A 203,359-nucleotide genomic window follows, 5' to 3' on the forward strand; every position below is an offset into this window, starting at 1 on the left:
ATTTTGCTAATGTTGTAGATAAAGAAACGACAGGTTTTGGTGATCTGCTGAATATGCACAGAGAAGAAGAAGAGGATCAAAGATGACCCCAAGGTTACGAGCCGAGGAGACGGGGAGGATGTGAGAGCCATTAACAGAGATAGAGAATGGGGGAAAGAGGGGAGGGTGGATTTAGGGGGAAAGATGAGAAAGTTCAGTTTTAGTCATGTTTAGTTTTCAGATGGCGTTGAGACAACCAAGCAGCAATGTCAGACAAGCAGGATGAAATTTTGTCCTGGATTACAGTTGAGATGTCAGTGGGTGGAGATGTAGATCTGAGAGTAATCTGCAATAAAGATGGTATTGAAAGCTATGAGATGAAATCAGGTACCAGGAAATGTATTGGAAATTAGGAAGGCTAACAACGGGCAACACAATAATTATGGTGATTTCAATTACCCTGATATTGACTGGGTAAATGTAACATCAGGGCATGCTAGGAGGTAAAAATTCCTTGATGAAATCAAGGACTACTTTACTGGAGCAGCTGATACAGGAGCCAACAAGAAAAGGAAAACTTTTAGACCTAGTCCTTAGTGGAGCACATGATCTGGTGGGAAGTAATGGTGATAGGGCCGCTTGATAACAGTGATCAGATTTGATATTAGCTTTGAAGTAAGTATACACAGGAAATCAATCGTGGATCTAACTTTCACAAAAGGAGACTATGATAAATGAGAAGAACGGTGAAAAAAAAATTTGCGAGCAGCTGTGGGGTCAAAATTTTACATCAGGCGGGTTGTTGTTCAAAAATACTATCCTAGAAGCCCAGGCCAAATATAGTCTGTGTAAATAATAGTAGTAGTAGTATTAAAAAAAGGAGGGAGGAAGCCGCCGACGTGGTTAAAGTGAGGTGAAGGAAGCTATTAGAGCTAAAAGAAAATTCTTCACAAAATGGAAGAACGAATCGACTGAATATAATAAGATAACATCATAAGGAATGTCAAGTCAAATGCAAAGCGCTGATAAGAAAGGCAAAGAGGGACTGAAAAAAAGATTGCGTTGGAGCAAAAAACGCATAGTAAAAATTTTTTTTAGCTTTTTAAAAGCAAGAAGCTGGCAAAAGAATCGGTTGGACTGCTAGATGGACCGAAGGGTGAAAGGGAAATGGGACTTGATATACTGCCTTTCTGAGGTTCTTGCAACTACATTCAAAGCAGTATACTATATTCAGGTACTTATTTTGTACAGGGCAATTGGAGGGTTAAGTGACTTGCCCAGAGTCACAAGGAGATGCAGTGGGAATCGAACTCAGTTCACCAGGATCAAAGTCCACTGCACTAACCACTAGGCTACTCCTCAATCAGGGAAGACAAAGCCATAGCGGAGAGATTAAACAAATTCTTTACTTCGGTCTTCACCGAGGAAGATTTGGGAGAGATACTGGTGCCAGAAATGGTATTCAGAGCTGATGAGTTGGAGAAACGGAATGAAATCTGTATAAACCTAGAGGATGTAATGTGGCAATTTGACAAATTTGAAGAGTAGCAAATATCCTGGACCGGATAGTATTCATCCCAGAGTGCTGATAGAATTGAAAAATGAACTTGCGGAACTATTGTTAGTAATATGTAATTTATCTTTAAAATTGAGCATGGTACCGGAAGATTGGAGGATGGCCAATGTAATGCCGAAGTTTAAAAAAGGTTCCAGAGGGGACTGGGAAATTATAGACCGGTGAGCCTGACGTTGGTGTCAGGCAAAATGGTAGCGACTATTATAAGAACAAAATTACAGAGCTTATTGAAAAGTATGGATTATGAGACAAAGCCAACATGGATTTAGTGAGGGAAATCTTGCCTCATCACTCTATTACATTTCTTTGAAGGGGTGAACAAACTGTGCTAAAGGCAAGCTGGTTGATATTGTGTATGTGGATTTCAAAAGGCTTTTGACAAAGTACCTCATGAAAGACTCCAGAAGAAAATTGGAAATCATGGGATAGGAGGTAGTGTCCTATTGTGGATTAAAAACTAGTTAAAGGATAGAAAACAGAGAGTAGGGTTAAATGGTCAGTATTCTCAAAGGAGACGGGTAGATAGTGGGGTTCCTCAGGGGTCTGTGTTGGGACCGCTGCTTTTTAACATATTTATAAATGATCTAGAGATGGGAGTAACTAGTGAGGTAATTAAATTTGCTGACGACACAAAGTATTCAAAGTTATTAAATCGCAAGAGGATTTACAAGAGGACCTTACGAGACTGGGAGACTGGGCGTCTAAATAGCAGATGATGTTTAATGTGAGCAAGTGAAAAGTGATGCATGTGGGAAAGAGGAACCCGAACTATAGCTACGTAATGCAAGGTTCCACGTTAAGAGTCACCGACCAAGAAGGGAAATCGGCGTCGTTGTTGGCTGATACGTTGAAACCCTCTTCTCAGTGTGCTGCAGCGGCTAAGAAGCAAATAGAATGTTAGGTATTATTAGGAAAGGAATGGAAAACAAAAGTGAGGACATTATAATGTCTTTGTATCGGTCCATGGTATGACCACACCTCGAATATTGTATTCAGTTCTGGTCACCGCATCTCAAAAAAGATATAGTGGAATTAGAAAAGGTACAGTGAAGGGCGACGAAAATGATAAAGGGGATGGGACGATTTCCCTATGAGGAAAGGCTGAAACGGCTAGGGCTCTTCAGCGTGGAGAAAAGATGGCTGAGGGGAGATATGTTAGAGGTCTATAAAATAATGAGTGGAGTGGAACGGGTAGATGTGAATTGTTTTGTTTACTCTTTCCAAAAATACTAGGACTAGGGGGCAATGCAATGAAGCTACAAAGTAGTAAATTTAAAACAAATTGGAGAAAATAGTTTCTCACTCAACGTGTAATTAAACTCTGGAATTTGTTGCAGAGAAGGTAGTAAAGGTGGTTAGCTTAGCGGGGTTTAAAAAAAAGGTCTGGACAGCTTTGTAAAGGACCAGTCATAGACCATTATTAAATTGACTTGGGAAAATCCACTGCTTATTTCTGGAATAAGCAGCATAAAATGTTTTGAACTTTTTTGGGATCTTGCAGGTATTTGGTGACCTGGATTGGCCAATGTTGGAAACAGGATGCTGGGCTTGATGGGCTTTTGGTCTGTCCCGTGTGGCAATACTTATGTACTTAACTGCTCCAGAACCAACGGGTTTTGGTAGTCTTCCAGGTTTTAACCTCAGCTCCACTGAGCTACCGCTGGTGCTGGTATCTTAACTGGATCACAAACTCGCTGTGAGTATCATCCGCCCCCTTTCGGCAAAGTCCGGAACTTTAGTCTGTAGGTCTCAGGAGTAATGGCATAATGGTTCAACAAAGCTTTGCTTACCTCCTCAAACTGGGTGCACGTTTCCAAATGCTATACCAGTGAGCTTCCTCCCAGATAACACACACACTCTTTCTGAGGAATCTCATTGAGGCAGCAAATTTTTTCAAAGGCAGTTAGATACCCATTAGTGTCACCTCTGTTATCATCAAACTGTGCAAATAAGTGGGCCCGATCTGAGCTATGGATTCTGTGTCGAGCCTCGGCGCAGGGGTTGGGCTGGAGCTTTGGATATGAGCCATTTCCATCTCCATCTTTAATTTCTACAGCTGGAACGCCCATTCCTCGCGCTTCTGTTGCTCTTCCCATTCCCCTCACCACAGCTACTGTTGGTCTAACTGCTGTCACTTTAGCATGTAGGTCTGCCAGTTCTCAGGTTGTGTGGCATTCAACCCTGCCAACTCACGGGCCTCTGCCTATAAGGGGTCTGCTCTGCCCCCCCGGAGAACTCTGCGAAGGCTGGTCCTGCAGCTCCTCCCTGCTGAGGTCATCCAGTCACTCTGGTGTTAGGTCAAGCATATCCAGTGTCTGAGGGCTGCTATCAGTCTCCATCAACATGCTGCTAATCTCCTGACACTGTAAAAAACACTGAACAGGACCCTGTTACTGCTGCACTTGTTCACTGTGCTCTGTGTCTGGAGGTTACAGGTAAAAATAAAAACCTCTGAACCACTCAGTGGATGGTGTCCCTCACCCTCGCACTGAGGCCTGAAATTCTCACCACGCTGCCACCAAAAAGAAGACAAGCTCTGTCACAAAATGCCCAGGCCCACCCTCCTGGGGCTACCCGCGGCCACTTAGAGAGTCTATCCTAGCTAAATCAGATCCACTGCACTGCCACTTGTGCTCTACACTAGCACCCTCCTCCCACTGACTGGGGTCCCAACCACCTCTGGGCAAGTCTCCACTCTCAAATTATCCCCAATGATTCCTAGGTACTGGGGCAACACTCCCAGTGGTCCCATAGTTCCTGGATAGCACTCACAGACCCAACATACAACACCAGGATTCTTAGTCAGGCCAGACAAGCAGAGGCAATAAACTAAAAATGTTTATTGTCATGAAAAATGTAGAACAGTGAACAGAAAAGGTGCAATCAATCAGCAAAACAACAGGTAACTGAAATATGGATGAATTATAACACTATCTAAACATTTGTATACATCTAAATAGTACCTGGGGAGTTCAGGACATATAGCTGCTCACAGGTTATAAAATATACTGTTCACAGGCCTTCAGCAGAGAGATCGTCTCTCTCTTCTCACTGGCTAATACTGGAGAAAAAGCCAGTACATCCTAGCTGAAATTGAGCTCCTGGGCCAATCGAAGTCCAGAACAACAAGTTTTGAAAGTAGCTGGCTACATCACTGCAGGTTAACTTATTCTCTGTGTGCTAACTAAAGAAGGAACAGTAATTTCTCTGTAACAGCTTTAAACATAAACATGACCACCTGCTGGCCAAAGTAGAGAAATACACTTCAATAAATAATCAATATAGTTTACAGGCTTAAAACCCACTGTTTTGTCAGACTGGCAGATTTCCTTTATTTCACTTATGCCCAGACAGGGCTGACCCTACAAGGTAATGTCAAGGCTCACAATGTCAGAGCCATGGCTGTGTCGGTAGGCCACTTGAGGTCTGCCTCCGTTGAAGAAATTGCAAGGCTGTGACTGATGTCTTCAGTCCACACATTCACATCTCATTGCTGTCTTGAGCAGTATACCCATGCGACAGTCGATTTGGAAAGGACAGTTCTGCAGAGTTTGGGGGTCTAAAATCCAGCTCCACCTTCCTAGGCCTGTTTTGTTCTGTTCCAGGTTGCACTCTCATTCAGATTGTATATAGTTTTAGGTTAATTACTTTTTGCCCTTGCTGTTGTGAGACTCAGTTGACCCGCTGGTTGTTGTTTTCAGTGAACCTGTGAGAATTATAGGCCAGCTTGTCCTGTAGCAGGTGTTCTCCAAGAACAGCAGGCCTTATATTCTCACATACCTTCCCACCCTCCCTTTGGAGTTGTCTCCTTTTTTTAATGCTTTATATTGTACTGCTGGTCCCGTTCTTTCTCAGCGGGAGGGAAGGCACATTGTGCATGTGCGGTGGAGCACATTTTGCGCTCAAAGACCTATTTAGAGCTTGTTACAAGCTCCAGACCATAATCGCATACCTGTTGTACCACATATGAGAATATAAGGCCTGCTGTCCTCAGAGAATATCTGCTACAAGTAAGCATCTTCGCTTTACTTAACCCTTCCACCTGCTACAAGTAAGCATCTTCGCTTTACTTTAACCCTTCCACCTGCTACAAGTAAGCATCTTCGCTTTACTTAACCTTTCCAGCTGCCATAACCATCAGTGACGGTAGAATGAGAGGACATGAAATGAGATTGAAGGGGGGCAGACTCAAGAAAAATGTCAGGAAGTATTTTTTCACGGAGAGAGTAGTGGATGCTTGGAATGCCCTCCCGCGAGAGGTGGTGGAAATGAAAACGGTAACGGAATTCAAACATGCGTGGGGATAAACATAAAGGAATCCTGTTCAGAAGGAAGGGATCCTAAGGAGCTTAGCCGAGATTGGGTGGCAGAGCCGGAGGCGGGGATGGTGCAGGGCAGACTTATACGGTCTGTACCAGAGCCGGTGGTGGGAGGCGGGAGTTGGTGGTTGGAGGTGGGGATGGTGCTGGGCCAGACTTATACGGTCTGTGCCAGACTGGTGGTAGGAGGCGGGGCTAGTGGTTGGGAGGTGGGGATAGTGCTGGGCAGACTTATACGGTCTGTGACCTGAAAAGGACAGGTAAAATCAAGGTAAGGTATACACAAAAAGTAGCACATATGAATTTATCTTGTTGGGCAGATGGATGGACCGTGCAGGTCTTTTTCTGCTGTCATCTACTATGTTACTATGTTTGTTTTTCTGGTTGCTGATGGTCACGTGACTCATGAGGCCAGTATATGTTGAGTGATGTGAAATGGATTGTGTAATACAACCTATATTATTATTATTATTAGCATTTGTATAGCGCTACCAGACGCACGCAGCGCTTGAACAACTATATGTCTAGTCTTTTCATTTTTATGCTTGTGTTTAAAGATAGCTTTGCCTATTGACTGGACTGTAGAGGACTTTTCACTATCTATGACTACTTTTTAAAATGCTGTAATTTTTGTTTTCTAAAATTAATTGTAAATGCTTAGATAGCATCGTCGATGGGTGGTTTATCAATAAGAAATCAACTTATTAACTTGATAGGTTTGCCTATATCTGACTGATTCTTGAAGGTAGATAGGGAGTGATGATGAGTCTGCAGCAAAAAATGTGTTCCTGATGATAATTCCAGAAGTGTAAGGTGCTCACAGCTAGGTAGTCAGAAACATGAATATTTTTTACATATTTCTACTGTGGCATAGAGGCCAAGATCATACAATATTGCACTAGCACACAGGTGCTTAATGTATTTGAGCTAATAATTCATAAATTGCTGAATGAGATCTTCACCTTCTGTATATCTGTAACACAGCTTTAGCATATATGTAGTAATGTACATACTACTACTATATAGATGCATACATCTGGTGAGCAGAACTGGGGTTTTTATATGCAGTAGTCCTAGTGGTGTGCTGGAGCCGGCTCGCACTGGCTCGCAAGAGCCGGTTGTTAAATTTATTGGCATCTTGTGAGCCGGTTGTTTACCGAGTGCGAGCCGGCTTGCCTCTCCTCCCCCCCCACCCCACGAGCTGCAGGCTCCCCGCTCCCCAGGTCGTCCATCATCTCCTGTCTGCCCTCAGCTCCCTGATAGCCCTTGTTTCCTTCCTGCCGCCGCCCTGCCTTTAAATATTGTATTTTTTCTCGAGTCGCGGCGCCGGCATTGAAAGCAAAAGGCGCAGCTCCAGCCTTCCCTCGCATGGTTCTCCCCTCGAGGAAACGGAAATACATCAGAAGAGGGCGGAACATGCGAGGGAAGGCTGGAGCCGAGCCTGCTGCTTTCAATGCTGATGCCGCTACTCAAGGAAAAATACAATATTTAAAGGCAGGGCGGCGGCAAGAAGGAAACAAGGGCTATCGGGGAGCTGAGGGCAGACAGGAGATGATGGACGACATGGGGAGCGGGGGAGAGGGAATCGGGGGGGCTGGAAGAAGGCAGGAAATGTCTGGCGTTGAGGGGGTAGGGGCTAGAAGGGAGATGGTTGACATGAGCTGCTGGGGGGGAGGCTGGAAGGAGATGGTTAACATGGGTGGATGGAGGGGAGGGCAGGAGGGAGAAGAGGGTTGCTGGACATGGGTGGATGGAGGGGAGGGCGGGGGAGAGGAGGGTGCTGGACATGGGTAGGTGGAGGAGGGTGAGGGCAGGGGGGAGAGGAGGGTTGCTGGACATGGGTGGGTGGGTGGAGGAGGGGAGGGCAGGGGAGAGGAGGGTTGCTGGAATGGGTGGTGGAGGGGAGGGGAGAGGACGGGTTGCTGGACGTGGGTGGATGGAGGGGGAGGGCAGGGGGGAGAGGAGGGTTGCTGGACATGGGTGGTGGTGGATGGAGGGGAGGGCAGGGGAGAGGAGGGGTGCTGGACATGGATTGAGGAGAGGGAAGAAATGCTGGACATGGATGGAGGGGAAGGACGAGTGAGAAGGAGATGAGATGAGGGAAAAGGAAGAGAGGAGGAAAAACTGCAATGTATGAAGAAAAATAGCCAAGAAGCTGGATCACTGGACTGTCAAGTCTGCAGAGGACCCCAGTTTTACTTACGAATGTAGGCAAGAAATGAAGAAAGGCGGAAAGTGAAGAAATAAATGGAAAGGAAGCCCTGGAAACGGAGTTAAGAGGAACAGTATAGCAGCAGAATCGGATACTGGGACAGCAGGATCAGAAAAACAAAGTCACCATGACAACAAAGGTTAGAAAAATTCATTTTATTTCATATATTGTTTGAATATGTCCACTTTGAGAATATTAGTAGTAGTAGGTGCTCAACATTAAAAGTTATATTTATTTACTTATTTTATGGCATTTTAATCCTACTTTAAACATGAATTAGATTGGAACCGGATCATTTAATTTTTTTTCCTGGAGTAATGCATTGCCCCCCCCCCCCCCCAGGCTCACTCCATGGCTATAGCCAGCCTCTGCAATTTAGGGGGGGGAGGCGCAGAGGTGGACCGGGGAGAGAGCCTGTTAAACATTTACCAGCACACACTGAGTAGTCCCCTCTTGAATGTTCTAATCATGGAGTGGGAGTACATGGATTTGTTGTTAACTCGTTCATGCACAAGGTGCTAAGGTGAATGCATATGGATCAGGTCTGCTCCAAAAGGGAGAAGAGCTATCTCTGATAAAGCCAGGACCTGACATTTAAAAGGGTCCATATGTGCACATGCACAGATGCAGAACCTCCTTGTTTTGACTGTATTTTGACTAGACTGAAAGCTCCATAAAGCAGGGACATTTTTACATCTGTATCCTGCTGCATGTACTAACAGTACTACATAATAACAATTTATTTTTATTTATTTATTAGGATTATTTACTGCCTTGAAGGAATTCACTCAAGGCGGTGTACAGTAAGAATAGATCTAACATGAGCGATAGGCAATTACAGCAGCAAAGAATATTCAAATAACAGTATAAAGTTATGGCATAGTATTAGGGTTAGATACTAAAGACTCCAGAACATGAAAAAACTTATTTTATTAACAAAATGTTAATCATTCACACATGACGATCTTTCACATATTGCCATCATTCACTTTAACATGTATCAACCAATTATCAAAATTCGGAAAAATGTACATAGCTATACCGATTGATCTTTACCAATAACTGTTATTCATCAGTGCTTGTGTATAGTCCTTTAAAGCAATATACAACTTATACATATGATAGGGGTCGTAGAGGTAAGGGCGGGAGCAGAAAGGTGATGTTTAAGTTATCATCTAGTGAATCATCAGGTGATGAAATAAAGTCAATAAGCAAGTAGTTGCATCAGTTAGCGCGAAGGGGGGTGTCACAACACCCTATTGCAGCATATCTGACTCTTTTTTACGTATCCGCCGCAGCCCTCTAGTCGATGTGAAAGATCCCAAAGAAAACAACAAATCGGCCAACCCAAACGAAATCCCAGGAAATAATACGGTCATTAATATATCAAGTATTAAGCTAACTGAAAAGCAGGAGGAGATTTTGACCAAAGGCTATCATTTGTGCCATCAAATAGGTATGACTCTTTTGAAACTAGAAGAGGTTATATAGATTCTTTCGCGACTTAAGGCTAAGGCTCCATTTTGGTAATCCCGCCCATCCTCATGATGATAACAAACCCCTTGTTAAACCTGGGGCTAGGTCCAGATGGATGCCCCTGGACCAATGGATTCTTCCATTGCTGCTTACCAGAGGTTTAGTATTAATGGGCGGTTGATAATTTGGAATCTAAAATGTTTAACCAAGGTAGTAACTTGTCTCGAGTACAACGTCAAAGCATTGTAGATTTAGCTAACAATGAGAGTATCATTATTCAAGGGCGGATAAAGGAGGATCCACTGTGATCATGGATAGAGACAAATATATGTATGAAGGTATGAATCAATTAAATCAGACGCAATATTATATTCCTATTGACCATGATCCTACTAAGTGGCTGCAGGAACAAATTACACAACATGTTGACAAAGCAGTAATAGATGGAATTTTATCCAAGATGGATCAAAAATATTTGTGCCATCCAAGTCCAAAGGTTCCATACATATATTTTTGTCCCTAAAATCCATAAGTCACTGGTGGATCCTCCTGGTCGCCCAATAGTATCTACACGTGATTCACTATTGGAACCTATATCTAAATACATAGACAAGATTCTTAATCCCTTGGTCAAACAAGCTGAATCTTATGTTCGAGATTCCATCATTTTATTCAAATACTAGATCAGTTGGAATCGTGTGGGGGTGAGGATTTCTATATTGTGGGCTGGATGTCGTTGCCTTATACACCAAACATTCCGCAGGAGCAGGCGATAAATTGGCTAGTGACAGTTGATAGATCTCACGATACCTTTATCAAAGTAGAGGTTTAACATCATTATTAAAGTTGGTGATGGACATAATTATTTTCAATTTAACAACCAATTTTATGTTCAGACTCGGGGAGTAGCGATGGGAGCTACCGTCGCTCCTTCCCTGGCATGTCTATACATGACTCAATATGAGAAAACTTATGTCTACACTTCCAGTGGGTCGACCATGTGGTCATGTGGAAGAGATACATAGATGATGTCATCCTGTTTTTGCGTGGTCCACTTAGAACTTTAATGCCTTTATAACATTTCTTAATCAAGCTGATGTCAACATTACGTTACTTCTAGAATAGCTAATATGAGTTAGAATTTTTGGACATTAAGATCATTAGGTCACAAGATGGTGGATTTAATACCACCATCTATCGTAAGCCGACAGACAGGAACACCCTTCTCCATTATCAGAGTTTTCATCATAAAGCTCTGAAGAGAGGTGTTCCTGTAAGCCAATTTTTGAGGCTGCGCCGTTTATGTACCTCAGTTGGTGAATTTAAAGTACAAGCTCGAGATATGAGTAACAGATTCACAGAGCGGGGTTATCCTAAACAGGTCATACGGAATGCATACAAGAGAGCATTGTATGCATATCGCCCTTGGCTATTTCAGTCGGGTCAGGTCTCCTCCAGCAATACAGTGGCATGTGTTATACCTTTTTCGAATAGAGCAGGAGGCATTTCCTCTATTATTCACAAATTTTGGCATGTTCTGTCTGTGCATCCCGAGTTCATGGAACACCCGAAGGTAGCGTACACAAGGCAGGCAAATGTGGGTGAGCTGCTTAAACGCCCTAAACATCATAATACTACGGGTAGGCATTCCCCATGTGGTAAATGTGTATATTGCTGCTATTCTGTAGACACTAATGTTATTGATATCCCTCACAGTGCAAGACAATTCTATTTAAAACAACATACAACATGCACTAGTGAAGGGTAGTGTATTGTATTGGTGCCTTGTGCATTATATTATATTGGCCATACGAAGAGGCAATTAAAAAAACGTTTGGCGGAACATATCAGCAACCTACGTTTGGGCAAAAGGGAGAATCCACTAGTGTCTCATTGGCAGCAATATAAAACACCACTATTGACCAGCTTCAATGTGCTGTAATAACTCAGATTTACCTAGCGATAGAAGCGGGGACATAAGCGCTCGCTTACTTGCACTGGAGCAGCGTTACATTTATACATGGGACACAGTAACACCACGTGGCCTCAATTTGGAGGTCGAATGGGTGTGACGTTTGTCAGGGGCCGTGCTGGGTATTTAATTCATGCGCCTTTTTGCCATGCGTTATAGCAACTTCCGGTGACGTGATTCCTGTACGGAAGCACTGCCGACTGCCACGCTGGCGAGCAGCCAAGTGTTATATTATTAGTAAGTACATTTCATATGTTAATGTAATTAAATAATTTATACATTTTGCATGAAGTGAACAATGGATGATATGCTGTAATATTGTTACAGTTGTGGTTCCTCCTGAAGAGGAGACGAAATGCCGATCAGCATCGGGGAACCGGCGATGTGAAACATTTCAAGCACGCTTACATGTGTTCAGCCATTTCAATTTTGGAGTGTCTTAATCACTGTTGCTAGTAGCACGAAAATAGCTATGAACTTTCATGGACTGAGCATACTACTACGGTTGCAAGATGGTTCTAAAATGGTGTTAGTGCACGATATTCAGCACTAACTATGTGCTGGCTCTACTTTATAGAACCAGTATTGAAGATGAACTTATAATATCATATGTATAAGTTGTATATTGCTTTAAAGGACTATACACAAGCACTGATGAATACAGTTATTGGTAAAGATCAATCGGTATAGCTATGTACATTTTTCCGAATTTTGATAATTGGTTGATCCATGTTAAAGTGAATGAGTGGCAATATGTGAAAGATCGTCATGTGTGAATGATTAACATTTGTTAATAACATAAGTTTTTTTCATGTTCTGGAGTCTTATTAGTATCTAGATGTTTAAATAGACTCTGGTTTCTTGAATGTAATCCCTATGGTTAGATAGTTAGTTATTATGTATTAGGGTTCCCATATTTTGTCCTCTGAAAAAGAGGACACATGTCACGCCCTGCCCCTGCCCACCCACACCAGCCCCTTTCCATCCCTGCCCCACCCTTTCTCGCTGTCACCCCACCCCCTGTCACATATTCCCTTCCACCTGGGTCACATACAGTGGTGGAAATAAGTATTTGATCCCTTGCTGATTTTGTAAGTTTGCCCACTGACAAAGACATGAGCAGCCCATAATTGAAGGGTAGGTTATTGGTAACAGTGAGAGATAGCACATCACAAATTAAATCCGTGAATCACATTGTGGAAAGTATATGAATTTATTTGCATTCTGCAGAGGGAAATAAGTATTTACTCCCTCTGGCAACAAGACCTAATACTTGGTGGCAAACCCTTGTTGGCAAGCACAGCGGTCAGACGGTCTTCTGTAGTTGATGATGAGGTTGCCACACATGTCAGGAGGAATTTTGTCCCACTCCTCTTTGCAGATATCTCTAAATCATTAAGAGTTCTGGGCTGTCGCTTGGCAACTCGCAGCTTCAGCTCCCTCCATAAGTTTTCAATGGGATTAAGGTCTGGTGACTGGCTAGGCACTCCATGACCCTAATGTGCTTCTTCCTGAGCACTCCTTTGTGCCTTGGCTGTATGTTTGGGTCCTTGTCGGCTGGAAGACCCAGCCACGACCCATTTTTAAGGCCCTGGCGGAGGGAAGGAGGTTGTCACTCAGAATTGTACGGTACATGGCCCCATCCATTCTCCATTGATGCGGTGAAGTTTAGTCCCTGTGCCCTTAGCAGAGAAACACCCCAAAACATAACATTTCCACCTCCATGCTGACAGTGGGGGACGGTGTTCTTTGGGTCATAGGCAGCATTCTCTTCCTCCAAACGGCGAAGTTGAGTTATGCCAAAGAGCTCAATTTTTGTCTCATCGTGACCCACAGCACCTTCTCCCAATCACTCTCGGCATCATCAGGTGTTCACTGGCAAACTTCGAAGGGCCGTCACATGTGCCCTTCCGGAGCGGGGGACCTTGCGGGCCTGCAGGATTGCAATCCGTTATGTCGTATGTGTTACAATGGTTTTGTGGTGACAGTGGTCCCAGCTGCATTGAGATCATTGAAAAGTTCCCCCCTTGTAGTTGTAGGCTGATTTCTAACTTCCTCATGATCAAGGATACCCCACGAGGTGAGATTTTGCGTGGAGCCCCAGGATCTTGTCGATTGACAGTCATTTTGTACTTCTTCCATTTTTATTACTATGGCACCAACAGTTGTCTCCTTCTCGCCCAGCGTCTTACTGATGGTTTTGTAGCCCATTCAGCTTGTGCAGGTGTATGATCTTGTCACTGACATCCTTAGACAGCTCCTTGCTCTTGGCCATTTTTGTAGAGGTTAGAGTCTGATGATTCACTGAGTCTGTAGACAGGTGTCTTTCATACAGGTGACCATTGCCGACAGCTGTTCTGCATGCAGGTAACGAGTTGATTTGGAGCATCTACCTGGTCTGTAGGGGCCAGATATCTTACTGGTTGGTGGGGGATCAAATACTATTTCCCTCTGCAGCATGCAAATAAATTCATATACTTCCACAAGTGGATTTTCCGGATTTAATTGTGATGTGCTATCTCTCACTGTTACCAATAACCGACCCTTCAATTATGGGCTGCTCCTGTCTTGTCAGTGGGCAAACTTACAAAATCCAGCAAGGGATCAAATACTTATTTCCACCACTGTATTTCCCTCCCCTCCCGTCCCCCCATCCCCTCCCCCTCCCCTTACTTACTATTTATGCCCTGGTGGTCTAGTGACCTCTTCGGGGCAGAAAGAGCCCCCTCTTTCCTGCCCGGAGCGCTGCCTTGCCCTGCATCCTGTTGCTGTGAGGGTCTCGGGATTCAAAATGGCCACGAGAGTTGGAGTCTCGCGAGGCCGCTTCAACTCTCGGTAGCCATTTTGAATACCGAGACCGTCGAACAGCAACAGATGCAGGGCAAGGGCAGTGCTCCGGGCAGGAAAGAGGGGGCTCTTTCCTGTCCCGAAGAGATCACTAGACCACAGGGCAGTAGATAGTAAGGAAGGGGAGGGCTAGGATAGGTCCCGCCGCCCGCCCACCTGTTTCTCCAGAAATCCAGCCAAAGGGCCAGACTGGCAAAACCCGCCCGGACGCTCAGACATGCCCTCAAAAGAGGACATGTCCGGGTAAATCCGGAGTATGGTAACCCTACATAGTATACTACTTACAATGTCAACACAATACGCTAATAGAACATTATAATTGATAGTAAAGGGTAAAGCAAAGATGTACATATGGATAGGTAAGAAGTAGGAGGGAGTTAGAAAGTAAGGTGACTGATTTAAAGAAAGTTGCACATGAGGTCAGAGAGATGATTAAATATTATCTCAGCTAGGGTAGGAGTGGATAAACATATCCTGCTGCAGTATGTGCAGCCCGAGTCACTCCTTGTGTGTGTGAGACTAACAAGTTAGTTACTTCTTCCATTAAAATGCAGTATTGCTGAAAATATGTTACTGTGCAAATACATTACAGGATTTTGGTCACCTTAAGACAGTGCAAATATACATGGGCTTTCCATGCAAAGTATATTTCCGATCTGACGAAGAAGGGCAACCTTCGAAAGCTAATCAAGAAATGTATTAAGTTATGTCCAATAAAAAAGGTATCATCTTATTTTCTTTTCCATGTTTTATTTTGTTTGATTTCTATTGATAACCTTAAGAGTGGACTAACACGGCTACCACACTCCTCTACATGCAAAGTATGAATGCTGCTAAGTCCTCTGATAATTTGCTTGAGTATTAGTTGGTTTCTTTCACATGTACTGCAGTATTATACAAAAAATCCCCAAAACCTAGAAATCTCTATAAATGTAAATAAATGTAATTTTACACTTTATTTTTAGTGTTGCCCTTTTGTTTGTGAACTAGTGGCACTCACTTTACATGTATTTTAAGGATTTCTAGATTTTTGTATGTTTCGTTCCTTAAATAATTCAAGGTGTTACTGCAATGAAAATCCAAGATCATAAAAGTCAGTTCATACCTAATATCACTGGGGGGGGGGGGGGGGGGGGGGAGGTTCTGGCTGTTTGTGGTGAAGCAGTGATCTGGAGGTGCATCTCTCCATGCTTTCCTGGGCTTTGTCATGCAGTATTTTCTCCTGTATTCTGAGTGGAAGGTGACAAATGTTGGGGGATGTCTCTCTATGATAGTGTATGCCAAACTTATATCCAGTGTGACCCCAAATGCACATGACCTAAATGATGTCCCTCATACCTTCCTACCACTCTCTCCTCCCCCCCACTTATCAAAGCATAAAGGCAACTGTAGTGGTACTATTAGTAGCAGTTGGGACAGGGCCCTGTGTGCCAGTATGTACCCACATACTCAGTATCTTGCATGGATTTCTAGTGTAATAGGAAGCCCATGTGAATGGAGAGGACAGGGGATGTACATATGTTCACTGACTTACAGGCCTCATGCTCACTACTGCTACTGGGCATAGGTCACAGCGGAGGGTAGGGGAACATCCCTTTTTCTGTGACCCCCATGTACAAATGATATGACTCTAGTTGGGATCCAGACCCACAGTTTGAGAACCACTGCTGTATATACTTAAGACAGACATTGTCTTATAAATCTTCTTTGGTTTGAAGGTGAAACCCATCAGCTTGGTGAAGCCAGTATCTTTGGTGTGAAACTTCCTGGGCGCTACCTTGCATCACCAGGAGGGGTTTTACCGCCGACTTCCAGTGCCACCACTGCAGAGACCCCTTGAGACGCTACCTGCTGGTCCTGCAGACAGTTGTCAGCCAGGAGGAATGGAATCACACCAAGACGGTGGTGGATGAGTTCCGGAGCCCTGGAGGTTGTAGGGGAAAGGCCTGCAGAAGGGCTGGAGAAGAAGGAGCCAGGAAAACTGAGAACTGGGTATGTTGGGTCATTCTGCAGCCTATGCCAGGCTGGAGGGTTTGGAGAAGGGTATCCCCATGCTTTACTAAACTGCAGAATTGGGAGAGGGGAAATATAGTGGCAGAAGGAAAGTGATTATGACATGGTTTGTTGTTTGAACTGGATTATTCTAATCTGAACTCAGTTGTAATCTAAAATCAGTCCCTCATACCCAGGGTTATATTACTAGAGCTAGACTATTGGTGCATTTTTCCTTCCTCACCCCTGAGAACAAGGCAGTGAGACAGTGCTAGCCAAAAGGCACCTGTGCTGTTGAAACACTGGGGCATGAAGTGGCCTAGTGGTTTGGAGCAAGTGGGGACTGAGAATCCAGGGTTCAACTCCTGTTTCTACCACTATCCTCCCATTGTCTCAGGTACCTAAATAGATTTGTAAGTTCTTTTTCAGCAGGGACCAGGGTTACGTACACTGAATACTGATTACCACCTGTTACAATGCCTGCGTTCATCCAATAGTGCTATAAAGATTATTTTAATGAACATTTTTAAATAAAAAGTGATTAAAATACTGACTGCGGTCTCAAACATTAAATTTGATAAGGATGTGGGTTGATTTCAGTCTCACAGTTCTTAGATCAAGTGCCTCCTCCATTCTGATCCAATCACATTCCCTCTAGCTGTCGGATTGGTGGTTGCAGACGGCTTATCTGGAAGTACAGACTTCCTGTTGTGGTCCATTCTAGCCCTGGTTGCGTCTTACCAAAGCAAGATTTTGTGGAATCGCCCAGGCCAGCTCCGGTAACGACCGCCAAACACCTGAATTAGTTTATCATATGTGCTATTTGTGAATGTCGACAGTCTCTGTCTTCCCAGCAGGAGTACTGTAGGTAAATGGCTCAGCAGTGCTGCATGTGGGAGAACCTGTAACTCCTGCAATCCCAACAGGAAGGCAAAGTTGTAAATTTTCAAAAGCTTTTTGGGAATTAAGTGGTGTAAAAAAGATTATACCCTGACATTGTACATAAGTTCATAAAGTATTGCCATACTGGGAAAGCCCAAAGGTCCATCAAGCCCAGCATCCTGTTTCCAACATGGCCAATCCGGGTCACAAATACCTTGGCAAGATCCCCAAAAAGTACAAACATTCTATACTGCTTATCCCAGAAATAGTGGATTTTCCCCAAGTCCATTTAATAATGGTCTGTGGACTTTTTCTTTAGGAAGATGTCCAAACCTTTTTAAAACTCCGCTTAGCTAACCGCCTTTACCACATTCTCTGGCAACAAAGTCCAGAGTTTAATTACACATTGAGTGAAGAAAAGTTTTCCCCGATTCATTTTAAATTTACTATATTGTAGCTTCATCGCATGCCCCCTAGTCCTAGTATTTTTGGAAAGCGTAAACAGATGCTTCACATCTACCCGTTCCAATCCACTCAATATTTTATAGACCTCTATCATATCTCCCCTCAGCCGCCTTTTCTCCAAACTGAAGAGCCGTAGCCGCTTTAGCCTTTACTCATAAGGAAGTTGTCCCATCCCCTTTATCATTTTCGTCGCCCTTCTCTGCACCTTTTCTAATTCCACTATATCTTTTTTGAGATACGACGACCAGAATTGAACACAATATTTGAGGTGCAGTCGCACCATGGTGTAATACAAAGGCATTATAACATCCTCATTTTTGTTTTCCATTCCTTTCCTAATAATACCTAACATTCTATTTCCTTAGCATCCCTCTGGACCGGCCCAGGATTGGACTGATGGGTTGTGCACGCCTACCAGCAGGTGGAGACTGAGAAATGTCATGATTGTGGTCAGAACCCCTCTCAAACTTACCTTATTTCTGGTGGTCAGCTTCCCTGCTGGCTTCTGGTGCTTCTGTCTGTCCTTTCTGAACTAGCTCTCTCTCTCTCTCTGTGCTGGCTCCTGCCAGCGTGGGGTTAATTGGCTCACTATACTGCAGCTGTGTGTGTTGCCTGAGTTAGCTCTGCCTCTCTCTGGGTGTACTGGCTGCTTTCAGCGTGGCTTCAAGTGCTTCACGGTGCTGCATCTGTGTGGGTTGGGCCTCTCTGGGTTTCAGTGTGCTCTGTTTCAGTATGCTGTCTGCCTGTGTCTGGTAGTGGTGACATCATCAGGCAGGGCCTTGATAAGGAAGTGGTGTTCTTCCCTTCAGGGCCTTTGCAACGTTTGCTTTTGCTACTCTTGCTTTAGGTCCAGGTTAGTTTAGTGCAGTGTGCACTGGGACTTTTGTGTTTTAGCTTTCCTGCTTTCCCTGGTGGTTCCCCTGCTTTTCCCTCTTGTGCCTTGGATAGCACTTCTGTGTGTAGGGCTTTAGTAGCCTCTGTGTGTTTGGTGCTTTGGAAGCACTGCTGTGGGTAGGGCCTTTAGTAGCTCTGTTGTGTTTGGTGCTTTGGAAGCACTGCTGTGTTTGGTGCGTTGGAAGCACCTCTGACTTACTTGTTTAGCTTCCCTGTTTTTTCCTTTGTGGCTCCCCTGTCTCACTTTAGTGCTAGGAGCTCTTCTGTTGTTTGGTGCTTAGGAGCACCGTGTTAGTTTAGGGTTGTAGAGCTCTGCTGTAGCTTGGTGCTCAGAGCACCTGTGTTAGGTTAGTGCTGTGGAGGACTGCTGAAGTTTGGTGCTTAGGAAGCACCTTTGTCAGCTTATGTGTTTAGCTTCCCTGCTTTTTCCTTGTGGCTCACCTGCTTTCCCTTTTGGTGCTGTGAGAAGCACTTCAGTTAGTTTAGTGCCTAGGGGCACTCCAGTTAGTTTAGTGCCTAGGAGCACTGTTAGTTTAGTGCCTAGGAGCACTTCTGTTAGTTTAGTGCTTAGGTCTGTTAGTTTACTGTTAGGACCACTTCTGTTGGTTTAGGGCTTGGGAGCACTTATGTCAGTTTAGGATTTAGGAGCACTTCTGTTGCATGCTTGTTCTAGTATCCTGGTCCCTGTGTCCGGGTAAGTCCTGCCGGCCCGCTCGAACCCAGGGGATCAACTCCTGGGGGGCAGTGGCTAAGTGCAGGTGAAGCTGTAAGGACCAGTCCGGTGTGTTCCAGTCCAGTGCGTTCCGGTCCAGCGTGTGCCAGTCCAGTGCAGACCAGTCCGGTGTCCTCCAGTCCAGGGGGTTCCAGTCCGTGTGTTCTGGAACGCTGGGCGACGCCTGCAGTCCTTGCCTGTGCCGGTGTGCTAGCCCAGTGTGGTTGGGGATTTTGCCTGCTGCTGTCACTCCTCGTCAGCAGCCCAAGGGCTCACGTTTGCTCCAGAGCCCGTCCCTGCGGGCTCTGAACCTGAGAACCTGACAAGAAAAAACTCTGACTCTAGGGAGCCAATAAGAGCCCTGGTCCATGTGACCCTAGCCTCAGTATTTTCTCAGTCTCCCAGCAGGTAGGAAGTGAGCCCATTAGTCTCTCTTTTTAGTATATATATATATATATATATATATATATATATATATATATATATATATATATATATATATATATATATAGCTTTTTCTCTTTATTTTCTCTTCTGTGCCTGGGGAATATTTATTAGAGGCTTTTCTCTTCCAACGCTCCTTAGTTCTTAGCCTCTGGGGAGTTACACTCGGGTGTCCCGGGTCCCTCCCCCTTCCTCCCCATCTCCTACTGTTATAAAATAATAATTATTAAAAAGGGAAGGGCCATCCTTTCTGAGGAAAGTGTGTGCCTTTGGGAGAGGCAGCCAGTGTTGTAAAAGAAACGGAAAAGAATAACTTTCCCCATGGGTTGAATCAGCTGTGGAAAAAAAAATAATAATAAGCAGATCTTGCAGGCATTCGGGTCAGTCAGCGTTTATTCGTTCTTCTTTCTAATAGCGCTGAATTTTTGGGGAGTTTCTTTTTTGTCTGCACGGTAGTTAAAAAAAAAAAAAGGAAAACGCGCAAAACACTTCGGCGCTAGCACAGTGTGCAAGTTTTCCTCCGTGATGTCGGAGAAGCTTAAAGAGGGCTTGGTATGTCAAGCGTCGGGGGGGGTTAATTGCCTCCGGCGTTTGTAAGTACTGCACGAAGCTCGAGGTTTCCTCCGCTCCTCTCCCTCTGGCGGTTTCTAGACCCGGGTCGTCGGTTGTCCCTTCTTCCCCCTCGCGATCGTTGGCGCCTAGTGCAGAGGCCTCAGGCTCGGTTTCGGGGGGTGGCACTGAGAATTTGGCGCGAACGGCGGCCATCTTAAGTCCAGCTCCGATTTCTACTTCGGGTCTCCCGTCTGCTTTGCGACCTTAGGTGAACCTGATTCTCAGGCTATGGTACAGTCTGCAGGCACTCAGGCAGGGGGCTTTCCTCCTGAGTTTGTGCTGCAGATGTACCAGGCTTTTCTCATGCAGAGGGATACTTCAGGAGCGGGGGTGTCAGGGGATCCTGTTCGATCTGTCCCTCCTCCCAAGAGGTCTAGGGATTGTTTTCGGATCAGGATCAAGAGATGCCCCTTTTAGAGGAAGAAGAGGATCTAGCGGAGCATTCTTGGGAGGATCCTTCCTCTGTAGATCCAGACGCTGTACTTTTGTCACAGGGGGAGGATCCCTCTGTGGCTAGAGTGTTCCATAAGGAGGACTTGCAGGACCTCATTTCTATGGTATCCTCTACTTTACATTTTGAGGATCCACTCCCTGTCTCTGAGGTGCGGAAGGTTGATGTATTGGTTAAGGATCTAAAGCTTCCAGTAAAACTTTACCTATGCATCAGGACATTGGGAGGTTATTAAAGCGGTACCCGGATGCCGACTTTCGTCCAGTCCAAATCTATGACTCGCCTTTACCCTGTCCTGGAGACTGATAGAGCTCTGCTAAGCTTCCCGTGGTGGATGCCGTGGTTTCGGCTGTGTACTAAGTGCAAACACGGTCCCTGTAGATGGAGGAACTGCGCTGTGAGATGTTCAGGATAGGAGGCTAGACACTCTTCTAAAGAATAGTTTTGATGTTTCTTCTCTGGCAGTACAGGCAGCCATTGTGGTTCTCTGGTGGCCAGAGCTTGTTTTCGTTGGGCGGAAAGAGTTTGGATCGATCTTCCGATGATCTAGGAAGCTATTGATGTAGAAGCGGCCCAAGATTGAGATGGGCTCTGCTTTTTTAGCCGATGCACTGTATGGTTGAGGGCATCTTCTAAGTCCTTGGCCTTGGGCGTCGCAGCTCGCTGCTCTCTTTGGTTAAAAGGTTGGTCGGCGGAGGCGGCCTCCAAATCTAAGTTGAGAAATTCCCTTTTAGGGGTTCCTTTTTGTTTGGAGAGGAATTGGATAAATTGGTTCATTCTCTAGGGGATTCTAAGGTTCCTCGCCTCACAGAAGATAGGCCTCACCTGGCCAGTCGGGGTGCTTTATTCGGTCGTGGTCGCATGCGTTCTTTTCCATAGATTTCAAAACTGATAGGGCCCTCAGACTCAGAGGTCTCGGTTTTTCAATAGGACTCAATCCTTTCGCGTTACCGTAGGGGAGGTAGACTCTCAAGGCGCGAGTTTTCGCTCCCATCGCGTGCTTCCCAATGAAGGTGCGAGGGGCTCTCCTCTGGTTCCCGTAGGAGCTCGACTAACTCGGTTCTGTCAGAGGTGGGCCCAAATTACTTCAGATCAGTGGGTCTTGGAAGTTGTTTGAGACAGTTATGCCTTAGAATTCGCAAGGTCTATTTCAGACACCTTTCTGGAGTCTCCCTTTCGCTCTCGTCTCAAAGCGGAGGCAGGAGACTCTGCAGAGGCTCTTAGATCTTCAAGCCATTTATCCTGTCCCTCCTTCGGAGCTCAAGCAGGGCCGCTATTCCATTTATTTTGTAGTCCCAAAGAAGGACGGTGCATTTCGCCCTATTTTAGACCTCAAAGCTGTCAACGGGCTCTCAGAGTCTCAAGCTTTCGTATGGAGACTCTTCGGTCTGTAATAGTGGCAGTTCGCAAAGGAGAATATCTAACGAGCATTAGATCTCACAGAGGCTTATTTACATATTCCTATTTGTATGGCTCACCACAGGTTCTTGCGGTTTGCGGTTCTAGGAAGACATTACCAGTTTCGCGCTTTGCCTTTCGGTCTCGCGACAGCACCACGTACATTTACCAAGGTTATGGTCGTGGTGGCAGCGGCTCTCCAGAAAGAGGGGATCCTCGTTCATCCTTACCTAGACGATTGGTTGATAAGGGCGAAAGTCTTATCAAAGAGTTGTCAAGTCACGGAGCGAGTGGTAGCGTTCTTGCAGTCCCTAGGTTGGGTGGTGAATTAGCCAAGACCCGTTTGGTTCCATCTCCATCTCTAGAATATTGGGGGTCACCTTCGATACTGCGAAGGGTTGAGTTTTTCTTCTGCCAGGGCAGGATTCTAAAGCTCTGGTCTCAGATACTGAATTTTTTTTTTTGTTACATTTGTACCCCGCGCTTTCCCACTCATGGCAGGCTCAATGCGGCTTACATGGGGCAATGGAGGGTTAAGTGACTTGCCCAGAGTCACAAGGAGCTGCCTGGCCGGAGATATCGAACTCAGTTCCTCAGTTCCCCAGGACCAAAGTCCACCACCCTAACCACTAGGCCACTCCTCCACTTTGTTGCATCAGAAGGTACTTTGTGCTCGAGATTATCTTCAGGTTTTCGGTTCCATGGCAGCCACGATAGGCCCACATGAGGTCTCTTCAGTGGTCTCTCCTGTCCCGGTTTTCGGCTCAAACGGATTCCCTTCTGATGAAGTTGTCTCTGCGCAACCGGGAACGCATCTCGCTATTTTGGTGGCTACGGATGCAGAATCTCACGGTAGGAATGCCATTGGAGCCGCTTCGGTGGATACCATTAACGACTGATGCCAATCGCCGAGGCTGGGGAGCTCATTGCCTAGACAAGTGGACTCAGGGTCTCTGGTCTCCGCTGGAAGCAGCTCAATCCATCAACTTCTTGGAGACCAGGGCGATTCGGTTAGCTCTGCAGTACTTGGTTCTCTCCTTGTGGGCCAGGCGGTGCGAGTTCTCTCGGACAACGCCCTCGGTAGTGGCCTACATCAACCACCAGGAGGAACGAGGTGCCGTCTCCTTTGTCGAGAAGCGGAGAGTCTTCTCACGTGGGCGGAGATTCACCTCACGGCCATATCAGCCTCGCATGTAGCAGGAGTAGACAACGTTCAAGCAGACTTTCTCAGTCGGCACACTCTCGATCCCGGGGAATGGGCTCTAAGCGATCGGGCGTTTCAGTTGATAGTAGAGCACTGGGGGGCCTCCGGTTCTAGATCTTTACGCCTCCAGTCTCAACTCCAAAGTTCCTCACTTCTTCAGTCGCCGAAGAGATGCAAGAGCGGTAGGGGTAGTCGCCCTCTTGCAGCAGTGGCCCTCCGACCTTCTTTACGTGTTTCCTCCATGGTCACTAATAGGTCGTCTCCTACAGAGGATCGAGGAGTACGGGGGGCCGGTAATTTTGGTGGCACCAGACTGGCCTCGGTGTCCTTGGTTCGCGGATCTTCAGCAGCTGAGGGTGATGTCTCCTCTTCGTCTGCCGGTGCACAAGACTTTGCTGGTACAAGGGCCAATTCCATATCCAGATCCAGCTCGATTTTGTCTTACTGCTTGGCTCTTGAACGAGCCCATTTAGCTAAGAGGGGATTTTCAGCTTCAGTGATTTCCACCATGCTTCGATCTCGTCGTCCCTCTACCTCGCTCAGTTATATTCGCATCTGGAGAATTTTTGAAGATTGGTGTGCAGATGGTGGGACTTGTCCTTTTCGGGTGTCCGTGGCTCAGATGTTAGATTTTCTGCATCGAGGTTTGACAAAGGACTGTCTCTTTCTTCACTTAAGGTGCAAGCAGCAGCTTTTTCTTGTTTCAGAGGGTCAGATTTGAGGTAAGTCTTTGGCTAGTCTTCCCGAGGTAGCCCACTTTTTGAGGGGAGTCAGTCTTCTCCGTCCTCCAGTCAGATTGGTCTTTCCATCTTGGGATCTTAATCTGGTTCTTTCAACTCTAACGGAGCCTCCTTTTGAACCATTACAAGCATGTTCGCTGAAAGATTTGACGCTTAAGACAGTGTTTTTGGTAGCTATTGCGTCAGCTAGGAGAGTCTCGGAGTTGCAGGCTTTTTCCTGTAGATCTCCATTTCTGGAAATTTCTAAAGAGCGAGTGGTTCTTCGGCCGGTTCTTTCCTTTTTGCCTAAAGTACTAACTCGTTTTTATATGTCCCAGTCGGTTTTTCTTCCTGTTCTGGGATCGGCCTCAGGAACACGGGAGCAGCAGAAGTTGCGTACGCTGGATGTTAAGAGAGTTGTTAAACGATATCTCGCAGTTACTGAGGACTTCCGTCACTTGGACCGTCTTTTTCTTCTTTTTGCTGGTCACCGCAGGGGCTTGTCAGCTTCTAAGCCCACGTTATCTCTGTGGATCAAGGAAATGATAGCGCCTGCTTATCTCTTGGCAGGCAGAACAGTTCTTGAGGCACTTAAAGCTCATTCTACACGAGGGCAGAGTGCTTCTTGGTTCCTCCGGCGGAGATCTGTAAGGCGGCGACTTGGTCTTCTCTCCATTCTTTTTCTAAGCATTACAGGCTGGATGTTCAGTGTCGTTAGGAGGCGATCTTTGCATCACAAGTACTCACAGCGGGTTTGCTGGGGTCCCTCCCTTAGGACTAGATAGCTTTGTTATGTCCCATCAGTCAATCCTGGGCCTGTCTGGCGGGATGCTAAGGAATGGAGAAATTAGACCTTACCTGCTAATTTGCTTTCCTTTAGTCCCTCCGGACTGGCCCAGGCTCCTCCCGTGGTCTATCTTTCAGTCGAGGTTCAACATTACTGTGTACAGATATTCAACTGTCGTATACAGAGCTGTTCTGCAAGTTAGATAGTTAAAGGAAAAACATAATATTCTGCAAGTTAAATGGTTAAACAGTTCATAATGTTATGCATGTTGAACAGTAAAAAAAAAGAAAAGATACATAAATCTGTACATAATTGGCCATACCTCAGCTCTGAAGCGAGTTGTTGGTGAGCCCAGTGTCATGGCTAAGCCATAGTTTAAGCACATTTCTCTGGTGCTTCCTGGCTGCTTGAATTCCTCAGGGCTCAGAATATAGGTTCCTCTTTTCCTTTCTGCTTTGTTATTCAAATACTGAGGCTAGGGTCACATGACCAGGGCTCTTATTGGCTCTCTAGGGTCAGAGTTTTTTCTCAGTCTCCACCTGCTGGTAGGCGTGCACAACCCATCAGTCCAATCCTGGGCCGGTCCGGAGGGACTAAAGGAAAGCAAATTAGCAGGTAAGTTCTAATTTCTCCTTGCTTTCTTAGCCGCAGCAGCACACTGAGCAGAAGGTTTCAACGTATCATCAGCAACGACACCTAGATCCCTTTCTTGGTCTGTGACTCCTAACGTGGAACGTTGCATGACGTAGCTATAATTCGGGTTCCTCTTTCCCACATGCATCACTTTGCACTTGCTCACATTAAACGTCATCTGCAATTTAGATGCCCAGTCTCTCAGTCTCGTAAGGTCCTCTTGTAATTTTTCACAATCCTCCCGTGATTTAATGACTTTGAATAACTTTGTGTCATCAGCAAATTTAATTACTTCACTAGTTACTCCTATCTCTAGGTCATTTATAAATATGTTAATAAACAGCAGCGGTCCCAGCACAGAGCCCTGGGGAATCCCACTAACTACCCTACTCTCTGTTTTCTTTAACCAGTTTTTAATCCACAATAGAACACTACCTCCAATTTCCTCTGGAGTCTTTCATGAGGTACTTTGTCAAACGCCTTCTGAAAATCCAGATACACAATATCAAGCGGCTCACCTTTATCCACATGTGCTTGATGTATATATTGAGAAATCTAGAAATTACATATAAATGTATTTGAAAAAAAATGTTTTTCAGAGGATGGTGAAAATTTGCATGTTTGACTGAATTTTCAAAAAGTTGTGCTATTCATGCATATAACTTTTGCACCCTGCTTTGCAAGAGGTAAATTTACCGTGCAGGTTAGCTTCTCAGCAACCCAGTTTTCCTAATCCACATGCACTAGACCAATCCAGAACCTGCAGGTCGTGTCTGTCAACCAACAGATGTGGCTGCTAAATCTGATTCAGCATTTGGGGCCAAAGTTCTTTGAGCAGGGGTTCAGAGATCCCACCTACTTTTGAGTACTGCTTTGTTACATCTCACAGGTTCTGTGAACAGGTCTGGTACAGATAATAAGGAAGAAAAAATTATGTCTTACCTGTTTTCCTTGTGTTTCACCAGACCATACCAGTTCTTTCCTGTCTATGACTCAAGGAGAACAAAGCGTGAGCCCTGCCTTATAAGAGCATCTACAGTTTAGACTGATCAGTATTTTTCTGTTTCCCAGCAGATGGTGATGGTCACACCCTCACCTTTTGATGATTGTTTGTTCCTAGATCTTTTGAAACTTACAGACCAGTTGAGGCTTACTCTCTTCATAATTCTAAGCTCTGGAAGAGATGATTAGGGAAGATCAAGAGGAAAAGTCCGCCCCCCCCCCCCCCCGGTGTAGCCTCCAGCACTGCATGCCACCCAAACCGGTACCCCCTCGATATTGGTGGGAAGAAGCTTTGCCAGCGTTGAGTTGGGAGCCAACTCCTCCACGCCCCTCTCAGGGACATGGCTTCTCAAAGTCGAGGCAGGCTCGGTTGCATCCCTCCCACGAGGAGTTTGTCTGACACCAATGAGGAAGGCAGAGGAGGATCCAAGGTACTTTTCAGAGAATGAGGCCTATGGTATTCCCTCTGAACCCTCCCTGCCCACTTGAAAGGAGAAAGTCTTCCCCGGAGAGCCTTTCATTTCCCTCTTTTGTGAAGGAAATGGCTGAGGCTATTCCATTTTGTTTGGAAGTGGAAGACAAACCCTGGGCTAAGGTGCTCGAGGTCCTAGATGATGAGTCTCCTCCTAGGGAGGTTGTGATTGTCCCTCTCCATGAGGTACTCAGGGAAGTCCTTGATAGGAACTGGGAGTTCCTTCTGTTGGTCTCTGTCCTACCCAAGAAAATTGACACAATGTATCAAATCCACAGCACACCTGGTTTTGATAGGCCCCTGTTCCCTCACAATTCCATGGTGGTGGAATCTGCTCTTAAGAGCCAGGAGTTCTAGAGAATATGCCTTGGTGCTCCCAGGCAGAGAAGCTAGGACTTTGCTCGTGTCCTGTATACAGTCGTACCAGCTCTTTACGAGTGTCAACTTGCAGGACTTGGTTCATAAGCTGTTGGACTTGGCAGACTTTCTTCCACCGGAGAAGGCCGAGTCAGTACTCCAGTTGGCCAATCAGCAGAAAGCATGTCATAAGTTGTTGGCCAGGGGCACCTACAACACCTTTGACGTGGCATCCAGGATTTCTGCTGAAGGTATAGCAATGCGCAGGCTTTCATGGTTGCGTGTTTCTGACTTGGGACAGTCGATTCAGTAGAGGTTGGCGGATGCCCTATGCCAGGGAGGATAACTTTTCTGGAGAGAAGGTTGAGGCCAAAAAACACACTGATACCATCTCTTCTCTCTCCTGTTGGGCACCTTCTGCATCAGCCTCCTCATCTAGGAGGTCTTTTTGCAAGTCGAGGAGGGGTGTCTACTACCCACAGAGATGTAGGTACACCACCTCTTCTTGCCAGCCTGTTCAGGCTCAACTGCAACACCCTCATTCTCATTGTGCACCTAAGGCCCCTGCTGCTACCCAGTCAAAGCAAGGGACGAGCTTTTGACTGGCTCTAACAGAGCATAGCCGCTGTACAAGTGTCCGTCCCTGATGACTTGCTGGTCGGGGAGAGGCTGAAGTTTTTCTACGAAAGATGGTCCCTTGTAACCTCCGACCAGTGGTTCGCCTCGGATACACCCATAATTGGCTTTAAAAAACCCTCCAAATTGCCCACTGAGAACTCATTATTTCAGCTCTCAGCATGAGTAGGTGTTTGCAGAGGAACTGTCCATCTTTCTAAATGCCCATGCGGTCGAACCCGTTCCACCAGGGGAAGAAGGGCTACTTCCTCATGCAAAAGAAGACAGGGGGATGCATGTCATGCTAGACTTAAGGTCCCTGAACAAATTCCTGGTCAAAGAAAAGTTCAGGATGGTTTCCCTGGGCACCCTTCTACCCATGATTCAGGAAAATGATTGGCTATGCCCTCTGGACTTAAAGGAGGCATATACTCACAACCCAGAGTATTTACCAAAAGTCTAGCGGTAGTTGCAGCGTTGCTACACACACTGGGAGTCCATATGTTCCCTTATCTCGACAATTGGCTCCTCCTCCTGCTATCCGCAGGAGACATTAACCCTAATCCGGGTCCCCCCCACCTGTCCCCCATCCTATCCTTGTGAACGGTCCTGGATGTTTCCAATCTCGTCTCTATTCCCCTCCTTCCCCCCTCCTCCCTCCCCTTCTCATGCGCCTTGTGGAATGCCCACTCAGTCTGCAACAAACTGCCTCTCACCCACGATCTCTTTATCTCTCGCTCCCTTCAACTGCTCGCCCTCACCGAAACCTGGATCTCCCCGGAAGACACTGCCTCAGTTGCAGCCCTCTGCCATGGAGGCTATCTCTTCTCCCACACGCCCCGCCCAATCGGCCGTGGCGGAGGCGTTGGGCTACTACTATCACCCTCCTGTAGTTTCCAACCCCTCCACCTACCGCAATCTCACTGCTTCCCATCCTTCGAAGTCCATTCCATCCGGCTATTCTACCCGCTACCACTCAGAGTGGCAGTCATTTACAGCCCCCCAGATAAATCCTTCCCTTCCTTCCTTACCGACTTTGATGCTTGGCTCTCTGTCTTTCTTGACCCCTCATCTCCGTCCCTCATTCTCGGAGACTTTAACGTACATGCTGATGACCTATCCGACCCCCATACTTCTAAGTTCCTCACCCTAACATCCTCCTTCAACCTCCAGCTGTGCTCCACCACCCCTACTCACCGTGACGGACATTGTCTTGACCTCGTCCTCTCTCCTCCGGCTCACCCCTCCAATTTCCACGTCTCAGCTCTTCCTCTCTCCGACCATCACCTGATCACATTCACACTTCTTCACTCCCCCCCCCCTCCACCCCGTCCAACTTTAACCACCACCTCCAGGAACCTCCAGGCTATTGACCCCTCCACCCTATCATCTACTATCTCAATCTCCTCCCCTCCATCACGTCCCCTCGTAACTGTCGACACAGCGGTCTCCGCTTACAATACCGCTCTCTCCTCTGCTTTGGACACCCTCGCGCCATCCATCTCCCATCCCACAAAGCGCACCAATCCCCAGCCCTGGCTGACTCCTTGCATCCGTTACCTTCGCTCCTGCACCCGATCCGCTGAGCGCCTCTGGAGGAAATCTCGTACCCTTTCAGACTTCCTCCACTACAAATTCATGCTATTCTCCCTCCACTCCTCCCTATTCCGTGCAAAACAGGACTACTACACCCAATTGACCAATTCTCTCAGCTCCAACCCTCTGTCGTCTCTTCACCACCCTTAACTCCCTCTAAAGTGCCACCCGCTCCTACTCTCCCCCTTCTCTCTCTCCTGCAATCACTGGCCAACTACTTCCCGCGACAAAGTGCAAAAGATCAACCCTGAGTTCACGACCAAACCTCCACCTCCCTTCACCCTTTAACCCTCTCCCTCAACCAACCCTACCCAGGTCTCCTTCTCCTCCTTTCCTGAGTATCACCGAGGATGAACTTCCCGCCCTTCTTTCCTCCCTCGAAATGCACCACCTGTTCCTCTGATCCATCCCCACCCACCTACTCAACACTATCTCCCATACTGTCACCCCCGCCATCTGTCGCATCCTCAACCTCTCTCTCTCCCGGCAACTGTCCCTGACACTCAAACACGCTGTGTCACACCTCTCCTAAAAAACCTTCACTTGACCCTACCTGCCCCTCTAACTACCGCCCCATCTCTCTTTTACCCTTCCTTTCCAAATTACTTGAGCGCGCCTGTTCACAGCCCGCTGCCTTGACTTTCCTCTCCTCTCATGACATCCTCGGATCCACTCAATCCGTGTTTTGCGCCCTCTGCACTCAACAGAAACAGCACTCTCTAAAGTTTGCAATGACCTGCCTCCTGGCCAAATCCAAGAGGTCATTACTCCATCCTCATCCTCCTCGATCTTTCCGCCGCGGTTTTTGACACTGTCAACCATGATTTACTTCTTGCCACGCTATCCTCTTTTGGATTCCAAGGCCCTGTCCTCTCCTGGTTCTCCTCTTATCTCTCCCACCTCACCTTCAGGGTACACTCCCATGGATCTCCTCCACTCCCATCCCACTATCGTTGGAGTGCCCCAGGGATCTGTCCTTGGACCCCTTCTCTTCTCAATCTACACCCTCTTTCCCTGGGCTCGCTGATCTCGTCTCATGGTTTCCAGTATCATCTTTATGCTGATGACACTCAGCTATACCTCTCCACACCTGACATCACCGCGGGTGACCAGGCCAAGGTATCAGCCCTGTTTATATCCGACCATCGCGGCATGGATGTCCAACCGCCACCTGAAGGCTGAACATGTCCAAGACCGAGCCTCCTCGTCTTCCTCCCAAACCCACTTCTACTCTCCTTTTTCCTCCACTTCTCTATCCTGTTGATAACAGCCCTCATCCTCCCCGTCCCATCTGCTCTGCCCAACCTCGGAGTCCATCTTCGACTCCTCCCTCTCCTTCTCTGCGCATATCCAACAGACTGCCAAGACCTGTCGCTTCTTCCTCTTCAACATCAGCAAAATTCGCCCTTTCCTCTCTGAGCACACCACCAGAACTCTCGTCCACGCTCTCATTACCTCTCGCCTTGATTACTGCAACTTACTCCTCACCGGCCTCCCACTCAGCCATCTATTCCCCCTTCAATCAGTTCAGTACGCTGCTGCACGTCTTATATTCCGCCAAAACCGATATACTCATATCACCCCCTCTCCTCAAATCACTTCATTGCTTCCAATCAGATATCGCATACAATTCAAGCTCCTCCTCCTCACCTACAAGTGCACTCAGTCTGCGGCTCCTCACTACCTCTCCACCCTCATCTCCCCCTATGTTCCCGCCCGTAACCTCCGCTCACAGGACAAAGCCCTTCTCTCAGTACCCTTCTCCACCACTGCCAACTCCAGGCTCCGCTCATTCTGCCTTGCTTCACCCTATGCCTGGAACAATCTTCCTTTACCCATACGCCATGCCCCCTCCCTACCCATCTTCAAATCTCTGCTTAAAACTCACCTCTTCTATGCTGCCTTCGGCGCCTAACCGCTCTAGATAGACAGAATGCCCCAATCTATCCCCTCTATTAGATTAACTGCTCACTCATCCTCTAGATTGTTCACTTGTCTTTAGATTGTTCTCTTGTCTTTTAGATTGTAAGCTCTTTGAGCAGGGACCGTCCTTCTATGTTTAAATTGTACAGCGCTGCGTAACCCTAGTAGCGCTTTAGAAATGCTAGTTAGTAGTAGTAGTAGTAGTAAAGAGCACGTCTGAGGTCAGTGCTCAGGAATCCATGCATAGGACTATTCGCGTGCTAGAACTACTAGGGTTCGTTATAAACTGCCCCAAGTGCCTTCTTCATCCTGCTCAACAAATGGAGTTCATTAGGTTCCTGCTCAATACACAGCAGGTTTGAGCTTTTTTCCAAGGACCGAGAGCGGACACTCAAGTCGCTGTGGCTTCTCAGGTTCGAGGCTCGCAACACATCACAGCTTGGCAGATGTTGAGGTTGTTGGGCCACATGGCTTCCACAGTTTATGTGACACTCATGACACGCCTTCACATGAGATCAGCCCAATGGACTCTGGCCTCCCAGTGGCATCAGGCTACGGGAGATCTAGCAGATGTCATCCGAGTGTCTCCAGAGCTTGTTCATTCTCTCTTCTGGTGGACCATTCAATCCAATTTGACTCTGGGACTACCATTCCAAATTCCTCAACCTCAAAAGATACTGACGACAGATGCATCTCTCGGTTGGGGAGCTCATGTAGATGGGCTCACACTCAGTGAACCTGGTCCCTCCAGAAAACAGGTCTTCAGACAAATCATCTGGAGCTCTGGCAGATCTGGAACGCTCTAAAGGCTTTCAGAGATTGGCTGTCCAACCAAATTGTGCTCATTCAAATAGACAACCAGGTTGCAATGTATTACAGCAACAAGCAGAGGGGTACCGGATCACACTCTCTGTGTCAGGAGGTCGTCCAGATGTAGTGCTGGGCTTGCCAGCAAGGCATGTTCCTTCGGGCCACTTATCTGGCAGGCAGAAACAACAGTCTGGCCAACAGGCTCAGCAGGGTTATGCAACTGCATGAGTGGTTCCTCAACTTGGGCATTGCCCGTGAGATCTTCCATGTCTGGGGCACAGCCTCGGTGGATTTCTTTGCCACTCAATTACATAAGTACATAAGTAATGCCATACTGGGAAAAGACCAAAGGTGCATCGAGGCCAGCATCCTGTCCCCGATAGCGGCCAATCCAGGTCAAGGGCACCTGGCAAGCTACCCAAACGTACAAACATTTTATACAAGTTATTCCTGAAGTTGTGGATTTTTCCCAAGTCCATTTAGTAGCGGTCTATGGACTTGTCCTTTAGGAAACCATCCAACCCCTTTTTAAACTCTGCCAAGCTAACCGCCTTCACTACGTTCTCCGGCAACGAATTCCAGAGTTTAATTACGCGTTGGGTGAAGAAAACTTTTTTCCTATATGTTTTAAATTTACTACACTGTAGTTTCATTGCATGCCCCCTAGTCCTAGTATTTTTGGAAAGTGTGAACAGACGTTTCACATCCACCTGTTCCACTCCACTCATTATTTTATATACCTTTATCATGTCTCCCCTCAGCCGTCTCTTCTCCAAGCTAAAAAGCCCTAGCCTCCTTAGTCTTTCCTCATAGGAAAGTCGTCCCATCCCCGCTATCATTTTTGTCGCCCTTCGCTGCACCTTTTCCAGTTCTACTATATCTTTCTTGAGATGCGGCGACCAGAATTGAACACAGTACTCAAGGTGCGGTCACACCATGGAGCGATACAACGGCATTATAACATCTTCACATCTGTTCTCTATACCTTTCCTAATAATACCCAACATTCTATTCACTTTCCTAGCCGCAGCATCACATTGAGCAGAAGATTTCAGTGTATTATCAATGACGACACCCAGATCCCTTTCTTGGTCCGTAACTCCTAACGTGGAACCTTGCATGACGTAGCTATAATGCGGGTTCTTTTTTCCCACATGCATCACCTTGCACTTGTTCACATTAAACGTCATCTGCCATTTAGCCGCCCAGTCTCCCAGTCTCGTAATCACAAAGTCCTTCAGTTCTGTTCCATGCTTCAAGCCAATGACAGACTAGTGTCAGATGCCTTCCTCCTGCATTGGGAGACAGGTCTTTTGTATGCGTATCTTCCTATTTCTCTTGTGGGGAAGACTTTGCTGAAACTCAAGCAAGACCACGGGACCATGATCTTGATTGCCCACTACTGGCCACAGCAGATCTGGTTCCTTCTTCTTCTGGAGTTATCCTCCAAAGAACCATGGTGTTTGGAATCTTTTCTGACCCTCATCACGCAGAATGAGGGATCTATTCTGCATCCCAACCTTTAGTCTCTGGCCTCACAGCCTGGATGTTGAGAACCTAGAATTTGCTTCTTTGGGTCTCCCGGGTCTTTCTAGCTTCCAGGAAAGATTCCACTAAGAGGTATTATTCTTTCAAATGGAGGAGGTTTGCCGTCTGGTGTGAGGGCAAGGCCCTGTATCCTCTTTCCTGCCCTACATAGACCCTGCTTGAACACCCTCTATACCTCTCTGAGTTTGATCTCAAGACCAACTCCGTAAGGGTTCACCTCGGTGCAATTAGTGTTTATCATCATTGTGTAGAGGGTAAGCCCATGTCTGGACAGCCTGTAGTTGTTCGCTTCATGAGATGTTTGCTTTTGCCCCCTGCCAAACCTCCACCTGTGTCATGGAACCTCAGTGTCGTTCTCACTCAGCTGATGAAAGTTCCTTTCGAGCCACTGAATTCCTGCCATCTGAAGTACTTGACCTGGAAGGTAATTTTCTTGGTGGCTATTACTTCAGCTCATAGGGTCAGTGAGCTTCAGGCCTTAGTAGTAGATGCACCTTATACTAAGTTTCATCATAACAGAATAGTCCTCTGCACACACCCTGCCAGAGGTTGTGTCAGAGTTCCATCTGAACCAGTTGATTGTCTTGCCAATATTTTTCCCCAACCTCATGCCCATCCTATCAAAAGCACTTTGCACAACTTGGACTGCAAGCAAGCATTGGCCTACTATGTGGAGTGAACAAGACACCATAGACACTCCACCCAACATTTTGTTTCTTTTGATCCCAACAGGATGGTGCATTTCCCGATGGAGGTCACCATTGGGAAACACACAATTTCTAATTGGCTGGCAGGTTGCATTTATTTCACTTATGCCCAGGTTGGACTGACACTGGAGGTTCATATTTAGGCTCACAATGTCAGAGCCATGGCTGCATCAGTAGCCCACGTGTGATCAGCCTCAATTGAAGAAATTTGCAAGGCTGTGATGTGGTCTTCAGTCCACACATTCACATTTCATTACTGCCTTGAACAGGATATCCATCGTGACAGTCGGTTTGGGCAGACAGTGTTGCCGAATCTGTTTGGGGTCTAGAATCCAGCTCCACTCCCCAGGCCCATGTTATTCTGTTCCAGACTTCACTCTTACTCAGTTTGTATATAGTTTCAGGTTAATCTGTGTTATGTCCTCACTGTTGCAAGGCCTAATTGACCATGTTTCTTGTTTTGGGTGAGCCTGGATGCTAGTGATACCCCAATTGTGAGAATTAATGTCCTACATGTCCTTGGAGAAAATGAAGATACTTACCTGTAGCAGGTATTCTCCAAGGACAGCAGGCCTTATATTGTCACAAACCCTCCCACCTGCCCTAGGAGTCGTCTCCTTTTTTTTTTTTAATGCTGTAGTATTTAACTGCAGTAACTGCACCCTCGTAGTGGGCGGGAAGTCATTTGCGCATGCGTGGTGGAGCTTGTCTCGCACTCTGCAAAGCTCTGTAAAGCTTGTTTATAACCTCCGGACTGGGCAATGTGTCGCTGTGTTACCCAATTGTGAGAATATAAGGCCTGCTGTCATCAGAGAATACCTGCTACAGGTAAGTATCTTCTCTTATTGTGGGCTGCTTTAGTGCCACTGCTCTCCCATTGAGATGGGTTAAGGTATGCCTTTAATTTAGCCTGGGAGCGAGAGAATTATTTCTGAGGAGCAGACCACAGAGCTTTGCCAGTTGGCCAGTAAACAGCGGGAGTGTAGGAAGCATCTGGCCAGGGGCACTTCTTTTGATATTGCATCCAGACTCTCTGCCATGGGTGTGAGGATGTACAGACTTTCATGCTGCATGACTCTGACCTAGAACCAGCAGTTCAGGCGAGGTTGACGGACGTGCCTTGCTGAGGAGACAGTCTTTTGGGGGGAAGGTGGAGGAGGTTGCTGACTTCATAAAGAACATATGGATACCATCCAGTCCCTGTCTTGGCAACCTCCAGCTGCAAAGTAGGAAGTTTTCAAGTGGGACTAGACGGTGACCCTGCTACTCTTGAGGCGTAGGTTTCTGCTGCCTTAAAACTCTGCCCAGCAGCCCCAGCTCAGTGCTCTCAACCTTGCCAGTCCCAGCCGGCTCCCTAGTCAAAGCAAGGGACAAGCTTTTGACTGGCTCCAGGAGAGCATATCTGCAGTCCAAGTAACCATACCAGACTGCCTACCGTTAGGAGGGAGGCTATGTTTTTTTTTCTATCAAAGGTGGCCCCTTCTGGTGGGTTCTTTAATAGTCTGTCTCAGTTATGCTCTGCATCTGCATCAAAGACCACCAAATTGCCTTACGAGAGCATCGTTCATCAGCTATCAGCATAAGGAGGTACTTGTAGAGGAAACCCCACCCTTGTACAGGCCAGTGTAGTTAAATCTGTGCCACCAGGGGAAGAGGAGAAGGAATTATATTACAGATACTTTAATTTGCCTGAAAAGATGGGGGGGGGGGGGGGGGGGGAGTTTGTCTCATCCTAGTCCTAAGGACTCTGAACAAATTCCTTGTCAAAGAAAAGTTTAGGATGATTTCCCTTGTCACTCTACTTCCCATGATTCAGGAAAATGATTGGCTATGCTCTCTGGACTTAAAGGATACCTGTACCCACATTTTGATACTTCCCAGTCACAGGAAGTATTTCAGGTTCCAAATAGGGAAACACCACTACCAGTATCACGTTCTGCCATTTGGCCTCGCGTTGGTTCCCAGGGTATTCACCAAGTGTCTAGTGGTAGTTGCAGCATGTTTTTACGCAGATTGGGAGGGTATATGTTTCCCTATCTGGATGATTAGCTGGTCAAGAGCACATCACAAGAGGGAATGACAGAGTCAGTGCACCTAACTATTTGGGTGATGGAGCTACTAGGGTTAGTGATAAACTACCCCAAGTCCCACCTTCTCCTGGTTCAGCAATTAGAGTACATAGGAGCCCTGCTCGATACATTGCAGGCTTGGGCTTTTCTTCCCCACATGAGAGCAGTGGCCTTGATAACACTTGCTTTACAAGTCTGAAGCAGCAAACAGGTCACACCTTGGCAAATGTTGAGATTAATGGGCCCCATGGCCTCAGTGGTGCACGTTGCTCCCACAGCATGTCTCCATTTGAGGGAGGCACAGTGGATCCTACCTTCCCAGTGGTCTCAGGCAGCTGAGAATCTGGCAGATGTGATAAAGATTCCTCCAGAGTTGACTTATGCCTTTTTCTGGTGGACAATTCACTTGAAATTGACTGTGGGACTGCCATTCCAAATTCCAAGTCCTCAGAAGGTGTTAACATTGGATACATCCAATTTGGGGATGGAGAGCTCATGTGGATGGACTTCACACCCAGAGTACTTGGTCTGCTCAGGAAACTGCTTACCATATCAATTTCCTCGAGCTCAGGGTCATTCGGAACACTGTAAAGACTTTCAGAGATTGGCTACAGAACCAAATTATTCGCATTCAAAAGGACAATCAGATTGCAATGTTCTGTGTAAACCAATGGTGGGGGGAGTATGGAATCCTACCCTTTGTGTCAGGAGGCAGTGGGGATGTGGTACTCTGATTGCAGTATTGGGCAGCGGATGCAGCGTCAAAGTCATATCTAGTTAAATAACCCATTCAGGGCAAGTGGCTATTTGGAGAAAATCTTAGTAACCTGATGAAAGAACTGGGGGAAAGTAAGCCACAGGAGTTATCGGAGGATAAGCCAAAAGCCTCTGGTCATCTGTCTTCAGGGGGTCTCTCAATGTCGAGACAGCAGATGGTACCGCCCTGGTCATCAGAAGTATGGTCAGAAGTTCTGCTTTCAATCACACCAGTTTTCCTTTTGTGCAGACAGGAAGGCCTCCTCTCAGTCAGCTAGATCACCCAATGACTCATGAGTGAGGCTAGTCCACTCTTTTCTTCCTCTGGCAGGAGGACATCTTCAGGAGTTTCAGGAAGAGTGGGCCAAAATCACCTCAGACCAATGGGTTCTGGATATTCTTATAGAAGGTTACAAGTTGGAGTACTTCCGCCCGATCAATCCTCACTTCTGGCAGTCTCTTGTTGAAAGCAAACCAAAGGTGGTCTAGGTTCAGACCACAGTAGATTCCTTGCTGGCGCTCCGGGCCATTGTTCAAGTTTCCCAGGCCAAACAGGGACAATGCAGATACTCCATCTACTTTATTAACCCAAAGAAGGAAGGCACCTTTCATTCGGTCTTGGATCTCAAAGGTCTAAACTGCTACCACCGAGTGTCTTGGTTCAAGCAGGAGAATTTCTCACTGCCCTCGATCTCAAGGAGTTGTACTTATATATGCCCATATGGCCACTGCATCAGAAGTTTCTATGTATTGTAGTTATGGGCCGTCGCTTTCATTTCAGGGCTTTGCCCTTCGGTCTCACCACGGCTCCAAGAACGTTTACCAAGGGTTATGGTGGTGGTTCCAACCTTCCTTTGGCACCATTCAGAGTTCACCCATATGTCGACTGGCTAACTTGTGCATCATCATGTTCGGACAGTGTGGCAGCAACAGACGAAGTTGTCCGTCTTCTGCAGTCAGTGGATAATCAATTTTGAGAAGAGTAGACTAACTCCATCCCAGGTGCTTCAGTATCTATTCAGTACTGCACTTGAGAAGATCTTCCTCATGGAGCACAGGAGGTTGAAGCTGATTCAACAGATTCGTCTTCTCCTCAGTCAAGGCAAGTCCAGGGTCTGGGACTACATCCAGGTTCTGGTGTGAATTATGGCGGAAATGGAGGTGGTGCCATGGGCAAGGGCTCATATGCGACTGTTACAGGAATCTCTTCTCAGCTACTAGTCTCCAGTGTCACAGAAATATGAACGTCATCTTCTTGGATGCTGGTTGCAGTATGCAGTGGTGGTTGCCCAAGAATTTGACCGTCTGAGCTCCCTTTCTGATAGCATAATGGGAAGTGATGACAACAGATGCTAGCAAGTCAGGTTGGGGAGCTGGTTACAAATTCCATGTGACACAGGGCACCTGGACGAAACAGGAGTCTTGGTGGTTAATATATCACTTCAAGCTCAGTGCAGTGGGGAATGCCTTAAGCAAATTTGCTTCCCTTTGTGGCGGGGGCCCCAGACTGAGTTTTTTCCAACAATGCAATGGCTGTGGCTGATCTCAACAAGCAAGGCAGGACCTGCAGTCATCCGATGGTGGTGGAGGCGGCCTCCCTCATGAGTTGTATGATCTACAGCACTGCGTATGCCTTGTAGCATTATTGAAGTGATAAGTACTGGTAGTAGTTGGGCGGAGAAAAATCTCTGCTTCTCAGCAGCTCACATCATGGGGTCCTTGAATATGGAGGTGAACTTTCTCAGTAGGCACTTCTTGGACCTAGAAGAATGGGAACTATCCAGCCAGGTGTTTCAGCTGATAGTGGACCAATGGAAGTTCTCCGCTTTTGAACTTGATAGCAACCAAAAGGAATGCTAGAGTGCCCAAGCTCTGCAACAGTTGGAAAGAACTGGGCTCATTGGGGATCGATGCCCTTCTATAGCCCTGGCCGGAGACACATCTACTATATGTCTTCCCTTCATGGCCCATGGTACTCCATGTGTTGTAAAAGATCACATTGCAACAGGGTCTTCTACAGGTACATGATCTACAGATGCAAGATCATGGAGGATCCATGCCCTTTTGGTTGTACAGCTTGGCCACTGAAAGGGCTCGATTGAGATGAAAAAGTTATTCTGATTCGGTCATTGCTACTTTGCTTCAGGCTCAGAAATGCTTTAAATCCATGGTATATGTGAGGGTGAGGAGGAAGATCAGGGGCTGATGATCTGAGCGCGGATTTTCTCCCTTCTCTGCTCAGATTGCGCACATCCTAGCATTTCTCCAAGCAGGTCTTCAGAAAGGATTGGTGTTGGGTTCTCTAAACGTTCAGGTTGTGGCTTTGTCCTTCTTCAGGGACCAACTACAGAAAATGTCTCTCTTGCTGCTTACCCAGATATCATTTGATTTTTGGGGGAGCAGGCTACTTGTGGCCTCCCTTTTGTACACCATGTCCAGAGTGGAACCTTAATTTAGTCCTTCAGGCTCTTCAGAAGCCTCCTTTTGAGTCACTCCAGAAGGCCTCCTTGAAAGATCTTACGCTAAAGACAGCGTTCTTGGTGGCTGTTGCATTGGCATGTAGGATTTCGGAGCTTCAGGCTCTCTTGTTGGGATAACTTTCTTTGCTTTTTGGAGTAGGGGAACTCCCTGTGTGCGGTTCCTTCCTTTCTTCCAAAAGTGGTATCAGAATTTCATCTCAGCCAATCTGTGGAGCTTCTATCCTTTTCGCAGAGATGATGAAGATGCTCAGTATTCTTCCTTGAAGCCTCTTGATGTGCTTAGAGTCCTCATTAGATATCTGGAAGTCACAAATGAGTTTCGCAAATTAGACAGACTGTGCTTTTTGGTAAACAGGCTTGACCTCATGGTTTCCAAGCCCACAGTTGCTAGGTGGCTGAAGAAGACTATTGTGTCAGCTTATTTGCTTGTGGGGAAGCAGGCCTCCTTAGGTTTTGCAGGCTCATTCTATGAGGCATACAGCAAAATCCTGGGTAGAGACTACCTTACTATCTCTGGCCAATATTTGCAAGTCGGTGACATAGTTGACGCTGCATTATATTGCCAATCACTATAGGGTGGACAGTAGGTGTTCTCAGAAGCCAGTTTGGGGCTTTGGTTTTCAGAGCGATGGAGATGCCAAGATCCCACCCACTCTAACGATTTTGCTTTTGAACATCCCACAGGTTCTGGAATAGTGGGAAGCTATGTAATGGAAGAAGAAATTGGGTCTTTCCTGATGATTTTCTTTCTATTAGTCCTTCCCACTATTCCAGAGGCCTGCTCAAGGTTTCTGAGATGTTTAGTCAGTGCAAAGTAATGGGTCAAATAGCGACTGACTAGTTGCATGGTGCTTCCTGCATATCTCTTGTTCTCTACAAGTTGTCCAGAGATAAGAGAGGTCCACATGTTTGCTCATTTGGTTGTGTTAGGTTAGTGAGTTGTTTAAGGCTGTGTTTATTCTGAGTTTCTCCTTACTGCTTGTCTATGTATATACTGAGGAGCTGGACTGGATACCAAGAGAGATGTCTCAGCTCAGTTTTCAGGTCTCTGTTTCCACCTGCTGGTTGATGGACACAACTATCTCACAGTTTCTGGAATAGTGGGAAGGACTAATGGAAAAAAAATTATCAGGTAAGACCTAATTTCTCCATCCAGCAGGGTAGGTACATTGCAGAGAGATTGAAGCTATTTAGTCAGGCAGGGACTAGGAGTCGACTTCAAGCAGCCATCTAGGAGGCTGATGCCACTTCCTCTCCCTAGTTGAACTACCCTTGTAAATGTGGTATTAAAAGTTCAGGGGTTGTATGTGTTTTATGAACATCAACAGTTGACCACCACCTTTAGTGTGTAAGCAGCATGGTTTCTCCGTTCCTTCACACAGAGAGGGAGAGAGAGATTTTCCACAGTTGAATTGGTACAGCAGAAATTGCCTCATCTGATTTCTTGATAAATAAGTTTCCTGCATTTATATGGATTTTAGCTCCTTTTAAAAAATTTTCCATTATTTTTCTTCCTTTTTTATTATGTTAGTGTCAAAATTTTTGATTAAGTATGTTACTTGTAATATATTTCTGAACATGCATAAATTTAAAAAAAGAAAAAAAAACCCTGAAAAGGTGAGTGTACTGATTTTGACCCTGCTAAAATACCTGGGAAAATAATTAAGGAATTACAGAGAATTGGCTTTATGTGGAAGAGACCACATCCCCCCTCCCTCCCAGGATGACAAGGGAGTTACTTTATACAAGCTTGGGGATTGCTAACCCCCCCCCCCCCTTTATCCTATCTGGGGCCGGTACTATGTAGCAACACAGATTAAAAGCTTTATGGAAGTGGAAAAGGGCTAGCAAAGACAAGTGCATATAGAACAGGATTCTATGGGGTAAACCCCTTAGAGTTGTTATGGTCATCAAACTTGCAAGACAGGATTAAAGATATTAATAATCCCTTTAGTAGATGATGCTGCAGCTTCAAGTTATGGACCGGGATGAATCCTGTGGGGAGGGACTTGCTGCATATATGAGCATTAAATACCCTAATTCCGCTTGGGGAATGTATAACAGGTATTGGGGTTTGGAAGCAGAAAGGTCTTTCCACAATTGGGCAAGTGCTGAGAGGATGGGGGATTTAAGGAGTTTGTGAAGGTACAGAAACAGTATGGGCTCCCAAACATGGACATGTATTATTTCTGATAACTTAAGGACTTTATAAGGAAAGACAAAATGACTAGGGGAATGAGAAGTAAGGCATCACTGTTAGAAGGACTTTAGCATAGGAGAGAAGAAAATTGCTATTTGCTCTGTATAAGCTTATGCACACCAGGGATGAACGTAAGGGTGGAAACAAGGTGAAGCACATTGTGACTTAGGAATGGACTCTGGGCAAGAGATGGGGGAGGAGGAGTGGACTAAGATTGTCAAAGAGATACTGTAGGAAAAAAAATCAATGCCTCAACCCAGCTACAGGAAATTTGTTGTAAATTACTTTTATAGAACATACCTAATTTCTCTGGTATTAAGTAAATGGTATAGAGAAGGACAGAAAACCTGTTGGAGGGGATGTGGGGAGGTGGATCACTATTTTTATATGTGAATGGTTGCATTAAATCTGAGCTTTGCTAAATCCTTCTTATGTTATCCACACCATCAGGGGTGTCTACCCTATTAGAGATTTTGGTATCATCCGCAAAGAGACAAACCTTACCAGACAACCCTTCAGCAATATCACTTGCAACAATGTTAAAGAACTGGCCCAAGAACCAAACCTTGTGGCATACCACTGGTAACATCCTTTTCCTCAGAATGAGCTCCTTTTATGAGTACTATCTGTTGTCTTCCACTCAACCAGTTCCTAACCCAGTCAGTCACTTTAGGGCCCATACTGAGGGCACTCAGTTTATTTATTAGTCGTCTATGCAGAACTATGTCAAAGGCTTTTCTAAAATGTAGGTACACCACATGTAGCGCTCTCCCTCGATCCTACTCTCTGGTCATCCATATTGTATAGTTGCATTCTGAAGCTTTACAGCAAAATACCGAAGCAAAAAGAGCTTTTTAGCCAGATTGTAGCCATAAGGAAGCGCAGTAGTGGCAAGCATATTGCCATTTGGAGCCCTTCTAGCAGTGGACATCTTATGAAAAGAGACTGCATTAATAGAAAACTTTTACTATTAGGGGGATAGGAGACTGGGGGGGGGGGGGGGGAATTTTATTTATTTATTTATTGCATTTGTATCCCACATTTTCCCACCTTTTTGCGGGCTCAGTGTGGCTTACAATACGATATGAATGATGGAAATACAATTTGTTACAACTTGGTTATGGATTACATTGTGAAGAGTTATACAAGACAATCAAAGTGTTGTTAAGGAATATAAACACTGGAACCAGACCTTGAAACACTGGAAGGAGACAGCGGGAGGTTAAAAGGGCATTATGTATGGTATACATATTTCTGTGAGTAAAGGTATGAGTGAGGTGAGATTACGGGGGATGAGAGTTCAGAAGTGGATGTATTGATGCATTAGTGAACAGTGAGTGTGGACTTTATGTGTTTTGCTTCTTTCCGTAGATTTTTTCAAAAAGATGGGGATTTAAAAGAAAACCTGGTGGGGTGATATGCTTGTGGGAAGTAGTTCAAATGTTCTTGTTTGCCACTGGAGTTGACAAAGTAGTTGCTATATATGTATTTGCTTTAATGTGTACATTTTTTATACAATGTGAAAAACATAGATATTATTTATTTTATTTTATTTAAGCATCTTGGAAAAATAACACCTAATAAGCTAAAGAAATAAATACCAAAAGTTTTATACGTAACACACAAAACCAGAATGTCTAATCATATCTTTATATTTTATATTTGCCAGATTTGCTGCCAAACTAATTGAAGGAGTCTTGGATTTCAAAACCATGGTGGATAAGTGAGTATCAAATACCAAGTGGAGTACAATGGGTAGATGTGAATCACTTGTTAACTCTTTCCAAAAATACAGGACTAGGGGGCACGCAACGAAGCTACTAAGTAGTAAATTTAAAATAAACATGAGAAAATATTTCTTCACTCAATGTGTAATTAAACTCTGGAATTTGTTGCCAGAGAATGTAGTAAAAGCAGTTAGCTTAGGAGGGTTTAAAAAAGGTTTGGCTGATTTTCCTAAAAGAAAAGTCTATAAGCCATTATTAATATGGACTTGGAAAATCCACTGCTTTATTTCTAGGATAAGCAGCATAAAATCTGTTGTACTGTTTTGGGATCTTACCAAGTACTTGTGACCTGGATTCGCTGTTGTTGAAAACAGGATGCTGGGCTTGATGGACCTTCGGTCTGTCCCAGTATAGCAACTCTTATGTTCTCTATCGTAGCTTGCCTTTCTTCCTCTTTGGAATTTTTATTTTATTTGTAGCATTTGTATCCCACATTTTCCCACCAATTTGCAGGCTCAATGTGGCTTACATTTGCCGTAGTGGCAGTTGCCATTTCCGGTTAACAGAATTACAAATGGTATTGCATTAAGGTGCGTACATACATGGTAAAGAATAATACATTATAGTATTGCATATAGGTTCCTGAGTGATAGATTAGATTGTAACATATGTTAGGTCATCAATTATAGAGAGATCGTTTTCGACATGAGGATTGAAGTGGTGTTGCATTAAGGTGCTTGCATACATGATAAAGAGGAATACATTATGGTGTTACATATAAGTTCCTGAGTAATAGATTGGATTGAAAACTGTGTTAGGTCATCAATTATAGAGAAATCATTTTCGACATTAGGAATTAAAGTGGTAGTGCTTGTTCATTAATAACAGTGAGGTTAGTCAGTCAAGTGATATGAGTTCGGTTCTGTCTAGTTCATGATCAGTCTTATTATTTAGTAATTAGGATGGTTGTTTATGGTATGCCTTCTTGAACAGGTCAGTTTTCAGTAGCCTTCGGAAGATAGTTAGGTCTTGTGTTGTTTTTATAGTCTTCGGTAGTGCGTTCCGTAGTTGCGTGCAAATGAAGGAGAAACTGGTTGCATATGTGGACTTGTATTTTAGTCCTTTGCAGTTGGGGTAGTGGAGATTGAGGAATGTGCGTGCTGATCTTTTTGCGTTCCTGGTAGGTAGGTCTATAAGGTCTGACATATAGGTCGGGGCTTCCCTGTGTATTATTTTGTGGACCAGGGTGCAAACTTTGAACGCAATTCGTTCTTTTAATGGAAGGCTGCTGTGTTTTGAGCGGTTTGAAGCTTCCTAATGATTTGTTCTTTGCATCCGGCATAAATGGCATTACAGTAGTCTAGGTGGCTTAGCACCATTGATTGTACCAGGCTGCGGAATATTTCCCTTGGGAAGTAAGGTTTGATCCTTTTAAGTTTCCACATTGAATGGAACATTTTCTTTGCTGTATTTTTCGCATGGTCTTCAAGTGTGAGATTTCTGTCAATTGTGACTCCCAGAATTTTCAGACTGTCAGAGACCGGAAGGGTGTAATCTGGGGTGTTTATGGTATTGTGTTTATTTGTGTTATATTGTGAAGATAGGATGAGACACTGTCTTTTCTGCGTTTAGCTTTAGTTGGAATGCGTCCGCCCATGAATTCATTGTTTGGAGGCTGTGTTTGATTTCATTTGTGATTTCAGTTAGATCGTGTTTGAACGGGATGTATATCGTGACATTGTCTGCATAGATGTACGGGTTTAGTCCTTGGTTGGATAGCGATTTGGCTAAAGGTGTCATCATTAAGTTAAAAAGGGTTGGTGAGAGCGGTGATCCTTGTGGTACTCCACATTCGGGTTTCCATGGTGTTGACGTTTTTGATTTTGAAATCACTTGATAAGTTCTTGCTGTTAAGAAGCCTTTAAACCATCTTAATATGTTTCCTCCAATCCCGAAGTAGTCTAGGATGTTCGAGAGTATTTGGTGGCTGACGATGTCGAACGTGCTGGACATATCGAATTGTAGGAGCAGCACATTGTTTCCGGTTGCAATTAGTTGTTTGAATTTGGTTAAGAGAGTGGTTAGCACTGTTTTAGTGCTGTGGTTGGATCGAAATCCTGACTGTGATTCATGTAATATTGTGAATTTGTTTAAGTAGTTGGTAAGTTGTTTGCTTACCATACTTTCCATTAGTTTGATGATCAGTGGGATGGATGCTACTGGTCGATAGTTGGTTGTGTCGTTTAATTTTTTCTTTAGGTTTTTGGGTATAGTTGTGAGTAGTATGTTTCCTTTGTCGTCAGGAAAAAGCCTGTGTTGTAGCATGTAGTTCAGGTATGACGTGAGATCTGTTATGAAGCGTTTGGGGGCGGACCTTATTAGATTGCTGGGGCAAATATCCAGTTTGGAGTGGGTTTTGGAGAATTTGTTGATTGCTTGAGTGACGGTTTCTTCGGTTAGTAGATCGAATTTAGTCCAGATTCGATCTGCTGGGTATTTATCGGGAGTTGGATCCAGGCAATCCATAAATTTTTCATGATCAGTAGTATTGAGTGGTAGCGTGGCTCGTAGTTTTATAATTTTCTCGTTGAAGTATTTGGCAAGATTGTCTGCCGATGGGGTGTCTGTGTTGGTTGTGGTAGCTGGTGTGGTGTCTATTAGTTTATTCATGATTTGGTAGAGTTTATGTGCGTCTTTGTAGTCAGGCCCTATTTTGGTTTTGTAGTATGCTCTTTTAGTTTGTCTTATTGAGTATTTGTATTTTCTTTGTAGTTGTTTCCATGCTTTAAGTGTCTGTTCATCTTTCATTTTCTTCCATGCTCTCTCAAGTCTCCTAACATGTGTTTTTAGTAGTTTCAGTTCTTCGTTGAACCAAGGTATTGAGTTTTTTCTTTGTGTAATCCTTTTTTGTAATGGTGCTATTTTGTCTAGTGTGTTCCTACATCTGTCGTCCCAATTTAGTAGAAAGTGTTTGGTATCTGTTTGTGCTATCCATTCATTATTGTAGATCTCTTGCCAGAATGTTACAGGGTCAATTTGGCCTCTCGTCATTTAGGTTGTGGGTTCTTTTTTGAGGTGCGTACCTTTTTTCCGCCACTGTAGGGTAAAGTTTAGTTTATAGTGGTCTGACCATGATATCTCCATCCATTTTGTATCTGTTAGTATAAGGTTTAGGTCTGAAGGTAATTTGTGTGTCCGTTGGCATGGGTGGCTTGCATGCTAGGCCAGCTAAGGTCCCATAGCTGGAGGAAGTTCTTGCATTCGCGTACATTGGTTGCATTAGGGTTTTCTAGGTGTATGTTTATGTCCCCAATTATGATTAGGTTGGATGTGTGTAGATCTTGGCATTGTAATCTAACAAGCCTTTCTTTCCCTTTTAGTGAAACACTCCCGGTGGAGTACCTGAGTGGGAAGCCCCTCTGTATGAGTCAGTATTATAGTATCCTGTCATCCTGCCGTATTCCTGGCCCTAAGCGTGACTCTGTTATTAACTATGCACAGACAAAAAAGCCACCAACTCACATCACTGTGGTTCATAATTTCCAGGTACCCCATCTTTTTCAGGGATTATTTCTGTATGAACAGGGGTCAGGCTTATTAGTTCACTAGCTGATTCTTGGGCTCTGACTCTCCTAGTCCTTGAATTGGGTTTTGTAAAGTCTACAAGATTGTTATTGTATGTGCATTCCTATTATGTTATACAAGGCTTATAGTCTGCAACTACCAAGATTAGTTCAATGTGGATCATAGAACCAAGAAAACAAGAAAGAAATCTGGGAACTGCAAACAACAGCTACAACCTATATGTAAGCCATGAGTGTTCACAAAATAGGTTTTAAGTGCCTTCCGAAAAAATTAGGTAGCTTGACAAAACACAGATCTGTATAGGTAATGAATTCCAAATAGAGGCAACCTGATAATAGAGGGAGGAATCAAACATCCTTGTGATCTGCTTAGCTGAGGGGAAACATAATAATATTTGGTTATGAGTTCTAACCCTAGATCCTTTAGAAAGAAATACAACCCAATGTGCTAGATAAAGTGGGGCATCACCGTACATGATTTTAAAAGTTAAGGTACTAAGCTTAAACTGTGACCTATCATAAAAGGAAGCCAATGTAATTTAGCAAGTAACAGAGAAACAGAATTGAACTTGCCAACAGAAGAACAGAATATATACGTCGGGCAGCTGTATTTTGAACTAGTTGTAGACGTTTAACAAGACTTTTACGGCAACAAATATAGATGATTTTTGCAATAATCGAGTCTAGATGGTATCAGTGCTTGAACCAGCAATCTAAATTTTTCTGCCTCAAAATATTTACGAATCATTCTCAACTTTTTTAACATGAAGTAAGATTTTTTTTTTTAACAAGCAAACTTACATGATTAGAGAATAAGACTGTCCATCTGCACACCCAGAATCCTTGAGCATGATTCAAAAGTGAAGCTATTGGAACCAATAGAAAAATGCTGAGATAACTCGATTGAATTGAGTGGGCCCAGCCATAAAAATTTGGTCTTTTCAGGATTCAGTTTCAAGTGATTACTCGTGTTCCTGTGGGGAGTTGTGTGCTCATAGTGAAATATAACTCCCATCACCACTGTGAGTAAGGTAGGCCAAGAGTTGAGAGAGGGATGTCCACGTGTCACTAACTAAGCAAAGCTCTCCCAGGCTTCAAGAAGCCAGCAGTCACCCATCTTGGAAACCACTATTCTAAATGCTCTGAGTGAATGGTAATGCTTTCTTTGGCAGTTATTTCTAAAGAGCTGATGAACTGAAATTAAACCAAGAATCTGTGTAGGAATGAAGGGCAGAAATCTCTGTAGAACAAAAAAAGTTTAAAGTTTATTCACATTTGCCAAACTGCATTTGTTAACTTGCAGATCAAGGCAGTTTACACTCTAAAATTACAACAGTAGTGGGAAAAAGAACTACAAAAAATTGATAGGAAAGAGCAATTCCATTCACACAGAACCATTAAGGCCTAAATAAAACAAGACAAGCAAAGAAGTGGAACCCGGGGCCAGCATAACAACAGGCCCAGAACGGCGATTGCCCACTTTGTGAACTGGCAGGCAAAGGAACAGATTTTGAAGGCTTTCAGAGCAAAAGAGTCGCTAGAGTATGAGGGGCACCGCCTGTTGCTGTTTAATGATTACTCGAGGGTTGCGATCCTGCGAAAGGCCATGGCGCCCACATGCTCTGCATTCTACAAGAAGGGGGTCAGATTCGCTTTATTGTACCCTGCCAAACTGCGGATATGGTATGAAGGAAAGTTGGTCATCCTTACTGAAGTGGCAGCAGCGAGAGCCTTCCTAGTGGAGTTAAGGAGAATGGAGCAAGACACGGAGAACTGGAGTGAACGGGGCCCCATGGTGAAGGAGAGGTGGAGTTTGGCACAATATATGAGTTTTTTCTTTCTGTTAAGTAGAAGGGGGGATAGAGCCCAGTCCCAACGATCCGACACAGTATTTACCCTGTCTATGCAAATTCATAGGGACAGGACTGATGGTCAGCGCATTGAAAAGCTGCGTGAAGAGCCTGCCCCTTTAGATCGGCTGGGAACAGACGATCTGAAATGTTTTCTTTTACTGGTGCTCCTAAATGCTTGGAGAAATATCTCAGGGCATCAAATGCTAATGTGGACAATCTTGTGATGTTTGGATATATTTTGCTAGGGCAGGGGAATGGGGGGCAGCCCTTTAGCTGACCTTGGGTATGTGAAGGATGTGGGCAGGAGGTACGAGAGGGGGGGAAGGGAGGGCAATGGGGGGAGGGTGGGGGGAATGGAAGGGGGAGGGAGAGGGGAAGGGAGGGAGTAGGTGGGAGAGTGAGTGGGCGAATGTGGAGTATATGCGAGAGAATAAGAGGGGGAGTAGGGGGATGGATGAAGGGTTGTTCACGGGATATATGAAGCCCATGGGGCCTAATGTTTTTGCATTGTCATGGAGGGGGGCGGGAGTAAGAGCTTGCTGTGTAATGAGTGCATGGATGCCAAATGGGAGGAGAGATTGTCCTCGCGGGTTATGCTGGGAGACCGGCGAGGTGCACATCAAATTTGTCTCTGCCATTGTCCGTAAGTGCTTTAAGTATGGTTAGTCTGAAAATAATTACCCTTAATGTCGACGGTATACACTGTCCTATAAAAAGAACTAAGATACTTGCCTGGCTGAAAAAGGAAGGGGCCGATATTGCATATCTTCAGGAGACTCACTTATCAGCTCTAGAGCATCAAAAATTAAGGAGGGGTGGGTGGGGGAGGTAGGGTATTCCTCCTACAATTCTAGACAGAGGGGGGTAGTTACACTAATACACAAACAATTGCCTTTTCACACTCACAAGGTGGTTTAGGACAAGGAGGGTAGATATGTACTGGTCATAGGCGAGCTATGGGGACAGCAGATCATATTGTGCAATGTTTATGGGCCCAGTGTGTACTCTCACAAACTCTTTTCAGATCTAGTGGCTAGAGTGGTACCATACTCTAATTACCAACTCATTATGGGGGGGGGGGGGGATTTTAACATTGTGGCGGATCCATCGATTGATTGCAGTCCCTTGAAGCCCAAGGGGGGAAATTGGGAGCACAAGGGGGTTAATTTCGTATCCTCTCAATTGGGGTTAGTGGACATATGGAGACTCCTCCACCCGCAAGATGGGAAGTTTACATTTTACTCTCACCCTCATGGGGTATATTCCAGATTAGATTACTTATTAGTAGCTGCTCCACTGGTTTACAGGACTACACAAGTGAACATAGTTGACAATGTATTGAGTGATCACCTCGCAGTTGAAGTGACTGTCTCCTTTGCTGCAGAGCCGGGCGAGAAGATGTGGAGATTCTCCCCCTCGCTGTATAATAATAGGGAGTTTCATGAGTTCCTGCGCACCAAGTGGTTGGAATATCAGATGCATAATCAAACGCAGGATGTGAACTTGGGCACGTACTTGGAGACGTCCAAGGCGGTAATGAGAGGCCACATTATAGCATACACGGCAGGGAAGAGGAGACGGAGGGAGGCAGATTTATTGCATTTGTCAAAGGAGTACCATCAGTTGCGAAGGGCGCACATGATACACATGACTGATGCATATAAGGCAACTCTGGCACAGGTCAAGAAACAGATAGATGATATACTGACCCAGAGGGCAGAGAGGGACATATACTTCCAGCACTTTAGATTGTTTAAATGGGACAGCAAGGCAGGTAAATTATTGACTAATCTGGTCAGGCCACTGCGTAAGCGGCAAGTTACCTCTGCTATTAAGTATGACAAGGGGAGGGTGTATACCAAAGAATCCCATATTATGCAACAATTTGTTAAATTCTACAGTGCCCTGTATACAGCTAGAGACTTTGATCCCGGTAAGTGTGAGGAGTTTTTCCAAAACATACAGCTTCCAAACTTAACGGAGGAACAGCTAACCACCTTAAATGCCTCCATATCAGAGAGGGAGATCAGGATGGGCATCAAATCTTTAAAGTTGACCAAGGCGCCAGGACCGGATGGTTTTGGCCCAGAGTACTATCGCATTATGGCTGATTTGGTGGTACCACCTTTGGGAGCGTGGTTTAATGGGTTAGTGGAAGGGGGCCTAACCATATAGCGCAACATGGCTCACATAGTACTTCTGCCAAAACCAGGCAAAGACCCGGCCCAGGTGAATCAGGACGTTAAACTTCTGGCAGCCATATTGGCTAGACGTCTGAATGGGGTAATCCCCACTTTAGTGCATGAAGACCAAGTGGGCTTTGTACAGGGCAGATATGCCTCCATGAACATTGTGCGGGCTATGATGACGATTCAGGAGCATAAGGGGAAGGGCGGTCTGGAGGCCATTGTGGAGTTGGACATGGAGAAGGCCTTTGATAGCATTTCGTGGCAATATTTATTTGGGGCTTTGGGACGGTTTAGTATATCAGGTGCATATGTGTCTTGGATCAAGGCTCTTTACACCCTCCCCATGGCGAGGTTATTGGTAAACGGAAAACTTACAGATAGTTTTTCACTACAGAGGGATACAAGACAGGGGTGCCCTCTCCACTCCTTTTCTTATTAACAATTGAGTCGCTGGCTATAAAGATACGTAGCAGTGGAAATCTTAAGGGGATAAGGGTGGGGAGCAGGGAGCTTCACCTAAACCTTTTTGCAGATGACATATTATTATATGTGGCAAACGCACCCAGAGACCTGCCAAGGGCGCTTTCCATGGTAGTGGAATTCGGAGACCTATTGGGGTTGAGGGTTAACTGCTCTAAGTCATAACTAATACCTCTATCGGGATCCTCGGTAGACCCTGGGTTCGCTGGGCTTCCCATACCGCCAACCAGGGGGGGGGCGATGCGATACCTGGGTATTTTCCTAAGTACAAATAACCTAAACTTTTATAAGAGGAATGTGATTGACCCTTTGGAAAGAATCAGACGGCTGTGTGACAGGTGGAAGGACATGCCACTCTCTCTGATGGGTAGAACAGCCCTGGTAAAAATGATTTTAATACCTAAGATTTTATACCCGTTACAAGCAGCCACAATCTGGGTTCTAAGGAGGGAAGAGCGCTTGTTTCGCACTATACTCCACTCCTTCATATGGCGAAGGAAAGGGGCCAGGATAGGGTATTAGAAGCTTTCCCTTAATAAGGATGTGGGGGGCCCGGGTCTTCCTGACCTTCGCATGTATAATGTGGCGGCGCTGATGCGTTTTATCTTTGAAAGGATGGAAGGGCACTACCGTTTTTTGCCTCCTGGCAGGTTAGAAGAGTGGAGTTGCCCATGGTCTTTCATAAATTTTATCCATATGAACTCTAGCAGTAATCCCAAAATCACAAGTAAATTGGGATTTTTGAAGCCAAAATCACAAGTAAATTGGGATTTTTGAAGCCTATGAGGAGAGCGTGGATGTGGTGGAGAGGGCACTAGCAACGCTCACCAGATTCTTCTCCATTTATGGGTATGGTGGGTAACGAAGCATTTCAGGCGGGTATGGGATACTTGGTATTTATTAAATGGAGAGAAAAGGGCTGTAGGAATCTGGGGCAATTATTGGCAACTGGACAGGACTCCTTTGGTACTTTTGACCAAGTGAAGGGGCGATGGGATCTTCCAATCAATAATCTGATGCAGTACCTACAGGTCAGGCATTACTGGTCTTCTCTGATGGCGGGACATGGGGATATGTGGACATGGGGCCCCTTAGATAAGATTCTCCTCCGCATCCCTAATAAGTTAAACAGCCTCTCAACATGGTACAAGATATTAAAAGTGAATATGCCTTTGGATGACATGGAGAGGTTGGCAGCCCAATGGAATGTGGAGTTAGGTACTAAGTATACAAACCAAACGTTTGGTGCACTTTTCTCCACCTTACATGAATTGGTTAAGGCAGCTGACTTGCAGGAGACGCAGTATAAGATATTACATAGAGCATATATCTCTAGGGCAAGGGGGGCACTCATGGGACTATGGACGGATGACCAGTGCAGCAAATGTAAGCGCAGCAGAGGAACAATCCTTCACTCTTTTTTGGAGCGCCCGGCTCTGACAATGTGGAATGAGGCTTTCCAGGTACTCAATACTGTCACACAACGGACAATAGAGTGGGACTATGCAACTCTGCTTTTGGGGGACCAGTCACTCTTAGTAGCCCAAGGCCTTACACAACCATACAGGAGATTTTTGTATATTTCATTACTGCTGGTTAGGAAAATTAGCCTGCACTTCTGGATCTCTTCTGAGAACATTCCTGGGGAGGTGTGCCGTGTATGGATAAGGAAGGTTGGCAAGAATGAGAACCAGATTTACTCCAAATCCTCCAAGCCAGATAACCGACAATATGTCCATTTGTGGGCATCTTGCCTAAACATGATCACTTGAGGGAAGGGGGGAGGGGTGATTGATGGGCTGAATGGGGGTGCGTGGGGTATACATGATGAGAGATGGAGAGAAGAGAGTGCTGGTTTGATAGTGCAAGACTGGAGGGGGCAGGGTATAATGAAAATTCAATGCAGAGCGTACTTTATATATGGAGTTCTGATTATGGTTCTTGTCTTTTGTTCCTGTAACATTGTTCCTTGGCTGTACTACAGAGTATATTAACTGTGAGTACATTTTGTATTGTGCATATAAAAAAAAAAGGAGAACAAGGGTTAGAGAGAAAAATCAACAATTTTCCTTAGCGACAGCAGCAGATGAATCCAGAGACTAATGGGTTGTGACTATCTACGAGCAGGTGGACTTAGAGAACGCTGAACTAAAGTGCTTTATGGGAAGGAATGTTCCTTGGTCAGTTTGTATTCTCCATCTCCAGCAAGCGGATGAATAGTCTGTCCCATGCTCCTGGCTTCTTCTGCTGCTAGCTCCTGGCCTAATTTGGGTTTGTTTAGCTTTGGGGTGTGCCGCTGAGCAGTGCTGCCTTTAGGGAATACACCTGGTCACCCCAGATCCCTCCCCCACCCTGTCCCACTCTCCTACCCAAGCTCCTTTCTCCTTCTTCATTGTGGAAGAAAAAAAAAAAAAAGAGGAGCCGACTTAGTTTTTACAGAGTGCCAGTTCTCTGTCAGCTCATGTTGGCTGGAGCTAACAGTTTACTATTGGGGGATGCAGGAGAGTACTAATGGGTACAGTTGCAGCATTTCCAAGGACCATCAGGCAGGAATCCCAGTTTCCAGCGGTATGGTGAGTGTGTTACATTTGCTTTACTCTTGCCGTTTTCTCTCTTTCCTTTTAGAGCTGCATGGCAGCAGAGTTAGTTAAGCGCTGCTCCCGCTGTGGAAAGCAGAAAGCAGCGCCCAGCCAGTGTCTGGGAGGCTGTGTTAACTCCCTGATGTCGGACGGAGCAGGTGTTAGTGAAACGGTGGGAGTTTTTTGTGCCTTTGACATTTGTGCACCTTCCCCTTCTCTTCTACAGCGGCCATTTTACAGCGCAAGTCAGATACTGCGCTGCCAAGGCCCAGCTCTGAGGTTTTGATGGATCCCGGTTCCTCGCGTTCATAGGCGGTGGGGGGCATATCCAAGTAGGGGGGGGGGGGACTGAATCCTTTTCCCCGGAGTTCATTCTTTTGCTGCACAGGGCTTACCTATTAAAAGCGGTGGTACAGGGAGCCAGTACCTCTCTAGAACCGACAACTTCAGCCTCAGAAGGTCTCTCCCTTTTAGATCCTGTGGCCAAATGTCTGTGTTGCGATTCCATTTCTGAGGGAGGATCTCGAGCTCCTCTTTCCCTTTGCCTCAGCGGGAGCTTTCATGAGTGTTTCCCCTGAGTCTCGGGAGCTTCTGGACTTTGAAGAGGGGGAACTGGTTAGAGAGGAGATGGATGATCCCACAGCAATTAGGGTCTTCCATAGGAAAGTGCTGCCTTCCTTTATCACTAAAGCTCTTCAAGTGCTTAATATTTCTTTGCCTAACCTACCAACTCTAGCCTCTTTGAATCTGAAGATGGCCACCACCAGGGCGCCTCCTCGATCTTTCCCAGTGCATGTGGTTATGCAGGAAATGGTTTCAGCGCAGTGGGTTAACACCGGACACCACGTTGAAGGTAGCTAAGGCTATGCCTCTGTTGTACCTGTTGGAACCATTGGAGCTAGACAATCTCCTTCTTCTCGCATGGATGCTGTAGTGGTGGCGGTCACTAAAAGGACCACCCTAGCGGTGGAAGATGACATTGCCCTTAAAGATGTAGAAGATAGAAAATTGGAGTTCTCCCTGAAATTGTCTTTTGAGGTATGCGCCCTGTCTTTGCAGGCAGCCATCTGTAGTTCCTATGCGGCTAGGGCCTGCCTTAGCTGGGTCCGGCAGTTGGCAGATGCCCACCAGGAGGCAGATAGGCCCATTCCCAAGGAATTCCCGGATGTAGAAACTGGGTTAGCATATTTGGCAGATTCCTTGTACAATTTAATTCGGGCCTCGGCTAAGAAGATGTCTTTGGTGGTCACGGCTTGCCGATTATTGTGGTTGCGTCACTGGGCAGCAGATTCCACTTCTAAGCAGCGCTTCGTCAAACTCCCTTTTAAAGGCAAACTACTGTTTGGGAAGGATTTGGAGAAGTTAGTTAAGGACCTGGGAGATTCTAAAACCCAGCATCTGCCGAAAGACAAACTTAAATCTTCTGCACGGTCAGGGCAGTTGCATTCTCATTTTCAGGATACCTGCCGGTATCGCCCAGGTCTCTCAGTTGCTTCTCAGTAATCTCAATATCGGAACAAACAGCTCTTTCAGGCTGACAAGCTTGCTTCCACTTCCAACCTTCCTCCACTGCCCGACCTGTGCAATGATGGGCGCTGGGTCACTCTTCAGATCTCATCGGCCAGCCTTCCCTATTCTTTGAGGAGTGGACCTGCCTCACGTCAGACAAGTACATAACTATTGCCATGCTGAGACAGACTGAAGGTCCATCAAGCCCAGCATCCTGTTTCCAACAGTGGCCAATCCAGGTCACAAGTACCCTGGAAGACTCTCAAAAAAAGTACAGTACATTTTATGCTGCTTATCCCTAGAAATAAGCAGTGGATTTTCCCCAAGTCCATTTTAATAATGGTCTATGGACTTTTCCTTTAGGAAGTCATCCAAACCTTTCTTTAAACCCCGCTAAGCTAACCATCTTTACCACATTCTGTGGCAACGAATTCCAGAGTTTAATTACACATTGAGTGAAGAAATATTTTCTCTGATTCCTTTTAAATTTACTAATTTGTAGCTTCATTGTGTGCCCCCTAATCCTGTATTTTGGACAGAAGTAAACAAGCGCTTCCGTCTATACCCGTTCCACTCCACTCATTATTTTATAGACCTCTATCATATCTCCCTTAGCCATCTTTTCTCAAATGGAAGAGCCCTAAACCGCTTCAGTCTTTCCTCATAAGGAAGTCGTCTCCCATCCCCTTTATTATTTTCATCGCCCTTCTCTATACTTTTTCTAATTCCACTATATCTTTTTTGAGATGCGGTGGAAAGAATTGGAGGTTTGGTCGCACCATGGAGTGATACAAAGGCATTATAAGATCCTCATTTTTGTTTTCTATTCCTTTCCTAACATTCTATTTGCTTTCTTAACCGTCATACACTGGAGCCAGAGGTTTCAACGTATCATCAACGACGATGCCTAGATCGCCTTTCCTGGTTGGTGACTTCTAATGTGGAACCTTGCATTACGTACTATAATTCGGGTTCCTCTTTTCCCACATGCATCACTTTGCACTTGCTCACATTAAATGTAATCTGCCATTTAAACGCCCAGGTCTTGTAAGTCCTCTTGTAATTTTTCACAATCCTCTTGCGATTTAACAATTTTGAATAACTTTGTGTCATCAGCAAATTTAATTACCTCACTAATTACTCCCATCTCTAGATCATTTAAAAGACATGTTAAAAAGCAGTGGTCCCAGCACAGACTCCTGGGGAAACCCCACTATCTACCTGTCTCCATTGAAGAATACTGACCATTTAACCCTACTCTCTGTTTTCTATCTTTAACCAGTTTTTTAATCCCACAATACCTCCTATCCCATGACTTTCCAATTTCCTCTGGCTATGTCATGAGGTACTTTGTCAAACGCCTTTTGAAAATCCACATTACACAATATCAACCGGCTACCCTTTATCCACATGTTTGTTCACCCCTTCAAAGAAATGTGGGTAGATTGGTGAGGGCAGGATTTCCCTTCACTAAATCCATGTTGCTTTGTCTCGTTAATCCATGCTTTTGAGTATGCTGTGTCATTTTGTTCTTTATAGTAGTCTCTACCATTTTACCCGGCACCGGTCTGTAATTTCTCGGATCACTCTGGAACCCGTTTCAAAAAATCGGCGTTACAATGGCCACCCTCCATCTTTCTGTACCATGCTTGATTTTAAAGATAAATGACATATTACTAACAATAGTTCCTGAAAGTTCATTTTTCAATTCTATCAGTACTCTGGGATGAATACCAAGAAGACCATTGAGTCCGTATTATTTAAGAAGGCTACAAATTAGAGTTCACCTCTCCTATCACAGGATTTTTTCTTGGTGTCTCTGTGCAGAGACTGAGCATGCGGGAGGCAATTTTTTTCGACTCTACAGTCGTTGCTGGGTTTGGGAGCCTTGGTTCCGGTTCCTCCCAATGATCGGCAGATGGGCCGTTATTTTATTTATTTCATTATTCCCAAGTAAAAAGGGGATGCGTTCCAGCGAGTTCTTGAACTCATGAGAATCAACAAGTTTTCCAAGGTTCAGCACTTTCACATGGAGACCATTGCACTCCGTCTTAGCAGCTGTTTCAGTGGAATTTCTCACAGCTCTGGATCTTAAGGAAGCCTATTTACACATTACAATTTGGCCTCCTCATCAGCGGTTTTGCCGTGCTAGGCCACCATTTTCAGTTTCAGACCCTACCATTTTGTCTTGCCACAGCTCCTCGGACATTTTCCAAGGTCACGGTAGTGGTAGCGGCCTTCTTGAGGTGTCAGGGGTCCGAGTTCATTCCTGTCTGGACAATTGGTTGATCAGGGCCTCCTTGGCTTAGGAATGTACACAGGACACATCAACAGTTCTAGCGCTGCTACAATCGTTGAGCTGGGTCATCAATTTTCCCAAGAGTTAGCTGGCTCCCACTCAGATTCTTGAGTATCTGAGGGTCTGGTTTGACACTGCTCAGGGCAAGGTTTTTTTTTTTTTTTTGCTAGACCACCGTTGTCTCAAGCTGCAGTCACAAATTTGTCAGCTTTTTCACTCTCTGACACCTCGAGTTTGGGATTATGTCCAAGTTCTCGAATCCATGGCGGCGACTCTGGACGTCATTCCGAGGGCTGCATCCGTTGCAGCAATCTCTTTTGAGGCACTGGTCCCCAGTGTTGCAGGATTACGATCAGGTGCTCCGTTGGACAGGGTCAGCACGTGACAGCATGGCATGGCGGCTGAACAATGACTCTCTTACACAGTGGCCTTTCTCTAGGGGCCCCAAAGTGGACGGTGTTATTCACGGATGTGATCCTAACAGGCTGGGATGCGGGTTGTCTAGGCCAAGTGGCTCAGGGTCAGTGGTCCTCCTGGAGGAGACGAGGTGGCCAATAAATTGATTGGAACTCCGGGCAGTCCGCTTGGCGCTCTTCGAGTTCCAAGTTCTAGTGTAGTGCAAGCCAGTGTGTGTTCTCTCTGACAATGTCACAGTGGTGGCTTACATCAACTGCCAGGGGGACACGCGCAGAGCAGCTCTAGCTCTTGAGGCTTGCCTTTTTGTTCATTGGGCAGAAGCACATTTACAACAGCTGTTGGCGCACATTGTGGGAGTTCGGAACGTGCAGGCAAATTACCTGAGCAGGAATGTCTTGGATCCTGGGGAGTGGGAGCTAGCGTAGTCAGCGGTCCGGCAGATCAAGGACAGATGGAGCTTTCTGAGCATAGACCTCGTGGCGACCCACCGCAGTGCCAAAACTCTGAGATTTTACAGCAGACAAAGAGATTATGGGGCATAAGGCATAGATGCACTTTTGCAGCCATGGCTGGCGGATTTTCTTCTGCATGTCTTTCCTCCATGGCCCATGATAGGCTAGGTTCTTCAACAAATTGGTCACCACCTGGATCGCGTGGTCCACATCGCCCCAGATTGGCCATGTCGCCTGTGGTATGCAGATCTCGTTCGTTTGCAGATAGACGAACCACTTTAATTGAATCTTCACCCCAACTTGTTGGTTCAGGGACCAATCAAGATGGACGATCCCTTCCTCTTTGGTCTTACGGCTCCGCTTTTGAGCAGACAAAGTTGAGAAGGAAAGGTTATTCACCAGAAGTAATTGTGACTCTTCTTCAAGCAAAAAAGTGCTCCACCTCCTCGACTTATAGGCGGGTGTGGCAACTTTTCAAGTCTTGGTGTGCAGACGGGAATTTTTCCCTCGTGGTCTCTCCCTCAGATTTTGGCCTTTCTGCAGGAAGGCCTACTGAAGGGTTTGGTATACAATTCTCTCATGCTGAAAGTGGCAGCCTTGGCATGTTATAGATACAGGCTCCTTTATTAGTGTTGCATCCTGATGTCATGCATTTTTTGAAAGGAGTGCATCATCTCTGGCCTCCGGCGTGCCTACCGTGTCCACAATGGAACCTCAATTTTGTGCTACAGAAGGCTCCTTTCGAGCTCCTTCGTGAAAGATCTGACCGTGAAAACAGTGTTTTTGGTGGTCATCTTTTCAGTGCGCCAAGTGTCGGAGCTGCATTTCTATGTTTTTCATCCACAGGGGTGACGTTGCGCACAGTTCATTCCTTTTTGCTGAAGGTGGCATCTTCTTTTCACTTTAATCAGCCCTTGTTTCTTCCCACTTTTCAAGTGGAGTTGTATCCTTGAGATTTTTCCAGCTTATGGTTTCTCGATGTCTGTCGTGTACTACTCCGTTATCTGAATGTTACTAATGAGTTTCGCTGGTCCAATTATGTGTTCGTTCTTATAACGACAGGTCCTCAGAAAGGGGACTCCGCATCAAAGGCGGTTGCTCGCTGGGGAAAAGATGCTATCTCGTCCGCTTACATCCTGGCAAGAAAGGCATTTCCTTCAGGTTTCGGAGCGCATTCTACTCAGGCAATTGCTTTGTGGGCGGAGTTGCATCTATTTTCTTTGGATTAAATTTGCAGGGTTGTGACGTGGTCCTCGGTTCATACATTTGTCAAGCATTATCGTTTGGATGTCGCGGCACACATGGACGCGTCCTTTGGGGCCTCAGTTCTGATGTTGGGAGCGTCAGATGCCATCCCTGTTGTCTGACTGCTTTGTTACATCCCATTAGTCTCTGGATTCATCTGCTGCTGTCACTAAGGAATGAGAAATTATGTCTTACCTGATAATTTTCTTTCCTTTAGACACATCAGATGAATCCAGAGGCCCACCCTGCTAGTCCAGCAGAGACTTAGTTGGTTCTTCCTGCTGGGCCTGGTAGTTCTTGCATGTTTATATGTTTCAGGATGATTCCTGCAATCAAGTTATTCATCAGTTATGGGTTCATTCCCAATGGGGAAGGAGAAATGTTGTTTTTTTGGTGTGTTTTTATTCTACTGTTTCTTTCCTCTGCTTTGTTACTCGAATACTAACTGGCCAAGGAGCTTTCAAAAAGGTAAACATAGGAAGTCAAATATGTTAGCGTTTAACTTTAAAAAAGGAAGCTATGACAAAATGAGTAGAACGGTAAAAAAAAACAACTTAGAGGAGCGACTGAGAGGGTAAGAAACCTACAACAGGTGTGGATGCTGTTCAAAAACACCGTCCTGGAGGCTCAGGCCAAACATATTCCATGCATCAGAAAACGAGGACAGAAAACCAAACGACAGCCGGCGTGGTTAAAAAGTGAGGTAAAGGAGGCTATTGGAGCTAAGAAGGAACCGAATGAAGAAAATAAGAAGCGGCATAAGGAATGTCAAGTCAGATGCAAAGCGCTGATAAAGGCAAAGAGGGATTTTGAAAGAAAGATAGCGTTAGAGGCGAAAACTGATAGTAAACATTTTTTTAGATACATTAAAAGCAGGAAACCGGCAAAAGAATTGGTTGGCCTGCTGGATGACCAGGGTGTAAAAGGGGCGATCAAGGAAGACAAAGAAATAGGAGAAAAACTAAATGAGTTCTTTGCTTCGGTTTTCACAGAGGAAGATTTGGTTGGGATACCGGTGCCGGACAGGGTATTTGAAGCTGAAGAGTCGGAAAAACTTAATGAAATATTTGTAAACCTGGAAGACGTAATGGAGCAGCTCTGCAAACTGAAGAGTAGCAAATCTCCTGGACCGGAAGGTATTCACCCCAAGGTACTGATAGAACTAAAAAAATGAGCTGGCAGAGCTACTGTTATTGATTTGTAATTTATCCTTCAAATCGAGCGTGGTACTGGAAGATTGGAGGGTGGCCAATGTAACGCTGATATTTTAAAAAGGTTCCAGAGGAGACCCGGGAAATTATAGACCGGTGAGTCTGACATCGGTGCCGGGCAAAATGGTAGAGACTATTATCAAGAACAAAATTACAGATCACGTCCAAAAGCATGGACTAATGGGACAAAGTCAACATGGATTTAGTGAAGGGAAGTCTTGCCTCACCAATCTGCTGCATTTCTTTGAAGGAGTAAACAAACGTGGACAAAGGTGAGCCGGTTGATATTGTGTGTATTACACCAACAAGCAGGGGGGCACCAGATCACACCTTCTGTGACAGAAGGCTGTCCGGTGTAAACTTCTGTTTTGCCTCTGGGACAGAAGTAACCTTCTGAAGGAGTAAATCTTTACTTCCCCAGGCAGAATTCCAGGCAAGAAAAACTCTGGCTACTAAATAAGTATTAGACATAGATGTTTATACAAATTGTCAAAGAAGCCAATCAGTAATTATTGAAGTAGTAACAAATAAACTCCCAATACAGTATAATATGTAGCAAATTAAAACAGAGTTTTCCCTGGGAGCTGTCAATATGTCCACCTCCTAGTGGACACACTGAGGCTCGCCATCCTCAGTTCTGTTTCCTCTTAAATACTTTTTTCTTCCTTTCTTCATTATAATTACCCTTCCTACCTAATGAATATGCATCTTTCCAGAATATTCTGTTTCCTGTTATGATATCTCATGTTCCATCAAAGTCTATCATTTTATTCCCTTATTATATTGGCAGCTAGGGCCTCTCATGCACATAAGCATAAGTTTTCATAGGTTGACCTATGTCCTTGGTATGCAGTCATCATTCTAGCCCCTCTACCGTCTTGCTAGGCCTATAGTTTTACCCACACCCTCTTCTCGTTCTGATTGTTTATATGGATACAGCAGGCGTCCTTAGTCATAGGAGTCTCTGGCTTTTAGTTGCTGACCAGCAACTTATCACAAGCTAGCACAGGCCAAAATGTCAAGTTACAAATTTCTACAGCCTTAGAAAGATATTTTTCAGAAAAAGCACATTTATAATTCTCGTGTAACTTAAGTACTACTACTACTATTTAGCATTTCTATAGCGCTACAAGGCGTACACAGCGCTGCACAAACATAGAAGAAAGACAGTCCCTGCTCAAAGAGCTTACAATCTAATAGACAAAAAATAAAGTAAGCTCCCAGCTCAAGAAAAACAAACCAGCAATATTAGAAATATGTATGGTTTGCACCTTTTCATGGCCTTTATGATATACACCGGATGTGGTATTGGGCTCGCCATCACATCATGTTCCTTCAAGCCACTTATCTGGCGGGCGCAAACAACACCCTGGTCGACAAGCTGAGCAGGATAATGCAACCGCACGAGTGGTCTGTCCACATGGGTGTAGCCTGCAAGATCTTCAGAGCATGGGGCACCCCCTTGGTAGATCGTTTTGCCACGCAACTCAATCACAAGTTCCCTCAGTTCTGTTCCAGGCTTCAGGCCAATGACAGACTAGCTTCAGATGCCTTCCTCCTCAATTGGGGGACAGGCCTTCTGTATGCGTATCCTCCATTACCACTAGTGGGAAAGACTTTGTTGAAACTCAAGCAAGACCTTGGGACCATGATTCTGATTGTGCCATACTGGCCACAGCAGATATCGTTCCCTCTTCTTCTGGGGATTTCCCACTTGTAAGAATATTGGAGCCTGCTTGTCCTCAGAGAAAGTGAAGATACTTACCTGTAACAGGTATTCTCCAAGGACGGCAGGCTTCATATTTTCACAATCCTGCCCACCTTCCCATAGAGTTGTCTCCTTGTTTATTTTATTTTTTGCTTTAGTATTAAACTGAGGAGACCACATTCAGGCGACAGACAGGAAAGCACTTGCGCATTCGCAATGGAGTGTGGCTCATGCTCCACACAGCTTTATTTTTTACTTTGGCAAAATGCTGGATCAGCATCACCCACTTGTGAGAATATGAAGCCTGCTATCTTCGGAGAATACCTGCTACAGGCGAGTATCTTTGCTTTTCAAAGGTGCAATCTGATCCAAGGCTTTGGAGAGTGTTGAGTACAAACAGCTAGTCTGTTAATCTAAATTTAGGGAACTAAAGTTGGATAGAAAAGTGAAGAGGAATGGGGATAAATTGTGTGTGTACATTGAAACAATAGGAGTAAGGTATTTGATAATGGTCAGTCATGCTACATCAAGCTTCTGGTGATCTTCTCCCTATTCAGATCTGCATCAAAATCATTACAGGCAGCTCTCTGATATTTTTTTTCCCTTTACCAAGCATTTGGGTACTTAAGCTTTAGAAAATTGTTGTACCTCATTCAGAGGGCTTTTCTAGGGTATAGGTGAGTAAACTAAATTCATAATTACAGTAATTACATCTGTCTTTAGCTTTTTTAGGACTCAGAAAATCTACATGATTATCTTTTTCAGTCGGTCTAAAATACAGGTTTATTCTTTCCTATTGTGGATTTGTATCTTCTACCCACAGCCCTTCTACTTAGTCCCATTTCTCCTTCTCTCTTTTCAGTTCTTTGAGCTGGATGTGTATAACAGTGATAGAACGCCCCTCACCTCGGACCAGATTTTTACACAGCTGGAGAAAATTTGGAATACATCTCTCCAAACCAACAAAGAACCCATTGGGATACTTACCTCCAATCACCGCAATAGCTGGGCAAAAGCATATAACAATCTCATCAAAGGTGAAAAATACTTTTTCATTTCCTTTCTTGGGCCTGGAAACATTCAATTACATTAGGAGTCTGTCTAAGGTAGGAGAAGTGAGGATTCTTACTCTAGGGCTCTCTTCAAACCTCTCTGAGATCTTCACCCCTTTGTTTAGAAAAAGTTTGTACAGCATAGCATCTGTGCTACAAATATAGTTCTCACACACTATCTGTTTCAACCTTGCTGCACCATTTGCCAGGAACTGACTTGCTGAATCGATGCATCATCATGCTCTCTGTTTTGCCATTTTCAAATCCAGACTAAAAACTATCATCTTCTAGAGACTGCTTTTACATCTTGACCACTTCTCAATAAGTATTCTCTTAGAATTTCTTGTCATGTATATTTGTCTTGACTGGATTATAAGCTTTGTGGGACTCTGCTATGTGTCTGTACAGCACTGCATACACCTAGCAGCACTTTAAGAAAAAGTAGTATGTTAAAAATTTGCTATACTATGTTTTGTAGCGAGTACAACAAAGTAGTTTCATATTCTGAAACTTCTAGAAATGGAAAAGAACACCAACATTTGACAGAATAGAAAGCAAGCAGGGGTGACCTTGTCATAGCCACAGTCACATCCATATAAAGAAAAAGTGAAAGGACAGCAACTGTGGAAGCAAGCCCAGAACCTCAATCTGCTGTGTCCCCTAGGCATTACACCTACCTTTTACTTTGAGACTGCTAAAGTGAATAGGTTGGTCTTAAGGGCAGACCTAAATTGTTTGTACAAGGGTTGGTTAATGCTGTGGGCAAAACATGCCTAAAAACAAAACGGAAAAGACTTAAGTGACTGTAACCCAGTGGCCCCTTTCTCGGGTGCCACTGAGGGGGGATAAATAAGGATATGGATAAGAGCAGTTACTGCTATGGTGTTTGCATAGGTGTTTCTTGCTGTGTGTGTATGTGGCAGATGGAAAATAATGTATACCTTGGATCCAGCAGTAAGGCGGTGAGCTTTAAAATTAAGTTCTGTTATTGTGTATCCTCTGATTTTTAGTTTCTAGGAAAAATGCAGTTTTTCCTTTCATTGTAGAAGCAGAAAGATTGTGTAAGGCCCGTCTAGTCCACTCAGTTTATTTCCTGAAACAGTTAATATTTGGTTTTCTCCTTGCCACTTAGAAACTGGGGCTGTTATGCACTTATTTCAGGATTTCTTGAATACCCTTAATGTTTGTGGTTCATTTCCTCTCTTCCTTTCTCCAGATAAAACAAATAAAGAGTCAGTGAAGACAATCCAGAAAAGTATCTTCACTGTCTGCCTAGATGCTCCTATGCCACGGGTCTCGGATGAGCTGTACAGGAGCCGTGTGGCAGCACAAATGCTGCATGGTGGGGGCAGCCGCTGGAACACAGGGAACAGATGGTTTGACAAAACTCTTCAAGTGAGTATAGGAAGAAATCCCAGAAAGGCAGGTGGATCAGACATGTACTTGGCTTCTCTTCTCCATTTTGGGGAGGGGCAGTACAGGCACACTGGACAAATTCCCCAGATGAAGGTATTTTTCTGTAGTGTTGAAGAAGTTGGTGATGCTGAGAATAGAATATGGAGCAGCTGATGTTTTATGGCTTAAAAGTGCTAAGGGAATGCATGCAGGTGTGGCTGCCTTAGGGGCATTTTACTACTACTACTACTACTTGACATTTCTAAAGCGCTACGTGATGGGGTTTTTTTTCATCTCTATTGTTTGTTCTAAATTGCATATTTGCTTTTTTAGTACAATAGGATGGTATGCTTATGTTCCAGAATATCCTTTACTTTTAACAGTTTTTTTAATTGACCATAGAAAAGAGTACATCCAATCTAATGTATACACAAAGATACACATGAAGAGCATACAGCAGAAGTGAAAAGGGAAAAATAATCCGTCATCAAATATTACAAGTTTCCCACCCCATCACACTAAATGCTCGTAGTAGCTATCCTCTAACCCACAAATGTGAACTGCACAAATGAGAAAGAGATACAAAGTATCAGTATTCGAATCAAAACATTCAATGGAACAAACTTACAGTCTTCAAGCTTGGAACAACTAAAATCCTCGATCTAATAATCATCACTACCACTGCTAAGCTATTTCAATATGACGTTTAAATCCGACTTTGGACGCTTTGCTCAAAACATTCAAAATTCAAGTGGTGAGTATAGTGATTTTCGAAACAGCATAACATTTATTTTTTGTTTTGAAAATGGCCATTTGCTAAACATTGCAGTACTCAGTTCGCCTATCTTTTTGGACCATTTTTGAAAAAAAAAAAAAGTCCAAGTGAAAAATGCACAAAATCAAGCCATTGGGATGTAGAAGGAGCCAGCATTCCAGCAGACTGGCCACACAGACATTCCAGCAGAGCAGTGGGGCACCCTAGGAGGCACTGCAGTGGGCTTCACATAAAAAGTCCCAGGTACACATCTTACCTTTACCCCCTTATATTGTATGGTGAGCCCTCAAAAACCCACCAAAAACTTACTGTACCTAACTTTACACCACTACAGTAGCCCTTATGTCTGCAGGTATCACCTATGTGTGGGTACAGTAGGCTTTTGGTGAGTTTTGGGAGGCTGACACTTTCCACCACAAGTGTAACAGCTAGAGTGGATTATGGTCCTGGGTCCGTCCCCCCCCCTTCTCCACAGTGCACTGCACCGACCACTAGGCTACTCCAGGGACCTGCTTGCTGCACTAATAGGACTGGCCATAACATCTGAGGCTGTCATAGAGGCTAGTATGTACTGTTTCTTTCACATCTTTGGGGGTTGGAGAGGGTCAGTGACCACTGAGGGAGTAAGGGGGGGGGATCATTCCTTTATTCCTCCAGTGGTCATCTGGTCATTTAGAGCACGTTTTGTGGCTGATTCGTTATTAAAACAGGTTTTGCTTAAAACTTAGTTTTAGTCCTGGATGATTTTGTTTTGTTCCATTATGGCAGAAAAACATCCAAATATTAGAAATGCCCATATCCCGCCCTTAACACTCCCCCCCCCCCCCCCCCCCCAATATGCCCTCTTGTGATTTGAATGTACTGTAAAATAGCAATTTGAATGTTTTGGCAAGCAAAACGTTCGAATTCTGCTTTATGCCACTTTTTAAATGTTTTTCTCTTTTGAAAATGAGCCCCATAGGCACCTATCTGTTTTTATAAAATGCAAACATAAATCGTGCCTAGATTGAAGGGCAGATGTACATGTTTGCATGTTCAATATGCACGTTTTATAAAATATATGTTTAAATTGCTACTCTTCCCAAACTCTACTCCCGAGCATACCTACTGTACAAGTTCGAACTGGCTTGCATTATGCATATTTTTAGGTGTGATGTAGTTTTAGAAGAGCTCGCTTATGGGTTATGAACTTGACCAGCAATAAAATACAAGCTTGTATGATTAGCGGTCCTGCCTTGAGTTACGGTAGGTAGTTTTATCTGTGTCTATATAATTTGCTCATATGTATGTGGTGAATATGTGTTATGCTTCAGGAAAATATTTATGCAGTGCTTTGTGGAAATTTCGTGGTTGATTTCATTTTCTTATGATATCCCCTCGGGTGCCCCACCCAAATTTGTGGCTTAAGTACTTTAATTAAAGAAAATGTATAGAACAAAATGATTTTCTCATGAGACACAGTGATGACAGTTTTCTGCATGTTTCCAGTGGATGAAATGCACTTTTTTTTTTTCAATTTTTTATTTATACAGTTTTATACAATTAACACCAATAGCAATAGGTCAAATTTCACAGTAGATTAATACAACTTTGGTATTCTTACTTCGTTGTGATTCTAAACAACGATTGCTAAGCAAGATATAAACCCCATCTGCCCTCCCTCCCTATTCCCCCCCACCCCTTAGAGTGTCTGTTTAGTTGGTTCTATATGTTCACACTTGCAGATAGCCAAGTGTTATAAAGGTCCCATATCTTCATGTGGTGTGCCAATTGTCCTTTGCGCATTGCGGTGAGTTTAGACATCAACTGGATGTAATTCAGTTTTTCCAGTACAGCTGGCAGATCTGGTAACTGAGGTTTCTTCCAGGCTGCCGCCAATACCAGCTTGCCCGCTACAAACACCTGTGTGGCAAACTGGTGAACATGCTTTTTGACTGTTGGCGGTCTAAAATGTAGAAGACAGTAGTCCATTCTCATCTGATATTGAATGGTTGTCACTGATTTTACAAAGTCCAATATCTTTTTCCAGTATCGAGCTGCATGAGTACAGGACCACCAAATATGATACATATCCCCCTCCATCCCGCAGTCCCTCCAACATAGGGCCGAACCCGAATTATACATTTTAACCAGGCGGCTGGGAGTGTAGTACCAGCTATATAAGATTTTGTGCCCGTTTTCTACCATAGCGCTGGATACTGAGACTCTAAGCAATGATCGGAAGGCCAATGCCCATTGCTTGGGGTCGTATGAGGTCCCAAGTGCTGTTTCCCATCTATGTGTATAGTACTCTACCAGATAGGTACGGGCTAGTAGCACTTTATAGAGCCTGGAAACACCCCCTCTCCCTCCTCCTCCCGTCAATCCTTTTTCCAATTGTGTTTCTTCCAGACTGAGTTCCTCCGCCGCTCTACGGCTAATAAAATCTTTTGCCTGGCAGTTTTGGAATGCTTGCAGCGGGGAAAGCTCATGTTCCTGGCAAAGTGTTTGGAATGATGGTGTCTGGCCTTGTTCATGCATTTGTCCCAGCTCACAGAGGCCCATGTTCTCCCATTCCTTGTATGCTGTGTCTATTCTACCTGGGCCAAAATGCAGGGCAAATCTTAAGTATGTGTGGTTAAAGTATATTCGCTCCGGAAAAAATTGTTCCCTAATCTTACACCAAATAGTGAGTGGCCACTGGATAATTGAAGGGCTCTTTTTAGTTATTTCCTTAAGCTTATGTATCGGTAGCCAGGGTATTGCCCGGAGTGGATATGGATCTAGCCAGCTCTGCTCTATACAGGTCCAAATTTTCCTTGTATCTTGTAGCCAAATTGCCAAAATGCACAGGTGAGCTGCATAGTAATAGTTGCGAAAGAAGGGCACCCCCATGCCCCCTCTGTCTCTAAACTGATACATTGTCTCCCGCCGTACCCGTGGTGGTCTCTTCCTCCAAATAAAAGAGAATACTCTACCCTGTAGACCCCGAAAGAAGGAGTCTAGAATAGATATTAGAAGGGCCATAAATAGGTACAGGAGCTTTGGAAGGACTACTATTTTTAAAGCATTAATCCTACCTATCCAGGATAAATTCAAGCCTTCCCAACGCTCTAGCTCCTGGAACAAGTCCTGCACTTTATTAGGGAAGTTAGTGTTAAAGATATCTTCCAGGCGGCGTGGTATGTTAACCCCTAGATACCTAATGTACTTGCTGGCCCATCTATATGGAAACTGCTCTTTCAACTCTTTTAGGATGGTACTGTTTAAGTTCACGTCAAGAGCTTCTGACTTCTCAAAATTGATTTTGAATCCGGAGACAGCCCCATATGTCTTTATTTCATTCCCTATGATCGGGAAAGCTATTACAGGATCTTTTATGGTAAGCAAGATGTCATCTGCAAATAATAAGATCTTAGTTTCAACTCCCCCACCTTTCAGGCCCTTGATGTCTGTGCCCTCTCCAGTTGTACTGCTTCTGGTTCCACCGTATCGCCATGTGCTGTTAATAGGTCACTGACCAGTCTTTGAATCACCTGCTCACATTCTTGGTATGCTGGCGTCTCAGGGAGGCCCCGAAATCTTAAATTGTTACGACGGCCCCTATTTTCCAAGTCTTCAATTTTTTCCAGCAATTGTTGATGCTCACCCTGCATTTCTGTCATCTGGTGGTCCATTGCGCCCAGCGTTTCGCTATGAGCCTCCACTTGTGCCTCTGTATCCTCTAGGCGCGAGCCCAGCTCCCGAATTTCCCCTCTTAAATCGGCCCCGAGCGTCGCCACCTCTGCTCATAGGGCATTTAGGTCTGCGCTGATATTTTGCAGCCATGATTGTAAGTTTGGGACTTCCTCTCCCTCTGCTTCCGTGCATTTCAGTTGTTCCGGCTGATTTTTTGGGGATCTGGGGCTTTCTCCGCTCGTGGGCTCTTTCGTCTTCCGAGCCTCCGCCATCTTGTTTTTTTGCTCCGCCGCGCCTCCGGTGTAAGCAAACCGCGGAAGGTCTTGTAGCGCTCGAGCGGAGCTCATACGCTGCTGCAGTTCTTTATCTGGGCTCAATTTAGCCTGTATTTCGGCTCTCCAGACGTTTTTTCCGCGTGAGGATCGCTCGTTTTTGCCGTGGGAAGCAGGAGCTGTACTCTTAAGCGTCCATACGGCTCGATGACGTCACTTCCTCCCCCGCACTCATTGATTTTAATCATGAATTGATAATGAGCATGACTATTGGGCAGACTGGACCGTTCATGTTTTTGTTTGCTGTCTCTTCGATGAAATGCACTTTTGAACACTGTCCAGTGTGTCTGCAGCATAACAGTTCTTTCACTTTTACCCATTCAGGGGGAGATGAACAAAGCTTACCATGCTTGCAGTGTTTGCTTTAGATTGGTTATAGCTCAAGAGGGGGTCCACTGGCCCACCAGGGATATTTTGGGCACAGGGGGAGGTTGGGAGGGTTTGGGATTTTCTGGAAGTGGAGGGGAGGAGTTACTAGACCATCACGGAGTTTTTTGAGTTGTACGAGGGGGGGGGCTCAAGAGGAAGTCCACTGGACTCCAGTGGACCCCCCTATGAAGCCCTCCCCCTGCACAACTCAAAAAAACTCTGTAGTGGTGTAGTGATGATTTGAATTTGACAGCACTTTTCTGTGCATGTGCTAGGCACTTACTGAGTCACAAACCGTGACTAATGCACAAAGAGGATGGCATGCAAATGAGATGCATGGAAATTTAACTGCTGATGCACAAAGGTTGACGGAAATTTAACGGCTGATGCACAAAGGTTGCCGTTAAATTTCCAAATTTGCATGCCATCCCCTTTGTGCATCAGGTCGCTGTTTGCGACTTGGTAAGTTCACCCGGGGCTGCCATATTTAATGGCAACCTTTGTGCATTGGCACCTCATTTTGTGGCTGAAATATGATGCCTTCATGACCAAAGAGAGCCCCAAGCCTGATGAAAGCAGAACAAAGTGCAGCCTGGTAGTGGGCTTTGGGGTCCCCTCCCAAATTTTTGCCCTGGGCCCCAGCCATGTCTGACACTAGCTCTGGCAAGATGCCCATTTCAAATCTGACATACTGTAATTACAAAATATAAAAATATATTTTTTTCTACCTTTTGTTGTCTGGTCATTGTATTTTTTTAAATCATGTTGGTCTCGGGCTCTGGTTTCTGCTTCCCTCTGCCTTCTCTTAACTGACTTATCAAGTTCTCCTTTCCATTTGACATCTCTTCTCTCTCCATGTCCATCATCCATCTTCCATTTCTGTGTCCCTATTGTTCCCCATGTTCAGCATCTCCCTTCTGTATTCCTTTACTTCCCTGACCAGTATCTCCCCTGTGTTCATATCCCTGCAACCATCATCACCTCTCTATCCTTTCCCCGTGTGTCAAACAACATCTCCTTACTGTGTCTGATGTTGCCCCCCCCCCACACCCATGCACATCATTTCTCCTCTGTTTCTGTTACCTCCCCATGTCCAGCTTCTTCCCTATCTTCCTCAACAATATGTCTCTCTTCTCTCCCTCTCTTCCCCCACCCATTCCATTTTCTGACTCACCTGCCTGCCCACTTCCCCTTTCTCCTTCCCACCGTGGGTTGATTTCCAGTTCCTTCATCCCCTTGGTCCAGCATCTGTTTCCCTTCCCTCCAGCCCACCTCCACATCCCATGAGTCTAGCCATCACCTCTCTCCTTTCCTCTAGTCCCTCTCCAGCCCCCTCCTCCTCCCATGTGTCTAGCCTGCACCTCTTTTCTTTCCCTCAAGCTCCCCTTCCTCCCATGGGCCCAGCCAGCACCTCTCCTTTCTCTCCAGTCCCAGAGGAGAAATTGGCTTGTTGGTGCTGTGACCTACAGAATTTTGGTGAGCCAGAGAGTGGAGCCAGGAGGCGGAGTAGATGGGGCTAGGATGGGGTGTGGGTCGGAGGTTGGGTAGAGTGGGATGGGGTTAGGCATGTGACTTGAAATCTCACTCTCAAATATTAGGCCCCCTTGGCAGCTCTGGAAATAATATCACTTACATAAGTACACAAGTGTTTCATACTGGGACAGACTGAAGGTCCATCAACCCAGTATCCTGTTTCCAACAGTGGCCAATCCAGCTTATGGACTTTTCTTCTAGGAAGCTATCCAAACCTTTATTAAACCCCACTAAGCTAACTGCTTTTACTACATTCTCTGGCAACGAATTCCAGAGTTTAATTACATGTTGAGTGAAGAAATATTTTCTCCGATTTGTTTTAAATTTACTACTTTGTAGCTTCATTGTGTGCCCCCTAGTCCTAGTATTTTTGGAAAGAGTAAACAAATTCACATCTACCCATTCCACTCCAGTCGCTTTCTGCCCTCTCCCAGGTATAAAGGTACTAGTTACCTGTAACCTGGAATGTCCAGCACTCCAGGGATTATGGTCCTAATGCCACCAGGTGGAGAGACAGAAAGACATAGAAGGCTATAGTAATATGAGAATAATCAGTAATTGTTTATTACACTTACCAATCAGGACTACAATTAGAATACGTAATATAATTAATTAATTCTCATATGAGACAGCAACCGGGACACAAATATGACCTCTAACGTTAGCTCTCTGATTGCCTCTGTCCATGATTCTCCTTTTATAACCTTTTCTCTCATAGGCTAGTATTGGAAGTACAAAGTCAGCATATCTTAACATATTCCAGCATATTCTAGTAAATTCTATCTTACAGAAGCAAAGTTCTTTATAACATATTTGCTTATCATAAGTAAGGTCAGTAAGGTTATCCGCCGATTTTTAAAAAAGGCTCCAGGGGAGATCCGGGAAATTATAGACCGGTGAGTCTGATGTCAGTGCCGGGGAAAATGGTAGAGGCTATTATTAAAAACAAAATTACAGAGCACATCCGAGGACATGGATTACTGAGACCAAGTCAGCACGGCTTTTGTGTGGGGAAATCTTGCCTGACCAATTTACTTCAATTCTTTGAAGGAGTAAACAAACATGTGGACAAAGGGGAGCTGGTTGATATTGTGTATCTGGATTTTCAAAAGGCGTTTGACAAGGTACCTCATGAAAGGCTACAGAGGAAATTGAAGGGTCATGGGATAGGAGGAAATGTCCTATTGTGGATTAAAAACTGGTTGAAGGATAGGAAACAGAGAGTGGGGTTAAATGGTCAGTATTCACAATGGAGAAAGGGTAGTTAGTGGGGTTCCTCAGGGGTCTGTGCTAGGACCGCTGCTTTTTAATATATTTATAAATGATTTAGAGATGGGAGTAACTAGCGAGGTAATTAAATTTGCTGATGACACAAAGGTATTTAAAGTTGTTAAATCGCGACAGGATTGTGAAAAATTACAAGAGGACCTTACGAGACTGGGAGACTGGGCGGCTAAATGGCAGATGACGTTTAATGTGAGCAAGTGCAAGGTGATGCATGTGGGAAAAAAGAACCCGAATTATAGCTACGTCATGCAAGGTTCCACGTTAGGAGTTACGGACCAAGAAAGGGATCTGGGTGTCGTCGTCGATAATACGCTGAAACCTTCTGCTCAGTGTGCTGCTGCGACTAGGAAAGCGAATAGAATGTTGGGTATTATTAGGAAAGGTATGGAAAACAGGGGTGAAGATGTTATAATGCCATTGTATCGCTCCATGGTGCGACCGCACCTTGAGTATTGTGTTCAATTCTGGTCGTCGCATCTCAAGAAAGATATAGTAGAATTGGAAAAGGTGCAGCGAATGGCGACTAAAATGATAGCGGGGATGGGACGACTTCCCTATGAAGAAAGATTAAGGAGGCTAGGGCTATTCAGCTTGGAGAAGAGACGGCTGAGAGGAGACATGATAGAGGTATATAAAATAATGAGTGGAACAGGTGGATGTGAAGCGTCTGTTCACGCTTTCCAAAAATACTAGGACTAGGGGGCATGCGATGAAACTACAGTGTAGTAAATTTAAAACAAATTGGAGAACATTTTTCTTCACCCAATGTATAATTAAACTCTGGAATTCGTTGCCGGAGAAAGTGGTGAAGGTGGTTAGCTTAGCAGAGTTTAAAAAGGGGTTGGACGGTTTCCTAAAGGACAAGTCCATAAACCGCTACTAAATGGACTTGGGAAACATCCACAATTCCAGGAATAACATGTATAGAATGTTTGTACGTTTGGGAAGCTTGCCAGGTGCCCTTGGCCTGGATTGGCCGCTGTTGTTGACAAGATGCTGGGCTCGATGGACCCTTGGTCTTTTCCCAGTATGGCATTACTTATGTACTTATGTACTTTGCAAAAACCATCTTCCCAGCAACCAAAGTTGTGTCTCTTCATTATCTGCTTTCATGGTCAGCAGCAAATTTCCCCTTACGTTATTACATTCATGTACAGTATTCTCCTGCCACACATATCTCTGTTATGACTCCATATCTGCCTGTCTCTCCAACAGAAGGGCAAGCTGACATGAGATTCACATTCTGTGTAATTCTTATTATTTAGCTTCTTGGTGACTCTTAACCTGTTCATAGCCTGTTCACAGAGGCCTAGCTTTGCTCATAATTCTCAGTTACTGTTGTAAAGTTATTTTATGGTTCATGACCTGCATGTCCCATATAAACAATACCTCAGTCATATCTCCCCTCAGCCATCTTTTCTCCAAACTGACGAGCCCTAGCTGTTTCAGCCTTTCCTCATAGGGAAGTCATCCCATCCCCTTTATCATTTTCTTTGCCCTTCTCTGTACCTTTTATAATTCCAGTTTATCTTTTTTGAGATGCAGTGACCAGAATTGCACATAGTATTCAAGGTTCGGTTACACCATGGAGTGAAACAAAGGCATTTTAACATCCTCGTTTTTATTTTCCATTCCTTTCCTAATAATACCTTTCTGTTTGCTTTCATAACCGCAGCACACTGAGCAGAGGGTTTCAAAGTATCATCAATGATGACTCCTAGATCCTTTTCCTGGTCGGTGACCCCTAACATGGAACCTTGCATCATGTAGCTATAGTTCGGGTTCCTCTTTCCCACATGCATCACTTTGCATTTGCTCACATTAAACATCATCTGCCATTTGGATGCCCAGTCTTCCAGTCTCATAAGGTCGTCTTGCAATTTTTCTCAATCCTCTTGCAATTTAACAACTTTGAATAACTTTGTGTCGTCAGCAAATTTAATTACCTCACTAGTTATTCCCAAATCTAGATCATTTGTAAATAATGTTTTAAAAAAAACGATCCCAACACAGACCCCTGGGGAACCCCACTATCTACCTGTCTCCATTGAGAATACTGACCATTTAACACTGCTCTCTGTTTTCTGTCCTTTAACCAGTTTTTAATCCACAATAGAACACTACTTCCTATCCCATGACTTTCCAATTTCCTCTGGAGTCTTTCATGAGGTACTTTGTCAGATGCCTTTTGAAAATCCAGATATACAATGTTGACTGGCTCACCTTTATCCACATGTTTGTTCTCCCCTTCAAAGAAATGTTGTAGATTGGTGAGGCAGGATTTCCCTTCACTAAATCCATGTTGGCTTTGTCTCATTAATCCATGCTTTTGAATATGCTGTGTAATTTTGTTCTTTATAGTAGTCTCTACCATTTTGCCCAGCACTGACGTCAGGCTCACCGGTCTGTAATTTCTCGGATCACCTCTGGAACCCGTTTAAAAAATCGGCGTTACATTGGCCACCCTCCAGTCTTCCTGTACCATGCTTGATTTTAAAGATAAATTACATATTACTAACAATGGTTCTGCAAGTTCATTTTTCAAGTCCATCAATACTCTGGGATGTGTACCATCTAGTCCTGGCATTTGCTACTCTTCAATTTGTCAAATTGCCCTATTACATCGTCCAGGTTTACAGAGATTTAATTCAGTGTCTCTTTGATTTGTCAGCATTGAATAGATTTTCTGGCCCCGGTATCTCTCCCACATCTTCCTCGGTGAAAACTGAAGCAAAGAATTAATTTAATCTCTCCGCTATGGCCTTGTCTTCCCTGAATGCCCCTTTTACCCCTCTGTCATCTAGTGGTCCAACCGATTCTTTTGCCAGCTTCTTGCTTTTACTATACCTAAAAAAAAAAGTTTTTACTATGCATTTTTGCCTCCTACGCAGTCATCTTTTCAAAGTCTCTCTTTGCCTTCCTTATCAGCGCTTTGTATTTGACGTGCCATTCTTTATGCAGTTTCCTATTATTTTCATTCGGATCCTTCTTCCATGTTCTGAAGGATTTTCTTTTAGCTCTAATAGCTTTCTTCACCTCACTTTTTAACCGTGCCAGCTGTCGTTTGGTGTTCCTTCCTCCTTTTTTAATACACGGAATATATTTGGCCTGGGCTTCCAGGATGGTATTTTTGAACAGCATCCACGCCTGATGTAAATTTTTGACCTTCGCAGCTGCTACTCTAAGTTGGGGGGGGGGGGGGGTTCACCGTTCTCATTTTATCATGGTCTCCTTTTTGAAAGTTAAACATTAACGTATTGGATTTCCTGTGTGTACTTACTCCAGAGCTTATATCAAATCTGATCATGTTATGATCACTGTTATCAGGAGGCCCCAGCACCATTACCTCCTGCACCAGATCATTCGCTCCACTAAGGACTAGGTCTAGAATTATTTCTCTTTGGCTGCTGAACCAGCCGCTTGATAAAGCAGTCCTTGATTCCATCAAGGAATTTCACCTCTCTAGCATGCACTGAATCTATTTCTTGACTAGTTTTCAGAAGCTGTAATGTTATGTTTTATTTTGATTTATAAGACTATTTCTGAGTTTGATGTAAGCAACTGGAACAAAATTGCACAACCTTGACTCTCCTGGGAATAAATAGCTTTGATTTCCCATAAAGCCAAGCTATGAAAATTTTACATAGTTCTCAAAATGTATGCAAACATGCCCGATGAATATTTAGTGTTGGAGTTTGAAAATGCCTATTCGCTACTTCTGGACAGGAGGGAACCATAGACAAGCAGGTGGGGATGGTAGGCATTGGCAATATCAGCAGCTGTCTAGGGTGCCGGGGATTTGAAAGCACCAAAGAGCAGGACTAAACAAGGTGTCCTGGTAGAAGACTCCGTGGAATACGGCCTTTATCTTGTTCCCTAAACAGGAACCTGAATTCACTTACTCTGTGATCGGAACCTGAATTCACGTGCTGTACGATCCCTTTTTGGTCATGCTTACAGGCACCAACATCTTAAATCCAGACTACAGAGACTTTAATTTAACCCATGCTGTGCACAGCCCTGATATCCAGCATTTTACGCATGTAGAAAAAACTTTGCAGAATTGCAGAGAGCGATGAAAGAAGTTAGGCAAAACAAAAAAATGGAGTGGAGAGGACCAAATATCAAGAGATCAGTCGCCACACACAAGGGTAAGATGCGAACCCCTCTCTGTTTTTCTGTGAGAATTTAGGCAAAGCCATGCCTCCACTGCACGAGGAAAAAGATTCCGTCTGTCACCCAGTCGTGACATATGAAGTTAGCCATATTCCAGCGCTTTCCTGCAGCCGGCAGCGATTCACACAGGCTGGCTCCATGGCCGTCCTCCTGCTGTGTCCCTCCCTCTCTACTGCAACTTCCTGTTTTGACACTAAACAGGAAGTTTTAGTAGAAAGGGCAGGACGAAGCAGGAGGAAAGCCTGGAGCTGGGCTGCCGGCTGCAGGAAAGTGAATCGCTGCTGGCTGCAGGAAAGTGTAAGTGACACCTGCAGGGAGGAGAGGATTTATTTATTTATTAACAGCAGGAACAAAGCTTTTTACCTTTCCCCCAGTGCAGTAAAAAGTTTTGTTCCCACATCCACAGTAATTTTAATTAGTGTTGCTATTACCGTGGATCAAGGACAGGCAGGCTACTTGTTCTCACATGTGGGTCGAAGTCCGCGTCGGCCCAGGAATCGGCATTTTGCAAGCATAAGTACATAAGTACATAAGTAGTGCCATACTGGGAAAGACCAAAGGTCCATCTAGCCCAGCATCCTGTCACCGACAGTGGCCAATCCAGGTCAAGGGCACCTGGCACGCTCCCCAAACGTAAAAACATTCCAGACAAGTTATACCTAAAAATGCGGAATTTTTCCAAGTCCATTTAATAGCGGTCTATGGACTTGTCCTTTAGGAATCTATCTAACCCCTTTTTAAACTCCGTCAAGCTAACCGCCCGTACCACGTTCTCCGGCAACGAATTCCAGAGTCTAATTACACGTTGGGTGAAGAAAAATTTTCTCCGATTCGTTTTAAATTTACCACACTGTAGCTTCAACTCATGCCCTCTAGTCCTAGTATTTTTGGATAGCGTGAACAGTCGCTTCACATCCACCCGATCCATTCCACTCATTATTTTATACACTTCTATCATATCTCCCCTCAGCCGTCTCTTCTCCAAGCTGAAAAGCCCTAGCCTTCTCAGCCTCTCTTCATAGGAAAGTCGTCCCATCCCCACTATCATTTTCGTCGCCCTTCGCTGTACCTTTTCCAATTCTACTATATCTTTTTTGAGATACGGAGACCAGTACTGAACACAATACTCCAGGTGCGGTCGCACCATGGAGCGATACAACGGCATTATAACATCCGCACACCTGGACTCCATACCCTTCCTAATAACACCCAACATTCTATTCGCTTTCCTAGCCGCAGCAGCACACTGAGCAGAAGGTTTCAGCGTATCATCGACGACGACACCCAGATCCCTTTCTTGATCCGTAACTCCTAACGCGGAACCTTGCAAGACGTAGCTATAATTCGGGTTCCTCTTACCCACATGCATCACTTTGCACTTGTCAACATTGAACTTCATCTGCCACTTGCACGCCCATTCTCCCAGTCTCGCAAGGTCCTCCTGTAATCGTTCACATTCCTCCTGCGACTTGACGACCCTGAATAATTTTGTGTCATCGGCGAATTTAATTACCTCACTAGTTATTCCCATCTCTAGGTCATTTATAAATACATTAAAAAGCAACGGACCCAGCACAGACCCCTGCGGGACCCCACTAACTACCCTCCTCCACTGAGAATACTGGCCACGCAATCCTACTCTCTGCTTCCTATCTTTCAACCAGTTCTTAATCCATAATAATACCCTACCTCCGATTCCATGACTCTGCAATTTCTTCAGGAGTCTTTCGTGCGGCACTTTGTCAAACGCCTTCTGAAAATTCAGATATACAATATCAACCGGCTCCCCATTGTCCACATGTTTGCTTACCCCCTCAAAAAAATGCATTAGATTGGTGAGGCAAGACTTCCCTTCACTAAATCCGTGCTGACTTTGTCTCATCAGTCCATGTTTTTGTATATGCTCTGCAATTTTATTCTTAATAATAGCCTCCACCATCTTGCCCGGCACCGACGTCAGACTCACCGGTCTATAATTTCCCGGATCTCCTCTGGAACCCTTCTTAAAAATCGGAGTAACATTGGCTACCCTCCAGTCTTCCGGTACTACACTCGATTTTAGGGACAGATTGCATATTTCTAACAGTAGCTCCGCAAGTTCATTTTTTAGTTCTATTAATACTCTGGGATGAATACCATCAGGTCCCGGTGATTTACTACTCTTCAGCTTGCTGAACTGACCCATTACATCCTCCAAGGTTACAGAGAATTTGTTTAGTTTCTCCGACTCCCCCGCTTCAAATATTCTTTCCGGCACCGGTGTCCCCCCCAAATCCTCCTCGGTGAAGACCGAAGCAAAGAATTCATTTAATTTCTCCGCTACGGCTTTGTCCTCCTTGATCGCCCCTTTAACACCATTTTCGTCCAGCGGCCCAACCGACTCTTTGGTCGGTTTCCTGCTTTTAATGTATCTAAAAAAATTTTTACTATGTATTTTTGCTTCCAACGCTAATTTCTTCTCAAAGTCCTTTTTTGCCCTCCTTATCTCCGCTTTGCATTTGGCTTGGCATTCCTTATGATCTATCCTGTTACTTTCAGTTGGTTCTCTTCTCCACTTTCTGAAGGATTGTTTTTTGGCTCTAATGATTTCCTTTATCTTACTGTTTAGCCACGCCGGCTGACGTTTAGTCTTTTTTCCCTTTTTTCTAATACGTGGAATATATTTGTCCTGAACCTCCAGGATGGTGTTTTTAAACAGCATCCACGCCTGATGCAAGTTTTTTACTCTGCGAGCTGCTCCTTTCAGCCTTTTTTTTCACCATTTTTCTCATTTTGTCGTAATCACCTTTTCTATAGTTAAACGCTAGCGTACTTGATTTCCTAGTTTCACTTCCTTCAATGCCAATATCAAAACCGATCATATTATGATCACTGTTATCAAGCGGCCCTCGTATCGTTACCCCCTGCACTACATCATGAGCACCACTAAGGACTAAGTCTAGTATTTTTCCTTCTCTTGTCGGCTCCTGAACTAGCTGTTCCATGAAGCTGTCCTTGATTTCATCAAGAAATCCTATGTCCCTTGCGTGTACAGATGTTACATTAACCCAGTCTATATGCGGGTAATTGAAATCCCCCATTATTATTGTGTTGCCCAGTTTGTTTGCGTCCCTGATTTCCTTTAACATTTCCGCATCAGTCTGTTCGTCCTGGCCAGGCGGACGGTAGTACACTCCTATCACTATCCTTTTCCCCTTTGCACATGGAATTTCAATCCACAGTGATTCCAAGGAGTGTTTTGTTTCCTGCAGAATTTTCAATCTATTTGATTCAAGGCTCTCGTTAATATACAATGCTACCCCTCCACCAATCCGATTCACCCTATCACTACGATATAATTTGTACCCCGGTATGACAGTGTCCCACTGGTTATCCTCCTTCCACCAGGTCTCAGAGATGCCTATTATATCTAATTTTTCATTTAGTGCAATATATTCCAACTCCCCCATCTTATTTCTTAGGCTCCTGGCATTCGCATATAGACATTTCAAACTATGTTTGTTGTTCCTAAGTACATCATGCTTAGTACTTGACAGTATTAATTGGCAATCTTTTGTCTGATTTTTATTGTTATTTAAAGATACCTGATCTACTACAATCTCTTTTGCAACCTCACTATCAGGATACTCTATCTTCCCTGTTATGGTGATATCTTTGAAAGATACCTTATCCCGAACCATGCTCTTTTGAGCGACTGTCGGCCTTCCCCCCATTTCTAGTTTAAAAGCTGCTCTATCTCCTTCTTAAACGCCGATGCCAGCAGCCTGGTCCCACTCTGGTTAAGATGGAGCCCATCCTTTCGGAATAGGCTCCCCCTTCCCCAGAATGTTGCCCAGTTCCTAACAAATCTAAAGCCCTCCTCCCTGCACCATCGTCTCATCCACGCATTGAGACTCTGGAGCTCTGCCTGTCTCTTGGGCCCTGCGCGTGGCACAGGTAGCATTTCAGAAAATGCTACCCTGGAGGATCTGGATTTCAGCTTTCTACCTAAGAGCCTAAATTTTGCTTCCAGAACCTCTCTCCCACATTTTCCTATGTCATTAGCAAAATATAAACAAAGTTTTGCCAGAGTCTTCTGGCGCGCGGACTGATTTCCTGCCCGCCACGTGAGCGTGCCTCCTCAGTTTTCTTTTCTCTGTGTTGAGGTGTGGTAGTTTTTTCTGTCCTCCTCTCAGGCCCAGGAAAGAGTCTTCGAGTTTTCGATTTTTTTCTTCTAATTTTTCTTTATTTTATTTTATTTTTATTGTCATTACAAAAAAAAAAAAAAGTTCCCATAGTGTACTTTTAGTTTTGTTCCTTTTCAAGTTTCCTTTGTTTTTCGTCGTGGCCGGGTTATTCCCTTATTTTTGTGTCCTTTTTCTTTTATCAGGCACAATCTCGTCTTTTGATTTCGCCGAAGCCGTTTTTCCTCCCATGTCATCATAGTAACATAGTAGATGACGGCAGAAAAAGACCGGCACGGTCCATCCAGTTTGCCCAACAAGATAAACTCATATGTGCTATTTTCTTTGTATAACTTACCTTGATTTGTATCTGCCATTTCCAGGGCACAGACCGTAGAAGTCTGCCCAACACTACCCCCGCCTCCCACCGACCAGCCCCGCCTCCCACCACCGGCTCTGCCACCCAATCTCGGCTAAGATTCTGAGGATCCATTCTTTCATCGAAGACACCAGTGGCACCCAGTGGCTTCAAACGTTGTACTCGGTGCAACCGGACCATCTCAGGTACCGATACCCACGCCTGGTGTATCCAGTGCCTTAGGCCCGACCATAGCCCAGCCGCTTGCAGTCTGTGTCTTTGTATGAAGAAACGGACCCAAGCGTCTCGAGAAGCCCAATGAGAAAAGCTTTTTGGGGCTTGGTCCGGTCCTTCGACATCGGTACCGAGGTTGGCAGCGTTGATATCGACACATTGAGGGAAGCATCAACGTTGGGAATGGAAGTAATGGCTGCTGAAAGACCAATTCACGCTGGGAGCAGTGAGGCATCGAGTGGGTCTCCACCTGCCTCGAGGCCTCCTGTTATGCAGGCCCCCCCGGGACCGACCTTCTTTGGACCCGGCCCCGAGGAGGCGTAAGGATCCCACGTCCTCTTCGGTACCCAGGAGTCTCGATGACGGATGTCGAGCGAAGGCGAAGAAGCACCATCATCATTCTCCTTCGACATACGGTGCCGGGAGCTCTGAGGCGTCGAGGGAATCGGCACCCGAGGAGCGTCAGCGCTGATAGGATCGCTCTATTCAGGAGGTACCGATGCGTCGGTCTTCTGGCAGCCGGTATCTGCTCCCGAGCCTCGACAGATTCTGCCACCGGCTCCTTTACTGACCCTGCAGCCTTGTCTGACGGCGGCTCTCGATGAGCGCATCAGGGCCCTGCTTCGAGAGCTTCTGGAAGGATTGCTGCGCCAGTCTGCTTCGCTGTCGGGGGTGCTTGCGCCTTCTGTACCGTCTGCTATAGCGGCATCTGGCCCTTCGCCTGTGATAAGGTCCCTGACCTCGGTGCCGCCTGCCACCCAGGTCGGCTCCCCTTCGACATCAGTGGAGGAAGCTTCACTGCCATCGAGGACGTTGCTCCTCGGCACCGAGGCAGGCTCAGTTTCGGACTGCTCTGAAGGATGTCTTGTCCGATACTGAAGATGAGCGTTCATGGGAGAAAGAGGAAGATCCCAGGTACTTTTCTTCTGACGAGTCCTATGGGATTCCCTTTGATCCTTCCCCTTCACCAGAAAGACTTTCTCCACCGGAGAGTCTATCCTTTACCTCCTTTGTCCAAGAAATGGCTGCGGCTATTCCCTTCCCTATGGACATTGAGGATGAGCCCAGGACTGAGATGCTCGAGGTCCTGGATTATCCTTCTCCACCTAGAGAGGCTGCAACGGCTTCTTTGCATAATGTACCGAAGGAAGTCCTTATGCGAAACTGGTCGTTCCCTCTGTCTAATCCTGTGATCCCGAAAAAAGCTGAATCCCAATATCGGATCCACGATGAACCTGGTTTGATGAGGTCTCAGCTACCTCACAATTCCATGGTGGTGGACTCCGCCCTCAAAAGAGCCAAGAGCACTAGGGACTATGCCTCAGCGCCCCCAGGCAGAGAATCTAGAACCTTGGACTCTTTTGGGAGGAAAACGTATCAGGCCGCTATGCTTGCTGCCAAGAACCAGACTTACCACCTCTTCACGAGCGTCCACTTGCGCAACTCAGTGAGGCAACTGTCCAGCTTGGTCGATGCACTCCCTCCGGAGCAGGCCGAGCCTTTTCGCCAGGTAGTCAGACAGCAGAAGGCGTGTCAAAAATTCCTGGCCAGGGGTACGTTCGACACTTTTGATGTAGCATCCAGGATCGCTGCCCAAGGTATAATAATGCGCAGACTCTCATGGCTGTGTGTCTCTGACCTGGATCATTCGGTCCAGCAGAGGATGGCAGATGTTCCTTGCCGGGGGATAACCTGTTTTGTGATAAAGTAGAGGACCTAGTTGACCAGATCAAGAAGCATAATGATGCTATGGATTCTCTCTCCCGCCAGGCGTCTTCTGCTACTACCTCCTAATCCAGGAGGTTTTTTGGAGGGAAGCGGAGTGCTCCCTATTCCTTTCCTAGGTGTAGGTACACTCCTGCTTCTCGGCAGCCTGCCCAGGTTCAGTCCCAGTATGCTCGTTCTCATCAACAGCATGAGCCTAAGACCACTGCGGCTCCCCAGCAAAAGCAAGGGACGGGCTTTTGACTGGCTCCAGTTCAGCATAGCCTCAGTAAACGTGTCCGTACTGGACGACTTGCCGGTTGGGGGGAGGCCTCTTATAACCTCCGACTGGTGGGTTCTTCAAATTGTCCGGTTAGGATACACCCTCAATGTGGAATCCAAGCCTCCAAATTGCCCACCGGGAGCTCAGTCCTACAGCTCCCAGCACAAGCAGGTACTTGAAGAGGAACTCTCCACCCTTCTACAGGCCCAAGCAGTCAAACCCGTTCCACCAGGGGAAGAAGGGCTGGGATTCTATTCCAGGTACTTCCTTGTGCAAAAGAAAACAGGGAGGATGCGTCCCATCCTAGACCTGAGGGCCCTGAACAAATTTCTTTTCCGAGAAACAGGGGGGATGTGTCCCATCCTAGACCTAAGGGCCCTGAACAAATTTCTTTTTCAAGAAAAGTTCAGGATGGTTTCCCTGGGCACCCTTCTTCCCATGATTCAGGAAAACGATTGGCTATGCTCTCTGGATTTGAAGGAGGCTTACATGCACAGGAAGTATCTTCAATTTCGGCTGGGAACACAGCACTTTCAGTACCGTGTACTGCCCTTTGGCCTGGCGTCTGTGCCCAGAGTGTTTACAAAATGCCCAGCTGTAGTCACAGCGTCTCTACGCAGACTAGGAGTGCACATGTTTCCTTATCTCTTGGCTGGTGAAGAGCACCTTGAAGGAAGGTGCTCTGGAGTCTATGCGAACGACTATTCAGATGCTTGGAGCTACTGGGTTTTCCTCATAAATTATCCCAAGTCCATCTCACCCCAGTCCAAAAATTGGAATTCATTGGAGCTCTGCTGAACACTCAGACAGCTCGAGCTTATCTCCCTGAGGCAAGGGCGGACAACCTTCTGTCCCTGGTGTCCATGGTTCGAGCGTCTCAGCAGGTCACGGCTCGGCAGATGTTGAGACTTCTGGGGCACATGGCCTCCACAGTTCATGTAACGCCCATAGCACGTCTACATATGAGATCAGCTCAATGGACCCTAGCTTCCCAGTAGTTTCAAGCTGCAAGGGATCTAGAGGATGTAATCCAACAGACCACCAACCTTTGGAATTCTCTTCAGTGGTGGATGATTCGATCCAATTTGACTTTGGGGCGACCATTCCAAGTTCCTCAGCCACAAAAAGTGCTGACGACGGATGCATCTCTCCTGGGGTGGGGAGCTCATGTAGATGGGCTCCACACTCAGGAAACCTGGTCCTTTCAGGAAAAAGGTCTGGCGGACAGGTTGAGCAGGATTATGCGACCTCACGAGTGGTCACTGAACATGGGCGTAGTCCGCAAGATCTTCCGAGCATGGGGTACCCCCTCGATGATCTTTTGCCACTCAGATCAATCACAAGGTCCCTCAGGTCTGTTCCAGGCTTCAGGCCCATGACAGACTAGCGTCAGATGCCTTTCTCCTGCTTTGAGGGACAGGCCTTCTATATGCGTATCCTCCCATACCTCTGGTGGGGAGGACTTTGCTGAAACTCAAGCAAGACTGCGGAACCATGATCCTGATTGCACCTTCTGGCCGTGTCAGATTTGGGTTCCCTCTTCTTCTGGAGTTGTCCTCCGAGGAACCATGGAGATGGAATGTTTTCCAATTTCTCATCACCCAGAATGAGGGGTCACTTCTACATCCCAACCTCCAGTCTCTGGCTCTCACGGCCTGGATGTTGAGAGCTTGGAATTTGCCTCCTTGGGTCTTTCAGAGGGTGTCTCCCGAGTCGTGCTGGCTTCCAGAAAAGATTCTACAAAGAGGTGTTACTCTTTCAAATACAGGAAGTTTGCCACTAGTGTGACACAAGGCCCCTAGATCCTCTTTCTTGTCCTACACAGACCCTGCTTGAATACCTTCTACACTTGTCAGAGTCTGGTCTCAAGACCAACTCCGTAAGAGTTCACCTTAGTGCTATTAGTGCTTTTCATCGTCATGTAGAGGGTAAGCCTATCTCTGGACAGCCTTTAGTTGTTCGCTTTATGAGAGGTTTGCTTTTGTCAAAGCCCCCTTTCAAACCTCCACCAGTGTCATGGGATCTCAACGTCATTCTCAATCAGCTGATGAAAGCTCCTTTTGAGCCACTGAATACCTGCCATCTGAAGTACTTGATCTGGAAGGTCATTTTCTTGCTGGTTGTTACTTCAGCTCGTAGGGTCAGTCAGCTTCAGGCCTTGGTAGTACATGCACCTTATATCAAATTTCATCACAACAGAGTAGTCCTCCGCACGCACCCTAAGTTCCTACCAAAAAGGTTGTGTTGGAGTTCCATCTGAACCAGTCAATTGTCTTGACAACTTTCTTTCCCTGTCCTTATACCCACCCTGGCGAAAGCAGTTTGCATACCTTGGCCTGCAAAAGAGCATTGGCCTTTTACGTGGAGCAGACAAAGTCCTTTAGACAGTACGCCCAGTTGTTTGTTTCTTTCGATCCCAACAGGAGAGGGGAATCACCATCGGAAAACGCACTATCTCAAATTGGCTATGTCACGGCTCATAATGTTAGAGCCATGGCTGCGTCAGTGGCTCACTTAAAGTCAGCCTCCATTGAAGAGATTTGCAAGGCTGCGATGTGGTCGTCCACACATTCAGATCTCACTACTGCCTTCAGCAGGATACCCAACGTGACAGTCAGTTTGGGCAGCCAGTGCTGCAGAATCTGTTCAGGGTTTAGAATCCAACTCCACCCCCCTAGACCCATTTTTGTTCTGTTTCAGGCTGCACTCTCAGTTAGTTTTTTATGGTTTCAGGTAAATCTATGTTATGTCCTCGCCGTTGCGAGGCCCAATTGACCAATGTTCATTGTTTTGAGTGAGCCTGGTTGCTAGGGATACCCTACGTGTGAGAACAAACAGCCTGCTTGTCCTTGGAGGAAGCGAAGATACTTACCTGTAGCAGGTATTGTCCGAGGACAGCAGACTGATAAGCACATAAGTACATAAGTAATGCCCATATTCAGTGACCACTCGTGAGGTCGCATAATCCTGTTCAACCTGTCCGCCAGACCTTTTTCCTGAAAGGACCAGGTTCCCTGAGTGTGGAGCCCATCTACATGAGCTCCCCACCCCAGGAGAGATGCATCCGTCGTCAGCACTTTTTGTGGCTGAGGAACTTGGAATGGTCGCCCCAAAGTCAAATTGGATCGAATCGTCCACCACTGAAGAGAATTCCAAAGGTTGGTGGACAGTTGGATTACATCTTCTAGATTCCCTGCAGCTTGAAACCACTGGGAAGCTAGGGTCCATTGAGCTGATCTCATATGTAGACGTGCTATGGGCGTTACATGAACTGTGGAGGCCATGTGCCCCAGAAGTCTGAAAGCAGTTTGCATACCTTGGACTGCAAGAGAGCATTGGCCTTTTACGTGGAGCAGACAAAGTCCTTTAGACAGTCCGCCGAGTTGTTTGTTTCGATCCCAAGAGGAGGGGAGTCACCATCGGAAAACGCACTATCTCAAATTAGCTAGCAGATTGCATTTCCTTCACTTATGCCCAAGCTGGGCTGACTCTGGAGGGCCATGTCACAGCTGATAATGTTAGAGCCATGGCTGCGTCAGTGGCTCACTTAAAGTCAGCCTCCATTGAAGAGATTTGCAAGGCTGCGGTGTGGTCATCAGTCCACACATTCACATCTCACTACTGCCTTCAGCAGGATACCCAACGTGACAGTCAGTTTGGGCATCCAGTGCTGCAGAATCTGTTCAGGGTTTAGAATCCAACTCCACCCCCCAGACCCATTTTTGTTCTGTTTCAGGCTGCACTCTGTGAGAGGGTAGGTGAAAGGGGATCCGGGAAGGCACGCAGAAGGGGGGTGCAGGCAGCCAGGGAACCCCAACGGGGCAGACTTCATATGCACAACACCCACATTCAGAAAGCTGCGCTACCTGAGGCAGAGAGGTTGGCCGGGTTAGGGAAGAAGAGGAGGAACTACCAGTCCCAGAATCCCTCTCTTCCCCACCCGGCTGTGCAAGAGTTAGGGGAGGAGATAGAAGATTGGGAAATGGTCTCTGAGGAAGGTGATGAGGGCCAGCTGGAGAGGTTGGGGGTGGGGAAGTTGAAGAGGAGGATAAAATGGAGGTTACTGAAGGACTAGAGGAGAAACAGATGGAGATTGGAGCTCTGGCTCAAACCCGAAAAGCTGCTGTAAGAGGGTGGCTAGCTGTGTCTTGGAGAGACTGGTGGAAGACCAGAGGAGAGAGACTGAGGCACTGGGGGAGATCTCTACTAAAGAGAAAACAGGTGCAGCCCCTGGGAGAGAAAGAGGGCTGGGCACAATTGAAACCCCAGTCTAAACCAGGTGGGACCAAAGCTGTGTAGCTGTGCTGTAAGAAAGACTGTGTAAACTGTTTCATACTGAAAAGGTCTGGGCCTGCAACCTACCAAGCTATTGTGTTTTCTTTCTGATAATGTACTGTTCCCTAAAAGAAGTAATTTTGGCTAAAGTGAAGTTATATGGACTATTTAAACCCTGAATGAGACTTTGGCAGCAAACCTTAACAACCTGGGAGTAAGGTGTTTTCCTTTTGTGTCTATGCTGAATGGAAGCAAGAAAATAAAGGTTTTTTTTCTATAAACGTTTTGCCTTGATTGAGCCTCAGTGGAAACAATAGAGAGAGGAGGAAGTCCTGCAAGCTCTCAGGGGGTATGGCGCTGAGTTCCCAGAACAGGCCAAGGTGGTGTGGAGCGAGGCAACAGTCGGGTGAAGAAGGAAGCTAAGCAGGGTCGAGCCCGGCTTGGTCCTGGAAGGGGGACCCAGCTACAACTCGCAGTTAGTTTTTTTTATGGTTTCAGGTCAATCTATGTTATGTCCTCGCCGTTGCAAGGCCCAATTGACCAATGTTCATTGTTTTGAATGAGCCTGGTTGCTAGGGATACCCTACATGTGAGAACAAACAGCCTGCTTGTCCTCGGAGGAAGCAAAGATACTTACCTGCAGCAGGTATTGTCCGAGGACAGCAGACTGATAAGTACATAAGTAATGCCATACTGGAAAAAGACCAAAGGCCCATCAAGCCCAGCATCCTGTCCCCGACAGCGGCCAATCCAGGTCAAGGGCACCTGGCAGCTTCCCAAACGTACAAACATTCTATACATGTTATTCCTGGAATTGTGGATTTTTCCCAAGTCCATTTAGTAGTGGTCTATGGACTTGTCCTTTAGGAAACCGTCCAAACCCTTTTTAAACTCTGCCAAGCTAACCACCTTCACCACGTTCTCCGGCAACGAATTCCAGAGTTTAATTACGCGTTGGGTGAAGAAAGATTTTCTCCTATTTGTTTTAAATGTACTACACTGTAATTTTCATCGCATGCCCCCTAGTCCTACTATTTTTGGAAAGCGTGAACAGACGCTTCACATCCACCTGTTCCACTCCACTCCATTCATTATTTTATATACCTCTATCATGTCTTCCCCTCAGCCGTCTCTTCTTCAAACTGAAAAGCCCTAGCCTCCTTAGTCTTTCTTCATAGGGAAGTCGTCCCATCCCCGCTATCATTTTTGTCGCCCTTCACTGCACCTTTTCCAATTCCACTATATGTTTCATGAGATGCGGCGACCAGAATTGGACACAATACTCGAGGTGCGGTCGAACCATGGAACGATACAACAGCATTATAACATCCTCACACCTGTTTTCTATACCTTTCCTAATAATACCCAACATTCTGTTCACTTTCCTAGCCGCAACAGCACACTGAGCAGAAGGTTTCAGTGTATTATCAACGACGACACCCAGATCCCTTTCTTGGTCCGTAACTCCCAACTTGGAACCTTGCATGACGTAGCTATAATAATTCGGGTTCTTTTTTCCCACATGCATCACCTTACACTTCCTCGCATTAAACGTCATCTGCCATTTAGCCGCCCAGTCTCCCAGTCTCGTAAGGTCCTTCTGTAATTTTTCACAATCCTCTTGTGAATTAACGACTTTGAATAACTTTGTGTCATCAACAAATTTAATGACCTCGCTAGTTACTCCCATCTCTAAATCATTTATAAATATATTAAAGAGCAGCAGTCCTAGCACTGACCCCTGAGGAACCCCACTAACTACCCTTCTCCATTCTGAATACAGCCCCACTCTCTGTTTCCCATCCTTCAACCAGTTTTTAATCCACAATAGGGCATTACTTCCTATCCCATGACCCTACAATTTCCTCTGTAGCCTTTCATGAGGCACCTTGTCAAACGCCTTTTGAAAATCCAGATACACAATATCAACCAGCTCCCCTTTGTCTACATGTTTGTTTACTCCTTCAAAGAATTGAAGTAAATTTGTCAGGCAAGATTTCCCCACACAAAAGCCGTGCTGACTTGGTCTCAGTAATCCATGTCCTCGGATGTGCTCTGTAATTTTGTTTTTAATAATAGCCTTTACCATTTTCCCCGGCACCGACGTCAGACTCACCGGTCTATAATTTCCCGGATCTCCCCTGGAACCTTTTTTAAAAATCGGCGTTACATTGGCCACCCTCCAATCTTCCAGTACCACGCTCGATTTTAAGGATAAATTGCATATCACTAACAGTAGCTCCGCAAGTTCATTTTTCAATTCTATCAGTACTCTAGGATGAATACCATCAGTCCAGGTGATTTGTTACTCTTCAGTTTGCCGAACTGCCCCATTACGTCCTCCAGGTTTACCGTGAATTCAGTAAGTTTCTCCGACTTGTCCGCTTGAAATACCATTTCTGACACCGGTATCCCACTCAAATCTTCCTCGGTGATGACCGAAGCAAAGAATTCATTTAATCTCTCCGCTACATCTGTATAAGTCGTTGGTGAGGCCCCACCTGGAGTATTGTGTTCAGGTTTGGAGGCCATACCTTGCTAAGGATGTGAAAAGAATTGAAGCGGTGCAAAGAAAAGCTACGAGAATGGTATGGGATTTGCGTTACAAGACGTATGAGGAGCGACTTGCTGACCTGAACATGTATACCCTGGAGGAAAGAGAAACAGGGGTGATATGATACAGACGTTCAAATATTTGAAAGGTATTAATCCGAAAACGAACCTTTTCCGTAGATGGGAAGGCGGTAGAAATAGAGGACATGATATGAGATTGAAGGGGGGCAGACTCAAGAAAAATGTCAGGAAGTATTTTTTCACAGAGAGAGTGGTAGATACTTGGAATGCCCTCCCGCGGGAGGTGGTGGAGATGAAAACGGTAACGGAATTTTAAAAAGCGTGGGATAAACATAAAGGAATCCTGTTCAGAATGTCACGTCTGTGGCCGTGACCACCCTCATACTTACCCTGTTTCTGGGAGTCAGTGGCTGTGCTGGCTTCTGCTTGTCTCTGTGTCTGTCTCTGTCTTGGTTTCTCTCTGGCTCTGTGTGCTGATTGCCTTACTGGACCTCACCTGTGTGGGCTCTGCCTCTTCCAAGATGGCTGCCGCCTCCTCTATGCCAGTATCCAAGATGGCTCCTGCTTGTCCTTCCTGTGGGCTCTCTTTCTCTGTGTGTCAATCCTCTCTTTGGAGGCAAGGAACTTCCTGCTTCTGTCTCATCAGTGAGAGCCTTCATAAGGGAGTGCTGGGCTTGCAGTCAGTGCCTTTGCATGAAGTGTGTTGCTCTTAGGCCAGGTCAGGTTAGTAGGTGTCTGCTGCACTACTGCTTAGCCTCTGTCTGGGTTCCAGCCCAGCTTCTTTCTGTGTCTGTTGTCTTGCCATGGGGGGGTTTCCCTGTCTCTGTTCCTGGCTTACTCTGTGTTTGGGGTGAAGCCTCTGCTCCTGGCTTACTCTGTGTTTGGGGTGAAGCCTCTGTTCCTGGCTTACTCTGTGTTTGGGGTGAAGCCTCTGTTCCTGGCTTACTCTGTGTTTGGGGTGAAGCCTCTGTTCCTGGCTTACTCTGTGTTTGGGGTGTTGCCTCTGTCCCTGGCTTACTCTGTGTTTAGGGGTGAAGCCTCTATCCGTGTTTGATCTATGTTTGCTCTGCTGTCAGCCCAAGACCCTTGGCCTGTTCTTCCTGGTTTACTCTGTTCGCTCTGTTGCCTATCTGAACCCTGCTTGTATATCTTGAGTGTATATCCTGAATCCTGCCTTGCCTAGTCTGTGTGCTTACCCTGCTTGTATTTCCTGTGTGTATATCCTGAGTCCTGTCTCTCTGTCTAGCTAGTGTTTATTGCCAGGGCGTGGTCCCTGTTTCCTGCTGCTTCCTAGCTAGTGGGTTTACCCGCTGGGTATTCCCTGATCCCCAGTCTGCCTTGCTGGCATGTTGCCCTAGTCTTTGCTCCTGCTAGCCTGCGTATGTCTTGTCTCCTTGGTCTGCCTTCTGGTTCTTGCTAGTGGCGGTGCAGCAGCTCCCTGTCTGAGTTTAGTTCCTAGTCTAGTTTCCCTCTTGTTTCCTTGACCCAGGGGGGGTCCTCTGGGTCTCCAGTTCCGGCCCTGTCCTTCAAGTCCTGCCGGCCACCTGCACACTAGAGCTCAACTCTAGCGGAACGGTGGCCAGGCGCAGGTGAAGCGGATCCTGTCCTGCCGGTTCCAGTGGCCTACTTCCAGTCCTGAGCTCCAGTCCGGTCCTTCCGGACGTCCAGTTCCAAGATGGTCTTGCCTGCCTCTGCCGCTCCTCGGCAGGGGCCCATGGGCTCACGATCCCCAGTGCTGCCTCGAGGACCTGACAGCATTCCAAGGGCCTCGAGAACGCGACACAGAAGGAATGGATCCTCAGAAGCTTAGCTGAGATTGGGAGGCGGGGCTAGTGCTGGGCAAGACTTCTACAGTCTGTGCCCTGAAAATGGCAGATACAAATCAAGGTAAGATATACACAAGAAGTAGCACATATGAGTTTATCTTGTTGGGCAGACTAGATGGACCGTGCAGGTCTTTTTCTGCTGTCATCTACTATGTTACTATGTAATACATCCCACAGCTGGCTGTTCACATACTATGTTAAAGAGAGTACAAACTTGACAGTACATGGTGGGTTGTTTGGTATATTCTGCCAAGAGGTTTGATCGGGTTTCTCCCCTGTTGACTAGAGCACATTGGTTACCTGTTCAGGCAAGGGTGTGTTTTAAAGTCTGTACACTTATTTTTAAAATATTACATGGTTATACTCCTGAGTGTTTGTTAGCTTTGATTACTATTCGTTGTCAGACTACTACTATACAGTTATGTAATTCTTTGCTTTTACATCTGCCATCTCTGAGGATAATAAGGTATAAAAGAGTTTTTCAATCCTCATTTTCCTTTATAGGGGGTCAAATTTTAGAATGACTTGCCTGTTATTCTCTCTATCTGTTAGCCTCCTGAAATTTAGAAAAGTACTTAAAACTTGGTTGTGAGAAATGTTTGAATTGCTAATCAGGCTTTGTTCTACATTTTATATTTTAAGGTTGGGTTTTGCTAATTTAACGTAATTACTGTACACTTTAAATGTGACATGTCAGCTATAGTTTCCAAAGTTAAGATCTGTATGTTCCTCAGGTATGCTTGTGATGTTGTCTTGATGTAAAGTAACAGTATAGTACAGTAGAACTGTATAGGATGCTAAGGAAGGATAAAATATTTATTTTATTTATTTATCATCTTTTTAAATGAATTCACTCAAAATTAGGTCTTTTCTGCTAATTTTCTTTTCTTCAGTTCCATCAGACCAATCCAAAGGCCCCTCCCTAATATATTTCTAGTTATTTTAAACCACTTTAGTATAATATTGCTCGTTTCACTCTTTTATCAACAAACTCAGTTCAGGTTTTAACTATTTAACTTGTCAACGTTTTTGTTACCAGTGATACATTATGGCAAGTAGTATTATTACAACAACTGAAGCAAAATGGAAAACAGATGGTCCATTGCTTTGTCATTTAAAATACTGAGCATCTAAGACTGCATGTTGCCTTTCTTGGGCGAAACATGCAGGATATCTTTCTTCCACTGGTCAACAGGCACAACCCACAGGTTCTGGACTGGTCTGGTGGAACTAAAGGAAAGAGAAAATTAGCAGGTAAGACCTAATTTTTCCTTCAGCATATAATTTTATTTGACATATAGGGGCAGGGAGCTGCATGCTTCTTTTCCTGCATGTATTGAAGGTCAGCATGGAAGTGCCGGCAGTGTAGTGGAGGAGAGAGAGAAGTTTGCACATTCAGTGTTTCTTTGGTTTCTGCTGGTTTATCATGATATCATAGGTGGGCACATGATATGTACAGAGTGATGCTTCTGCTGAATGCTGATTGTCTGTTTTACTGTGGCTCAATCTTACAGTTCATAATTGCTGAGGATGGATCTTGTGGTCTGGTTTATGAGCATGCACCTTCAGAGGGTCCTCCTATCGTGGCGCTTCTGGATCACGTGGTGGAATACACGTAAGGATTCTCCGTTAATCTCTTGATACTTACATGGATCCTTTTTTGACATCCTTGTGCCAGTGCCGCCACCTTCATTCTAAGTGCCCTGATGAGCTTTCACAATGTAACTAGGGCCAACACTTAATTGAATCCAGGGAAATTGGTGTGCTCTGGCACAATCTCAAGGGGACCACCTTTCTTCCAGTATTTAGTATTGTATGGAAAGTCCAGAAGTAATTTAGAAGGGATCAGAAGGCCAGGTTTATCTTCTTTAAGTAGCAGATGGATCTTAGAGCTTAAGGAAAATTTATGTCTTAGATGAGGGAGAAATGGTTCTGAGCCAGCAAGAGGAGGGAAGAGGTTTGATTGGATATTGAAGAAATTTGCATGTCTAGAATGTGGGGAAATGTGCTAATACACAGAAATGCTGACACATTGTCCAGTGAATGCAAATAGTGCCACAGTGTCCCCACACATACAAAAATAGGAAATAAATGCTGTAAGTTGTGTCTGAGAAGGAGGCTGAATTTGTTTCAAAAAAGGTGGCCTCTTGTAACCTCAGAGCAATGGATTCTCAAAATAGTGCAGATGGGTTACATACTTCATTGGCAAAAACTCCCTCCAAATTTCCCATCGAGAGCAGCAAAACTAAGCTCTCAGAATGAGGAATTGCTTCTTATGGAGCTCTTCCCTTTTACAGGCAACTGCGGTCAAACCTGTATCACCAGGGTAAAAAAAAAGGGAAGGGATTTTACTCCAGGTACTTCCTGGTCCCCAAAAAGACAGGAAGTTTCTGTCTCTTCCTAGACCTAAAGGCTCTGAAAAGTATCTGGCCAAAGAAAAGTTCAAGATGGTTTCCCTGGGCATCTTAATCTCTGTGAGTCAGGAAAACGATTGTCTGTGTTCTTTGGACTCAAAGAATGCTTACACCCATATCAAGATACATCCCAGCCACAGGAAATCTCTCAGATTTCAAGTAGGGAAACGCCTTTTACCAGTACCATGTCCTGCCATTGGTCTCGCATCAGCTCCCAGAGACTTTATAAAATGCCTAGCAGTAGTCACAGCATTGCTATGCAGACTGGGAGTGCATATGTTTCCCTGCCTGGAAGATTGGCTGATAAAGAGCACATCAGAGGAAGGGGCTCAAGAATCTTTGTGGAGAATTATTCGAGTGTTGGAGATACTAGGGTTTATTATCAACTACCCAAAGTCTCATCTACCCCAGTATATAGATTGGAATATGTTGGAGCCCTGCAAGATACAACTCAAGCCTGGGCCTTCCTCCCAGATTAGTGTGTCAACACATTAGTCACCATTGCCCTCCAGGTACAACAAAGCCAGCAGGTGTTAAGGTTATTGGGCCACATGGCCTGTAATGTACATGTCGTGCCCATGGTACGTCTCAATTTGAGACTGGCCCAGTGGATCCTAGCTTCCCTGTGGACTTTGTGGATGTCATCAATGTCACTCCATCTCTTGTGGAGTTGCTCTATTTGACCCAATCTTACAAAGGGACCTCCATTCCAAATTCTAGAGCCTCACAAGACTCTAACCACAGATGCATCCAACCTGGGCTGGGGAGATCATATAGATGGATTCCACACTCAAAGTCAATGGTCTCGCCAGGAGTAACAACCTCCTGGAACTCACATGATTTGGAACACTCGTAAAGACTTTCAGAGATCAGTTGGTGCATCAAATTATCCTCGTTCTGACAGACAATTAGGTTGTAATATATTATGTCAGCAAGCAGGGAGACATGGGATTGTACCTCTTGTGTCAGAAAGCTGTCAGGATGTGGCATTGGGCAACCAGCTTTGGCATGGTGCTTGAAGTCACTTACCTGGCAGGAAAGAACAGTCTGGTGACAAACTGATCAGAGTCATGCAATCATGTGCGTAGTCTTTCAACATGAGGATAGCCTGCAAGATTTTCAAAGTGTGGGGCACTCCCTTGGTGGATCTGATTGCCACTCATCTGAACAACAAAGCTCCTCAGTACTACTCCAGACTGAGATCACATGGTAAACTAGCCTCAGATGCCTTCCTCATACTTTGTGGGAAAGGTTTTCTGTACGCATACCCTCCCATACCTCTCATAGGGAAAAACTTTGCTGAACCTCAATCAGGTCCTGGGAGATCATGATCCTCATCTCGCCTAGCTGAGACAGATATGGTTCCCTCTACTTCCTGAGTTAGCATTCAGGGATCCATGGAGACTGTATGTTTTCTGACCCTCATCATACAGAATGAGAGGTCTCTTCTGCATCCCAGCCTCCAGTCCCTAGCCCTCATGGTCTAGATGTTGAGAGGTTAGACATTGACTTTCTCCAGCAAATTAGGGGGTGGCTTCTGTGTTCTGCTTGCTTCCAGGAAGGATTCCACTAAGAAATCATACCGCCTTGGGTGAATTTCTTCATAAAGGCAGTTAAAAAATCCCAATAAATAAATACAATTTTAAGTAGTAGTGGTTTGCCATGTGGTGTGAGGGCAAGGCCCTAGATCCTTTCTCCTGCCCTACACAAAAACTGCTTGAATACTTCTACACCTTTCTGAGTCTGGTCTCAAAACCAACTCTGTAAGGGTTCACCTCAGTGCAACTGGCACTTACCATCAACATGTAGAGGGTAAGCCTATAGTTGTGAGAGGCTTGCTTCTCTTGAAGTCCCCAATCAAACCTTCCACAGTGTCATGGGACCTCAATGTTGTTCACACCCAACTGATGAAAGCTCCTTTTGAGCCACTTGACACTCGCCATCTGGAAGGTCCTGTGTTTGGTGGCTGTTACTTCATCCTGTAAGATCAGTGAGCTCCAGGCTCTAGTAGCTGATCCACCTTACACAAGATTTAATCACAACAGAGTAGTTCTCCGTACGCACCCTAAGTTCCTTCCTAAGGTAGTGTCAGAATTCCTTCTTAACCAGTCAACATTTTTCCCTAAACTTCATGCCCATCCTGGTGAAAGCGCACTACACACCTTGGACTGCAAGAGAGTTTTGGCCTATCTGGAGCAGACTAAAGCCCATAGACAGTCCTCCCAGCTTTATGTTTCTTTTGACCCAAGCAGGATGGGAGCATTCATCAGGAAACACACTTTGTCTAATTAGGTAACAGATTGCATCTCTTTTACTTGTGCCCAAGCTGGGCTGACTCTGGAGGGCCATGTCATAGTTCATAATGTCAGAGCCATGGCTGTATCAGTACCCCAACATATCAGCCTCAGTTGAGGAAATCTGCAAGGGAGCAACATTGACTTCTGTTCATACAATCACATCTCATTACTGCATTGAACAAAACTCTTGACACGACAGCCAGTTTGATCAGTCAGTCCTTCAGAATTTATTTGGGGTCTAGAATCCAATTCCACCCCCTAGGCCAATTTGTTTCTGTTCCAGGCTATAACAACAAAAAAAGCCTTTATATTAATATGTTCTAATATTTCTGTTGGCCTTTGCTTGTTGCAAGCCTTAGTGCTATTTTTCCCTTTTCTTATTTCGGTTAGCCTGGTAGCTAGGGATTCCCATATGTGGAAAAGTAATGTCCTACTTGACTTTGGAGGGAAAAAGCAAAGTTATTCACCCTATAGTAGGTGTTCTTTGAGGACAGCAGGACACGTATTTCCTCATAATCACCCTCCTTCCCTAGGAGTTGCATTCTCTCAGCTATTGTACTAGATTGCCTTGGTCCCATGTGGCATATACAGGTGGGGTGGTGTGGCTTCCAAAAGCTTCAAGTATTAGAAGTTGGGGAGCATCTCTGTGTTGGGCTCTGTCAGATAAAGTCACCTACTAAGGAAATGTGTCCTGCTGTCCTTGGAGAACACCTGCTAGAAGGTTCTGTTTTTCAGAGAACATTCTATATATTCATCCACAATACTCTATAATACTTTATATATATGAAGGTGAATAAATAAAACAAAAAACAATGTTATATCTTTTTATTGGACTAATTTAATACAGTTTTTGACTAGCTTTCGGAAGCCAAAATCTCTCCTCAGGTTAGGACAGTATGAGCCAAAGATAACAATATCAGAATATATAAGTAACTCCTAACAACATTTTAATGACAGTCTTGAGGAGAAAAAAAGTAGAGGTGGGAGGAGAGAAGAACAGAAGGAGAAATGGATGGGTGATCAGAAGATGATAAAGCAGTAGAATTTTATGGTGACACAAATTAAGTCTTTTCTTATTAGGTGCCAAATATGGTTAAATTTAGTCTTACCTGCTAATTTTCTTTCCTTGATTCCTTCAAGTTTGTGCCATCCTACCAGCAGGTGGAGATTGAGAAACTAATAAGTTGTGATGTCATAGCTTAAGAACCCTATGCAGCAGTTTGACCAGCCAGTATTTGAATAGTAAAGCAGTGAACAAGTATATAAAAGGCAAAATATTTTGCCCCCAGGGAACTAAAAAACTTTCAACAGACAATATGTAGCACCAAGAAAAAAAATCTGATCACTTCTGTAAGAAAAAGAAAATATATACTACTGAACATTAACCATTGGTGGGTCTGGGCTGGTCTGGAGGGACTCAAGGAAGAAAATTAGCAAGATGGATCTAATTTAACCTTCCTTATTGTCTCACCAGACCAGACCAGTCCAGATGCTTGGGATGTACCAAAGCAGTAAATTATATAGGGCAGGACCATACAGTTCCCGCCTTCAAACCTTGGCCTCAAGGGCTGCATCATCTCCTGTCTACAAATCCAATCTGTGATGGCAGGTAAAGAAATGTATGGAAGCCCAATCTCACTTTTTTCTTTATTTTTTTATTGAAAATTTTCAGAATAGATTCTAAACAAACACTTGAATAGAAAAAAAACGACGTAGCCGAAGTAAAATAAATAAACAAGCCTTAGAAAAGCACAAAAGATCGATCATAAGAAAAATGAATGACAATGTCATCCTTCGGCAGGTAAAAAAAAAGAGGGGGGAAAAGAAGAAAAAACTGTTGATCTGGAGAACTCCACAGATTTAAGAGGAAGAAAAAAATAAAAGGAAAAAGGGCACATAATAAAGAGAGATACTACGTTTAAGAACTACTCCCACTAGAGATAACAGTAACCACAAAACCAGATGGTCTAGCTCTACTTGCACTAAAATTCTTGACTGTACTGGGTCAAAGAAAACAAATTATACAACATTTGTAGGGAAGTTGAAGGAAAAAAAGTCACTCCCGGAGCCAGAACCTGTGAGCACGTGGCCAAAAAAAGCTTTGTCTCACTTGTGTAGTCCTATTAAAATCAGGAAATATAGAAATAAAGGAGAAATGAAGGGCACTGCCCAAAAACCTGATACAGTGGGGGAAATAAGTATTTGATCCCTTGCTGATTTTGTAAGTTTGCCCACTGACAAAGACATGAGCAGCCCATAATTGAAGGGTAGGTTATTGGTAACAGTGAGAGATAGCACATCACAAATTAAATCCGGAAAATCACATTGTGGAAAGTATATGAATTTATTTGCATTCTGCAGAGGGAAATAAGTATTTGATCCCCCACCAACCAGTAAGAGATCTGGCCCCTACAGACCAGGTAGATGCTCCAAATCAACTCGTTACCTGCATGACAGACAGCTGTCGGCAATGGTCACCTGTATGAAAGACACCTGTCCACAGACTCAGTGAATCAGTCAGACTCTAACCTCTACAAAATGGCCAAGAGCAAGGAGCTGTCTAAGGATGTCAGGGACAAGATCATACACCTGCACAAGGCTGGAATGGGCTACAAAACCATCAGTAAGACGCTGGGCGAGAAGGAGACAACTGTTGGTGCCATAGTAAGAAAATGGAAGAAGTACAAAATGACTGTCAATCGACAAAGATCTGGGGCTCCACGCAAAATCTCACCTCGTGGGGTATCCTTGATCATGAGGAAGGTTAGAAATCAGCCTACAACTACAAGGGGGAAACTTGTCAATGATCTCAAGGCAGCTGGGACCACTGTCACCACGAAAACCATTGGTAACACATTACGACATAACGGATTGCAATCCTGCAGTGCCCGCAAGGTCCCCCTGCTCCGGAAGGCACATGTGATGGCCCGTCTGAAGTTTGCCAGTGAACACCTGGATGATGCCGAGAGTGATTGGGAGAAGGTGCTGTGGTCAGATGAGACAAAAATTGAGCTCTTTGGCATGAACTCATCTCGCCGTGTTTGGAGGAAGAGAAATGCTGCCTATGACCCAAAGAACACCGTCCCCACTGTCAAGCATGGAGGTGGAAATGTTATGTTTTGGGGGTGTTTCTCTGCTAAGGGCACAGGACTACTTCACCGCATCAATGGGAGAATGGATGGGGCCATGTACCGTACAATTCTGAGTGACAACCTCCTTCCCTCCGCCAGGGCCTTAAAAATGGGTCGTGGCTGGGTCTTCCAGCACGACAATGACCCAAAACATACAGCCAAGGCAACAAAGGAGTGGCTCAGGAAGAAGCACATTAGGGTCATGGAGTGGCCTAGCCAGTCACCAGACCTTAATCCCATCGAAAACTTATGGAGGGAGCTGAAGATGCGAGTTGCCAAGCGACAGCCCAGAACTCTTAATGATTTAGAGATGATCTGCAAAGAGGAGTGGACCAAAATTCCTCCTGACATGTGTGCAAACCTCATCATCAACTACAGAAGACGTCTGACCGCTGTGCTTGCCAACAAGGGTTTTGCCACCAAGTATTAGGTCTTGTTTGCCAGAGGGATTAAATACTTATTTCCCTCTGCAGAATGCAAATAAATTCATATACTTTCCACAATGTGATTTTCCGGATTTAATTTGTGATGTGCTATCTCTCACTGTTACCAATAACCTACCCTTCAATTATGGGCTGCTCATGTCTTTGTCAGTGGGCAAACTTACAAAATCAGCAAGGGATCAAATACTTATTTCCCCCACTGTAAGTCACAAAAATCAAATTTTTGACAAAAGCAGTTTTTGTATTTAGATTTTTTTTTCTGTGAAAACCATCATTCACAGGTTGTTATTGTAAACGTTTTGTTACATGTCATCAAAGCAATGTTAGAATAACAAAAATAATGTGAAGACTACTCTGTGTGCTCTAGAAATTGTGTTATTATATTACATCACACTGTAAAAATGTTAAAATTTTCATATCCATGTCATATTTATTGCATATCACGAAAGTAGTACTTGACATAACTCATTTGTGCAAGGGAATGGGACTTGATATACTACCTTTCTGTGGTTTTTGCAACTATATTCAAGGCAGTTTATGTAGTATATACAGGTACTTATTTGTACCTAGGGCAATGGAGTGTTAAGTGACTTGCCCAGAGTCATAAGGAGTTGCAGGGGGAATTAAACCTACTTCCCCAGGATCAAAGTCCACTGCACTAACCACTAGGCTACTCCTCCACTCCACTCCACCCTACCTGTTAAGTCCACTCACCTTAAACAGTCAGCTGCAGCTTCTTGGTTTCTCATTTTCATTTCGGAGTTGATGCCATTGGACATCTAATTTTGTCGCCATTCCTTGGAGATACAGATTTGATTCTGGGTGGCTAAATGATCAGCTAGGCTAGCATATGCATGCTTAATAAAGCATGTATCTAAACACATATTACTATGCAAAACTATCACTACAAATTAGGTCTTTATAGCATGAGTTAGCTGATACAAAAATATTGTGCATGCAAAGTGATTAATATATTGAGAAATTAGGTCACGTGGTGCCTTGCTAGAGAGCAGGTGTGAGGGGAAAGAGCTCCTGGGCCCTGATCCCTACCTTCGCCTTACCAACTTAAAGCCAAAGCTGAGGATTTGAGGGTTGAAGTGTTCAGGAGCAGTTTTTGAACAAGACAAGTGGAAATCGTACTTACTTATTGCTACAAAACCGCTGCGCTGTGAGAGGGAGAAATTCCAACAGAGCGACTCCAAGATGGCAGTGCGGGGAGACATCAGACCATCTTCTATAAGCTCTATAAGCTCCTCGTGGGTGGTGGTCGCTGCATCTCAAAAAAGATATAGTGGAATTAGAAAAGATGGAGAGAAGGGCAATGAAAATGATAAAGGGGATGGGACGACTTCCCTATGAGGAAAGGCTAAAGTGGCTAGGGCTCTTCAGCTTGGAGAAAAGGCGGCTGAGGGGAGAAATGATAGAAGTCTGTAAAATAATGAGTGGAGTTGAACGGGTAGATGTGAAGCGTCTGTTCACGCTTTCTAAAAATATTAGGACTAGGAGGCATGCGATGAAGCTACAATCTAGTAAATTTAAAACGAATCAGAGAAAATTTTTCTTCTCTCAACATGTAATTAATGGAATTCGTTGCCAGAGAATGTGGTAAAGGCGGTTAGCTTAGTGGAGTTTTAAAAAGGTTTGGACGGCTTCCTAAAGGAAAAGTCCATAGACCGTTATTAAATGGACTTGGGGAAAATCCACTATTTCTGGGATAAGCAGTATAAAATGTTTTGTACTTTTTTGGGATCTTGCCAGGTATTTGTGACCTGGATTGGCCATTGTTGGAAATAGGATGCTGGGCTTGATGGACCTTTGGTCTTTCCCAGTATGGCAATACTTATGTACTTATGACAGCACCCTCTAGATAGATGTAACAAATAGGCAATTGCCTCTGTTTCACATATCACCAAAACCTGGGTCCCCGCCAGGCTCTCACTCGCTCATACCTACCTTCCAGCCTTCACCCAGTCTCTTACTCGCTCATACCTACCTTCCAGCCTTCACCCAGTCTCTTACTCGCTCATACCTGCCCCCAGCCTTCACCCAGTCTCTTGCTTGCTCGCACATATCTGCCCCCAGCCTTCACCCAGTTTCTCTTTACACCCCCCTCAGCCTTCACGTAGTCTCTTGCTCGTTTGCACATACCTGCCCCCAGCCTTCACTCAGTTTCTCTCTTAACCTTCCCCTCGGCCTTCACTCAGTCTTTCTCTCAAATCCACCTGCTCTCTCTCTCTCTCTCTCTGTCAAACTCCCCTTCAGCCTTCACCCACTCTCTCTCTCTCTCTCTCTCAAACTCCCCTTCAGCCTTCACCCGCTCTCTCTCTCTCCCTCTTCAGCCTTCACCCACTTTCTCTCTCTCTCTCAGAAGATTCATCTATCCTGCTAATTTTGGATTCTGCAACTGATGAAGGCTGATACTTTTTTTTGTTTGCAATTAAAACTATGATCGGCAGGCCCCAGCATTGTACTACTTGGAGAAAGGCTTCCTCCAGGAGACTCCATTCTCCCAGATCCACTGCATTTCCGCTGAGGAAGTCCACTTGCACATTTTGGATTTCTGCAATATGAGCTGCCAAAATGTCTTCCAGAATATTTTGTGTCCATTCCATCAGTAGTTTCAAATTTTTTTTGCAACTTGATGACTTCTTCTTACTCCCTGTTTGTTTACATATACCACTGCTGCCACATTGTGTGACACAATTTTGACCTTTCTGCGATATACTAGATCAGGGGTTCTCAACCCAGTCCTCAGGGTATACCAAGCTAGTCAGGCTTTCAAGATATCCACAATAAATATGCATATGAGAGATTTGCATACAGTGGAGGTAGTGCATGCACGTTTATGCATATTCATTATGGGTATCCTGAAAACCTGACTGGCTGGATTGAGGACTAGGTTGAGATGATGGAACTTTGAGGGCTAGACCAATAGCTTGTGTCTCCAGGCAATTGATCAGCCACTTGCTTTCCTCCTGTGACCAGCGACCTTGAGTCCACCTGTCACTGCAATGCACCCCTAACCAGTGAGGCTTGCATCTGTTTCTACTGGAATCCAGTCCAGCTTCACCAGACTCTTTCCTTTGAGGATATTGTTATTCTTTATCCACCAGTTGAGACTTTCCTTGGTTTCTTGAATCAATGGTAACATCAGGTCATTATCCTGTGACTGAGGAGACCACTAAGATAGAAGAGATCTGTGCAAGTGTATCTTGGCTCATGGCACTAAATCCAGGGTTTATAGAGTCAAGTAAGATTTCTGATCTGTGACTGTAACTTCCTCATTTTTTCAAGTGAGAAAAACACTTTGCCTAAGGTTGTGTAAAGCCTGGCTCCCAAATATTCCAGAGTCTGGGAAATAGCAATGTTGCTCTTGCAAAAGTTCACTACCCAGCCTTAAGTCCTGCAGAAATTGAATTACTTGAGCAGTTACTGCTTTGATGTCTTTTAGGGACTGTGTATAGATTAGCCAGATAAGGATGAACTAAAATTCCCTCTATGTTTAGAACAGCAGCCACAACTACCATAATTTTTGTAAACATCTGAGGAGCTGTGGCAAGGCCAAATGTAAAGACACAGAATTGGAAATGCTGATCTAATACTGTGAATTTGAGATATCACTGATGAGACACCCTGGTTCAGATGTGAAGATAAGCTTCTGTCAAATCTAATGGTTAGTATAGTGGACTGAGAAACTGGGGAGCTGGGTTCAATTCCCACTGCAGCTTGTCATGGCTCTGTCACTTTTCCTGCCCTGACGCACTTGTTTCTATGTTGGGTCCTGTGGTGTGGTTGGACTCTGTGGCTTCTGGGCGCCGGACTGGTTCTCCTGTGTGGTGGATCGCTGGTGCTGCGGCTTCTGCATGCTGGAGCATTCTGTCTGTCTGGTGGGCTGCACAGTCCTCTGCTGCTTCTGTCATTGGCGCCCCCTAGCATGCAGGGGTCTTTTAAAGATCTTGCAGCAGGAACTGGATCGGATGCCCATCGATGACCTCATCTGCTGGGGTCCATATAAGGGATCTTAGAACTCTTCACTTCTACTTTCACAATAGGTCTCCAGGAGCTGTGCCTCCAAGCTCCAGCCTTGTCTTGCTTCATGTGTCTCCAAGTTCCAGCTTTGCCTGCTGTGTCTCCAAATTTTTTTGCCTTGTCTTGCTTGGATCCAGTTCTTGCTTTGCCCTACCTTGTCTGGATCCAGCTCTTGCCCTGCTTGCCTTGTATTGCGTTACCTCATCTGGATCCAGTTCTAGCCTTGTCTGCCTAGCCCTGTCTTCTGCCAAGCCCTGCTGGCCTTGTCTCCAGTTTAAGTCCTGCCTGCCTTGCCTACTATTTGCCTAGTTTTGTGCATAGCCCGAGTGACTCACCTGCTGCTAGCTGATCCCAACTATGGCCTAAGGGCTCACTTCCCCTGAGTTCATGACACAGCTCCTTGTGACCCCTGGTCAAGTCACTTAACAGTCTGTTGCCCCAAGTACAAAAAAAGACTGTGAGCCCAGTAGGGTCAGAGAGAGGACCTGAAACAATGTGTAAACCACTTTGGTTGTACCACAGAAAGGCGGTATATCGAGTTCATGACCCTTTATTCTTGACCCTGTTTGAACTACTACACTCACCAACTTCAAGGTCTTCATCCAAAAACTTGATACTTGTAGAAACTGTTGACTCTTTTGAGATTAATAATAGGCCAAAAAGTTCCTTTACAAACTTCTCTAAATCTTTACCAAACAGTAACCTTCCTTTAAAAGGCAACACATTAATTCCAGCCTTAGATGCAACATCCACAGACCAATTCCAGAGCCACAAACAATGGCAAGCTGAAACCAGAAGTGCCATATTATTGGCCAGTGCTTTAATTAAACCACACAGAATGTCTGCCAAATAGAAAGTGCCCAAATCCAAAAGGTTGGAGGCGGAAGATCTCCAGGAGAGGCGTGTTCTGAATTCTGTACCAGTTGCTCAGCCCACCTAAAAAAAAAAGCATAACTTCCACACACTGCTACTTGTAACCCTAGAGCAGAGATTGAAGGCTTGCTTCAACAAATATTCCACTCTACGATTCTGAGAGTCCTTCAATACAAAATTGCCTTCCACCAGTAGATTAGTCTTCTTTGTCCCAACTGAAACCACTGCATCAACCTGAGAGCTTAAACTGATTCTCAGGTGGAGAGTCCACTAGATAAAGTTGAGACAGATAGCTTCACCCTAAAATTTGCATCAGGAATTTCCCATTCAGCAGTAATATCATCCACTACCTGAAGCAAAGGGAAAACTTTAAATGACTTACAAATCCCTACTAGCAAGGGGTCCCGAGAGAAGAAAAGTATGGGAGGGTGCTCCACAAAACAAAACCTGCACAATTAATTCTTCCCCTGGAAAAATGTGGACTGCCAAAGGATCCTCCTCTGGAGGAACCTCCTCACTCTCAGACAAAAACTTTCCTTCTAACTTCTCCTCTGCAGACCTATCCTGAACCTCTCCCTCACCAGAGAGTATTGTCCTGACGTTTTCCAAAGCCTAGTCCAAATCTAGTCTAGGACATTTTGCAGAGTCCACCATGGAAAATTTTGGAGCTGCATTAAGCACCAAGCTTTATGTAACAAAAGAATGAACTCCAGAGAGAAAGATTGAGCAAAGTCTAAACCATACATACCTGACGCCAAAGTGAGCTAGGTGTGGCGCCAGGGGAGCAACCACTCCCCCATATGGACTTCTAACGGTGATAGCACCTATTTTTCATGCAGTCCATCATGCCTATGCAGTGCATGCTTGCGCCTATATAGTCCATTCTCTGCTTCCCCTAGCGTTACAATCTGGCTACGCTTCTGCCTGACACCCCTGGGGCTGAAAAATCTGATGGGATAGGGAACAACTGAGGTGAAGCATTTCTGCTTGACCCTGGAACTGACTGCAAAGAACCTGAAAAAGGCATAGCAAGGGAGGGAGAACCATGCTGCACAGACAGTTCCTGTCCCAAAACTGAAGGCATGGCCTCAGCTGCTGCATAGAGAGCACATTTTCCTGCCGAAAGGTTCGCCTTATATATTCCACTTGTACAACATTTCTTTCCTTTTTCATGCGGCACCACCTTTAAGGCTTACAAACAATAAACTCCGGCAGAGCAAAAAATTCACATCACCAGTATTTCCACATAAAGCCAACTTCCTCCTACCCAGCTGTGGCCAGTGCTACCCCCCCCCCCCCCCCCCCATATTTAACAGAGAAAGAAATATATTGTCGAACTATATAATAGTTTGGGCTCTCTAAGAAGTCCTGTACAAGGAACTCCAAGGCACAAATTACTTAACCCTCAAAAGAAAGAAGAGGCTGGGGAGAAGAAGGGGGGGACCTGGAACTTCAGGTGTGACACTCCAAACAAGAATCTGAGAGAAAATGTCAATACTTTTTTTTGTCTCTCAGCTTAAGCCCCCATTTTTTTAACCCCCTGACTTGCTTCCAAGAAGACAACAAATATTCTTACCAGACTACTGCAGACGTCACAGGATTGCCAGACCTACCACCTGCTGGAGACTGAGAAATACTTGCTGGTCAAGCTGCTGCTCAGGGTTCTTAATCTGTTATATCACAGCTCCATTAGTTTCTCAGTCTCCACCTGCTGGTAGCATAGCACAAACCCAGACTTATGGACTGTTTTGGTAGAATGATAAGAAACTTATTTTAACTTCAATGTCTTACGTTCCTGGATCGTTTTAAGCCTTCCTCTTTGTATTCTGACCATTTGTCATTCAGTACTCTGTTCCCGAAAAGTGTTCCCTCACAGCAGTGTAATCATTTGCTTCTATTGTCTTGACCTGACAAAGGAGCTTTTGGCATCTAAAAGCTAGTCAAAAAATGTATTAAGTTACTCCAATAAAAAAGTTATCACCTTGCTTTCTGTCTTAATTTTATTTATTAACCTTTAAAGTGGATTAACACAATTACTACAGTACTTAGATATGAAATAAAGGGGACACATTTTTAATGTGTTTTATTTATTTAGTATTTAGTTCACGTCTTTCCAGTGGTAATTCAAGGTGATTTACATTGCGTGGACAAAATCAGTTGTGCCAACTGATCTTTTTCTTCCATCATCTTCTATGTTATGGTGTTTAACTTTCACTAAAAATGAATGAAATTTGTGTTTTTACAGGAAGAAAGCAGAATTAGTGCGTTCTCCCATGATTCCTCTACCCATGCCCAAAAAATTACGATTTAATATCACCCCAGAAATCAAGAATGATATTGAGAAAGCCAAGCAGAACCTCAACATGTGAGTGAGAAGAATGGGACCAATGAGGGGAATCTCAGTGATATGAGTAGGGCGAATAAAGACAGAAGGCTGGGATGCTTGATTAGATGAATCAGTTGGTTAGCTTTTGGTTAATTATGTTTCTCTCATTAAGCCACTCCACCGCTCTAATTTTCTCATGCAAAAAACTGGATACTTTTTTTTTTTTTTAATTTATGAGAGGTTTTGGGTTTTTTTTTTTTTTTTTTGCTCCTTTGCTCGTCTACAATTTCTTATCTTCTTTAACTCTCTTCAGAATGGTACATGATCTGGACATAAAGGTGTTTGTCTTTACCCAATTTGGAAAAAACTTTCCTAAATTGGAGAAGCTGAGCCCAGATGCTTTTATCCAAGTGGCTTTACAGCTGGCGTATTACAGGTAAAATCAATTCTTGTTTGAAAGCATGAGTCCATCACTTCCTTACAGAGCAGAGTCATCCCTGGATGTGCAGATCCCAGGAAGAAATGCAGCCTAACCAAAACTCATTTACTTCTCTGAAGTCACCCTTCCTGTCCCCTTTTTCCACTCTCTCTCAGGATGTATGGTTGTGTCTGTTCCACCTACGAGAGTGCTTCTTTGCGAATGTTTCACTTGGGAAGAACAGACACTATTCGCTCTGCCTCAGTGGACTTGCTCTCCTTTGCTCATGCTATGGATGATCCTGGTAAACAGGTGAGTTCTCTGGCCAAGTGTTTTGCTTTATCTTCAGTCTTATTAAAAGATATAACATTTGATGTCTGTGTTTCCTACACCAAACAGGTGAGATGATCATTTTGGGGCAGATGATCAAAAGCAAACGCCGGCGCTAGAGGCTGTTAGTGCCATACTAGCGCCAGTGTTTGCTACCGCCCCATGATCAGAGCCCTCGAGCACGTGAAACAACGCGCTTGAGGGCTGTTTGCGCAAGTGGTATGCAAATGCATGCTAAACAGGGCTTAGTGCATTCATTGCCAGTGATCAGCGGTCAGCGCCAAAATTTGGATCGCTGGCTGCGGCAAACCCTACGCCAGCTCCGAGCTGGCGTTAGGGTTTGCAGATCATTGGGGAGGAATGGTGAGCCCTGTCCAGCATGCAGTTGCGTGCTGGCAGGCCCCCGTTCCCTCCCCCCCCCCCCAAAGCAAACCTGCCAACAGGGGGCTGGAGGTCCGGTGGACCTCCAGTCCCCCCCGACGACCCCCCCTCCCGAGGTTCAGGGAGGGCTGGAGATTCGGTGGTCTCCAGCCCCCCCCAAACCCTCGGAAAATGGTCCCTGGTGGTCCAGTGGCTGCCGGCCAAACCCCTCCCCCCAGTGAGCAACGGGGGGGGGGGGAGGGGGCTGGAGGTCCGGTGGACTTGTCAGCCAAATCCCTGGTGGTCCAGCGTGAAAAAGAACCCCCTCCTGGCCCCCCTACCTTAGTTGGAGGAGGGAGGTAGCCTGCCTCCCTCCTCTTCCTTGGGTTGACGCCGCCGCAAAATGGTGGCACCCAGCCCCTCCCAGTGCATCCTGGGATGCGCTGGGCGGGGCTACAGACCATATAAGGGAATTGCTCCCTTATATGATCTGTAGCCCCACCCAGCGCATCCCAGGATGCTGGGGGGGGGGGGGGTTTGGCCGGCGGCCACTGGACCACCAGGGACCATTTTCTGGGGGGTTGGGGGGGCTGGAGACCCACCGGATATCCAGTCCTCCCTGAACCTGGGGGGGGGGGGGAAATCATCCCTGGAAGTCCGCCGGACCTCCAGCCCCCGTTGCTCGGGGCAGGGGTAGTCAGGGCCTGGTGGTCCCATGGACCTCCAGCCCCTGCGTTTGACAGGTTTGGGCTTTTGACAGCCCAGACCTGTCAAACAAGTGCGGGAGGATTGCACTGAGTGCATGCTCAGGCACAATTCGCCCGCACTTCTACCCCATGATCACAGATAATTGCGCTGCTTAAATTTGCATGTATTATCTCTGATCATAGGTCTAATAGCGCCCCACACTGTTCCAGCGTTATTTTAGAGCACTGTTTGGAACAGCACGGGGCGTTTTATCATCTGCCTGTTTGTGAGGCAAATGTTATTTGATGTGAACTGCCTAGTACATGGGATAAAGTGGCATATAAACTGATATAAATACATTGTCCTGGGAATGGAAAGATAAATGCAATTTGTCCTATCCTGAGGTTCTTAAATGTATTTTGGAACTGCACTGGAGAGATGTTGCTGTGATGTGTGGGCCATGATTAAGGAGGGCAGAAACAAAACCTCTAATGCTTTTTTTTACTCTCAGAATCAGGCGAAGGCAGAGTTGCTGAGAAAGGCTGTGCAGGCACATAGAGCTTATACTGATATGGTAAGTGACAAGCCCTGCCTCTCCCTCCTCAAATCCCTCTCCCCTTAAAAAAAAAAATGCTGCGCAGTACGGATGTAAATATGGCTTTAAAAATTAACTATTTTAGCTACTGAATTTTAAATAGATAACTATGTTCCCGGGTTGGCCACACCCTGGAGAGCTGTGCAGAATAAACCGAGTTCTATATGACAAATAATTAATTATTTACCCATCCACCAGAAAGATGAGAAGATAGAAATTCAAAACATATTTTTGTTTGGTATTCACTGAAGAAGGCTAGAGTTTTGAGGTGTGATGTTTAGTGGAGGAGTGGCAGGGTGGTGGACTTTGGTCCTGGGGAACTGAGGAACTGAGTTCGATTCCCGGCACAGGCAGCTCCTTGTGACTCTGGGCAAGTCACTTAACCCTCCATTGCCTGCCGCATAGAGCCTGCCATGAGTGGGAAAGTGCGGGGTACAAATGTAACAAATAAAAAAATAAAAAAAAAGAAGGTTGTCTCCTTTTTATGTGACAGTGGCCCAAATATTATTTTTTTGCAGGATGGTTTGAAGGGGAGTCTAGCCCAGGTGTCCTCAACCCAGTCCTCAGGACACACTCAGCCAGACAGGTTTTCAGGATACCCACAATGATTATGCATGAGAGAGATTTACATACAATGGAGGCAGTGTGTGCAAATTTCTGTGTGCATATTCATTGTGGATATCTTGACTATCAGGCTGACTTTGTGTGTCCCAAGAACTGGGTTGAGAACCCCTGGTTTATCCTTAAGGGGACAGGATTGGCATGTTACTGGGGACTTTCAGAGGGAGTGTTGGTGAATTTGGTTTGCACCTGGATATACATTTCCTTAAAGGAGATGCGCATATATATCCACAGGTACATCCTACAGTTCTGGTTAAAATCTGAGTTTTGTGGGTGGCGTTGGCTCTTCCGTTTGAGCCTCTAAAGCAAGCATCATTTAAGGATCTTATGCTGAAGTTGGTGTTTTTGGTGACAATATCTTTGGCCAGGAGGATTTCAGAATTACAAGCCTTATCCTGTTGAGATTCTTTTTTGCATTTTCATGGAAGCAAGAGTTTCTATTTGAAGGCTGAAGCCACTTTGGGAAGAGCCTGCCTTTCAGAAAGAAGTTTGGGAGAACGAGTACAGAATTTTGAGGTGTTTGGATGTTTGTAGAATGTTGTGTTATTTGGAGGTAACTAATGAGTTTCAGAGATCTGACTGATTTGTTTTCACTTTTTAGTGGGACTAAGAAAGCTGAGCACACACACAGAGTGAAGGAGACTAAGCACAGTGATGGGTCAATGCTTTAAAAAATATATATATTCACATCCAAGACTCAACATAGGCTGTGTTTTGGCCACTAGGCCTGCATCAAGAGTCTCAAAAGGATGTATGTCTGACTCATCCTCTTACGTTTAATTAAACATGAAGAAAGTGGACAGTCTGGGCTCATGCCAGATGCTGTTCTAGTATCTGCTTAGTAAACAGTACAAAAATCGCAGGTGGAAATTCCAGTGTTAGTGAAAACTGAGAAAAGGTGAAACAGCCACGAAGGCTACCATTGCTTGGTGGCTGAAAGAAACAATTGTTTTGGCCTGTATTCTCAAAGGCTGAGAAATTGCCAAAAGTCTCAGGGCTCATTCAACCAGAGGTATTAACTTTCTTTCCTTGAGTCCAGCCAGACCAGTCCAGAGGCCGACTGTGCAGCTGGAGAAGAGGATCCTTTACGATTCCAATTTCTATTTTGACCTCTGTAACTAAGCGGATGGAGCCAAAGGCTTTTGGGGGAGTCTTCTTGCTCTTACTTTGGGGCCCTGAATTCTCTTCTGTGGAAGAAGATTTTTGTTTTGATGGTTCACATTTGCTCTGATACAGGAATACTGGTGTACTGTCATTACATGGTGCCTTTTATAGGGTAGTTCAGTGGTGTAGCCAGACCTGACATTTTGGGTGGCCCAGAGCTAATATGGGTGGGCACTATGCATATAGGTGTGAATAGTGTTTCTTGGGATACTCCTAAATAATGCCTTAGAGTGCACTTGGTGATGGATTTCTAAGTAAACATCTGCGCAACAGCTCTCCTGCATCAACATAAGCCACATGCATACTTAATGGAAATATATAGAAATGAAAAGAAAATAAGATGATACTTTTTTGTTAATTGGAGTAAGTTAATACATTTTTTTTTAATGAGCTTTCAAAGGTAACCTCTGGATCAGAAATTCAGCAAATGATGACCTATATCAGAATATATCTGTGATATATAAAAGCAAGCATTCCAAAATATTACTGATATATAGTATAATATATAGTAAAATCTTGAATCTTAGTCCTGAGTTTTGTACAGGTATTTCACTAAAAATAAATCTCACCTAATTCTGCAGTATTTCTTTTTCAGGCAATCAGTGGTCAAGCCATAGACAGGCATTTACTGGGGCTGAAGCTCCAAGCTATTGAAGACCTTGTGAGCATGCCTGAAATATTTATGGATACCTCCTTTGCTGTAGCCATGCACTTCAAACTATCGACCAGTCAGGTAAGGGCTACAGGATCCAGCTGCTTGTTAGCCTATATTCGCTTCCACAAGACCTATCTTACATGCCTTTTAGGGCTTCCATTTTAAGTGTTTATAAAATGTACATTTTTTTGTGGTTTTATTTTTTAGCTGATTAGATGTTTTTGAAGATTTTTATAATTCACAATTCATATTGCTGTTATTTCAAATTAATAACACATTTTGTAAACACTTTTTATATTTATGAGAAACTATGGTTATGTTTTCGCCCTTGCTATCATAGTCAAGCATACTTTTATCCCTTTCCTCCTTCTAATTTCCTTACAGTCCTTAGTACCTACTAGACCTATTTTGTTAAACCGAGGGTTCGTTCAAGGTCCGATTATGGCAGCAGCAGTGTGTGATATAAGTGCAAGTCCTGGTCTGAGCCAGTATGCACTCTACTCCTAGGATTGGCAGGTAATTGTGACCTGGATTGGCCACCATTGGAAACAGGATGCTGGGCTCGATAGACCATTGGTCTGTCCGAGTACAGCAGTGCATATGCTCTTATGTAGTGGCCCTGCCCTCCCCCCCCCCCCCCAGCTTCCATGTGAGGACTGGGGCTTGGGAGTAAAGTGTATACTAGTTGCTTCCTCAGCCTGCACACCCTCAGAGGGTCTTGCTATAATAGGACAACAGCAATTTAAAAAAAAAAAAAAAGGGTCACCAGATACGGGTGATTGGGGCAAGTATACCCTCAAGCAGGTCCTAAAACAACCAAAAAGTTATTTTCTAAGAAAAATTACTTAGAAAAGATCTTTTTACCCTTACTGTCATGAGCTACATCTACAACTGGAAATTATTTGTCTTGGAAAATTAACTATTTTATCTATATAATGAAAAAAAAAAAGGTCTGTAAAGGAAAAATGGGGAAAGTTTGTGCGCATAAAGATAGAAAATTATTCATGGAGGAATTTCCAGTATCTATCCGATGCTGATTTTTAATCCACACAAAAACTTCTGAACCTTTTGTTTACAGATTCTTGGATCATTAAGTATTTAATCACACAAGTCATTGACTCACAGCTATTGCTCCCAACACTTAAAGTAAGCCACACACTCCCCATCTCACTGAGCTTGAGGATATGATAGTTGCCAGAAGAACTGAAGAGGCAACGGCTATACTGGCTAAGGGAGCCAGCAGATAAGAATAGCCATACTGGGTCAGACCAATGGTCCATCTAGCCCAGCATCCTGCTTCCTACAGTAGCTAATCCAGGACACAAGTACGTGGCAGAAACCCAATTAGGAGCAACATTCCATGCTACCAATCCCAGGGCATACAGTAGCTTCCCAAATGTCCATCTCAATAACAGACTATGGGCCTTTCCTCAAAGCAACAAGTTCCAGAGCTCAACTATTCTTTGAGGGCCTGATGGTCAGAAGCAAATGCGGGCATTAGAGGCCATTAGCGACGGACAAGCACCTGTATTTGCTAGTGCAGAATGTTCAGAGCTGACAGGGTTTTTCTGCATTCCTCCCTAATGCTTAGCAGCACACCAAACAAGGGTGCTCTTGCCACTGAAAACTGTATGCCAGCTCAGAGCTGGCTTTAGATTAGGGCAGGAGAGGCTCATTTTCACTGTAAAGATGAAAGAATATGACTGTTGAGACCTGGGCAATATATTTTTTCAAAGGCCTTCTGAATCTAAGATCAGGTAAAAAGCATGTGTTTAGAGATCCAACCAGCCAGAAATGTTAATTCTCTTGCTTTGTTTATGGCGTTATTTATTTTTTTTGATGGCATCTCTTAAAGGAATATAGAAGTCGCTATTTCTGAAGTCTGCACAGAACAGAAAAAAGAGCAAGTCCATCCAGCAGACTAGAAATAAATAGGACATTTAAACCATACCTCATTGTTGGCATTCTACCTTTGCTTTGAGTAGAAGAAACAAATCTGGCAGCTGGCACCTTTTCCTTCTCCCCTTTTCTGACATTCTGGGCATGCACTCAAGAGCTCGAGTGCATATGCTAAGCACAATCCTCCCCCAGAGCTCCCTAATGCTCAAAGCTAACAGCGCGCCTAAATTTGTATGGCATTAGGGAGTCGTACTGCAGGGCTGTTGTGTGGCAGTATTTTTCCAGCACTGCACTGAACAGCACTGGAGTTTTGAGTATCGGGCTGTGAGTGAAAATATATTTCCTCCTATTTATTTAAAAGTATTTCCATGTAATTTCATTGAGTGTCCCCTGGTCTTTTACCCATTCTACACCATTCAGGATTTTGTAGACTTCAATTATATCCCTCCTCATCCGTCTCTTTTCTAATCACTGCAGACAGCTCATACAGAGACCTCAAAGGCTCCTGTAAAGCCGTAAGCATTCAGCACTGCAGTACATTTGAGCCCACACTACTCTATCAAACACCTGTATGTCCAAAACTGATAAGTTGAGAATGCATCAACAGAGATCATACTTTTTTTTTCAAATTTCTTTATTATATTTTAACATAATAATTACATCCATTCAGATTTGCAATTATCAACATATATGCAGCTTAGTAACCTCTTCTTCCATAACAAAATTTGCAAACGAACTCTTAACAGTCCCTCATCCATTCCTCCCCCTCCCCCCCCACTTAATGTGATGATTTATACACTTCTCTCATCTGTTCATATGGTTGCCAAATTTGTTGAAACCCATGTAATTGGCCTTTTCTCAGTGCAGTCAATTTCGACATCTGATATAAATAATCAAGTTTAATTTTTACTGCTTGAATATGTGGCATCTCTATCTGTTTCCACGCCCTTGCCACTGTCAATTTGGCTGCTGCAAAGATCTGACTAGCCATTTTATGTTGATGTGTCTTACATTTTCCCGGGCGGAAATGCAAAAGGCAATATTCCGCCCGATTAGGATAGTCTATCTTTGTGACTTGGTATATCATTGCTCGAATCTGCATCCAAAATGTCTGTATCTTAGGACATTCCCACCATATATGCATATATGTGCCTCTGAGACCGCACTCCCTCCAGCAATTCGGTGATACCTTAGGGTTTATCTTTTGTAGTCTATCTGGTGTATAGTACCACCAGTACCATATTTTATAACCATTCTCGACCACCGACTGAGTAATGGAGGTCCTCAATAGGTATCTAATTCCCCTCACCCAGCTCTCTCTTGTAAATGTTTGGTGAAGGACCCCCTCCCATCGTCTGATATAGTGGTCTTGAGGGGTGGAGAGTTTTAATAGTGCCCTATATAGTCTTGTCACTCCCCCTTTGCCCCCTCCTCCTCTAATTGCCCTCTCCAATGCTGTTTCTGCGAGTTCCAGTTCTTCTCCCGCCCGCCTTCTTATGAAGTTCCGCAGGCTGTGATAGAACGTCATTTCCCGGTCCTCTAAATCGTAATCCTCTTTTAATTCTTCAAAGTCTTTAATTTCCCCATTATTCCATAGTTGGCCTAGCATATATAGCCCCTTGCGGCCCCATCTTTTATATATGTCTCTCCTAACGGAAATCCCAGAGCCCCACATATAGCCATTTGTAGAAAATATCTCCTCTCCGGAAAGACTTTCCGTCGTATCCGGAGCCATGTATCCAGAAGGAGGCTAATCCCCACTGGCACCCTTTTAGCTAGAGACATGATTTCAGTCCCCTGCCTCCATAATGTATATCCTATAAAGCGGGTGCCCACCCATGATCTTTCCCAATGCAGCCACTTTTTGTTGTTTCTGGGAGTCCATTCTGCTAGTATTCTTAATTGGGCTGCCTGATAGTACAAATAGAAATTTGGTACTCCCATCCCTCCTTCGACGGGCATCTTGGAACATCATGGCCCTGTTTACCCTAGGAGGTCTTTTCCTCCAAATGTATGCGAACATTTTCCTATTTAGTTGTTGGAAGAACTTCTGTGGGATAGATACCGGGATGGCCAGGAACAGGTATAATATCTTTGGTAAAAGTATCATTTTTATAGCATGAATTCTTCCCAGCCATGAGATAGTGAGACCTTCCCACCTATCCAATTCCTCAAAGAGTTCCTTGATTTTTTGGGGGATAATTTGCTTGATATAGTCCCCCTATTTCCGGGGTGATCTGTATCCCTAGATAGCGAATTGACTTATTTGCCCATGTAAACGAAAATCTGTCCTTTATCTCTTGTATCTCCCTAGGTGCCGCTGTGAGATTTAATATCTCTGATTTATTTATATTAATTTTAAAACCCAACACATTCCCATAGCGGGTCATCACCTCCATTGCCTCCTGTATTGATTGTGGTGGATGAGTTAATGTCAGGAGGACATCATCGGCAAAAAGCATTATTTTGTGTTCCCTCTGCCCACGAACCACTCCCCTTATATCTTTGTGCGCTCGTATCATCCTAGCTAGGGGTTCGATTGATAGTGCAAATAGCAGTGGGGAAATTGCACAACCTTGTCTTGTGCCTCTGTGGAGCTCTTCTAGTGTGTTAGTATGTGTCCCATTTATCTTTAGTACCGCCATCAGTTTCATGTATAGCAGTCGCAGCCATGCCATAAATCGTCCCTCTATGCCTATCTGGCTCACTACAGTAAAGAGAAACTCCCAGTCCACACGGTCAAATGCTTTTTCAGCATCGACCGAAAATACTATTGTCGGTGTTTTTTCATCCTGTACTTGTTGTATGATGTGAAGTAGTGTCCGAATGTTATCGTGTGTTTGGCGCCCCATAATAAAGCCAGCCTGATCCTTATGTACCAATCGTGGCATTACCTCCTGGAGGCGGCGTGCCATTATTTTGGTAAAAATCTTATAATCCGTGTTCAGAAGAGATATTGGTCGGTAAGAGCCGCATTGAAGCAGGTTTTTGCCTGGCTTTAGGAGTATGGCCACTTCAGCCATCCTCCATGAGTATGGTAGCTCTTGTGCCTCCTCAAAAGAGGTAATGACCTTCAGTAGTATAGGAGCCAGAGCTTTTGCAAATCTTTTATAGAATCTGGAAGGGAAACCATCTGGCCCAAGGGATTTGTTGTTTGGTAAATCTACTATTGCTTCTTCTATCTCTTCTAAAGTTATAGCCTTCGATAAAGCCTCCTGTTCTGTCTTGGTCACTCTAACCATACCAAGATCCTGTAAATATTGTTCCATTTCCTCCCTTGTTATGCCTTGTTCTGCTTGATATAACTGATTATAGAAATCCCAAAACACCTCTGCTATTTCCTCTGTTTGTGTTGTTAGTTCCCCTGAAAGCTTGTGTATGCCATGTATGTAATTGTGCTGTGTCTGTTTTTTAAGTTTACTGGCCAGTAGTCTGCTTGCTTTGTTTCCAAATTTGTAGTGCTCTTGCTGCACTTACTCTAATTGTACGGCTATATCCGCCAATTGTAATTCATTGAGTTGTGCTTTAAGTTGGCGTATTTCCTCTGCTTTTTTACTATCTGTTGGGTCTTTCTTATGGGCGTTCTCTAATTTCGCTACTTGTTTCCGGAGATCATTTTCTGCCTCTGCTTTTTTTCTTATTAATATGAGCCTGCATCGCTATAAGTTGGCCCCTTATGACTACCTTCAGACCCTCCCATAAACTTGCCGGCTTAACCTCTTCGTTATCATTGAACTGTATATATTCTCTTATATGTTTTTCTATTTCTAGGACATTCTGGGGATCCATCAGGATTGCTTCATTTAAGCGCCAAAATTTCCTCCTTGCTTTTCCCATCCCTCCTGTCACCTCCAATATCACCATCGAGTGATCAGACCAGCTACATTGTTCTATCTCCACTAGTTTAATGTTATTTCGTAGCCCTCTACCTCCCAGCCAATAATCAATCCTTGAGTATGTATTATGTTTTGGGGAGAAAAAAAGAATAATCTCTCTCTGTCCCGTGCCTCTCTCTCCATAGGTCCGATAGGTCCCAACGAGCCATCCACCTTAGGAGGGCTTTTCTGACTGTTTTAGCATATTCTACCCTCCCTCCCGAATTATCCAATTTAGGGTCTTTCGTGAGATTAAAGTCTCCTCCCACCAACAATTCTCCTTGTATATTCTCTTTTATCACCTTTTCCACTGTATCCAAAAACTCCCTCTGTCCTACATTAGGGGCATATATGCATACCAAGGTATATTGCTTATTATATAGTGACACTGTCATCAATATATATCGTCCCATTTTATCTTTTACTGTTGTGTGTATTTGCCATGGGAGGGATCCCGACAGCGATATCAGGACTCCCTGCGTTTTCTTATTAGCCCTATTGGAGGCACAGTGAACAATGGGAAATCTCTTATGTTTCATCAGATGCTCGTGGTTCCTCCTCAGATGGGTCTCCTGGAGGAACACTACATCTGACTTTTGTCAGGCCAGCTCTCTAAATACCTGTCTACGCTTCTGTGGTGTATTGAGGCCTCTTACATTTAGTGTTATACATTTAAACGTCCTGCAACTTGTAATAATATACCTTCAACATATTCATCACCATTATGTATCATTATAACATTTTGTCTCCCCATCTCCCTTCCCCCCCCCCCATCGGGTACTCCTCCCCTTTGGTTCAGCATCCCCCCACTCCCCCCTCTGAGCATCCCTCCCCCCCCATCCCCCTTCCCCAAATCCAGAGCACTCGCTTCATCTCAAAGACGGTGCTTTATAGAGAGGTGGTGACCCCCTTTGCCCATTTCCAATTACATGTTGCAACTTTATATTCCCTACCCGCTCCTTATTAAGTTGTAACGTTCCCCTCCTCTTTCTCCCCATACATTTTTGTCCCCCCCCCCCTCACTTGAGTGGGCCCTCCAGGTTCCCACCTTCCCTTATATGCTGTATTCCCCCAAACAGAAACATAGACCTAACAATATCAGCCACATAAAGACCCAGTCTTTGGTATTACCCCTGGCACTTGCGTTCAAGTGATGCGCCCAGCTGATTGCTGGCGTTGGAGGCGCTTGCGGCCTACCCGCTGCCATTTCGGGTAGCTTCTCATGGTCGTCTGAGACCACATCTCTCCCGTACATGCGGGTGTTGTCGCAGGCATATCCTCGGGTAACAGTTCTCGAGCTTCCGCTATCGTTTTCACCTGATGTTGTCTCCCATCCTTATAGAAGATCAATGCAAAGGGGTGTCTCCATCTATAGCGAATCCCCATTCAGTCTCCTGGTGACCGGTTTCAAGTCTGCCCTTCTCTTCAGTGTAGCCGACGCCAGATCTTGGTAGATCTCCACTTTATATGTGTCCCATTTGAAGTCTTGTTTTTGGCGCGCTGCCTGGAGGACCCGTTCTTTTAGCTTATAATCGCGAAAACATGCGATAATATCTTTGGGGAGGTTATTTCTTGTAGCCCCTAAGGCTCTATGGGCTCTGTCCAATAGTACCTGCTCAGGCTCCAGGGGCGATTCGGGGGTTGCCACCAATGCACAGACTATCTGCTGAACCACTGTCTCATTATCTTGGTAGGTGGGAGATTCCGGCAGCCCCCGAAACCGGAGATTATTCCGCCGGCTGCGGTTCTCCAGGTCTTCTATCTTGTCGGTTATTGCTTCATGCCCCAAGTCTATCTCATTCACTTTCCGGTCCAAGGCCCCTATAGTCTCTGCCTGTTCCTCAAGCCGGGTCTCTGTTTCTTCCACTCTGTGTCCAAGTTCTTTAATTTCGCTTCTGAGATCTGCCCCCATCTTGGCTAAATCAGCTCGCATCGCTTTTAAATCAGAGCGAATTTCATTCAACAGAGTTCGTATCTCTGGAAGGGATTCCTCCTCTTGATTTATCTGATCTGACGTCGGGAGCATATCCTCTATGGAGGGATTGCGTCTTCGCTCCCCGCTTGCTGCATTTTCCTACTCACTGGCCGCCATATTGATTTGCCTCGCGGTTCCCGTGTATGTGAATTGGGAGAGGTTCGGCGCTGTAGTGCTTGATTCCATATCTTCTCTGGCTCTGTCGCGGCGAAGGGTCTCCACTCCGGCACTCTTTTCCCCTGCATAGAGCGGAACCACCGGCTGCAGCTCTCTCCGTCCCTTCTTATTGCAGGTTATATGTTTTGGCCGCCCTCCCGTGTCGCGCAGAGTATGAATCCGCAATCTGCTGTTGCCGGGGCACCGCAGCCGTTTTCCCCGTGTCTGCACTATCAGAGGCTCGCCGCTGTCAAAATATCGTGCCTTAGCCTCCTAAAACGGTAGGGAATCACTCCGTTTTTGCTATGGGCAGGCAGGAGCTCAGCGTTTAAGCCGCCATCGCTCCCGTGACGTCACTTCCTAAACAGAGATCATACTTGTTCCCAAGAAGCCAATATTCACCTCAAATTTGTGGCCACCCTATAATATCTTACAAAGCCCACTTGAGACTCTGTTATTAAGGTTGGGAGAATCTGCACCAACATCTCAGCCAATACTTTAGCAAAATGTTTAGCTTTGTAATTAAGAAATGATATTGGTCTAGAAGAATTGGCCTGAAGAGGGTCTTTACCAGGTTTTAAGAGCAACACAATTTGTGCCCTTCACAAGCTGACAGGAAGGCACACCCTACAAATAAAACAATTGACTGTGCACTCTAGGTAACTAGATATCTCTGGGTACAGAAATTTGTAGAACTCTGCTGAGAATCCATCCATTCCCAGGGACTTATATAACGAGCTACTCACTATAGCACCTCATCCTCAGAGATGGGAGCATTAAGCAAAGAGGATTGAGAATTTAGGCAATTGTAGCCACGACAAGTATGCATCAAACTTTAACCCATAATCTTCAGGGAGGGAATAAAGATTGGCAATAAAAATCTGTGAAATATCTCACAAATCCCTGTCAGATCTTACAAAAGCTCCAAGCAGAAGACAGGGCCACAAGAATTACCATTTTTAAGATCAAATCCTTCAGCTTACAACTTGCCAAGCGTTCAAAATGCACCGTCATCAGGACGGACAACACAATGTTAAGATCCGAAGGCTGAATCAGCGGATGAATAAGATGTACTCCCTTCAAGAATCAAACCACATCTGGAAGGGGCCCCAGAGGATGCCCCTGAATCAAGCCCCGAAAATAGGTCACAGCCGCCAACTGCACCTTCAAAGAGGACAAAACAAGGCCCTTATCCAAGCTGGCCCGCCAAAAAAAAACATTTGAGCATCTGAGGCACCAAAGCAGCACAATAGAAAGATCTCCACACCAGTCCTCAAAGATGCACTAGACACGAACATAAGTGAGAGAAGTCAACCTCTTCTTAGAGCGCAACATAGGGTTTTCCTGCCCGGTCATTGCCACTTTCTTCAAATGCGCCCTTTCAAGAGCCAAACTGTAAGCGAGCTGGATTGGACATGAGCATTGGACCGTGACACAGAAGGTCTGTAACCAGTGACAGCTGAAGCAGCTCTGCCACCAGAAGCCGAATGAGATCTCTGTACCAGGGCCTGTGCAGCCAATCTGTAGCCACCAACACCACCGGACCAACATGTCGCTGAACTTGTTGAAGAACTCTCCTGTCAAGGGCCACAGGGGAAACAAAGGCCATCTCTGGGTCAAGGCTGTACCAGCACATTCAGACCCTCTGCTCAACTGTCCTTCCGTCAGCTGAAGAAATGAGGAACCTGAATGTTGGAGACGGATACCATCAAATCCATGACCGGAAGACTCCAGTGCCACACTATAAAGAAAGCCTCTGAACTCAGCTTCCACTCTCCTGGGACCAGGCGATGCCTGAGAAAATTCGCTTGTACGTTGTCTACACCTGAACTGCAGAGAGACTCACCAGATGAGCTTCTGCCCAAGCAAGTAGAGATGCTTCTTCTGCCACGGACCTGCTCTTCAGTTCCAACACATTTATCGACAAACTCACCTCCAGAAGTGACCAAGTACCTTGAGCCATTTGACCCAAACAATGTGTTCCCCATCCAGATAGACTGGCATCCATCGTCACCGGGATCCACTGCAGAGAGTCTAGACTCGTGCCCCCAGAGAGATGATGAGATACTAGCCCCCGCAGAGGGAACTAGTCCTCCAGGGAGTGCAACTGCGGAGACCAGCGGGACAGAAGCACCAATTGCAAGGGTCTCATGTGCACCATGGCCCACTCCACCACCTGCAATGAGTCAGCCATACAGCTGAGCATCTGTAGGTACTCTTTGGCCTTCAGGCTCCAGGTCCAGCAGAGACCAGACCTGAGACTGCAGCTTCTGAATCCTGGCCTCCGGGTGAAAAACTCTGCCTGCTTTGGTAGAAAAAAGAACCCCCAAATACTTCAAGGCCTGGGATGACTGAAAATGACTCTTGGCCAGATTAACCAACCAGCCCAAGGCCTGCAGCACATGCACCACTCGGGCCATAGCCCTGACACACTCCTGGTATAACTTTGCTCGGATGATCCAATCGTCCAGATACAGATTCACTAAGATGCCCTACTTGAGCAAAGCAGCTGCTGCCACCACCATCGAGAATGCACACAGGGGAGCCATGGCCAAACCAAAAGAGCACACAAAACTGATAATGCCTCCCCAAAACAGTGAAGCAAAGGAAACACTAAGCCAGACAAATAGGTATACGAAGGTACGCCTCCGTCAGATCCAACGAAGACAGGAACTCTCCAGGCTGTATGGCCAGAATAATGAAACGCAAAGTTTCCATGCAAAAGGAAAGCACCTGAAAAACTCGATTCACTCCCTTGCGATCTAGAATAGGCTGGTAGGAACCCTCTTTCTTTGGGACCACAAAATAGATGAAATAACAACCTCTGCCCTGTTCCACCTGCAGTACAGGAACCACTACCCGTAATGCCACCAGCCAACAAAGAGTCTGCCGAACCGCTTGCACCTTCCAAGGAGTCTGATAAGGAGACACCAACAAAGCGTCTATTAAGAGGCAGACAAACTCCAGCGCAAAGCCGTCATGAACAACCTCGAGCACCCACCCTCATCCTTGCCCCCATGGGAACCAATGAATGGACTCCATACTCTCAGCCTCAGAACACTCCAGAGCCGCACAGAAGCCACATTGACCTGCCAAAATCCACCCCCCAGTGCTGACAAACAATGCAGTGCTTGAGCTGCTGTAACATCGCTACAGAAAACCGCGGTAACCCAGCAGCCCCCACCAATTGACACATCCCAAAAGAACTGCCATTGCAGCAGAAGGCAGACTGCACCAACTGGGAAGGCAAAAAAAAAAAACAAAAAACCACCTTGCACCACTGCAGTGAATGCAGTTCTGAGCTGCTTTTTAAAAAAAAAAATAATATATTTGGCACTTTTTCTTTTTTAAATACAGCCCAGAGCGATGGGACAAAGGCAGACCTCACAGCACTCAAAGCTGTTGGTCTGCCTACAGACAGCATTGGCTCACTAAACCAAGGCACCCCAAGAAGGGTCCAAGAGACCCCACCCCCTGGCCTCAGTCCCAATCCAGCAGTGAGAGAAGAGGCACTAAAATAAAGGAAAAACCTCTGGCAGGAAAGTTTGGATCTTTTTTTTTTTTTTTGAGAGACAGTTTTTCTCTTTGCACCAAAGACCAGCCCCAGGCACACTAAATGAAAACAAAAACCCAGGGCCTACAACTAACCGGACTCCACAGGTTTACCACTGCTACCATCTGCTGAGACCGAGAACAGAGTGGCTTATAGGCTTACTTGAAGTTCAGTTTGTTCTCAGTCTCCATCTGCTGGTAGAAGTGCATAACCCATCTGTGCTGGTCTAGAGGGACGCTATGGAACCCCTTTTCAAACAAAATGATTACACTTCCTTATTCTGAGTTAGGCCTTCTACATAGTCATCCACCCTCGACAGAGGTTGAGATGCTCAACCAAATCCAAGTGGGCTTTCTGCAAAAAAGCAACTGGGGTTTTATGCTTATTCAAGACAAAATTTTACTTCTTTTTATGAATGAAGAGATACCATCCATATTCCAGGACATTATGTTAACCATGATCGAGGAACAATCTTATAACCAAGTAAGCAGCCCCCCAAATTGAGTACAAACGAAAGGAGAATGGATGAGCCAGTCATGGGTGGGAGGGAGGATGCAGGCTGGGACAATAAATAAATGGCATACACATGAGGATCCCCATCTAAAAAGAGAGAGACCCAAACCAAGTCCCAGAAGACCCAAACAATACCCCATCAACTAGAAACCACAAATAATAGAATATAGAAATTAGGGCTGCACGAGATTACTAATTAACCACCCCATCCAGTCTAGCAACTCTTCCTCACTTCTCAGGCTATGGACAGCTCTCCCCTCCCAATTTACCTCGTTATTTGCAGTAAGTCTACGTCCTGCAGCGGCAACATATTGAAATGTGCACCAGGCCTTTCCTTCTGACCTGTCCTGCCCCTTCTGATGTAACTTCCTGTTTTCAGAAGGGGACAGGACAGAAGAAAAGGCCTGGTGTAGCATTTCAATACATAGTTGATGCAGGGCAAAGACTTACATCAAATAACAAGATAATCCGGGAAGAGAGCCTCTGGCGGTCCGGGAAAAGATGTAGGCGGGCGAGCGAGGGAGAATATGGCAGGTGAGGCATGTTTTTGAGAGACAGAAGAGAACGGGAGAAGGCCACCTCCAAAGCTACAGTACCTGGTCAATGGCTGGTGGCGTAGGTGAAGCCTCACCAGCTGAAGAAATACACTGCCTGCGACACCCCCTTCCTCCTGAGCGAGGAAGTCAGCAGGGTGCCTCCAGCCATCAACGCATGCATGCCCCAAGCATGCTCAGTTTATGCATGAAATCAGCAGACTCGCAGAGTGCCAGCATCAGCAGTTGGAGGCATTCTGGTGACTTCTTTGCTGCTGAGGCAGCACAAGGAGGAAGGGGGATGCTTTGGCAATGGATTTCTTTGACTGGCTTCAGCATCCCTACCAGCAAAGGTATATCTAATGTGGGAGAGGAAATGCCCCCCATGAACAGCTGGCTGTGCCCCAACTTTTAATCTCACCATTAAAATTTTTAATCAAAATTCAACCCTAATAGAAACAATTGTTGTACAATTCCCCTCCACCCTTTTTTAAAGATTCCCAAAATAAAAGGCTCAATAGACAAACCAGTCACTTCAGTACCCAGTCCCAACCCATAACAAGTTCCAGCATAAGTACCTCCAATACCACAAAAAAAAAAAAAAAGGACTAGCTCATTTGCACTCTTGATTCTATTGAACCAAGTATAAAACCGGTCTCCAGAATTAACAGTCTGAGAACCATAATAGGGATTTACAAAAGGCTGGAGCAATATGTGCTCTCTAGTCTTTTAAAACAAACCTGTGCTCAAATTTAAAGGTCCACTCCAGACCTGGGGGGGGGGGGGAGGAGGGAATCAGCAGCAGGTGAGCCAGGGCCATCCAATATCTTAGCTGTTATCTTCAAATTAAAGGACCCACAGCAAGGTCTCTTCCAGCCCAAGTCATCTGTAAAGCAACATGGAACATCACTCGGCTGCAATAGTCAGCCTTGCTGTACATGCCATGAACCGCCATCCAATACATAGTAACATAGTAGATGACGGCAGAAAAAGACCTGCATGGTCCATCCAGTCTGCCCAAGACAAACTCATATGTGTATACCTTACCTTGAATTTGTACCTGTCCTTTTCAGGGCACAGACCATATACAGTGGTGGAAATAAGTATTTGATCCCTTGCTGATTTGTAAGTTTGCCCACTGACAAAGACATGAGCAGCCCATAATTGAAGGGTAGGTTATTGGTAACAGTGAGAGATAGCACATCACAAATTAAATCCGGAAAATCACATTGTGGAAAGTATATGAATTTATTTGCATTCTGCAGAGGGAAATAAGTATTTGATCCCCCACCAACCAGTAAGAGATCTGGCCCCTACAGACCAGGTAGATGCTCCAAATCAACTCGTTACCTGCATGACAGACAGCTGTCGGCAATGGTCACCTGTATGAAAGACACCTGTCCACAGACTCAGTGAATCAGTCAGACTCTAACCTCTACAAAATGGCCAAGAGCAAGGAGCTGTCTAAGGATGTCAGGGACAAGATCATACACCTGCACAAGGCTGGAATGGGCTACAAAACCATCAGTAAGACGCTGGGCGAGAAGGAGACAACTGTTGGTGCCATAGTAAGAAAATGGAAGAAGTACAAAATGACTGTCAATCGACAAAGATCTGGGGCTCCACGCAAAATCTCACCTCGTGGGGTATCCTTGATCATGAGGAAGGTTAGAAATCAGCCTACAACTACAAGGGGGGAACTTGTCAATGATCTCAAGGCAGCTGGGACCACTGTCACCACGAAAACCATTGGTAACACATTACGACATAACGGATTGCAATCCTGCAGTGCCCGCAAGGTCCCCTGCTCCGGAAGGCACATGTGACGGCCCGTCTGAAGTTTGCCAGTGAACACCTGGATGATGCCGAGAGTGATTGGGAGAAGGTGCTGTGGTCAGATGAGACAAAAATTGAGCTCTTTGGCATGAACTCAACTCGCCGTGTTTGGAGGAAGAGAAATGCTGCCTATGACCCAAAGAACACCGTCCCCACTGTCAAGCATGGAGGTGGAAATGTTATGTTTTGGGGGTGTTTCTCTGCTAAGGGCACAGGACTACTTCACCGCATCAATGGGAGAATGGATGGGGCCATGTACCGTACAATTCTGAGTGACAACCTCCTTCCCTCCGCCAGGGCCTTAAAAATGGGTCGTGGCTGGGTCTTCCAGCACGACAATGACCCAAAACATACAGCCAAGGCAACAAAGGAGTGGCTCAGGAAGAAGCACATTAGGGTCATGGAGTGGCCTAGCCAGTCACCAGACCTTAATCCCATTGAAAACTTATGGAGGGAGCTGAAGCTGCGAGTTGCCAAGCAACAGCCCAGAACTCTTAATGATTTAGAGATGATCTGCAAAGAGGAGTGGACCAAAATTCCTCCTGACATGTGTGCAAACCTCATCATCAACTACAGAAGACGTCTGACCGCTGTGCTTGCCAACAAGGGTTTTGCCACCAAGTATTAGGTCTTGTTTGCCAGAGGGATTAAATACTTATTTCCCTCTGCAGAATGCAAATAAATTCATATACTTTCCACAATGTGATTTTCCGGATTTAATTTGTGATGTGCTATCTCTCACTGTTACCAATAACCTACCCTTCAATTATGGGCTGCTCATGTCTTTGTCAGTGGGCAAACTTACAAAATCAGCAAGGGATCAAATACTTATTTCCACCACTGTAAGTCTGCCCAGCAGTATTTCCCGCCTCCCAACCACCAGTCCCGCCTCCCATCACCGGCTCTGGTACAGACCGTATAAGTCTGCCCTCCCCTATCCTCGCCTCCCAACCACCACCCCCTCTTCCCCCCAACTGCTCCGCCACCCAATTTCAGCTAAGCTTCTGAGGATCTATTCCTTCTGCACAGGATTCCTCTATGCATATCCCACGCATGTTTGAACTCCGTTACCGTTTTCATCTCCACCACCTCCCGCGGGAGGGCATTCCAAGCGTCCACCACCCTCTCCGTGAAAAAATACTTCCTGATATCTTTCCTGAGTCTGCCCCCCTTCAATCTCATTTCATGTCCTCTCGTTCTACCGCCTTCCCATCTCCGGAAAAGATTCGTTTGTGGATTAATACCTTTCAAATATTTGAACGTCTGTATCATATCACCCCTGTTCCTCCTTTCCTCCAGGGTGTACATGTTCAGGTCAGCAAGCCTCTCTTCATACGTCTTGGAACGTAAATCCCATACCATCCTCGTAGCTTTTCTTTGCACCGCTTCCATTTTTTTAACATCCTTCGCAAGATACGGCCTCCAAAACTGAACACAATACTCCAGGTGGGGCCTCACCAACGTCTTATACAGGGGCATTAAAACCTCCTTTCTTCTGCTGGTCACTCCTCTCTCTATACAGCCTAGCAATCTTCTAGCTACTGCCACCGCCTTGTCGCACTGTTTCGTCGCCTTCAGGCCCTCAGATACTATCACCCCAAGATCCCTCTCCCCGTCCGTGCCTATCAGACTCTCCCCGCCTAACACATACGTCTCCCTTGGATTTCTACTCCCTAAGTGCATCACTTTGCATTTCTTCGCATTGAATTTTAATTGCCAAAAGTTAGACCATTCTTCTAGCTTCTTCAGATCTTTTTTCATGTTTTCCACACCCTCCGGGGTGTCCACTCTGTTGGACATCTTGGTGTCATCCGCAAAAAGGCAAACTTTACCTTGTAACCCTTCGGCAATGTCACTCACAAATATATTGAACAGAATGGGCCCCAGCACCGATCCCTGAGGCACTCCACTACTCACCTTTCCCTCCTCCGAGCGAACTCCATTCACCACTACCCTCTGGCGTCTGTCCGTCAACCAGTTCCTAATCCAGTTCACCACTTCGGGTCCTATCTTCAGCCCTTCTAGTTTATTCAAGAGCCTCCTGTGGGGAACCGTGTCGAAAGCCTTGCTGAAATCTAAGTAGATGACGTCCATAGCACGTCCTTGATTTAATTCTCCTGTCACCCAGTCAAAGAATTCAATGAGATTCGTTTGGCACGATTTCCCTTTGGTGAAACCATGTTGTCTCGGATCTTGCAACTTATTGGCTTCCAGGAAATTCACTATCCTTTCCTTCAGCATGGCTTCCATTACTTTTCCAATAACCGAAGTGAGGCTTACCGGCCCTTAGTTTCCAGCTTCTTCCCTATCCCCACTTTTGTGAAGAGGGACCACCTCCGCCGTTCTCCAATCCCACGGAACCTCTCCCGTCTCCAAGGATTTATTAAACAAATCTTTAAGAGGACCCACCAGGACCTCTCTGAGCTCCCTCAATATTCTGGGGTGGATCCCGTCCGGTCCCATGGCTTTGTCCACCTTTAGCTTTCCAAGTTGTTGATACACACTCTCTTCCGTGAACGGTGCTATATCCATTCCATTCTCAGGTGTACTTTTGCCAGTCCCTCGCGGTCCTTCTCCAGGATTTTCTTCAGTGAAAACCGAACAAAAGTAGCTATTTAGTAAATTGGCTTTTTCTTCATCATTATCTACATAGCGGTTCGCTGTATCTTTTAGTCTCACAATTCCCTTTTTAGTCCTTCTTCTTTCACTGATATACCTGAAGAAATTTTTGTCGCCCCTCCTTACATTTCTAGCCATTTGTTCTTCCGCTTGCGCCTTCGCCAGACGTACCTCTCTCTTGGCTTCTTTCAGTTTCATCCGGTATTCCTCCCCGTGTTCCTCTTCTTGAGATTTTCTATATTTCTGGAACGCCAACTCTTTAGCCTTTATTTTCTCAGCCACTTGCTTGGAGAACCATATCGGTTTCCTTTTCCTCTTGCTTTTATTTACTCTCCTTACATAAAGGTCTGTGGCCCTATTTATTGCTTCTTTCAGCCTGGACCACTGCCCTTCCACTTCCTGTTCGTCCTCCCAGCCCATCATCTCCTTCCTCAGGTATTCCCCCATTTTACTAAAGTCAGTACGCTTGAAATCCAGGACTTTGAGTTTAGAGTGGCCGCCCTCCACTTCAGCCGTTATATCAAACCAAACCGTTTGATGGTCACTGTTTCCCAGATGTGCACACACTCGCACATTTGACACACTATCCCCATTTGTGAGCACCAGATCCAGCATCGCTCCCTCCCTCGTGGGTTCCGTCACCATCTGTCTGAGCAGATTAACCCAAGGCTTACGTACTGGGCCTAGTAGATTCGGGGCTTAGGGTGTTAACATAGTCTCTCGTCAATCCAAAAACATTGAAAAAATTCTCCAATTCTCCATGTTGTATCCTCAGTTTGGCAGGATACAGCAGCAAGAATTTAGTTTTTTGCTTGAACAAGGTGGACCAGACTGGTTGCTGCACAGAAGGTATTTACACCTATCAGAAAGAGTAGTCTTGGAAGTAAAGAATACACCTTCCTTCATAAGGCAGCAATTGTTCAGTTTGAATAGCCCGTAGGATTGCTTGCTTATGGCCATAATTCAAGATTTTCAGGATCACCACCCTTGGTTTAGTGTCATGCTGTCATGGAGGCTCCATGTGGAGCGGGCCTAAAAATGTACCAAGTTGTAGGGACTGTACCAACCATTTCATTCTCCTTCAAGGATTCAGGTAAGCCAATGAGCCACAAATGATTTCTTCTGGAACAAATCATCTAATTTATTTTCTAGGTCCATCAACATTTTGCTCAAACTCTCCCAGGGTCATATCTCTTAAGTTAATGACTTGTTCTCCAAAGACAAGCAGGCTGATATTCTCACAAGTGGGTGACGCCACGTCGGCCCCGGAGGATTTTAAAGCAAAATCTCAAAATCTCTTTACGGCGTTCCGTCGCGCGAGCGATCGTACTGCGCATGTGCGCACACCTATTCCCGCTCGCCGAGCGGACACGCCCCTCAGTTTTCTTTTTCCGCGTCTGAGGAGACACGGAGTTCGTTAGGGCTTCGTGTTTTCTTCAGGTCTTCGGAGTAAATCTCTTTTTATTTTTATTTTTATGGCAGGCTCATTGTGGCTTATATATACAGGTATTTTTTGTACCTGAGGCAAGAAAAAAATTTAAGTAATTGCCAGAGTCACAAGGGGCTGTGCCTCAACGAAGCTTATAAGCTTCTCTTTTTCTTTTTACTTGAAAAGTGCTGGTATATTGTTATCTGTGGGCTCTCTCTAGCCAGCAAATAAAACAAGCCCACATTTTTTGATCCATTTATTAAAACTTATACAAATTGCTCTCGAGAGCTGTGAGAGCCTGCTTCATGGTGAAGGTGTATGTCACAGCCACTGAATGGGCAGCCTGGTGACACAATATCAGTGGTGTAACCTTTGAAGTGAGTCTCCACCCGTCTCGGCGTCTCCTGCTCTGCAGGTCATTCGGACGCATCGGCGGAAGTGTCTTGGGCTGGATCATCTCCCTGTGAAGCGCAAGTAGTGTCTCAAAGTACCGAGACGTATTCTACTCTGCCAGGGATGCCCAAAGGACCAGATCATCTCCCTGTGAAGCGCAAGTAGTGTCTCAAAGTACCGAGACGTATTCTACTCTGCCAGGGATGCCCAAAGGACGGATCATCTCCCTGTGAAGCGCAAGTAGTGTCTCAAAGACGAGACTTATGCTACTTGTCAGGGAGTCCGACAGAGACCGATGCACGCTGGGTATAGTTATGCATCGAGTAGGTCTCCACCTGCCTCGGCGCCTCCTGCTTGGCAGGTCATTCGGGCGCATCAGCGGGTGTCGGTACCATCGGTGCCCAGAGCTTTGCTCCCTCTGTTATGGAGGTATTCGGGCTTCAGACATCAGTCGGTGCCGAGAGCGTTGCTCCCTCTATTATGGAGGTATCCTGGCATTGGACGTCGATACACCGCATCGGTACCGGGCATCATCGGTACCGTCGGTACCGAGTATCATCGGTACCGGGTGTCATGGGTACCGTCGGTACCGAGTATCATCGGTACCATGGGTGCCGTCGGTACCGAGTATCATCGGTACCATGGGTGCCGTCGGTGCCGGGCATCATCGGTACCGTCGGTACCGAGTATCATCGGTACCGGGTGTCATGGGTACCGTCGGTACCGAGTATCATCGGTACCGGGTGTCATGGGTATCATCGGTACCGGGTGTCATGGCGTCGGTACCGAGTTTCATCGGTACCATGGGTGCCGTCGGTACCGAGTATCATCGGTACCATGGGTGCCGTCGGTGCCGAATGTCACCGGTGCGTCGGTACCGAGGAGTATCGGTACCGGGAACATTGGTACCATGGTCGGTGCCATGGGTCCCGTCGGTACCGGTACCATCGGTGCCATGGATTCCATCGGCACCGGGTATCATCGGTGCCGAGTGTCTTCGGTGCATGGGCACCGTCGGCACCAGGTATCACCATCGGCATCAGATATCATGGGCACCATCGATCACAGGTATCATCGCCCATCGGTACCGAGTATCACGAGTCCATCGGTATCGGGTATCGTCGGTACCATGGATAGCTATCATGGATACCGTCGGTACATGAGTACCGTCGATACCAAATATCATGACCAGGTACCATCGGTACCATGGGTGCCATTGGTACCGGGTGTCTTGAGCACCGTCGATACCATGTGTACCATAGGTACCGTCGGTGCTGTTGGTGCCGAATATCATGGGTACCATCGGTACCACATGTCAAGGGTCCCTTCGGTACTAGGGTATCATGGGTACCATCGATACCAGATATCATGACTATCATCGGTACCAAGTACCATGGGTTCCATTGGTACCGGGGGTCATCGGTACCATGTGTATCATCGGCACCGTCGGTGCCATGAGTACTATCAGTACCATCGGTCATATCTCTGTTATGGAAGTCATCTGGCAGTCTGGTTTCGATTCCCTTGCATTGCCAGATGTTGTCCTTGGCTTCGAGACCATGGGTACCATTGGACGCCATGGATGCTACCGCCTCCCGCGGCATCTAGCTTTTCAACTGGTCTCCTTCACCGATGCTGCCTCTGGTATGGGTGTTCGCTCGTAGAACTTACCGCGCCTCCATACCTTGGCTTCCAGGCCCAGAAATGCATGTTAAGAACAGCCATTTTGCTACAGGAGAACATATTTTTCCATAGCTGTTCTTTAGAATTGTATGTATGACAGTTGCTCTATACTGGTCAATGTTTGCATCTGACCTGCTCTGTTTGAGTAGTTGGCTCAGTTCAATGATGGTTCATCTGATGAACATGAAGGTCATGGGGTTTTCTCTGCTGAGAATCCTCTAGATCCTCTATTTGTCTTGACACATTGCAATGGAGATTGTCAATCAGCCCAATGCCAGATGCTCGAGGTCCTGGACTACCATCTTCAACTCAGAACTGATAGCAGTTCTAAGAACTTGCTTCGGCGCCCCCGAGGCCAGAGCATACATCCTTAGCCTCCTTTGGAGATTGGCGTACCAGGCTGGCATGATCGCATCCAAGACCAAGTCCTGCCAGATATTTATGAGCATTCCCACCGGAGTAGGCTACATCTTTTTTCCAAGTGTCGCAAGTTCCTGTCCAATGGCGTTTTCATCACTTGTATTGTAACACCTAGATTTCTGCTCTAGGTATGGTGATGCGCAGACTCTCATGACTGTGTGCCTCTCACCTGGAGGAGGAGACTCAGCAGAAAATTGTTGATATGCTGTGCATACACTTCCTCATCTCGGAACTTCTTTAAAGAGATCAGCACGCTCGTTCTAGTCAGCGGCGTGCACCTAATCAGGCTCCTGCAGCTATTCCGCAGGAACCAGAGAGGGGCAACAAATGTCCGTACCGGCCAATCTGCCTGTCGGGGGGAAGTTCAAATTTTCTCCACCACAGGTGACTTCTATATCCTCCAACCGGGGGTTTTTTTCAAATAGTCCGGTTAGGATACATTCTCAGTCTGGAATCAAACCCTCCACATTGTTCATTGGAAGTTTAATCCTTTAGCTTCCATCAACAGTGAGTACTTGCAGAGAAACTCTCTGCCTTTCTCAGTACCAATGCAGTCGAGCCTGTTCCACAAGGGTAAGAAGGATTGAGTTTCTATCCCAGGTCCTTCCTTGTGGGTTCCGTCCCATCATAGACATAAGGGGCCTCAACAGATTTCGTTCAGGATGATTTCCCTGGGCATCCTTCTTCCCATACTTCAGGAAAACGAATGGTTATGCTCTCTGGACTTACAAGATACTTCTACTCACTTTGCGTCCAGAGTATGTTTTTCCTAGTGCCTAGCTGTTGTTGCAGCGTATCTTCATGGACTGGGAGTGCAAGTGTTCCCTTACCACGTTGATTGCCCGTCTCAACAGATTACAGCACAGTAATATTGAGACTTCTAGACACATGGCTTCCACAGTTCACGTCACTCCCTTGACACTTTTGCACATCTAGAGGATGTAACCCAACTGTTCGCCAGTCTTCGGAATTCCCCTCAGAGGTGGTTAATTCTCTCCATTTTAATTCTGAGGTGTCCAGTCCACCTTACTCAGTCAAAAGCTGCTGACGAAGGTTGCATCCCTCCTGACTATCCAACCTAATTATTTTAATCAACCACACAATCGGGTTGTGATGTACTCGATAACAAAGGAGTACTGGATCTTGTCCTCTGAGTCAAGATGCCATGCAGATGTAGCGGTGGGCTCGCCAACGCGGCTTGGTTTCTCCAAGCCATTTATCTAATTGGCGTAAACAGCAGTCTGGCCGACAGGCTGAGCAACTTAGTTCAATCACAAAGTCCCTCAGTTCTGTTCCAGGCTGCAGGCTCACGACAGACTACCATCGGATGCCTTTCTCCTTCTTTGGAGGACAAGTTTTCTGTATGCATATCCTACCATACATCTGATGGAAAAGACTTTGCTGATTCTCAAGCAAGATTGTGGAGCCATGATTCTGATTGCTCCTTTCTAGCTACGTCAGATACGATTCCCTCTTCTTCTGGAGTTGAAATGTTTTCCAGCTCTCATTACGCAGAACGAGGGGGCACTTCTACATCCCAACCTCCAATCTATGGCTCACACGGTCTGGATGTTCAGAGTGTAGGTTTCGTTGACTTTTCCAGAAGAGTGTCTCCCGACTCTTGCCTGCTTCCAGAAAAAGATTTCACAAAGAGGTGTTATTCTTTTCATGGAAGAGGTTTGCCGTCTGGTGTGACAGCGAGGTCCTAGATCCTGCCTCTAGTCTTATACAGACCTTGCTTGAGTTCTTTCCACACCTGTCTGAATCTGGTCTCAAGACCAACTCGGTCTGTATTCATCTTCGTGCAATAAGAGCTTATCATCAACGTGTACAACGTCAGCCTTCAGCTGTCCACTTCATGACGTTTACTTCTCCCACAGTATTGAGAGAATTCCTTGTCTGTATCTAAGGGGGATTATTTCTGTTGGGCTTAGCACCCACAATAATTTTTCAAGTTGGCTCTTATGCTTCGGTCAGAGCCCCTATCACTCCTTATTCAGTATCTTGGAGTCTCAATGTCGTTTTCATCCAGCTGCTGCAAGCTCAATTCGGGCCACTGGATTCCTGTCATCTGAAGTATTGGACCTGGAAGGTCATTCTCCTTGGTGGCTGTTCCTTCAACTCGAAAGGTCGGTGAGCTTCAGACTCTAGTAGCTCAAGCTCCTTACCTTACTTCTCATCTTAACAGAGTAGTTCTCCGCATGCAGCCAATGTTCTTACTGGCGCTGGTATCAGAGTACCATCTGATCCAGTCAATTGTCTTGCCAACATGCTTTCTCCCTCATCTTACAAGCCCTGGCGAAAGCAAGCTGCGCACTTTTTGCGTGGAGCAGACGAGCTCCCTCGGAAGGTCCGCCCAGTTGTTTATTTCTTTTAATGCCAGTTGCTGTCGGAAACCGCATCATTTCTTCTTAACTGGCAGATTGCATCTCCTTCATTTTTGTCCAAGCTGGACTGACTCTAGAAGGCCATGTCACGGCTCACAAAATTAGAGCCATGGCTGAATCGGTGACTAATCTAAAATCAGTCACTATTGAAGGGATCTGCAAAGCTGTGGCGTGGTCATCAGTCCACACATTCACATCTCACTACTGCCTTCAGCAGAATAGCCGACGCGTCAGTCGGTTTTGGGCAGTCGGGGCTGCAGAACTTCTTTGGGGTTTAGAATCCAACTCCAACCCTCCTAAGCCCATGTTTGTTCTGTTCCAGGCTACACTCATTTTGATATTTCGGGTCAATGTTTATTCTGGCCTCGCCGTTGCGAGACTCTATTGACCACTGTTTGTTGTGTAAGCCTGAAAGCTTGGGATACCCCACTTGTGAGAATATCAGCCTGCTTGTCTTTGGAGAAAGAGTAGTTACTTACCTGTAACAGGTGTTCTCCGAAGACAGCAGGCTGCATATTCTCACAAACCCTCCCACCTTCCCCTTTTGGAGTTGTCTCCTCCATCTTTTGGATATAACTGAGGGGCGTGTCCGCTCGGCGAGCGGGAATAGGTGTGCGCACATGCGCAGTACGATCGCTCGCGCGACGGAACGCCGTAAAGAGATTTTGAGATTTTGCTTTAAAATCCTCCGGGGCCGACGTGGCGTCACCCACTTGTGAGAATATGCAGCCTGCTGTCTTCGGAGAACACCTGTTACAGGTAAGTAACTACTCTTTATTGGTCTAACTTGACACCATAGCTATCCAGTCTTTCGTGGGCCACCTCAGCCCTAGCAAAACTATTTGGCAGCTTTTTGTCCACTGCAGCCGTAAACTCATCTGTTATGTCTGCTGTCCAAGCTGAACAGAAGATGGGGTCAGCGGTCCCAACCACTCTGCCACCTTGCCTTCTAGGTCCTGCTGCCACTCTTTATCCCTGCAGGGAGGTTTTGCCCCCATAACAAACAGTTCTAGCCACCAAATAACTCAACTCTAACTATTCCTCTTTGCTACAGCAGCCCTACAACCTAAAACAAATTGCTGTTGGAGCAGATTAACAGCTATGATTGAAGGACTGGTGCAGGAGTATCAGGGTCTGCTCCCAAGCATGGTACTATGTGACCCCCCCCCCCCCCCTCTCTCAATGTGTGCATTTTTAAACACTGTGGCTAGTTATTGACAGACTCACTATTGACCCAGTTGTGTAGATCATTGAAACAAAAATCTTAATTTGCTGGATTTTGAATTGTAGTTTTTAGATAGCAGATCATCAAAAAGGTATATGCAGCAAGTGAGACAGGGCAGTCCTAGAAGAGGTACTATTATCAAATTAACACCCTGTATGTAGTTAGAAAAGGGTGGGTGAAGTGGTAACCCTCTATATCCACAATTATTATTCATCTATGCTCTGATAATGTGTCAAAGCCGACCTTCACAGCATTGCCTGCAACATTTTAATATCTGTCTTACATCTTAGGTTCCATCAAAGACTGATTGTGTGATGTGCTTTGGCCCAGTGGTCCCAGATGGGTATGGTGTGTGCTACAATCCCATGGATGACCATATCAACTTTTCTGTCTCTGCCTTCAACAGCTATGCAGACACCAATGCAGCACGGCTTGCACACTACCTGGAACAAGCACTATTAGATATGCAGAACCTCATTCAGTGTACCCCTAAATCTAAACTCTAACACAAAAGTACTTTTACAGTTACAAGGTTAGAGGATAGCACTTGGCCATGGAAAAGCCACATGTACTCCTCCAACCCTTGGTTCCTTAAGTAGAACCCTACTGGTGTGCAGATGACACGTCCCTTCATCTTGCTGTCCAATAGCATAGAAGGAATTTGGTCTAAGCCTGAGCCAAGGAACTATTTAATAATAGTGTTGAAAAGCTACTGCCTCAGGACAGGACAGGATACATAAACCAATGTACTACCCTGGAGACTAAGCCTGCATCTCTTTACATGGGCAGGTTTGTATAGGAAATATCATCCAGGGCCAACAAAGGAAGGAAAAAAAGAATATATTTTTAGCAAAGGGGTGGGATAGCCTTGTGGCAGGGAGACAAGCTATTTGTCTCTAATTCTTGATATGTTGGTCTGCCAAATCTCCACCTTCCTTATCTCCTGCTTCCCAGCTCTAGGATGGCACACTTTGAAAATTTTATTACATGGGCTGAATATTAAATTGTGCTCCCTTTGTAGTAGTTTGCATTTATTTTAAATGTTTACCTGAAGGTTGTGCTGTGGGTTGAAGACATACTAATGGACTGCTACCAGTTACAGCAGAGGTAATTGCTGTAGCTAGGCCTACCAAACCAGACTTGAAAGCACTGCCCCTGTATTGACCTGGGTTCCCACCCGCCCTACTCTGGCCATGTGAGCATCACAAAGCTCTGTAGCTTAAGGGTGAAAGGTATGTTGCAATGTGAAATATATATATATTTTTTTTTTTTTTGGGGGGGGGGGGGGGGGTACAGAAGGCAGTACAACAGTGTGTGTAGAATAAATTTGTTTGTTTGAAGGAAAAAAAAAACCCTAACTTGTACAAGCTTATCAAGACAACCATATAGATTGTGTTTAATTGCACAAGAATTGTGAAAATGACCTTACTTAATAAAGGCTGTTTCTATAAGCCTGGTTTGGGGGAAACTGTTATGCAAAGGTAACAGTCTTGGCATAGCTCTTTGGCCCTCAGATTGAATATGCTTGACAGGACTACCAGCCACAGTTGGAGCAATTATTTTTGATTAGACATATAGTGCCTTTGCACATGTGTTTGTGGTGGTTTCTTTTTATTCTTTAATGCACTTTGTGATTAGCAAGTCAATAAAACAAACCAAAGGATGACATCATAAATTAAACCACCACACATAAGAGACAAAGTTGGTTGTATTTTCAGACTTGGATTTTTTTTTTTTTTTAATACCCAAGCTGGGGAAAAAAAGTTCTAATTAAGGCAATCATTGTGCATGTTGCATCTTAAACAGCATTATTCAATGTTCAATTTTTAATAAATATCAAAAGGACTACAGCAAAGAACAAGCACACAACTACAGGTGGAATGATGTAGTGGTTGTATAGAGCTTGGAAGCCCTGTGTCTAAACCATAAGAAGAGAGAGAGAAAACAACAAAACACACACACCTGTCTAGAGACATGGAACAGCCTAACCTGTAATACACATGGATGATAGTAGTCCCTCTGTAAAATTAGCAGCTGTTAAAAAAGCCTGCACATAATCAAAGGAGTCTATAGAAACAAAATTATGTACCACATGTAAAAGGACCTGCAGCAGCACAAGACAACACTTGGGGGATGAAAGGGGGGGGGGGGGGGGTCAAACATTTTATTTCAGAATAAAGACTTTTTTCAAGGCAACTGAATTGTCAGAAAAAAAAAAAAGACAAGAAATTGAAAGCAAAGTCCTTTTTTCTCATACGAAGGAAGCAACAAAGAACCATCTCCCCCACCATGCCTCTATTACAGCAACCCTCCTTTAGGGCATCTCTCAGACCCATCCATACACAGTGTCACTCAGTAGTACAGCATAGGTCCTGGGGACATCTACTATTTCCACTTGGTCCTATACATTCTTTGAATGCACTTCTCACTGCTACTCCCCAGGAATGTGTTCTCACTACAGCACTTAGTGACTCTCACAGCCACGAGCATATTGTTTACCCTCAACTTGTCAGTACTACAGCCTACATCCCACACCCAGGGCTTCAGGGATAACTCAGGGCAGCTTATGCCTCCACCTCAGACTGCTACCTTAACTGAATAGTATGATCCATGTCCAAATTACATCAGACATTAAAAAAAAAAAAAACACAAAGTCTTTCTGCTTCCCTCATTCAGGCCATGTAATATAGATCAGGCAGCAGATAAGGGTTTTTATTTTTAAAGTGTTAAAGCAAGTGTGCAAAGGATTTCAAGGACGGCCTAGCAAGTGCAACTGGAATTGTTTCCAGTCTCCCAACTACCTTAAAGAATCCTAAAAGCAAAATTAGCAGAAAATTCATCAACTACATCCAAACCACACACTCAAGGTGCCAAAGACCAAGCAAACTTAAGCTCTGCTAAAAATTAAAAAAAAAATTGTAATTAGAGGTCATGCAGTGAAGATTTCACATTTTTTTTTGTTGGCCCCTGCATCAGGTTCTGCCACCCCATGTCAGACACTTCCGCTAAGAACATGCGTGTATTGGTAAACTAGCTGTCTCCTGCCCACATGGACATGTGCTTGCAAGCTGGCCAGCACTCCTCCCTGCCTAGTCCTTTGGTCCATCAGCTGAAAGATTCTTTGCCATGCCCAGCTCCGTATCGTCTTGGTTCTTGTCCTCCTCCATTAAATCGTGGATTCTGGTTTGTCCTGCATGCTGCTGCTTAGCTCACTGGAGTTTTGTGCCCAGTTTGCGTTGTCTGTTTCTAAAAATGAAAGAAAACAGGACTGAAGGGAGGAAAAAGGTGTAACTTGATATCAAATCTATTTATGCTCAGTTTGTGTTGTCTGTTTCTAAAAATGAGAGAAAACAGAAGAGGAAAAAGGTGTAACTTGATATCAAATCTATTTAAGCCCATTAGCTTTTTTTTTTTTTGGAGAGGTTTAATATGGCAGACAGTGCACCCATCATGTTCTATTCAGGCAGTCATCAAAGACTTTTCTAGAGTGATGAATTCTGACAAAGCAGTCATTGCCAGACTACAGCAGAATGATTGTTAGGATAAGGAATTCTATTTATCTCCCCCCCCCCCCCCCCTTCGATCAATCCAGACGTGAGGATGTTCACTGTCCAACTAGCAGATGGAGACTTAGAACCAGCTACAGGTTCAATACCTTCACCCCATAGAAGGTCCTGTGTAGTCCACAGTCAGCCAATACTTCTCTGTCTCCAGCAGATAGTAGGTGAGGTTGTATGCACGCTGGCTCTGATCTGGCATAGAAAAGGAGGCCCTGAGAGGGTTGAATATTTGGCTACTGCATGAGTGTGTTTGGCTTTAGCCTCCTGAACAAAAAGAGAATTCCTCTAATGAAAGGCTAGGACCAGCTGTTGCAGGTGGGGGGGGGGGGGGGGCAGTGCACATGTGTCCTATTCAGGCAAAGACTTTGCTTTGTCAGAATTAATCACCCTAGAAATCATTGCCAGAGTACAGCAGAATTGATGGTTAGGATAAGGAAATCTATTTATCCTCCCCAATCAATGCAGATGTGTGGGTATTCACTGTCCTACTAGCAGATGGCGACTTAGGACCAGCTACAGGTTCAATGCCTTCACCCTATAGAAGGTCCTGTGTAGTCCACAGTTAGCCAGTACTTCTCAGGCTCCAGTAGATGGTAGGTGAGTGTGTATGCACTCTGGATCCAATAGAAAAGGTAAGGAGGCGCTGAGAGGGTTGATTATTTGGCTACTGCATGAGTGTACTTGGCTTTAGCCCCATGTATAAAAAGAGATCTTAGAATTTCTCTGCCGAAAGGCTAGGACCAGCTGTTGCAAGTACTTGGGGGAAGAGGGGAAGAAAGAGAAGAGAAGCCAGACAACTCTTGAGAGGGGAACAAGTGCCTTCATGGGAGCAGGCAACAACCAAAGAAAAAGGTTGAGGAAACAAAAAGGTCAAAGCTACTCTTCACAGCCATGTAGGCTCTGCCTTATCTTTCCTAATCCATACCAGCAATTTATCTGATCTATGAAATTCATTACTTGAACTAAAGAAAGAGAGCCTCTCTATCACAATTTCTTTCTTTTTTTTTTTTAGGGAAAAAGCAGGCTAAGAAATTAGTTAACATGAAAGGAATAAACTGTATGTAAAAAGACCCCTACCTCTGTAAATCTTAGAATTTCTGGGTTACAAGCATTGTTCTATAGCAATCAATTGTGGGCCAGAGAACTAGCTAGGAGTAGCGCTCTAGAAATGTTAAGTAGTAGTAGTAGTAGAAATACTGTTTTCAAAGTGATATCGTTAACAGTAGCTTTCTTTAAAAGACTCAAAGGGTGGTTGGGCATTGAAACCCAAATTGAGATTCCACTCAGGACAAGTAGCCTGTAGCAGAGGCCTTGCTTGCATTGCTCCCTTAACAAAAAAAAATTAAAAACCCCAAATACTATTATCTGGATGGAGTTGTCAAGGAAGCCCTTCCTATTCAGCGCCAAAAAAAACAAAAGCAAAGCTGCCACCTGCAATTTTAGGGAACTTACTGTCAAACTTTGTTGTGATCTTCATTAAGAAAAGCCAAAACAAAGTATGGAAGCTCGAAAGGGATGCAAGGCCCTTTCTTTTTCATACCGGTGTAGGCTATACTGAGGTGCAGGGCTGCCGGGGGGGGGGGGGGGGGGGGGGGACGGGGGACAAAAGTCCCGGGCCTCCAGGGGGGGGCCCGCCCTCTGTCACTCCCAGAACTAACCTTAAACCTCCTTTCACTTTGCAGCAAGCAGCAGCAGGTCAGGCCGCTCCTTCCTTCCATGTCCCGCCCTCGCCCAACGTAACGTCCATGAGGGCGGGGCACGGAAGGAAGGAAGAGAGGTCTGCCCTGCCGCTGCGAAGTGAAAGGAGGCTTAAGGTTAGTTCCGAGGGCCCGGCCCGATAGCGGGTGGAGGGAGGCCCCGCAACCTCGGGTGGGTGGGCAGCCTGGCGATCTCGGGTGGGCGGCAACCTTGGGTTGGGTGGGGGGGGGGGGGGGGGGCGGCCTTGTCCCGGGCCTAGCTCCAGCTCTCAGTGGCCCTGCTGAGGTGGAACTCTTCCTGGCTGGGAACAAAACAGAAATAACCCAATTCTGCATAATCACATTGTCTCAGGCAAGACATTTCAAATATCCATGTCACAAGACTCAAGGGAGATGGGTTTTGGGTTTTTGATTTATTGTGAGTTCCTGAAAAACATCCTCATTCCTGGGAAAGCTGAAGCAGGGGTTTGTGACTGAGCTGAATGAGGTCCCCATACCAAGGCCTCCTGCATTGGTTCACATTTCAGACATGTAATCTTTCAAAGAACTGAACCCAACACTGACCAAAGCAGGGAAAAAAAAAATACAAGAGGCCTAGAAGGGGTCAAGGCTGCAGCAGTGCATCCACTGATGTAAGGAACCTTTGCATTGCTTCTTAATAGCATTAGGTCCATTATGGATAGCCCCCATCAATTCCTTATAAACGTTGAAAGCTGTCACCGATTAACTCCCATTCTCCCAGATCCAGGAAGTGCTTGATTAAATCTGCTCAAGTATGCCAAACTTCCACAATATGTGCTGCCAAAAGCTGTTGAAGATTACTTTCTGCCCATCCAAAAAGGACTATTTCCTGAGCCACCATCACATTCCTTGAGTCCGCACTGCTTGCTGATGTATGCTACTGTTGTCCATTGTCTGAAACCCCCCCCCCCCCACCAACTGGTCTGTTAATCAGAAGGCTGGTGAAAGAAAGGAGGACTTTCTGTACTGGTCTCAGTTCCAAACGGTTGATGGACTAAGTGCCCTGAGCTATGCAAACCAGGCACTGAGCTCCAACTGAAAAGGCTGATATTTATCATCACTATTAGCCAATCCAGATTGAAGCCACCAGCCCATGTTCTTCTTGGCTTCTAAAAGGTCCAGCACAGAAGAGACTTCTGCAGAGGATGCAAATATGCCTTGAGCCCATGGAATTAAGGCTATGGTCATTGAAGTATAACCTAAGATTTGCATGTAGTCTTAGGCATGTGGAAGTTGAATGCGAAGGAGTAATCTCAACCTTATGACACGGATCTGGAAGGAAAACTCTTCCCATTGCTATGTCGAATCTTGTCTCCATGAGTGATTGGGGTGAGGTTGCTTTTGACCAAATTGATCACCCAGCTGTAGACTGCACTGCTTTATGGTACCACTCATCCAAGTAAGGATGAACTTACACCCTCTAACAGAGGAAGATTGCTATGACTATCATTATCTTGGAAAATGTCCTGCAAATTGTAGCCAAGCCTGAAACAAACCAAGTGTTGCTCTATAATCACAAGATGTAAGAAACACTTCTGAGGAGATGGTGGCAGTTTAAAAAGGAGAATTCTAAACTTCCCTAGATTTGAGACCTATCATGGCTTGAAAGGTTTCCATCTTCGGGGGGAGGGGAGAAGACAAACAACCCCCCCCCCCCCCCAAAAAAAAAAAAAAAAAAAAAAACTATTAATGCACTCGCAATCTAGAATTAAAAAATATTTTTTTTTAAAGCCACACCACCCAAGGTACACGCATTTTTGGGACCTATGAAGTAAATTGATTACCGTATTTTTCGGACTATAAGACGCACTTTTTTCCTCCCAAATTTGGGAGGAAAATGTTGGTGCGTCTTATAGTGCGAATGTAGCCCCCCCCCCCCCCCCCCCATTACAGGCATCCTCCCTCGGAATTTTAAAACTCCTCACCTCGTCGGTGTGACTCACGGTAGCAACAGCGCTTCAGCGTGTACGTCACTCTTCACTCAGCCTTCTCTCTCTAAGCTCTCTGGTCCCGCCCACAACATTTTCCTCCCACCGGAGGGAGAGAGGGAGGCCTATTTTTCGGACTATAAGATGCACTTTTTTTCTCCAAATTTGGGAGGAAAACCTAGGTGCGTCTTATGGTCCGGTGCGTCTTATAGTCCGAAAAATACGGTATGTGCTGTGAGGAGGAGGTAGAAGGAAGGCAAAGAAGAGCTTATAGTGACAGTAAGCGAGGAAAGGAGAAGCACCCTCAGAGGGGAAAAGGGAGTAGGAGACTGATGAGAAGGGAAGAGAACTACAGAGCCCAGCAACACTTGCAAGGGAGGAGGGAACAAGAGAAACAGTACCACAACTCCAGGCAGGTAGTAGAGTCAGGGGGTGATTGGGAGATGGAGGATAATCAGGGGGAGGAGCATGGAGTGGGAGGAGATTGAACTAGGAGAGAAAAGCAAAAATGTCATGAAGGAGAGTGGGGAGGAGCAGATGGAGTTTTTTTTGCTCTGGACAAAGGAAGGTGCAAATGGGTGAGACTGCAGAGAGAGAAGCCAGAGGTTTGGGTCCGCTAAGTGACAATGCCTAGTGGAGATCTGACTTCATGGAATTAGCGGGATTAAGTACCTGAAGGAGGTCAGTCTGAACATTTTGTGGGAGGTTGTCAGAATGCTGGTGGATGACAAGCGAGGGTGGTGAAAATGCCTCCAACTCCTAGGCAGTAGAAGAAAGGAGAGGTGAATAGACTGAACCACAGGTTTATCCCAAGTTGTTAGTGAATTCTAAGCCTGAACTGTTCTGAACTGTTGTTGATTGTGGTGTGTTTGAGAAGTGAAGCAAGGTGTACAGAGACCAGCAGCTGTAGTACAGTGAACATACTGTTTTCCCGCTGGTACCACTGTGGAATAAAGTACTCTGCAGAATAAATATAGTGCTGTGAATAATTACTTTTTGCAAGTGAGCAGAAGCGGACAGCACGGAGAGGTGTTGAGTGGAGAGCGGACAGCACAGAGAGGTGTCGGATCGAGAGCAGACAGCAAGGAGAGGTGCATGCTGACAGTGCCTAGACCCCACTCCCTCTCAGGAACAGAGGTTCTGAAAGGTTTCTTATCTAGCAGTATGTTGCTTGGAGTGTGGCAAGGAGACAAAGAATGAATTTGACAGGGTGGGAACATTCTAACTTGTAACAGGACCCATTAGTCCAACATTATGTGGGCCCAGCCCTTAAATCCAGCCGGGCAGCAGCCTATTTGAACAGCTGAAGAATAAACCTGCAACTCTCCATCGCTGCTGCCTACCAGCTGCTGGAAATTTTGATCCCTACCCACCTCTCTTCCTGTTCCCTCAAAAAAAAAAAAAAAAAAAAGATTAGCAAGAATGCTGAAAAGTAAGGAACGAGCCAGCCTGTATTGTGTCACATCCCTAAATCTTGGCTTGTTTGCTGATCCTCAGTAGAAGACTTAGTTTTGTTCTCCAGCAATCTTTGAGGCTTAGTCTCGTCCAAATCTTTAACAGAGATCTTCTCTGAAAAGCAATTTACCTCTAAAAGGGCAGTCTACTAAGCTTTGTTTAGGATGCTGTATCCACTGAACAATGCCTAAGCCACAGGAGATGCCTTGCAGAAAACGTTAGGATTATAAACCAAGCTGAGGTCCTGCCTGGATCATACAAGGCATTTGACACACAAGCAAGACCAGCTTCCAGCAAAGTTGGGTCTACAGGGATGTCAGTATCTTCCTTCCCAGCACAGCCTCAACTCAACAACAAGCCCTCAAAACGTAAGCACGATAAACTGCTGCTTATAGGTCAAAGGCTGCCACCTTAAATTCCTGCTTTAGAATAGATTCTGATTTAAAGTCCTGAATATCCTTTTCAAGCTGTAACACTTTCAAGTGAAATTGGTAGCCCTTAAGGCATCTACTTCAAGCTGTTTCAGCGGATAAAGTTTTGCCATAGTTCCGCCGACTCTGGTTTGAAGGATGTTAAAGGGCTTGGTTTGAAGGATGTTAAAGGAATACCTTGGAAGGCTTCCTGATGCCCTCCTGACAGAGCTGCCAGTGTGTGTTCTGATGGAAGCCTGATCATCTTTCTTAAAAAGTAGGTCTACCACAGGATCATTACCTTCTGTGACAGAAAGATCACCCTCTTAATGCCTTTTGTAAAAAATAATACAGAATCAGGAGAAGAGAGTCCCCTATCAATGATTGCCGAGATACTTCTGGAGCCATGGAAAGAGCTCTGCTAAGGCACCACGTACTGTAAAGGCCCCGCAGTAATTAGTACCTCAGGAGAGGAAAATGCCAAGATGGTCACCATTCCTGCCTCTTCTAAGAGGGAATGTGGCTGTGAGGATCTCCTTAGAACAGGAGTTTCTCAACCCTGTCTTTGGGACACACCCAGCCAGTCAGGTTTTCAAGATTTCCACAATGAATATTTGAGAGAGATTTGCATACAGTGGAGTATGCAAATTTATTTATTTATTTATTTATTTGATACTTATATCCCACATTTTCCCACTCATGCAGGCACAATGTGGCTTACAGAGCATTAAATAAGAGTATCTGATACATAGGTTTTTAGGATAACCACAATGACTGACTGGCTAGGTGTGTCCCAAGGACTGGGTTAAGAAGCCCTGGCTTTAGAACAAATCTTTCGGAAGGTGCCAAACAAATTTCCCCTTACCTAGCTGAAGATGGGCTTCTGGCTCAATATAAAGACAATCCTCATGTGCTGCAGCAGGCCCCATAGTGTGATTGACATGCTTTTCTGACACCCGCATATTAGACTAGACACACATCGCTCTAGAATGGTCCAAATTGAAGGGGCCCTTGTTTGGAGCACTCCTCCTTACGAGATTAGAAGTGTAAGCTCAGTTTTACAGTTTGAGGCAAATTAAGGTGTTGTTTTTTTTTTAATTTGCACAGGTATATGATCTCTGATTATTTTAATATCTGTTCATTGTGAAGTATATTGAATTTGTTTTGGGTTTATAAAATTATTTATGTATGTTGGTTTTGTACACCACCTAGAATTTGCAGATTTAAAAAGATATTTTAAATAAAGGATTATAGGTTGGATGTGCAGGCCCATTCTCCGTACACAAGCAGGAAAAGGCAGCCACAAATTGACATCATCATTGTTTGATGGTATCAGTTTGGTCTTGCACCACAAAGCCCAGAAAGTCTATAAGACTTTTGAGAATGTCTGGACATGCCCACCTAGTAGAAACTGCTGCTGGTGCACATGCATGAGTCCGTTTTATCCACTTCGCCTGACCACATGGATTCTGCTCCATTCCTCATCAACGCCCGCCGAAACCCCCCCCCCCCTAATAACAATTCCAAAGATAAAACAAAAGATAAACTGAACAAAACAAAAAAGGGCTCAAGAAATGTCCACGAGAGGCATAATCGAAAGGGGCACCCAAGTTTTCCTGAGGACGTCCTCGCAGGATGTCCCAGCGAAGGGGCGGGGAAACCCATATTATCAAAACAAGATGGGCGGCCATCTTTCGTTTCAATAATATGGTCGGGGATGCCCAAATCGAAAAATTTAGGTCGACCTTAGAGATGGTCATCCCCGATTTTTGGTGATAATGGAAACCGAGGATGCCCATCTCAGAAATGACCAAATGCAAGTCCTTTGGTCGTGAGAGGAGCCAGCATTCGTAGTGCACTGGTCCCCCTGACAAGCCAAGACACCAACCGGGCACCCTAGGGGGCACTGCAGTGGACTTCAGAAATTGCTCCCAGGTGCATAGCTCCCTTACCTTGTGTGCTGAGCCCCCCAAAACCCACTACCCACAACTGTACACCACTACCATAGCCCTTATGGGTGAAGGGGGGCGCCTACATGTGAGTACAGTGGGTTTGTGGTGGGTTTTGAAGGGCTCACATTTACACCACAAGTGTAACAGGTAGGGGTGGGGGGGGGGGGGGGGGGGGCCTGGGTCCGCCTGCCTGAAGTGCACTCCACCCAATAAAACTGCTCCAGGGACCTGCATACTGCTGTCATGGAGCTGGGGTATGATATTTGAGGCTGGCATAGAGACTGGAAAAAATATTTAAAAAAAATTTTTTTGAGAGTGGGAAGGGGTTAGTGACCACGGGGGGAGTAAGGGGAGGTCATCCCCGATTCCCTCCGGTGGTCAGCTGGTCATTTAGGGCACATTTTTGTGGCTTGGTCGTAAGAAAAAAAAAAAAGAAAAAGGACCAGGTAAAGTCGTCTAAGTGTTCATCAGGGACACCCTTCTTTTTTCCATTATCGGTTGAGGACGCCCATATGTTAGGCACGCCCCAGTCCCGCCTTCACTACACCTCCGACACGCCCCCATGAACTCTGGTCGTCCCCGCGACGGAAAACAGTTGAGGACGCCCAAAATCGGCTTTCGATTATGCCGATTTGGCCGACCCTGTGAGAAGGACGCCCAATTTGCGATTTGAGTTGAAAGATGGGCGTCCTCTTTCAAAAATAAGCCTGAATGCGACAAAAACATGGACCTGACTCCTACCATGTCTACGTGCATTGCCTTGGTCTACAGTACATCGTAGCCTGCTCCAAATGCAGATGGCAATTACCATGTGCACAGAAAAACAGAAGCTCCATCCTGTCGGAGCTTGCTCAGCCTCATCAACTCCACTGCTTCCACCACTAAACCAGCAGCAGTAAGTGGCTCTGGCTTCCCTGCACAACCCTCAACAAGTACGGCTGTTGACACTGCCGAGACTCACTAACAGCTGCCAGAAATAAAAATGGCTACTGTACCCTCCGTTCTTCAAACTGGCTCCTCACAGAGCTGTTCCCAGCACCCCCTGTTCTTTCAGATGTCAACGGGCAATGTCAACATATATAAAGGTAAAAACTCTAATCCAACTAAAAGGGACTCTTTTTACATTTTCCTAATTACAAAAATATCAAATACAAATCCACCCTAAATCGAGATCGCTTTCACTTAAGATGCTAAATAGTGGAATTCCACCCCTAGGGAAACTAGACAATCGATAACTACCCAACTTTGTGAAAATTTTTGAAGGCCTTTCATTTTAATAAATTCCTTCATTAACATTATATATCTAACACAGCTATGATCCTCTCTCCACTATCGCTTAAGTCGTTCCTTAATTACAATTTCTTCGTCTAAAATGCATTCAGTGTTAACTTGTACTGATTTATAACATATGTAAGCCACACAGAACTGAATAATAAACATTCAGAATATGTGGCATATAAGTAACAAATAAATAAAAACAAATAATGTGCCCAATTCACACAACCTCCCGAGTCCCCCTCTGCTCCTGTTTCCTCACTTGAGAGTCCAAGTCCCCGATCAATACAAGACTCAGCCGGCACCAGCACACTCAGCCTTCAAGCCTATCCACTCATGGAGACCCTGTTTGTACCACCTCTCTGACGCATATGTGACGTGCCAGATAAGGCGGAATAGGGCCTTCCTGAGTGCATGGCATTGCTTGTGCTGGGGGCCCGGACTCTCAAGCAGTCAGGCAGCGGGAGGGGAGGAGAGGGAGAATCATTGAACATGGATGTGAGGGGAGGGCAGGGAAGAGAGGAAACATGATGGACATGGATGGAGAGGACAGCAGGAGAGAGGTGAGGAGAATTGCTGGATATGGATGGATGGAGGGGTAGACAGGAGAGAGGAGAAATACTGGATGGATGGAGGAGAGGGGCGAGAGAATTATTGCTGGATATGGATACAGAGAAGGGAAGAGAGGAGAAATGCTGGACATGGACAAGGTATATGAGAGAGGGAAAATGCTGGACATGGATGGAGGGGAGGAAAGAGAAAAGAACAAGATGCACATGGATGGAGATGAGGGAAAGGGACGAGAGGAGAAAAACTGCACATGGATGAAGAAAATAGGCAAAAGCTGGATCCACGTTATACCTCCTCCAGTCAATTCCACGGAGGACCCAGCTTTTACTTATGGACGTAGGGCAAGAAATGAAGCTGAAAGGAGGAAAGTAAAGAAATAAATGGAAAGGAAGCCCTGGAAACGGAGCAGCAGAATCAGAAACTGGGACCAACATGATCAGAAAAACAAAGTCATCAAACAACAAAGGGAGAAAAATCATTTTGTTTTCATTTTAGTGTTTGGAATATGTCCAATTTGAGAATTTACATTTGCTATCTTATTTTGCACTGGGTATACTGGAGCTGTAACAGCTTACATAAATTATTTATAATGGGGGAAAAAAAAATCACAAGTTGTTATTTTTTCTCCTATACTGGTATAATATTTTCAATGATGCCTGTTTATATGCGCCATGGCTAGTATAAGGGGTGTGTCTACTGTGGGTGTGGCTTCCAACGGGGTGGAGCCATACATGACCCCCCACATGAGTACCAGTACCTTTTTTCCTACAAAAAAAAAAAAAGCAATGCAAATACCTGTGCTTTTCCATCCGCAACTTGTGTTTCCTATACAAAATTACTGCCGTTTAGCCTATCTGTAGAGAATGACACAGGGACAAAGTCCATCTCCGTCCCCACCCCATCCTCATTTGCAGAAGTCTCAAAACATTTATGATTTTATATTTAAATCTTTTTATTAAAGTATAAAAAGAATATGCTGTGCAACTTAACCCTCCATTGCCTCAGGTACAAACTTAGATTGTGAGCCCTCCTGGGACAGAGAAATATCCAGTGTACCTGAATGTAACTCACCTTGAGCTACTACTGAAAAAGGTGTAAGCAAAATCCAAACTGTTATAAATCACAAATAGAAAATAATATCAAGCAGCTATAATAACCCCCCCACCACCACCCTCTACCCTTCCAACCCCAATGATAACTGACTTCTACTACCCCAAGGAATCCGAATCCACCCTGTTAAAATGTCCAGGGGTAAAATACAACCTGCTCTGCATGCCCTCGCGGGAGAAAAATATGCCCTATGAAGCACTATTATGATTTTTTAATCTGTGGATGAATAAGTCATCAACCATCTCAGGATTCAGTCTAGCTCTACTGTCTTCTACAGTCCTTCCTGCAATAGAAGATGTCTTTTCTTAGAAGATATGCTGCTAGCAGGAATGTTCAGGCTTCCCCCATGTAAATTTATATCATCGTCTGCATTACTGAAACATAAATAACAGTCCAGTTCATTAATAGGCTTGGAAGTAGAAATGACGCAAGGACAAAGTTTGTACTTTGTCACTGTCCCAATGGCTCTGTCCCCATCACCGCCCCATGGGATCTGTCCCTGTCCCCAGCCCCATGTCATTCTCTACCTATCTGCTACACCAAGGATATTCACCAATTCCATTGCTGTCATCACAGCCCATCTACAGAAATTAGGAATCTGCCCATTTTCCTACCTGGACAACTAGCTCATCACCGCTACCATTCTCCAGAAGACATCTTGAGCCCCTTCACACCACATTCTCCCTTCTGCAGTTCTTGGGATTCCTAAACAACCACTCCAAATCTGTTCTCATGCCTACTCAGCACAGAGTTAATAGGTGCTCCTTTTTCCAAAGTGTTCCTTCCAAATTTGCAGATAAGCACCCTCCTACAGATTGCATCTCTACACAGAACTTCAGCATGCATGTATGCTACTATGTAGAATCTATGCAACCCCTTTCTCATAGGATTCAACATGCTCGTCTTTGGTGGAAACACAGACTCCAACTAGCACAAGGAAAAAAAAAAAAAAAACTTTTCAGACAGCCGCAAGCACAGCTGCTTCTTCCCACAGATGCCTCCACATCTGTTCCCATCTACAACCCCAGGGCACTTGGATGCATAAAAAGAAACAACTGTACACAGCAACCGCCTCGAGATCAGGAGCAGTGTACTATGCCCAGCAGGTGTTCAGACCATGGCTATCCAACAAAACAGTTTTAGTACAAACCAACCACTATGTTCAACCTCTACAAGCAGGGAAGAATAGGGTTTTTCAACCTGTTTGTGGAGGCCATCAAAATATGGAATTACACCATCTCCATCTTGCAAGTCACCTACCTTCCAGGAGATCACAACTCCACTGCTGAGGCGGGCTGCTGACACCTCAATCCTTTCGCGTGGTCTCTTCATGCACAGGTAGTTCATTAGCTCTTCAAGGCCTGGGAATGCCACAGATCGACATCTTTGCAACTCATGACAATATTTTATTTATTTATTTTTGTTACTTTTGTACCCCGCGCTTTCCCACTCATGGCAGGCAAGTACAAGACTTCTGTTCCAAATAATCTCACCATGCCAGGTTTACTCCAAATGCCTTTGCCATCAGCTAGAGCACCATGTTCCTCTATGCCTATCCTCCAAGACCACAGATTTTAAAAGACGATTCATTAACTGCACCAGGACATAGCCACCATCATACTGGTTGTTTCATGCTGGCCTTGTCAACTCTGGTTCCCCCTTCCTGCTCAGATTTAGTGTGTCAGACCACACATGGCTACCACATTAGCTCAATCTTATCGCTCAGCAACAAGAAATTCTGCTTCACCCCAACCTTGAAGTGTTTTGCCCTCTCTCCACCTGGAAACTAAAAAAGGCTAATAATAAATCTCCTCTCCCTGTTCTAATACAAAAGGTTCTGCTAGCAGCCAGGAAACCTACCATCCACAAATCTTCCCACCTCAAATGGAAACATTTCTCTGCCTGGTGTGCTACAAAACCTCCATGCATCTCCTGCCCCATAAACCTAGTGCTAGAGTACCTACTACACCTTTCCCAGACAGGCCTAAAAGCAAACTTGGCCAGGATACAACTCTGTGCGCTGTCCGCTTTCCTTGACCACATGCAGGGTAAAATGCTTTCCAACCAACCAATCATCACTTCCATCCATGACAGAATTATATAACTTATGACCTCCCCAACAATGTACCACCCCATGGGACGTTAACATAGTTCTTACCTGCCTCATTCACTCCCCCCCCCCCCCCCCCCCCCCGAACCTCTCCTCTCCTCTCATGACCTTAAATTCTGGATTTGGAAAACTTCCTCACTGCTATAACCTCCACAAGCCGTATCAGCGAACTCCATGCCTTGGTACCCTACCCACCTTTCATACAATTCAAGGACAGGCCATCCTGAGGATCCACCCCAAAAGCCCTCCCCCCCCCCCCCCCCCCAAAGTGGTCTCAGAGTTCCATCTTAAAGCAGTCTATCATCATTTCTACTTTCTGTCTCCCACCTCATTCCAATGCTGCATGAGTGATTGCGTACCTGACTAAAGCAGACCCTTTCCATCTATATCAATTGGGCATTGTTGCTTAGATGCAACTCTCAACTCTTCCTTTCTTAAAACCCAAACATTGGCAAGCAAGTCACCACAATTACTATATCCCACTGGATCTCACAATGTCATCTCCTTCTGCTATTGCTCGTCTGCGGCAAACCTGCAAAGTACAGTCTCAGCCCACCAGCTCAGAACATTGGCAAACATGACAGCTTTCCTCCGCAACTCTTCCCTGCAAGATATCTGTGATTATCATGTCACTTTCACAGCCCCTTACTGCCTTCATTCCACTTGAAGACATTTTCAGGTTCGGCAGACGATCCTACAAAGTGTCTGTCCATAGTCTCGAATATTTTTTCCTACTAGTTTATTCTCTTACCTACACAGCCACGGTTATAATGGTCTCATTGTCATTATACTGGCCTCCATTGCTGCCACAGACCTACTGTTAATACAGGCTGACCTATATTGTTTTGCCTCATTCGTTCTTCTCATGCTCTGTTTTCAATAAACCATTTCTTCATGTTTTCAATGCTGCCTTCAGTTGTATCAGTTCCTCTACTATTTCTAGCTTTAAACTACCACAGCATAAGTGGGTACACGGTTCTGTGCATGGAACACTTCTATCTCCTGTAACCTTTGAACCCTTATCTAGGGAGTCACCTATGCATGGCTGCCTTATCTTGCTTCTGCACAAAGGAACTGGGGTTACTTACCTGTAAAGAGGGTTCTCCATGCATAGGCTAAACAAATCTCTCCCACCTCCAATATGCTTGAAGCTATTGCTCCATTCACATGGCACCAGAGCGAAAGCTACATACCTGTAGAAGGTATTCTCCGAGGACAGCAGGCTGATTGTTCGCACGAATGAGGGGACGTCCACGGCAGCCCCTCTGATCGGAGATCTTCACTAGCAACAGCGTTTGCTAGCCCTCGCATGCGCGACCGTCTTCCCGTCTGAACGCCAGTCCAGTAAATAGCAAGACAAGGGAAGATACAACTCCAATGGGGAGGCGGCCGGGTAGGTGAGAACAATCAGCCTGCTCTCCTCGGAGAACACCTTCTACAGGTATGTAGCTTTCGCTTTCTCCGAGGACAAGCAGGCTGCTTGTTCTCACAAATGGGATATCCCTTGCCCCCAGGCTAACTCAAAACAACAAACATTGGTCAATTGGGCCTCGCAACGGTGAGGACATAACGGAGATTGACCTAAACTTATTCAACTAACTGAGAGTGCAGCCTGAAACAGAATAAAAAAGGGCCTAGTGGGGTGGAGTTGGATTCTAAACCCCGAACAGATTCTGCAGCACCGACTGTCCGAACCGACTGCTGCGTCGGATATCCTGAGGCAGTAATGAGATGTGAATGTGTGGACAGATGACCACGTCGCAGCCTTGCAAATCTCTTCAATAGTGGCTGACTTCAAGTGGGCCACTGACGCTGCCATGGCTCTAACACTATGAGCCGTGACATGACCCTCAAGGGCGTAAGTGAAGGAAATGCAATCTGCTAACCAATTGGATAAGGTGCGTTTCCCGACAGCCACTCACCTTCTGTTGGGATCAAAAGAAACAAACATTTGGGCGGACTGTCTGTGGGGCTGTGTCCGCTCCAGATAGAAGGCCAATGCTCGATTGCAGTCCAATGTGTGCAGCTGACGTTCAGCAGGGTGGGTATGAGGACGGGGAAAGAATGTTGGCAAGACAACTGACTGGTTCAGATGGAACTCCGACACCACCTTCTGCAAGAACTTAGGGTGAGTGCGGAGGACTACTCTGTTATGATGAAATTTAGTATAAGGAGCATGAGCTACCAGGGCTTGAAGCTCACTGACTCTGCAAGTTGAAGTAACTGCCACCAAGAAAATGAACTTCCAAGTCAAGTACTTCAGATGGCAGGAATTCAGTGGCTCGAAAGGAGGTTTCATCAGCTGGGTGAGAACGACATTGAGATCCCATGACACTGTAGGAGGTTTGATGGGGGGCTTTGACAAAAGAAAACCTCTCATGAAGCGAACAACTAGAGGCTGTCCCGAGATCGGCTTACCTTCCACATGGTAATGGTATGCACTAATCGCACTAAGATGAACCCTTACAGAGTTGGTTTTAAGACCAGACTCAGACAAGTGCAGAAGGTATTCAAGCAGGGTCTGTGTAGGACAGGAGCGCGGATCTAGGGCCTTGCTGTCACATCAGACGGCAAACCTCCGCCATAGAAAAGAGTAACTCTTTTTAGTGGAATCTTTCCTGGAGGCTTGCAAGACACGGGAGACACCCTCGGAGAGACCCAAGGAGGCAAAATCTACGCCCTCAACATTCAAGCCGTGAGAGCCAGAGACTGGAGGTTGGGATGCAGAAGCGCCCCCTCGTGCTGAGTAATGAGGATCAGAAAACACTCCAATCTCCACGGTTCTTCGGAGGACAATTCCAGAAGAAGAGGGAACCGTATCTGATGCGGCCAAAAGGGAGCGATCAGGATCATGGTGCCTCGATCTTGCTTGAGTTTCAGCAAAGTCTTCCCCACCAAAGGTATGGGAGGATAAGCATACAGGAGGCCTACCTCTTTCTACCCCTGATATCTCACCATGCATCCAAAACAAAGTTTCAGCGTGCTTGTCTGACATTGCTGTCTGGATGTCTCAACGCCACCTGAAATTAAATATGACCAAAACCAAATTTCTCATTCCCCCCCCCCATTTTCTATTTCTGTTGATGGCTCTCTCATTCTCCCCGTCTCCTCAGCTCGAAACCTTGGGGTTATCTTTGACTCTTCTCTCTCCTTCTCTGCTCATATCCAGCAGATCGCCAAGACCTGTCGTTTCTTTTTTTACAACATCCGTAAAATCCGCCCCTTTCTTTCTGAGCACTCTACCAAAACCCTCATCCACACCCTTGTCCTCTCGTTTGGACTACTGCAATCTGCTTCTTGCTGGCCTCCCACTTAGTCACCTCTCCCCTCTCCAGTCGGTTCAAAACTCTGTTGCCCATCTCGTCTTCCGCCAGGGTCGCTTTACTCATACTACCCCTCTCCTCAAGTCGCTTCACTGGCTCCCTATCCGTTTTCGCATCCTGTTCAAACTTCTTCTACTAACCTATAAATGTACTCACTCTGCTGCTCCCCAGTATCTCTCCACACTCGTCCTTCCCTACACCCCTTCCCTGGATAAATCCTTCTTATCTGTTCCCTTCTCCGCTACTGCCAACTCCAGACTTCACTCCTTCTGTCTTGCTGCACCCTATGCCTGGAATAGACTTCCTGAGCCCCTACGTCTTGCCCCATCCTTGACCATCTTTAAATCTAGATTGAAAGCCCACCTCTTTAACATTGCTTTTGACTCGTAACCACTTGTATCCACTCGCCTCCACCTACCCTCCTCTTTCCTCTACACCTTAATTGATTTGTTTGCTTTATTTGTCTACTAGATTGTAAGCTCTTTGAGCAGGGACTGTCTTTCTTCTATGTTTGTGCAGCGCTGCGTATGCTTTGTAGCGCTATAGAAATGCTAAATAGTAGTAGTAGTAGGCCTTCCCCCCAATCCAGGAGAAAGGCATCCGATGCTAGCCTGACGTGGGCCTGAAGTCTGGAACAGAACTGAGGGACCTTGTGATTGAGTTGAGTGGCAAAGAGATCCACCAAGGGGGTGCCCCACACTTGGAAGATCTCGCGTACCACTCTGGAATTGAGCGACCACTCGTGAGGTTGCATTATCCTGCTCAATCTGTTGGCCAGACTGTTGTTTACGCCTGCCAGATACGTGGCTTGAAGAAACCTGCCGTTCCGGCGAGCCCAAAGCCACATTCTGACGGCCTCCTGACACAGGGGGCGAGATCCGGTGCCCCCCTGCTTGTTGATGTAATACATGGCAACCTGTCTATCTGAATTTGGATAATTTGATGGGACAGCCGATCCCTGAAGGCCTTTAGAGCATTCCAGACCGCTCGTAACTCCAGGAGGTTGATCTGCAAACCTTTTTCCTGAAGGGACCAACTGCCTTGGGTGTGAAGCCCATCAACATGAGCTCCCCACCCCAGGAGAGACGCATCCGTCGTCAGCACCTTTTGTGGCTGAGGAATTTGGAAAGGACGTCCCAGAGTCAAATTGGACCGAATTGTCCACCAATGCAGGGTCTGGAGAAAACTCGTGGACAGCAGGACTACATCCTCTAGGTCCCCAGCAGCTTGGTACCACTGAGAAGCTAGGATCCATTGAGCTGATCTCATGTGAAGGCGGGCCATGGGAGTCGCATGCACTGTGGAGGCCATGTGGCCGAGCAATCTCAACATCTGCCGAGATGCCTGTACCCAGGAAATGAGAGACAGAAGAGTGTCGGCCCTCGCTTCTGGAAGGTAGGCACGAGTCGTCAGAGTCCAGCAGAGCTCCTATGAATTCTAGCTTCTGGGCTGGAAAAAGATGGGACTTTGGATAATTTATCACAAACCCAAGTAGCTCCAGGAGTCGAATAGTCACCTGCATGGACTGCAGAGCTCCTGCCTCAGAGGTGTTCTTCACCAGCCAATCGTCGAGATAAGGGAACATGTGCACTCCCAGTCTGTGTAGAGATGCCGCTACGACAGCCAGGCATTTTATAAACACCCTGGGCGCAGAGGCGAGACCAAAGGGTAGCACACAATACTGAAAATGCCGTGTTTCCAGACGGAATCGAAGATACTGTCTGTGAGCTGGCAGTATCGGGATGCGAGTGTAAGCACCCTTTAAATCCAGAGAGCATAGCCAATCATTTTCCTGAATCATGGGAAGAAGGGTGCCCAGGGAAAGCATCCTGAACTTTTCTCGGACCAGATATTTGTTCAGGGCCCTTAGGTCTAGGATGGGACGCATCCTCCCTGTTTTCTTTTCGACAAGGAAGTACCTGGAATAGAATCCCAGCCCTTCCTGCCCCAGTGGTACGGGCTCGACCGCATTGGCGCTGAGAAGGGCGGAGAGTTCCTCGGCAAGTACCTGCTTGTGCTGGAAGCTGAAGGACTGAGCTCCCGGTGGACAATTTGGAGGTTTTGAAATCAAATTGAGGGCGTATCCCAGCTGGACTATTTGAAGAACCCACTGGTTGGAGGTTATAAGAGGCCACCTTTGGTGAAAAAATTTTAACCTCCCCCCACCCACCGGCAGATCGCCCGGCATGGATACTTGGATTTCGGCTATGCTCTGCTGCAGCCAGTCAAAAGCTCGTCCCTTGTTTTTGCTGGGGAGCTGCTGGGGCCTGTTGAGGCGCACGCTGTTGACGGGAACGAGCGCGCTGGGGTTTAGCCTGAGCAGCAGGCTGGCGGGAGGGAGGATTGTACCTATGCTTATTAGAAGAATAGGGAACAGTTCTCCTTCCCCCATAAAAACGTCTACCAGTTGAGGTTGATGCTGAAGGCGGCCTGTGGGAGAATTTGTCGAAGGCAGTGTCCCGCTGGTGGAGTTGTTCTACCACCTGTTCGACCTTTTCTCCAAAAATGTTATCCCCCCGGCAAGGAGCATTCGCAATCCGCTGCTGGAGCCTATTCTCCAGGTCAGAGACACGCAGCCATGAGAGTCTGCGCATCACCACACCTTGAGCAGCAGCCCTGGACGCAACATCAAAAGAATCGTAAACACCCCTGGCCAGGAATTTAAGACACGCCTTCAGCTGCCTGACCACCTGCTGAAAAGGCTTGGCCTGCTCAGAAGGGAGCTTGTCCACCAAGTCCACCAACTGCAGCACATTGTTCCGCATATGAATGCTCGTATAGAGCTGGTATGACTGGATTTTGGAAATGAGCATTGCAGAATGGTAAGCTTTCTGCCCAAAAGAATCCAAGGTTCTAGAGTCATGGCCCGGGGGCGCCGAAGCGTACTCCCTAGAACTCTTGACCTTCTTAAGGGCCAGATCCACCACAACAGAGTCATGGGGCAACTGGGTCCTCATTAACTCTGGATCCCCATGGATCGAATACTGGGATTCAATTTTCTTGGGAATGTGGGGATTAGATAACGGCTTCGCCCAGTTCGCCAGCAATGTCTTTTTGAGGACATGATGCAAGGGTACAGTGGACGATTCCTTAGGTGGCGAAGGATAGTCCAAAAGTTCAAACATTTCGGCTCTTGGCTCATCCTCCGTAACCACAGGGAGGGAATGGCTGTAGACATTTCCCAGACAAAGGCCGCGAAAGACAGACTCTCAGGAGGAGAACGCTGCCTTTCAGGACAGGGAGTAGGATCAGAGGGAAGACCACCAGACTTCTCGTCAGAGAAATATCTCGGGTCTTCCTCTGCTTCCCACGAGGCCTCACCTTCGGTGTCGGACACTAGTTCGTGGACTGCAGTCCAAAGCCGGGCCCGTCTCGACTCCGTGGAAACATGGCCACGGTGGACACGTCGAGAGGAAGACTTCCGCATCGGCGGCGATGAAGCTCCCTCCATCGATGTCGTTGGGGAGTCAGCCTGGGAGGCTGCCAATACAGGTACCGCAAGCGGTACCGGGACCGGAGACCTCACGACAGGTGAGGGGCCAGCCGGCACCTCACTCAACAGCACTGGCAGCGCAAGCACCCCCGGTACCAGAGAAGGGTGCAACAGCTCCTCCAGAATCCCTGGAAGGATGGCCCTGAGGCTCTTGTTCAGAGCGGCTGTCGAGGAAGGCAAGGAGTCCGGTACCGGCGACGAGCTCAGAATCTGTCCAGGACGCGGAGGCGGTACCGGGCTGTTCACAGTGGAGCGCATCAACACCTCCTGTATGGAGGGTGAGCGGTCCTCCCCGCGTTGACGCTTAGTGGGTGCCGGTGCCACCGGCAACCCAGAGCTCTCGGTACCGCGTCTGGAAGGCGACCGATGACTATGCTTCTTTGCCTTCGCACGAAGCACGTCACCGGTACTGCCCGGTACCGAAGAGGAGGATGTAAGAGGTCGATCCCGGGGGGCCTGTACCGCAGGAACCCTCGAGGCAGGCGGAGACCCACTCGAGGGCTCACCGCTACCAGCAGGGGAATGGACAGCCCTCACCTGCTCTCCGGAAGATGAAGCATCCTCCGACGACATCGATACCACCGATGACCTCGGTATTGCAGACGTTGGAGCACCGGCTGATGACCTGGGTACCGCAGACGTTGACGCACCGGATGATGACCTCGGTACCGAAGACGTCGAAGCACTGGACGAGGCTCCGAACAAAAGGTTCCACTGGGCCAATCTTGCCGCCTGAGTTCTCTTCTTCAACAGAAGACAGAGTACAGGCCTGGGGACGATGCCCAGCCCCCAGACACTGAAGGCACGAAACGTGCCTATCAGTGAGCGAGATAGTCCGGTTGCACTGGGTGCACTTTTTGAAGCCACTGGCAGGCTTCGAGGACATGGGAGGAAAAATCACGCCGGCAAAGTCAAAATGGCACCAAAAAAGTTAGAAAAAACCCGTACGGGCGGCCAAAAAGGCCGTGCCCGACAACGAAAGAAAACACTCGAAATAAAGGAATTTAAAAAAAAAAAAAAAAAAAAGAAGAACACGACGGAAAGAAGATTCCGGACACTTCCGAACAGAAGAACGCAGCGAAAAGACGTGAGGGGTCTCCTTGGGGCGCAGACCGACTGAAAACAGCCGTCCTGAGCCGCGGAAAAAAGAAGACTGGCGGTCACGCGCACGCGAGGGCTAGCAAACGCTGTTGCTAGTGAAGATCTCTGATCAGAGGGGCTGCCGTGGACATCACCCCATTCGTGAGAACACGCAGCCTGCTTGTCCTCTGAGAACTATCACTACAGTCATGGAATGGACTGGTGTGCAGCAGCAGTTTCCACTAGGCGAGCATGACCAGACTTTTTTGGGCTCTGTGGAGCAAGTCCAAACCAGCATTGTTAAGATGTCCAAAGCACGAACAGGAAAAAAAACTTCTACGTCAGCAACAAAAAATCCAAAATGAGTAGAGGATGACTGTAAAAAATTATTTATTGAAAGCACCAGCTTCAAAGACCCAACACGGACTGCATTTCGATGGTTGGAGTCACCTGCTTCAGGTGTCACAAATTAGGGTCCAAATGCAACAGTGGAGAAAAACCTGGTGCTCAAAACATAAGCAGAACTAATCTGAACTGCAATCACAGTGCAATATGTAGAGGACACAGACATAGGATACACTATCCTACTGTCCACAGAGAAACATTACAGGCAAGTACCTCCACTATAGAATGTGTCAGGTTGGGGGGGGGGGGGGGGGGGGGTTGTGCATACCATCCTCCTTGAATACTGCTTTGGTATTTCACATGCATCTTGACTGGTCTGAAGGGACAGTGAAGAAGAATAAATCAAGGGAAAGGGAAATGGGACTTGATATACCGCCTTTCTGTGATATTTTGCAACTACATTCAAAGCGGTTTACATATATACAGGTACTTATTTTGTAATTAGCAGATAAACCCTAATTGTTTTTCCCCTCCAGTCCCTCTAGACCAGTTTAAGTTAAGACTACTAAATATGTCCATTTCTTTGGTTCTACTTCTTTCGCAGTTGTTTCTTGTTGAGGGTTTTGGTTCCATCTCTGCTTTCTGAAAAGAAACATGGGCTGGCTGTGGACTGCACAGGACCCTTTATAGGGTGAAGACATTGAACCAGTAGTTCTCTGCCTCCGTCTGCTGGATGGAGAGCAGATGGTCTAGAGTGGTCTGGAGGGTCTCGAGGATAGAAAATTAACAGATATGCCCTAATTTCTGCTTGTATCTCCAACAATTCCCATCGCAAGAAAATGCTGCATAGGGTGCTCCTCTCTCAGGGCACCCTGTAGTACAGGAAAATATGCATTTCTAAGTTCATGCATAGAAAAGATCATCATTTCCAAGGGCCCCACCACCACACTGTCCCCTCTAGACCATGAGGTCTGCAGGATGAAGTTGGAACATTTTCATCTGTACACCCCCAGTTCTTCCCCACTCAAGAATAAATGCCAAGGAACCACTATTTAAGCAGTGAAGCATTCTTACCTGGCTTCTGCTCTGGTCACTGTGTACTCAAACCAGATAATGTTCGGGATCAGACTAGTGTCACGGATTAGCAAGTACTCAGAAATTGGCCTAAACAGAAAAAGTAAAAGAATCAGTTCCAGAAGAGATGCTCCATACTGCAGTACCAATTGGAGGTTTAACCCCAACCTCACCAGTCTCCCTCCCTGTTGTACCCTGTGTACACTGAAATAAGTTATACCCTCTGCAGGGACACAGACTAGCAATGAGTGTCCTCAAAGATTAGTACTAAAATTTCCCCCTCCAGTCTTAAATCCAAGCAGTACTAACATGTTGCATCCATGTTCTTTAGTACAGTGGCTTTCTGACCCATACAAAGTTTTCACAAGACTGTTATTTACCAAGCTGCTACCCTTGGAAATAGTGGTGTCAAGATCTCCTGGGTTAAGGCAAACCAAGCTATAGCCAATAAGCTCCCTGCCAACCCTCCATATGCTACCTGGCTCCAGGTATGGTACAGCAGATAAACTCTTCAAAAGAAGAAAAAAAAGAGAATATATCAGCAGAGAGATCATTTTAAGCTCAGGTTTTTGTCACATTTTTCAAAAAATTAACAATGTAGTACAGGAGCTTTTTAGATTACATAGGTTCCTTTTTCATATGTTCTGGAACATTGTGCTCTACAGCAAAGCATCACAACCTACCCAATACTCCAGTTTCTCCAGGTCTGAGTAGACATGTTAAAATTACGTCTTACCCGATATTTTTTTTCCCCATTAAGTCTTAACAGATCAATCCAGAGACTTATGGGTTATGTCCAGCAGATGGAGAGAACTTCTGAAGTTCACTACATGTGGTCATACGTAGCCACCTAAACCTCAGTATTGTCGCTTCCAAAGCGGTGTAAACCAACATCCATTATGACATGAAAACAGACACTTCTGCTTCGGTGAATCGGAGAAAGGGATCTCTGCAGGACAAGGCCTATAGCTCCGAAACCTGCCTCGCTGACAAAATGGCCACCAAAAACATAGCCTTCAGCGTAAGATTTTTCAAGGACAATTGATCCAAAGGCAAGACCAGATTAAGATTCCACGCTTGGAGTACCGGAAGATGCAGAGGATACAGGTGGTTCACTCCCTGCAAAAATGCACAATGTTCGGATGGGAGGCCAGAGAGAACCCCTGAAGGCACCCTCTAAAACAGGCCAAAGCTGCTATCTGGAATCTCAAAGACAAACGCTTATCCAACCTGTCCAGCAGAAAAGCAATGATGGTGGACACCGATGCCGAGAATGCTGACAGGCCCGCAGCCTTACACCAGGACTCAAAGGTCTGACACACCCGAGCAAGGGCTGCTGAAGTGGACTGCTTCCACGCCTGCAGCATAGTTGTGATCACCCTGTATGGATAACCCTTCTTCCTTAAGTGTACCCTTTCAAGAGCCAAGCCATAAGACCAAAGAGGGATCCTCCATAGCTATTGGACTCTGCCACAGCAACCTGCGGTGAGACAGAAGTCGCAGGGGCAGTCGATCAGCAATCAGAACATGTTTGGATAACAAGGGCTGGGACCAAACAAATAATTAATAATAAAATCAACACAGTTTATTAATGTTTCCTTAGCAATGACTCGACACAATGTTGTGTTTCAGCCTGGCGGCCTGCATCAGGAGTCTATACATAAAAACATCGAACAATGTGTAAATAAAACAAACTCAAAACAAAGATAAAGTAAAAATAAGAGTGACAATAGTCAAAAAGGGAAACTATCATTAAAGATTTATATCATGAAGAATATCATACAAAAATAATAAGACATATCCATATAAAGGACATTATCTACCGTATTAAAGTAAAATGATCACATGAAAAAAACTCCATAATAAAGAAATGATACTGAGTATTAAAATGTACATCAAGATTAATGATAAAGAACAAATAGATTGGTATACTCAACATAAAACTGATAACATGTGGTGCATATACAGATTAAGAAATGAAACAATATAAGATAAATATACATATAAGAATGATGCCATGACGATAGTGATAAATAAAAATCATCAATCCTTGGAGAGGTTAAAAAACCAAAATAATAAGAGGAATTGTAGCACAATCATGATAAAAATTTATAAAACAAATTAAAAATGAAAACTGACCTTATGTCTTAAAGAAAGACATGGTCTAATTACAGTAATATAACTTCTCTATGCAACTTTTTCCCTAGACCAACTTTATGCTGCTATTTCAAGCCTTCTGTTTTTCAACCTAAATGTAAAATTAGACCATCAGTCTTTCCTTAAGATATAAGGTCAGTTTCATTTTTAATTTGTTTTATAAATTTTTATCATGATTGTGCTACATTTCCTCTTATTATTTTGTTTTTTTTAACCTCTCCAAGGATTGATGATTTTTATTTATCATTAACGTCATGGCATCATTCATATATGTATATTTATCTTATATTGTTTCACTAGTAAAAAAGGCCCGTTTCAGACACAAATGAAACGGGCGCTAGCAAGGTTTTCCTCGGAGTGTGTATGTTTGAGAGAGTGTGTGTGAGTGTCTCTGTGAGAGAGAGAGAGAGTGAATGTGCGCGTTTGTTTTGTGGCGGGAGGGTGGAGGTTGGGAGGTGCATTTGAATGAGTGTCTGTGTGTGTTTGTGAGAGAGGTACACATCAATACCTTTTAAAATACAGGTATTCGAAATAGAAAGGATTTTACCCCCTTAAGAAAGAGAAGCCCAAGTAAATCCCTTGGCTGCTGGAGAAGTTTGGAAGGCATTCAGGTTCAAAGGGGGGTGGCAGTGAATCCCAGAGGCCAGGGCATTGCAGTTTGAGCTGGGACTCGGGAGAAGGGAGTTTGTTTGTGTCTCCAGAGCACCGCAACACCTCACTGGAGGAGGGGCGAGGAGGTGCATGAGAAGTGATCGGGGCGAGCGAGCAGCTCCCTCTCCTCTGCTCTGAACTAAGTCACAGGTCTTTCTGAACTCACTTTTAGTGCCTCCATCCCATTTGCTCTCTCCTCCTCCTCTTGTCTTTTGTTTTCGCTGCTGTGCTTCCCCTCCTCCCTAATCTGTGATATCCTCCGGGCTGGGAGCTCCTGTCAAAGGCAAATGAAACCTGGCAGCTTGAGATGAGGCTGGGAGGGAGCATTTGCCGCGCAGCTTTGTCCGTGGTTACAAAGGATGGGGGAGAAAGTGGGTGTCTGTTTTGCTGAGATTGGTTCTCGAAGTGACTTCATGAAAAGGAGCGCCCCTGTGTGCAATTTAGCAGAGTATTTTCCTGCTAGATTTTGTGTGTGTGTGCTGTTTTTCTGGTTGTGTGTGCCGCTCGTGCCCAGCATGAACGCTCAGCTGATTCCCTCTGCCTCCTGTGTGTTTCCAAACCGGCTCCCCAACGCGGCTTCTAAAATGTCCGTTCTGTTGCGACTTAGGAGGGGGTGTGGCGTTGCATCGAGGGAGTCAGTGGACTAACTTCCATCTGTGCTACGACTTGGGGAGTTGGTGTGCTTCTCTTTGTTCCGCCCTCGACGTCCTAATATTTTGACGCGAGGGCGGGGCAGAGAGACATGGTGAGTGGGATGACTTCACCACCATGAACTAACGAACCCTTGGAGTGGAGTGACTTCAGAACGTTGTCTTCAGAACGTTGAGGGTGCGTTTTATTATAGTAGATATTGTTTTATTTCTTAATCTGTATACGCACCACATGTTATCAGTTTTATGTTGAGTATACCAATCTATTTGTTCTTTATCATTAATCTTGATGTCAATTTTAATACTCAGTATCAATTCTTTATTATGGAGTTTTTTTTTCATGTAATCATTTTACTTTAATACGGTAGATAATGTCCTTTATTTATATGGATTATCTTGCTTATTTTTTGTATGATATTCTTCATGATATAAATCTTTAATGATACCGTTTCCCTTTTTGACTATTGTCACTCTTATTTTCACTTTATCTTTGTTTTAAGTTTGTTTTATTTACACATTGTTCGATGTTTTTATCTATAGACTCCTGATGCAGGCTGCCAGGCCGAAACACAACGTTGTGTCGAGTCATTTCTAAGGAAACATTAATAAACTGTGTTGATTTTATTATTAATTATTTGTTTGGTCCCAGTTCTTTGGATAAGCCTGGTTTACTTTTCCCACTTTTATCTCTGTTTGCTGCCCCGTGGGATCTATTGAGTTCTCCACGTTCGTAGATCCTCTTTAGCTTTTGGATACCAAGGGCGCCAGGGCCATCAGGATCACCCACCCTGGATGCAGAGCGATGCATCCCACCACTCTACCCACCATGGGCCATGGCAGAAACACAGAGTTGCAGAGACCGAGGCCAGGCCTGTAGAACTGCATCGATGCCCTGTGATCCAGGATCCCTGCCCCTGCTGAAGAAGCGGGGCACCTTCGATTTAGACCCCCAAGCCATAAGATCAATCGCCGGGGTCTCCCAGCACTCCATTATCCGAGCAAAAGCCTGCCTTTAAAGCTCCCACTAACCCGGATCCAACGCCTGGAGACTGAGGAAGTCCGCCTCTATATTAAAAGGATCCCGCAGTGTGTGTTGCCGAGATGAGGCAAGCACTGCTCCACCCAAAGGCACAACAGCGCCACTTCCCTGGCCAGTGGGGCACTCTCGGTGCCTCCCTGTCTGTTGACATATGCCACCGCCAAGGCATTGTCCGAAAGAACTCGCACTGGACGTCCCTAAACCAAGGATCGAAACTCTCCAAGCGCCAGCCAGCTAGCTCGCAACTCCAAGAGGTTGACTGACCAAGAGGCTTACACCGGGGACCAAGTCACATCTACCGTCTGGCCAAGGCAATAAGCCTCCCAGCCCAACAGGCTGGCATCTGTCATCACCACCACCCAGTTGAGGGTGGGGAGGGGCAGGAGCATTCCCACACAAAGAGCTTCCAGGCATTGTCACCAACGCATTGCTAGCCAAGCCTGAGGCAACCAAGGGGGCGCGAGTAGTCTTCCAACAACGGAAACCACCAGCTGAGCAGAGATTGCTGGAGAGGCTGCATATGACTCCTGGCCCACAACACCATAGCTGCCATGTACCCCAATACATGCACATTATTCCAACCTCTGGGAGCCGGTATGCACAGGAGCCTCTCCACCTGGGTGTGTAACTTCAGCCGTCGAGCCTCCGTCACCCGCACACACTCCTTGTAAGAGGGCGCTCGAATCAACCAATCATCCAGGTATGGTTGTATCTGTACTCCCTCTTTCCGGAGGAATGCCACAACCACCATCACCTTACAGAAGGTCCTTGGTGGCATAGCCAGGCTTAAGGGCATGGCTTAAAACTGAAAATGCTGACCCTGCACGGCAAAGCGAAGAAAGCATTGGTGAGGAGGCCAAATAGGAATATGCAAATAGGTCTCCTTGAGCTTGGGTGAAGTCAGGAACTCCTGCGCCTGAAAATTCTGATCCAGCACCGCAAAGCAAAGAAAGCATTGGAGAGAAAGCCAAATAGGAATATGCAAATAAGCCTCCTTGAGGTTGAGAAGTCAGGGACTCCCCTGGTTGCACTGCTGCAGGATTTCAGGGTCTTCATCTGAAAATGCTGGACCCGCAGCTCTCTGTTCAAGCCGTTTAGATCAAGTATAGGATGAAACGTCCTGACCTTCTTTGGCACTATGAAGTAGATAGAGTAATGACTAACAGAATCCCCGCCACCGGAATGGGCACCATTGCTCCTGGGTCAGCAAGGTCACGAGAGTCTCTTTGACTGCAGCTTTGCAAGGGAACTCAAGGAACAACTCTGCCAGCGGCCTGAAGAATTCTAGTTTGTATTAATCTCGCACAATCTCCAAGACCCATTCGTCAGATGTTACCCTGGCCCATTCCCCCAGGAAGTGAGACAGCTGCCCCCCCCCCCCCCCAATTGCCAGTGAGGGATGGGCCACCTGAACGACACTCCCCTCGAAAGGGCTGTTGCTTAGCCTGGAAGCGAGGCTTTCAAAAGGCGCTAGAACGGCCAGGGCAATAATGTCTCCCCTCCCAGTACAGGACCCGATAGGAAAGCCGGGCTTAGGCTTATCCTCGGGTAAATGTCGCCCTTTAGCATCCCCAAGATCCTTCACGATGTTCTCCAGGTCATCTCCAAACAGCAGCTTACCTCCGAACGGCAAGCGCACCAAGCAAGACTTGGACGCTGTATCAGCCACAGCCGCAGCCAAAGCCAACAGCGGGCTGTAACCGCCAACAAAACTTTCTTAGCAGAAGCCCAAAGGAAGTCATACAACAGATCCGCTAGATACATGAGACCAGCCTCCAGAGAAGGTAGAGTTGACGAGATCCTCCGGTGAGGCTGCCTTCTGAACCCAAGGAAGGCATATTTGGGCTGCATAAGACCCACAAAGACGCCTGCATGCACAGGGCCACCACCTCACAGCACATTTTAAGGGAAGACTCCAACTTCCGATCCTAGGGATCCCTTCAGGGCCGTGCCACCCGCCACTGGTCTTTTTAGTAACGGTCATAATTAAGGAGTCCACGATGGGCAACGGTAATAACTCAAATTCCTCTGCTGGGAGCGGATAAAGGCGAGACATAGCCCTCGCCATCAGCAACCCTGAATCCAGCGTATCCCACTGAACCGCAATGAGGACCTGCATAGCCTCATGAATGCGAAACATCCTGGGTGATTCCTTAGTCCCCGACATGATAGACGGGGCAGGCATGCCCCCTCTGAAGAATCTGGAGGGGAAATGTTCAACACTTCTAGAGAACGCATAATGGGAGCAGGGAGCTCCTCCCTGCAAAACAGCCGCGCCACCATGGGGTCATCATTCCCATCTGGCGGCAACTTCCCCTCTTCCAGAGATTCCGATAGGCCCAATGGGACCCACAAGAAAACTGGTCCTTGTCCCCAGAGACCACAGAGGCCTCCTCCAGAAGCCACGGAAGTTCCACCTGTGGCCATTTTAGACAATGGCTGCGATAGGGCCAGGGTACGCTGATACTCTGGAGCCATAACAGGAGCCTGAGACCCTTCCGGTCGCTTCAACACTTTGTGCATCAGCAACACAAACTCAGGCAAGAAAGGAGCATCCTTCATGCCCATGTCCTTGGTCACCTTCTGGGGCAGGCCAGTTAGTAAAATGTGAAGTGGGAAAGTTTCCATCCTGTCTGCCCTCTGCAGCGTCACAACTGCCGTGCGTGGGGGAGGGGATAGCATGGCGCCCGATAAAAGGTGCGAAACAGCAGAGCTGGAGGCAGCTGCCAACGCTGGCTGTGTAAGATTCCCCTCAGTCAGTGCTTCTGATGCCGCCAACACACATGGATAGGCTAAAAAAAATGGCGCCCCCTGAGGGGCGTGAAGAAAAAGGGCCAGAGGCACTAGCTGAAATCGGCTCCGAAGCAAGTACCCCCTCTCACATCCATGTGATCCCTGCTGGTCGAAGGCAAAGAGGTCTTTGCCGGCGCTCACGCTGCAGAGGAACCAGACACTGCTCTCCGGCTCCCACACCAGAAGCAGCGCTTCACTGTGGCACCCGGACACCCCCCTGAACACACTCGCAGCTGCTTCCCAATGCTTCAAGAGAAGCCTTACCGCTCTAACCGCTGCAAAATTACTGGCACTCCTGCAGTGCAAGATCCTAGTTGCTCCGGCTTTGACCCCCCCCCCCCCCCCCGAAACACGGTTGGCTGGAGGCAGGAGAACAGCAGAAAACAACCATAGTGCTACTGCAGGCAAGCACTGGAGGGGTGACTGGGTGGTGGGAGGTTTGGGAGAGTATAGGGAAGGACCTGGCACTACCAGGTATACCCTTTCTCACCAAACAGGGAGACCTCAACCCCAAGACAGCTCAACTTGACCCAGGGGATGGGCCAGGAACCTATCAATACAGAGCTGCAGGATATGACCATTCACCTGGTAGACAGAGAGAAACTGAGGTTTAGGTGGCTACAAATGAACACATAGAAATAAATTCTGAGGTTCACTATCTCCACCTGTTTGTAGAAGGATATAACCCACATCTCTGGACTGATCTGTGGGACGTTATGGAAGGAAGTGTTAATGAAAATTCTTGCAAGACAGTAAAAACAGGTCATCTTAACTTCAGACCCCTCACTGCTGGAAGGGGAGATGCTCTCTCACCTACACACATCTTATGCTGTTGAGAAAGCCTTTCTCAGGTAACTCATACACTTGGGGAGTCATCTTCAGAAGTGCTTATTGACTTCCACAGTGTACATACTATTAGGTGGATTGATGGGTTGTTCCTGGGAGATGGTGGCAAAAGGAAACAGGCACACATTTGGATATCTAATTTACCCACATTATTATTTTCTAGAAAAAAGTTTTGCCTCAGAAAAAGCAACTTTCTAAAAGGAAAACACCCACACAGTTTCCCTTTGAAAATCAGTTGCAAGGAGTGAGAGTACTGCAGTGTCCTGGCAGTTCTGAGTAGAGAGGTGTGGTAGCCGTGTTAGTCCACTTTTAAAGGTAATCAATAGAAATAAAAAAAGAAAACATGGAAAAGAAAATAAGATGATACCTTTTTTATTGGAAGCTACTGAAAGCTAATCAAGAAATGTATTGTTATGTCCAATAAAAAAAGGTATTTTCTTTTCCATGTTTTATTTCTATTGATTACCTGGCAGTTCTGAAAATTGCATGCTATACATGGACAAACACACTGCCCATAGCAGCAGAATTCCTCCATACCTACTATAAGAGACTAGACAGGCTCCCAGGAGGAGCACAACTGAAAGCAGGTGTCTCCAGCGTAGGTCCAGGAAACGTGCATTATTTGTTTGGTGCATTCTGAAATACAGAAATAGGGAGAGATCGTATGGCATAAAACTGAACAGCAGTACCAATGTTGTTCATCAGTCTTATGGAGGAGCTTAACAGTGAGAAGCAATAGCCATTCACAAGGCTCACCTGAAATATAGGAAGAGAAAGGAGTAAACTGAGAAAAACCACATGAACTGAGAATGTCGGGAAGGCAGGCCATACTCTGTAGTGACTATCGTATGGGCTCCTAGGAGAAAGGATACAAACATGTGGGCATCTTTTAAAACAGGTGAAATCAGATTATTAAAAAAAAAAAAACACCACACCCACAACAGTGTCCTAGCCCCCTCCCACCCCAGCTTGAAAGCAGAGTGGAGGGAGGCAGAAAGTGACTGTCATACCTTCACAGGGACGGGACTCCTGAACTACATTCTTAATTAACCAATTAGCGCCTTCATTCAGCAGCAGCCCTCCAAAGAAGGAAATCTATATAAGAGAAAAGGTTTGCTTTGTAGGCAGTTTGGTATTATAGATACATATCCAATTTAAAAAAAAAAAAATCTGCATTGGTGCTAGTCTTCTGTCTTGCTGTATCGGACAGTGCAAAAAAGCAGCAAGCCATTAATTCAGATTATGCCCACGTTTGTCCCTTCTGATTCTTAGTCTTTTCTATTAACTATATTAACTAATGTGGGCAGTGTCACACTATTTATGATTCAACAATCATCCTAGAAGATTTGAGGGCCTATACAAAGGTTAGGAGAGTTAAGACTCACCGTATGCAGTTCTCGTTTGAAGATGATGAGAGTAATAAAGCCAATAAAAATGCAGATTGGACCCAGACTGATGTAGGCTAACAGCCGACCATAGAAATCTCCTGCAAGGAAGAAGCAACCAGAGAAGGGTCACAATGGCTAGTGACAGCAATCATCAACCCTGGAGAGAGCTCTCAGGACCAAGCCCACCTACTGCCAACAAAAAAGACTGGGGAAGAGGAAAAGACTTTTTCATGCTATGGCAGCCAAAAACTTTAGAAAAGCTTAAATGAAAATGAACAACAACATTTTACGTAGAGCCGCGAGTATGGAACAGCCTGACTTAACCGACACACCTACTGATCAGGCTGATGACCCTGATTTGTCAGAGTCATCAGCAGAGACCCTTCCAGATATAGATACTGATATAGAACAGAGACATACTTTTCAGGAAGCACAGCACTCTGACCCTGACTAGGAAGCCTTGAGACAGAGGGTTAGTCAAACAACTAATGAGACTGGTAAAGATCCTAAGGAAAGGGGGCTTGTAGTACAGATCCTGCTGATCCTAATAAGCCCTGGACAGCAGCGAAACAGCTTGTAGTGCCCAGGACATACAGGAAACAACTTCTACAGTTTGCACACAACATTCGATTAGGAGGACATCAGGGGGTGACATGCACACACACTAGACTGACACAGAACTTCTACTGGCCAGGAGTATCTCGAGCCGTAGCTATTACCGAACCTGTGATGCGTGCCAAAGAGTGGGTAAGACTCAAGATCATCCCTGAGCTCCCCTGAAACCTTTACCCACTATCAGTCAGCCCTTTGAGAGAACAGCTGTGGATATAATGGAGCCTCTAGCTATCCCTAGCTGGACTGGGAAAATATATATATTGACAGTGGTGGACTTTGCTACCAGATATCCTGAAGCAGTAGCCTTATTCTCCATAGCATCAGAGAAAATTGCCACTACCCTGCTAGAAATATTTTCCCGGGTAGGATATCCACGAGAAATACTCTCAGACTAAGAGAGACAGTTTATGTCTGAGTTGATCCAGAATCTGTGGGCACACTGGAGTGAAATCTGTATATACCACATCATATCATCCTAAAACTAATGGGTTGGTGGAGAGATTTAACATTACATTAAAGCACATGTTAAAAGACTTTCGTAGAAACAGGAGACCATGACTGGGAGAAATACTTGCCCTACCCTACTGTTTGCATACAGAGAAGTACCTCAGGAGTTTACAGGGTTCTCCCCATTTGAGTTGCTTTATGGCTGGAGGGTGAGAGGGCCCCTTGACCTAGTAAGAGAACATTAGAAGGGGGAAAGTTGATACCTCTGGCACCCCTGTAATTGAATATGTAGTTAATATGCGGCAGAGATTAGAAGAACTTGTGGGCTTTGTCAGAGATAACTTGCAGGCAGCCCAGACTAAGCAAAGACCTGGTACAGAGAGTTTTATGAGGGCCAGCAGGTACTAGTTTTAGTCCCAGTTCGTCAGAATAGACTTCAAAATAATTGGGCAGGACCTCACAAGGTAATAAGGTGTCTTAATGATACAAACTATGTTATTATCTATGGACTCAAAACAGAAAGCCGTGTACCTTTCATGTAAATATGTTAAAGGCCTATGCAAATCGCACAGCCATGGTACTAGCTGCGTGCAGTCTAACAGAAGTGTGTCAGGATAGTGAGCCCATGACTGACCTCCTAGCAGAGACCTTACCAGAGGGATGACACTGAAGAGAGACTATTTAAACGTACACACTGAAAAAAAAAAACTTCAGTCAAAAGGGAAACTAGAACAGGAAATATGCATAAAAGGCATGCATTTTACATGCTCTAAGTATGAGAAAGATTGCTCTAAGTATGAAAAAGGAGCTAATGCAGCACCTAAAAATGAGAAACAAACATGTACAAGTATAGAATATGGGAAAAACTATCAATAAAGCAAACATTACAGAATATCAGAAAAATACTGATAATTGAATAGCTTCATGTCCTGGATATGACAGTAGCTTCAAACAGGAAGAGAGCTCCACAATAAATGCAAAACTTCACCCAGAAGAGAAAGTACGGAGTGTAAGAAAAGTTTCAGTTGCCAGAAATTATTTTCAAAGCAAAATAGAATCCATTCAGGGAAGGTAAAATTATGTATAATCATACCTGATAATTTTCTTTCCATTAATCATAGCTGATCAATCCATAGACTGGTGGGTTGTGTCCATCTACCAGCAGGTGGAGATAGAGAGCAAACTTTTGCCTCCCTATATGTGGTCATGTGCTGCCGGAAACTCCTCAGTATGTCGATATCAAAGCTCCATCCGCAGGACTCAGCACTTAAGAGAATTACACCCACGAAGGGACACTCTGCCCAGCTCACCACCGCCGAAACGGGGGAGGGGAATTAACCCAGCTCATCCCCACACAAGTGGGGGAGGGGAATCCATCCAGCTCATCCCCGCGGAGCGGGGGAGGGACACCACACCCGCCGATGCGGGGGGATCTGGCTTATCCTGCAACCGCAACCGCGGGAGGAGCTGACTGACCCTAACACCGCCGAAGCGGGAGGGGTACAAAGCTGCCCTACAGCCGCACGAAGCGGGAGGGAGTGCCGGCAGAATTTATGTCTCAATCCAGCCCCGTAAAACGGAGGGGAGAGGAATGCAGCAGCTCACTGTAACACAAACTCGTCTCAACTCTTGAAGAATCCAAGTGAAAGAACTTGAACACGAAGTCTTTCTGAAATAACTGAAGACTAAACTTGAACCTGAAATGCAACCAGAATAAAAACAGAACAGATATCTGGGAGGGGCTATGGATTGATCAGCTATGATTAATGGAAAGAAAATTATCAGGTATGATTATACATAATTTTACCTTCCATATCATCAAGCTGATCAATCCATAGACTGGTGGGATGTACCGAAGCAGTACTCACCCAGGGCGGGACATTGAAATCCCTGACCTCAACACTGAAGCTCCAAACCGGGCCTCCGCCCGTGCAGCCACAGTCAAACGGTAATGCTTGGAGAATGTATGAGCCGAAGCCCAAGTTGCCGCCTTGCATATCTCTTCCAAGGAGACGGATCCGGCCTCTGCCATCGAGGCCGCCTGAGCTCTCGTGGAGTGAGCCTTCAGCTGGATAGGCGGCACCTTCCCCGCGGCCACATAAGCCGCTGCAATGGCTTCCTTGACCCATCTTGCCACTGTAGGCTTAGCAGCCTGCAGACCCTTACGAGGACCTGCAAACAGGACAAACAGATGATCCGATTTCCGGAAATCATTGGTCACTTCCAAGGATCTGATGATGACTCGTCTCACATCCAGATATTTAAGAGCAGAGTACTCCTCTGGGTAGTCCTCCCTACGAAAGGAAGGGAGACAGAGCTGCTGATTCACATGGAAGCGAGAAACAATCTTGGGCAGGAAGGAAGGCACTGTGCGAATAGTCACTCCTGCCTCAGTGAACTGCAGAAAAGGCTCTCGACATGAGAGCGCCTGGAGCTCGGAAACTCTTCTGGCTGAAGTGATAGCCACCAAAAAGACTGCTTTCAACGTCAGGTCTTTCAGAGATGCCCTCGACAAGGGTTCAAAAGGCGGCTTCTGCAATGCTCTTAGCACCAGGTTGAGAATCCACGCAGGCACCACTGAGTGCAAAGGAGGGCGCAGGTGATTAACTCCCTTGAGAAAGCGCACCACATCTGGCTGCGAAGCCAGGGAAGCACCCTTCAGGCGGCCCCTGAAGCAAGCCAGAGCCGCTACCTGGACTTTAAGGGAACTGAGCGACAGGCCTTTCTCCAGACCTTCTTGCAGGAACGCCAACACTGAAGAAATTGGAGCAGTGAAGGGAGAAAGTGAGCCTGCTTCACACCATGCTGCAAAGATACGCCAAACCCTGGCGTAAGCAGTAGAAGTAGAGCGTTTCCTCGCTCTCAGCATAGTGGCGATGACCTTGTCTGAGAAGCCCTTCTTCCTCAGACGCTGCCGCTCAATAGCCAGGCCGTAAGACCAAAGGGAGAGGGATCCTCCATCACCACGGGACCCTGATGTAACCTGCCCTGCTCCACTGACAGCCGCAGAGGATCGTCGACTGAGAGCCAGATCAAGTCCACATACCAGGGACGTCTGGGCCAATCCGGACCCACCAGGATTACCCTGCCGGGATGCTTTGCCACCCGGTCTAGCACCCTGCCCAACATGGGCCAGGGCGGGAACACATAGAGGAGCTCTTGTGTCGGCCACTGTTGGAGAAGAGCATCTACTCCCAGGGATCGAGGGTCCCGTCCTCTGCTGAAAAAGCGCGGCACTTGGCAATTGGCCGATGACGCCATCAGATCTAGGCTCGGCTGGCCCCAGCGCTTCGTGATGTCCAAGAACGCCTGAGCAGATAGTTGCCACTCTCCGGGCTCCAAGGTATGGCGACTGAGAAAGTCCGCCTTGACATTCATGACTCCGGCAATGTGGGCCGCTGAAAGCTGCTCCAGGTTCGCTTCCGCCCACTGGCAAAGACTCATAGCCTCCTTGGCTAGAGGGGCGCTCTTGGTACCTCCCTGGCGGTTGATATAGGCCACAGCCGTGGCATTGTCCGACAGGACCCGTACAGGCTACAACACCAGTACCGGGATGAACTCCAATAACACCAACCGAATGGCTCTGAGTTCCAGGAGGTTGATAGACCACTTGCCTCTGCAGGAGACTAGAGCCCCTGCGCTGTCCTTCCCAAGCAGTGGGCTCCCCAGCCCATCAAAGAGGCGTCTGTCGTGACGACAATCCACTCCGGGGTCACCAGAGGCAATCCTGCAGACAACTTGTCTGTCTGCGTCCACCAGCTCAGCGCCTTGCGCACTGCTGGGTCCACGGGAAGGCGCACAGCATAATCCTCCGACATCGGAGTCCAGCGCAGCAGCAGAGATAGCTGTAGTGGTCTCATATGAGCCCTGGCCCAGGGCACTACTTCCATCGTGGCCGTCATAGAGCCCAACAGCTGCACGTAGTCCCAAGCCCGAATAGGAGAGGCTACTAGGAACTAGTCCACCTGAGCCTGAAGCTTGACAATCCGATTGTCTGGCAGGAACACTCTGCCCACTTGGGTGTCGAATCGAACTCCCAGATACTCCAGGGACTGAGTCGGGCGCAGCTGGCTCTTCTTCCAGTTGATGATCCATCCCAGGGAGCTCACAAGAGCAACTACCCGGTCCATAGCTTTGCCGCACTCTGCATAAGAGGGGGCTCGGATCAACCAGTCGTCCAGATAAGGATGGACTTGTACTCCTTCCTTTAGCAGGAAGGCCGCTAAGACCCCCATTACTTTGGAAAAGGTCCGCGGAGCAGTAGCCAACCCGAAAGGGAGGGCTCTGAAATGGAAGTGTCGTCTCAGGACTGAAAAACGCAGAAAGCGTTGGAGAGGAGGCCAGATGGGAATATGCAGGTACGCTTCCTTGATGTCCAAGGAAGCCAAGAACTCTCCTGCCTTCACTGCCGCTATAACAGAGCGGAGAGTCTCCATGCGAAAGTGCCTCACTTTCCAGGCCCGATTGACCCCTTTGAGGTCGAGGATAGGCCGGACAGAACCTCCTTTCTTTGGAACCACAAAGTAAATGGAGTAACGTCCCTTGCCAATCTGATTTTTTGGCACCGGAACGACCGCACCCAGGCGGATCAGGTTGTCCAAGGTCTGCTGCACTGCCACAGCTTGACCGGAGACTTGCAGGGAGAGAGTACAAACCCGTCTCTTAAGGGTTGGCAGAACTCTAGCTTGTAGCCGTCTCTGATGACTTCCAGCACCCACGCGTCTGAAGTTATAGTGGTCCACTCGCCCAGAAACGAGGACAGCCGTCCTCCAATCTGCACTGGGGCGTGGACCAAGGCCCCGTCATTGGGTACGAGACCCTGGGGGAGGACCGGAGGGAGCACCTCCGGGACGGCGGTCTCTGCGAAAGGAATGCTGCTTGGGGGAGAAATTCCTCTTGAAGGAAGAGGGGGCAGAGGAACCCGACTTGCCCGGGCGGTACCGACGGGCTTCCAGCAACCGTCCTCTGGAGGTACCGGGACGAGTACTAGCCCGAGCCCTGACCTCTGGTAATTTCTTGCCCTTAGACGTGCCGAGATCGGACACGATTTTGTCCAGCTCGACCCCAAAGAGCAGCTTGCCTTTAAAAGTCAATCTAGCCAGGCGGGATTTAGAGGCGTGGTCAGCAGACCAATGTTTCAGCCAAAGCCACCGCCGCGCAGAGACTGTCTGAGCCATGCCTTTAGCTGAGGCTCTCAAGACATCATACAGCAAGTCTGCCAAATAGGCTAAGCCCGATTCCAGGGCCGGCCAATCAGCCCTCAAGGAAAGATCCGAGGGGGAAGCCCGCTGCACCATAGTCAGGCACGCCCTGGCCACATAGGAGCCGCAAACTGAGGCCTGCAAACTTAAAGCAGCCGCCTCAAAGGACGACCTTAAGGCCGCCTCCAATCTTCTGTCTTGGGCGTCCTTTAGGGCCGTGCCACCTTCCACCGGCAACGCCGTTTTCTTAGTCACCGCAGTGATTAAAGAATCCACGGTAGGCCACAGATAGGCCTCACGTTCACTCACAGCCAAAGGATAGAGGCGGGACATAGCCCTAGCCACTTTAAGGCTCGTTTCCGGGACATCCCATTGAGCCGCAATTAAGGTGTGCATGGCATCATGCACGTGGAAGGATCTAGGCGGGCGCTTCGTCCCCAGCATAATGGCAGAGCCAACAGGGGCTGAGGGAGAGACGTCCTCCGGAGAGGAAATCTTCAAAGTGTCCATGGCCTGTAAAAACAGGTTGGGCAAATCCTCTGGGCTAAAAAGCCGCGCTGCAGAGGGGTCATCCGCTCCATCCGAGCGGGGATCTATCTCCTCCAAGGAATCCGCAAAGGACCGTTGGGAGACCTCAGACACGCTGCCCTCATCTACATCGGAGGAGACAAAGTCCTCCAAGGCCTGGAAATCAACCCGAGGGCGTTTACCTCTGGGAACCTCAACCTCTTATCAGAAGAGGGAGCAGGGGCAGCGTTTTGCATGAGGAAAGCCTGATGCAGCAGCAAAACAAACTCGGGGGAGAAACCCCCCAGACTGTGCACTTCCGCAGCCTGGGCAACAGCCCTAGACGCACTCTCAACCGGCGCTCGCAATAGCGGTGGAGAGACATGCTGCGCATCCAAAATGGCGTCCGGCGCGAAACTCCGCGAAGGAGCCGCGCGGGAAGAACGGCGCTTAACTTTAGCCGCTTGTGCCGTCGCCCAAATTAAGGGCGTTCATGGCATTAATGTCTCCAACCTCAAGGGCGGCCCACGAAGAAGCCGTCCGAGCCGCGTGGCCGGCCAAGATGGCGGAGGCGAGGAGCGGGGGATGGGCGTTTATGGCGGGAAAAAACCGCCACGCCGGAGGAACGACCGGGACATTCATCGGTCACTAAACTGTCACCCATCAAGGGCGAATCAGGTTGTAAAACCCCCGCATCCCCTCTAGAAGCGCTCCAGCGATCCGGGGAGCGACCCTTTGCGCCCTCGCCCTCCGACGCCATATGCCACGAGGAGAAGAATCGGGGAACCCCCTGCCCGCTATAAAAAGGTAAAATTACCTGCTTGCCGCTCCGAGCTGTAACGAACTGGTGTCCCAGTGAGTAGCTGCAATGAACGTTTAAAGAAACGTCGAATTAAACGCCTTTAAAGACGTTTAAAATTTTTTTTTTTTTTTTTTTTTTTTTTAAATGGAGCCAGCGGGAGGGGGGAGAAAAGGAGGGACCTGGCACCACCAGGTTTGCACTTGCTCAAAAGAGCCCTCAACCCCAGGCCTCAACAAAACCTAAGGATTAGGCTTGGAGGCCTAGCCAGAGCTGCTGCTGTGTGTGACCACCACCTGCTGAGATAGAGAACATACTGGGGAGTTTCCGGCAGCACATGACCACATATAGGGAGGCAAAAGTTTGCTCTCTATCTCCACCTGCTGGTAGATGGACACAACCCACCAGTCTATGGATTGATCAGCTTGATGATATGGAAGAAACTGTTTACATGCACTAAATGTAGAAAAAGCTTTATTCATAAATCACAGCTAACAAAGCACCAGAGAACACACACAGGAATAAAACCACATGTGCTGAATATGGTAAAAGCTTCTTTCAGAAGATACATGACAAGACTGATGGCCTCTCATAGTAACATAGTAAATGACAGCAGATAAAGACCTGTACGGTCCATCCAGTCTGCCCAACAAGATATAAAGTATTACATAACATGTAAAATGAGTTCATGTATACCAGAGTTTGATTTGTCCTTGTCATTCTCAGGGCACAGACTGTAGAAGTCTGCCTAGCACTGTTCTTGCACTAAAAGTTCTGAAGCTAACATCAAAGCTCCTTAAAATTTACACTGTAGCCCATCCATATCTATTCAGTCACGATCAGGGCATAGACTATAGAAGTCTGCCCAGCACTGATTTTGGGAAACCACTCAATCTCTGCTACGATTCCATGGATCCATTACTTCTAAACAGGATTCCTTGTGTTTATCCCACACGTTTTCATCTCCACCACCATATATCTACCACCCTTTCCATGAATACTTCCAGACATTACTCCCGAGTCTGCCCCCCTTCAACCTCAATTCATGTCCTATAATTCTACTGCCTTCCCGTCTCTGGAAAAGGTTTGTTTGCGGATTAATGCCTTTCAAATATTTGAAGGTCTGTATCATGTCACCCGTTTCTCTATTCCTGCAAAGTATACATGTTCAGGTTGGCAAGTATCTCCTCATATGGTTTGCAATGCAAATCCCATACCATTTTTGTAGCTTTTCTTTGCACTGCTTCCAGTCTTTTTACATCTTTAGCAAGATACGGCCTCCAAAACTGAACACAATACTCCAAGTGGGGCCTCACCAATGACTTACAGAAGGGCATCAACACCTCCTTTCTTCCGCTGATTATACTCCTTTCAATGCAGCCTTGAATCATTCTGGCCACAGCCGTCGCCTTGTCACACTGTTTCTTCACCTTTAGATCCTCGGACACCAACGCCCCAAGGTCTCTCTCCCAAGACGAGCTTACTAATCTCTCCCCTCCTATTCAATATCTCTCTTTTGGGTTTCTGCACCCCAAGTGCATCACTCTGCACGTCTCAACTGCCAGACCCTCAAACATTCTTCTAACGTTTGGAGATCCCTTCTCATTGTTTCTACTCACTCCAGGGTATCCACTCTATTGGCTATCTTCAATTCAACCATAAAAAGGAAAACCTTTCCTTCCAACCCTTCAGCAATATCTCCCACAAATATATTAAACAAAATCAGCCCCATCACCAACCCCAGAGGAACTCCACTACTCACCTTCCTTTCCTCCAAGCTGATTCCATTTACCACCATCCTCTGCCACCTGTCGGGTCAACCAGTTTCCTATCCAGTTCACCACTTTTGATCCTAAGTTCAGCCCTTTCAGCTTAGTCACGAGTCTTCTATGGGGGACCGTACCAACGGCTGTGCTGAGTAGATTACATCTAGAACACGTCCTTCAAACAGTTCTTTGGTCACCCAGTCAAAAAAAAAGTCTATAAGATTTGTTTGGCAGGATTTTCCTTTGGTAAAGCCATGTTGCCTCAGATCCTGTAGCCTGTTGGCTTCTAGGAAAATAGCTATCCTTTCTTTCAGCAGCAACTCCATTATTTTTCCTACTAGTGACGTGAGACTTACCAGTCTGTAGTTTCCCACTTCTTCCCTGTCTCCACTTTTGTGAAGAGGGACCACATCCGCTCGTCTCCAATCTCACAGAACCTTTCACTTCTCTAAAGATCTATTAAACGTATCTTTAAAGAGGTCCTGCCAAGACCTCTCTGAGCTCCCTCAGATTCCTGGGATGTATCCCATCCGGTCCCATAGCTCTGTCTACCTTCAGATTCTAAAGCTGTTTATAAACTCTTTTTTTTCCATAAACAGCACAGTATCCAATCCATTCTCAGATGTTCCCTCTCCAGCCGACCATGGTCCTTTCTCCAGGATTTTCCTCCGTGAACACTGAAGAGAATTGTTTAGCATGTTCACTTTATCCTCAGCACTCTCCAGGAAAACAATATTTCCAACAAGCTTATGGAAGTTCTGACCAATTGGGCCGGCAAGCAGCTTACTCTGTTCCTTTATATTCCTTTTCTTGTTATCTTTTAGCACTCTTTTTTACTTTTTGTTTTAATGTATCTTTTTCCTTTCCTTTTATAGACTGTACACCGCTTAGCTCAGTTTTTCAGTTAGAGTGGTTTAGTGTATTTTAATAAACTAAACCCTACCCTGTTTGGAGCTTTATATCATGAGCACTGCTGCTCGTTTCCCACTGAAAGAGTTTGCTTCCTGTTCTTATAGATATTTAAGTATCAATCATGTTGCTCCTTTTTCATCTCTTCTAAGGCAGGGTTACTCAATTCCAGTCCTCAATCTCTCATGAATATTCATTGTGGAAATCCTGAAAACCTGACCTGCCCGTGGACCTCAAGAATTGGAATCGAGTAGCCGTGCTCTAGGGTGTACTTTTTTAATTCTTTTCTTTTGTGCGCACACTGTAGACCAGGAGTTCTCAACCCAGTCCTCAGGATGCACCAAACCAAGCTGGTCTAGTTTTCAAGGTATCCACAATGAATATGCATGAGAGAAATTTTCATGCACTGCCTCCATTGTATGATTATCCATGGTGGGTATCCTGAAAACCTACTGGCTAAGGATGTCCTGGACTAGGTTGAAAACCCCTGGCTCTAGCCTATTTCCATCCTTTGAGAGATGGCGTCCAAATGATGGAGTCTTTTGTCACTGTATGAGTGTTTCAGCAACTCATTTTGACTAGGTTTATTTGTGAGTCTATTGATGTGATATAAGAACTATCTTTTGACCCACAAGACTATAGGTTATGTAGTGGATGAATATTTTCCTTATTTTCCTTTTGTGCTTGATTCACTTGGTTTCCAAGCTTTGGGTGGCTAAGCAACAAAGCTGCTTTCATCTGACCCTGCCCTAGGCTGTGTCGTCCCAATTATTGAAGTCTGTTGCAGATTTTAATGGCGTGCTTGAGGATGTCCTTGAATTTGAGTCACTGTCTACCCATTCTTCAGTTCTGCAATAGAGCAAAAACTTGGCCATTCTCCTGCTCTCCAATTATCCACAGTGATCTCTAGGTTACTTTTAGAAGTCGTATCGTCCTGAAGAAAATGACAGGAAGCAGTAACACCCTGATCCCTTTTTAAATAGAGAACAATGTAGCAGTAAGACAATCAGGACAGCAAGGAGCAGATGATCCCAGAGCCTCAGGGGGAAGAAAGGAAGATGCAGTAATATGCTAAGAAGAATAATCTGTTCCTAATATAAAGGGCTGAAGCATACCTTCTGATGTTGCGAGAGACTCAATTATCCAACATGGCTCTGCTCCGGTGCTTTGAAGAGACTCAAACTGGCCCGAGATGACTGAGCTGTTTATCCCTGACCAGCCAAATTGCCCCCGCCCCCTCCCCATTACACCAGGACCACCTGTTAACAGGTCAGAGGAGTCCAACTATTCCCAGGGCAACAGAGGCAAATGGAGCACTGTCCCAATGCTGCTCTTCTAGCTCTGCATCAGGAACATCATTTAATGGTTTTCCACCACCATGTGTGTGTGTGGGGGGGGGGGGGGGGGGGGGGGGGAACAGTCACAACCATGAAAAGGGAAATGGGACTTGAGATACCGCCTTTGAGGTTTTTGCAACTACATTCAAAGCGGTTTACATATATTCATGCACTTATTTTGTACCAGGGGCAATGGAGGGTTAAGTGACTTGCCCAGAGTCACAAGGAGCTGCAGTGGGAATCGAACTCAGTTCCCCAGGATCAAAGTCCACTGCACTAACCACTAGGCTACTCCTCCAGGAGAGACAAATCAAAAATAGTAATGGGAGGAATTTAAAAGATCTAGGGTGCTCATTGGCACTGAAGGATTTGCCTTTATCCAGCAGTAATCCAAGAAGGAAAAAGGTGTCTCAAAAGGCTTCTCTACTGGAAGGATACTTTTACAGGACAGAAATAACAGCCAGGTAACTAACCCCTTAAAGAGCCACAGCCGCATAGTGATTTTTTTTTTTTTTAAGAGGAGGCAGGAGGAGATTAGGGGTGGGGTAGGGAGGAACATGGAACCACCAGGTGTACCTCTGAAAAAGGACAAACACCAAGCCTTTTACTCCCAGCTCAAATGAATCTAGAAAACTACACCAGAAGCAAGCATTACCAGAAGAGTTCAGGCAGGAGCTGTACAGAAAACCTAACACCAGCTGGAGAAAGATATATATTGAATTGAAGGAGTCCCCTATACGGCAGACTGCATCTCTACCTGCTGGTAGATGGGCATAACCTGCAAGTACTGGACTACTATGTTGGAAATGCTAAGGAAATGGTTGTTGGATAATTTTGTTCCTTAAATAAATGGAGTAATTACTTTAAAAAACTGTGTTATGTATTTACTCAGGATCCCTTTGTCTAACATAACATTTTGTTTAAAGATCAGAACCATTCACTGTGACATATGAGCAATAATAGGGGAAATCAGGAGGGAGAGAAAAAAACTTTTATATGGACACCAAAAAATACCAAGTCGTTTATAAATGATGCCCAAGTCAGTATTCATAAACTCAAAGCAAAAATCTTTAAAAAAAAAAAAAAACAAAAAAACTTATCTTTAGAAAAATATCTTCTTCCCAAAACTGACAGTTCCTCATCAATCTTCAAATCATTCTCCTTTTCAGCAAAGCAGATCTTCATCCATCCTTGACATAGCACGATGTTTTCCCATCAGGCATGCTTCAGGAGGAATACTTTAGCTAAAAAAAAGATTATAAATGTAGGAGGTTCCTTCAGATACATGTAAAATAACTGTCACTACCTTAAAGTACAAATAGGGTGGAAAAACTATTCATAGCATGCACAACTTCTGATATGCCATGGGCTCTAACAAAGCTCCTCCTTAAAACAGAAAAATATAGGGCAGCCAATCAGAAAAATGTTTCAAGAAAAATGGAGAGCCAAATCAGAAAGGCTCAAACATGACAAAGGTTTCAAAATATTTAAAAAATAAAACTAGATTCCAAATATCAGCCAATCAAAACAGCTCAGAAATATTCCTCATTCTATTTCTTTATTCAAGTCATTCAGTTTTAGTGTCTGCCAAGCATATATCCATTGTTGCTCCCTCTCGTTAGGGATAATGAAATATTAGCAACCTGCTGACAAGTCCATGATTCAGAAACAAAATTCGATTGTTAACATTTTCTTATCCAACAAATCTACCAAAGGTGCATCCAATTGAGCCTGGCTAATCCAACGAAGATTTCAATGATCGTTGTTTTAATCTTCTGAGGAGTCTTGCTGGTATATATAGGTTATAAGGGGGGGGGGGGGGGGGGGGGGGAAGAAAAGTATAAATCACTTGACCTGTATCACATTCAGAAACTAAAAAGTCTATAAAATATGTATACCTTGAAGACTACTATGGTTATTCATCAGTGTTTCCCAAACCTGTCCCGGAGGAACCCCCAAGCTAGTTAGGTTTTCAGGACATGCACAATGAATATGACTCTCTCTCATAAACACAATTGTTGATATCCTGAAAACCTGACTAGCTGCGGGTTCTTCCTGGACAGATTTGGGAAACACCGATATATAACCGCAGTAGTGTCCAAGGCATAAATGCAGACACTGCATTTACTATAAGAAAAATGACCAACTGAAACAGACTGCTGAACTTTCATCATGGTTGCAATTTAAGGGATATGTTTTGTATCTTCTTCTTTGCCTAAAATGAAACACACATTGCTGTACTGGCAAGTTCAATAAATGCCAATGCTTAAAAATCTTCTTAAGTTGGTATATGCCTTCACAAAAAAAATAGTAATACAAAAGTGGGTCCATCAAAAGATTCCTTGTCACACGGTTTCAATAGTAACTCATGACTGCCACTGCATGTTTGTAAAGCTCTATTAACAACTTCAAAAGGATAGCCTTTATTGTGAAACCAAACACATATATCCTTTGATTAAGACACAGTCTGACAGAGGAGCACTGACAGGGAAGACAGAACTTTCCAACAGGGATATTATTGCGTAAACCTTTTGGATGGCAGTTCGAGTACCAAAGTAAACTGCTATCGTCTGTTGGTTTCCAAAATATACTAGTTGAAAGATGCTATCCATTAGCACTAATCAGATTATTAAAAAAGGCAATATATTTGTGACTGTAGTCCGCAGTAAACTGCAAGTGAGGGTTACACTCATTCGTCCATATCAAGAAAAGATTGTAACCAATCCTCTGTGTTAGATATTAAAAAATTTCACCTATGAATCAATTCCAAATTGTGACTGGTTTCCAAAATACAAATAGACAAAGATATCTTCAAAATCGGACACAAAAGTACACAACTGAGGCCATAGCTGAACCTACTGTAGTAGTGCCTTTCATCTGCTGGGGGAAAGAAAAAAAAAAGCAGCAATTGCTAAAACAAAAATAATTCTGTGCGACTGCCAGATCCATAAGTGAACTTTGGAACCATAGCTTCAAAATGTCCTCGAGATAGATGTGTTTTTCAATTTCAACTGCAGAGCACTATAGTATATTTGTATTTAAGGAAGCCACATACATAGTCACACAAAAAAAAACCCATCCCTGTTCAGGAATATCAAGTGATGAGAGTAATCAAATCCAGACTCACATATCTTGGTTTTAAGTTTCTACACATTGAGGTGTGGAAAACAGAAAAGTCGGTAAGAGCTCAAATACAGAGCCTATCTCCAAAACACTCAGCTGGCCCAGTGGTGACATTTTTTTTTTTTTTGTCTAAGATGTAAAAATCATTAAACACCTCTCACCAGTACCACTGGCTATTTCTGGATCAAAAACTGTGCTTTTCGTTTAATAATCAGGTTATAGTGAAGGACATCCTCAATAATAGGCACAGCCTGGAAAGTCACTGACCAAACTGAATCATAATCCAAAGGTTTGTAAAAAGAAATATTTGATTGTCCTTCAGCTTCTGCTACATATGTACATCGATCCAAAGATCATTAAGCATCTTAGATGGATTACACAGTTCTACCTGATTGAACTGTTGTTGCTGGATCACTGGATAAGAAAATCTTATGCTGTTTTGGACTTGAAATTAATTTTTCTTGAACATATGGACCATCCACAAAGTGCTGATATTTTGTTATTCCTGTCAAAAGGAATGATGGATGTATGCTTGGCAGACAGTACAAGTGAACGGCCAGAATAAATAAACTGAATGGTAAATATTGTTATGAGCTGTTTTGACTGGCTTATAGTTGAGATCTTTTGAATGCTTTATTTTTAAATCTTCTGAAAATTTGTCATGTTGTTTGAGCCTGATTGGCTTTTCCTTTTTGGAAAAAAATGTTTTGATTGGTGACCTATGTCCATCATTTACAAGGAGGAACTTGGGGCAATGCTTACTAAGGCGCATTAGCATTTTTAACACGCCTACAATTAGCACACTCGCGATAACTGTATAGGTGCCTATAGGGATATTGTAGGCATGTACACAGTTAACGTGCATTAAAAATGTTAACACGCCTTAGTAAACAGGGCCTCTTGTGTTGTAAGGGTTTGTATGATGAGCTCATGGCTTATTGAAAGTTGCGAATGTTACAAATGGTTTTGTCCATTCTATTTATACTTTTTAACTTAGTGATTATTTTACATGTGTCTGAAGGAAATTCCTACATTTATAATTTTTCATCTAAGTTTTTTTTTTGTTATTGTTGTAGCTGAAATATTCCTTCTGAAGCAACCCTGACAGCAAAACACAGAAGATGACAGATCCTCTGCTTGTCCCACACTCCCTCGAATTCAGCTACTAGGGATGGGCAGCCAGAAAATGTGTTTGTTTTTTTTTTGTTTGTTTCAAAACAAATGTTACTAGTGTACACTATTTCACATAGTGCATTTTCTTTCCCATTAATGCACTCATGTACGAATCATCACACACATGTAAACTGTTAAAAAGGGTACAAACTATTCGTAAAGAGTGCACACCCTTCGCACAAAGTGCACACTATTATCAGTGAATGACACTTGTTTCAAATGCAGACCACCTCTAAGATACAGTCCTCATCTCCACTAGGAAGCTGTTCCACATATCCATTACCCTTTCTGGAAAAATGAATTTCCACTGGATTTGTATAAGTTGATCTAGCAGCAAGAACTTAGCAAGGTTAAGATTTGTTGGATCCGGGAAGGGGGTGGGGATAGGAATTAAAGAATTGGTAGTAATTGTATAGGTCACTTACACAGCAGTTGGATTTGCCATTTTTCTTTTATAAAATATATTTCTTATTCATATATCCCATGTCTACTATATTATCTATATAGTTATAGAATGATAGGTATGTTTATTTTGTTTCCTAATGATTGTGTATATATACCCTGCTGCCATTTTATCTGTGGTGTTCATGACTGGCTAGTCATTCTTTTTTCCTATATTAAAAGTTTTGTTGAAAATTTAATACAGAGAGGAAAAAAAAAAGATAGTTTTTCTTTAGATTACTCCTGACTCTACCCCTTTTCACCTTCATTCTATGCCAGAGCTTCCTTTTAATTGAAAGAAGCCCATTTCCTGTGTATTTATGCCACAGAGGTATTTAAATGTCTTCTCCCCTCTCTGGCTTTTCTTCTAAACTATATTGAGATCTTTCTCCTCATCTTCTACTACCACTTTCTATAGCGCTACTAGACATACGCAGCGCTGTACACTTGAACATGAAGAGACAGTCCCTGCTCGACAGAGCTTACAATCGAATTAGGACAAACATGACAAATAAGAGATAAGGGAATATTAAATTGAGGATGATAAAATAAGGGTTCTGAACAAATGAATAAGGGTTAGGAGTTAAAAGCAGCATCAAAAAGGTGGGCTTTTAGCTTAGATTTGAAGATGGCCAGAGATGAAGCTTGACGTACCGGTTCAGGAAGTCTATTTCAGGCATTTGGTGCAGCAAGATAAAAGGAACGGAGTCTAGAGTTAGCGGTGGAGGAGAAGGGTACAGATAATCTGTTTTATGCCTACACCACAGATCATATTAATAGCCATCCTCTAGACTGACCATCCCCTCTATATCTTTTTGACAATGAAGTCACCAAAATTGTACACACTCCCACTACAGCCTGAGAGGCACAATCACTTTCTTTATTCTGCAGGATGTTCTTTTCCCTATGCACCCAAGTATCCTTCTGGCTTTTGCCGTCACCTTTTCTACCTGTTTAGAGTGGAGTAGCCGCCTAATGATTAGTGTAACGGGCTTTGATCCTGGAGACCTGGGTTCAAGTCCCACTGCAGCTCCTTGTGACCTTGGGCAACTCACTTAACCCTCCATTGCCCCAGGTACAAAAAAAAAAAAAAAAAAATTAGATTGCGAGCCCTCTAGGGAAAGTGCCTGCACATAATTTGTACAGCACTGCATACATCTAGACGCGCTATAGAAATGATTAGTAGTAATAGTACTGTTTAGCAATCCTACAGACAGATATCACCCACAATTCCTGCTCTTTCATATACAGCAGTTTTTCATCCCCTATACTGAACCAATCCTTGCATTTTGCAGCCCAAAAGCATAACCTTGCATTTTTTTTGTATTGAATCTTAGCTGCCAAATTCTAGATCATTCTTTCAAACTTCACTATATCCCTTCTCATGTCTACCCCATTGCAGAATTTGGCATCACATGCAAAGACAGAAATCTTACCACACAATCCTTCTGCAATAGTTTACAAATAGGTTCAAAAGAACAGAACCAAGAATCGATCTCCGAGACACACCACTGGTAGTCTTTTTCTTCAGAGTGAACGCCATCTGATATACTATAGCAAGGACCGATAAGACATCTGCTTTACCAAACAGGGGAATGATTGAAGATTCATTCTTTGACAAGAAGATAATGCTATTTCTTCTAAAGATAAGTTTAAAAGCTTTTTGTTATGAATTTTTGATTACTAATTTGGCCAAGTTTATAAATTAGTGTGTGTGTAATAATTATACTGGGTAATTGAAAAATCCAGTTCTCAATGATCAGAATACACCTTTAATATTTTTTTATGTAATTAAGTGTTGATATAGAACTGGTTTGAGTGATCTGTTATATTAAATATACACCACTTCCATAGCTTTAAAGCTTACAGCTGTATATAAGAAGCTTAAATAAACTTGTGTAACCACTCATTTACAGGGAAGCTCACAGCTCCAATAGCAGGCAGTACTGTAGGTATGTTCCCTATAATTCAAGAGCAGCCACTATACTCGTTAAGTTGCACACAAACAGTGCTAGAAAATCATCACTGCACTGGTAGAGTTTTCAAAGTTCGTTTATCAAAGTGTGCAATAAGCCAGGGAATAGCCTGCAAAGCAAATTATTTCAAGTAACAAAAATCTCAAAAATACCAATACATGAATCTGTGTGGTCAATCAGCGAAAAGGAAATAGGGCTGCCTACTTACTCCTTAAGACCATACTCACAGCACGGTAAGACCAGCACTGGTTCAATTTATTTCATACATACAATTAACCACACAAGCTAGGAAGCGACCTCCGCAGCCCAGAAGGAGACCACACATGCGCCCTGAAAGAAAAGTCTCATTATCTGGCAGCAGCTTCTCATACCCACTCTGCAACCAGAAGCTCACTATTTGGCAACTAGCCACCCAGCCCAGTTCCCATTAGTGTAACGGTTAGAAGCAACGATCCCGGCAATAAGAAAGCAAAGAAGTTACAGTACAGCTGTTTTTTTGAAAGAGGATAGGAATATTTACCTGAAATATATTCGACATGAGTAAGAGACACAGGCAGCCATTCAGCCGAGAGTGGACACTCTCCTACCGCCGCCATCTTACCCGGATACCGGGTGTTTAGAAACAGCCAATTAGAAGGGGGAGAGGAGGTACCGCGGCCCACTGAGAGCAATTGAAAGGATCGAGTAAGCGCTAACAAATCAGAGGACGCTACAAGTCAGAAGGAAGCCAATGGTGATCGAGAATTTAAAGAAAAAAAAAAACCTCTTCCTTTCTGCTTATAATTTTCAGTCAGCGAATCAAAAATAGAATGATTGCTTTATGGGATATCAACCAATGAAAAGGTTGCAGGCCCAATGATTCCATCGAATCAGAGAACGCTTGAAATTTCTACCGGCCGGGACAGGAACTCATCTGGTTGGTGTGTGCTGTGTATAGTTGTCGTCATTGTGGAGGTAGTGATGGCGATATGGTACTGTGTTGTGGTTTATTAGGGGAGGTTGTTTGTTTTTTGTGTCCGTGTGGTGTGAGAGAGTATAACCGGAAGTCTATAAACATAAAGCAACGCGTTCTTTTCCTCGTTCTTCCTCTATCAGGGGCCACCGTTGGGATTTTTTTGTGTGTGTATGTAATCGTTTGGTCCTCTAGTATGGTGATTTATGAAGCATTTGGGTATGGCTTATTGGCTTGTATGTTGGCCCTTATTGTATATTTCTAATACTTTTTAAAATTATTCTAAAAATGTCCTTTGAAAATTACGTGTCTTTTTTTTTAAATTTTTTGATAGAAGTATGTATGAGTTCTGTATTTTTATTGATTTTCAACACAAAGATAAAACTATAATTAGCAATTATGCAATAAGAAACGCTGTACATAGCAAACTATAGGGTTAAAAAAAAAAGAGGAAGGAGAGAGGATATCCATAAAATAAGATACAAGTGGAAGCCACTTTTCCTTATGAATGAAAGGCAAAACAAAATGAATGGCCTAGTGGTTAGCGCACCGGTCTTGTAATCCGGAGGTGGCCGGTTCAAATCTTGCTGCTGCTCTAGACTGAAAGCCCACCTCTTTAACATTGCTTTTGACTCGTAACCACTCGCCTCCACCTACCCTCCTCTCCTCCTTCCTGTACACATTGATTTGATTACTTTATTTTTTGTCTATTAGATTGTAAGCTCTTTGAGCAGGGACTGTCTTTCTTCTATGTTTGTGCAGCGCTGCGTACGCCTTGTAGCGCTATAGAAATGCTAAATAGTAGTAGTGCTCCTTGTGATCTTAGGCAAGTCACTTAACCCTCCATTGCCTCAGGTACAAACTTAGATTGTTAGCCCTCCTGGGACAGAAATATCCAGTGTACCTGAATGTAACTCACCTTGAGCTACTACTGGAAAAGGTGTAATAAAATATTTATATGTTGGGAACAGTAAATTCCATCATTCTTCATAGGTGACTTGATATAAGGCCATCCAATGCGTAAAAATTACCTTCAGAGCTAAGGAGAACATGGTGTTAATGATACACTCATTAGATTTTAGAGTACCTTTAAAGCATTAGTCCTTAAGTATCACATGTTTATAAGTTAATGAACCAGAAAGGTGGAAAACATCTACTAATAATAACCATATATCATTCCAATATTTTTGAATACATACACAATCAAATATAAGGTGATTAAGATTGCCTTGCTGAGAATGACAGGACCAACACAACTGGGAATTAGAAGAATCAATTGTATGCAATTTGAGAGGCGTCCACAGCATGAAGTACAAAGATTGCAACATTGATGAAGACTTGGAGCATTTAAACATGGAACCACCCTGAGTATTTTAAGAATTAAGGAATGGGTGTACCTGCTTGCTTTCAGACACCCCCATTCTTGCAAGAGTGTTTTTTGGAATAATGAATTAAGACTTGCTTCACTAGTTTGTTTTATGAAAGTTTATTTTTTTGTATAGGTTCTCAGGTTATCTGAGACAATATTTCTAACAGTATGAAGCTGAAATAATAGAGAGAAAATAAGGATGTAATGATATAAACTTAGATTATAAACTCTCTAGGGACAAGAAAAGACCTACTGTAGCTGAATGTAACTGGATTTCAGTACTACTCAACCAGTGTGTTAAGTAGGTCAATTGAAAAAAAATCAAAATTGTTTTGCAGAGCAAAATATAAATCAAAGAATCTACTCACGTTTTGCTCTAGACCAGTGGTTCCCAACTTCCCAAACATGGTCCTGGAGGCACACCAGCCAGTCAGGTTTTCAGGATACCCATAATGAATATTCATGAGAGATTTGCATGCACTGCCTACACTGCATGCAAATCTATCTCATGAATATTCATTGTGGCTATCCTAAAACCCTGACTGGCTGGGGTGCCTCCAGGACCAGGTTTGGGAACCACTGCCCTAGACATTGAACTAAGAGAATCAGTCTCAAAATAGAATTGAATAAATTAAACCTCAACCTGCCACAGAAAGTCAACATAGATGACCTTCTGTTAAAGGCTTCTATCACAGGTTTCTGATAGAGCTCCTCAAGGTAGAAGAAACTTGTCACACAAAAAAAATGGATGCTACCATTATAACTAAGACTATAAATGCCAGTGTCTTCATTATCCGTGACTAAATGTAGCTAGAAAAATCATAAAAGTAAATATCCAAACTGTGCACAGAAAAACAAATCACTTAGCTGCAGAGAGAACATGAGGAGCTTCAACCAGTGTCTACTTCTCACACAGCTCAGATGTCTCACAAGCAAACACTGTACCACAGGGCAATACATACTTCTCAAGGGCCCCCTTTGTTTCAAACTCTTTATCAGGAAGATTAAACAAACACATTTCCAGCTTGACTCAAAGATGGTGAGGGCTAGTTTATAGGCTTAGTTATGATGGTAGTATCTGTGTTTTTTGTGTGTGACTGTAGTTTTTTCTCCCTTAACAGTAGAAAGGTCTTCACATAATGAGCTATGCTCCCTTTGCAGTGAGATGGAGCCAAGAAATATAGATGGTATCTGCTGAAAGGTTGGTCCAAACATTCATCAGTGTTTCTAGGAAGAAGTATTTATGTTCATGATTTTTCAGTCTTATACCTTAACCCACCTGCTAGAGTGGAGGTGTAGTCTAATGCAGCGTTTTTCAACCGGTGTGCCACGGGAATCCCCTCCAGGTCATAGGCGTCACTATGGGGTGACCCCAAACAGAATCCGTGTCTATCCCCTTAGGTCTGGATTCACGTCACTGTCTTACTCCTCCCACTTGGGTCTTCTCTCCGCCTCAATTTTACAAACTTTGTGGTTGTGGCAGCTATTAGAACAGGCCTGCCTTCCTCTGGCTAGCTCCAGGGCCCTTTCTTCTGACACAACTTTCTTTTGCCGCATGGGAGGGACATGATAGAGGGAAAGCCTCTGGAAGGCTTGTTCTAATAGTTGCCAGCAACTGCAAAGTTTGTAGAATCACAGCAGACAGGAGAGAGAGATCTAAAGAGTGGGAGGAGGATGGCAGAAAAAGATATTGGACCCATGGGAGGGCATGGGGGTGGAGAGGAATAAGAGTGAAATGTTGCACATATAGGGAAGGGAAAAGGGGAGACGTAGCACATAAAGGGAAGAGAAAGGAAGGCCTGCTATACATAAAGGGAAGAGGGTATATTGGTGCTCTAATCTATTTCAGTAGCATAATTAAATGAAATAACTACTTCTGAAGTGTACAGGTGGGGATGGGTTAGATTCCAGCGGTGTGCCTTGACAATCTTTGTGCCTTCTAAGTGTTCCATGAGATGAAAAATGTTGAAAATCACTGGTCTAATGGTTAGAGCAGTGGGTTGAGAAACAGGGAAGCCTGGTACAAATTGCACCAATGCTTCTAAAAGGAGAGCATCACCCTGGTGAAGTAGGATGATGGGGTTGGCCATGTGAGCTGCTGCTAGGACCTACATGGGAATTCCATCCCAGACAAAATCTAACACACCATGGCAGCCAAGAGCTACTGGTATTGCTTTGCCCACTGTCGCCTGCACTGTCCTAAGCTAAAAGCCAGGAATGTTGGAGTATTAGATGAATGGCTCTAGCTCTTAACCTAGACCTGGATCCACTGGTTCTCCACTAGGACCACTGTCCCTGCTTCAGTTGTCCTGGACCACTACTCCTCTTCCAGTCTAAGGATCAAGTCTATGCTGAAAAATAACGATGAGGGTGACTAGATCCATAATGTGTCAGACAGAACTGCAGAAAGCCACCTGTTCAGCCTCCCCATAGAGAGAAAAATAGCCTTGTGACACTGGGATTGACTAGAAGTAGAGAAATACTGAGGAGCTGAAGGTAGTCCCAGCTAGAGAATGACACGGGGACAGAGACCTGCGGTAACCGTGGGGTCGGAGCGGGGACAGGGACAAGCTTTGTCCCCGTGTCATGTTCTACTTTGAAACCTGTTAATGAACTGGACTGTGATTTATGTTTGAGTGATGCAGACAACGATATTTTGATTTTTTGGAAAAACAAGTAAACATGCTGGCCACAACTAGCAAAATTTACATGGGGGATCCTGTACATTCCTGCTACCCAACACATCTAAGATGTCTTTTATTGCAGGAAGGACTGTGGAAGACAGGAGAGCTAGACTGAATCCTGAGATTGTTGATGACTTATTCATCCACAGATTTAAAAAATCATAACATTGTTTCATAGGGCATATTTCTCCCCTGCTATGGCATACAGAACGGGTTGTATTTTGTACCCCTGCACATTTTAACAGGGTGTATTAGGATTCCTTGGGGTAGTAAAAGTCAGCTATTGTTGGAGTTCGAAGGGTAGAGGTTTTTAGTGGTGGTGGGGTTATTATAGTTGTTCATTATTGTTTTATATTTGTGATTTATAAACAACAGTTGCACAGCATATTCCTTTTTATACTTTAATAAAAATATTTAAAATATAAAATTGTAAGTGTGTGAGGCTTCTGCAGATGAGGACAGAGCCCACAGGGATGGGACAAGGACAGAACTGGCAGGGACTGAGACAGAGCCTGTGGGGATGGAGACAACCCATGGGGCGATACTAGCTCTTTTCAATCAATCTTAAGGTGGCCAAACAGGGAGAAAAAGGCTACAGCAACAGCCAGAAGTGTGCTTGGGTGCATAGGGAGAGAAATGGCTAGCAGGAAAAAGATGGTGACAGCCCTCTGTATTTTTGAGACTTCATTTGAAATACGATGCTGGAGATGGTACCTTCAAAAGGATATAAACAGGATGGAGTGTTTCCAGAGTGTGGTAACTAAGATAGTCAGTAAAGCATATGGAAACAGACAAAGATCTCAAAATGTATAATTTAGAAGAAAGGTGGCTGAGGGGAAATAAAATAGAGACATTTAAATATCGTTGTGACATATATACACAGGATAATGAGTATATCAAGCGATTCAGCTACACATGCTGTTACCTTGCACTTTCGGAACTTCTGCCTTTTTTTTACACTTGTTTTCTATTTTGTGTATCAGTTTCACGCATGCACAGTGTTTTTAAAGAACTCCTTGCTTTTTCCACCTAGCAATATTTTCTTGTCAGATTCCTGAGGCTGGCACGTTACATGCCAAAACACAGTGCCTTGTCGAGTCTTGCGTATTGACATTACTTTTAATGTATATTACTGAATTTTTAGTATATTTATTTCATTGTTTTATATATATATATTGTTTTTTGAGCATTGATTTAATGTTACTTTTATAAATATTTTAAGCAATAAACTTTAAGTGTATTGTGCCTGAGGTTTGTCTAGCCTTCCTCTGTCCCCGCTTCCTTGTGTATTATTGCTTGTCTTGTGGGACTTTTTTGTTTAGTTACCTTCTGTTTTATAAATACACAGGAGGCAGGCCTTCTTTGATTGAAAGGGAAACTCTGGAATGAGGAGTCATGGGACAAAGGTACTCATTGCATTCTAAGGGTGGAAGATGTATGGAATTGCATCTTGGAGAAGGTGATGGAGATGAGGACTGTATCTGAATCCAAGAATGCATCAAACAAGCACAGAGGATCTCTGAGGGAAGGACTGTAGAGCTTAAATCACTGGTATGGAGGGCAGACTGTATAGAGCAAACAGTCTTTATCTGCTGTCATTTTATTTGTCTTTATGAGTTATATATAGGTACAGTATTTGCAGTCTAAGGTGATTTTGCTTCTTCGAGGGCAAGCAGGAGATAGTTTCTCATATGTGGGTGCCGTTATCTATGGAACCCTGGTGCGGACGCTGTAAGGCAGATGATTCCAGAAGTCTTTGACAAGCCTGACTGCACATGTGCGTGTGCCTTCCTGTCCACCGGACTCACCCAGGACAGTTTCTCTTCATCTGTAGAGTAGTACAGATGTGTCATGTTCTCTTCTTGATTTCTTGCCATTCCTGCTTGTTTTTGTGAGTAGCATGGACTATTTTCTTAATATTTTTTTTTAATTTCTTCTTGTTTCCCTCCTGGTGTTTTAGATTTTTTTCAACTATTTTCAGCTTTACTTAATTTTTTTTTGTGGCTCACAGTCCCCTTAGGCCTGAGCTCCTATCTGGGTTTTGCTTTTTTTTTTTTTTTTTTTTTAACCTATGTTTTACAATTGAGTCGTTGGTTTTCACTTTGGCTGTTTTCTGCGTCAAGTCCCAGAAACCTTCCAGTTGGGTTAAAGAGTGTAGTACTAGGGTGCACGTTTGGTCATGCTATTCTTATAAAAAAAACTCGCAGGCTAAGTTAGAAGAAGAAAAGAAATCTTTATTTCTCACTAGCAACCGCACAAGAAATATTGGCGCTTGGCATTAGTAGTTTTACAGAACAGAGTCTAACAATAGGAAGGGAAGTTTTATTCCTCGCTGTCATACAAACTTACAGTGGTCATAGAACAGAGAGAAAAAAAGAATCTTAGCTATAGAGAATTAGTTTCTATGAGGTGGGGAGAGAGTACCCCCCTGGAAATAGGCTGTGATAAGGATATGAAACTCTCCTGCCATCCAGACTATTTCAGAGTTTCTTTAGATGAGCAGTCACTTATATACCCTTCCCATCAGAAAGGACCACCTCATATATCACCCAATCAGCAATCCTGCAAGTACGTAGGAGACCTGTGATAGGGCCTTAGTGTCCTTGCCACACCTCTGCTTAGTAATAAACAGTTGGGATGCCATCACAATGGGGGAGGGGGGGGGGGTCTTGTCAATTTGTTTGTAACAAGACGGTTGGGATGTCATGGCAATGGTCTTTGTCAGTTTGTGGTCAGCCAGACATTCCTGTCTTGCCACTATCAGTGGAAACTCACAGAAATAAGCAGACCCAAAAGAAAATTCCAGAACATCTTCCCTCTTGGCTCCCGGAACAGGGAGACAAAACCAGAGTTTAGGTAGTAGCAGGTTCTTCAGCAAGAATGGGTGATACAGAGTGGGAAGGTTCAAGCAGTGGAGAGGTACTATGGCAGGAATGGGACCCATTTTGCAGCATGATGTTAGTAAATAAGGAAGTAGCAAAAAGATTCTTACACAGAGAGAGTAAACAGGGGAAAGAGCAAAGGAGAATAAGGAAAAAAAGCTAGAAAAACAAGGAGTCCAGGAAGGCGACCTCAAAGAAAGGAAAAAACATTTAGAAAAACAGGAAGTGATAAGAGAGCACTAGGAAGAGGCAACAATAGAAATAGGTATAAATCATCAACATAGGGTAGCAAGAGTTACAAGGTTTTCCATAGCATGGTGAACAATGTATAAGCAATTAACATCAACAGTACACAAAACATCTTGTGATGTAAGGAGTTAATTCAGTAAGAAAAATAAAAATGTGGAACAGTCCATAATGTGTGGTTTTGAAATGTACACAGCTAGAAAGCAGGGTATTATTCAAAGTGACTTAAAACTTTGTTGATTTGATAGGTAGACAATCCTGGTATCAGACGAATTGACAGGTCAGTGTAGGTTCTGGTATTGTGAAGCAGCAGTCTATACAGAGTTGCAAGGTTCACACAGGCAAGCAGGGGCTCTCGTGGAAGGCATCATGTTGCATCTGGAAGGCTTCCACTTAGAAGGCCTCATAGACAATCCACATAATTTTTGTTCAATTCCTTAACAAGATGCCATTAACTCAAGGGTGTTCTCAAATTTCATGCTTTACACAGTTCAAGGTATATGTAGGATATAATAAAAATCAATGGCCATGCTGGCATCTCAGCCCTGGGCTCATCTACGGGGAATGGAATGGCCTGAGCCATTCCCCACACAAAAGATGAGAAAGAGAGGCTCTCAGGGGGGGACAGTCTCCTTTCAGGTGGAGGGAAGATTCACAAGAAATCCCAAAGGACTCATCTGAGGAAAAGTACCTGGGATCTTCCTCTGACTCCCACGAGCATTCCTCCTCGGTATCGGAGAGCACTTCCCTCATTGACTTCCAAGACCGGACCCCCCTCGACACCGAAGACCTATGGTCTTGATGGTGATGTTGAGGGGCTGACTCCCAACAAGACTGCGGCGAAGCTTCCTCCAACAACGTTGATAGGGAGTCGACCTGAGTGGCAGCCGATACCGGAGCTGCAAGTGGTACCGAGATCGTGGACCTGACCGTGGGTGAAGGGCCAGACACAGCTGCAGCAGACGGCAAGGTAGGTGCAAGCACCCCTGACGCCGATGCAGATTGATGCAGAAGTCCTTCCAAAAGTTCTGGAAGCGAGGCCCAAATGCACTCGTTGAGAGCCACCATCAGAAGAGGCTGCAGGGCCGGTGGAGCAGTCGATGACAGAGCTGCCTGGGGTTCAGGAGCAGAAACCAGGCTGCTGAGAGACCAACGCGCTAGCACCTCTTGTATAGAGGGTGAGTGGTCCTCCTGGCGTCGACGCTTCTCAGGTGCTGATTCCCTCTTTGCCCTGGAGCTCCCGGCACCAGGCATCGAGGGAGAATGATGTTGGTGTTTCTTCACCTTCACTCGATGCACCTGAGGCTCCTCGGTGCTGACAAGGACGACGTCAAATCCCCACGTCGCCTCAGGGTCAGGTCCAACGATGGATGGTCCCGAGAGGCCTGCATAGCAGGAGGCCTCGAGGCAACTGGAGACCTACTCGATGCCTCGCTGCTCCCAGTGTGTCCTGGCCTCTCTGCAGCCATGCTTACCTCCACTCCCGACGTCAATGTGTCTCTTGAGATGCCGATGCTAAAGGACCGGACCGAGCCCCAAAAAGTTTTTCTCTCTGGGCTTTTTGAGCCAGTTGAGTCCTTTTCTTCATACGAAGACAAAGGGCACAACGGGCCGGGCTATGGTCGGGCCCAAGGCAGTGAATATACCACGAATGGGTATCAGTACCTGAGATGGTCCGGTTACACCGAGAACACCGTTTGAAGCCACTGGGAGTCTTCGATGACATGGAAGGGAAGACTGCCGTAGCCAAATAGAAAGTCTTGATGGTGCTGAAAAAAGTGCACCAAAAACAAAGGGAAAAACCCTGGCTGAGCAGGCATAAGGACGGCCGCAACTAAAATAAAAGAAAACTTATACGCGGGCTGAAAAACTAAGACTATATAATGGGATTTTTACATTTTTTTAAAAAGCGAAAAAAATTGCGAAAAAGGCACTGAGGCTCTCCTGGGCGATGAAGCGGAGCCAGGTAAATTAGCTGCTGCTCCTCACACGGAAAAAACAGAATTGAGCGCAGCTGAGCAGCAGGCAGGAAGGCGCTTGTGCAGTCAGATGCGCAGCGCGCTGGAAGGCTCCAGCAAACTTTTTTGATGTACTAAATTCCGATTCCCGAGCCAGCGCACATCGCTGACCCAACTGTAAGAATAATACAGCCTGCTGTCCTCGTAGAATACCTGCTACAGGTAAGTATGTTTGCTTTACCTACACAGTAACCGTCCAACGTGCACCAACTGCTGATTACCGCTGGGAACGCCCCACTGTAGAAAATAGAAAATGATTTTCTATCGCGGGTTTTCGGTGCACGCCAAACTCGGAATTACCGCTGGGCGGTAATGCCAATTTGATGCATGCTATACGCACATAAGCCTTACGCACCTTTGTAAAAAGGGCCCCTAAGTAAACATCAAAAGATAAATAAAACTTAAAAACATCAAAAGTATCTAAAAGATACTATACATTGCCGAAGGGTTAGAAGGTAAAGTTTGCCTATTTGTGGATGATACTAAGATCTGTAACAGAGTGGACACCCGGGAGGGAGTGGAAAACATGAAAAAGGATCTGAGGAAGCTAGAAGAATGGTCTAAGGTTTGGCAATTAAAATTCAATGTGAAGATAATGCAAAGTGATGCACTTAGGGAATAGAAATCCACGGGAGACGTATGTGTTAGGCGGTGAGAGTCTGATAGCTACGGACGGGGAGAGGGATCTTGGGGTGATAGTATCTGAGGATTTGAAGGCGACGAAACAGTGTGACAAGGCGGTGGCCATAGCTAGAAGGTTGTTAGGCTGTATAGAGAGGTGTGATCAGCAGAAGAAAGGGGGTGTTGATGCCCCTGTATAAGTCGTTGGTGAGGCCCCACCTGGAGTATTGTGTTCAGTTTTGGAGGCCGTATCTTGTTAAGGATGTAAAAAGAATTGAAGCGGTGCAAAGAAAAGCTACGAGAATGGTATGGGATTTGCGCTACAAGACGTATGAGGAGAGACTTGCTGACCTAAACATGTATACTCTGGAGGAAAGGAGAAACAGGGGTGATACGATATCGACGTTCAAATATTTGAAAGGTAGTAATCCGCAAACGAACCTTTTCGGAGATGCAAAGGCGGTAGAACGAGAGGACATGAAATGAGATTGAAGGGGGACAGACTCAAGAAAAATGTCAGGAAATAATTTTTCACGGAGAGAGTAGTGGATGCTTGGAATGCCCTCCTGCGGGAGGTGGTGGAAAAGAAAATGGTAACGGAATTCAAACATGCGTGGGATAAACATAAAGGAATTCTGATCAGAAGGAATGGATCCTCAGGAGCTTAGCCGAGATTGGGTGGCGGAGGCGGGGCTGGTGGTTGGGAGGCGGGGATAGTGCTGGTCAGACTTATACGGTCTGTGCCAGAGCCGATGGTGGGAGGCGGGGCTAGTGCTGGGCAGACTTATACGGTCTGTGCCCTGAAGAGGACAGGTACAAATCAAGGTATACACAAAAAGTAGCACATATGAGTTTATCTTGTTGGGCAGACTGGATGGACCGTGCAGGTCTTTTTCTGCCGTCATCTACTATGTTACAGTCTCATTTTCAAAGCACTTAGCCTTCCAAAGTTCCATAGAAATCTATGGAACTTTGGAAGGCTAAGTGCTTTGAAAATATGCTGTGTACATAAACAACATAGTCCAAAATAACCCCTATATTATTTATGTATAGTATCTTTTAGATACTTCTGATTTTTTTTAAAGCTTTGATTCATTTTATTTATCTTTTGATGTTTATTTACTTAGACCTCTGATGCAGGCATTTATTACTGAAACACTGACTGTGTCGGG

General features: G+C 45.4%; 2 protein-coding genes across 3 annotated transcripts; one reads left to right on the plus strand and one right to left on the minus strand.

Moving 5' to 3' along the window:
* The first annotated feature begins 16,682 nt into the window (after positions 1 to 16,682).
* Positions 16,683 to 140,136, plus strand: CRAT (carnitine O-acetyltransferase). Its single transcript, XM_030206841.1, has 13 exons — positions 16,683 to 16,770; positions 17,032 to 17,152; positions 43,779 to 43,832; positions 47,217 to 47,382; positions 64,225 to 64,399; positions 65,631 to 65,809; positions 94,870 to 94,970; positions 108,788 to 108,907; positions 109,182 to 109,304; positions 109,463 to 109,598; positions 111,175 to 111,237; positions 113,639 to 113,776; positions 138,485 to 140,136. The coding sequence occupies exons 1-13, from the start codon at positions 16,683 to 16,685 to the stop codon at positions 138,698 to 138,700; spliced, it is 1,680 nt and encodes a 559-aa protein (XP_030062701.1). The 3' UTR covers positions 138,701 to 140,136.
* DOLPP1 (dolichyldiphosphatase 1) lies at positions 139,472 to 192,016 on the minus strand. Of its 2 annotated transcripts, XM_030207860.1 has the most exons (9): positions 191,936 to 192,016; positions 185,803 to 185,946; positions 173,119 to 173,219; positions 172,744 to 172,828; positions 172,490 to 172,589; positions 172,271 to 172,369; positions 163,978 to 164,106; positions 163,598 to 163,687; positions 139,472 to 141,440 (listed from the first exon to the last, which is right to left on the minus strand). In XM_030207860.1, the coding sequence occupies exons 2-9, from the start codon at positions 185,885 to 185,887 to the stop codon at positions 141,404 to 141,406; spliced, it is 726 nt and encodes a 241-aa protein (XP_030063720.1). In that variant the 5' UTR covers positions 185,888 to 185,946; positions 191,936 to 192,016; the 3' UTR covers positions 139,472 to 141,403. The 2 variants fall into 2 exon arrangements, with proteins under 2 accessions (XP_030063720.1, XP_030063721.1); XM_030207861.1 differs by lacking the exon at positions 185,803 to 185,946.
* Positions 192,017 to 203,359: the final 11,343 nt, after the last annotated feature.

The sequence above is a fragment of the Microcaecilia unicolor genome, chromosome 6 (genome assembly GCF_901765095.1).
Source record: "Microcaecilia unicolor chromosome 6, aMicUni1.1, whole genome shotgun sequence".
NCBI classification, from domain to species: Eukaryota; Metazoa; Chordata; class Amphibia; order Gymnophiona; family Siphonopidae; genus Microcaecilia; species Microcaecilia unicolor.

Coding starts and splice junctions, on each gene's coding strand:
- CRAT (XM_030206841.1), top strand. CDS start 16,683: ATGAAGTGGCCTAGTGGTTTGGAGCAAGTGGGGACTGAGAATCCAGGG. Junction 16,771..17,031: donor CTATCCTCCCATTGTCTCAG/GTACCTAAATAG, acceptor CATTCCCTCTAG/CTGTCGGATTGGTGGTTGCA. Junction 109,599..111,174: donor TGGATGATCCTGGTAAACAG/GTGAGTTCTCTG, acceptor TTTTACTCTCAG/AATCAGGCGAAGGCAGAGTT.
- DOLPP1 (XM_030207860.1), bottom strand. CDS start 185,887: ATGAAGATCTGCTTTGCTGAAAAGGAGAATGATTTGAAGATTGATGAG. Junction 172,829..173,118: donor TCAAACGAGAACTGCATACG/GTGAGTCTTAAC, acceptor TCTCTTATATAG/ATTTCCTTCTTTGGAGGGCT. Junction 163,688..163,977: donor TTTCCAAGGGTAGCAGCTTG/GTAAATAACAGT, acceptor TTTTCTGTTTAG/GCCAATTTCTGAGTACTTGC.